This window comes from Pleurodeles waltl, chromosome 6 (genome assembly GCF_031143425.1).
Source record: "Pleurodeles waltl isolate 20211129_DDA chromosome 6, aPleWal1.hap1.20221129, whole genome shotgun sequence".
Taxonomy (NCBI): Eukaryota; Metazoa; Chordata; class Amphibia; order Caudata; family Salamandridae; genus Pleurodeles; species Pleurodeles waltl.
The window spans coordinates 378,289,874-378,578,231 of record NC_090445.1 but is presented as its reverse complement, the minus strand read 5'-3'; the positions used below and the strand labels follow the sequence as shown (position 1 = coordinate 378,578,231).

The window sequence follows — 288,358 nt, the reverse complement described above, 5'->3', positions numbered from 1 at the left end:
AGCTGCTAGACACCTCTTCTACACTAATAACGGATAACTGGACCTGGTGCAGAGTGTAAGTACCCCTTGGTACCACTACAAACCAGGCCAGCCTCCTACATTGGTTGTGCAGCGGTGGGATAAGTACTTGCAACTACTTACCACTTTGTCATTTTTTACTTTTCATAAGAGAAAAATATACAAAACAAGTTCAGTGTATGTACACCTAATCAAAAAGGTTTGCTTTTCTCCTCTTACTCTATTGCTAAGTGCTGAAAAGTACCTCTAAAACTTTCAAAAAGTTCTTTAAAAGTTTAAAAAGTATTTTTTTCTGTTCCTTAAAAAGTTCTGAAACTTTTTTTTTTCTTTTTCTGTCCCTTAAACCTTTTCTATCATGTCTGGTACAGGTCAAACTCTGGATCTGTCCAGAACTGCTTATGAACACCTTAGCTGGAAAGGAGCAAGGAGTCTCTGCATTGAAAGAGGTTTAGGGGTAGGGAAGAATCCCTCAAGAGAATTGTTAGTTAATATGCTCATTGAACAGGATAAGACCATAGTTGGCACATCTGGTGAGAGATTAGCTGATGGTTCACACTCTGATTCTGGGGCACCCCCAGTAAAAGGATTAGAAGGGAATCTTCCCAATCTGCCCCTTAGCAGGCCACCTAGCAGGGCTGGTACTGATGTGAGTTCTCAGCATAGTATAGAGGTTACTCCTTTAGGCCATGTTGTTAGAGTGCCATCTGTTAGGGACAGGTCTCCCTCTGTTCATTCACAACATTCTTCTGTGTCAAGGCATGCCCAACCCACCCTCCCTGAAGACAGAGTGTTAGAAAGGGAACTCAATAGATTGAGAGTGGAAAAATCCAGACTGAAGCTCAAGAAGCAACAGCTGGATCTAGACAGACAAGCATTTGACTTAGAAAAAGAAAGACAGAGGTTGGGGTTTGGACCCCATGGTGGCAGCAGCAGTATTACAGATAGTAATCCTGTAAAAGAGCATGATTCTAGGAATCTGCACAAGATAGTTCCCCCTTACAAGGAGGGGGATGACATTAACAAGTGGTTTGCTGCACTTGAGAGGGCCTGTGTTGTACAGGGGATCCCTCAAAGGCAGTGGGCTGCTATCCTATGGCTGTCTTTCAGTGGAAAGGGTAGGGATAGGCTCCTTACTGTTAAAGAAAGTGAAGCCAATGATTTTACAGTTCTTAAGAATGTACTCCTAGATGGTTATGGCTTAACCACTGAACAGTACAGGATCAAGTTCAGAGAAACCAAAAAGGAGTCTTCACAAGACTGGGTAGACTTTGTTGACCATTCAGTGAAGGCCTTGGAGGGGTGGTTACATGGCAGTAAAGTTTCTGACTATGAAAGCCTGTATAACTTACTCCTGAGAGAGCATATTCTTAATAATTGTGTGTCTGATTTGTTGCACCAGTACCTAGTGGACTTGGATCTGACCTCTCCCCAAGAATTGGGAAAGAAGGCAGACAAATGGGTCAGAACAAGGGTGAACAGAAAAGTTCATACAGGGGGTGACAAGGATGGCAAGAAGAAGGATGGTAAGTCTTCAGACAAGGGTGGGGACAAATCTAAAAATGAGTCTTCATCAGGCCCACAAAAACACTCTGGTGGGGGTGGTGGGCCCAAATCCTCTTCAAATCAAGTAAAGAAACCATGGTGCTATTTATGTAAAGTAAAAGGCCATTGGACAACTGATTTCAGTTGTCCAAAGAAAAGCACCAAGCCTCCCACTACTACAACCCCTACTGCTACACCTAGTGTCCCTAGTAATAGCAGTGGTGGTGGGAGCAAACCTACTAATAGCCAATCCAAGGGAGTAGCTGGGCTCACTTTTGGTAATTTAGTTGGGGTTGGTCTTGTTAGGGAGACCACAGAGGCTGTGTTAGTCTCTGAAGGTGCCATTGTTTTGGCCACCTTGGTTGCTTGTCCCCTTAATATGGATAAGTACAAGCAACTTCCCTAATAAATGGTGTTGAGGTTCAGGCCTACAGGGACACAGGTGCCAGGGTTACCATGGTAATAGAGAAACTGGTCCACCCTGAACAACACCTACTTGGTCACCAGTACCAAGTGACTGATGCTCATAACAACACTCTTAGCCACCCCATGGCTGTTGTGACTCTCAACTGGGGGGAGGGGGGTTACTGGTCCAAAGAAAGTTTTGGTTGCCTCAGATTTACCTGTAGACTGTCTACTAGGGAACGATTTAGAGACATCAGTTTGGGCAGAAGTGGAGTTGGAGGCTCATGCAGCAATGCTGGGCATTCCTGGGCATATTTTTGCTTTGACAAGGGCTCAGGCCAAAAAGCAAAAAGGACAGGGTGACTTGGATCCTGGAACAATGGACCAAGTGCTCCCTAAAGCTAGGGTTAGTAAAGGAAAAAACTACCTACTATCCCTCCCTCTACAGTGGATTCAACTTCTGAGGAAGAAGAATTTCCACCCTGTGCAGAACCTACACCAGATGAGCTGGAAGCAGACACTGCTGAGCTTTTGGGTGGAGGGGAGCCTGCCAGGGAAGAGCTGAGTGTGGCACAGCAGACCTGTCCCACACTAGAGGGTCTAAGACAGCAAGCTGTCAAACAGCAAAATGGGGATGTCAGTGACTCTCACACAGTTTACTGGGAGGACAACCTCTTGTATACTGAGGCAAGGGACCCTAAACCTAGAGCAGCCAGGAGATTGGTCATTCCCTTGCAATACAGAGAGTTCCTCCTAACTCTAGCCCACGACCTTCCCTTGGATGGACATTTGGGACAAATGAAAACTTGGGACAGGCTTGTTCCCTTGTTTCATTGGCCAAGAATGTCAGAGGACACAAAGGAATTTTGTAAGTCCTGTGTCACCTGTCAAGCCAGTGGCAAAACAGGTGGCACCCCAAAGGCACCCCTTATACCACTGCCTGTGGTTCCCTTTGAAAGAGTAGGGGTTGACATAGTTGGCCCCCTTGACCCTCCTACTGCTTCAGGCAATAGGTTTATCTTGGTGGTAGTGGACCATGCCGCCAGATATCCTGAAGCAATTCCTCTAAGGACCACTACAGCTCCTGCAGTGGCAAAGGCCCTCCTGGGAATCTTTTCCAGGGTGGGCTTCCCAAAAGAGGTGGTATCAGACAGGGGAAGCAATTTCATGTCTGCTTACTTAAAGGCCATGTGGAAGGAATGTGGTGTGACATACAAGTTCACCACACCCTATCATCCACAAACAAATGGACTGGTTGAGAGGTTTAATAAAACTCTCAAAGGAATGATAATGGGACTCCCTGAAAAACTCCGGAGGAGATGGGATGTCCTGTTACCTTGCCTCCTTTTTGCTTACAGGTAGGTACCCAAAAAGGAGTGGGCTTCAGCCCCTTTGAACTCCTATTTGGACACCCTGTAAGAGGTCCTCTAACACTTGTGAAGGAGGGTTGGGAACAACCTTTAAAAGCTCCTAAGCAAGACATAGTGGACTATGTACTTGGCCTAAGATCTAGGATGGCTGAGTACATGAAAAAGGCCAGTAAAAACCTTCATGCCAGCCAAGAGCTCCAAAAGCAATGGCATGGCCAGAAGGCTGTTCTGATTCAGTACCAACCAGGGCAGAAAGTGTGGGTCTTGGAGCCTGTGGCCCCAAGAGCACTCCAAGACAAATGGAGTGGTCCCCACATTATTGTTGAGAAAAAGGGAGAAGTCACCTACTTGGTTGACTTAGGCACTGCCAGTAGTCCCCTTAGGGTGCTCCATGTCAATCGCCTAAAACCCTAATATGACAGGGCTGATCTCACCCTGCTCATGGCAACAGATGAAGGACAGGAAGAAGAGAGTGACCCTCTCCCTGATCTCTTCTCTTCCACAGAACAAGATGCTCTAGTGGAAGGTGTAGTTCTGGCAGATTGTCTTACTGCTGAGCAGAAAGACCACTGCATAAATCTCCTGGGTCAGTTTTCTGAACTCTTTTCTACTGTGCCAGGCACCACTTCTTGGAGTGAGCACACTATAGATACTGGAGACAGCTTGCCTGTCAAAAGTAAGATCTATAGGCAGCCTGACCATGTCAGGGACTGCATAAAACAAGAGGTTCAGAAAATGCTTGAACTGGGATTGGTTGAACACTCTGAAAGTCCATGGGCCTCTCCTGTGGTACTTGTACCAAAGCCTCATTCCAAAGATGGGAAAAGGGAAATGAGATTTTGTGTTGACTACAGAGGTCTCAACCAGGTAACTAAAACTGATGCTCACCCTATACCCAGGGCAGATGAGCTAATAGATACACTGGCATCTGCCAAGTATCTAAGCACCTTTGATTTGACTGCAGGGTATTGGCAGATCAAGTTATCAGAGGATGCTAAAGCAAAAACTGCATTTTCTACCATTGAAGGACACTACCAATTCACAGTAATGCCCTTTGGTTTGAAAAATGTACCTGCCACTTTTCAGAGGTTGGTGAATCCTGCAAGGGTTGGAGGCTTTTAGTGCAGCATATCTAGATGATATAGCTGTCTTTAGCTCCACCTGGGATGATCACCTGGTCCACCTGTGGAAAGTTTTGGAGGCCCTGCAAAAGGCAGGCCTCACTATCAAGGCTTCAAAGTGCCAGATAGGGCAGGGGAAAGTGGTTTATCTGGGACTCTTGGTAGGTGGAGAACAGATTGCACCACTTCAGGGGAAAATCCAAACTATTATAGATTGGGTTCCCCCTACAACTCAGACTCAGGTGAGAGCCTTTTTAGGCCTCCCTGGGTACTACAGGAGGTTCATAAAGAACTATGGCTCCATAGCAGCCCCTCTTAATGACCTCACTTCAAAGAAAATGCCTAAAAAGATATTATGGACAGCAAACGGTCAGAAAGCTTTTGAGGAGCTAAAGCAGGCCATGTGCTCTGCACCTGTCCTGAAAAGCCCCTGTTACTCCCAAAAATTCATTGTCCAACTGCTGCATCTGAATTAGGGGTAGGGGCAGTCTTATCACAACTTAATTCTGAGGCCCAGGATCAACCTGTTGCTTTTATCAGCAGGAGGTTGACCCCTAGAGAAAAGCGCTTGTCTGCCATAGAGAAGGAGGCCTTTGCTGTGGTCTGGGCACTGAAGAAGTTGAGGCCATACCTGTTTGGTACTCACTTCATTGTTCAGACAGACCACAAACCTCTACTTTGGCTAAAACAAATGAAAGGTGAAAACCCTAAATTGTTGAGGTGGTCCATATCCCTACAGGGAATGGACTATACAGTGGAACATAGACCTGGGAGTACCCACTCCATTGCAGATGGACTCTCCAGATATTTCCACTTAGACAATGAAGACTCATCAGGTCATGGCTAGTCTTATTGTCCTTCGTTTGGGGGGGAGGGGGTTGTATAGGAAAGTACCATCTTGCCTGGCATGTTACCCCCCTATTTCACTGTATATATGTTGTTTTAGTTGTATGTGTCACTGGGACCCTACCAGCCAGGGCCCCAGTGCTCATAAGTGTGCCCTGTATGTGTTACCTGTGTGATGACTAACTGTCTCACTGAGGCTCTGCTAACCAGAACCTCAGTGGTTATGCTCTCTCAGTTCTTTCCAAATTGTCACTAACAGGCTAGTGACCAATTTCACCAATTTACATTGGCATACTGGAACACCCTTAGAATTCCCTAGTATATGGTACTGAGGTACCCAGGGCATTGGGGTTCCAGGAGATCCCTATGGGCTGCAGCATTTCTTTTGCCACCCATAGGGAGCTCTGACAATTCTTACACAGGCCTGTCACTGCAGCCTGAGTGAAATAAGGTCCACGTTATTTCACAGCCATTTACCACTGCACTTAAGTAACTTATAAGTCACCTATATGTCTAACCTTTACCTGGTAAAGGTTGGGTGCTAAGTTACGTAGGGGGTCATTCTGACCCTGGCGGTCATTGACCGCCAGGGCCAACGACCACGGAAGCACCGCCAACAGGCTGGCGGTGCTTCCTGGCCAATTCTGACCGCGGCGGTAAAGCCGTGGTCAGAAAAGGGAAACCGGCGGTTTCCAGCCGGTTTTCCCCTGGCCAAAGGAATCCTCCATGGCGGCGCTGCAAGCAGCGCCGCCATGGGGATTCCGACCCCCTTCCCGCCAGCCTGTTCCTGGCGGTTTACACCACCAGGAAGAGGCTGGCGGGAACGGGTGTCGTGGGGCCCCTGGGGGCCCCTGCACTGCCCATGCCGCTGGCATGGGCAGTGCAGGGGCCCCCTAACAGGGCCCCATTAAGATTTTCAGTGTCTGCTTGGCAGACACTGAAAATCCCGACGGGTGCAACAGCACCCGTCGCACCCCAGCAAATCCGCCGGCTCCATTTGGAGCCGGCTTCATCTTTGCTGGGGCTTTCCTGCTGGGCCGGCGGGCGATCTTTTGAAGATCGCCCGCCGGCCCAGCGGGAAAGTTAGAATGGTCCCCGCGGTCATTTGACCACGGGGCGGTGTTTGGGCGGTTTCCGCCCGGCGGCCGGCGCCCGCCGGGGTCGGAATGACCCCCTTAGTGTGTGGGCACCCTGGCACTAGCCAAGGTGCCCCCACATTGTTCAGGGCAAATTCCCCGGACTTTGTGAGTGCGGGGACACCATTACACCCAATGCCATACTGGCATTGGGGAGACAATTCCATGATCCCCCGAGTCTCTAGCACAGACCCGGGTACTGCCAAACTACCTTTCCCGGGGTTTCACTGCAGCTGCTGCTGCTGCCAACCCCTCAGACAGGTTTCTGCCCTCCTGGGGTCCAGCCAGGCTTGGCCCAGGAAGGAAGACCAAAGGACTTCCTCAGAGAGAGGGTGTTACACCCTCTCCCTTTGGAAAAAGGTGTCAGGGCTGGGGAGGAGTAGCCTCCCCAGCCTCTGGAAATGCTTTCATGGGCACAGATGGTGCCCATTTCTGCATAAGCCAGTCTACACCGGTTCAGGGACCCCCCAGCCCTGCTCTGGCGCAAAACTGGACAAAGGAAAGGGGAGTGACCACTCCCCTGACCTGCACCTCCCCTGGGAGGTGCCCAGAGCTCCTCCAGTGTGCTCCAGACCTCTTCCATCTTGGAAACAGAGGTGCTGCTGGCACACTGGCCACTCAGAGCAGTCCAGTGTGCCAGCAGGTGACGTCAGAGACTCCTTCTGATAGGCTCTTACCTGTGTTGCTAGCCTATCCTCCTTCCTAGGTAGCCAAACCTCCTTTTCTGGCTATTTAGGGTCTCTGCTTTGGGGAATTCTTTAGATAACGAATGCAAGAGCTCATCAGAGTTCCTCTGCATCTCTCTCTTCACCTTCTGCCAAGGAATTGACCGCTGACGGCTCTGGAAGCCTGCAAAACTGCAACAAAGTAGCAAAGACGACTACTGCGACCTTGTAACGCTGATCCGGCCGCCTTCTCGACTATTTTCCTGGTGGTGCATGCTGTGGGGGTAGTCTGCCTCCTCTATGCCTCCTCTATGCACTAGAAGCTCCGAATAAATCTCCCGTGGGTCGACGGAATCTTCCCCCTGCAACCGCAGGCACCAAAAGACTGCATCACCGGTCCTCTGGGTCCCCTCTCAGCACAACGAGCGTGGTCCCTGGAATGCAGCAACTCTGTCCAAGTGACTCCCACAGTCCAGTGACTCTTCAGTCCAAGTTTGGTGGAGGTAAGTCCTTGCCTCCCCACGCTAGACTGCATTGCTGGGTACCGCATGATTTGCAGCTGCTCCAGCTCCTGTGCACTCTTCCAGGATTTCCTTTGTGCACAGCCACGCCTGGGTCCCCGACACTCTAACCTGCAGTGCACGACCTCCTGAGTTGTCCTCCGGCGTCGTGGGACCTTCTTTTGTGACTTCGGGTGAGCTCCGGTTCACTCCACTTTGTAGTGCCTGTTCTGGCACTTCTGCGGGTGCTGCTTGCTTCTGAGTGAGCTCTTTGTCTTGCTGGATACCCCCTCTTTCTCCTCATGCAATTGGCGAAATCCTGGTCCCTCCTGGGCCACAGCAGCATCCAAAAACCCTAACCGCAACCCTTGCAGCTAGCAAGGCTTGTTTGCGGTCTTTCTGCACGGAAACACCTCTGCAAGCTTCTTCACGACGTGGGACACCCATCCTCCAAAGGGGAAGTTCCTAGTCCTCTTTGTTCTTGCAGAATCCACAGCTTCTACCATCCGGTGGCAGCTTCTTTGCACCCACAGCTGGCATTTCCTGGGCATCTGCCCACTCCCAACTTGATCGTGACTTTTGGACTTGGTCCCCTTGTTCCACAGGTACTCTCGTCCAGAAATCTATCGTTGTTGCATTGCTGGTGTTGGTCTTCCTTGCAGAATTCCCCTATCCCGACTTCTGTGCTCTCTGGGGAACTTAGGTGCACTTTGCACCCACTTTTCAGGGTCTTCGGGTGGGCTATTTTTCTAACCCTCACTGTTTTCTTACAGTCCCAGCAACCCTCTACAAGCTCACATAGGTTTGGGGTCCATTCGTGGTTCGCATTCCACTTCTAGAGTATATGGTTTGTGTTGCCCCTATACCTATGTACTCTCATTGCAATCTATTGTGACTGTACATTGCTTGCATTGCTTTCTATTGCTATTACTGCATATTTTTGGTATTGGGTACATATATCTTTATTTTTAGTATATCTGTGTATTGTGTTTTCTCATGATATTGTGCATATGACACCAGTGGTATAGTAGGAGCTTTACACGTCTCCTAGTTCAGCCTAAGCTGCTCTGCTAAGCTACCCTTTTCTATCAGCCTAAGCTGCTAGACACCTCTTCTACACTAATAAGGGATAACTGGACCTGGTGCAGAGTGTAAGTACCCCTTGGTACCACTACAAACTAGGCCAGCCTCCTACACACAGTAACAGGCACATTGCTGATTTAGAAATTTGTGCAAATTACATTTTGCAATACTTCAGTGTTGGCTGACTCTCTGCTCGTTGTTCTCCATAGGGCACGTCCGCTGGGGCAGGTTTTGAGATTGCGCCATCCTCCGGTGTACAGACCGCTGGTGGACCTGTCGACAATGGAAGAGAGACACGTAACAGTCACCTACATACTTAATCGTGCAACAATCCATGAACTGTGTGCCCAGTTGGAGCCAGACCTGATTTCAGCTATCCGCCACCCCACAGGAATCCCCCCTCTAGTGCAGGTCCTGTCAGTACTCCATTTCCTGGCAAGTGGGTCTTTTCAAACTACAGTGGCCATTGCATCAGGGATGTCCCAGCCAATGTTTTCTAATGTGTTGTCCAGAGTGTTGTCTGCCCTGCTGAAACACATGCGCAGCTGCATCGCTTTCCCTCAGGTGGAGGATTTGCCTATAGTGAAAGGTGACTTCTATGCCCTGGGACACATCCCCAACATCATAGGTGCCATTGATAGGACACATGTGGCCTTGGTACCCCCCCACAGAAGTGAATAGGTGTACAGAAACCGGAAAAGCTACCATTCTATGAATGTGCAGATGGTGTGTTTGGCCGACCAGTACATCTCCCATGTGAATGCCAAGTTTCCTGGCTCAGTGCATGACGCCTACATTCTGAGGAATAGCAGCATCCCTTATGTGATGGGGCAACTCCAGAGGCACCGTGTGTGGCTAATTGGTGAGGACAAGGGCCCTATACCCTGTGAATACTTGTCTGGGTCTGGGGTTGTCCCTACGGGTTAGTGTGTGTCTAACAGTTGTCCCTCGACATTTGCAGGTGACTCTGGGCACCCCAACCTGTAATGGCTACTGACCCCAGTGAGGAATCCCAGGACAAAGGCAGAGGAACTCTACAATGAGGCGCATGGGCAAACTAGGAGGATTATAGAAAGAACCTTCGGCCTCCTGAAGGCCAGGTTCCGATGCCTCCATATGACAGGTGGTTCTCTCTACTACTCACCAAAGAAGGTGTGCCAAATCCTTGTGGCCTGCTGTATGCTGCACAACCTGGCTTTGCGACGACAGGGCCCTTTTCTGCAGGAGGATGGTCCATCTGGAGGTCTTGTTGCAGCTGTGGAGCCTGTGGACAGTGAAGAAGAGGAGGCAGAAGAAGAGGATATCATCAACAGAAACAACGTTATCCAGCAATACTTCCAGTGAGACACAGATAAGAAGATATCACTGCCTCACACATCTCATACAATTGGTTGACCTATCATAAGTATGTCACTTTTACCCACTGTATGGACCCTGACTTGTCACTTTGCCTTTCCATTTAACAGATGTGGGTCCCACTGTGTGACCTCTGCTATATTACCTCATGGACTAGAGCTGTGTTACATCGGTATGTTGACAATAAAATTGACATTGCTATGTTCCATGGTTATGGTAAATACACATTTGTGAAAGCACAGACTGACTCCAGATTGTTTTGTGATTCAATGGTGTTTATTTCTGTGCAAATAAGTGGAGGGGGTTGTAAAATGGGCAGGGTTGATGGTGGAGGAATGTCCATGGCAGAGTCCAGTCTATTAATTTCACAGGTGCATTGTCCAAAGGGGCATAGGAAGTGGAGCTAGGGTAGTTGATGGATGGACAGGGTGACAAAGTGGGACAGAAGGATGGCATTCAATAGGGTCTAATTTCCTGGCGGGGGGTCTTGTCATTGTTCTCTGTCTTGTTCCTGGATCTCAGGGACCGTTTGCGGGTGGTTCTCCATCTGCAGGGGGTGGGGTGCTGGTGTTGTGGTCCAGTGGCGGTGCCTCCTGTCCACTAGCGCCGGTGGAGGTGGTGGGCTGTTCATCATCCAGGCTAGTGTCAGGGGGACCTTGTTTTCCTGTGCCTCTGTCCCCTGATCCGTGTGCCCATTGCCACTGCCCCAGGTCCCTAATTTTCTTGGGGTGGTGGGTTTGCCTCGGTTCCCTGTAGTGGTGGAGACACTGCTGCTTGACGTGTCCTGGGGACAAAGGGATGGGCCCGCTAGGTGGGTGCTGTGCTGGTGTTTCCTGAGGGGGGAGGCTCTGTGGTGGCTTGTGCCAGTGTCAGGGGGACCGACTGTCCCGAGGTCCCAGATGGGCAGGCTGGTCATCTTGATCCATTTGGACAGAGCTGCTGTCATCACTGTGGACCTTCTTTTGTGACTTCGGGTGAGCTCCGGTTCACTCCACTTTGTAGTGCCTGTTCTGGCACTTCTGCGGGTGCTGCTTGCTTCTGAGTGAGCTCTTTGTCTTGCTGGATACCCCCTCTTTCTCCTCATGCAATTGGCGAAATCCTGGTCCCTCCTGGGCCACAGCAGCATCCAAAAACCCTAACCGCAACCCTTGCAGCTAGCAAGGCTTGTTTGCGGTCTTTCTGCACGGAAACACCTCTGCAAGCTTCTTCACGACGTGGGACACCCATCCTCCAAAGGGGAAGTTCCTAGTCCTCTTTGTTCTTGCAGAATCCACAGCTTCTACCATCCGGTGGCAGCTTCTTTGCACCCACAGCTGGCATTTCCTGGGCATCTGCCCACTCCCAACTTGATCGTGACTTTTGGACTTGGTCCCCTTGTTCCACAGGTACTCTCGTCCAGAAATCTATCGTTGTTGCATTGCTGGTGTTGGTCTTCCTTGCAGAATTCCCCTATCCCGACTTCTGTGCTCTCTGGGGAACTTAGGTGCACTTTGCACCCACTTTTCAGGGTCTTCGGGTGGGCTATTTTTCTAACCCTCACTGTTTTCTTACAGTCCCAGCAACCCTCTACAAGCTCACATAGGTTTGGGGTCCATTCGTGGTTCGCATTCCACTTCTAGAGTATATGGTTTGTGTTGCCCCTATACCTATGTACTCTCATTGCAATCTATTGTGACTGTACATTGCTTGCATTGCTTTCTATTGCTATTACTGCATATTTTTGGTATTGGGTACATATATCTTGTGTATATTTGCGATCCTCATACTGAGGGTACTCACTGAGATACTTTTGGCATATTGTCATAAAAATAAAGTACCTTTATTTTTAGTATATCTGTGTATTGTGTTTTCTCATGATATTGTGCATATGACACCAGTGGTATAGTAGGAGCTTTACACGTCTCCTAGTTCAGCCTAAGCTGCTCTGCTAAGCTACCCTTTTCTATCAGCCTAAGCTGCTAGACACCTCTTCTACACTAATAAGGGATAACTGGACCTGGTGCAGAGTGTAAGTACCCCTTGGTACCACTACAAACTAGGCCAGCCTCCTACACACAGTAACAGGCACATTGCTGATTTAGAAATTTGTGCAAATTACATTTTGCAATACTTCAGTGTTGGCTGACTCTCTGCTCGTTGTTCTCCATAGGGCACGTCCGCTGGGGCAGGTTTTGAGATTGCGCCATCCTCCGGTGTACAGACCGCTGGTGGACCTGTCGACAATGGAAGAGAGACACGTAACAGTCACCTACATACTTAATCGTGCAACAATCCATGAACTGTGTGCCCAGTTGGAGCCAGACCTGATTTCAGCTATCCGCCACCCCACAGGAATCCCCCCTCTAGTGCAGGTCCTGTCAGTACTCCATTTCCTGGCAAGTGGGTCTTTTCAAACTACAGTGGCCATTGCATCAGGGATGTCCCAGCCAATGTTTTCTAATGTGTTGTCCAGAGTGTTGTCTGCCCTGCTGAAACACATGCGCAGCTGCATCGCTTTCCCTCAGGTGGAGGATTTGCCTATAGTGAAAGGTGACTTCTATGCCCTGGGACACATCCCCAACATCATAGGTGCCATTGATAGGACACATGTGGCCTTGGTACCCCCCCACAGAAGTGAATAGGTGTACAGAAACCGGAAAAGCTACCATTCTATGAATGTGCAGATGGTGTGTTTGGCCGACCAGTACATCTCCCATGTGAATGCCAAGTTTCCTGGCTCAGTGCATGACGCCTACATTCTGAGGAATAGCAGCATCCCTTATGTGATGGGGCAACTCCAGAGGCACCGTGTGTGGCTAATTGGTGAGGACAAGGGCCCTATACCCTGTGAATACTTGTCTGGGTCTGGGGTTGTCCCTACGGGTTAGTGTGTGTCTAACAGTTGTCCCTCGACATTTGCAGGTGACTCTGGGCACCCCAACCTGTAATGCTACTGACCCCAGTGAGGAATCCCAGGACAAAGGCAGAGGAACTCTACAATGAGGCGCATGGGCAAACTAGGAGGATTATAGAAAGAACCTTCGGCCTCCTGAAGGCCAGGTTCCGATGCCTCCATATGACAGGTGGTTCTCTCTACTACTCACCAAAGAAGGTGTGCCAAATCCTTGTGGCCTGCTGTATGCTGCACAACCTGGCTTTGCGACGACAGGGCCCTTTTCTGCAGGAGGATGGTCCATCTGGAGGTCTTGTTGCAGCTGTGGAGCCTGTGGACAGTGAAGAAGAGGAGGCAGAAGAAGAGGATATCATCAACAGAAACAACGTTATCCAGCAATACTTCCAGTGAGACACAGATAAGAAGATATCACTGCCTCACACATCTCATACAATTGGTTGACCTATCATAAGTATGTCACTTTTACCCACTGTATGGACCCTGACTTGTCACTTTGCCTTTCCATTTAACAGATGTGGGTCCCACTGTGTGACCTCTGCTATATTACCTCATGGACTAGAGCTGTGTTACATCGGTATGTTGACAATAAAATTGACATTGCTATGTTCCATGGTTATGGTAAATACACATTTGTGAAAGCACAGACTGACTCCAGATTGTTTTGTGATTCAATGGTGTTTATTTCTGTGCAAATAAGTGGAGGGGGTTGTAAAATGGGCAGGGTTGATGGTGGAGGAATGTCCATGGCAGAGTCCAGTCTATTAATTTCACAGGTGCATTGTCCAAAGGGGCATAGGAAGTGGAGCTAGGGTAGTTGATGGATGGACAGGGTGACAAAGTGGGACAGAAGGATGGCATTCAATAGGGTCTAATTTCCTGGCGGGGGGTCTTGTCATTGTTCTCTGTCTTGTTCCTGGATCTCAGGGACCGTTTGCGGGTGGTTCTCCATCTGCAGGGGGTGGGGTGCTGGTGTTGTGGTCCAGTGGCGGTGCCTCCTGTCCACTAGCGCCGGTGGAGGTGGTGGGCTGTTCATCATCCAGGCTAGTGTCAGGGGGACCTTGTTTTCCTGTGCCTCTGTCCCCTGATCCGTGTGCCCATTGCCACTGCCCCAGGTCCCTAATTTTCTTGGGGTGGTGGGTTTGCCTCGGTTCCCTGTAGTGGTGGAGACACTGCTGCTTGACGTGTCCTGGGGACAAAGGGATGGGCCCGCTAGGTGGGTGCTGTGCTGGTGTTTCCTGAGGGGGGAGGCTCTGTGGTGGCTTGTGCCAGTGTCAGGGGGACCGACTGTCCCGAGGTCCCAGATGGGCAGGCTGGTCATCTTGATCCATTTGGACAGAGCTGCTGTCATCACTGTGGGCCTCTTCGGTGGGGGGAGTGGACATGTCTGGAAACTCCTGTCCGATGACATTGGGTAGGGGTACTGCAGGGGTGTAAAGGCATGATTATTGCATCTGTGTGTGCCATTGTGTGCAATGGGTGAGTGACCCTGTACTCCAGTGCTTGCATTCTTGTCTAGGACCTTGTGTGATAATTGGTTTGGGGTCTGTGTTGGTATTTGTTGTGGACATGCTTTGGTGATGGGTGTCCATGCTTTGGTGTTGCATGCAGGGCTTGGTGTTGGGATGTGTGGGTTGTGATAGTGGGACATTTGTGAGGTGTTGGAGTGATGGGGGTGAGGGTGGGGGTATGTGATAGCATGCAGGTAGGGTGGGAGGGATGAGGTAGTAAAGATTTGCCTTACCAGAGTCCATTCCTCCTGCTACTCCAGGGAGGCCCTCAGGATGCAAAATAGCCAAGACTTGCTCCTCCCATGTTGTTAGTTGTGGGGGAGGAGGTGGGGGTCCGTCGCCAGTCCTCTGTACTGCAATCTGGTGTCTTGAGACCAGGGAACGTATCTTCCCACGTAGGTCGTTCCACCTCTTCCTGATGTCATCCCTAGTTCTTGGATGCTGCCCCACTGCGTTGACCCTGTCGACGATTCTGCGCCATAGCTCCATCTTCCTAGCAATGGAGGTGTGCTGCACCTGTGATCCGAATAGCTGTGGCTCTACCCAGACGATTTCCTCCACCATGACCCTGAGCTCTTCCTCAGAGAACCTGGGGTGTCGTTGAGGTGCCATGATGTGGTGTGGGTGATGTGTAAGGTGGTGTTGGTTGTGATGTGTGAGGGGATGTGTTTGTGTGTGTTGTCTGAGGTGCGTGGATGGTGTGTGAGTGATGGTGTTGTGTGCCTGTGGATGCTAGTGTTGTTGATGGTGGTATCTCTCTCTGACCTTCTTTCTCAATTTTGATAGTAAGGGTTTGTGGGTGATGTGGGTGTGTGTTTTATATTGTATTGGGCCAAAACCAATGTGTTCAACGAGAACTCAGTGATGACATACCTGACTTTGAGGCACCCTTGTTTGCTTCACCATCGAACACCACCCTACTAGGAGAATTTGTCCTAAAAAAAAGTAGACTAGGGGCCTGATTCAGAGTTTGGCAGATAGGTTAGTCCGTCACAACAGTGATGGATATCCTGTCCGCTGAAATGTAAATCCCATAGGATATAATGGGATTTAGATTTCAGCAGATGGGATATCGCTCATCTTTGTGACGGAGTCACCCGTCCACCAAACTCTAAATCAGCCCAAGTCAGAAGGTAAAAGCTTTGACTAGAGTGATCTGCTATCGGTATTTGACCTCCACTCCATCTAGATTAGCATGAAGTAATGTCAATTATTTGGATAAATGCAAACCCAGGCTTTATTTTTCATAGTCTGTTTTTCCTCAAAACTTTAAAAGTCCATGTCCCCAGTTACCCCTGTGTAAAAATAAATGCTTGTAGATTGATTCAACTTGAGCAATTTATTTCCACCCCCCACCCAATGGCTTTCTTACACCAATTTCAGCAGTTAAAGATTTGAATATCAACCTGACAAAGACATAGAACATAGGGGGTAGAACGAAAGAATTGAAAACACTGAGTATGAGACATGCATGCGGGGGAGAATGGAATGAGGACAACAACACAAAGACAGTGGAATGGGAAAACATAGTGGTAACATACAATATGTATAAAGTTATATGCAACACACATCTTCCTCTTTATATACAAAAGACAGCAAGAAGAGGAAAAGTTATACAGAGTTCTTGAGATGTTCGGATCTACTTTGTCTGGTACATCTCAACTCAAGAGAATTGTTATTACAACCAGAATCAACATATTGAGAACTAGGGTTCACAAGTATGTCAACAATATTGACATACAATCATCATGCCAACCAAAGATCCACAAACGCATTCTCTAAATGTACTTCTTTTGTGAACATTTAGCAAGTCCCCCTAGATCTCACCATTTTTCATCTTCACATTTGACCTGAGAGAACGTTATTTGTTTTAACAAGTTTCAACAAACCTTTAACCATGAGTTTTGGATTTTTAACTTTGACATATTCACCCACTTCAAACTTACTCTCCTAACACCAACGTTGTGATCATACAATTCTTTCATCTTATTTTGACTCTTAAAAACATACTTGCATGCAAGCTCATGAAAATTCTTGTAATCAAGCTTAATTTCACACAAAGGTGATGGTTCAAGGCCTTTATTGATCAAGCCAGTAACTCTCATAAACGGTGCTCCCTCCACCAGAAAGCAAGCAACGGCCAGTGAATGGAACACCACCACAGATGACAAGACACTTGGAATGCCTATGTGAAAAGGCCATTCTGATCTTAAAGCCACAGATAAATACATGTAAACAAATTATAACACATCCCCTTCTGTTACCACTGAAAACAAAATATTATGGATTAGAGGATGTGTTGATAAATAACAAATATACCTTTTGACCATTTGATAAAAATGTAACAATTAAAAAGATAACATTTCACAAAATAAAAAGGTTACACTTTGATATTAAATGAAATACATATTGACTATTTGATAAGACATATAGGCCCTCATTCTGACCCTGGCGGTCGGTGATAAAGCGGCGGCCAAGCCGCCAACAGGCCGGCGGTCCAAAATATGCAATTCTGACCCTGGCGGGAACCGCCAACACAGCCCGCCAACTTAACACTCCGACCGCCACGGCGGTACAAACAAACAGCGCGGCGGTCCCCGCCAACAGCCAGGCGGCAGACAATGTACCGCCCACCCTATCACGACCCACCAATCCGCCACCTTTTCCGGGGCGGGAGCACCGCCGATAAAAACACGGCGGAAACAGACTACGAACGGGAAAACGCTCACCTCTACGCACTCCACGCGAGATTCCGGCAGTATGGAACCAGAGTTGCAGGTCATCCCCGCACTCCTATACCTGCTCATATACCAGGAGCACGCCCGGCGGCGCGGAAGACATCGGTGAGTACTGCACCTACGACACAGGGGAGGGAAAAGATTACCGGCACACACCCACCCACCCATACCCACTACAACACACACATGAATGCATTCCCACAGATCACTGTCACAACCCACAAACCCCCCCCTCCGAAATAATGCAAAGACCAAAAGAAGAGATCATAAACGGGCAGATATATTGAAATATGGACACCAGTAATCCCAATAAATAAATAAACTATGTACAAAATATACACAGCTACTAAATGTAGTCCAACCACTGTCCGTGGACCACAGGGGTCCTGTGCAAAGGGGCAAGGCCCAGTCCCACGACAAGAACTCCACGGAGAGAACACTGCAGGGGCATCAGAAAGAAAATAGGACAGGCACCTCAGGGGGAAGGGAAGGGGGGGCACCTCAGCCACTTGAGTACACAACGCCAGATCCACGAGGGGACTCCATGACCACTGGGCCATCCTGGGGAGTGCAAAGCCACAGTCCATACAGTCCATACAGTGGGTGGCCTGCCCACTGGGCCATCCTGGGGAGTGCAAAGCCACAGTCCAAACAGTCCATACAGTGGGTGGCCTGCCCACTGGGCCATCCTGGGGAGTGCAAAGCCACAGTCCAAACAGTCCATACAGTGGGTGGCCTGCCCACTGGGCCATCCTGGGGAGTGCAAAGCCACAGTCCATACAGTCCATACAGTGGGTGGCCTGCCCACTGGGCCATCCTGGGGAGTGCAAAGCCACAGTCCAAACAGTCCATACAGTGGGTGGCCTGCCCACTGGGCCATCCTGGGGAGTGCAAAGCCACAGTCCATACAGTCCATACAGTGGGTGGCCTGCCCACTGGGCCATCCTGGGGAGTGCAAAGCCACAGTCCATACAGTCCATACAGTGGGTTGCCTGCCCACTGGGCCATCCTGGGGAGTGCAAAGCCACAGTCCATACAGTCCATAACAGACCCCACTGCCACTGGAGGAGGCATGTTGGCCAGAGGACATCCTGCAGCCCTGCCCGAGATAGATCCTGCCCTGCCACGTCTGCCAAAGGGCCAGCGGTTCTTGCCTGGAAGGGCCCAGTTCAGCGCCTCATGCCTTGAAGGGCCCAGTTCAGCGGGTCTTGCCTTGAAGGGCCCAGTTCAGCGGTTCTTGAGACGGCGGGACCCAGTTCAGCGGTTCTTGAGACGGCGGGGCCCAGTTCAGCGGTTCTTGAGACGGCGGGGCCCAGCGGAGCGGTGCTTGAGACGGCGGGGCCCAGTTCAGCGGTTCTTGAGACGGTGGGGCCCAGTTCAGCGGTTCTTGAGACGGCGGGGCCCTCGGAGCGGTGCTTGAGACGGCGGGGCCCAGTTCAGCGGTTCTTGAGACGGCGGGGCCCAGTTCAGCGGTTCTTGAGACGGCGGGGCCCAGCGGAGCGGTGCTTGAGACGGCGGGGCCCAGTTCAGCGGTTCTTGAGACGGCGGGGCCCAGCGGAGCGGTGCTTGAGACGGCGGGGCCCAGTTCAGCGGTTCTTGAGACGGCGGGGCCCAGTTCAGCGGTTCTTGAGACGGCGGGGCCCAGCGGAGCGGTGCTTGAGACGGCGGGGCCCAGTTCAGCGGTTCTTGAGACGGCGTGGCCCAGCGGAGCGGTGCTCGAGACGGCGGGGCCCAGTTCAGCGGTTCTTGAGACTGCGGGCCCAGTTCAGCGGTTCTTGAGACGGCGGGGCCCAGTTCAGCGGTTCTTGAGACGGCGGGGCCCAGCGGAGCGGTGCTTGAGACGGCGGGGCCCAGTTCAGCGGTTCTTGAGACGGCGGGGCCCAGCGGAGCGGTGCTCGAGACGGCGGGGCCCAGTTCAGCGGTTCTTGAGACGGCGGGGCCCAGTTCAGCGGTTCTTGAGACGGCGGGGCCCAGCGGAGCGGTGCTTGAGACGGCGAGGCCCAGTTCAGCGGTTCTTGAGACGGCGGGGCCCAGTTCAGCGGTTCTTGAGACGGCGGGGCCCAGCGGAGCGGTGCTTGAGACGGCGGGGCCCAGTTCAGCGGTTCTTGAGACGGCGGGGCCCAGCGGAGCGGTGCTCGAGACGGCGGGGCCCAGTTCAGCGGTTCTTGAGACGGCGGGGCCCAGTTCAGCGGTTCTTGAGACGGCGGGGCCCAGCGGAGCGGTGCTCGAGACGGCGGGGCCCAGTTCAGCGGTTCTTGAGACGGCGGGGCCCAGTTCAGCGGTTCTTGAGACGGCGGGGCCCAGCGGAGCGGTGCTTGAGACGGCGGGGCCCAGTTCAGCGGTTCTTGAGACGGCGGGGCCCAGCGGAGCGGTGCTTGAGACGGCGGCCGGTCTATGGCCAACTGCTCATTGCCTGGTGGTGCCCTCCTGGGCAGCGGGGATGGTGCTCCTTCAATGCCCACCTGGGCTGTGGGTGGTGGGGCCCTCCTGGCCAGCTGGGCTGGGTCCTCCCTGGGCAGCGGCTATGGGGGTGGTGGGCTCTCCCGGGGCAGCTGTGCCGGTTCCTCCCGGGGCAGCGGCTATGGGGGTTGTGGGCTCCTCCTGGGCAGCATGCCTGCTGCCTGACCTCTCCGACTTGCTGCCCTTGCCCTCCTTAGTCATGAGTCTGTGGCCCTTTCCTCCCTTTGGAGCTGTGGCTGGTGACTGTCTCTGGGTGGTGTCCGGGGGGGATGTAGAAGGCGGGCTCCTGCGGCGCCCCTTCCGCCTTCTGCTCCTCTTCCCAGGGGGTGGGCTGGCTGTCCCCTTGCTGCTGGGCGAAGATCCAGACATGCGGGCTGGCGGGCTCCAATACCCCTGCACCCTTGTCAAGGGGGCTGCAGGGCTGGTGGTGGCTGAGGTGCTCTTCTTACCCCGACGAGAAGGAGGGGGGGGCTCAGGGTCAGGAAAGAAGTTAGCAGTGGCGAGGAAGAGTTTCTTGGGACAATGGAGAGTGGGAGGTACAGTGGGAATGGGAGTGGAGGGAGAGGATGTGGTTGTAGGTGAGTCACGTTTGCTGTCTTTGGGTGCAGGTGCAGGAGGGATAGGCTGTCGTGAGGTGGATGGCTGTTGGGTGGCTGCGTTTGTGTGGTGTGGAAGAGGGGGTGACAGACACAGTGGGAGAGGACACATGGGACGTGTAAATGGCAGTGGGGGTGGTGACTGCACGTGTGCGGACTGGAGTGGAGGGTGTGCTGGTGATGGAAACACTGGCTGATGGTGAGGTGAATGGAGGTGTGAGTGTAGACGTCACAGGGAGGGAGGAGGGAGACGAGGAGGTGGGGGTCACAGAGGTGGTAGTGACTGTTGGCATGTCTGCATCGGAATGTTGCGTGTGTGAATGTCTGCGTGATCTGTGGTGCTTATGTTTGGATGAGCTTCTCTTGGGTGTTGAGGTGTGTGCAGGCTGGTCTGATGGTGTGGGTGGGACAGGCAGAGGAACAGGAGACTGGGAGGAGGGAGTTAGTAGAGGGAGGCAGGAGACAGGGACAATGGCTGCCGTCAGTGCTGAGGCCAGAGCCTGGAACGATCGCTGATGGGCAGCCTGACCCGAATGAATGCCCTCCAGGTACGCATTGCTGCGATGAACCTCCCTCTCCACCCCCTGGATGGCATTCAAAAGGGTAGTCTGCCCAACAATGAGCGTTCGGAGGAGGTCAATGACCTCCTCACTGAGGGCAGTGGGGGTAACAGGGGCAGGGCCTGAGGTGCCTGGGGCGAAGGAGATGCCCGGCTTCCTGGCAGAGCGGGCACGGGGCGAACGCTGAGGGGCTGCTGGGAGGGCAGAGATGTTGCGCTGGGTGGCGGCTGTACCTGTAATGGCGGGGGGCACGGATGGTGCCACCCCCGCAAGGGAGCTCCCTTCCGAGGACGTGTCCGTGTCGCTGCAGGGTCCAGTCGTCCCCGTCGTGGAGCTCCCCTCGCCCTCCCTCTCACTGGTCCAGTCTGATTCTGTGGCATGGCCCTCCTGGGCCATGTGAGATGCAGCTCCCTCCTGCCCCGATGCCACTTCTCCTCCGCCTGATGATGCTGATGCACACAAGCACAGAAAGACAAACAAAAAGGGGGGGGAGAGAGAAATAAAGGGATATTGAGTACATGGATCTCCGGTACAGTTAGCGGACATGACAGACACAGATGCCCCCTGCACTAAGTTGCGCACTTGTGGTCCGCTACGCATTCCGTGGAACATGCCCTACACGCCCAGAGTTGACAACTGCACCCATGGATGACACGACCCAGGGATGGCTGTACTGACAAACTACTGAGGGTGGTGGCTGGGGACACAGGGGCTTACGGGGGTGCCCAGCCTACAGATATCGCCCTGGCCTAGGGGGACCCACAGCCCTCCTCCCCCACCCAGACACCTCCACTGCGCGACAACAGAGTAGATAATGCTTGTACTCACCCCCTTGTGTCTGCTGTGCTGCCCTCACGCGCCCATCCAAATCAGGGTAGGCCACCGCCAGGATCCGGAACATCAGGGGGGTCAGTTGACGGCAGGCACCCCGCCTACGTTGGGAGGCCATCCCCAGCAGAGACTCGGCGGTCTTCTTGGTCCCGCGGCGGATGTCCTCCCACCTCTTGCGGCAGTGGGTGCCCCTTCGATGGTGGACCCCCAGGGTCCGGACTCCCTTGGCGATGGCACGCCAAATCCCGATCTTCTCATGGGCGCGGACCTATGTGACACGTACAGGGAGGGAGAAATACCACGTTCAAGTTTGTCTGCATTTTCCCTGCTAGTGGCCCAACGCCCCCCATCCCCGCCAGGCCCCCCGCCATGCCCCCCGCCAGGCCCAACATGCCCCCCATCCCCGCCAGGCCCCCCGCCATGCCCCCCGCCAGGCCCAACATGCCCCCCATCCCCGCCATGCCCCCCGCCATGCCCCCCGCCAGGCCCAACATGCCCCCCATCCCCGCCAGGCCCCCCGCCATGCCCCCCGCCAGGCCCAACATGCCCCCCATCCCCGCCATGCCCCCCGCCAGGCCCAACATGCCCCCCATCCCCGCCAGGCCCCCCGCCAGGCCCCCAAGCCAGCCAGTGGCCCCAAATCCAGATTGAATTAAACTCACTTGTTGGTCTGGAGGACCGTAGAGTAGCGCATACTGGGGGAGGACCCCATCCACAAGTTTCTCCAACTCCTCTCCAGTGAAGGCAGGGGCCCTTTCCCCAGGCGCAGCAGCCATTGTCCCTTCCAGACCGAGGTCACAGCAACACTTGCAGTATAGGTCCTCTCCTGTGAAAGTTCAAGTCGCAAGTGGATTAGTAGATAGAAAATGGCGGTCACGTCCGCGGCGGTGCGTACCGCGGCGGTGCGTCCCGCCACCGCCGGCGCCCTTCGCCATTGGCTCCTGAAACCCATAGGCTTCAATGTTAACCAATGCGGCTTCGCGCCGCGGTCTTCGCCCGCCGCCCGCCGCGGTGTGCCACGCCAGCGCATTGACCTCACATCCCACTGTCACACTTCACAGGTCAGGCAGCCGCCATTTCCAGGGCCCACATGGCTCTATTTCAACTGCGTCACACAGGCCTAGGCCTTGCATAGCCACTCAGACACGCCATTCACTGCATAGAGAATCGTTTACTGTGCTAGCTGTGAGTACGTACCTGTGGGTTGCTTGACTGTGTGCTCCATGTTGTCCTTCCTAGGCACCGTCCGCTGGGTTTGGCGAGGAGACGGATGAATCCTCCCGTGTACCGACCGCTGGTGGACCTGTCGACAATGGAAGAACGCCACATTATCCTGACCTACCGTCTTAACCGTGCCACTATACATGAACTGTGTGCCCAGCTGGAGCCCGACCTGATGTCCCCCATCCGCCAACCCACAGGGATTCCCCCTCTGGTGCAGGTCATGTCAGTACTCCATTTCTTGGCAAGTGGGTCATTTCAGACAACAGTGGGAATTGCTTCTGGGATGTCTCAGCCCATGTTTTCGAAGGTGTTATCCAGAGTGTTGTCTGCCCTGATGAAATCCGTGAGGAGCTACATCATTTTCCCTGAGGTGGGCGAATTGGCTACAGTGAAGGGTGATTTCTACGCCCTTGGACATATTCCCAACGTCATTGGTGCCATTGATGGGACCCATGTGGCTTTGGTTCCCCCAAGAGACAGGGAGCAGGTGTACAGGAACAGAAAAAGTTACCATTCAATGAACATCCAGGTGGTGTGTTTGGCTGACCAGTACATCTTGCATGTAAATGCCAAATTCCCAGGGTCAGTGCATGACGCCTACATCCTAAGGAATAGCAGCATCCCTTACGTGATGGAACAGCTAGAGAGACACCGTGTATGGCTAGTGGGGGACTCTGGGTACCCCAACCTGTCGTGGCTACTGACCCCAGTAAGGAATCCCCGGACAAGGGCAGAGGAACGGTACAATGAGGCCCATGGGCGTACTAGGAGGGTGATCGAACGCACCTTTGGCCTCCTGAAGGCCAGGTTTCGGTGCCTGCATATGACAGGTGGATCCCTAATGTACTCACCTAAGAAGGTGTGTCACATCATCGTGGCCTGCTGCATGCTTCACAACCTGGCTTTGCGCCGCCAGGTGCCTTTCCTGCAGGAGGATGGTCGAGACGGTGGTGTTGTGGCAGCTGTGGAACCTGAGGAGAGTGACGAGGAGGAAGACGACGGGGCTGAAACAGACAACAGGGACAGAATCATTGAACAGTACTTCCAATAGGACACAGGTAACAATTCAAAGATAATTTAGTAAATGTGAACTACTCTCCTGCATCTCTGCTGCCTGTCTATTTGCCCCAGTGTATGATGACTGAGTTGTGGCTTTTCCCTCCCTATTTCAGATCTGGGGTCCCCACTACGAGTCCTGTGCTTCGTTTCCCCATGGACTACAGCTTTGTGGCAGCTGTTTGTTGACTTCACCATGTACAAGGACATATTTGCACTGTCATGTCAATTACAATATATTGAAATCACAGCCAGACTCCAGATAGTTTTGTGCAAAATAGGTGTTTATTGAAGTGCTCAAAATGGGATGGGTGGTTTCAAGTGGGTGGGGGCTATGGTGAAGGAATGTCCATGGCAGAGTCCAGAGTAACAGTCACACAGGTGCATTGTCCATAGGCCTGTGGAGAGATGGAGCATGGGCAGTTCAAGGATGGACAGGGTGACAATGTGGGACAGTGGGATGACATCAGGTGGTATCCATTGCTGGCGGGGGTCTTGACATCCTACTCTGTCTTCTTGCGAGATCTCAGGGCCCTCTTGCGGGGTGGTTCTTCTCCTGCAGGAGGTGGGGGTCTGGTGGGCTGCTGCTGTGCGGGGGCCTCCTGTCCACTAGCGCCGGCGGAGGTGGTTGGCTGTTCTTGGTCCAGGCTAGTGGCAGGGGCCCTTGGGTGTTGTTGAGTGTCCGCCCTGGTGTTGACGAGGTCCTGCAGCAGCCCTACCATTGTAACCTGGGTGGAGGTGAGGGCTCTGATGTCCTCCCTGTACCCCCGATAGTGTTCCTCCTGCAGTACCTGGATCTCCTGGAACCGGGCCAGTACCGTCGCCATCGTCTCCTGGGAGCGGTTGTATGCTCCCATGATGGTGGTGAGGACCTCGTGGAGAGTGGGTTCCCTGGGCCCGTCCCCCCCCTGTCACACAGCTGCCCTCCGAGTTGCCCTGTTTCCCTGGGCCTCTGCCCCCTGGCCGGTGTGCCCACTACCACTGCCCCCAGGTCCCTGTTGTTGTTGGGGTGGTGGGTTATCCTGGGTGCCCTGTAGTGGTAGACACACCGCAGATTGACGCGCCCTGGAGACAGAGGCATGGGCCCGCTGGGTGGGAGCTGTGCTGGTGTTCCCAGAGGGGTTTGGGTCTGTAGTGGCCTGGGCCTGTGTGAGGGGAACCGACTGTCCAGAGGTCCCCGATGGTCCGGGCTGGTCATCGGTGTCCAGGTCGACAGAGCTGCTGTCATCGCTGACGGCCTCTTGGGTGGGGGGTGTGGAGAATTCTGGGCCCTCCACGGCGGTGTGTTGACGGTCGGGTCCTGCAGGGGTATAGAGGTATGGTTATAGTTTCAATGTGTGGCATATGGGTGTATCTGTGGGTTCCCGTGTCCCCAAGTGCTGGCATTCGTGTGTGGGGGCTTTGGTGAGGGTGGCTTGTGGGGGGGATGTGTATATGCATTGGGCATGCTTTGGTGATGGGTGTCCATGCTTAGTGGACGCATGCAGGCCTAGGTTTTGGGATGTGTGGGTTGTGATGGTGAGACATTGGCGGGGAATAGGTGTGCTGGGGGTGGGGGTGAGGATGGTGGTGGGGGTGAGGATGGTGGTGGGGGTGAGGGTGGGGGTGAGGATGGTGGTGGGGGTGAGGATGGTGGTGGGGGTGGGGGTGAGGGTGGGGTTCGAGGATGGGGGTGAGGGTTGGGGTATGATTTGGCATGCAGGTGGGGGGGAAGCAGTAGTGAAGCTTCAACTTACCAGTATCCATTCCTCCGCCGACTCCTGCGAGGCCGTCAGGATGCAGGATGTTCAAGACTTCCTCCTCCCATGATGTAAATTGTGGGGGTTGAGGTGGGGGTCCTCCGCCAGTCTTCTGCACGGCGATGTTGTGCCTGGATACCATGGAACGCACCTTCCCCCGTAGGTCGTTCCATCGCTTCCTGATGTCTTCCCGATTTCTGGGGTGCTGTCCCACAGCATTGACCCTGTCGACAATCCTCTGCCATAGCTCCGTCCTCCGGGCAATGCTGGTGTATTGGACCTGTGTGCCGAACAGCTGGGGCTCTACCCGAACGATTTCCTCCACCATGACCCTGAGTTCTTCGTCTGTGAAGCGGGGTTGTCTTTGGGGTGCCATGGGGTGGTGTGTATGATGTGTGGGGTGGAGTATGTGTATTTAAGTGTGTTGAGTGTGGTGGTGTGTGTTGTTTTGTGTGTGGATAGTGTGTGGGTGATGGTGTGGAGTGGCTGTGGCTGCTAGTTTGTGGATGGTGGTGTCTCGCTCTGGCCTTCTTTCAGAATTTGTTTGCGTAGGGGTTTGTGGGTGATGTGGGTGTGTGTTTTATATTGTATTGTGTGTGTGGGAGTGGTGTGTGTATGTGTATCAGGTGTGTGGGATTCAAATCGTCCAAAGTTGCTGAGTTTTGTTCGTTTGTGTGTATTCTGACCGCGGCGGTGTGTCCCGCCAATGGAATACCGCGTTTGAATGACCGCCGCGTGGATTCGTGGGTCGTAATGGCATGGGCGTATTTCTGTTGGCGTGGCGGTGGAGGTTTTGTCACCTCCACTTTTCCGCCCACCGCTGGTCTGGCGGTCGGTTGTGGCTGTCGGATTTTCGGAGGTTTGCCTTCTGCGGGTCAGAATGACCGTGGCGGGTTTCCGCGACCGCGGCGGGATTATGGAGGATTTATGACCGGCGGTAGGCGCCTTTTACCGCCGAAGTCAGAATGACCACCATAGGAAGTAAACAATAAACATTTCATAAGTACTCTATATAAGCACAACACTACAGCAAGCCACTGCACTGACTGAAGTCGCATGTTCATCGCCATTGTGACCAAACACAGTGGTCATGCTTGCATCATGGAGGAAACCAGTTCAGCCAGGAAACCGCTGCCATGGAGACATCGGATTTTTGTATCAGTATGCAACGATGTAGAGGCAGGTACACAGTGAGGTGGGTATATGCACAGAATTTGAAGAATGCTCGTGCAGAGATTTGGGAACTTTAAAGTTAAACTCAGCACGTAGCTGCTGACACAGCAATGTCTGAAGGCCACAATACGAAACATGAAGAGTGTGCCAAGCTAGTCACAAGCTAGAAAATCTGGGCCTTTACCGTTAAACTCAGCACTCCGCTGCTGGTGCGTGTAGGAAAGTACCATCTTGCCTGGCATGTTACCCCCATATTTCACTGTATATATGTTGTTTTAGTGTATGTGTCACTGGGATCCTGCCAGCCAGGGCCCCAGTGCTCTTAAGTGTGCCCTGTATGTGTTCCCTGTGTGATGACTGTCTCACTGAGTCTCTGCTAACCAGAACCTCAGTGGTTATGCTCTCTCTGCTTTCCAAATTGTCACTAACAGGCTAGTGACCAATTTCACCAATTCACATTGGCATACTGGAACACCCTTATAATTCCCTAGTATATGCTACTGAGGTACCCAGGGTATTGGGGTTCCAGGAGATCCCTATGGGCTGCAGCATTTCTTTTGCCACCTATAGGGTGCTTTGACAATTCTTACACAGGCCTGCCACTGCAGCCTGAGTGAAATAACATCCACGTTATTTCACAGCCATTTACCACTGCACTTAAGTAACTTATAAGTCACCTATATGTCAAACCTTCACCTGGTGAAGGTTGGGTGCTAAGTTACTTAGTGTGTGGGCACCCTGGCAATAGCCAAGGTGCCCCCACATCGTTCAGGGCAAATTCCCCGGACTTTGTGAGTGCGGGGACACCATTTCACACGTGCACTATACATAGGTCACTACCTATATATAGCGTCACAATGGTAACTCCGAACATGGCCATGTAACATGTCTAAGATCATGGAATTGTCACCCCAATGCCATTCTGGCATTGGGGAGACAATTCCATGATCCCCCGAGTCTCTAGCACAGACCCGGGTACTGCCAAACTGCCTTTCCCGGGGTTTCACTGCAGCTGCTGCTGCTGCCAACCCCTCAGACAGGTTTCTGCCCTCCTGGGGTCCAGCCAGGCTTGGCCCAGGAAGGCAGAACAAAGGACTTCCTCAGAGAGAGGGTGTTACACCCTCTCCCTTTGGAAAAAGGTGTCAGGGCTGGGGAGGAGTAGCCTCCCCCAGCCTCTGGAAATGCTTTCATGGGCACAGATGGTGCCCATCTCTGCATAAGCCAGTCTACACCGGTTCAGGGATCCCCCAGCCCTGCTCTGGCGCGAAACTGGACAAAGGACCTGCACCTTCCAGGGGAGGTGCCCAGAGCTCCTCCAGTGTGCTCCAGACCTCTGCCATCTTGGAAACAGAGGTGTTGCTGGCACACTGGACTGCTCTGAGTGGCCAGTGCCATCAGGTGACGTCAGAGACTCCTTCTGATAGGCTCTTACCTTTGTTACTAGCCTATCCTCCTTCCTAGGTAGCCAAACCTCCTTTTCTGGCTATTTAGGGTCTATGCTCTGGGGAATTCGTCAGATAACGAATGCAAGAGCTCACCAGAGTTCCTCTGTACTGCTCTCTTCACCTTCTGGCAAAGGATTGACCGCTGACTGCTCACGACGCCTGCAAAACCGCAACAAAGTAGCAAAGACGACTACTGCAACCTTGTATCGCTTCATCCTGCCGGCTTTCTCTACTGTTTCCTGGTGGTGCATGCTCTGGGGGTAGCCGGCCTCCTTCTTGCACCAGGAGCTCTGAAGAAATCTCCCGTGGGACGACGGAATCTTCCCCCTGCAACCGCAGGCAACAAAAGACTGCATCACCGGTCCTCTGGGTCCCCTCTCAGCACGACGAGCGTGGTCCCTGGAACTCAGCAACTCTGTCCAAGTGACTCCCACAGTCCAGTGACTCTTCAGTCCAAGTTTGGTGGAGGTAAGTCCTTGCCTCCCCACACTAGACTGCATTGCTGGGTACCGCGTGATTTGCAGCTGCTCCGGCTCCTGTGCACTCTTCCAGGATTTCCTTTGTGCACAGCCAAGCCTGGGTCCCCGACACTCTAACCTGCAGTGCACAACCTTCTGAGTTGTCCTCCGGCGTCGTGGGACTCCCTTTTGTGTCTTCGGGTGGACTCCGGTTCACTCCTCTTCCAAGTGCCTGTTCTGGTACTTCTGCGGGTGCTGCCTGCTTCTGTGAGGGCTCCCTGACTTGCTGGGCGCCCCCTCTGTCTCCTCATCCAAGTGGCGATATACTGGTCCCTCCTGGGCCACAGCAGCATCCAAAAATCCTAACCACGACCCTTGCAGCTAGCAAGGCTTGTTTGGGGTCTTTCTGCGTGGGAGCACCTCTGCAAGCTTCTTCACCATGTGGGACATCCATCCTCCAAAGGGGAAGTTCCTAGTCCTCTTCGTTCTTGCAGAAACCAAAGCTTCTTCATCCGGTGGCAGCTTCTTTGCACTCTCAGCTGGCATTTTCTGGGCATCTGCCCACTCTCGAAATTGTCGCGACTCTTGGACCTAGTCCCCTTGTTTCACAGGGGAATCAGGTCCGGAAATCCACTGTTGTTGCTTTGCTGGTGTTGGTCTTCCTTGCAGAAACCCCCTATCACGACTTCTGTGCTCTCTGGGGGTTATAGGTGCACTTTACACCTACTTTTCAGGGTCTTGGGGTGGGCTGTTTTTCTGACCCTCACTGCTTTCTTACAGTCCCAGCGACCCTCTACAAGCTCACATAGGTTTGGGGTCCATTCGTGTTTCGCATTCCACTTTTGGAGTATATGGTTTGTGTTGTCCCTATACCTATGTGCTCCTACTGCAATCTACTGTAACTTTACATTGCTTGCATTACTTCCTTTTGCTATTACTGCATATTTTTGGTATTGTGTACATATATCTTGTGTATATTTGGCATCCTCATACTGAGGGTATTCACTGAGATACTTTTGGCATATTGTCATAAAAATAGTACCTTTATTTTTAGTATATCTGTGTATTGTGTTTTCTTATGATATTGTTCATATGACACCAGTAGTATAGTAGGAGCTTTGCATGTCTCCTAGTTCAGCCGAAGCTGCTCTGCTATAGCTACCTTCTATCAGCCTAAGCTGCTAGAAACACCTCTTCTACACTGATAAGGGATAACTGGACCTGGTACAGAGTATAAGTACCCCTTGGTACCCACTACAAGCCAGGCCAGCCTCCTACAGTGCGGCAACGTCTCAATGCAGTCCATTGGAGTACGCGCTTGGAAGGTAACACGCCAGAATCAAATGCTTATATCTAAGCGTTTACGTCAACACATATTAAAGAGCTTCAAAGTGTTGAACATGCTGCTGCTGCTCCACCTAGGCCCTTACTTGGTAAAGAACTTGGGTTCTCTACTGTATTGGCAATTCATCGCTAAAATCATGTAATCAAGCTGCATGCAAAGGTGATGGTTTAAGGCCTTTATTGGTTAAGCCAGTAACTTACATATGTGGTGCTCCCTCCACCAGTAAGCAAACAACAGCCAGTGAATGGAACTCCACCAAAGATGACACTTGGAATGGATGCCTATGTTTAAAGGGCATTCTTATCTTAAAGACAACCTATAAATACATGTAAACAAATTGCAAAACAAACCCCCCCTAACTTTACTCTCCTTAACTTTGGACAACCAAGCAGGATTCAACTCTGAACAACAGTTCGAAATGTGAAAATCCAGTAGTGGAGTGTGATTTTCAGAAATGTGACCAACATCTCTCTTGAATGAAAATCATATATTTCCTGTTGGCAATAGCAAACTAGTCAAAATCGCATGCATTTTCCCTACTATACGAACTGTACATCAATGTCTGTGGTTATAGAAAATGGCAAACATCTCTAAAAGAACAACCTGCTAAAAATCTTTGAACGTCTTCAGTATTGGTGGTACTTACACACTTCCATCCAATCCACTTGGAATAATAATCAGCAATAGCAATAGCTGTTCGTCTGCATCATATGCTAAGGTTCGAGGAAGTCTAGGGACTATTGCTGTCAAGAATATTCCAACAAATGTGCAGGTACCAAAGGTGATTTGTAAATGTAACAAATGTGCTTATTATTTTAGTAAGATAGGATTCCTTTACAAGTAATAAGTCTGTAACGTTCTCTATTGGGAACTAAGTACCCTATTGTAGCACTCATCTCTATCTGGGAGCAAAATGGAGCAGCAAAGGTCTACTCAAGGGATGGTGGTGTGGGCTAGTAACCCCAGCTCGCTAGTACAGAACAACAACAGTCAATGCCTTAATCAGACAATCATGTAGATGGAAATACCTTTGGTGATGTCCTCATAACATGTTACATCCCTAGTGGATACTCTATAATCACAATCCCCCCTTCAACTGGCTACAATATCACAACATAGGAGGTTGTCAATATCAATAAGGCAGGCCTATTGTCTTTGTCAGGATATCACCATATTAGTAAAAGCAGAAATTATTATAATTCACCATTGAAACACCACTGAAGACATTGGGGACAGTAACAACATTAAAAACTATTCAAAACTATTCATAATGTAGTAAAACATTGCTTCATCAATCATCAACTTTGGTAATAAAATATTAGATTGAAAAGTATGTCCCAGAGACTAATTTCTACTTTTACCATGCTGCTATTTTAGCTTTACAACCAACGGACAGTGGTCCCAACACTCCAGAGCATATGAATAAAAGCTCTAGCTCTAAGAGTGCTCCATAACTTGAAAAGACTATCCTGAGATTAGGAATGTAAGCCCCTAGAAGCCTTAGGGACACTTTAAAATAACATTTCTGGGACAGTTTCTGCACTCCTTGCATTGCCCCCAAACACGCTCTAAAAATGTTGGTGGTGCTCCTGCCTTTCTTGAAGCACCACAGTGAGATAAAATGCAAATGCTAACCCTTTGCAATGGCTTATGGTGTGTTCCTGAAATTAGGGGATGAATAAATAATACATGCTGAAGCTTTTTCTCTTTTTTTTTAAAAACCGAATGCCTGTGCCCACTTGGGCACAATGGTACTGGTAATCACTAGGAATCATGAGGAAAATCCCAAGGTCTCCATGGCCCCCTCTGGCTCCCCCCACTTTCGCTGAGCTGGTGCGGGAGTCAGAAACTCTTTTTCTGCCCCCACCTTGGCATGCAGCCACTTTGTCCTAAGGCAGTGTGTCGCCGTGCCCTGCCACCCTGAGACACTAGCACAGGGGGTGGGTAATGTGCCTGCCACTTGTTGGTGTCCTTGGGAGATTGGGTCACCCAGGACATCTTGATTTGCATCAGGCCCCAGCGGATGGGATCCCTTTGGCCAAGGATGATCTTGGAGAAGGAGACCCATGCATCACTGTTGAGCAGTGCAGAACATTTACTCACATAACAACTTTGAAACATTTGGAACAGTTGGAGTCCCTTTCTTTACAAAAGTAGGTTTCTTAATTTTGACAATATCCCAGATACATTGATTTTCTTGACTGAAACACCGTGGGTAAAACTGGTATGCGTTTCCTTCAACATTTTTCCTGCTTAAATATATATTCATTTAAGCAAATAAAATGTCAATCTTCCTGTGAACCATAGAGGATTTAAACCTGTATGAGGTTTCATGCCTTCAAGTAATTTAAAAATCCACTCAAATTATGTAGCATGCAGTGATGAAACCATAATAGATAAGCAACATGACTCTCAACATATTGACCTGCTTTTCTGGCAAGTTCAATCACACCCTAATAATTCTCTCAACCGAACCTTTCATTTTGGAAGGTATTAGAAATGGATTTTCTGGTTGGCTAGGGTATGCACTTAAGCCAGACAGAACCCACCATTCTAGTCAGGGCAAGTAAGTTACCCGGTAGCTTGACATGAAGCAGTCAAGCTTATCCCTAGAGCTCATGTGTAAAGCGTTTGTGCAACACGCTCACAACAGTGACGCAATAAATACACCACAAAAAGAGACTCCACACTGGGTTATATAAAAATATGCTCCTTATATTGAAAATACATAAATCAGACCAGACCAGCATTGGTCATAAGTACTGTGCAAACACTAAAAGGTGACGTTGCAATCCGGAGTGGTATCATAATCCCCTGTTACATACAACAAAAATATCAGTGGATACTCAAGGTGGGCCTAGTCCTCTGCTAAAAAGAGGGCATATCTTTTACCTACAGCCCAAACCTCATACAAGCCCTATAAGTTCATGACAAGTTCACCCCAAGCAGCGTTATGAAAATCAAAGGGATGAACCTTTACAGGAAATGTCTTCAAGTTTTTTATTAGAAATGACAGCCCCAGACTATTGGAACTGGCATTAACTGTTATGATGTGTTTCGCCAAATTAAAAAAGGGACTGAGGAGAGAAGCTTTTTACAATTTCTTGTTTAAGATAATCAAAAGCTTTATTTTTTTCATGTTTCCAAGTGAACCTTATTCCTTTCTTGAGCAGTACTTTCTGCTGAGTTGCCAATGCAGAAAGATTACACAAAAATAGAGAATACATTTCACAGAGGCCTAGAAAAGACCTGGGTTGATCTTTGTTACTGGTTTTATTCACGTCTTGGTTAGCTTTTATTAAATTCTGGTTAGGGAAAATTCCCTCACCACACATTTTGTGGCCCAAATATTCAAATTCTTTGGCCAAAAACTTGCAGTTACCAAGCTGCATAGGTCTTACCTTTATTTTAAAGAATAGTCAAAACGTTACCCAAAATACGGTTGTGTTTGTCAACAAAACACCAGATTGTTGTCCTGGAATGCCACTACCCCTTTGGTGTCCCCAAACAAAATATGCATTCATTTCTGAAACGCTGAAGTGGCAGTAGCCAAATCAAACAACATACTGGTGTACCTAAATGCTTTGTCAGGAGCAATAAAGGGGGTAATATATAACAACTCTTCTGTCAAATCAAGTTGATGAAATATCAACCTGAGATCCAACATACTGTATGCCGTGGCACCATCTATCTTTTCCAATAAGCCCTTGTTAGAAATGGGGTCTCTAGTTGACAGCGGTTTGCACCCTGTCCAAGCAGGGACCCTCACTCTAGTAAGGGTAAGGAAGCTACACAGCTAAGATAACCCCTGCCCATCCCCTTGGTAGCTTGGCATGAGCAGTCAGGCTTATCTCAGAGGCAATGTGTAAAGTGTTTGTACACACACACACAGTAACTCCACACTAGTTAAGAAATATAGCCAATATTTATCTGAATTAAACAAGACCAAAATGACAAAAATTCGACATACACAAGTAAAGATATCACTTTTTAAAAGTGGAAATGAATCTTAATTCATAGGAATCAATGATAGTATCTTTTTAGCACAAAGTACCTGGCCTGCGCCAAAAACAAAGACGGGCGCAGGTGAGGTGAGGTGTCGAAAAGCAAATCAATTTGTCAGATCCTTACTGCGCAGGGGAGGTGATGCATTGATTCTTTCCTTACAGGTAAGGATCGTAGGAAAGTAGCCTCTTTCCAGCTTGGTTACCACCACTTTTGGCCTGTTTGTCAGTGTGTTTGACTGTGTCTACTGGAATCCTGGTAAGCAGGACCCCAGTAGTTATGCTCTCTCCTTAAATTTGGTTGTTGGATACTGTTAACACAGTGTTTTATCCAATTGGCACACTGGTGCCCCCTTATTAGTCCCTAGTATAGGGTACCTAGGTAGCCAAAGCATTGGGGTTCTAGGGGATCCCTACTCATGGGGGGGCATGCAAAGGGTCATGCAAGCCTGCCACTGCAGACTGCGTGAACCGGGTGCCTGCACCAATTTTCACTATAGGTCACTATAAGCCACCCCTAGGGTAGGCCCTCTCAGCCCAGAGGGCAGGGTGCATGCACCTGTGTGTGAGGGCACCCCTGCACTAGCAGAGGTGCCCCCACAAACTCCAGACCCACCTTGCTGGACTTTGTGAGTGTTGGGACGACATTTTATGCATGTACTGGACATAGGTCACTACCTATGTCCAGCTACATAATGGTAACTCTGTACCTAGGCATGTTTGGTATCAAACATATTGGAATGATACCCCAAATACTTTTGCAAGTATTGGCTCTATGATTCCAGGTACTCTGGGGGCTCCTTAGAGGACCCCCAGTATTGCCATTACAGCCTTCTGAGGTTTTTCAGGCAGCCCCAGCTGATGCCACCACCCAGACAGGTTTCTGCCCTCCTGTTGCTCGAGCAGCTCGAGCCCAGGAAGGCAGAATAAAGGATTTCCTTTGCGAGAGGGGTGTTACACCTTCTCCCTTTGGAAATAGGTGTTACAGGCTTGGTAGGGGTAGCCTCCCCAAGCCACTCGAAATGCTTTGAAGGGCACATTTGGTGCCCTCCTTACATAAGCCAGCCTACACTGGTTCAGGGACCCCCAGTCCATGCTCTGGTGTGAAACTGGACAAAGTAAAGGGGAGTAAGCACTCCCCTGTCCATCACCACCCCAGGGGTGGTGCTCAGAGCTCCTCCAGAGGGTCCCTGGGATTTGCCATCTTAGATTCAAGGTTGGCAAGGAACTCTGGGTGCATCTGAGTGGCTAGTGTCAGCAGGTGACATCAAAGCCCTCCCCTGATAGGTGCTTACCTGGTTAGGTGACCAATCCCCCTTTCAGGGCTATTTAGGGTCTCTCGTTTGGGTGGTTCCTCAGATTCAGATTGCAATACTCCAGCAGGAATCCTCTGCATCCTCCACTTTGACTTCTCACTGAAGAAACTGCATCTAGACCCTCCAGGAACTCTACAAGCTGCAACCAAGAAGCAAGACGCCCTTTGCAACACTGTATTTCCAGCTCCTGCCAGCAACTGCAATTGTTTCCTGGTCATGCATCCTCTGAGGACAGCCAGTCTTCAGCCTGCACCAGAAGAGCGAAGGAATCTCCCTTGGGGTGAAGGAGTCACTACCCTGCTTCTGCAGGCACCATCTGCAATGAGGACTGGCTGCGTGGATCCCCTCTCCTGCCGAGCTGCATGGATCCTGCATCAGGGGTCATGGACTGAAGTGGTCCCGACGGTCCTCTCATAAAACTGTCCAGCTTTGGTGAAGGTAAGAGCTTGCCTCCCCATGCAAGACAGTACCCTCATGCAGTGCTTGTTTTGCAGCTGCCAAGGCTTGATTGCATCCTTCCACGAAGTTCTTTGAGCATCTAGCAGCTCCGGCACCCAGCACTCTATCTTGCGACGCACAGCTTTCTGAGTCGTTCTCCAGCGACGTGGGAGCCTTTGTCGTAGTGCTGTGTGGGCCTCTTTTGCACCTTCCTTGTCGCCGTGCTGTGGGACTCCTGTGCATGCTGCTTGGTCTTCTGTGGGCTCTCTGAGTTGCTGAGAGCCCCCTTTGACTCCTCCTCCTGGGTAGAGTCCACCTGGTTCTTCCTGGTCTCGGGCTGCGCCATTTTCCGCTAACCACAAGCTTTGCGTGTGCCAAGGCTTGTTGGCCGACTCCAGCAACGCAAACCAGACTGCAATCCTCCATCCGGCGTGGGACATCATTTGCACCAACCAGAAACCCTACTCCGTCTTCTTGAGTGCAATACTGACTGTTCTTCACTGATGGTTCTTCTTTTGCACCTTCATCCAGGTTAGCAGGGGCTCCTGTTCTCCCTGGACTCTTCTGTACTTCTTGGACTTGATCCCCTTTTTCCAAAGGTCCTCAGGTTCAGGAACCCACTGTTGGTGTCTTGCAGTCTCTTCTGGTTCTTTCATAATCTTTCTTTTCGTTTCTTTGTGCGCTCTGGGAAAGTAGTTTGCTTTACTCCTGCTTTCCGGATCACTGGGGTGGGTTCTAGTACTTACCTTTGGGGTTTTCTAGTACTCCCAGCTCCCCTCTGCACACTACACTTGCCTAGGTGGGAGAACGACATTCACATTACACTTTATTAGTATATGGTTTGTGCTCCCCCTAGGCCCATTTCTAACTATTGTGATTTTCAGTAATTGCACTATTTTCGAACTGTTTTTATGCCTATTTCTGCATTCTAGTGTATATAATTCATGTATTACTTACGTCCTTGGGGCGTACAGTCTCTATGGTATTTTTGGTATTTGTGTCACCTAAATAAACCACCTTTATTTTTGTAACACTGAGGCCCACATTTTGACATTGGCGATAAAAACCGGGTACCGCCACGGCCGTCGCCGCGGCTACCAGCCATCCGCCATAATATGATCACAGCCGGATTTCCACCACAAGAAGAGCAGAAATCCAGCTGTGGCCATACTGGCAGGTGGTGGTAAGGTGGTGCTGCTACCACCAGCAGTGCCACGCCAGTAGACAACTGCCAGCTGTATTATGACGGTGTTCTGCTAGCGGGCGCTGCTGGCAGTAGCAGCACCCCGTCTCGTCTCCTGCGAGAAGAGGGTGGCACTGTGTGTTGGGGGGGGGTGTGAATGTATGTGTGTGTGTGAATGCGGGTGTGTGTTGAGTGTTGATTACGTTTGTACATGTATGGAAGTGTGAGTGCGTGCATGTTTTGAAATCGTAATGCGTGTCTTCATCTATGTTTGGAAGTGTGTGTGGATGTGTGTGTGATTGGATGTAGCATGAGTATGTATGTATGTGTGAATGAGTGTGTGTATGTGTGTGTGTGAAGGGTGGGGGTGTGGATGTAGGGGGGCCAGGGGGTTTGGAGAGGTAGGGGGTAGGGTGAAGGGTATTTGGAGAGGTAGGAGGGGTGGGGAGACCCTGTCAGTGACAGGGAAGGAATTCCCTGTCACTGATAGGGCCAACCGCCATGGTTTTTGTGACTTTATGAATGCCACGGAAACCATGGCAGTATGCAGGGTCATAATCCCGCAGGCGGCACAATAGCGACCGCCAGGCAGGAGATGGTTATCTCCAGTACGGCGGCTGCTACTGCCATGGCGGTCGGAATGGTACATTGACGGGTTGGCTTCAGCCAACCTGCCAATGTCATAATGTGGCGGTAAGTACCGCCAGTCTGTTGGCGGTACTACCGCCACATTATCGCCGACTGCCGGGGTCATGATGACCCCCTGAGTGTTTTCTTTCATGTGTGTAAGTACTGTGTGACTACAGTGGTATTGCATGAGCTTTGCATGTCTCCTAGATAAGCCTTGGCTGCTCATCCGTAGCTACCTCTAGGGAGCCTGGCTTCTAGACACTGCCTACATTTCATTAATAAGGAATAACTGGACCTGGTATCAGGTGTAAGTACCATAGGTGCCCACTACAAACCAGGCCAGCCTCCTACATTGGTGGTGCATCGGTGGGATAAGTACTTGCAATTGCCTTATCACTCTGCCACCTGGTGATTTCCACAGGAAAGACCACTCTAACTTAGAGATATACATTATACCTAGTACAGGAATCTAGGGCCATATGTCCAAACACATTTTCCTATAGACACAGAATGGGTAAAACCCTTTGCTACATCTGGCCCCTAGTCTCTTACCTTCTTTTCTGAGAGACTAGACTGAAGGGACCACATATTGGATGATAAAGGGAGTAACCACTCTACTACAGAGCTACTTTCCACTTTTCACCACATAGACAATGTAAGAAGGTAGCTTCTTTCTAACCTTGTTACCCCCACTTTTGGCCTGTTTGTGAGTATATGTCAGGGTGTTTTCACTGTCTCACTGGGATCCTGCTAGCCAGGACCCCAGTGCTCATAAAGAAAACCTTATTTGTCAGTGTGTTTTATATATCTCTCTGGGACCGTGCTAGCCAGGGCACCAGTGCTCATCATTTGTGGCCTGAATGTGTTCCCTGTGTGGTGCCTAACTTTGTCACTGAGGCTCTGCTAACAAGAACCTCAGTGCTTATGCTCTGTCTGCTTTTAAAATTGTCACTGCAGGCTAGTGACATTTTTTTTACCAATTCTGATTGGCATCTGGAGCACCCTTATAATTCCCTAGTATATGGTACCTAGTTAACCAGGGTATTGGGGTTCCAGGAGATCCCTATGGGCTGCATCATTTCTTTTGCCACCCATAGGGAGCTCGGAGCAATATTACACAGGACTGCCACTGCAGCCTGAGTGAAATAACGTCCATGTTATTTCACAGCCATGTTTCACTACACTTAAGTAACTTATAATTCACCCATATGTCTAACCCTCACTTAGTGAAGGTTAGGTGCAACGTTACTAAGTGTGAGGGCACCCTGGCACTAGCCAAGGTACCCCCACATTGTTCAGGGCAATTTCCCCGGACTTTGTGAGTGCGGGGACACCATTACACGTGTGCACTACATATAGGCCAATACCTTTATGTAGCTTCACAATGTTAACTGCAAATATGGCCATGTAACATGTCTAAGATCATGGAATTGTCCCCCCATGCCAAATCTGGTATTGGGGCGCCAATCCCATGCATCCCCGGGGCTCCAGCATGGACCCCGGGTACTGCCAAACTAGCTCTCTGGGGTTTTCACTGCAGTTACCGCTGCTGCCTACCCACAGACAGGCTTCTGCCCTCCTGGGGTCTGGGCAGCCCAGTCCTAGGAAGGCAGAACAAAGGATTTCCTCTGAGAGAGGGTGTCACACCCTCTCCCTTTGGAAATAGGTGTTAAGGGCTTGAGAGGAGTAGCCTCTCCTGGCCTCTGGGAATGCTTTGAAGGGCACAGATGGTGCCCTCCTTGCATAAACCAGTCTACACCGGTTCAGGGCTCCCGAGCCCCTGCTCTGGCGCGAAACTGGACAAAGGAAAGGGGAGTGACCACTCCCCTGTCCATCACCACCACAGGGATGGTGCCCAGAGCTCCTCCAGTGTGTCCAAGACCTCTGCCATCTTGAATGCAGAGATGTGAGGGCACAATGGAGGCCTCTGAGTGGCCAGTGCCAGCAGGTGACGTCAGAGATCCCTCCTGATAGGTGCTTACCTGGTTAGGTGGCCAATCCTCCTCTGAGGGCTATTTATGGTCTCTCCTGTGGGTTTCTCGTCAGATAACAAATGCAAGAGCTCTCCAGAGATCCTCTGCATCTCTCTTCAACTTCTGCCAAGGATCGACCGCTGACTGCTCCAAAGTAGCACGACGACTACTGTAGGAAAGTACCATCTTGCCTGGCATGTTACCCCCATTTTTACTTGTGTGTCTGTTTGTTTTCGGCTGTGTCACTGGGATCCTGCTAGCCAGGACCCCAGTGCTCATAATTTGTGGCCTATATGTGTTTCCTGTGTGGTGCCTAACTGTATCACTGAGGCTCTGCTAACCAGAACCTCAGTGTTTATGCTCTCTCTGCTTTTAAAATTGTCAATGCAGGCTAGTAACTAATTTTACCAATTCTGATTGGCACACTGGAACACCCTTATAATTCCCTAGTATATGGTACCTAGGTACCCAGGGTATTGGGATTGGGGTTCCAGGAGATCCCTATGGGCTGCAGCATTTATTTTGCCACACATAGGAAGCACAGACAATTCTTACACAGGACTGCCACTGCAGCCTGAGTGAAATAATGTCCACGTTATTTCACAGCCTTAACTTATAAGTCACCTATATGTCTAACCCTCACTTAGTGAAGGTTAGGTGCAAAGTTACTAAGTGTGAGGCCACCTTGGCACTAGCCAACGTGCCACCACATTGTTCAGGGCAATTTCCCGGACTTTGTGAGTGCGGGGACACCATTACATGCGTGAACTACATATAGGTCAATACCTATGTGTAGATTCACAATGGTAACTCCGAACTGGCCATGTAACACGTCTAAGATCATGGAATTGTCCCCCCAAACCAAATCTGATATTGGGGTGCCAATCCAATGCATCCCCGGGGCTCCAGCATGGACCCCGGTTACTGCCAAACTAGCTCTCTGGGGTTTTCTCTGCAGCTACTGCTGCTGCCAATCCTCAGACAGGTTTCTGCCCTCCTGGGGTCTGGGCAGCCCAGTCCCAGGAAGGCAGAACAAAGGATTTCCTCTGAGAGAGGATTTTACACCATCTCCCTTTGGAAATAGGTGTTAAGGGCCTGAGAGGAGTAGCCTCTCCTGGCCTCTGGTAATGCTTTGAAGGGCACAGATGGTGCCCTACTTGCATAAACCAGTCTACACCGGTTCAGGGATCCACCAGCCCCTGCTCTGGTGTGAAACTGGACAAAGGAAAGGGGAGTGACCACTCCCCTGTCCATCACCACCCCAGAGGTGGTGCCCAGAGCTCCTCCAGTGTGTCCCAGACCTCTGGCATCTTGAATGCAGAGGTGTGAGGGAACAATGGAGACCTCTGAGTGGCCAGTGCCAGCAGGTGAAGTCAGAGACCCCTCCTGATAGGCTCTTACCTGGTTAGGTAGCCATTCCTTCTCTGAGAGCTATCTAGGGTCTCTCCTGTGGGTTCCTCGTCAGATAACAAATGCAAAAGCTCACCAAAGTTCCTCTGCACTTCTCTCTTCGACTTCTTCCAAGGATCGACCGCTGACTGCTCCAGGACAGCTGTAAAACCGCAACAAAGTAGCAAGAATACTACCAGCAACATTGTAGCGCCTAATCCTGCCGGCTTTCTCGACTGTTTCCTGGAGGTGCATGCTCTGAGGGCTGTCTGCCTTCACCCTGCACTGGAAGCCAAGAAGAAATTTCTCTGGGGTCGACTGAATCTTCCCCCTGCTACCGCAGGCACCATATTTCTGCATCACTGGTCCTCTGGGTCCCCTCTCATCTTGACGAGCGTGGTCCCTGGAACACAGGAGCTGGATCCAAGTGACCCTGACAGTCCAGTGGTCCTTCTGTCCAAATTTGGTGAAGGTAAGTCCTTGCCTTCCCACGCCAGACAGCAATCCTGTGTACTGTGTGATCTGCAGCTGCTAGGGCTTCTGTGTACTTTTGCAAGACTTCCTTAGTGCACCGCATAGCCCACATCTCCAGCACTCCGTCCTGCATTGCCCAACTCGCTGAGTTGACCTCCGACTACGTGGGACCCTCTTTTGTTGTGCTGAGACGACCGCTGTGCTCAGATTTCTTGAATACCTGTTCAAGTGCTTCTGCGGGTGCAGCTTGCTTCTGCTTTGGCTCTCTCTGTTGCTGAGCGCCCCTTATCCCATTATCTTCAACTGAAACTCTTGCAGCTAGCAAGGCTTGTTTGAGCTCTTTCTGCATGGAAACAACTCTGCATCCTCCAGCATGCCGTGCACATCTTCTGACCAAAGGAGAAGTTCCTGGCAATTCCGTTGTTGCAGAATCTTTGGCTTCTTCCACCCAGAGGCAGCCGTTTTGCACCTTCATCCAGGATTTAGTGGGCTCCTGCACCCCCCGGACACTTGCGTGACTCTTGGACTTGGTCCCCTTCCTTTGTTGGTCCTCAGGTCTAGGAATCCGTCTTCAGTGCTTTGCAGTCATTTGTTGATTTTGCAGAATCACCTATCTTGACTTTACTGTCTTTCTGGGTTAGTAGGGTAACTTTACTCCTACTTTTCAGGGTCTTGGGATGGGGTATCTTGGACACCCTTAGTGTTTACGTACACTCCCAGCGACCCTCTACACACTACACTAGGCCTGGGGTCCATTTGGGGTTCGCATTCCACTTTTGGAGTATATGGTTTGTGTTGCCCCTATGCCTATTGTCTCCTATTGCATTCTATTGTGTTCTACAGTGTTTGCACTACTTTCTGTGTTTTACTTACCTGATTTTGGTTTGTGTGTATATTCTGTGTATCTTACTTACCTCCTAAGGGAGTATATCCTCTGAGATACTTTTGGCATATTGTCCCTAAAATAAAGTACCTTTATGTTTAGTAACTCTGAGTATTGTGTTTCTCTTGATATGGTGCTATATGAGATAAGTGGTATAGTAGGAGCTTTGCATGTCTCCTAGTTCAGCCTAAGCTGCTATAACACTACTAATCTACTAATAAGGGATAACTGGACCTGTCACAAGATGTAAGTACCACAAGGTACCCACTATAAGCCAGGCCAGCCTCCTGCATTGGTGGCAGTTGTGGGATAGGTACTTGTAACTGCTTTACCACTTTGTCATTGGTGCTTTTCATAAGAAAAACAGATACCAAACACTTAAGAATATACACAGTAACCTAAACAGTTTAAGTTTCCTTCTCTAAAACTTTCTGAAAAGTTTCTGAAAACTTTTAAACGTTTTCAAAAGTTTGAAAAAGTTTTCTTTTTTCGTTCAAAAGGTTCCAAAACTTGTTTCTCGCTCTATCCTAAACCTTTTCTGTCATGTCTGCAGTAGAGCTTACTCCCACAGTTGTCAAGGCAACATATGGGAATTTAAACTTTAAATGTTTGAGGTGTCTCTGCATTGAAAGAGGTTTAGCAATTGTAAGAATTCTACAAAAGATCTTCCCCTTAGCCTTCTCCTAGAAAGTGGCCAGAACCAGTCTGTCTGGCCCATCCCGGGATCAGGAGGTAGAGGAGGGGGCTACCCAGCCTGACTCATTGGATTCCCCTGAGGATGCTGGGGAAGGTTCTTCCAAGGACCTGCCAGCTAACAGGCCACCTAGTGACACTGGTAGTGGGAGGGAGTCACACATTAGTAGGGTACCTTTCACTCCTAAAGGCCAGGTTACTAGAGTCCAGTCAGTAAGGGAGAGGTCCAACTCTGCCAATCCCCACATTTCTTCTGTGTCTCACAATTCTCAAGCCTCCCACCCTGAGGATAACTTAATGGAAAGGGAACTCAGAAAGCTGAGGTTGGAAGAGGCCAGGCTGAAGCTTAAACAGCAGCAGCTGGCCTTAGACAGGGAATCTCTGGATGTGGAAAGGGAAAGGCAGAGGTTGGGGTTAATTCCCCATGGTGGCAGCAGCAGTGTTTTTGATAGTAATCCTGTTAGAGGGCAAGATTCCAGAAACCTGCATAAGATAACCCCGCCCCTTACAAGGAGGGGGGTGACATTAACAAGTGGTTTGCTGCTCTTGAGAGGGCCTGTATGGTACAGTTAGTCCCTCAAAGGCAGTTGGCTGCTATCTTGTGGCTATCTTTCACTGGTAAGGGTGGGGACAGGCTCCTAACTGTCATAGAAAGAGATGCTAACAATTACAACGTTTTGAAGGATGCACTCTTGGATGGATTTGGCTTAACCACTGAACAATACAGGATTAAGTTCAGAGGCACCAGAAAAGAGTACTCTCAAGACTGGACAGACTTTGTAGACTGTTCAGTGAAGGCCTTGGAGGGTTGGTTGCATGGCAGTAAGGTGACTGACAATGAAATCCTGTATAACCTAACCCTGAGAGAGCATATTTTGAACAATTGTATGTCTGATTTGTTGCGCCAGTACTTGGTAGACTCAGATCTGACCTCTCCCCAAGAATTGGGAAAGAAGGCAGACAAATGCATCAGAAAAAGAGTGAACAGAAAAGTTCATACATGGGGGGGACAAGGATGGGAAGAAGAAGGATAGTAAGGCTTCTGACAAGGGTGGGGACAAAGATAAAAAACATTCTGAGTCTTCATCAGTCCCACAAAAATCCTCCTCTGGGGGTGGTGGGTCCAAATCCCCTTCTCACAATCAGAAAAAGCCATGGTGTTATTTATGTAAAGTAAAAGGCCATTGGGCAAGTGATGCCACTTGTCCAAAGAAAAACACCAAGGCTCCCACTACCACAACCCCAACTGCAACCTCTAGTGCCCCTAGCAATAGCAGTGGTGGTGGGAAGTCTACTACAAATAGCCAATCCAAGGGTGTAGCTGGGCTCACTATTGCCAGTGTAGTTGGGGTTGGTCTTGTTAGGGAGACCACAGAGGCTGTTTTAGTCTCTGATGGTAGCATTGACTTTGCCACCTTGGTTGCTTGTCCCCTTAACACAGGAGCCAGTTTAACTATGGTTATAGCGAAACTGGTTCATCCTGTTCAACACCTACTTGGTCATCAGTACCAAGTGACTGATGCTCAAAATAACACACTTAGCCACCCCATGGATGTTGTGAATCTCAACTGGAGAGGGGTTACTGGTCCAAAGAAAGTTATGGTAACCACTGAATTACCTGTAGATTGCTTACTAGGCAATGATTTGGAGACATAAGCTTGGGATGAAGTAGAGTTGGAGGCTCATTCTGCAATTCTGGGCATTCCTGGGCATATTTTTGCTTTGACAAGGGCTCAGGCCAGAAAGCAAAAAAGACAGGGAAGCTTGGATCCTGGAACAATGGGCCAAGTGCTCCCAAAACCTAGGGGTAGTAAGGGTAAATCCTTGCCCACTATCCCTCCCTCACCAGAAGATTCCCCTTTTGAGGAAGAGGAATCCTCTCCCTGTGCAGAAACTACACCAGAGGAGCTGGCATCAGACACGCTGAGCTTTTGGGTGCAGGGGGGCCTGCTAGGCAAGAGCTGACCTGTCCCACACTAGAGGGTCTGAGACAGCAAGCTGTCAAAAAAAAGAATGGGGATGTCAGTGATAGCCATAAGGTGTATTGGGAAGACAACTTCCTGTATGCTGAATCAAGGGACCCTAAATCTGGAGCTGCCAGGAGATTGGTCATCCCTTTGCAATACAGGGAATTTCTCCTTACCTTGGCACATGACATTCCTTTGGCTGGGCATTTGGGCCGAAGTTAAACTTGGGACAAACTTGTTCCCCTGTTTCACTGGCCTCATATGTCAGAGGACACAAAAGAGTTTTGTCACTCTTGTGTGACCTGCCAAGCCAGTGGCAAGACTGGTGGCACTCCAAAGGCCCCTTTAATTCCACTTCCTGTGGTTGGGGTGCCCTTTGAAAGGGTAGGGGTTGACATAGTTGGCCCCCTTGACCCTCCAACAGCTTCAGGCAATAGGTTTATCCTGGTGGTAGTGGACCATGCCACTAGGTACGCTGAAGCAATTCCCTTAAGGACCACTACAGCTTCTTCAGTGGCAAAGGCCCTCCTGGGAATCTTTTCCAGAGTAGGCTTCCTTAAGGAAGTGGTGTCAGACAGAGGTAGTAACTTCATGTCTGCATACCTCAAAGCAATGTTGAAGGAGTGTGGTGTAGCATACAAGTTCACTACTCCTTATCATCCACAAACAAATGGTCTGGTTGAGAGGTTTAAGAAAACTCTCAAAGGTATGATAATGGGACTCCCTGGAAAACTCAGAAGGAGATGGGATGTCCTGTTACATTGTCTCCTTTTTGCTTACAGGGAGGTACCCCAAAAGGAGTGGGCTTTAGCCCCTTTGAACTCCTCTATGGGCACACTGTGAGAGGTCCCCTTGCACGTGTTAAGGAGGGTTGGGAACAACCTTTAAAAGCTCCTAAACAGGACATTGTGGACTGTGTACTTGGCCTAAGATCAAGAATGGCTGAGTACATGAAAAAGGCCAGTAAAAACCTTCAGGCCAGCCAGGAGCTGCAAAAGCAATGGCATGACCAGAAGGCTGTCCTGACACAGTACCACCGAGGACAGAAGGTGTGGGTATTGGAGCCTGTGGCCCCAAGAGCACTTCAAGACAAATGGAGTGGACCCCATCTAATTGTTGAGAAAAAGGGTGGGGTTACCTACTTGGTAGACCTGGGCACTGCCAGGAGTCCCCTTAGGGTGCTCCATGTCAACTGCCTAAAACCCTACTATGACAGGGCTGATCTTACCCTGCTCATGGCAACTGATGAGGGACAGGAAGAAGAGATTGACCCTCTCCCTGATCTCTTCTCCACCACTGAAGCTGATGGCTTAGTGGAGGGAGTAAGACTTGCACATTGCCTTACAGCTGAGCAGAAGGACAACTCTGTAAATCTCTTAAGTCAGTTTTCTGAACTATTCTCACTGATACCAGGTACCACTACTTGGTGTGAGCATACAATCAATACTGGAGACAGTTTACCTGTCAAAAGTAAGATTAATAGGCAGCCTGACTGTTAGAAATGGGGTTTTTGGTTGGCAGTCAGGTTACCCTCTGTCCAAGCAAGAACCCTCACTCTAGTCAGGGTAAGTCACACACAATCCAAAATTAGCCTGTGCCCACCCTCTGGTAGCTTGGCACGAGCAGTCAGACTTAACTTAGAAGGCAATGTTTAAAGTATTTGTGCAATAAATCATACAATACCACCATATAGCACCACAAAAATACACCACACAGTGTTTAGAAAAATATATAATATTTATCAGGATAATTGTAGGTCAAAACGAATAAAGTTGCAATGTGAATTTGTAAAGATATCACTGAAAAGTGATATAAAGTGTCTTAAGTCTTTAAAAAGCAAACAAAGTCTCTTTCAAGCACAAAGTACTTGGTTTGGAGTGGAAAATCTCCGCAGAGGGCCGCAGAAGAGATACGTGGAAAAATGGTGTGTGCGTCGATTTCTCCCCAGCACACACGGACTTGCGTTGTCATTTTTCACGCGGGGAAGTTGTGCGTCGTTTTCCGGCGTGCAGACAGTCTCTTTCTGTGGGTCACGGGGATTACCAGATGTCCCTGGTCTGTGCGTGGATTCTCCTGCTTGTTTTCCGGCTGCGCGTCATTCTGCGGGGCTGTGCGTTGAAGTTTCGCACTCACGGCAGGCGTCACGTCGATTTCTCCTCTGGAGGTCGGGCGCCGTTGTCCTTGCGAGGCCGTGCATCGAAGTTCCGGTCGTCCCGAAGGCGTTTCGCCGATCAGCGTCGGTGTGCGGCGTTTTTCTCGCCGCAGAACAAGCTGTAGGTCAAAAATGTTGGCACACGAAGCGTCCAAGTGAAAAAGAGAAGTCGTTTTAGTCCTGAGACTTCAGGGAACAGGAGGCAAGCTCCATCCAAGCCCTTGGAGAGCACTTTCACAGCCAGACAAGAGTTCAGCAAGGCAGCAGGCCAACAGCAAGGCAGAAGTCCTTTGTAGAAAGCAGACATGTGAGTCCTTTGAGCAGCCAGACAGTTCTTTTTGGCAGGATGTAGTTTCTGGTTTCTTCTCCAGCAAGTGTCTGATGAGGTAGGGCAGAGGCCCTGTTTTATACCCAAATGTGCCTTTGAAGTGGGGGAGACTTCAAAGAGTGGCTAAGAAGTGCACCAGGTCCCCTTTAAGTTCAATCCTGTCTGCCAGGGTCCCAGTAGGGGGTGTGGCAGTCCTTTGTGTGAGAGCAGGACCTCCACCCTCCCAACCCAGGAAGACCCATTCAAAATGCAGATGTATGCAAGTTAGACTGAGTACCCTGTGTTTGGGGTGTGTCTGAGTGAATGCACAAAGAGCTATCAACCAAGCCCAGTCAGACGTGGATTGTAAGGCACAGAAAGATTTAAGAGCAAAGAAATGCTCACTTTCTAAAAGTGGCATTTCTAGAATAGTAATATTAAATCCGACTTCACCAGTCAGCAGGATTTTGTATTACCATTCTGGCCATACTAAATATGACCTTCCTGCTCCTTTCAGATCAGCAGCTGCCACTTCAACAATGTATGAGGGCAGCCCCAGTGTTAGCCTATGAAGGGAGCAGGCCTCACAGTAGTGTAAAAAGGAATTTAGGAGTTTTACACTACCAGGACATATAACTACACAGGTACATGTCCTGCCTTTTATCCACACAGCACCCTGCTCTAGGGGTTACCTAGGGCACACATTAGGGGTGACTTATATGTAGAAAAAGGGGAGTTCTAGGTTTGGCAAGTACTTGTAAATGCCAAGTCGAAGTGGCAGTGAAACTGCACACACAGGCCTTGCAATGGCAGGCCTCAGACAAGGTTAAGGGGGCTACTTAAGTGGGTGGCACAACCAGTACTGCAGGCCCACTAGTAGCATTTAATCTACAGGCCCTAGGCACATATAGTGCACATTACTAGGGACTTATAATTAAATAATCCAATCAGGTATGATCCAAAGTAACCACGTTTAAAAAGGGAGAGAGCATATGCACTTTAGGACTGGTTAGCAGTGGAAAAGTGCGCAGTCTAAAAGCCAGCAAAATAGAGTCCAAAAAGTGGAGGGAGGCAGGCAAAAAGTTAGGGGTGACAACCCTAAGGCATATCAGGTCTAACATATGTGTCCCCCAGCTGAAAGTGGGGAGAGCTATCCGACCTCCTGGGAGCTCTCATCGCTAAGGCGGAAGTATCTGGAGAGACCATCTGCATTGACATGGTCAACCCATGGGCGATGCTCCACCGTAAAGTCCATCCCCTGTAGGGAAATGGACCATCACAAGAGTTTGGGATTCTCACCCCTCATCTGCATGAGCCATCTGAGGGGTCTGTGGTCTGTCTGAACCCGGAAGTGAGTCCCAAACAGGTAGGGTCTTAGCTTCTTCAGTGCTCAGACCACAGCAAATGCTTCTCTCTCAATAGCACTCCACCTTTGTTCCTGTGGTAATAGTCTTCTGCTAATAAAGACTACTGGTTGATCTGAGCCCTACTCATTCAGCTGTGCTAGAACAGCCTCTGTGCCATGCTCTGAAGCGTCTGTCTGCACAATAAATTCCTCTGAGTAGTCAGGGGCCTTGAGCATGGGGTCCGTGCACATGGCTTCCTTCAGAGAATCAAAGGCTTTCTGACAGGCCTCTGTCCAATTCACCAACCTAGGTTGTTTCTTAGAAGTGAGTTCTGTCAAGGGGGACACAATGGTACCATAGCCCTTGAAGAACCTGCAGTAGTATCCAGGGAGGCCCAAAAAGGCTCTCACCTCAGTCTGTGTTCTAGGTGGTTGCCAGGCCTTGATAGTTTCAATCTTGGCCTGGAGTGGCTGCACCTTGCCACCACCTACTAGGTGTCCCAAGTACACCACGGAACCCTGCCCAATCTGGCACTTACTAGCCTTGATAGTCAGGCCTGCCTGTTGCAGAGCCTGAAGCACCTCCTTGAGGTGGAGACGGGGTTTCTCCCAGCTGGAACTGTAGACAGCTATGTCGTCCAGGTAAGCTGCACAGAAGGCATCTTTACCAGCTAGGACCCCGTTAACCAACTGTTGGAAGGTAGCGGGGGCATTTTTCTGCCCAAATGGCATCACCCGGAATTGGTAATGGCCATCAGGGGTGGAAAAAGCAGATCTTTCTTTAGCCCCCTCAGTCAGGCCAATCTGCCAGTACCCGGAAGTAAGATCGAACGTACTCAGGAACTTGGCAGCGCCTAGCCTGTCAACGAGCTCATCAGCTTGGGGATGGGGTGAGCATCAGTCCGGGTGACTGAATTGAGACCCCGGTAGTCCACACAGAACCGGAGTTCTGGTTTCGCACCTGGGGCAGTAGCCTTGGGAACCAATACCACAGGGCTGGCCCAGGGACTACTGGATTTCTCAATAACCCCCAAAGTCAACATCTTGGAGACCTCCTCCTTGATGCTGGCCTTCACCTTATCTGACAACCTGTAAATTTTGGGGGTCATTCTGACTCCCGCCGGCGGCGGTAACCGCACGCCTGGAGGGAGCCGCTGAATGACCGCACTGCGGTCAAATGACCGCGGCGGTCATTCTGAGTTTCCCGCTGGGCTTGCGGGCGACCGCCAGAAGGCCGCCCGCCCAGCGGGAAACCCCCTTCCACAAGGATGCCGGCTCCGAATGGAGCCGGAGGAGTGGAAAGGGTGCGACGGGTGCAGTTGCACCCGTCGCGATTTTCAGTGTCTGCTATGCAGACACTGAAAATCTTTGTGGGGCCCTGTTAGGGGGCCCCTGCAGTGCCCATGCCATTGGAATGGGCACTGCAGGGGCCCCCAGGGGCCCCACGACACCCGTTCCCGCCAGCAAGGTTCTGGCGGTCAAAACCGCCAGAACCAGGCTGGCGGGAAGGGGGTCGGAATCCCCATGGCGGCGCTGCCTGCAGCGCCGCCATGGAGGATTCCTCAGGCCAAGGGAAAACCGGCGGTAAACCGCCGGTTTCCCTTTTCTGACCGCGGCTTTACCGCTGCGGTCAGAATTGGCCTGGATGCACCGCCAGCCTGTTGGCGGTGCATCCGCGGTCCCCGGCCCTGGCGGTCTATGACCGCCAGGGTCGGAATGACCCCCTTTGTTCTTTACAGGGGGACTGTCACCTGTGTCAATGTCATGCACACAGAGGTGGGTTAGTCCAGGAGTAAGGGACAACAGGGGGGAGAACTGCTCTAATAGCTCATAGCAGTCCCCTATCTGGGTTGGAGTCAGGGAGTCAGAGAGAATGACACCCCCTACTGACCCATCCCCTTCTTTGACAGCGAGGAGGTCGGGGAGAGGTTCACTCTCCTCTTCCATGCCCTCATCTGTGACTAGGAGCATACTGACCTCAGACCTCTCAAAGTGAGGTTTGAGCCAGTTGTGATGAGGACCCTTAGGGGTTGCCTAGGGGTCTTGAGGTCCACTAGGTAAGTGGCCTCCCCTTTACACTCCTTGATCTCAAAGGGGCCAGTCCAGCGGTCCTGGAGAGCCCTGGGCTCTACTGGCTCCATCACCCAAACTTTGTCTCCAGGTGAGAACTCAACTAGAGTGGCCTTCTGGTCATACCACTCCTTCATCACCTCTTGACTGGCCTCGAGGTTACTCTGGGCCTGCTTCCAGAAGCGTTGGGTTTGTTTGCGGAGGGCCAGCATGTAGCTGACCACATCCTGGGGAGGGGCCCTGGGGAGGGGCCTGGGGAGCTTTCTCCCAGCCCTCCTTAACAATGCTTAGGGGTCCCCTGACAGGGTGACCATAGAGAAGCTCAAAGGGGCTGAACCCCACCCCTTTCTGGGGCACCTCTCTATAAGCAAACAACAGGCAGGGTAAGAGGACGTCCCACTTACGCCTCATGGCCTCAGTCAGGCTACCAATCATGCCTTTCAGGGTCTGGTTGAATCTCTCAACAAGCCCATTGGTTTGAGGATGATAAGGGGTGGTAAACCGATAGGTCACCCCACACTCATCCCACAGGGTCTTCATGTATGCAGACATGAAGTTTGTGCCCCTGTCAGACACGACCTCCTTAGGGAATTCCACATGGGTAAATATTCCCAACAGGGCTCTGGTCACCACCTGTGCAGTCACTGTTCTCAGAGGGATTGCCTCTGGATAGCAGGTGGCATGGTCCACCAAAACCAGGATAAACCTGTTGCCCAAGGCAGTTTTGGGTCCAAGGGACCAACAATGTCGATGCCCACCCTTTCAAAGGGGGTGCCAACGACTGGGAGTGGGAGCAGGGGAGCTTTAAGCCATTTCCCTGCTTTCCCACTAGCCTGCAGGTGGGGCAAGCTCTGCAGAAGTTATCTGAGGCTTTCCTCATTCTGGGCCAATGAAAGTGGGTATCAAGCCTGTCAAAGGTCTTGTTTTGGCCCAGGTGTCCTGCCAGTGGAATGTCGTGAGCCAGGCATAGTAGGAATTTCCGGTAACACTGGGGGACCACCAGCACACGGTGTGCCCCAGGACCTGGAATCCTACGCTCACTGTAAAGGAGATCATTCTCCCAGTAAATAGGGTGAGCGCCAGAGGTGTCACCTGTTGCGTGGTCTGTGGCCTGCTTCCTCAGACCCTCAAGGGTGGGGCATTCTTTCTGCGCCTCGCAGAATGCTTCCCTGGTTGGCCTCCCCTCTACTTGCCAGCCAGCAAGTTCAGGTAGGTTACCCAGGGCAGCAATGTCCTCTCGGTTGGCTCAGGGGCCTCCTCCTCCTCAGGGGCCTCGTCTACCACTGTGGGAACATTGGAGGCGGGTTTCCCGCACCCCTGGCCCTCCCTTTTGGCAGCTGTCTGGGCCATCTTTCCAGGCTCCAGACGCCCTTGACTCCCTTCCTGGGCAGCCATGGACCGTGTGGTCATGCAGACCCACTCAGGTAACCCTAACATCTCCAGGTGAGATCTGAGCTCTACTTCTTTCCAAGCAGTATGCTCAAGATCATTGCCTAACAGACAATCTACAGGCATGGCAGGACTCACAGCTACTTTCAGAGTACCAGAGACCCTCCCCCCACTCAAAGGGAACCAGAGCCACCAGTAGTAGATTGTCAGCGACTATGACCTGGTGGAATGTATTAGGGACTATCTGCTCTGTTGACACCAGCTGACTCTGGATAGTAGTCATACTGGCTCCTGTGTCACGCAGAGCCTCCAGCTTCTGCCCATTAATGGTGACCCACTGCCTGTACTTGGATGTATTTCGGGGCATGTGGGCTTTGGGCACCATTTCTCTTTCTCCCAGGGACACTAGGGAAATCTCTACCTGCTCCCCAAAGCTATCTGGGTCCATCTCCCCCCCAAGTGCTACACTAGCCAACCCAGGTGTCTGTCCGGTAGTGGACAGTGCCCTCTTGGAGCACTGGGGGTCGCCTTTATAGTGACCATACTGGTAACACTCCATGCATTTGGGATTGGATTTCCCTGACCTATCATATGTCCCTGGCTTTTTCCCAAATCTGGAAAAGGAATGGTTGCCACCCCCTCCCTGGGAATTCTTTTGGGGGCCTTTTGAGAGTTCCTTATCTGTAAGTTTATCTCCCCCTCTTTCTTTTGTTGGGAACCCTGACCACCTTTGTGGGTGTCCCTCCCAGGTACCTTTTTGGGCACTCTGGTGCTAACCCAGAGGTCCACCTCCTCAGCAAGCTTCCTGGGATCAGTCAGCTTACTATCTACCAAGTGCTGGCGCAACTCTGTAAAGGTAACATTGAGTATATGCTCTCTCAGAATCAAGTCATATAGCCCTTTACAATTATCTACTTTGTTGCCCCGCACCCATCCATTCAGTGCCTTACTGGAAAAGTCAAAGAAATCTACCCATGTTTGTGTGGTTTCTTTATTGCTGTCCCTGAACCTCTGACGGTATCCCTCAGGGGTCACCCCAAACTTGGCAAGTAAAGTGGCTTTCTGAAGTGGGTATGTGTTTTAATCAGTTTGATCCAATGTGAGAAGTGTGTCCCTCCCCAATGGCGGCACATAACCCCACATAGCTACCCCCCATTGCCCTTCAGTTACCTCATGAGCCCTTAGTGCAACTTCATAAGCAGCTAACCATTTATCTATGTAATCTCCCACCACAAAACTGGGCACCACATTTTTGGGTATACAAACCTTCTTTTCTCCAGCAGGTCCTGTCTGTATGCTGCCACCATTATTGCTGGATTCAGACTGTCTCGCCTTGATCTCCAGCTCCTTGAGACTCAGTTCATGAGGCAACAATAGTTTCTTTTCAGCGAAAACCCTTTCAGCTTCCACCTGTTTGGCTGCTCTTTCAGCTTCAGCTTGTTTGGCTGCCATTTCAGCTTCTCTTTCAGCTTCAATCTGTTTGGCTGCTCTTTCAGCCTCAGCTTGCTTGGCTTCTCTCTCTGCCTTTCTTTCCTCCTGTTGAGCCTCAATTTTCAGTTTTGCCATTTGCAATTGGAACTCCCTTTCCTCTCTCCTTTCCTCTGCGGTCAGGCTTTGCACAGAGACACTGCTCCCTGGTCTGGAAGGGGGCACAATTGCAGTTGTAACATCATCCACAGATAGCAACAAATACTCTGAGGGGCCATTTTCTGGCTCCTCTTCCTCATCATCCTCTTCTAAATGGGCTTCTGCCCAGGCCCTCAGCGCCACTTGAAAGTCCTCCTTTTTGGAGGCCCCTTGGGTGGGTACCCTCATTGCCCTGCAGAACCCTCTTAGCTGTTTGACCGTATATGTACTCAACAGGACTAGGTCAAAGTCTCCTATTTGAGACCCAGTCAGAGACATGTTGAGTGAGGATTTAGTTTTTGAAAATTGTCAGGAAAAAACAAATTTGCAAAAAAGAGATAAAAATCAAGTTGACCTTCAACTGTGGCTAGGTAGTGAAATACCTAGCTACTGTATGTCACTGTACAAATACAAGTCCTATCCTCACCGCTGATCACCAGTGTTAGAAATGGGGTTTTGGTTGGCAGTCAGGTTACCCTCTGTCCAAGCAAGAACCCTCACTCTAGTCAGGGTAAGTCACACACAATCCAAAATTAGCCTGTGCCCACCCTCTGGTAGCTTGGCACGAGCAGTCAGGCTTAACTTCGAAGGCAATGTGTAAAGTATTTGTGCAATAACTCATACAATACCACCATATAGGACCACAAAAATACACCACACAGTGTTTAGAAAAATATATAATATTTATCAGGATAATTGTAGGTCAAAAAGAATAAAGTTGCAATGTGAATTTGTAAAGATATCACTGAAAAGTGATATAAAGGCGGTCATTCTGACCCTGGCGGTCAAAGACCGCCAGGGCGGAGGACCGCGGGAGCACCGCCGACAGGCCGGCGGTGCTCCAATGGGGATTCCGACCGCGGCGGTAAAGCCGCGGTCGGACCGGCAACACTGGCGGTCTCCCGCCAGTGTACCGCCGCCCCATTGAATCCTCCAAGGCGGCGCAGCTTGCTGCGCCGCCGAGGGGATTCCGACCCCCCCTACCGCCATCCAGATCCCGGTCCGGTCCGATGGCGGTAGGGGGGGTCGCGGGGCCCCTGGGGGCCCCTGCAGTGCCCATGTCACTGGCATGGGCATTGCAGGGGCCCCCGTAAGAGGGCCCCTACAAGTATTTCACTGTCTGCTTGGCAGACAGTGAAATACGCGACGGGTGCCACTGCACCCGTCGCACAGCTTCCACTCCGCCGGCTCGATTCCGAGCCGGCTTCATCGTGGAAGCATCTTTCCCGCTGGGCTGGCGGGCGGCCTGAAGGCGGCCGCCCGCCAGCCCAGCGGGAAAGTCAGAACTACCGCGGCGGTCTTTTGACCGCGCAGCGGTATTCTGGCGGCCCCCGACAGGCCGGCGGCGACCGCCGCCGGTCAAAGTCGGAATGAGGGCCAAAGTGTCTTAAGTCTTTAAAAAGCAAACAAAGTCTCTTTCAAGCACAAAGTACCTGGTTGGAGTGGAAAATCTCCGCAGAGGGCCGCAGAAGAAGAGATACGTAGAAAAATGGTGTGTGCGTCGATTTCTCCCCAGCACACACGGACTTGCGTCGTTATTTTTCACGCGGGGAAATCGTGCGTCATTTTCCGGCGTGCGGACAGTCTCTTTCTGTGGGTTGCGGGGATTACCAGATGTCCCGGGTCTGTGCGTGGATTCTCCTGCTTGTTTTCTGGCTGCGCGTCGTTCTGCGGGGCTGTGCGTTGAAGTTTCGCTCTCACAGCAGGCGTTGCGTTGATTTCTCCTTTGGAGGTCGGGCGGCGTTGTCCTTGCGAGGCCGTGCGTCGAAGTTCCAGTGGTCCCGAAGGCGTCGCATCGATCAGCGTCGGTGTGCGGCGTTTTTCTCGCCACGGAACAAGCTGTGCATCAAAAAGTTCGGCGCACGAAGCGTCCAAGTGAAAAAGAGAAGTCTTTTTGGTCCTGAGACTTCAGGGAACAGGAGGCAAGCTCTATCCAAGCCCTTGGAGAGCACTTTCACAGCCAGACAAGAGTTCAGCAAGGCAGCAGGCCAACAGCAAGGCAGCAGTCCTTTGTAGAAAGCAGACAGGTGAGTCCTTTGAGCAGCCAGGCAGTTCTTCTTGGCAGGATGTAGTTTCTGGTTCAAGTTTCTTCTCCAGCAAGTGTCTGATGCGGTAGGGCAGAGGCCCTGTTTTATACCCAAATGTGCCTTTGAAGTGGGGGAGACTTCAAAGAGTGGCTAAGAAGTGCACAAGGTCCCCTTTGAGTTCAATCCTGTCTGCCAGGGTCCCAGTAGGGGGTGTGGAAGTCCTTTGTGTGAGAGCAGGCCTTCCACCCTCCCAGCCCAGGAAGACCCATTCAAAATGCAGATGTAATCAAGTGAGGCTGAGTACCCTGTGTTTGGGGTGTGTTTGAGTGAATGCACAAGGAGCTGTCAACCAAGCCCAGCCAGATGTGGATTGTAAGGCACAGAAAGATTTAAGTGCAAAGAAATGCCCACTTTCTATAAGTGGCATTTCTAGAATAGTAATATTAAATCCGACTTCACCAGTCAGCAGGATTTTGTATTACCATTCTGGCCATACTAAATATGACCTTCCTGCTCCAATCAGCAGCTGCCACTTCAACAATGTATGAGGGCAGACCCAATGTTAGTCTATGAAGAGAGCAGGCCTCACAGTAATGTAAAAACGAATTTATGAGTTTTACACTACCAGGACATATAACTACACAGGTACATGTCCTGCCTTTTATCCACACAGAACCCTGCTCTAGGGGTTACCTAGGGAACTCATTAGGGGTGACTTATATGTAGAAAAAGGGGAGTTCTAGGCTTGGCAAATACTTTTAAATGCCAAGTCGAAGTGGCAGTGAAACTGCACACACAGGCCTTGCAATGGCAGGCCTCAGACAAGGTTAAGGGGCTACTTAAGTGGGTGGCACAACCAGTGCTGCAGGCCCACTAGTAGCATTTAATCTACAGGCCCAGGCACATATAGTGCACGTTACTTGGGACTTATAAGTAAATTAAATAGTCCAATCAGGTATGATCCAAAGTTACCATGTTTAAAAAGGGAGAGAGCATTTGCACTTTAGCACTGGTTAGCAGTGGTAAAGTGCGCAGAGTCTAAAAGCCAGCAAAACAGGGTCCAAAAAGTGGACGGAGGCAGGCAAAAAGTTAGGGGTGACCACCCTAACGCATGTCAGGTCTAACACTGACCATGTCAGGGACTGCATAAAACAAGAGGTTCAGAAAATGTTAGACTTGGGAGTGATTGAGCCTTCAGAAAGCCCATGGGCTAGCCCAGTGGTGCTGGTTCCAAAACCTCACAGTAAGGATGGAAAAAGAGAGATGGGGTTTTTTGTTGACTATAGAGAGCTCAACCAAGTAACCAAGACAGATGCCCTCCCTATACCCAGGGCAGATGAGCTGATAGATACACTGGCTTCTGCCAAGTATCTAAGCACGTTTGATTTAACTGCAGGGTATTGGCAGATTAAACTATCAGAAGATGCTAAACCCAAAACTGCATTTTCAAACATTGGAGGGCACTATCAATTCACTGTGATGCCCTTTGGTCTGAAGAATGCACCTGCCACTTTTCAAAGGTTGGTGAACATGGTCCTGCAAGAGTTGGAAGCTTTTAGTGCGGCATATCTGGATGATACAGCTGTCTTTAGCTCCACCTGGGATGATCACCTGGTCCACCTGTGGAAAGTTTTGGAAGCCCTGCAAAAGGCAGGCCTCACGATCAAGGCCTTAAAAAGCCAGATAGGGCAGGGAAAAGTTGTATATCTGGGCCACCTTGTAGGTGGGGAACAGATTGCACCACTGCAGGGGAAGATCCAGACCATTATAGAATGGGCTCCCCCTACAACTCAAACCCAGGTGAGAGCCTTTCTAGGCCTCACAGGGTACTATAGGAGGTTCATTAAGAATTATGGCTCAATTGCAGCTCCTCTTAATGACCTCACTAGTAAGAAAATGCCTAAAAAGGTATTGTGGACAGCTAGCTGTCAAAAAGATTTTGATGAGCTCAAACAGGCCATGTGCTCTGCACCTGTCCTAAAAAGCCCTTGTTACTCCAAGAAATTAATTGTACAAACTGATGTTTCTGAATTAGGGGTTGGGGCAGTGCTATCACAGTTTAATACCGAGGGCCAGGATCAACCTTTTGCTTTTATCAGCAGGAGGTTGACCCCTAGAGAAAAGCGTTGGTCTGCCATAGAGAGGGAGGCCTTTGCTGTGGTCCGGGCACTGAAAAAGTTGGGACCATACCTGTTTGGTACTCACTTTATTGTTCAGACAAACCACAAACCTCTACTTTGGCTAAAACAAATGAAAGGTGAAAACCCTAAATTGTTCAGGTGGTCCATCTCCCTACAGGGAATGGACTATAGAGTGGAACATAGACCTGGGAGTACCAACTTCAATGCAGATGGACTCTCCAGATAGTTCCACTTAGACAATGAAGACTCATCTGGGCAAGGTTAGCCTTATTGTCCTTCATTTGGGGGGGGGGGGAGGGCGGTTTGTGTAGAAAAGTACCATCTTGCCTGGCATGTTACCCCCATTTTCACTGTATGTATGTTTGTTTTGCCCATGTGTCACTGGGATCCTGCTAGGCAGGACCCCAGTGTTCATAATGTATGAACTTCCCTGTGTTCCCTGTGTGGTGCCTAACTGTATGACTGAGGCTCTGCTAACCAGAACCTCAGTGTTTATGCTCTCTCTGCTTTTTAAAATTGTCACTACAGGTTAGTGACTAATTTTACCAATTCTCATTGGCACACTGGAACACCCTTATAATTCCCTTGTATGTGGTACCTAGGTACCAAGGGTATTGGGGTTCCAGGAGATCCCTATGGGCTGCAGCATTTCTTTTGCCACCCATAGGGAGGTCAGACAATTCTTACACAGGTCTGCCACTGCAGCCTGAGTGAAATAACGTCCATGTCATTTCACAGCCATTTTACAACGCACTTAAGTAGTTTATAAGTCACATATATGTCTAACCTTCACCTGGTGAAGGTTGGGTGCAAAGTTACTTAGTGTGTGGGCACCCTGGCACTAGCCAAGGTGACCCCACATCATTCAGGGCAAATTACCCGGACTTTGTGAGTGTGGGGCCACCATTACACCCGTGCACTGTACATAGGTCACTACGTATGTACAGCGTCACAATGGTAACTCCGAACATGGCCATGTAATATGTCTAGATCATGAAATTGTCACCCCAATTCCATTCTGGCATTGGGGGGACAATTCCATGATCCCCCGGGTCTCTAGCAGAGAGCCCGGGTACTGCTAAACTGCCTTTCCGGGGTCTCCACTGCAGCTGCTGCGGCTGCCAACCCCTCAGACAGGTTTCTGCCCCCCTGGGGCCCACGCAGCCCTGGCCCAGGAAGGCAGAACAAAGGACTTCCTCTGAGAGAGGGTGTAACACCCTCTCCCTTTGGAAATAGGTGTGAGGGCTGGGGAGGAGTAGCCTCCCCCAGCCTCTGGAAATGCTTTGATGGGCACAGATGGTGCCCATCTCTGCAAAAGCCAGTCTACACCGGTTCAGGGATCCCCCAGCCCTGCTCTGGTGCGAAACTGGACAAAGGAAAGGGGAGTGACCACTCCCCTGACCTGCACCTCCCAGGGGAGGTGCCCAGAGCTCCTCCAGTGTGTCCCAGACCTCTGCCATCTTGGAAACAGAGGTGTTTGTGGCACACTGGACTGCTCTGAGTGGCCAGTGCCAGCAGGTGATGTCAGAGGCTCATTCTGATAGGCTCTTACCTCTCTTGGTAGCCAATCCTCCTTCCTTGGTAGCCAAACCTCCTTTTCTGGCTATTTAGGCCCTCATTCTGACCCTGGCGGTCGGTGATAAAGCGGCGGCCAAGCCGCCAACAGGCCGGCGGTCTAAAATATGCAATTCTGACCCTGGCGGGAACCGCCAACACAGCCCGCCAACTTAACACTCCGCCCGCCACGGCGGTACAAACAAACAGCGCGGCGGTTCCCGCCAACAGCCAGGCGGCAGACAATGTACCGCCCACCCTATTACGACCCACCAATCTGCCACCTTTTCCGGGGCGGGAGCACCGCCGATAAGAACACGGCGGAAACAGACTCGAACGGGAAAACGCTCACCTCTAAGCACTCCACGCGAGATTCCGGCAGTATGGAACCAGAGTTGCAGGTCATCCCCGCACTCCTATACCTGCTCATATACCAGGAGCACGCCCGGCGGCGCGGAAGACATCGGTGAGTACTGCACCTACGACACAGGGGAGGGAAAAGATTACCGGCACACACCCACCCACCCACACCCACTACAACACACACATCAATGCATTCCCACAGATCACTGTCACAACCCACAAACCACCCCCCACCGAAATAATGCAAAGACCAAAAGACGAGATCATAAACGGGCAGATATATTGAAATATGGACACCAGTAATCCCAATAAATAAATAAACTATGTACAAAATATATACAGCTACTAAATGTAGTCCAACCACTGTCCGTGGATCACAGGGGTCCTGTGCAAAGGGGCAAGGCCCAGTCCCACGACAAGAACTCCACGGAGAGAACACTGCAGGGGCATCAGAAAGAAAATAGGACAGGCACCTCAGGGGGAAGGGAAGGGGGGGCACCTCAGCCACTTGAGTACACGACGCCAGATCCACGAGGGGACTCCATGACCACTGGCCCATCCTGGGGAGAGCAAAGCCACAGTCCAAACAGTCCATACAGTGGGTGGCCTGCCCACTGGGCCATCCTGGGGAGAGCAAAGCCACAGTCCAAACAGTCCATACAGTGGGTGGCCTGCCCACTGGGCCATCCTGGGGAGAGCAAAGCCACAGTCCATACAGTCCATACAGTGGGTGGCCTGCCCACTGGGCCATCCTGGGGAGAGCAAAGCCACAGTCCATACAGTCCATACAGTGGGTGGCCTGCCCACTGGGCCATCCTGGGGAGAGCAAAGCCACAGTCCATACAGTCCATACAGTGGGTGGCCTGCCCACTGGGCCATCCTGGGGAGAGCAAAGCCACAGTCCATACAGTCCATACAGTGGGTGGCCTGCCCACTGGGCCATCCTGGGGAGAGCAAAGCCACAGTCCAAACAGTCCATACAGTGGGTGGCCTGCCCACTGGGCCATCCTGGGGAGAGCAAAGCCACAGTCCAAACAGTCCATACAGTGGGTGGCCTGCCCACTGGGCCATCCTGGGGAGAGCAAAGCCACAGTCCATACAGTCCATAACAGACCCCACTGCCACTGGAGGAGGCAAGTTGGCCAGAGGACATCCTGCAGCCCTGCCCGAGATAGATCCTGCCCTGCCACGTCTGCCAAAGGGCCAGCGGTTCTTGCCTTGAAGGGCCCAGTTCAGCGGTTCTTGAGACGGCGGGGCCCAGCGGAGCGGTTCTTGAGACGGCGGGGCCCAGCGGAGCGGTTCTTGAGACGGCGGGGCCCAGTTCAGCGCTCCTTGCCTTGAAGGGCCCAGTTCAGCGGTTCTTGAGACGGCGGGGCCCAGCGGAGCGGTTCTTGAGACGGCGGGGCCCAGTTCAGCGCTCCTTGCCTTGAAGGGCCCAGTTCAGCGGTTCTTGAGACGGCGGGGCCCAGCGGAGCGGTGCTTGAGACGGCGGGGCCCAGTTCAGCGGTTCTTGAGACGGCGGGGCCCAGTTCAGCGCTCCTTGCCTTGAAGGGCCCAGTTCAGCGGTTCTTGAGACGGCGGGGCCCAGCGGAGCGGTGCTTGAGACGGCGGGCCCAGTTCAGCGCTCCTTGCCTTGAAGGGCCCAGTTCAGCGGTTCTTGAGACGGCGGGGCCCAGCGGAGCGGTGCTTGAGACGGCGGGGCCCAGCGGAGCGGTGCTTGAGACGGCGGGGCCCAGTTCAGCGCTCCTTGCCTTGAAGGGCCCAGTTCAGCGGTTCTTGAGACGGCGGGGCCCAGCGGAGCGGTGCTTGAGACGGCGGGGCCCAGCGGAGCGGTGCTTGAGACGGCGGGGCCCAGTTCAGCGGTACTTGAGACGGCGGGGCCCAGCGGAGCGGTGCTTGAGACGGCGGGGCCCAGTTCAGCGGTTCTGGAGACGGCGGCCGGTCTATGGCCAACTGTTCATTGCCTGGTGGTGCCCTCCTGGGCAGCGGGGATGGTGCTCCTTCAATGCCCACCTGGGCTGTGGGTGGTGGGGCCCTCCTGGCCAGCTGGGCTGGGTCCTCCCTGGGCAGCGGCTATGGGGGTGGTGGGCTCTCCCGGGGCAGCTGTGCCGGTTCCTCCCGGGGCAGCGGCTATGGGGGTTGTGGGCTCCTCCTGGGCAGCAGGCCTGCTGCCTGACCTCTCCGACTTGCTGCCCTTGCCCTCCTTAGTCGTGGGCCTGTGGCCCTTTCCTCCCTTTGGAGCTGTGGCTGGTGACTGTCTCTGGGTGGTGTCCGGGGGGGATGTAGAAGGCGGGCTCCTGCGGCGCCCCTTCCGCCTTCTGCTCCTCTTCCCAGGGGGTGGGCTGGCTGTCCCCTTGCTGCTGGGCGAAGATCCAGACATGCGGGCTGGCGGGCTCCAATACCCCTGCACCCTTGTCAAGGGGGCTGCAGGGCTGGTGGTGGCTGAGGTGCTCTTCTTACCCCGACGAGAAGGAGGGGGGGGCTCAGGGTCAGGAAAGAAGTTAGTAGTGGCGAGGAAGAGCTTCTTGGGACAATGGAGAGTGGTAGGTACAGTGGGAATGGGAGTGGAGGGAGAGGATGTGGTTGTAGGTGAGTCACGTTTGCTGTCTTTGGGTGCAGGTGCAGGAGGGATAGGCTGTCGTGAGGTGGATGGCTGTTGGGTGGGTGGGTGGCTGCGTTTGTGTGGTGTGGAAGAGGGGGTGACAGACACAGTGGGAGAGGACACAGGGGACGTGTAAATGGCAGTGGGGGTGGTGACTGCACGTGTGCGGACTGGAGTGGAGGGTGTGCTGGTGATGGAAACACTGGCTGATGGTGAGGTGAATGGAGGTGTGAGTGTAGACGTCACAGGGAGGGAAGAGGGAGACGAGGAGGTGGGGGTCACAGAGGTGGTAGTGACTGTTGGCATGTCTGCATCGGAATGTTGCGTGTGTGAATGTCTGCGTGATCTGTGGTGCTTATGTTTGGATGAGCTTCTCTTGGGTGTTGAGGTGTGTGCAGGCTGGTCTGATGGTGTGGGTGGGACAGGCAGAGGAACAGGAGACTGGGAGGAGGGAGTTAGTAGAGGCAGGCAGGAGACAGGGACAATGGCTGCCGTCAGTGCTGAGGCCAGAGCCTGGAACGATCGCTGATGGGCAGCCTGACCCGAATGAATGCCCTCCAGGTACGCATTGCTGCGATGAACCTCCCTCTCCACCCCCTGGATGGCATTCAAAAGGGTAGTCTGCCCAACAATGAGCGTTCGGAGGAGGTCAATGACCTCCTCACTGAGGGCAGCGGGGGTAACAGGGGCAGGGCCTGAGGTGCCTGGGGCGAAGGAGATGCCCGGCTTCCTGGCAGAGCGGGCACGGGGCGAACGCTGAGGGGCTGCTGGGAGGGCGGTGATGGTGCGCTGGGTGGCGGCTGCACCTGTAATGGCGGGGGGCACGGATGGTGCCACCCCCGCAAGGGAGCCCCCTTCCGAGGTCGTGTCCGTGTCGCTGCAGGGTCCAGTCGTCCCCGTCGTGGAGCTCCCCTCGCCCTCCGTCTCACTGGTCCAGTCTGACTCTGTGGCATGGCCCTCCTGGGCCATGTGAGATGCAGCTCCCTCCTGCCCCGATGCCACTTCTCCTCCGCCTGATGATGCTGATGCACACAAGCACAGAAAGACAAACAAAAAGGGGGGGGAGAGAGAAATAAAGGGATATTGATTACATGGATCTCCGGTACAGTTAGCGGACATGACAGACACAGATGCCCCCTGCACTAAGTTGCGCACTTGGGGTCCGCTACGCATTCCGTGGAACATGCCCTACACGCCTAGAGTTGACAACTGCACCCATGGATGACACGGCCCAGGGATGGCTGTACTGACAAACTACTGAGGGTGGTGGCTGGGGACACAGGGGCTTACGGGGGTGCCCAGCCTACAGATATCGCCCTGGCCTAGGGGGACCCCCAGCCCTCCTCCCCCACCCAGACACCTCCACTGCGCGACAACAGAGTAGATAATGCTTGGACTCACCCCCTTGTGTCTGCTGTGCTGCCCTCACGCGCCCATCCAAATCAGGGTAGGCCACCGCCAGGATCCGGAACATCAGGGGGCTCAGTTGACGGCAGGCACCCCGCCTACGTTGGGAGGCCATCCCCAGCAGAGACTCGGCGGTCTTCTTGGTCCCGCGGCGGATGTCCTCCCACCTCTTGCGGCAGTGGGTGCCCCGTCGATGGTGGACCCCCAGGGTCCGGACTTCCTTGGCGATGGCACGCCAAATCCCGATCTTCTCATGGGCGCGGACCTATGTGACACGTACAGGGAGGGAGAAATACCACGTTCAAGTTTGTCAGCATTTTCCTTGCCAGTGGCCCAACGCCCCCCATCCCCGCCAGGCCCCCCGCCATGCCCCCCGCCAGGCCCAACATGCCCCCCATCCCCGCCAGGGCCCCCGCCATGCCCCCCGCCAGGCCCAACATGCCCCCCATCCCCGCCAGGCCCCCCGCCATGCCCCCCGCCAGGCCCAACATGCCCCCCATCCCCGCCAGGCCCAACATGCCCCCCATCCCCGCCAGGCCCCCCGCCATGCCCCCGCCAGGCCCAACATGCCCCCCATCCCCGCCAGGCCCCCCGCCAGGCCCCCAAGCCAGCCAGTGGCCCCAAATCCAGATAGAATTAAACTCACTTGTTGGTCTGGAGGACCGTAGAGTAGCGCATACTGGGGGAGGACCCCATCCACAAGTTTCTCCAACTCCTCTCCAGTGAAGGCAGGGGCCCTTTCCCCAGGTGCAGCAGCCATTGTCCCTTCCAGACCGAGGTCACAGCAACACTTGCAGTATAGGTCCTCTCCTGTGAAAGTTCAAGTCGCAAGTGGATAAGTAGATAGAAAATGGCGGTCACGTCCGCGGCGGTGCGTACCGCGGCGGTGCGTCCCGCCACCGCCGGCGCCCTTCGCCATTGGCTCCTGAAACCCATAGGCTTCAATGTTAACCAATGCGGCTTGGCGCCGCGGTCTTGGCCCGCCGCGGTGTGCCACGCCAGCGCATTGACCTCACATCCCATTGTCACACTTCACAGGTCAGGCAGCCGCCATTTCCAGGGCCCACATGGCTCAATTTCAACTGCGTCACACAGGCCTAGGCCTTGCATAGCCACTCAGACACGCCATTCACTGCATAGAGAATCGTTTACTGTGCTAGCTGTGAGTACGTACCTGTGGGTTGCTTGACTGTGTGCTCCATGTTGTCCTTCCTAGGCACCGTCCGCTGGGTTGGGCGAGGAGACGGATGAATCCTCCCGTGTACCGACCGCTGGTGGACCTGTCGACAATGGAAGAACGCCACATTATCCTGACCTACCGTCTTAACCGTGCCACTATCCATGAACTGTGTGCCCAGCTGGAGCCCGACCTGATGTCCCCCATCCGCCAACCCACAGGGATTCCCCCTCTGGTGCAGGTCATGTCAGTACTCCATTTCTTGGCAAGTGGGTCATTTCAGACAACAGTGGGAATTGCTTCTGGGATGTCTCAGCCCATGTTTTCGAAGGTGTTATCCAGAGTGTTGTCTGCCCTGATGAAATCCGTGAGGAGCTACATCATTTTCCCTGAGGTGGGCGAATTGGCTACAGTGAAGGGTGATTTCTACGCCCTTGGACATATTCCCAACGTAATTGGTGCCATTGATGGGACCCATGTGGCTTTGGTTCCCCCAAGAGACAGGGAGCAGGTGTACAGGAACAGAAAAAATTACCATTCAATGAACATCCAGGTGGTGTGTTTGGCTGACCAGTACATCTCGCATGTAAATGCCAAATTCCCAGGGTCAGTGCATAACGCCTACATCCTCAGGAATAGCAGCATCCCTTACGTGATGGAACAGCTACAGAGACACCGTGTATGGCTAGTGGGGGACTCTGGGTACCCCAACCTGTCGTGGCTACTGACCCCAGTAAGGAATCCCCGGACCAGGGCAGAGGAACGGTACAATGAGGCCCATGGGCGTACTAGGAGGGTGATCGAACGCACCTTTGGCCTCCTAAAGGCCAGGTTTAGGTGCCTGCATATGACAGGTGGATCCCTAATGTACTCACCTAAGAAGGTGTGTCACATCATCGTGGCCTGCTGCATGCTTCACAACCTGGCTTTGCGCCGCCAGGTGCCTTTCCTGGAGGAGGATGGTTGAGACGGTGGTGTTGTGGCAGCGGTGGAACCTGAGGAGAGTGACGAGGAGGAAGACGACGGGGCTGAAACAGACAACAGGGACTGAATCATTGAACAGTACTTCCAATAGGACACAGGTAACATTTCAAAGATAATTTAGTAAATGTGAACTACTCTCCTGCATCTCTGCTGCCTGTCTATTTGCCCCAGTGTATGATGACTGAGTTTTGGCTTTTCCCTCCCTATTTCAGATCTGGGGTCCCCACTACGAGTCCTGTGCTTCGTTTCCCCATGGACTACAGCTTTGTGGCAGCTGTTTGTTGACTTCACCATGTACAAGGACATATTTGCACTGTCATGTCAATTACAATATATTGAAATCACAGCCAGACTCCAGATATTTTGGTGCAAAATAGGTGTTTATTTAAGTGCTCAAAATGGGATGGGTGGTTTCAAGTGGGTGGGGGCTATGGTGAAGGAATGTCCATGGCAGAGTCCAGAGTAACAGTCACACAGGTGCATTGTCCATAGGCCTGTGGAGAGATGGAGCATGGGCAGTTCAAGGATGGACAGGGTGACAATGTGGGACAGTGGGATGACATCAGGTGGTATCCATTGCTGGCGGGGGTCTTGACATCCTACTCTGTCTTCTTGCGAGATCTCAGGGCCCTCTTGCGGGGTGGTTCTTCTCCTGCAGGAGGTGGGGGTCTGGTGGGCTGCTGCTGTGCGGGGGCCTCCTGTCCACTAGCGCCGGCGGAGGTGGTTGGCTGTTCTTGGTCCAGGCTAGTGGCAGGGGCCCTTGGGTGTTGTTCAGTGTCCGCCCTGGTGTTGACGAGGTCCTGCAGCAGCCCTACCATGGTAACCAGGGTGGTGTTGATGGCTCTGATGTCCTCCCTGTACCCCCGATAGTGTTCCTCCTGCAGTGCCTGGATCTCCTGGAACCGGGCCAGTACCGTCGCCATCGTCTCCTGGGAGCGGTTGTATGCTCCCATGATGGTGGTGAGGACCTCGTGGAGAGTGGGTTCCCTGGGCCTCTCCTCCCCCCCCTGTCGCACAGCTGCCCTCCGAGTTCCCCTGTTTCCCTGGGCCTCTGCCCCCTGGCCGGTGTGCCCACTACCACTGCCCCCAGGTCCCTGTTGTTGTTGGGGTGGTGGGTTATCCTGGGTGCCCTGTAGTGGTAGACACACCGCAGATTGACGCGCCCTGGAGACAGAGGCATGGGCCCGCTGGGTGGGAGCTGTGCTGGTGTTCCCAGAGGGGTTAGGGTCTGTAGTGGCCTGGGCCTGTGTGAGGGGAACCGACTGTCCAGAGGTCCCCGATGGTCCGGGCTGGTCATCGGTGTCCAGGTCGACAGAGCTGCTGTCATCGCTGACGGCCTCTTGGGTGGGGGGTGTGGAGAATTCTGGCCCCTCCGCCGCGGTGTGTTGACGGTCGGGTCCTGCAGGGGTATAGAGGTATGGTTATAGTTTCAATGAGTGGCATATGGGTGTATCTATGGGTTCTCGTGTCCCCAAGTGCTGGCATTCGTGTGTGGGGGCTTTGGTGAGGGTGGCTTGTGGGGGGGATGTGTATATGCATTGGGCATGCTTTGGTGATGGGTGTCCATGCTTAGTTGACGCATGCAGGCCTAGGTTTTGGGATGTGTGGGTTGTGATGGTGAGACATTGGCGGGGAATAGGTGTGCTGGGGGTGGGGGTGAGGATGGTGGTGGGGGTGAGGATGGTGGTGGGGGTGAGGGTGGGGGTGAGGATGGGGGTTGGGGTGAGGGTGGGGTTCGAGGATGGGGGTGAGGGTTGGGGTCTGATTTGGCATGCAGGTGGGGGGGAAGCAGTATTGAAGCTTCAACTTACCAGTATCCATTCCTCCGCCGACTCCTGCGAGGCCGTCAGGATGCAGGATGTTCAAGACTTCCTCCTCCCATGATGTGAATTGTGGGGGTTGAGGTGGGGGTCCTCCGCCAGTCTTCTGCACGGCGATGTTGTGCCTGGATACCATGGAACGCACCTTCCCCCGTAGGTCGTTCCATCGCTTCCTGATGTCTTCCCGATTTCTGGGGTGCTGTCCCACTGCGTTGACCCTGTCGACAATCCTCTGCCATAGCTCCGTCCTCCGGGCAATGCTGGTGTATTGGACCTGTGTGCCGAACAGCTGGGGCTCTACCCGAACGATTTCCTCCACCATGACCCTGAGTTCTTCGTCTGTGAAGCGGGGTTGTCTTTGGGGTGCCATGGGGTGGTGTGTATGATGTGTGGGGTGGAGTATGTGTATTTAAGTGAGTTGAGTGTGGTGGTGTGTGTTGTTTTGTGTGTGGATAGTGTGTGGGTGATGGTGTTGAGTGGCTGTGGCTGTTAGTTTGTGGATGCTGGTGTCTCGCTCTGGCCTTCTTTCAGAATTTTAGCGTAGGGGTTTGTGGGTGATGTGGGTGTGTGTTTTATATTGTATTGTGTGTGTGGGAGTGGTGTGTGTATGTGTATCAGGTGTGTGGGATTCAAATCGTTCAATGTGGCTGAGTTTTGTTCGTTTGTGTGTATTCTGACCGCGGCGGTGTGCCCCGCCAATGGAATACCGCGTTTGAAAGACCGCCGCGTGGATTCGTGGGTCGTAATGGCATGGGCGTATTTCTGTTGGCGTGGCGGTGGAGGTTTTGTCACCTCCACTTTCCCGCCGACCGCTGGTCTGGCGGTCTGTTGTGGCGGTCGGATTTTCGGAGGTTTGCCTTCTGCGGGTCAGAATGACCGTGGCGGGTTTCCGCGACCGCGGCGGGATTATGGAGGATTTCTGACCGGCGGTAGGCGCCTTTTACCGCCGAGGTCAGAATGACCACCTTAGTGTCTCTGATTTGGGGAATTCGTCAGATAACGAATGCAAGAGCTTGTCAGAGTTCCTCTGCGTCTCCCTCTTCACCTTCTGCCAAAGGATCAACCACTGACTGCTCAGGGCGCCTGCAAAACCGCAACAAAGTAGCAAGACAACTACTAGCAACCTTGTATCGCTTCATCCTGCCAGCTTTCTTGACTGTTTCCAGGTGGTGCATGCTCTGGGGGTAGCCTGCCTCCTCTCTGCACCAGGAGCTCTGAAGAAATCTCCCGTGGGTCGACGGAATCTTCCCCCTGCAACCGCAGGCACCAATAGACTGCATCACTGGTCCTCTGGGTCCCCTCTCAGCACGACGAGCGTGGTCCCTGGAACTCAGCAACTCTGTCCAAGTGACTCCCACAGTCCAGTGACTCTTCAGTCCAAGTTTGGTGGAGGTAAGTCCTTCCCTCCCCACGCTAGACTGCATTGCTGGGTACCGTGTGATTTGCAGCTGCTCTGGCTCCTGTGCACTCTTCCAGGATTTTCTTCGTGCACAGCCAAGCCTGGGTCCCCGACACTCCTTCCTGCAGTGCACAACCTTCTGAGTTGTCCTCCGGCGTCGTGGGACTCCCTTTTTGTGACTTCGGGTGGACTCCGGTTCACTTTTCTTCCAAGTGCCTGTTCAGGTACTTCTGCGGGTGCTGCCTGCTTCTGTGAGGGCTCCCTGACTTGCTGGACGCCCCCTCTGTTTCCTCCTCCAAGTGGAGACATTCTGGTCCCTCCTGGGCCACAGCAACACCTGAAAACCTCTACCGTGACCCTTGCAGGTAGCAAGGCTTGTTTGCGGTCTTTCTGCATGGGAACACCTCTGCAAGCTTCATCGCGACGTGGGACATCCGTCTTCCAAAGGAGAAGTTCCTAGTCCTCTTCTTTCTTGCAGAAGTCCAAGCTTCTTCCAACAGGTGGCAGCTTCCTTGCACCCTCAGCTGGCATTTCCTGGGCTCCTGCCCACTCTCGACACTGTTGTGACTATTGGACTTGGTCCCCTTGTATTACAGGTACTCAGGTCCGGAAATCCACTGTTGTTGCATTGCTGGTGTTTGTTTTTCCTGCAGAATCCCCCTATCACGACTTCTGTGCTCTCTGGGGGTAGTAGGTGCACTTTACACCTACCTTTCAGGGTCTTGGGGTTGGCTATTTTTCTAACCCTCACTGTTTTCTTACAGTCCCAGTGACCCTCTACAAGCTCACATAGGTTTGGGGTCCATTTGTGGTTCGCATTCCACTTTTGGAGTATATGGTTTGTGTTGCCCCTATACCTATGTGCTCCTATTGCAATCTATTGTAATTCTACACTGCTTGCATTACTTTTCTTGCTATTACCTGCATAATTTTGGTTTGTGTACATATATCTTGTGTATATATACTCACTGAGACACTTTTGGCATATTGTCATAAAAATAAAGTACCTTTATTTTTAGTACTTCTGTGTATTGTGTTTTCTTATGATATTGTGCATATGACACCAGTGGTATAGTAGGAGCTTTACATGTCTCCTAGTTCAACCTAAGCTGCTTTGCCATAGCTACCTTCTATCAGCCTAAGCTGCTAGAAACACCTCTTCTACACTAATAAGGGATAACTGGACCTGGCACAAGGTGTAAGTACCTCTGGTACCCACTACAAGCCAGGCCAGCCTCCTACATAGTGTAGTTCCCTAAGCTTCTGCCCATTTTACCAGAGCATCTGACCATCTTGGTACCAGAGGACCTTTTACGTCTTTCCAGTGCGATGTGATCTCTCTTTTGGCTAACAGTAAAGCTAAATCCATGAATTTGTTGGTTGTTTTTTTTTTTGGGGAGGGGCGTGGGAAGTCTCCAAGTAGTGCAATTAAGGGGGAGGCCGTTAAGTTTCTTTCGGTTATTATCGATAACTGCTTAAATATTTCTTACCAGAATGGTTTTACTTGAGCGCAAGACCAAAGCATATGCTCCAATCCGGTTTCGGGTTCTGAGCATCTAGGGCAGATTCCCCCTTCGGTGTTGAATATTTTTTCAATGTCTTTTGGGGTGAGTTATGCTCTGTGATATATATATAAGTTGATTAGCTTAAATCGGGCATTCTGGATACGGGGTATATATGTGAAGTAATTCTAGGCCACTCTTGCTCGTCTATGGTAATGTCCAGTTCTGACTGCCATTTCAATCTCAGTTTATCCAAAAGTGCATGAAGGTTTTTAAGGAGTATTTGGTAAATTGCTGAGATGGTACCTCTTTGTTCTCCTATTGAGCAAATAAGCTTACACCCTTCATGTGTGGGAAGTTCCATCGTACCTGTTTTCCATGTCTTGTGTATAATTCTAGTTATTGCGCTTTATGTAAGGAACATTCCTGATGGGATATTAAATTGATCCTGCCATTCCGTGAAGGTGCGTAGTTTACCATTATTGTACCAACCACCCACCCCATATGTCGCTAGTTTTTTTATCCCTGTGATTGTTGGGTTTGCAGTCATGTATTTCAAACATATTAGTGGTACCTCGGGTGCATAAGGTGTTACTGTGTGTGTTTCTCAAAATCTTTGTCCAGCAAAGTCCCATCGAATTCCATTCCAATGGGAGTTGTTGGTGCTTTCCCCTAGGGTTCAAAATAATATTAAGAACATCATCTATTGAACCACTTAGGGTATTCAGTGGTTCCTGGACAATTGCAATATTACCGATTAATCTTGCTAACCATTGTACCTGACCTGCCCAGTAATATATTTCCATATCTGGTGCAGCTAAGCCCCCCTCCTCTGCAGGCCTCTGAAGGGTGCATAACGCTATTCTGTGTCTACCAGTTCCCCAGATGAAACTCGTAAATATGGAGTTAATGTCTTTAAACACTGATCTCGGAATCGTTATGGGTAGTACAGAAAACAAATACGGCAGTCTCAGTAGTACAATCATCTTAAGCAGTGCTATTCTCCCTGTAACCGTCAGGGGGAGTTTTTCCCAGAATCGTATATTTGATCTGAGTTTTCGTAGAGCTCCGTGTATATTGCCCTCTATTAGGTCTTCTAGTTTATGGTATATATTCACTCCAAGGTACTTAAATGTGGTAGGTGCCCACGGGAGTCCGTAAGTATCATCAGTCTTTGGGGATCCCTCGAGCAGCGGGAAGGCAGCAGATTTCTGCCAGTTAATCCGGAGCCCAGAGGCACCACCAAAGCTCTCCATCATATTCATTGCCCCTGCCAGATCGGTAGCAAGGTTTTGGAGGAAGAGCAGCATGTCATCTGCGTACAGAGCAATGTGATGAATTTGCTGTCTGATTAATACACCCTTGAAATATCTAGAAGATCTGGCCATCTAGGCCAGTGGTTCAACCAGTAACGCAAATAGCAGAGGATACAAGGGGCAGCCCTGCCTAGTTCCCCTGCCAATCCTAAAAGGGTCCGATATGGTTCTGCTCGTGCGGACCCTTGCAGTAGGATCCGCAAAGAGCAGTTTCGTCCAGTGGATAAAACCCTGTCCCATTCCCAGTTTCAGGAGTACTTTTTTTAGGTAGTCCCATCTTAGGCTGTCAAAGGCCTTTTCGTTGTCAACAGAGATGATTGCTGCCTGCGTTAGGGTTTGAGGGGCTGCATTAATTATCGATATCAGTCATCTAATATTCTGTGCGGTGCTACGCTGGGGAAGAAAGCCGGATTGATTGCGGTGTATCAATTATGCCATATGGGGCAGTAGCGTGGTGGCAAGTATCCTACTTAGTATTTTATAATCCATGTTGAGCATGGACAGTGGTCTATAGGACTGTACATCTTCTGAAGGTCTATATGTCTTTAATAAAGGAATCATAATAGCTTTGTTTGTGGATGGGGGCAAGTGCCCCTTTTTCCTGGCTTCAGAGTATACGGTGCAGAGACGTGGTGCTAATTGCTCTCGGAATGTGTTAAAAAACTCAACGGGGATTCCATCTGATCCCGGCACCTTGCCTTTCGCCATCTCTTGAATGGCAGTTTTAATTTCCATGATCGTGATGGGTTCAGCTAGAGCCGCACCGTCTGCTTCGTCTAGACTAGGGAGGTCAAGGGTCTCTAAATCCTCTAATTGGGAAGCTGTTAGTGTCTCAGTGGGGCTAGCATATAGATCAGAGTAATAGCTAACAAATCGATTATTTATCCCTCTCTGGCTAAATACATTGTTGCCATTGTCATCTTTAATCTCCACTATTACTGACTGTTGCTTTGATGGGTTTGCAAGCCAATCCAAGAGAGCGCCAGCTTTGCCTCCCTCCGCATGTTGTCTAGCTAAATATTATTTGTAATCAAAGATGTCTAGTTTTACAGTGGCTTTAGCAATTTTCTCTTTAGTCTCACTCAGAAGGGGAGTTAAACCAGGGCTTTCAGGCCTTTTACGCTCTATTTCTCTGAGGGAGTCCTCCAGTTTCTTAATGTCCTGTTCTAATGACCTTTTGACCCCAATGTGTTCATTAATACACACTCCTCTGTTTACGGTCTTAAATGCTTCCCATTCTAGTGCTCTAGAGGAAGCAGTATCCGAGTTGATAGCGAAAAACTCATTAGTTGTTGTGAGTATTACGTGTTTGAAAGCCTCATCGTCTAGCATTTCTGCTCTGAGACACCATGTTGGTATATTCGGTCTATCTCTGCCCCTAGCTAATGTTATAATCAGTGGGTTGTGATCAGATATAGTGCGACACAGGTATTCAGCGCTTAATATATCGCTCTGTATTTCAGGAGAGGTGAGAAACGTGTCAAGGTGGACATGCAAGTCATGTAGCGTGGAGCAAAAGGAATAGTCACGGGTGCAAGGATTGAGCTGTCTCCAGTTATCTCCGATTCGCCATTATCGTTGCCATTCTGCAAACGTTTTGGCTGTTCTTATAGTCGGGAAATGTGGCGGGGGATACGATCTAACCATGCTGGCATCTGCTATGCAGTGGAAGTCTCCTCCCATTAATATAGGTACAGTAAGGTAATGCCCTAGTTCCAATGAGAGTTTGTGGAGGAAAGCTCCTTGATCTTGGTTTGGGGCGTAAATACTCCCTATGGCAATGTCTCTACCCTCCAGTCTACCAGTTATCAGGACATATCTTCCTTCCTTATCTAACACTTTGTGTGTTTTCTGGAAGGGCACCCCAGGACAGATCCATATTAGTACTCCCCTGGCAAATGCAGAATAAGTGGTCGCAGTCACCTGACCTCTCCATCTCTTCGCCAGGGCTTTAACCTCCTGCTCGACAAGGTGGGTCTCCTGAAGCAGAGCTATGTGGGCCCCCGCTGTCTAAGCTGATTATATATCATATACCTCTTGGTCATGCTATTTAACCCTCTTACATTCCAGGTGATTATTTTATCATTTGAAGAAATATCCATTGAATCCGTGTGTTATGTAGTAGTTAAATGTGTTTTCACTAATATTTCTAGGTGTAGGCCTCAGCATATTTCTTTTGGTGTGGAGGAAAGTCAGTTGTATGGCGTCAGATGCAAACTTTAAAAACCCTTATAACAAAAATTCCAGTCCCCCAACTCCCTCTCCCCAGGACTGGTTTCTAGAACTATTCCCGTCCAAACAATTAAAATGCTAGTGAACATCCTATTGGTAGGGTGGCGCTTCAGAAGCCGAGAGCCAATGCTCCGGGCCACTCGCGGAACTCTGACAGAGTATGTGAACGGACAACAGTGTTATTTACTCATGTGCTTTCCATTTAGCAACCGTTCTGCACATCATGCAATTATATGACAGGCCCCAAAACACAATAACTACCGAGGAACAGTGTGCCCCCTGTCCTCATTATCCTCATTTGCCCTGCTTCCCGACTCTTCAAGCTTCTCCAGTGATATGGGCAGTGATGGTTGACCAGGGTCTCGATTATTTTTACCTATGGATCTCCAGGGTGTTACCCGTCAGATATGGTCATCCAATGATCTTGGAGTGATTCTGGGCATGCTGATCGCGGTGCCTTGTGACGAATCGGAAGAGTTCCCACAGCTCAAGTCAATATCTGATCTGATTTCGGATGATTGAGTCCTAGGCCTGCTCCCCCCGCTCAAAGCCTCTGCTGCATCCACCGCTCCACGCATTTCCTGGAGCGCTTGGTGTCTTGGAGGAGCCGCTTCCAGTCTACGTTTTTTGGATCTGCCCCGTGGCTTTTGTGATGAGTGAAAATTTCTGCTTAGCGATTTGGGAGCAGTTGATTCCAGCGTTTCCAGCCCGTCGCATAGTAGCTGCGGCGACGTGAAAAAATTGACTTTTCCCTTGTGCTCCACTCGCAGTTTGGCTGGGAAGAGCATTGCATACTTTATTCCACGTTCTCGAAGCAGTCAATTTGAGTCATTAAATGAGGCTCTTTGTAATTGGGTATCCTTGGTGAAGTCCGGGAAGAACATGATTTTTTGGTTGTCCAGCATTATGTCTCTCTTAAGTTTTGCTTGGGCTAATATAAAGTTTCTATCCTTGAAGTGAAGCAACTTCGCAATCAACGGCCAGGTCGCACTCCAGGTGAAGGCGGTCTGTTTGGTATTCTATGAGCTCTTTCGATTGCACAAAAGGGAGATAGACCTTCATGGTCCACTATGTCTCTTTTAAAGTTCTCCAGGAAAGCTTCCATACTTGTCGCAGAGGATTCCGCTTTTTCCGGTAGGCCCACTAGTTGTAGGTGATTTCTGCAAGCGCGATTGCCCGCATCTTCAGCCCTTGCTTCTAGTACTTTCATTCGGGTGGCTAGACCAGTGATGTCAGTGGATAAAGTTTTCTGGGTAGGGAACAGCTGCTCGAAAGTTTTCTCATTAGCTACCACTCTTTCTGTCAATCTGCGATGATCATCTCTTAACAGGGAGAGGTCAACAGTGAGAGTGTCTATTTTCTGCTCTAACGCTTCGCGAGTCTCCCTAATTGCTTGAAGTATTGTATCCAGCATGGTTTCTTGATTCTGCAGGTTCTCAGGTGGCATTGTGTTAGGAGGGTGATCCGGGGGGGGCGTAGTTATATTCTATTCTTCTTGCCCTGTGGTCTCTCTTTTTTTCGTTTTTCCCATCTTCTTGATTAGTCAGCAGTTCGCTTATCTGTGGCCTGTTAGAGGTGTGCACTCATTTTTCAGTATGTTAATTATGCAGTGAATATTCCAAAGAAGGCGTGTCATCATCTGAAGGGCCACTAAATTAACGTCCTTGGGTTCAAAGGAGCAGGGCAAGTTGTGAGTCTGCGTCTATCAACTGTATCGTGGGGCCTGCTATCTCTCAGCTCCCTCGGGGGCCCCCAGAGGGCCTGGGAAAGTACCTCCAGCAACTATAGTCTCAGTAGGATCTCCAGCAGTGGGCGTTAGCCGTCTCTTGTCGCGGGGCCCGGCACCCCACGTCCTCTAATCGCAGTTACTCTTGCTCCAGTCGGGGCTCTAGCCAGCAGGGGAGCAGCCGCTCCAAACCCCGCCGCCTCCCCCGAGCGCCAGCCGAGGAGGCCGAGTCCAAACTTGGAGCGGCCGCGCCCCCAGTCCAGTGTCACGCCTGCTTCGCCTAACGTGGCACACTCCCCCTCCTCTCCTCATGCTGTGCATTGTTTCGTCAGGGGGGGAGGCCCGCCACTCACCTCCTTTGCGGTTTTCTTTTCTCCTCCGCCGGCACTCTGCTTCTCAAGAGGTCCGGAGCAGCAAAGGCGCGCCGCTCTGGAGCCTCACTGTGCTGCGGTCGCCATCTTGGATCACCGCGTTCTGGCAGTCAGGGTCCCCAAACTCTGCACCAAAGCCAGTCCGACCATCGGCAGGGGTTCCTCTTTGTGCCGGGCATCCTCTGGGGTTTGGGGTGTCGATCGGAGATTCCTCCAGGGCCGTCGCTCGATCAGGATACTTTGAGCTCCACTTATGGCGCTGGGAGCTCCGTGCTAAGCGTGTACCTGCATTGGCTGCAGGCCATACCCCCCGAAGCCAGTATATCTATGAGCTCATCTGCCCTGGGCATAGGGTGAGCATCTGTCTTGGTTACTTGGTTGAGCCTTCTATAATCAAAACAAAACCTCATCTCTCTCTTTCCATCTTTGGTGTGAGGTTTTCGGACAAGCACAACTGGGCTAGCCCAGGGGCTTTCTGAAGGTTCAACCACCCTTAAGTCCAACATTTTCTGTACCTCTTGTTTAATGCAGTCCCTGACATGGTCAGGCTGCCTATAAATTTTACTTTTGACAGGCAAGCTGTCTCCAGAATCAATTGTATGTTCACACCAAGAATTAGTACCTGGTATAAGTGAAAAGAGTTCAGAAAACTGACTTAAGAGATTGACACAGTTGTCTTTCTGTTCAGCAGTAAGACAATCTGCTAAGACCACTCCCTCCACTAAGCCATCAGCTTCAGTGGTGGAGAAGAGATCAGGGAGAGGGTCACTCTCTTCTTCCTGTCCCTCATCTGTTGCCATGAGCAGAGTGAGATCAGCCCTGTCAAAGTAGGGTTTTAGGCGGTTGACATGAATCACCCTAAGGGGACTCCTGGCAGTGCCTAGGCCTACCAAATAGGTAACCTCAGCCTTCTTTTCAACAATTAGATGGGGTCCACTTCATTTGTCCTGGAGTGCTCTTGGGGCCACAGGCTCCAATACCCACACCTTCTGTCCTGGGTGGTACTGAGTCAGGAAAGCCTTCTGGTCATGCCATTGCTTTTGCAGCTCCTGGCTGGCCCGAAGGTTTTTACTGGCCTTTTTCACATAATCAGCCACTCTTGATCTTAGGCCAAGTACATAGTTCACTATGTCCTGTTTAGGAGCTTTTAAAGGTTGTTCCCAACTCTCCTTCACAAGAGCAAGGGGACCTCTTACAGGGTGCCCAAAGAGGAGTTCAAAGGGGCTGAAGCCCACTCCTTTTTGGGGTACCTCCCTGTAAGCACAAAGGAGGCAAGGTAACAGGACATCCCATCTCCTCCTGAGTTTTTTATCATACCTTTGAGAGTTTTATTAAACCTCTCAACCAGACCATTTGTTTGTGGATGGTAAGGAGTTGTGAACTTGTAGGTAACACAACACTCCTTCCACATAGCTTTGAGGTATGCAGACATGAAGTTACTACCTCTGTCTGACACCACTTCCTTAGGGAAACCCACCCTGGAAAAGATTCCCAGGAGGGCCTTTGCCACTGCAGGAGCTGTAGTGGTCCTTAAGGGGATGGTTTCAGGATACCTAGTGGCATGGTCCACTACCACAAGGATTAATCTATTGCCTGAAGCTGTTGGAGGGTCAAGGGAGCCAACTATGTAAACCCCTACCCTTTCAAAGGGCACCCCAACCACTGGAAGTGGAATTAAGGGGGCCTTTGGAGTGCCACCAGTCTTGCCACTTGCTTGGCAGGTCACACAAGAGCAACAAAACTATTTTGTGTCCTCTGACATATGAGGCCAGTGAAACAGGGGGACAAGTCTCTCCCAGGTTTTCGTCTGGCCCAAGTGCCCAGCCAAAGGAATGTCATGTGCCAGGGTAAGAAGAAACTCTCTGTACTGAAAGGGAATGGCTAATCTCCTGGCAGCTCCAGGTTTAGGGTCACTTGACTCTGTGTACAACTAGTTGTTTTCCCAATACACCCTATGGTTATCACTGACATCCCCATTCTGTTGTTTGACAGCTTGCTGTCTTAAACCCTCTAGTGTGGGACAGGTCTGCAGTGCCACACTCAGCTCTTCCCTAGCAGCCCCCCCCCTGCACCCAAAAGCTCAGCAGTGTCTGCTGCCAGCTCCTCTGGTGTAGGTTCTGCACAAATAGAAGATTCATCTTCCTCAAAAGAGGAATCTTCTGTAGAGGGAGGGATAGTGGGCAGTGATTTACCCTTTCTACCCCTAGCTTTTGGGAGCTCTTGGTCCATTGTTCCAGGATCCAAGTTTCCCTGTCCTTTTTGCTTCTTGGCCGGAGCCCTTGTCAAAGCATAAAAATGCCCAGGAATGCCCAGCAATGCTGCATGAGCCTCCAACTCCACTTCTGCCCAAGCTGATGTTTCCAAATCATTGCCCAGTAAGTAATCTACAGGTAATTCAGTGGCTACCACAACTTTCTTTGGACCAGTAACACCCCGCCCCCAGTTGAGATTCACAACAGCCATGGGGTGGCTAAGAGTGTTGTTATGAGCATCAGTCACTTGTTACTGCTGACCAAGTAGGTGTTGATCAGGGTGGACCAGTTTTTCTATCACCATAGTTACACTGGCTCCTGTGTCCCTGTAGGCCTCAACCTCAACACCATTATTAGGGGTAGTTGCTTGTACTTACCCATATTAAGGGGACAAGCAACCAATGTGGCAAAGTCAATGCCACCATCAGAGACTAAAACAGCCTCTTTGGTCTCCCTAACAAGACCAACCCCAACTACATTGCCAACAGTGAGCCCATCTACACCCTTGGATTGGCTATTGGTAGTAGACTTCTCACCACCACTGCTATTACTAGGGGCACTAGAGGTTGCAGTTGGGGCTGTGGTGGTGGGAGGTTTGGTGTTTTTCTTTGGACAAGTGGAATCACTTGCCCAATGGCCTTTTATTTTACATAAATAACACCAAGGCTTTTTCTGATTGTTTGAAGAGGATTTGGACCCACCACCCCCAGAGGATTTTTGTGGGCCTGATGAAGACTCAGAATTCTTACTTTTGTCCCCACCCTTGTGTAGGAGGCTGGCCTGGCTTGTAGTGGGTACCAGAGGTACTTACACCTTGTGCCAGGTCCAGTTATCCCTTATTAGTGTAGAAGAGGTGTTTCTAGCAGCTTAGACTGATAGAAGGTAGCTATGGCAAAGCAGATTAGGCTGAACTAGGAGACATGTAAAGCTCCTACTATACTACTGGTGTCATCTGCACAATATCATAAGAAAACACAATACACAGATATACTAAAAATAAAGGTACTTTACTTATGACAATATGCCAAAAGTATCTCAGTGAGTACCCTCAGTATGAGGATGAGAAATATACACAAGATATATGTACACAAACCAAAATTATGCAGGTTATAGCAAGAAAAGTAATGCAAGCAGTGTAAAGTTACAATAGATTGCAATAGGAGCATATAGATATAGGGGAAACACAAACCATATACTCCAAAAGTGGAATGCGAACCACGAATGGACCCTAAACCTATGTGAGCTTGTAGAGGGTCGCTGGGTCTGTAAGAAAACAGTGAGGGTTAGAAAAATAGCCCACCCCAAGACCCTGTAAGGTAGGTGTAAAGGGCACCTACAACCCCCAGAGAACACAGAAGTCGTGATAGGGGATTCTGCAAGGAAAACCAACACCAGCAATGCATCAACAGTGGATTTCCAGACCTGAGTACCTGTAAGACAAGGGGACCAAGTCCAAGAGTCGCGACAGTGTCGAAAGTGGGCAGGATCCCAGGAAATGCCAACTGAAGGTGCAAGGAAGCTGCCACCGGATGGAAGAAGCTTGGTGTTTTGCAAGAACGAAGAGGACTAGGAACTTCCCCTTTGGAGGATGGATGTCCTACGTCGTGAAGAAGCTTGCAGAGGTGTTCCCATGCAGAAAGACCGCAAACAAGCCTTGCTAGCTGCAAGTGTTGCGGTTAGGGTTTTTGGATGCTGCTGTGGCCCAGGAGGGACCAGGATGTCGCCACTTGGACGAGGAGACAGAGGGGGCGCCCAGCAAGTCAGGGAGCCCTCACAAAAGCAGGCAGCACCCACAGAAGTACCTGAACAGGCACTTACAAGAAAAGTGAAGCAGAGTCCACCCAAAGTCAGAAAAGGGAGTCCCACGACGCCGGAGGACAACTCAGAAGGTTGTGCACAGCAGGTTAGAGTGTTGGGGACCCAGGCTTGGCTGTGCACGAAGGAAATCCTGGAAGAGTGCACAGGAGCCGGAGCAGCTGCAAATCACGCGGTACCCAGCAATGCAGTCTAGCGTGGGGAGGCAAGGACTTACCTCCACCAAACTTGGACTGAAGAGTCACTGGACTGTGGGAGTCACTTGGACAGAGTTGCTGAGTTCCAGGGACCACGCTCGTCGTGCTGAGAGGGGACCCAGATGACCGGTGATGCAGTCTTTTATTGCCTGTGGTTGCAGGGGGAAGATTCAGAGCTCCTGGTGCAAGAATGAGGCAGGCTACACCCAGAGCATGCACCACCTGAAAACAGTTGAGAAAGCCGGCAGTATGAAGCGATACAAGGTTGCTAGTAGTCATCTTGCTACTTTGTTGCGGTTTTGCAGGCGTCCTGAGCAGTCAGCGGTCGATCCTTTGGCAGAAGGTGAAGAGGGAGATGCAGAGGAACTAAATAGCCAAAAAAGGAGGTTTGGCTACCTAGGAAGGAGGATTGGCTACCAAGAGAGGTAAGAGCCTATCAGAAGCAGCCTCTGACGTCACCTGCTGGCACTGGCCACTCAGAGCAGTCCAGGGTGCCACAGACACCTCTGTTTCCAAGATGGCAGAGGTCTGGGACACACTGGAGGAGCTCTTGGCACCTCCCCTGGGAGGTGCAGGTCAGGGGAGTGGTCACTCCCCTTTCCTTTGTCCAGTTTCGCACCAGAGCAGGGCTGGGGGATCATTAAACCAGTGTAGACTGGCTTATGCAGAGATGGCACCATCTTAAGTGCAGTGGTAAATGGCTGTGAAATAACGTGGACGTTATTTCACGCAGGCTGCACTGGCAGGCCTGTGTAAGAATTGTCAGAGCTCCTATGGGTGGCAAAAGAAATGCTGCAGTCCATAGGGATCTCCTGGAACCCCAATACCCTGGGTACCTCAGTACCATATACTAGGGAATTATATGGGTGTACCAGCATGCCAATGTAAATTGGTAAATTTAGTCACTAGCCTGTTAGTGACAAATTTGGAAAGCAGAGAGAGCATAACCACTGAGGCTCAGTGAGACAGTTAGGCATCACACAGGGAACACATACATATAGGCCACAAACTTATGAGCACTGGGGTCCTGGCTAGCAGGGTCCCAGTGACACATAACAAACATACTAACAACATAGGTCTTTCACTATGAGCACTGGGCCCTGGCTAGCAGGATCCCGGTGAGAGAGTACAAACACCCTGAAATATACTCACAAACAGGCCAAAAGTGGGGGTAACAAGGCTAGAAAGAGGCTACTTTCTCACACCTTGTCAGAAGACTTACCATCCTTCTTCTTGCCATCCTTGTCACCCCCTGTATGAACTTTTCTGTTCACTCTTGTTCTGACCCATTTGTCTGCCTTCTTTCCCAATTCTTGGGGAGAGGTCAGATCTGAGTCTACCAAGTACTGGTGCAACAAATCGGACACTCAATTCTTAAGAATTTGCTCTCTCAGGATCACATTATACAGGCTATCATAGTCAGATACTTTACTGCCATGCAACCAACCCTCCAAGGCCTTCACTGAACAGTCAACAAAATCTGTCCAGTCTTGAGAGGATACTTTTCTGGTGTCTCTGAACTTAATCCTGTATTGTTCAACTTTGTAATTGTTAGCATCACTTTCTCTGACAGTAAGGAGCCTATCCATACCCTTTCCAGTGAAAGATAGCCACAAGATAGCAGCCCACTGCCTTTGAGGGACCAACTGTACCATACAGGCCCTCTCAAGGGCAGCAAACCAATTATTAATATCAATATAAGAAGCTTTATACATCATTAAATTCACAAGGGCAAACACCCAACGCGTTTCGCCCTATACACATGGGCTTCTTCAGGGCTGCAATATAACACATAATCACAGGAGAAATGACATAATATAATAACATACATAAAATAATATAGACACAACAAGTTAACATACAAGTTCTTATTATACAAACATATGATAATATATTTTGAAGTTACAAACAAAGTTGTAAAGAAAGGAAATATTTCTGAAAGAACAATATCATAAGTTTGATCAATGCCAAGTACTATGTAGTAAATAGAACCAGCAAGGGAAAAGTGAATAAAAGAAGAAAAGATCATAAGAATATCTCATAGTCAAATGTGCACTAAATATAATAAAGTGAAATGAAGAGCCAATGCAATCACGTTATAGAAACTGGAAAAAGTGAAGGTATTACCCAGCCAATAAAGCGAAAGTGCCATTACCAACCACAGAGTGACAAAAAGTAAAAAAGATGGTTTATATCAAAAAAGAGAAAGAAAAATAATAGTAATGAGTATCAAAAAAAGCACACATACCAAAGAAAATAATCCAATTGGAAGAATATCGTTATCCATAGTGCGCATATAAGCACAAATGTGGAAAGATTCTGAAAAGTTAAAAAGAAACGCTGATGCCGGTATTTACGTCGAAAACTAAATGGATGAAAAAAATATATAGATGAGCAAAAGTTTATACTTTCGGGTTGATTAAAACCCAACCCAAACGAGATTGTGAAATAATCAGTAAATGGTATAATTAGTGCAAACGGGGAGTCAGCGAAAAAAACAAGAATAATAGTAAAACGATATTACAATAATCGCGTAGCTAGAACAAACAGCTGTTCCAACCTTACCAGAGTTTTGGGTTGGGTTTTAATCAACCCGAACGTATAAACTTTTGCTCATCTATATATTTTTTAAATCCATTTATTTTTCAAACCCTAATACCCTGGGTACCTAGGTACCATATACAAGGGGATTATAAGGGTGTACCAGTGTACCAATGAGAATTGGTAACATTAGTCAATAGCCTATAGTGACAATTTTAAAAGCAGAGAGAGCATAAACACTGAGGTTCTGGTTAGCGGAGTCTCAGTGATACAGTTAGGCACCACACAGGGAACACATACAGGGCATACTTTATGAGCACTGGGGTCCTGACTAGCAGGATCCCAGTGACACAGAGGCAAAAACAAACATACATACAGTGAAAATGGGGGTAACCTACCAGGCAAGATGGTACTTTCCTACACTCCACAAAGCACAGTCACAGGCAGGGCATCTCTTCTTCCTCAGCTCTTCTCCACACAGGGGAGGGGGGAGGAAAAAGAGAGTAAAACAAACATGCAACACGCAACACCCCACCCCCCACCCCCCACCCTCATCCCCAACACCATACACCAGTGGTTCCCAAACTGTGCGCCGCGGCTCCCTGGTGCGCCGTCAAAACTAGCCAGGGGCGCCGCACACAGTCTGGAAACCACTCGGAGGTGCTTTGAATCAGTAGCTTTTCCTCGTGGTATTGGAAAAAAACACCCTGCATTAATTATTCTGACCAGCGGAGGGCGCCAAAGTACCATTAATAATATCCCTATAACAAAAATAGTTTCCAATAAATGGTTTTCAGCAACGTGAAGGAGAGAATAAAGAAGACAAACGGTAAATAGTGTAGGTACAGGTACAGGCTGGGATTACGTTCCCCCACCCGCCAAAAAAAGTAACATAACGGGGAGCCGTGGCCAACACAGCCAATAGATCAAAGGAGCCGGGGATCAAAAAAGTTTGGGAACCACTGCCATACACACTAACACATCCAGCAACATTACAGATACACCCCGTTACCCCATGGAAGAACGCAAAGACAAAAGGAATTGATTTCATTCAGTGATATTTTGGAACGTGCAGATATAGCAAATTAATAAAAAAAAAATCAGTATATACAAATATTTACATTATGTACAGAAGGTTGTGCACTGTCCACTGTAAATGTCCGTGGACCGGTGGGCCAAAACATCATGTGCCAAGCCCACACTTGACTCCTGCCTCTAAACGGAGAGAACACTGCAGGGGCATCAGGTCGAAAACACACAGGCACCTCAGGGGGAAGGGGAGGGGGCACCTCAACCAGAAGATGGTACTACGCCACTGATCCTCGAGGAGGCAAAATGCCCACTGCTTGGTCCTGGGGAGTGCAAAGCCACAGTGTCTCAAGTGGGTGGTTTGCCCACTGCTTGGTCCTAGGAAGTGCAAGGCCACAGTCTCTCAAGTGGATGGCTTCTCCACTGGTTCTGCAGGGCGCCTTGTGCCCAGTGTGCTTCATTCTGCCAAGGATTGGGTGACTGGATGCATCTCTCCACTGGTTCTGGAGGGGGCTTTGTGCCCAGTTATGCTGCACCTGGGGTGGGGCAGTTCCCGTTCCCTCACCTGGGTGTCTGAGGCACGAGATGTGCAGGGAACAGGTAGTATCATACTCCATGGAGGCAGAGACACATTCCATCCTGCGGCGACTTAGGCTGCATACTGCTGGTAGTGCCAGTGCTGGTGGTGCTGCCTCATGTGGTGTGTGCAGGGTCCAGGACATCTCCTGCAGCTCGGACGGCTGCCCACTGGGGATGCTGCTGATGTCTGATGTAGTGGCACCGGCTGGGCACGTGGCGGTGCATATGGCGGTGCTGGTGGCAGTGGTTGCGGCAGACATGCTACCGGTGCTGCCCGTGGTGCAGGTGTCTGTAGTAGTGGAGGGAGACACCAGGCCATCTCCAGCAGCCTCGGACAGCTGACCACTGGTGAGGATGCTGGTGACTGTCGTGGCAGCAGCGGTGCAGGGGGTGGTGCAGGTGGCGTGCAGATGGCGGTTGTTGTGGCGGTGCTTACCGTGGTGCAGGTCGCTGGACATTCAGGAGAAATGGTGGTCACCAGTCCCTCACCAGGAGGCTCCGTGCCCTGAGGTGACTTTCCCTTGCTTTTGTGTCCCTTCCCCACCTTGTTAGTCGCTGCTGGGACCTTGGCACTGTCCTCTTTGGTTTTGGATGAGGCCTTGATGGGTGGGTGGTGCATCTTTTCCCTGCTGCGTGCCGCGCCCTTCTTAACCTTGGCAGGTGGCGGAATCAGGTGGTCCTTAGCATCGGTAGGTGGCACACTGGCAGCCCTGACGGTGTCCCCTCTCGGACTTGCAGGGACCACAGCAGATGCAGATTTTGTGGCTGAGGTGCTGGCCTGGGATCTAGGCATCCTGGCCCTAGGGAAAGGACGGGGGAGGTGTAGGAAAGAGGTCAACGTTAGCCAGGAAAGGTTTTTGGGACACACTGGGATGGGAAGATGGAGGGGGTGTGGGAGTGGAGGAAGAGGTAGTGGTTGTAGGAGGTGTACGTCTGCTGAGTTTGGGTGAAGGTGCATGGGCTGGAGGCTGTTGTGAGGTGGATGGCTATTAAGTAGGTTTGTGCCTGCGTTTGTGTACTTTGGGCAGAGGGCTCACAGACACACTCTGAGAGGACACACAGGATGTGTGCATGGTTGTGGGGGTAGTGATTGCTCATGAGGGGTGTGTTGTGATGGGCGTGCTGGTGATGGAGGCAGTGGCTGATGACGTAGTGCATGCAGGTGTGAGTGGAGACGCTACTGACGCTACTTGGAAGGAGGTGGATGAAGAGGAGGGGAGGCACAGTGGAGGAAGTGGATGTTGGTATGTGTGCATGGGTATGGTGCTTGTGTGAGTGCCTGTGTGATGATGTGTGGTGCTTATGTTTTCCTGAGCCACTTTTGTGTGTTGATGTGTGTGCATGCTATTCTGAAGGTGTGCTTGGGATAGGCTGAGGTAGAAGGGATTGGGTCAGGGTAGCTAAAGCTGGAGGGGGGAGGCTGGACATAGGAACAATGGCTGCCATCAGTGCTGAGGCCAAAGCCTGAAATTCTCTCTGTTGGGCCGCCACGCCAGAATGAATGCCCTTCAGGTATGCATTTGTTTGTTGCAAATGCCTCTCGACACCCTAGATGGCATTCAGAATCTTTGACTGCCCAACAGTGAGGGATTTCAGGAGGTCAATAGACTCCTCACTGAGGGCAGCAGGGTTGACTGGGGCAGGGCCTGAGGTGCCTGGGGCAAAGGAGATGCCCACCCTCCTGGGTGAGCGGGCATGGGAAACACACTGGGGGGCTGCTGGGAAGGCGGTGCTGGTAGGGGCGGTTGCAGCAGTACCTGTTGTTGGGGTGGGCACAGAGGTGTCTAACCACCGCCAGGGAGCTTCCATCAGAGGAGGAGTCGCTGTCACTGGTATCCCCTCCTGTCCCCATCGGGGAGCTCCCCTCGCCCTCTGTCCCACTGCTGCCTTCACCCTCAGTGGATTCACCCTCATGGGCCATGTGGGATGCAGCTCCCTCCGTTGTCGGTGCCTCTGCTCCACCGCCAGATGATGCTAATGCACTCAAGCGCCCATCCAACTCCAGATATGCCACCGCCAGGATGCGGAACATCAGGGGGCTCATGGTGCGATGGGCACTCCTTCCACGTTGGGAGGCCAGACCCAGCTGGGCCTCCGCCGTCTTCTTGGTCCAGCAGCAGAGGTCCTCTCATCTCTTGCAGCAGTGGGTGCTCTGCTTGTGATAGACCCCCAGGGTCCGCACCTCCTTGGTGATGGCACGCCAAATACCCTTCTTCTCGTGGTCGCTGACCTAGAGGGATAAGACATCGTAAAATGTAATTACTCACCCGTCCGGACCATCATACTCATTGCCCACCAGTTCCCTCCAATACCCTGACGCACATAAACTGACCACCTCTCATGCAGCATTCAGGCCAGGACGCCTTAGCATCCCCCAACATGTAGCTTCTATCCACACCACTCCAAACAGGCGTTGCCCACGCATCATGCTCATATGGTTCTCAATTGTTTGTCTGGAGGACCGTAGCGTAATGTGTAATGGGGAAAGACCCCATCCACCAGTTTCTCCAACTCCTCCGCAGTGAAAGCAGGGGCGCTTTCCCAAGACACATGAGCCATTGTCGCTTCCAAACTCAGGTCACAGCAGCACTTGCAGTGTAAGTCCTCTCCTGCTGATGGTCAGGTAGCAAGTGAGTGAATAGGTAGAAAATGGCAGTGACGTCCGCGGCGGTTCGTACCGTCACTGCAGGCATTCATCGCCATTGGCTCCTGGAACCCAAAGGGCCCAATGATAACCAATGCGGAGTTGCGCGGCGGTCTTTGACCGCCTACTGCGACGCTGCACAACGCCAGCGCAGTTATCTCATTTCCCCTTGTCCCTCCTTACAGGTCAGGCAGATGCCATGTCAGGGGGGCACACGGCATGGCACCTAACTGCGTCACAGCACATATTGGCACATATACTGACTCTAGATTACACACACTGCTTCTGTGACATTAATGCAAACACAGTTGTGATATCTCTGTGGTAAATGGCCTTTTGCTTACCGTTCTACTCAATAGGCTACGACCGCTGAGACAACATATGAGATGGCGGCATCCTCCAGTGTACAGACCCCTGGTGGACCTGTCGACAATGGAGGACAGACACATTATAATCACATACAGACTTGATCGTGCCACAATCCAAGAACTGTGTGCCCAATTGGAGCCAGACCTGATGTCAGCTATCCACAACCACACCGGAATCCCCCCTCTAGTGCAGGTCCTGTCAGTGCTCCATGGTATCAGGGATGTCTCAGCCAATGTTCTCTAACGTGTTGACCAGAGTGTTGTCTACCCTGCTGAAACACATGTGCAGCTACATTGTGTTCCCCCAGGTGGAGGATTTGGCCACAGTGAAAGCTGACTTCTATGCCCTGGGACATATCCCCAACATCATTGGTGCCATTGATGGTACACATGTGGCATTTGTCCTACCCGCAGAAATGAACAGGTCTACAGGAATAGAAAAAGCTATCATTCAATGAATGTGCAGATGGTGTGTTTAGAGGATTAGTACATCACCCATGTGAATGCCAAATATCCTGGATCTGTGCATGTCGCCTATATCTTGCGGAATAGAAGAATCCCTTATGTGATGGGCCAACTCCAGAGGCACCGGGTGTGGCTAATAGGTGAGCCCAAGGTCCCATCACAGTATATGTAGGTGTCTGGGTATGGGGTTGTTCCTAAGGGTTAGTGTGTGTCTCACAATTGTCCCTCGATATTTACAGGTGACTCTGGTTACCCCAACCTGTCATGGCTACTGACCCCAGTGAGGAATCCCAGGACAAGGGCAGAGGAACATTACAATGAGGCACATGGGCGAACAAGGAGGATTATTGAAAGGACCTTCGGCCTCCTGAAGGCCAGGTTCCGGTGCCTCCATCTGACAGGTGGATCCCTGTACTACTCACCCAAGAAGGTGTGCCAGATCATTGTGTCATGCTGTATGTTGCACAATCTGGCATTGAGACGCCAGGTGCCTTTCCTACTGGAGGATGAGCCTGAAGATGGTCTTGTGGCAGCGGTGGAGCCTGTGGACAGTGAGGAAGAGGAGGCAGACGAAGAAGATGTGGACAACAGAACAAACATTATCCAGCAGTACTTCCAGTGACATACAGGTAAAAGACTGTAACTCCTCTTCACATTTCAGTATACTTTAGGACATTGTACATGGCAGCCTCTTACCCTCTGTGTATGGCCACTGACTGTTCCTTTTGGGTTTCCTTTTTTCAGATCTGTGTACCCCATTCTGGCTTCTTCTATGTGTACTGCTGCCCGCCAACTGTCATACATTGCTATTTTCAATGAACATGTACGTTGAAATTCTTTGAGAATGTTGTAAGAATACATCTTTCGAATCATTACACTGACTCCAGTATGGTTTATATTTCAATGGTGTTTATTTTTTGTGCTAAATGGTATGGGGGTACGTGCAAGGGGCTGGGGTGATAGTGGAGGAAGGTCCATGGTAGAGTCCAGTCTCTTGGTATCACAAGTGCATTGTCCAATGGGGCGTAGGGAGGGGAGTAATGGCAGTTCAAGGTGGACAGGGTGACATAGTGGGACAGAAGGGTAACAATCAGAAGAGTCCTATTTCCTGGCGGGGGCCTCGGCAATGTTCTCTGTCTTCTGCCTGGATCACAGGGACCGTTTGCGGGGTGGTTCTCCTTCTGCAGGGAGTGGCCTGTTGGTCCTGTGGCGGGGCCTCCTGTCCACTAGCGCCGGAGGAGGTGTAAGGCTGTTCATCGGTTTGGCTAGTGTCAGGGGCCCTTTGTTGTGCCACTGCCTCCCTCATGGTCTTGCCCATGTCTGCCAGCACCCCTGCTATGGTGACCAGGATGGTGTAGATTTTTGTGAGGTCCTCCCTGATCCCCAGCTACTGTCCCTCCTGCAGCCGCTGGGTCTCCTGCAACTTGGCCAGTATCATGCCCTTGGTCTCCTGGGAATGGTGGTATGCTCCCATGATGTTTGAAAGTGCCTTGTGGAGCGTTGGTTCCCTTAGCCTGTCCTCCCCCTGTCGCACAGCAGTCCTCCCAGCTTCCCTGTTGTCCTGTGCCTCTGTCCCCTGAATCGTGTGCCCACTGCCACTGACCCCAGGTCCCTGATCGTCCTGTGTTTGTGGGGTTGCCTGAGGTCCCTGTAGTGGTGGACACACTGCTGATTGACGTGTCCTGGGGACAGTGGCATGGGCCTGCTGGGTGGGTGCTGTGGTGGTGTTTCTTGAGGGGGGAGGCTCTGTGGTAGGTTGGGACTGTGTCAGGGTAACCGACTGTCCAGAGGTCCCTGATGGGCCAGGTTGGCCATAGTGATCCAAGCGTGTAGAGCTGCTGTCATCACTGCGGGCCTCTTCTGAGGGGGGACTGGATGTAGCTGGCACCTCCTCTCCGGTGACGTTAGGTAGGGGTCCTGTTGGGATGCAAATGAATTATTATTATATCTGTGTGTGCCATCTTGTGCAATGGATGTGTTTCCCTTATATAATACTGGTTTCCCTGTCGAATTGGCCTTGTGTGTTTGCTGATTGTGTGGGCTGGGTGAGTCTCTCTACTGGGCATGCTGTGGTGATGGGTGTCCATGCATTGTTGTTGGATGCAGGGCTTGGTATTGGGATGTGTGGGTTGTGATGGTGGGGTAGACGTGAGGTGATGGAGTGATGGGAGTGAGGCTACGGGTGGGGATATGTGATGCATGCAGGTAGGGTGGGGGATATAGTAGTAAAGATTTGACTTACCAGTCCTCCTGCTACTACTGCCAGGCCCTCAGGATGCATGATCGCCAAGACTTGCTCCTCCCATGTTGTTAGTTGTGGGGGAGGAGGTCGGGTCCACCGCCAGTCCTCTGTACAGCAATCTGGTGTCTTGAAACCATGGACCGCACCTTCCCCCGTAGGTCGTTCCACCTCTTCCTGATGTCATCCCTGGTTCTTGGATGCTGTCCCACAGCATTGACCCTGTCCACGATTCTTCACCATAACTCCATCTTCCTTGCAATAGACGTCTGCTGCACCTGTGATTCGAATAACTGTGGCTCTACCCGGATGATTTCCTCCACCATGACCCTTAGCTCCTCCTCAGAAAACCTGGGGTATCTTTGAGGTACCATGGATGTGCTGTGAGTGATATGTGTGAGGTGATGTGTGTGGTGATGTGTTGGGATGTATACTGTAATGTGTGTGGATTGTGTATGAGTGATGGTGTTCTGTGCCTCTGTTGGGTGTGTGCTCTTTGCTTGTCTCTCTGTGCTTGGTCTTTTTTTTTCGTTGAAAGGGTTGTGGGTAATGTGGGGGTGTGTTGTATAGTGTTGTGAGTGTGTGAGTGTGTGGGTGTGGTGTGTGTATGTGTGTCAGGTGTGTGTATTTGGAATTGTCTAATGTGGTGTACTGTTGTAAGTGTGTGTGTATTTTGAGCGTGGCAATGGTTTACCGTGGTTGAAAGACCGCCGTGTTGTTTCTTGGGTCGTGATACTGTGGGCGTATTGCTGTTGGCGTAACGGTGTGGGTTTTGCTATCGCCAGTTTATCACTGACCTTTGGTTTCGTGGACTTGTGTGGGTGTCTGTATAGTGGCAGTATTCTCTGTGTGGGTCATAATACCCGTGGCGAATTACCGCCACGGTGTCTTGGTGGCCGTCGGCATGGCGGTAAGCGAGATTTACCGCCAGGGTTGTAATGAGGGCCTATATGTCCTACTATAACCATACAGTGCACACTGCCCTTGGGGCTACCTAGGGCCTACCCTAGGGGTGTATGTAAGAAAAGGGAAGGTTTAGGCCTGGCAAGTGGGTACACTTGCCAAGTCAAATTTACAGTTTAAAACTGCACAAACAGACACTGCAGTGGCAGGTCTGAGGCATGATTACAGAGCAACTTATGTGGGTGGCACAACCAGTGCTGCAGGCCCACTAGTAGCATTTGATTTACAGGCCCTGGGCACCTCTAGTGCACTCTACCAGGGACTTACTAGTAAATCAAACATGCCAATCATGGATTAACCAATTACACACACATTTTGTATAGGAGCACTTGCACTTTAGCACAGGTTAGCAGTGGTAAAGTGCCCAGAGTAACAAAAACAGCAAAAACAGAGTCCAGCGCACATCAACAGAGGCAAAATGTTAAGGGAGACCACGCCAAGGATGAAAAGTCTAACATGTGTCCCCCTCAGCTGAAAGTGGGGAGCAACTATTCAACTTCATGGGAGTTCTCATCACTAAGGGGGAAGAATCTGGACAGACCATCAGCACTGGCCTGTTCTGTACCAGGGCAGTGTACCAACGTGAAGTCCATCCCCTGTAGGGAAATGGACCACCTCAACAGTTTTGGATTCTCACCCCTCATCTGCATTAACCATCTGAGGGGCCTGTGGTCGGTCTGAACCCGGAAGTGAGTCCCAAACAAGTAGGGCCTTAGCATCTTAAACGCCCAGAACATAACAAATGCTTCACGTTCTATGGCACTCCACCTACGTTCCCTGGGAAGTAACCTCCTGCTAATGACGGCTATGGGTTGATCTAGGCCATCTTCATTAGGCTGTGAGAGTACTGCTCCAATACCATGCTCTGAGGCGTCTTTTTGTTACAACAAACTCCCTGGAGTAGTCAGGTGTCTTCAGCACGGGTGCTGTGCACATGGCAGCCTTCAGGGCATCAAAAGCGGTCTGGCAAGCTTCTGTCCAGATCACCTTCCTTGGTTGTTTCTTAGAGGTCAACTCAGTCAAGGGGGTCACAATGGTACCATACCCCTTGACAAACCTCCTGTAATAGCCAGTGAGGCCTAAAAAGGCCCTCACCTCAGTCTGGGTCTTGGGGGGTTCCCACGCCAGAATGGTGTCAATATTTGGCCATAGGGGTGCCACCTGGCCACTCCCCACCTGGTGTCCCAGGCACACCACAGAACCTTGCCCTATTTGACACTTGCTTGCCTTAATAGTGAGGCCTGCCTTCTGCAGAGACTCTAACACTCTCCAGAGGTGTTGCAGGTGTTCCTCCCATGTGGAACTAAACACAGCAGTGTCATCCAGGTAGGCGGCACTGAACTCATCCAGCCCAGCCAACACCTGGTTGACTAACCTCTGAAAGGTGGCAGGAGCATTCTTCATCTCAAATGGCATCACTTTAAATTGAAAGTGTCCATCAGGGGAAGAAAATGCTGACTTCTCCTTGGCCCCCTCAGTTAAGGCAATCTGCCAGTATCCAGACGTTAAGTCAAACATACTGAGGTACTTGGCAGCTCCCAACCGGTCAATGAGCTCATCAGCTCGGGGGATAGGGTGTGCGTCAGTCTTGCTGACCGCATTGAGTCCCCGGTAGTCCACACAGAACCTGAGTTCTGGAGTGGCACCAGGTGCAGCAGCCTTTGGGACCAATACCACTGGGCTGGCCCAAGGACTGCTGGAATGCTCAATAACCCCTAGGGTTAACATCTTGGATACCTCAACCTTAATGCTAGCGCTGACTCTGTCAGTCACCCTATAAACTTTTTGTTTAATGGGTGTACTGCCCCCAGTGTCCACATCATGTGTGCACAAGTGTGTGACTCCTGGGATCAGAGAAACAGTGAGGCAAACTGTCCCAACACCTGGCGACAGTCCCTCTGCTGCTCTTCAGTCAGGGAGGGGGAGAGGATCACTCCCTCAACAGACCCATCTTTTTCTCCTGTTGACAGGAGGTCAAGAAGAGGCTCACTCTCCTCCTCCACCCCATCATCTATTGCAAGGAGCATGGACAGTTCAGTCCGCTCAAAGTGTGGCTTGAGGCACTTGACATGTAGGACCCTTAAAGGGTTCCATGGAGACTGCAAGTCCACCAGGTAGGTGACTTCACTCTTGTGCTCCACCACCTCAAATGGCCCAGTCTACTTATCCTGGAACGCCCTGGGCTCCAATGGTGCCATCACCCACACTTTCTGACCAGGTTGAAACTCGACCAGAGTGGCATTCCGGTCATACCACTATTTCATATCCTCCTGGCTTGCTTCCTGGTTCTCCTGTGCGAGACTCCTGAAGCGGGCAGCCTGGTTTCTCAAAGCCAGCATGTAACTAAATACATCCTGGGGGGGGGGGGGTTTACTAGGAGCTTTCTCCAAAGCCTCCTTCACCAGACACAAAGGCGCCCTCGCAGGGTGGCCATAGATGAGCTCAAAGGGACTAAACCCAAGTCCCTTTTGAGGCACTTCCCTGTAAGCGAACAGAAGGCATAGCAAGAGGACGTCCCACTTCCGCCTCAAGGGCCCTGAATAATGCCTTTCAAAGTGCAGTTGAATCTCTCAACCAGACCATTAATTTGGGGGTGGTAAGGTGTAGTGAACTTGTAGGTTACCCCACACACCTTCCACATAGACTTCATATACGTCGATATGAAGTTGGTACCCCTATCAGATACGACTTCCTTGGGGAACCCCATGCGAGTAAAAAAAAACATCAGTGCACGACCCACCATGGGGGAAGTGACTGACCTCAGAGGAATGGCTTCTGGGTACCGGGTGGCATGGTCCACCAAGACCAGAATGAACCTGTTGCCAATGGCTGTCTTGGGATCCAGAGGCCCCACAATGTCAATACCTACCTTCTCAAAGGGAGTACTAACAACAGGTAAAGGTTGGAGGGAAGCCTTACATTTCTCCCACTCTTGCCACTTGCCTGACAAGTTGGGCAAGTCCTACAGTGTGTAGCAGAATGCTTGTGCATCTGGGGCCAGTAGAAGTGGGTCTTGTCTTGCCCCATATTTCCTGCCAAAGGCACATCATGAGCCACCCCAGTAGGAAGGCACTGAAGCACTGGGGTACCACCAGCATATGAGCTGACCCAGGCTCAGGAACTTTAGGCTCACTATACAAGAGGCCATCCTCCCAATAGATCAGGTGAGTACCTGGCTCCTCGCCAGCCGCCTGGGCTGCAGCCTGCTGCTGCAGTCCCTCTAGAGTAGGGCATACTTTCTGTGCCTCACAGAATGCCTCCCTGGTGGGTCCCCCTTCCTGCTGCCACTGCGACAGCTCAGGGACCTCCCCCAGTTCAGCCACCTGTTCCCCTGTAGGCTCCGGGGCGTCATCCTCAGGCTCCGCCTCCTCCAGGACCGTGGGAACTTCTGGGACCGGTTTCCCGACCCTCCTGTCCTTCCTCTTCTTGGCGGTCCCCTGGACCACTGTTTCAGGCTCCTGGGGCTCTTGACCACTGTGAGAAAGTAGCCTCTTTCTAGCATGGTTACCCCCACTTTTGACCTGTTTGTGAGTGTGTTTCAGTGTGTTTTTACTGTGTCGTTGGGATCCTGCTAGCTAGCACCCCAGTGCTCATAGATAAAAACCTATATGTCAGTGTGTTTTGCTTGTCTCACTGGGATTTATTTTGCCACCCATAGGGAGCTCAGATAAACCCTTACACAGCCAGCCATTGCAGCCTGCGTGAAATAACGCACAAGTTATTTCACAGCCATTTTCACTGCACTTAAGTAACTTAGAAGTCACCTAAATGTCTAACCTTCACTTGCTGAAGGTTGGGTGAAAAGTTACTAAGTGTGAGGGCACCCTTGCACTAGCAAAGGTGCCCCCACATTGTTCAGCGGCATTTCCCCAGACTTTGTGAGTGCGGGGACACCACTACACGCATGCAGTACATATCGGTCAATACTTATATGTAGCTTCACAATGGTAACTCCGAATATGGCCATGTAACATGTCTAAGATCATGGAATTGTCCCCCCATTCCAAATCTGGTATTGTGGAGCAAATTCCATGCATCCTGGGGGCTCCACTATGGACCCCCAGTACTGCCAAACCAGCTCCCTGAGGCTTGCACTGCAGCTACAGCTGCTGCCACCTCACAGACAGGGTTCTGCCCTCCTTGTGTCTGGGCAGCCCAGACCCAGGAAGGCAGAACAAAGCATTTCCTCTGAAAGCAGGGTGTTACACCCTCTCCCTTTGGAAATAGGTGTTACAGGCCGGGGAGGGGTAACCTCCCCCAGCCTCTGGAAATGCTTTGAAGGGCACAGATGGTGCACTCCTTGCATTAACAAGTCTACACCAATTCAAGGACCCCTTCTCCCCTGCTCTGGCGGGAAATTGGACAAAGGAAAGGGGAGTGACCACTCCCCTGTGCATCACCTCCCCAGGGGTGGTGCTCAGAGCTCCTCCGGTGTGTCCCAGAATTCAGCCATCTTGCTTTGCAAGGTGTGGGGTCACTCTGGAGGCCTCTGAGTGGCCAGTGCCAGCAGGTGATGTCAGAGACCCTTCCTGATAGGTCCATACCGGATAAGGTAGCCAATCCCCCTCTAAGGACTATTTAGGGTCTCTCCTGTGGGTTCTCCTCAGATTCTGCTTGCAAGTTTCCTTCAGGAATCCTCTGCAACAACTTCAGACTCTTCTGACCTCAGATCCACCGTAGCCTGCCTCAAGAAGCGCTGTAACTGCAACAAAGTGTCTACAAGAGACACTTTTCTTCAGCAACCTCAGCTCCAAGTCAGCAACTGCAACAGTTTCCATGGTGTACACGCTCTGGGGACTCTCTGTCTTCATCCTGCACCAGAAGAACCGAAGAAATCACCAGTGAAGTGACGGAGTCACTCCCCTGCTCCAAGCAGGCACCTTCCAAGACAACGACCAGTACAATGAGACTCCTCTCACAATGATGAGCGTGCTCCTAAGGACACAGAGGATGGACATCATCAACATAGACTGTCCTGAGGTCCTGCTGATGCAATTTGGAGGAAGTAAGGCCTTGCCTTCCCCGAGAACGATGGTACACATGTGTACTGTGTCTTCTTCACCTCCTGAGGCCTCTGTGCACTCTTTGCAAAATTCCTTTGTGCACAGCCTGGCCCAGGTCCCCAGCACTCCACCCTGCGATGTTAAACTCGCGGCATGGGACTTTCCTTTGTTGTGCTGCATCAACTACTTTTTGCACCTTCTTTGAACCCGGATCCTGCGGCTTCTGGGGGTGCTGGCTGGCATCCTGGGGGCTCTCTAACGTTCGGAGAGCCTCCTTTTCCTCCTCACATAGAGTTGAGGCCCCCAGGTCTCTCCTGGGTCCATCAAGCACCATTCTGATGAAAAACGCACTTTTGTCGTAGCCAAGGCTTGTTGGTGCCTTCCAACACGAAATCTCATCTGCAACAATCTTTACGCCATGGGACAACTTTTGCATCAAGCAGAAACCCTCTGGCATCTTCCTAGGGTGCAAATATGCATTCTTCAACTAACCAGGGAGTCTTCTTTTGCACCCTCTTCTGGGTTGGCAGGGGCTCCTGTCCTTCGTGGAACTTCTTTCGACTTCTGGACTTGGTCCCCTTCCTTTGCAGGTCTTCAGGTCCAATAATCCAGCAGTTGTTCTTTGCAGACTTGGTTGGCTGCTGCAAAATCCCCAAAACGAAGTGTAGTGTGTCCCAAGGAAACTTGCAGTACTTTACTCCTGCTTTTCTGGGCTCTGGGGTGTGATAATTTACTTACCTTTACTGTATTCTTACTCTTCCAGCGATTCTATACACACTACACTTGTCTAGGTTGGAATTTATGATTCAAATTCCACTTTTTAAGCATATGGTTTGTGTTGCCCCTAGACCTATTTTCTCCCATTGCATTCTATAGGATTTCCTACTGTTTGTATTGTTCTATGACTATTTACTTGTCTAATTTTTGTGTCTAGTGTATATATTGCATATAATACTTACCTCCAGAAGGAGTTTTGTCTCTAAGATAATTTTGGTACTGTGTCACCCAAATAAATACCTTTATTTTTGGTAACACTGAGTATTGGCTTTACGTGTGTATAAGTACTGTGTAACTATAAGTGGTATTGCATGAGCTTTGCATGTCTCCTAGTTCAGCCTAAGCTGCTCTGCTATGGCTACCTCTATCAGCCTAAGCTGCTAGAACACTACTACATTTCACTAATAAGGGATAACTGGACCTGATATAAGGTGTAAGTACCCAAGGTGCCCACTACAAACCAGGCCAGCCTCCTACACTGGTGGTGCAGTGGTGGGATAAGTACTTGCAATTGCTTTACCGCTTTGTTACCTGTGCTTTTCACAAGAAACGCTTGCTCCAATACTTAGAGCAAATATAATATGTTCCTAGAAACAATTTTCTAACTTTCTTAAAAGTTCTTTAAACTTTGCAAAACATTTTTCAAAGTTCTGAAAAGTTTTCTTCTTTTCTCTAAAAAGTTAGCTCTGTTATTCTACTAACTTTTTACTCACTTTCCTAAACTTTTTTCTTTCAAGTATGTCTTCTGTAGAAGCCACCCCTAGAGCTGTCAAGACTACCTGTGACAATTTAAACTATAAAAGCTTGAAGGGGTTCTGCATTGAAAGACATTTAGGGATTGGGAAGAACCCCAATAAGGACTGCCTCTTAAATCTCCTCCTACAGGATGACCAGGGACCCAGCTCTGAGGAAGAGGTAGAGGATAACTCCAACCAGGAAAGCTCGGAGGAGCAAGATGACAATCCTTGGGAGGGTCCTTCCACCAACCTATCTGTCAATAAGCCCCCTAGTATAACTGGTATTGGTAAGGGTTCACACACAAGTAGGGCTCCCTTCTACCCTAGAGGCTAAGTCACTAGAGTGGCCCCTGTTAGAGATAGGTCTGCATCTGCACACTCTCATCTTACCTCTGTTTCAGAGGCTTCACATAATTCTAGCCCTGAGGACCAGTCCCTTGATAGGGAACATATAAAGCTGAAGTTAGAGGAGTCCAGACTGAAGCTAATGCAGCAGCAGATGACCTTAAACAAGGAATCTCTGTCTGTGGAGAAAGAGAGGCAGGGTTTGGGGTTAGTTCCCCATGGTGGCAGCAGCAGTTTTAGAAATACAAATGTTAGGGAACCTTCATTTGATTCTAGGAATCTGCACAAAGTTTCCCCTTCTTACAAGGATGGTGATTACATCAACAAGTGGTTTGCTGAACTTGAGAGGGCTTGTAAAGTTCGGAGGGTCCCTCATGTACAGTGGGCTGCTATCCTTTGGTTATCCTTTTCTGGCAAGGGGAGAGACAGACTTCTTGTTGTCAGAGAGGATGATGCAGATAATTACCAAATTCTTAAAAATGCACTCTTGGACGGTCTGGGCTTAACCACTGAATAGTTCAGACTTAAGTTCAGAGAGACCAGAAAGGAGTCATCACTGGACTGGACAGACTTTGTAGACTGTTCTGTGAAGGCCCTAGAAGGTTGGTTGATTCTGAGAGAGCATATCTTGAATAACTGTGTGTCTGACTTGTTACATCAGTATCTTGTGGACTCAGATCTGACCTCTCCCCAAGAATTTGGAAAGAAGGCAGACAAATGGGTCAGAAGAAGGGTGAGCATAAAATCTCATACAGGGGGTGACAAGGATGGCAAGAAGAAAGATGGTGAAAAATCTCAAGACAAGCATGGGGATAAAAGTAAACATAAGATTCTTCTTCAGGTCCAAAACACTCCTCTGGGGTGGGGATAAAACCTCTTCATCTTCTTCAAACTCTTCACACAATCAGAAAAAGCCTTGGTGCTATGTGTGTAGAAATAAAGGCCATTGGCCAGGGGATAAGTTCTGCTCAGGTAAAGCCCCTGAGCCTACCAACACTACGACATCAGAATCTACTGCTCTAGCAGTAGTGGTAATAGTGGTGGGTGTACTGGCAACAGTCAAACTAAGGGTGTAGTTGGGTTAACTTTTGGGACCATAATAGAAACTGGGGTAGACAGTCTCAAGACAGTTTCTGTCACACCTGGTGGCATTGGCCTTGCCACATTGGCTGCTTGTCCCCTTATCATGGATAAGTACAGGCAGTCGATTTTAATCAATGGTGTTGAGGCCCAGGTCTACAGGGACATAGGTGCCAGTATCACTTTGGTGACTGAAAACTTGGTGTCACCTGCACAACACCTCCTTGGACAGAAGTACCAAGTTACTGATGTCAATAACTCCACTCAGTCTCTCTCCTTAGCTATAGTTCAACTTAGTTGGGATGGAGTTACTGGCCCTAAGCAGGTGGTGGTATCACCTAGCTTACCTGTAGATTGTCTCTTAGGGAATGACCTAGAGGCCTCAGGTTGGGCTGAGGTAGAGCTTAGTACCCATTCATCTACGCTGGGTGTCCCTGAGGAATTGCTTCCTCTCATTTCTGGTGAAATGAAAATGCAAAGGAGAGAAAAAGGCCTGAAATCTAAGGATACCTCTCCACCAACAGGTAAGAAGGGTATCAAAGTATCACTTCCCCGCCCTGCCACTAAGGATACCATTCCTGTGGTGGGAGAAACCTCTCCTGGGGTAGAACCTGTACCAAAAGAGCCATCAGCTACCACAGCTAGACTCCCAGAGGTAAAAGTACCTCTCTGTGGAACTACTAATCCAGATGTGCAAAACGGCACACTTTTAGTAAATATGGAGCATCCCTCCAGCCCTCCCAGAGAAACTTTAGTGCAGCAGCCCTGCACTGCCTCTAAACACTTAGGACAGCAGCCGGGTCCTAGTGAGGAGCCTATAGGACAGCAGCCCTGCCCTGCTCCAACTCAAGGGAAACAGTAACCCTATTCTCTCTTATAGCCATATGGACAAAGTTTTTGCCCAGCTATGGCTTTATTGAGACAGCATCCCTGTCTAGCATTTTCTGCATTTGACATAGGCCCAGTGGACCAATCCCACTGCCCAACTTTATAACATACTAATAGGAACTCTGAGAATTTACACTCACACTGTTGGTTAGGGAAAAATCTCCAAACAGGGTGGTTTACATCCCCACAGGGAAGTAACCATATAGTGGATGATAAAGGGAGTAACCACTTTATAGCAGATGTACTCTCCACTTATCACCATTTAGACAATAAAGTCTCAACTGGCCAAGGTTAGCATTATTGTCCTTCGTTTGGGGGGAGGGTTGTGTGAGAAAGTAGCCTCTTTCTAGCATGGTAACCCCCACTTTTGACCTGTTTGTGAGTGTGTGTCAGTGTGTTTTTACTGTGTCACTGGGATCCTGCTAGCCAGGACCCCAGTGCCCATAGATAACAACCTATATGTCAGTGTATTTTGCCTGTCTCACTGGGATCCTGCTAGCCAGGACCCCAGTGCTCATAGTTTGTGGCCTAATATATATGCCTGTGTAGTGCCTAACTGTGTCACTGAGGCTCTGCTAATCAGACCCTCAGTGCTTATGCTCTCTCTGCTTTAAAATGCGCCACTGTAGGCCAGAGAAGGAGGGTCAGGTCCCCAAAAACCTAAGGAGGGAGGCAGTAAGCCCACCACAGAGACTCCCTCTGTACCCCAGAACCCTAAGAAGGAGGGGAGTAAATCCCACTGCCACTCTGACAAGCAGAGACAGGGAGACCCAGGGTTAAAAAAGCTCTTGGACAGTAAGGCTTGCTTTGACTGTCAGCAGACAGGTCACTTCAGAGAAGATGCAGCCTGTCCAAAGAAGGTGGTTAGCACTGGGCTATCCAGTGTAGCCATAGAGGAGGACTCCTCAGATGATGAAGTCCTCCTAGCATTGGGCTGGGAGACAGGACCAGGTGGTAAGCTGGTGATCCCTGAAGGTGGGAGTAGGCACTTCCAGCCCGTTAAGGTGAATGGGATCATTACCACTGGCCAGAGAGACACCTGTGCCAGTCACACTATAGTGAGTGACTGGTTAGTGATCCCAGAAATGTATGTCCCAGGAGAGACCAGGAAAGTCAGGATAGCCACAGGGGAAGTCACCACCAAACTTGTAGCCATAGTGCCCCTAGAGAGGGAGGGTATCCTTGACTGGTTTAGGGTGGTAGTCAGTGCTGACCTCGTCCTAGATTGTATCCTGGGCAATAAGCCCCCAGAGGTGAGTCTGGTCCCAGATGGGGTGGTGGCCCAGGGCGCCCCCCAACCAAAGTCCTGGGGAGTCAGTCCCTACAGATAGAAGACAGGGGTCCCCAAGAAAAGGGAAGAAGAAAAGGAAGGGTAGGCCACTCTTAAAGGGAGTTCATGGGAACCAAAGGCCTTCTGCCCCAGTAGGAGGGGAGCCCAGAGTTGGCACTGGTGAGGCCTCACCTGGCCCCAAGGAAGTCCTGAGTAGTCAGGCAGCTGTCCAGCGGCAGGGGGTTGCCCCTGCACTGACAGAAGGGAGAGTGGAAGGAGGGTGTCGGCCACCGGAGGTGGTAGCCCCCCACTCTAGACAGCAAGAGGGGTGCCAGTACCCCACAGTTGCCCCTAAAGCACCTCAGCCACCTGTTGGTGGAGAGCTTAGGGTGTGGTTCTGGGTGCTGACAGCAATCGGTACCCTCTGCTGGATGCTAGCCTTCCTGGCAGCACTGCACTTGGCCTGGGAGGCCAGGGCCAAAAGCAAAGTAGGCCCCCTGACCCTGTTGGTCATGGTGGGGTTGCTCAAGTGTTGGGTGACCTCTTTGGGTAAGCTAGGTGTTGCCCTAGCAAAGTTAGGTCTACAGGAGGTGGGTACCTCACTACCCAAGTTGGCAGAGAGAGAGGAGGAAGACCCCCTAGAGGGAAGTTTCAGTTTGAGATGGGTCCTTTCACTGTTGGGATGGGTTCACCACCCAGAGGGAGTGGCCATGGCAGGAGGATGTAAGGCAGAGTAGGCCCTGCAAAGGGACAGCCAGTTTTCTTCACTGTCTTCCTCGCCTAACAAGCCAGGAAGACTCTCCCAGGGTTGGGCTGAGTCTCCTTGGCATGTGGGCTGGGGGCGCTTGTGTGAGAAAACAGGGCTGATTGCAGAGACCACCTAACTTTTTGCCCCCAATTTTCACTTTGTGCTGGTGTTTTCCTGACTCTGATGGTGTCCTGGGTACTGCTAACCAGTCCCAGGGCCTGTGCTCTGTGTAAAATCAGTATGCAAATTAGGCTAATTATAATTGGCTAAGTAAACCTACCTATAAGTCCATAGTATATGGTAGGGCATGTAGGTTTAGAAACCCTAGCATAGGTAATGCACCCATAGGTGCACTGCTTAGGAGCCCAGTTAAATTTTTTTAAAGGCAGACCTGCCTTGCTGGCTGCTTTTAAATTAAAGTTACATGGATTAAAAGTAAGTCCAAAGCCTTAAAATACCTTGTTTTTTACATATGTCACCCCTGAGGTGTGCCCTACGTGTCCATAGGGCTGGGTGCCATGTAACTATAAGCAGGGACCTTATAAAAATGGTTTTATAAACCCTGGTGAGGTAAAACAGCCAAATTTGTTTTACCCTCGTTGTATTGAATGGCCTCCATAGGTTAGAATGGGGAGACTTTATTTTAATTTTAAAAATCCCCTTAAGTAACAGATACTACAAGTTTGGTATCAAATTAATTGTTATAATAAATCCCACAACTTCCAGTTGTGGGATTTACTATAACTTGTTCAGGTAAAGAGTTTTAAACTTTACCTGAAACGTTGCCAACTTCAGCCCTGCAGTGTTTTTGCTGCTTTGTTCTGATTGGCCAGCCTCAACCTTGATGAGGTGTGAAGTGGCCTGGCTCCACACAAATAGATGTGCCTGGGGGAGGAGATCTCCCCTCAGCAGATGGGGAAGCAGGGTGGGGGAGGGCTGCTAAACTGATCTTCAAAGGCAGGAAAGGATAGTTGGAGCAACCCAGCAACACCCTCACATCCTGCAAACACAGACAATTAGGTGCCCCCTTGATTAGATTAGGAAAGGGCAGGAGAGAGGTGTGTTTAGGATTTTTAGCCACATCAGTGGGTGGGCTCAGCCAGATGTAACCTCCAAAAATCACTTTCAGCCATGATGGATTTTTGAGGAATGTTGCTCCCTGGGATTGATTTTTGCCACACTTCCCAGGAAGTGGTCATCATAGGGGGAAGGACCCTACCCCTGATTGGAGAACCAGGACCCCCCTGTTTTTCACCCAGGAGCAAGGATAAAACTGGCAGACCTGCACCCACACCTCCGTTCCCTACCAGATCCCTACCAGGAAGAACTACAGAAGAAGAAAGGACTGCCTTGCTGGACTCCTGAACTGCACCTGAACACTGCACTCTGGAGGACTGCACCAGCTGCACACTTGGGCTACACCACAAGAAGGACTTTGCCTGACTTCAACTGGTTCAAGGAGGGACTCCCTGTTTGCTACAGTTGAAAAATTGCTAACCTGAGTCCCCTGCACCAACTCCTGAAGAAACCAACCAGCTGACCACTGTCCAGTGGCCAAAAAGGAGTTTGCGCGAGGTGTATTCTGGGAGTTGTAGTCCGCACCCTCAAGGAGCATCTCAGAGCTTCTGGAACCTTGGGGTGAGCTGTGGACCTCAAACGGACTCTAAAAGAACATCTGGAAGAAGATCCAGAAGTTTGGAGAAGTTTAGAGAACTTTTGCAAAAAAGCTCCATAGAGGGACTGACCCGCCGCGGCAACTCTAGCCGGCTTGCCTCAACTGCGACTCGGCCTGTCTCGCAGGTTCGTCCCAGTGAAGAAAATCTCCAAAAAAGGGACTAAGTCCGAACGTATGAAGTTGACCGGGACCTCCCAGACAGCGTATCCAAAGAGAGTTTCAAGGACATCGGATCAAGATTCAGGTTTGCCCTGGTTGAAGGATTTTCACCTTGAAAAAACAACTACGTCCGAAGGTAAAAATCTCCACCGAGGGCTCCCGCAATGCGTATCGAGGAAGAGTTCCAGGAGGTCAGATTGGACAGGCAGGTTCGTCCCGCTGAAGAAAATCTCCAGAAAAAAGACTGAGTCCTAAGGTAAACTTTTGACCGAGGCCTCCCGTGGGCTGTAGCCGAGCCGGGCTCCATCGCAGTTGGCCTTAAACTTTGACTTTGCCCCAGTCGAGGTGCGACCAGATGACCAGATGACCAGATTGGCGCTTTTTGTTTCTATGTGCTAGAAACCAATAATTCTTTAAAAATTAATATCTCCGGTTCCCCTTCTCCGATTTTATTCGTTTTGGTATCATTTTAAAGCTAAAAATGTTTCCTATTTTTATAAATTGATTTGGGATTTTTAAACTGTTTCCTGTGTTTTATTTAATTACTATTTTGTGATGTTTGAATGCTTTACGCTTTGTCTCCTAAGTTAAGCCTTGTCGCTCGTTGCCAAGCTACCAAGGGTTGAGCTAGGTTTAATTTACTGAGACCTAACTGGACCTAAGTGGAGGTTAGTGGCCTATTGCTAAGTGAAGGTACTTACCTGCCCTTACCAATGACCCATTTTCCAACACCTCCTAAGGGAGTATAGTCTCTATGGTATTTTTGGCAAATGTGTCACCAAAATAAGGTACCTTTATTTGTGTACCACTGAGTATTTTGTTTCATGTGTGAAGTACTGTATGACTTTAGTGATACTGCATGAGCTTTGCATGTCTCCTAGTTAGGCCATGGCTGCTTATCCACACTACCACTACAGAGCATGGCTTCTAGACACTGACTACATACACTAATAAGAGATAACTGGACCTGGTATAAGGTGTAAGTACCACAGGTACCCACCACAAACCAGGTGAGCCTCCTACATCGGTGGTGCAGCAGTAGGATAAGTATTGCAATTGCCTTATCACTCTGTCACCGGTGTTTGCCACAGGAAGGAACAGTCTGTACCTAGAGCTATACACATATATCTAGTTATAGGATTCTAGTCTCCTACTTTCCTTTCCAAGAGACTAGAAGTTAGGTAGGGTAGGTTCTCCCTTACACAACACTAACACACACTCCATCATGTCTACTGCTGGGCGTAGCTCTGAGGTCATGGGTACTCCCTATGAGGGCATGACCTTCAAGGTATTGAAGGAGCTTTGCAAAGACAGGAACTTAGATGTAGGGAAGAACCCTGACAAGAATTTTCTCCTACAGGATGATCAGGAGCATGCTGATAACCAGTAGGAGGAGAGGGAGGTAGACTCTAACCTCTAAGAATCGGAGAATCATCCTTCAGATTCAGGGGAGGGTTCTTCCAAAGATCTTCCCCCCTAGCAAACCTTCTAGTGTAGCTGGCAGTGGGAAGGGTGGGCACTCAGGGAGGGCTCCCTTCACATCTAGAGGTCAGGTAACTAGAGTTAGCAAAGTTAGGGAAAGATCTGCCTCTGCCCATTCCCATGTCACCTCAGTATCTGAGGGGTTCCATGTTTCGACTCCAGGTGATGACTCCATAGATAGGGAGCTCAGGAAACTGAGACTGGAGGAGGCCAGGCTGAGGACACAACAACAACAGCTAGCCCTAGATAGAGAGGCCTTGGCTGTGGAGAGGGAAAGGTTGGGGTTGGGATTAGCACCCCAAAGTGGCAGCAACAGCAATGTCAGGAATTATGGGGCCAGGGAGGACACCTTTGATTCCAGAAACGTACACACAATTGTTCCCCCATACAAGGTGGGGGATGACATCTATAAGTGGTTTGCTGCACTTGAAAGGGCCCCTCAAAGGCAGTGGGCTACTATTCTATGGCTGTCCTTTTCTGACAAGGGGAGGGATAGACTTCTCAATGTCAGAGAAGGGGACTCAGACAATTACAGTGTTCTTAAAACTGTACTCTTGGATGGATTTGGCTTAACCACTGAACATTACAGAATTAAGTTCAGAGAAACCAGAAGAGAGTCTTCAAAAGTTTGGATAGACTTTGTGGACAGTTCTGTGAAGGCCTTGGAAGGGTGGTTGCATGGCAGTAACGTTTCTGACTATGAAAGCCTGTACAATCTTATTCTGAAAGAGCATATTCTTAACAATTGTGTGTCTGACTTGTTGCACCAATACCTAGTGGACTCTGATCTGACCTCTGCCCAAGAATTGGGAAAGAAGGCAGACAAATGGGTCAGAACAATGGTGAACAGAAAAGTTCATACAGGGGGTGACAAGGATGGCAAGAAGAAGGATGGTAAGTATTCTGAGAAGGGTGGAAACAAAAGTAAGCATTCTGAGTCTTCGTCAGGCACACAAAAATCCTCTGGGGGTGGTGGGTCCAAATCCTCTTCTAATAATCAGAAAAAGCCTGGGTGTTATTTGTGTAAAGTCAAAGGCAATTGGGCAAGTGATTCCACTTGTCCAAAGAAAAACACCAAACCTCCCACCACCACAACCCCTGCTGCAAATTCTAGTGCTCCTAGTAATAGCAGTGGTGATGGGAAATCTACTACTAATAGCCAAACCAATTATGTAGCTGGGCTCACTATTGGCAATGTAGTTGGGGTTGGTCTTGTTAGGGAGACCGCAGAGGCTGTTTTAGTCTCTGATGGTGGCATTGATTTTGTCACCTTGGTTGCTTGTCCCCTTAATATGGGTAAGTACAAGCAACTGCCCCTAATCAATGGTGTTGAGGTTGAGGCCTTCAGGGACACAGGAGCCAGTGTAACTATTGTGATAGAACGACTGGTCCACCCTGATCAACACCTACTTGGTCAGCAGCACCAAGTGACAGATGCTCATAACAACACTCTTAGACACCCCATGGCTGTTGTGAATCTCAACTGGGGGGGGGGGGGGGAGAATGGTCCAAAGAAAGTTGTGGTAGCCACTGATTTACCTGTAGATTGTCTACTTGGAAACGATATGGAGTCATCAGCTTGGGCAGAAGTGGAGTTGAAGGCTCATGCAGCAATGCTGGGCATTCCTGGGCATATTTTTGCTTTGACAAGGGCTTAGGCCAAGAAGCAAAAAGGACAGGGTAACTTGGATCCTGGAACAATGGACCAAGTGCTCCCTAAAGCTAGGGGTAGAAAGGGTAAATCCCTACCCACTATCCCTCCCTCTACAGATGATTCCCCTTTTGAGGAAGAGGAATCCTCTCCCTGTGCAGAACCTACACCAGAGGAGCTGGCAGCAGACACTGCTGAGCCTTTGGGTGCAGGGGGGCCTACCAGGGAAGAGCTGAGTGTGACACAGCAAACCTGTCCCACGTTAGAGGGTCTACGACAGCAAGCGGTCAAACAGCAGAATGGGGATGTCAGTGACAGTCATAGGGTGTACTGGGAAGACAACCTCTTGTACACAGAGTCAAGGGACCCAAAACCTGGAGCTGCCAGGAGATTGGTCATTCCCCTGCAGTACAGAGTTTCTTCTCACCCTAGCCATGACATTCCTTTGGCTGGGCATTTGGGCCAGACGAAAACGTGGGAAAGACTTGTCCCCTTGTTTCACTGGCCTCATGTGTCAGAGGACACAAAAGACTTTTGTAAATGTTGTGTGACCTGCCAAGCCAGTGGCAAGACTGGTGGCACTCCAAAGGCCCCTCTAATTCCACTTCCAATGGCTGTTGTGCCCTTTGAAAGGGTAGGGGTTGAAATAGTTGGCCCCTTGACCCTCCAACTGCTTCAGGCAACAGATTCATCTTGGTGGTAGTGGACCATGCCACAAGATATCCTGAAGCCATACCTTTAAGGACCACTACAGCTCCTGCAGCAGCAAAGGCCCTCCTGGGAATCTTTTCCATAGTGTGTTTTCCTAAAGAGTTGGTGTCAGACAGAGGTAGCAACTTCATGTCTGCATACCTAAAAGCAATGTGGAAGGAGTTGTAGGAGGCTGGACTGGCTTGTAGTGAGTACCAAGGGGTACTTACACCTTGCACCAGGCCCAGGTATCCCTTATTAGTGTATAGGGGTGTCTAGCAGCTTAGGCTGATAGAAAATGGTAGCTTAGCAGAGCAGCTTAGGCTGAACTAGGAGACGAGTGAAGCTCCTACAGTACCACTAGTGTCACTTGCACAATATCATAAGAAAACACAATACACAGATATACTAAAAATAAAGGTACTTTATTTTTATGACAATATGCCAAAGTATCTCAGTGAGTACCCTCAGTATGAGGATAGCAAATATACACAAGATATATGTACACCAAATACCAAAATATGCAGTAATAGCAATAGAAAACAGTGCAAACAATGTATAGTCACAATAGAATGCAATGGGGACACATAGGGATAGGGGCAACACAAACCATATACTCTAGAAGTGGAATGCGAATCACAAATGGACCCCAAACCTATGTGACCTCGTAGAGGGTCGCTGGGACTGTAAGAAAACAGTGAGGGTTAGAAAAATAGCCCACCCCAAGACCCTGAAAAGTGAGTGCAAAGTGCACTAAAGTTCCCCAAAGAGCACAAAAGTCGTGATAGGGGAATTCTGCAGGAAAGACCAAAACCAGCAATGCAACAATGATGGATTTCCAGACGAGAGTACCTGTGGAACAAGGGGACCAAGTCCAAAAGTCACGATCAAGTCGAGAGTGGGCAGATGCCCAGGAAATGCCAGCTGTGGGTGCAAAGAAGCTGCCACTGGACAGTAGAAGCTGAGGATTCTGCAAGAACGACAAGGGCTAGAAACTTCCCCTTTGGACGATGGATGTCCCACGTCGTGAAGAGTCGTGCAGAAGTATTTTCTTGCAGAAAGACCGCAAACAAGCCTTGCTAGCTGCAAAGCTTGTGGTTAGGGTTTTTGGATGCTGCTGTAGCCCAGGAGGGACCAGGATGTCACCAATTGCGTGAGGGGACAGAGGGGGCGTCCAGCAAGACAAGGAGCCCTCTCAGAAGCAGGCAGCACCCGCAGAAGTGCCGGAACAGGCACTACAAAGTGGAGTGAAACGGTGCTCACCCAAAGTTGCACAAGAGAGTCCCACGCCGCCGGAGGACAACTCAGGAGGTCGTGCAATGCAGGTTAGAGTGCCGTGGACCCAGGCTTGGCTGTGCACAAAGGAAATCCTGGAAAAGTGCACAGGAGCCGGAGTAGCTGCAAAACACGCGGTTCCCAGCAATGCAGTCTGGCGTGGGGAGGCAAGGACTTACCTCCACCAAACTTGGACTGAAGAGTCACTGGACTGTGGGAGTCACTTGGACAGAGTTGCTGAGTTCAAGGGACCTCGCTCGTTGTGCTGAGAGGAGACCCAGATGACCGGTGAAGCAGTACTTTGGTGCCTGCGGTTGCAGGGGGACGATTCCCTCGACCCACGGGAGATTTCTTCGGAGCTTCTAGTGCAGAGAGGAGGCAGACTACCCCCACAGCATGCACCACCAGGAAAACAGTCGAGAAGGCGGCAGGATCAGTGCTACAGTGTCGCAGTAGTCGTCTTTGCTACTTTGTTGCAGTTTTGCAGGCTTCCAGCGCGGTCAGCAGTCGATTCCTTGTCAGAAGGTGAAGAGAGAGATGCAGAGGAACTCTGATGAGCTCTTGCATTCGTTATCTAAGGAATTCCCCAAAGCAGAGACCCTAAATAGCCAGAAAAGAGGGTTTGGCTACTTAGGAGAGAGGATAGGCTAGCAACACATGAAGGAGCCTATCAGACGGAGTCTCTGACGTCACCTGCTGGCCCTGGCCACTCAGAGCAGTCCAGTGTGCCAGCAGCACCTCTGTTTCCAAGATGGCAGAGGTCTGGAGCACACTGGAGGAACTCTGGACAACTCCCAGGGGAGGTGCAAGTCAGGGGAGTGGTCATTCCCCTTTCCTTTGTCCAGTTTCGCACCAGAGCAGGGCTGAGGGGTCCCTGAACCGGTGTAGACTGGCTTATGCAGAAATGGGCACCATCTGTGCCCATGAAAGCATTTCCAGAGGCTGGGGGAGGCTACTCCTCCCCTGCCTTAACACCTTTTTCCAAAGGGAGAGGGGGTAACACCCTCTCTCTGAGGAAGTCCTTTGTTCTGCCTTCCTGAGCCAAGCCTGGCTGGACCCCAGGAGGGCAGAAACCTGTCTGAGGGGTTGGCAGCAGCAGCTGCAGTGAAACCCCTGAAAAGGCAGTTTGGCAGTACCCGGGTCTGTGCTAGAGACCCGTGGGATCATGGGATTGTGCCAACAATGCCAGGATGGCATTGAGGGGGCAATTCCATGATCATAGACATGTTACATGGCCATATTCGGAGTTACCATTGTGAAGCTATACATAGGTAGTGACCTATGTATAGTGCACGCGTGTAATGGTGTCCCCGCACTCACAAAGTCCGGGGAATTTGCCCTGAACTATGTGGGGGCACCTTGGCTAGTGCCAGGGTGCCCACACACTAAGTAACTTAGCACCCAACCTTTACCAGGTAAAGGTTAGACATATAGGTGACTTATAAGTTACTTAAGTGCAGTGGTAAATGGCTGTGAAATAACGTGGACGTTATTTCACTCAGGCTGCAGTGGCAGGCCTGTGTAAGAATTCTCAGAGCTCCCTATGGGTGGCAAAAGAAATGCTGCAGCCCATAGGGTTCTCCTGGAACCCCAATACCCTGGGTTCCTTAGTACCATATACTAGGGTGTTCCAGTATGCTGACTCTGCTTTGGGAATCGGTTTGCAGACGAGAGACGAGAGAGACGAGAGACGAGAGGAGCTCAGGCGTACGGCGCTGGTGCCGGGTGGCTCGCGTCGCGGTTGGCTCACCGCGAGTGCAAGTGTGAGCGCGAGGTGCGCGGCGTCCAGCGTCCAGCGCACACGGTCTGGGGGCACTCCCCGTGTTAACAGGAGAAAACAGCCGCGGGAAGCCGGGAAGCTGAGAAGCCGAGTGACCACGGTCCGGGGTGCAGAAGCTGCTGGCAGGGGGAGCAGCTTCCGCGAGCAGGCAAGTGCGACCAGGGCTGCTGCCTGTTTTTCACCAGCGCCGTCACGGTGCGGACTACGGCGTGGTCACTAAGTAAGCCAGTAAGCCAGTAAGCCAGAAGGCAGAAGCCAGAAGGCAGTAAGCCAGAAGGAGCACCAGAGGAGTACCGGAGTCCCAGAGCACGAGAGGAGCACTAGAGGGGTACCAGAGGAGCTTGGAGCTTGGAGTTGCTCCCCTGCCCTGCCCTGCCCTGCCCTGCCATCACATGGACTAGGTGAAGCCAAGGAGATTATTAAACTAGTCAGAGGGAGCCAGAAGGAAGGCCGTCCCCCTGTGGACCTCCTGTGACCTCCAACAGCCCCCTCCTGGAAAAAGACGCTGAGTGGGAGAACAGACCGGGTGAGACCAGGACTGAGACCAGGACTGACCAGGAGAGACCGGGTAAGCAGACTTCGTGGGAAGGGGGGGGGTCCCTGTCCACCATCCCGGCCATTGAACCCCTCTCCCTCTCCCTGCTCCTGCCCTCGGCTCCGGCATCGGCGCCACGTCGTCTCACCCAGCCTTACCCGGCCAAGGCCACAGCCACAGCAACAGCTCTAGCCATAGCCCTAGTTGGCCTTTGGCCTTGGATTTGGATTTGGACTGGGACTTGCCGTTGTTGATTGGTGGTCTCTTCTAAGACCAAGCAAGGAAGGAAGGAACCCAGTAAGGAACCAAGGAGCCAAGGGGAGGGGTGCGGTGAGTGGTGGGTGGTGAACGGTGAGCAGTGAACGGTAACCGGAGGATGGTTGGGACAAGAGGAAAAACAAAGAAGGCTAGGGAGGCCAATAAGGCGTTCACTCACCTAGCGGATTCCCAAAGACCAGAGCAGGAGCAGGAGCTCAAAAGTCTACAAAGTCTAGGGTTAGACCAGAACCAGGATCAGGATCAGGACCAGGACCAGGACCTGGACCAGGACCCCAGAACCATCCAGCAATCCCAGGGGGGATTCGCAAACCTAGGTGAGGACACAGCAGACACAGCAGAGGGTGTCCAATTCGGGTCTCCCGCCAACAAAAGCGATTCCGAGCCAGGAGAAGAGTCAGGCGGGACATTAGAAGTGGTGACACTGCCTTGCTTGCCAGCCCATACTGACTCTGACGATACAGGGGGTGCCCTACCGAATGCAGGAGAAACTGTAGGCGGAACTGTGGGGGGCCTTCTAAGTCCTCTGTGCAGGGGACATAAGTATACACCGACACACCCGGGCCCGGGTGGATCTACGGGAGTAAGGAAAACTAGACCAAAAACAAACACTATCACTAACTATTACAACCAAGTGAACTCGAACTCAGAACAGCCGCAAACGCAAAGTCCCAGAGCCAGTGGCCTCCGATCACAGCCACCGGGGGAAGTGGGTGGCTACAACATGGGGGGGGGGTGAACTGGAGCTACCAGCGACCAGGCTCCAGGATACTCGCCCACTTCAGCAGCAACAGCAACCGGCTGGTTTATCGCAATTATTCTGCCCAATGAGTAATCCTCTTGGGGATGGTGAAGTGGAGTTAAATAACCCCCCAAAGTGGAGCAACTTTTTGGGAGAGCAAAGAAAAAGCAACGATTCACCTTATCCTGACCCCCAAACGGGACTATTGAACTCCGGGAATTTTTCACTAACATCCTCTCCACAATGTGCCCAAGCAGAATTCACAGCACTCCAAAATGTAATGGGTCCAGAAACAGACTGCTCACCATCTAAACAGACCCATAAAACCCCAGCGCCACAGCTTCACTGCGGAAGACAAATTGTTAAAACTAACTCAATGCTGGGCAGACTCAACAGTAGTTCTTTCAGTCTGGAGCTGTCCTCACTCGACAACTCCGTTATTGGCAACACAGACCCTCAACTAAACAGCATAACATCAGAAGATCTAAACTTCCTGGAAGGTAGTATAATCATAGGCCACAGAGGAAAGGAAGGTAAAAATCCAGAAGGTCAGATAACCAACGAACAAAGTGGCATTGGAGACGACCTCTCACTAGACCAACCAATTCTTAGTATCATGAAAGTTATATGTGCAACACTGGGCTCAATCGCAACAACAATCATGGCCCAGTCTCAAAAATTTGATGATCAACTTGAACTGACCAAACAACTTACATCCTCAATACAGTCTATAGATTACAGGATGGCCCTAGTAGAGGGCGTAATTAGGGAAAACCTGTTGCACCAAGCAGTGGCCGATAAAATGGACAAGTTGGATGGACAAGTTTGTGGACCACTGCTGGAAAAACTATTGGAAGTCCCAAAAGTAATCAAGGACATAATCGAAGACTGCAAACATAACCTTAAAAGCACACAGGGGTGCATTCACGAGTTAGGAAAAACAGAATCTAGTTTAATTGAAGGGCCAGCAGACAAAGAAAATATAGAAAGTCACTTCGGCCCAGGACGAGAGAACTACCCAGATGTAAAAAATCAGACACCTAAGAGGGAGAGAACAAATGGAAGTCCTGAATTTGGAAGCAAAGTCCCAAATACAGTAGAAAAAAGGCCACCGGGTAAAAGGCCTCAACTAACAGGCAGATGGAAAAACACATGGAAGAAAGCTAGAGGAAAAAAAAAAGCACCAGCAGGAAAGGCCTTAAATATGTTACAACAGATAGGCCTAATAGGAGAAATCAGGAACACAGGTGACGAGAGCGCCCAACATCAGTATAAAGATAAAAGCATTAAGTCGGAGATCTTTGAGAAACCTACTGATAAAGTGTTTAACTTTATAAATAAAAATCCCGGATTATTGTGCGACAAAAGTTGCACTCACCATTCCCATATAAACCGCATACCCACTGGCCCCAGGGGACACCAAGCATCTGGGTATGACTTAGACAAAGAAAGGTGGTCCGGAAAAGACCCTGGAACAAATCATGGGATAAACGAGGTAAATGATCCTCCAGCCAACGAACAACCCAAATGGAGCCCAGGAACATCCAAACCCAGCATTTGTATCGATAAGCACATCCCAGCTACAAAAACTGAACATTTAGTTCAGGTACACTACTCAAACATAGTAGAAGACCACTGCGGAAAATACCAGCAGCCTCCGAACCCCATTAGTGAGGGGGCAGAACAAGATAATAGCAAAGGCGAAAATAGAAGGGCAGAGACCCCAGAGTATATACGAAACGGACAAAGTATAAGAACAACCATGCGCGTGGACAACACAACAGCCCCAGTTCCCGCACCCCGGACAAAGGCAAAATATTGTTCTCAGGGCAGCCCTGGAAATTATAATCTCAGCAACCAGCCTGGGTGGATCACTGATTCGCCTGCACCATCGCGCCCAGCACTGGACCTGGAAACCAATGAAATCAAAGGAAAAAGGGACAATTGGCCTCCAAAAAGGCAACCCTACGAAGAACAAAGGAACAAAGAAGTGCAACAGGGGAGGGAAAAAGGCCAGGTAAATCGAATATCTACTAGTCGGGCAGTTACCACCCAAGACAGACAAAATGAGAACACCCAACTCCAAGGTAGACTGTCGCAGGAAGGTGGCGGGCATACTGTGATCCGGTCTGAAACAACTAAAAACCCCGAAGCCACGATCTTGTTTATGCCTGAGTACTCCTCAAGAGGAAGTCACGACATCCTGAATAGGTCTAACATCTTATGTCTTGTTAACTCCCTGCCAGCCTTACAGAATGTAACAACTAAAGATCTCCTTTCAGTAAGATTCATACCAAAAAAAGAATTAGAGAACGGGGAATTAACAGAAACAGTCTGGGCCTCACCTTGGATAGCAGAACAGATCTTAAAATGTTCAAACACGATGAAGACCTGGGGAATATCCATTGCTACTCCGCAAAAAGAACTATATCCAACAATACTTCTTGAAAAAGCTACAGACCGAAACATGATGCGTAGGCAAGAGGCAAAAGGCAATTTCGGCTCGATACTTCAGGGAGCAATCAGCTCCAAACAACAACTCCCTGAACGAATAAACTTGAGTAACATGAGGTTCTGCCTGGTAGCTAATTCCCCTAGAAACAGTAGGGGTAATTCCCCACAGTTACAGAATTGCAAAGAGCAATCATTTAAAAGCTCGTAGCAAAAAATGGATAACTCGAACATAAAAAATAAAACCAGTCCCATATTAAAAATTGTAAGCTGGAACATAGCAGGTTTAAAAAACAAAATGGAAGATAAAGACTGGGTTGAATTCATTAAAAAACAAGACATCAGCTGCTTCTAAGAAACTTGGTCTACACATGCTATTGACCTAGATGGGTTCGCCACCTTCCACTCACCTGCAATTAAGCAAAAAAAAGGAAGACCCTCGGGAGGTCTGAGTATTTGGATTAGAACTTCATTACTGAGGAACTCCGTAGTAACTCACACCGTACAAAGCAAGGGAATCCAGACGCTCGCAGTCAAATACGAGGAATGGTCACTTGAAATAGTAAATGTGTACTTCCCACCTATCAGCCGGGCTCAAGTTACGCCAGGGGTGCGGCTCCTTAAAGAACATATCCTAAACAAAAGAACTATGGATCGGAGGAACCTAGTACCAGGTCACATGAACAATCGCTCTCTCCAACCTTGTAAAACCTTTTTATTGATATGTGGTGACTTCAACACTAAACCTCATTCTATCCTCCGGGATGAACAAGTAGCAGAGGAAGATTATGCTTGGAATATCCCAACGCCTCTTATCCAACGTTGTAATGACTCCAAGAAAGGAGAATTAATCTTTGAAGCATTAATAGAAGGAGGACTTCGCACATTCAATGGGAGAACAAAGTCAGATAAAACCTTTAAATCTACCTTTCGAACTGGAAAAAGGCAAAGCATAATTGACTATATGGCAATAAACATCGAAGCCTGGCATTACGTCATCGATATGGAAATAAGGGACAGAATCGAGAGTGATCACGACCCACTGCTAATGGAGATAGTCCATCCGGACACGAGCCCAGGGAAGGCGGAGTCTCCATTCAACGGAAATAGCCTAACAATAACTATGAGACCAAACAGGAAAAACATATTAAGGTCAAATGAGGATGAACCTTATATGAGTGTTCCCAGCCAAACCTGGTTGTCATCACTTAGCACATTCTTAAACCCATCAGATAATGACGCTATACCCCTCCTGCATAACTTTAATAATTTGCTACTGCAAACAAAAAAGGAAAAGATCAAGCATCCTCAAATCAATCCTAAAATGATGGAGGGCTGGTTCGATGAAGAGTGTTTAAAGCTAAAAAAGACCTTATCACAAGCACTGAAGAACCGGCACTTGAATGATTCCAACGAGCAACATTTTCATGGATGTAGGCAACAGTACAAAAAATTATTAAGATACAAAAGGAAGATATTTCCACATAAACTTTGGAAAACTTTACTGCAAGCAATAACGGCAGGGAACTCCAAAAAGTTTTGGGAGATAGTCAGGTGTGGATGCGAAGGCCCCCCGAAAAACCTAGAACTGAATATTAACCCTCAACTTTGGGTAAAGCACTTTACTGCCTTGTATCAGGAAGCGGCCAAGACAGAACCAGGGATGACCATTAACTCAAACATCCTCACTCAAGGGCTGGGAGGCAGAAATCAAAGATCAAGCAAAGTATCTCCTCTTCAAAAGACCCACGCAGCATCTTCAAATTGTCTTTTTAGATTGGTAAACGGAACCCAGAATGTACTAGTCTCTAACGAATTTTCCAGCACAAATTCCACGCAAGTAGCCCACGTCATTCCACGTGCAATGAAGTTAATACCGGAATTTAGTGAAAAAGAGATTAAACAAGTTATCCTCCTTCAAAAGCCGCATAAGGCTGCAGGCCCAGATGGCATCCCTTCAGATGCTTACCGTAACCAGCTAACGTTATGGTTACCTGCTCTAGCCCGTCTATTCAACAGTGTTTGGCATTACGAGGTAATCCCTCCTTCTTGGAAGGAATCAATAATCGTTCCAATTCACAAAAAAGGGCCTCGGGACATGGTGAGCAATTATAGACCTATCTCACTGCTTGATAGTGTTGGAAAGATTTTTGCCAAATTGATTCAGTCGCGTCTAGACCAATGGCTAGAGGACGGAGATTTAATATCAACACACCAAGCTGGTTTTAGGAGAGGCCAAAGTACAACAGACCAACTTTTTAAGCTAAACATGATCTGTGCTAAATACGCCACCCTTAAAAACAGTCCATTATACCTGGTCTTTGTGGATCTCCAAACAGCCTTCGACAGCGTAAATCGCCAAACATTATGGCAGCTATTGTCGGACATGGGCATACAGGGAAAAATCTTAAGGCTGCTAATTCTATTGCATACAGGAAACACTGCCAGGGTCAGATATTCTACGAGAAATGATTATACGGCCAAAATTCCAATTGAGCGAGGTGTAAAACAAGGCTGCGTTTTGGCCCCAACCTTATTCAATTGTTATATAAATAAAGTAAGTCAAGTTTTGAAGGAATTAAATCTGGACGTGCCAAAACTAGCCAATGAAAGTATACCTATCTTGCTCTTTGCTGATGACGCCGTATTACTGGCAAGAACAGAGATAGCAATGCATGGTCTACTTAGGGGCTTCGAATCTTTCTGTACCTCAAGGAGCATGGTAATCAATGAGGGGAAAACAAAGTTTATGATTCTCAACCAAAAACAGACGTTGCAATCGACTTTTAGGGTAAATAATAAGCCTTTGGCCCGAGTGGCCTCCTATGATTACCTGGGCTGCAGATTAGATGAAAAACAGACATGGAAACCACAAATCTACAAAAGCAGAATTTCCTTGGCCCAACAAGCCGGAGCAGTACTCAGATTTGCAAAGGCTACAGGCAATCACTCCGTGAGCTCCGCGCTGCTTGCATACAAAACAAAAGCAAGAGCCGCAGCACTTTACAGTGCAGAGATCTGGGGATTCAGAAAGATTCCATCAATACAAGTAACCGAGAACAAATTCTTACGCCAATTACTTTGTCTAGGTAATGCTACACCAATGAACGCAATAAGAATTGATCTACAGATGAGAAAGGTTGAGGACTACATCGCTCTGGCTCCAGTAAGATACTGGATCCGTATTTGGACAAAAGAGGCTCTCAAACCATTCAGAGACGTACTTAAGGATATCATGAAACTGCAAAACCATCGGAAACTGCCCTGGTTCAAACATATTTCAACTATCCTGGCTGCTATTGGCCAGGATGACTTTTGGCTCCATCCTGAAAAAATCGGAAGGCCTAGTCTTGCTGTCATAAAAAAGGCATATTGGGAGCGAAAGACAGAGATTATGTGCGAGTCATTTAGCCCTTTATTCAAGCGGTATATTTTGTTTAACCAAGAGCTTAAACCAGCAATATTCATAGACAGTATTTATCCGGAGGAAAAAAGGGCTCTCTACTTTAAATTCCGTACGGGCACACTACCAGTGACAGCGGTGGTCAACAGATGGCAATCCGCTCCTCCGGGTAGTTTAGAATGTTGTCCATGTCTTCATGGTGGTCCGGAAACACTTTCCCATTTCCTTTTACTATGTCACTTTACGCTCAGACTCCGTAAATTGTACCTTCGTCCACTTTTCAGAACTTTCGGAGTTAGGAAGTGCAAGGAGGCGGAAGCGCTATGTATGCGTTCAGATGAGAAATACATTGTGACAAAGGTCTCAATTTATATCTTGGAAGCATGGAAATTACGTCTATCAATGCACCTACAGTTGGCACAGGCACAATAGCCTATGTTATCCCGTACCTATTTAGCTTGGGAAATCTGTGCAGGGCAATGTAAACTGGGTTAGGCCTCGGTCTTTTATTAAATGGCTGGAAGGCAATGCAAGGCCCCAAATGACTCGTCCCATAATAAGACATTTTAAATATTAGATTCATAATGTTTTTCTAGAATAAGTTAAGTTTTTATGTAAATTATGGTCAAATCAGGTTTTACGATAATGCATGGTAAATTGGATACATTTTGGCACATGTTAAATCTAAAATTCAAGCATAGTTCCTTTTATTGAGATGTTTTTATCTTAATGTGATTTTTATTGAGTTCGAGGGATTGATATCTATTGTGTGATTATTGTTAAGGCCGGATAGGCTAATAACAATTAAATAAATGGTAAATGGTATGCCAATGTAAAATGGTGAAATTGGTCACTAGCCTGTTAGTGACAATTTGGAAAGAAATGAGAGAGCATAACCACTGAGGTTCTGAATAGCAGAGTGAGACAGTTAGTCATAACACAGGTAACACATACAGGGCACACTTATGAGCACTGGGGCCCTGGCTGGCAGGGTCCCAGTGACACATACAACTAAAACAACATATATACAGTGAAATATGGGGGTAACATGCCAGGCAAGATGGTACTTTCCTACACAGCCTCCCCCCCCCAAACGAAGGACAATAAGACTAGTCATTACCTGATGGGTCTTCATTGTCTAAGTGGAAATATCTGGAGAGTCCATCTGCATTGGAGTGGGTACTCCCAGGTCTATGTTCCACTGTATAGTCCATTCCCTGTAGGGATATGGACCACCTCAACAATTTAGGGTTTTCACCTTTCATTTGTTTTAGCCAAAGTAGAGGTTTGTTGTCTGTCTGAACAATGAAGTGAGTGCCTAACAGGTATGGCCTCAACTTCTTCAGTGCCCAGACCACAGCAAAGGCCTCCCTCTCTATGGCAGACCAACGCTTTTCTCTAGGGGTCAACCTCCTGCTGATAAAAGCAACAGGTTGATCCTGGCCCTCAGAATTAAGTTGTGATAAGACTGCCCCTACCCCTAATTCAGATGCATCAGTTTGGACAATTAATTTTTTGGAGTAACAGGGGCTTTTCAGGACAGGTGCAGAGCACATGGCCTGCTTCAGCTCCTCAAAAGCTTTCTGACAGTTTGCTGTCCATAATACCTTCTTAGGCATTTTCTTGGATGTGAGGTCATTAAGAGGGGCTGAGTACCCAGTGAGGCCTAAAAAGGCTCTCACCTGAGTCTGAGTTGTAGGGGGAACCCAATCTATAATAGTTTGGATTTTCCCCTGAAGTGGTGCAATCTGTTCTCCACCTACCAGGTGTCCCAGATAAACCACTTTCCCCTGCCCTATCTGGCACTTTGAAGCCTTGATAGTGAGGCCTGCCTTTTGCAGGGCCTCTAAAACTTTCCATAGGTGGACCAGGTGATCATCCCAGCTGGAGCTAAAAACAGCTATATCATCTAGATATGCTGCACTAAAAGCTTCCAGCCCTTGCAGGACTGTATTCACCAACCTTTGAAAAGTGGCATTTTTTAATCCAAAAGGCATTACTGTGAATTGGTAATGGCCTCCAATGGTTGAAAATGCAGTTTTTGCTTTTGCATCTTCTGATAATTTGATCTGCCAATACCCTGCAGTCAAATCAAAAGTGCTTAGATACTTGGCAGATGCCAGTGTATCTATGAGCTCATCTGCCCTGTGTATAGGGTGAGCATCAGTTTTGGTTACCTGGTTGAGACCTCTGTAGTCTACACAAAACCGCATTTCCTTCTTTCCATCCCTGGAATGAGGTTTTGGTACAAGTACCACAGGAGAAGCCCATGGACTTTCAGAGTGCTCCACCACTCCCAGTTCAAGCATTTTCTGCACCTCTTGCTTTATGCAGTCTCTGACATGGTCAGGCTGCCTATAGATCTTACTTTTGACAGGCAAGCTGTCTCCAGTATCTATAGTGTGCTCACACCAAGAAGTGGTGCCTGGCACAGTAGAGAAGAGTTCAGAAAACTGACCCAGGAGATTTATGCAGTGGTCTTTCTGCTCAGCAGTAAGAAAATCTGCCAAAACTACACCTTCCACTAAAGCATCTTGTTCTGTGGAAGAGAAGAGATCAGGGAGAGGGTCACTCTCTTCTTCCTGTCCCTCATCAGTTGCCATGAGCAGGGTGAGATCAGCCCTGTCATAGTAGGGTTTCAGGCGATTGACATGGAGCACCCTAAGGGGACTCCTGGCAGTGCCTAAGTCAACTAAGTAGGTGACTTCACCCTTCTTTTCAACAATTATGTGGGGTCCACTCCATTTGTCTTGGAGTACTCTTGGGGCCACAGGCTCCAAGACCCACACTTTCTGCCCTGGTTGGTACTGAACCTAAATAGCCTTCTGGTCATGCCATTGCTTTTGGAGCTCTTGGCTGGCCTGAAGGTTTTTACTGGCCTTTTTCATGTACTCAGCCATCCTAGATCTTAGGCCAAGTACATAGTCCACTATGTCTTGCTTTGGAGCTTTTAAAGGTTGTTCCCAACCCTCCTTAACAAGTGTTAGAGGACCTCTCACAGGGTGACCAAATAGGAGTTCAAAGGGGCTGAAGCCCACTCCTTTCTGGGGTACCTCCCTGTAAGCAAAAAGGAGGCAAGGTAACAGGATATCCCATCTCCTGCGGAGTTTTTCAGGGAGTCCCATAATCATGCCTTTGAGAGTTTTGTTAAATCTCTCCACCAGTCCATTTGTTTGTGGATGATAGGGTGTAGTGAACTTGTATGTAACACCACACTCCTTCCACATGGCCTTTAAGTAAGCAGGCATGAAATTGCTTCCCCTGTCTGATACCACCTCTTTTGGGAAGCCCACTCTGGAAAGGATTCCCAGGAGGGCCTTTGCCACTGCAGGAGCTGTAGTGGTCCTTAGAGGAATTGCTTCAGGATATCTGGTGGCATGGTCCACTACCACCAAGATAAACCTATTGCCTGAAGCAGTAGGAGGGTCAAGGGGGCCAACTATGTCAACCCCTACACTTTCAAAGGGAACCCCAACCACTGGCAGTGGAATAAGGGGTGCCTTTGGAGTGCCACCTGTTTTGCCACTGGCTTGACAGGTTTCACAGGACTTACAAAATTATTTTGTGTCCTCTGACATTCTAGGCCAATGAAACAAGGGAACAAGCCTGTCCCAAGTTTTCATTTGCCCCAAATGTCCAGCTAAGGGAATGTCGTGAGCTTAAGTTAGGATGAACTTTCTGTACTCCTGAGGAATCACCAATCTCCTGGCAGCTCCAGGTTTTGGATCCCTTGCTTCAGTGTACAAGAGGTTGTCCTCCCAGTAAACTCTGTGAGAGTCACTGACATCCCCATTTGCTTGTTTGACAGCTTGCTGCCTTAGACCCTCTAGTGTGGGACAGGTCTGCTGTGCCACACTCAGCTCCTCCCTGGCAGGCCCCCCTTCACCCAAAAGCTCAGTAGTGTCTGCTTCCAGCTCTTCTGGTGTAGGTTCTGCACAGGGTGGAAATTCTTCTACCTCAGAATTAGAATCCACTGTAGAGGGAGGGATAGTAGGTAGTGTTTTACCTTTACTAACCCTAGCTTTAGGGAGCACTTGGTTCATTCTTCCAGGATCCAAGTCACCCTGTCCTTTTTGCTTTTTGGCCTGAGCCCTGGTCAAAGCAAAAATATGCCCTGGAATGCCCAGCATTGCTGCATGAGCCTCCAGCTCCACTTCTGCCCAAGCTGATGTCTCTAAATCATTCCCTAATAGACAGTCTACAGGTAAATCTGAGGCAACCACAACTTTCTTTGGGCCAGTAACCCCCCCCCCCCCCAGTTGAGATTCACAACAGCCATGGGGTGGCTAAGGGTGTTGTTATGAGCATCGGTTACTTGGTACTGGTGACCAAGTAGGTGTTGTTCAGGGTGGACCAGTTTCTCTATTACCATTGTAACACTGGCACTTGTGTCCCTGTAGGCCTGAACCTCAACACCATTTATTCGGGGTAGTTGCTTGTACTTATCCATGTTAAGGGGACAAGCAACCAAGGTGGTTAAATCAATAACCCCCTCAGAGACTAACACAGCCTCTGTGGTCTCCCTAATTAGACCAACCCCAACTAAGTTACCAAAAGTGAGCCCAGCTACTCCCTTGGATTGGCTATTAGTAGGTTTGCTCCCACCACCACTGCCAATCCTAGGGGCACTAGGTGTAGCAGCAGGGGTTGTAGTGGTAGGAGGCTTGGTGCTTTTCTTTGGACAACTGGGATCTGTTGTCCAATGGCCTTTTATTTTACATAAATAGCACCATGGTTTCTTTTCTTTGTTTTGATTTGAAGAGGATTTGGGCCCACCACCCCCACCAGAGTGTTTTTGTGGGCCTGATGAAGACTCATTTTTAGATTTGTCCCCACCCTTGTCAGAAGACTTACCATCCTTCTTCTTGCCATCTTTGTCACCCCCTGTATGAACTTTTCTGTTCACCCTTGTTCTGACCCATTTGGCTGCCTTCTTTCCCAATTCTTGGGGAGAGGTCAGATGAGAGTCCACCAGGTACTGGTGCAACAAATCAGACACACAATTATTAAGAATATGCTCTCTCAGGATTAAGTTATACAGGCTTTCATAATCAGTAACTTTACTGCCATGTAACCACCCCTCCAAGGCCTTCACTGAATGGTCAACAAAGTCTACCCAGTCTTGTGAAGACTCCTTTTTGGTTTCTCTGAACTTCATCCTGTACTGTTCAGTGGTTAAGCCATAACCATCTAGGAGTGCATTCTTAAGAACTGTAAAATTATTGGCATCACTTTCTTTCACAGTAAGGAGCCTATCCCTACCCTTTCCACTAAATGATAGCCATAGGATAGCAGCCCACTGCCTTTGAGGGACATCCTGTACAACACAGGCCCTCTCAAGTGCAGCAAACCACTTGTTAATGTCATCCCCCTCCTTGTAAGGGGGAACTATCTTGTGCAGATTCCTAGAATCATGCTCTCTTGCAGGATGACTATGGGGAATACTGCTGCTGCCACCATGGGTTTCTAACCCAATTTTCTGTCTTTCTATTTCTATTTCTAAGGACTGCCTATCTAAATCCAGCTGTTGCTTCTTGAGCTTCAGCCTGGATTCTTCCACTCTCAATCTATTCAGCTCCCTTTCTATCACTCTGTCATCAGGGTGGGTGGGTGGGGCATGCCTTGAAACAGAAGTATGGTGAGAATAAACAGAAGGAGACCTGTCCCTAACAGATGGCACTCTAACAGCCTGGCTAACAGAAACAGCACTTCTACTATGATGAGAAGGAATACTCTTGCTGTGATGTGAGGCAACACTATTACTGTGATGTGACTCTACATCAGTACCAGCTATGCTAGGTGGTCTGCTAATGGGCAGGCTAGGAAGTAGTTTCCCTTCTAAATCTTTTGCTAGGGGTGCTCCAGGGTCAGATTGGGAACCATCAGCTAATTTCTCAACAGAAGTGCCAACTCTGGTCTTATCTTGTTCAATGAGCATATTAACCAATAGTTCTCTAGAGGGATTCTTCCATACCCCTAAACCTCTTTCTATGCAGAGACTCCTTGCTCCTTTCCAGCTAAGGTGATCATAAGCAAGTTTGGACAGATCAACAGTTTGGCCTGTGCCAGACATTTTTAGAAAGTGTTTAAGGGATAGAAAAAGTGAGAAAAAAAGTTTTTCAGAACTTTTTGAAAGACAGAAAAAAAACTTTTAAAACTTTTTAAGAACTTTTTAGAAAGTTTAGAGGTACTTTTCAGCACTTAGCAAAGAAGCGAGACAAGAAAAGCAAAACTTTTTGGTTAGGTGTACATACACTGAACTTGTTTTGTATATTTTTCTCTTATGAAAAGTACAATGACAAAAGTGGTAAGTAGTTGCAAAGTACTTATCTCACCGCTGCACAACCAATGTAGGAGGCTGGACTGGCTTGTAGTGAGTACCAAGGGGTACTTACACCTTGCACCAGGCCCAGGTATCCCTTATTAGTGTATAGGGGTGTCTAGCAGCTTAGGCTGATAGAAAATGGTAGCTTAGCAGAGCAGCTTAGGCTGAACTAGGAGACGAGTGAAGCTCCTACATACCACTAGTGTCACTTGCACAATATCATAAGAAAACACAATACACAGATAAACTAAAAATAAAGGTACTTTATTTTTATGACAATATGCCAAAGTATCTCAGTGAGTACCCTCAGTATGAGGATAGCAAATATACACAAGATATATGTACACAATACCAAAATATGCAGTAATAGCAATAGAAAACTGTGCAAACAATGTATAGTCACAATAGAATGCAATGGGGACACATAGGGATGGGGGCAACACAAACCATATACTCTAGAAGTGGAATGCGAATCACAAATGGACCCCAAACCTATGTGACCTTGTAGAGGGTCGCTGGGACTGTAAGAAAACAGTGAGGGTTAGAAAAATAGCCCACCCCAAGACCCTGAAAAGTGAGTGCAAAGTGCACTAAAGTTCCCCAAAGAGCACAGAAGTCGTGATAGGGGAATTCTGCAGGAAAGACCAAAACCAGCAATGCAACAACAATGGATTTCCAGATGAGAGTACCTGTGGAACAAGGGGACCAAGTCCAAAAGTCACGATCAATTCGAGAGTGGGCAGATGCCCAGGAAATGCCAGCTGTGGGTGCAAAGAAGCTGCCACTGGACAGTAGAAGCTGAGGATTCTGCAAGAACGACAAGGGCTAGAAACTTCCCCTTTGGAGGATGGATGTCCCACATCGTGAAGAGTCGTGCAGAAGTGTTGTCCTGCAGAAAGACCACAAACAAGCCTTGCTAGCTGCAAAGCTTGCGGTTAAAGTTTTTGGATGCTGCTGTGGCCCAGGAGGGACCAGGATGTCACCAATTGTGTGAGGGGACAGAGGGGGCGTCCAGCAAGACAAGGAGCCCTCTCAGAAGCAGGCAGCACCTGCAGAAGTGCCGGAACAGGCACTACAAAGTGGAGTGAAACGGTGCTCACCCAAAGTTGCACAAGAGAGTCCCACGCCGCCGGAGGACAACTCAGGAGGTCGTGCAATGCAGGTTAGAGTGCCGTGGACCCAGGCTTGGCTGTGAACAAAGGAAATCCTGGAAAAGTGCACAGGAGCCGGAGTAGCTGCAAAACACGAGGTTCCCAGCAATGCAGTCTGGCGTGGGGAGACAAGGACTTACCTCCACCAAACTTGGACTGAAGAGTCACTGGACTGTGGGAATCACTTGGACAGAGTTGCTGAGTTCAAGGGACCTCGCTCTTCGTGCTGAGAGGAGACCCAGAGGACCGGTGATGCAGTACTTTGGTGCCTGCGGTTGCAGTGGGACGATTCCGTCAACCCACGGGAGATTTCTTCGGAGCTTCTAGTGCAGAGAGGAGGCAGACTACCCCCACAGCATGCACTACCAGGAAAACAGTCGAGAAGGCGGCAGGATCAGCGCTACAGTGTCGCAGTAGTCGTCTTTGCTACTTTGTTGCAGTTTTGCAGGCTTCCAGCGCGGTCAGCAGTCGATTCCTTGGCAGAAGGTGAAGAGAGAGATGCAGAGGAACTCTGATGAGCTCTTGCATTCGTTATCTAAGGAATTCCCCAAAGCAGAGACCCTAAATAGCCAGAAAAGAGGGTTTGGCTACTTAGGAGAGAGGATAGGCTAGCAACACCTGAAGGAGCCTATCAGACGGAGTCTCTGACGTCACCTGCTGGCCCAGGCCACTCAGAGCAGTCCAGTGTGCCAGCAGCACCTGTGTTTCCAAGATGGCAGAGGTCTGGAGCACACTGGAGGAGCTCTGGGCACCTCCCAGGGGAGGTGCAGGTCAGGGGAGTGGTCACTCCCCTTTCCTTTGTCCAGTTTCGCGCCGAGCAGGGCTGAGGGGTCCCTGAACCGGTGTAGACTGGCTTATGCAGTAATGGGCACCATCTGTGCCCATGAAAGCATTTCCAGAGGCTGGGGGAGGCTACTCCTCCCCTGCCTTAACACCTTTTTCCAAAGGGAGAGGGGGTAACACCCTCTCTCTGAGGAAGTCCTTTGTTCTGCCTTCCTGGGCCAAGCCTGGCTGGAACCCAGGAGGGCAGAAACCTGTCTGAGGGGTTGGCAGCAGCAGCAGCTGCAGTGAAACCCCTGAAAAGGCAGTTTGGCAGTACCCGGGTCTGTGCTAGAGACCCGTGGGATCATGGGATTGTGCCAACAATGCCAGGATGGCATAGAGGGGGCAATTCCATGACCATAGACATGTTACATGGCCATATTCGGAGTTACCATTGTGAAGCTATACATAGGTAGTGACCTATGTATAGTGCACGCGTGTAATGGTTTCCCCGCACTCACAAAGTCCGGGGAATTTGCCCTGAACTATGTGGGGGCACCTTGGCTAGTGCCAGGGTGCCCACACACTAAGTAACTTGGCACCCAACCTTCACCAGGTGAGGGTTAGACATATAGGTGACTTATAAGTTACTTATGTGCAGTGAAAAATGGCTGTGAAATAACGTGGACGTGGTCTATTCTCCCAGTCCCTCTCTTTTTTGAATGACAATCTTACTACAGGTGTCTTGTACAACACTATGAACTCATGAAGTTCTTCCTCACAGATCTTTTTGTTTGATTTAGTGGCCTGTTGAAAACGGAAAGGGGAAGTATGCAATAATTATGAGATGTTGATGGTTTTGATAAAGACATTTGCAGCTTCACTCCCAGCACTCAGCCAGCTGTCTGCCTTCTAGGATGAGTGAATACTCCTCGGGGAGCACTGGAGGAATTCCGGGACTGGCGCAGAGTTTAGCCATTAAGAAACTTCACACTTTCTTCTAAGAATATGCTGATCATAAAAAATGGCATTCTGTGTGTAGGAAAGTAGCCTCTTCCTAGCCTTGTTACCCCCACTTTTGGCCTGTTTGCGAGTATGTGTCAGGGTATTTTTACTGTCTCACTGGGATCCTGCTAGCCAGGACCACAGTGCTCATAGTGGAAACCGTATTTTTCAGTGTGTTTTATATGTCTCACTGGGATCCTACTAGCCAGGACCCCAGTGCTCATAGTTTGAGGCCTGAAAGTGTTTCCTGTGTGGTGCCTAACTGTGTCACTGAGGCTCTGCTAACCAGAACCTCAGTTATTATGCTCTCGATGCTTTTAAAATTGTCACTGCAGGCTAGTGACCATTTTTTCCAATTCTGATTGGCACACTGGAACACCCTTATAATTCCCTAGTATATGGTACCTAAGTACCCAGGGTATTGGGGTTCCAGGAGATCCCTACGGACTGCCACTGCAGCCTGAGTGAAATAGCGTCCACGTTATTTCACAGCCATTTTACACTGCACTTAAGTAACTTATAAGTCACCTATATGTCTAACCCTCACTTCGTGAAGGTTAGGTGCAAAGTTACTAAGTGTGAGGGCATCCTGGCACTACCTAAGGTGCCCCCACATTGTTCAGGGCAATTTCCCCAGACTTTGTGAGTGTGGCGACACCATTACACATGTGCACTACATATAGCACAATACCTATATGTAGCTTCACAATGGTAACTCCGAATATGGCCATGTAACATGTCTAAGATCATGGAATTGTCCCCCAAAGCCAAATCTGGTATTGGGGTGCCAATCTCATGCATCCCCGGAGCTCCAGCATGGACCCCAGGTACTGCCAAACTAGCTCTCTGGGGTTTTCACAGCAGCTACCGCAGCTGCCAGCCCACAGACAGGCTTCTGCCCTCTTGGAGTCTGGGCAGCCCAGTCCCAGGATGGCAGAACAAAGGATTTCCTCTAAGAGAGGGTGTTGCACCCTCTCCCTTTGGAAATAGGTGTTAAGGGCCTGAGTGGAGTAGCCTCTCCTGGCCTCTGGGAATGCTTTGAAGGGCACAGATGGTGCCCTTCTTGCATAAACCAGTCTACACTGGTTCAGGGATCCCCCAGCCCCTGCTCTGGCGCGAAACTGGACAAAGGAAAGAGGAGTGACTACTCCCCTGTGCATCACCACCCCAGGGGTGGTGCCCAGAGCTCCTCCAGTGTGTCCCAGACCTCTGCCATCTTGAATGTAGAGGTGTGAGGGCACAATGGAGGCCTCTGAGTGGCTAGTGCCAGCAGGTGACGTCAGAGACCCCTCCTTATAGGTGCTTACCTGACTAGGTGGCCAATCCTCCTCTGAGGGCTATTTAGGGTCTCTCCTGTGGGTTTCTCGTCAGATAACGAATGCAAGAGCTCACCAGAGTTCCTCTGCATCTCCCTCTTTGACTTCTGCCAAGGATCGACCGCTGACTGCTCCAGGACATCTAAAAAAAAAACGCAACAAAGTAGCAAGATGACTACCAGCAACATTGTAGCGCCTAATCCTGCCAGCTTTCTCAACTGTTTCCTGGTGGTGCATGCTCTGAGGGCTGTCTGCCTTCACCCTGCACTGGAAGCCAAGAAGAAATCTCATGTGTGTCGACGGAATCTTCCCCCTGCTAACGCAGGTACCGAACTTCTGCTTCACTGGTCCTCTGGGTCCCCTCTCATCTTGACGAGCGTGGTCTGTGGAACACAGGAGCTGGATCCAAGTGACCCCGATAGTCCAGTGATCCATCTGTCCAAATTTGGTGGAGGTAAGTCCTTGCCTTCCCACACCAGACAGTAATCCTGTGTACTGCGTGAACTGCAGCTGCTAGGGCTTCTGTGCACTTTTGCAAGGAATCCTTTGTGCACAGCATAGCCCAGGTCCCCAGCACTCTGTCCTGCATTGCTCAACTTGCTGAGTTGACCACCGGCTTCGTGGGACCCTCGTTTGTAGTGTTGAGACGACCACTGTGCTCAGATTTCTTGAACCCCTGTTCAAGTGCTTCTGCGGGTGCTGCCTGCTTTTGCGTGGGCTCTCCGTGTTGCTGAGCGTACCCTCTGCCTCCTTCTCCAACGGGTGACCTTCTGGTCCTTCCTGGGCCCGGGCAGCACTTATTTTCTTCAACCACAACCTTTGCAGCTAGCAAGGCTTGTTTGCAGTCTTTCTGCGTGGAAACAACTCTGCATCCTCCAGCATACCGTGGGACATCTTCTGTGCAAAGGAGAAGTTCCTGGCATATTCTGTTGTTGCAGAATCTTCAGCTTCTTCCACCCAGAGGCAGCCATTTTGCACCTTCATCCGGGGTTTAGTGGGCTCCTGACCCCCCTGGACACTTTTGTGAGTCTTGCACTTGGTCCCCTTCCTTTGTAGGTACTCAGGTCCAGGAATCCTTCTTCAGTGCTTTGCAGTCAGTTGTTGTCCTTGCAGAATCCCCTATCACGACTTTAGTGTGTTTCTGAGGAAGTAGGATAACTTTACTCCTACTTTTCTGGGTCTTGGGGTGGGGTATCTTGGACACCCTTAGTGTTTTCTAACACTCCCAGCGACCCTCTATACACTACACTAGGCCTGGGGTCCCTAAGTGGTTCGCATTCCACTTTCTTAGTATATGGTTTGTGTTGGCCCTAGGCCTATTGCATCCTATTGTATTCTATAGTGTTTGCATTACTTTTCTAACTGTTTACTTACCTGATTTTGGTTTGTGTGTATATTTTGTGTATTTTACTTACCTCCTAAGGGAGTATATCCTCTGAGTTATTTTTGGCACATTGTCACTAAAATAAAGTGCCTTTATTTTTAGTAACTCTGAGTATTGTGATTCTAAGGTTATAGTGCTATATGATATAAGTGGTATAGTAGGAGCTTTGCATGTCTCCGAGTTCAGCCTAAGCTGCTCTGCTATAGCTACCTCGATCACCCTAAGCTTCTAGAACACTACTAATAAGGGATAACTGGACCTGGCACAAGGTGTAAGTACCATCAGGTACCCACTATAAGCCAGGCCAGCCTCCTACACTGTATTATTCAATGTAAAATGCTTAGTGAGGGGATCCAATGAGATGTCCTTATTACAGAGTGTGTGGATTGGTGTGGGGGTATAGTAGACTTTAGTTAGATTGAGCTGGCCTGCATTCCTCCTATCTGACCGTATTCTGTTATACAATTTTGTGGACGCGTGTGTGTTTTTTCAGGAGGGTGGAGAGGCCACCTCGCGATTTCCTGTCTAAGGCGTCTCGTGCTAGCTGTGCTTTCGAGTTTTAGTTACCGGTCTTACTGGTTACAGGACAGCTCATCTGCAGCCGACCGCTGAGATGAAACGGGTCCCCTCTTCACACGACACGAGCTCCGTCTCTGTGCCCACACGGCCTTTGAGTAGCCGCAAGAGGACTGAAGCGAGGAAGCCACAAGCCGCGCGTGTACAAGAAATCTCTCGAAAGTTTCTAAGAAATCGTTGCCGCATCACTTCCGTTCCAGGGCCCGCGGGTCGGACCCGTCTTATATCAGAGGGGGTCGGGCTCCTGGCTGTGCGTCTGCTGGTGTCCAGGTCCCATATTTGAAGGGCGCGGACCCCTGCCGTCCCCGTGAAAGATGCTGGGCTTTGCTGCCGGGGAGGCCAGGATGCTGCTGCTAATGGCTCTTGTATGGATCAGCCTCCTCACCCAGGCACGTGGCGGTGAGTTGAGATCAGTAAATTAAATTAAAGGTGGGTGAGCAAATGACGTCACGGAATATCAGCCACCTGTATCTTTCTGGCAAAGTAACTGTAAGGCTGATTTCGGTCTCGGGGAGGGAATGCTCCTTCACAAACTTCACCGATATCCCGTCTGTAGTATTACGATCCCCATGGGAGATACTGGGATCGTAATACGGCTCCTAATCACACTCTAGTTCAGGATTCCTCGCTAGCTTCCTGTTGTATCATGATGGTGGAAGTTTGTTCTGTATCTTGGTTCTTGCATCCTACAGTTATTCTATCCCTACCATAAATGCGTACTGGACTTTGCTCTTTTTTGTCTCCAGTCCAGGCCATTCTGTTGCCCTTCTTATGCCTTCTGATTTTCCTGGTCTTGTCCTTTCTAAGCCCAAATTCTGCTTTCCCTTCATAGCACCTGGTTTACATTTTTCAGCTTGCTCTCTCCCTGAACCTGTGTTCCTCCCCAGAGGTTCCACCTATTTCATCCCTGTGAGCTCAGTGTGCAATGGCTTGCACCACTCCTTACTGCTGAGGCTCCTTGTGCGCTGACACAGTCTTGCTGTCAGGCTTGCTCTTTAATTCTGTTTTCCTTATTACTTGTCCCCATTTCCCTGTGCTTTCATACAAGTCTTATTTGTTTGGGTTTCTTGTCATTGCTGTCCCTCTGCCTCTGTGATTGCCATAGATTTTAGCTCAGCCTGCATATTTCCTGACCTGACTTTGTTGCATGTAGACTCCTTGCCTTGTTTTCCAAAGTTCCCTGTCCTGTGTGTATATGTCCAACCTGCCCTTAGTGTGCAAATTTAAACACTTGATCATTCTTTCCAAGGCCAATGGGATTCTGAGGCCAATGAGATTCTGAGTCTTAGCACCTCTGGCACAGAGACCCAGCCGGTCCTCTTCTTCCATAAGAGCTGCCAGGTGTCTACCAAAACTCTGTGCGATTAACTGTTCCTTGCCTTATTGTAAGATCTTCTTACCTCACAGAGAGACCACTTTCCAAGGAGCATGCAAACTATAATTTATGAAAGTTTGTCTATTATTTCCCTGCATGTACCTTCATGTTGTACGTAGTTTCTATCTGTGTTGTCTTCCTGGTTTCTCTTTTGCAGGCTTTTCCAGTTCATATTCAGATTCCTGATTATAGTCTTTTCCCACCTGCTCCAGTCCTCAACTTCTCTCATGTACAGTTTTCCTAGTTTCTAGGCACTCTCATGCATGTTAAACATATCCTCTTGAATTTCCTTTTCCGTTCATAGAGCAACAACTTCCTATTAGATAACTACACCCTGAGCTCAGAAGGTTCCCTGACATACTCCCATGGTCCATGTCCCTGACATACTCCCATGGTCCATGTTTTCACTTACTCACTACCACCTCAACCTGTGGCCCTGTCCCATGTAGTCTATCATCTTTCTGTAACTGTCCACACTTCTTGTAAAACATTTCTTCTTTCTAGCATCATTCTCTGGCAGCTCTCAACTTCTCTCTCTACTTCACCAGGTTGTAGATTTTCTCTCTTCTCTTCTACTCCCTTATAAGCTTGCATCTCTTCGAGCCTTGCCCCTTGTCCCCTGCCATCTCTGGCATCCACCACTGTCCTCTACCATCACCATCACCCTTCTTCTTAGGCCCACCTTTGCTAACTCTTTGGCCACAACTTTGATTTCCTGATTGTGTTCTCTGCCTCCTCATTTTCTCTCACAATATATATATATATATATATATATATATATATATATATATATATATATATATATACACATATACATATATATATATATATATATATACAACACCAGCACCTCCACAATGAAAAGGACGTGCTCGGACACTTATCATAAATGCATATGTTTAATGAATGATGCCTCCTCACAGCGCATTTCAGCCGTAGCCTCAATCACATATGGGACAGCTGTTTGATTTACATATTAAATACCCTCAAAGAATAAACATAGATAACGGACTAACATACATATCTAAAAGCAATACAAGGAAAGGGTGGCGGCCATCTTGGAATGTCGTATATATTGTATCCTTCAATAGAACTAGTTCCAGACCGTCTGTATCTTAGTTGAGATATAGACGGTAAGGAACTAGTTCTATTGAAGATGTATTATATATGACATTCAAAGATGGCCACCACCCTTTCTTTGTATTGCTTTTATAAATATTCAACCCTGTATTTCTCTGAGTTTTGAAAGCAAAAATGCATATTTCACTGGACCACACTGAGACCAGTTTTAGTCATTTCCTGACATTTTGTGCATCGCTCCCAGACTGATCAAGCCAGCTTTTGTCTTTCTGTGTTAGAAGGAGGGAGGAGTGGGGCTGGAGCTCCCTATCATGCAGATCCAAGAAACAGCAATAAAAGAGGGACAGAGGGATGCAACGAGAAGGGGGCTGTCCCTACACAAAGGGACATCTGTCGTCCTCCTTCCTTTCACAGAAGCATGGTCCATTTCAAAGGACATCAGGAATGTTTCCACATTCAACATCACTGCCTGGCAGGACCCCCCTCCTGCAGGTTTTGTACCATCCAGAACCCAGGCGATCCAAAATGGATTTCTGTCCCCATACACTAAAGCACATCAGTTACACTTCAAGCTCACCCTATTCCACACATGCAACGTGCACAGCACACACTCTGTTTCTACATAGCTCCTCCAACCTAACCAGAGCCTGTTTCTCTAGCTGCTCTTGGGCACCTGACCTTATAATATAAGGCAGGTGCTACAGGTTGCAGCTCAGAATCCAATATAAACAGAGCTCACAGTGTGTGAGACTCCATTAGGGAGGCTCACTACACAGCAGAAGTCAAAATACCACGAGTCAGAAAGTGACCTGGAAGTTCTCACTGAGGAGATCCCATTTTGGTCACATTTGGTGTCTCGCTCCCTATCCTTCCACAATTACTGCCACCCAACTGCACTAATTATGCTAACCCATTTCTGCCCAGTATGCTGCCTAGTGCCAAAATTGGTCTACCTGATTGAACTAGTACAAAATTGTAACCCTGCGAGCCTTGGGAAAAAGCAAAAGCGGGCGCATTCCCCTGCGCACATAAACTTTCCGCTTGTTTTCACCCCTAACATGTCTAACCAATCGTTTCCTCTCCCTGCTGGCTGCAATGTGCCACTCACCCAGAACGGGGCATCCCCTTCGGTCCAAAGCACGCAGCTTACACAAACCGGTGTGATACCCTATCCTTTCCTGGAACTATTGTGCATGCACATTTCCCAACACTTCGGCGACAGACCATTGCTTTAAACAGCCGCCCAACTGAAGGAAAGAAGCGAAGTCTGCACCTTGTATACCGGTCACATTCTGGCTTAGACTGCCTCCCACGCGTATCCCAGCTTTACTGAGTTTGACTTGAGCGCAGTTAGACTGCTTTTTCCTTCATCGTGTTGTGGAGCAGCGTCGGGATCACCAATGCTGTCAGTATCGCACTGAGAAGCGATGTTACGTTAAGGAGGAGGTTGTGAAGCTACAGTTGTGCAGGTTACTTCATCTGAAAACCTTCAATGCCTGCACAATAAATAGCTGCCCGTGTTGTCTGGTCCTCATTCTGTGCCTTCTGCGCTGGAGCGATCCGAGCCGGGAGGTTGAGTTTGAGTAACAAGGGTAGCAGAGCTTGTGAAGAGCAGAGGATGCTCCTAGAGAATCTCACGCTGTCACAGTGCACGTCAATCCAGCTCACACTTCTTTCTTTCATTATCATTTCCGTCGCTCTCTTCCCTTTCCTTCAATGCCTAGCCACACTTTTTTCCTTCCCTTCTTTGTTGCGTTTTTTGTGTGCTTTGCTTTTGTTTCGTCCTGACTCCCTTGTGCGTCTAACTAAATGTCTCACTCTCTCTCTCATTCTCACACCCTCTTTGCCTCCATCTTCTTCTACCTCCTGCCCTCTCAGCCATTGGCCCTCTATCTCCAAAGCCTGCCGTTCCCTCCTTCACTCATTATCTATAAATCATCGTTTCCCTCTCTCTCCTTCCTCTACACCCGCCTGTTTCCCCTCATAATTCCAATCTTCTCATCTCTGTTCTCCCCCTTTCTTCTCTTTTATCTCCCTACCTTCTCCTCCCTTCTTTCCCAGCCCTCTCTATGTGGTGGTCAAACACTCCATTCTTCCTTCATTTCCCCTCACTCTGCCTTACTTCTGCTCCCTGGCCATTTTTTTCTGAATGTCTCCCCTCCTTTCTCTAGCCAGATGATATTTTACTTCCTTTCTCACCCCTTTTTTCTTCTGCAGCGGGTGCTGCATGAGCTGCAGGGGCTGCTTGCGGGGCGAGCACGGGTTCAAGCAGATGGTCAGCGAAGCGCTGCGTGAGCTCTATGCGAGGCCTGCAGGGACTGTGCAAGGCTCCTGCAGATCTCTCTGGAGTGTCCCTAACCTGCACCTTGTGTCTGTAGGAGACATGTAGGTCTCATGCAGGAGCTCAGAGAGGAACATCCAGGAACTCAGAGATCAAATACCTGATTACAAAAGAGTAAAAGCAGGGTGATATGCATGTGCATTGGAATGATTTAACATACCCATTAACTTATACTCAGTGTCACAAGTAAAAGTGGTACGGTGCTCGGAACATGGGCCGGGGTAGAGGTACATCAGCATTTCACTCTCAGTACTTGTAATAACCTGATAAAGAGGTGCATTGTTCAATGTTTTCTTTCCGCAATGTTTACTTACTATGACTTCCAATAGGTGTTCTGCAAGATGCCATCATTGGAGGACATGAGGCCCACATCCATTCCAGACCCTACATGGCCTATCTATCCGGCAAATCAAAATGTGGGGGGATCCTGGTGCGAAAGGATTTTGTCATGACTGCTGCACACTGCAACAAGAAGTAAGACCTGTGCTGGGTGCTGCACCCTTGAGCATGTGTTCATTGACTTGTTGAATCTTCCTAATGCCTAAAAATACATTCTGAATGATGAACCCCAACCGTGCACGTTTGAGCTGAGGTCAAATTATGATATGTACTCATGTGGTCCGAAGGCCAACCTGGTGTAGCAGCGTTCCATGGTCATCAAGTGTCCAGAATCCTCTCTGTAGCCTCCTTCAGGGACTGTGGCCCACTGGATACATTTCCTCTTTACTTTCCACCTTGTCTCTTAGATCATTTTGGAGTTTCCCTCCTTCATGGCGAAAACTGCGGATTGTGAAGCTTTTGTGTTGATCTCTTGATCAGAGCAAACAATACAAAACAATTAAAGAAAGGCATGTCCGCAAGCTGAAAGTATGAATGCTAAGGGAGCCCGGATATTAGACAGTGTTGGAAATATCCACACAGCTTTATCCAAGTGTAGATCTATTGATGATCGGATGAAACAATGTATGTATGATGTGCAAATGTGTGATGAACAAAGTGTCGAGATAATGGAAATAAATGCATACATGCTAGTCAGATGCGCATATACACACTGTATAAAATTACAGACCTGTTGCTTAGAAGGCAAATATGTCTGGCATGTGCTCTTCAAGTGGTGTCAGAATGGTAGGTAAAGAAATGCAACCTGGTGAACACCCACACAGCCATTTGAGAGGCAAATGTCCCCAGACACTGTGCAATACGTCTTCTGCACTTACATCTAACTGTCACGTCAGTGTCGACGCACAGGTGGAACAGTAAGTGTGGGAACTTGCATACCTTTGATTCGTTGTCCCAAAAGGGGAGTTATACATGTTTTAATCGAAACAAAATCATTATGAAAAAACTGAACTCTGTATTTCCCCTATGTCCACGTACTTTAACCGTAAAAAAAATCATAAAATATAGACGTGTATGCCAGGCACAATATGTACAACACATCAATGTACTGGAATATCACAGTTACGAGTGTCAACTATGCCAATCTTTATTTACAGAAGTGTAGATTAAAAATGTTTGGGAATCACTCAAACACTCGTACACGATGGCCACTCATAAGCCTGACCTACACCATTTCAGAGTTTCCAAGTTTTAATTATTTTCTTTGTAAATTGGTCCCAACTATTTAGTTTTGAGTATGTATCATATTTGTGACTCTAGTAGTCACCAAATGCCAGTGACTCAGTGTATGGAAGTAAGTGTAGGGCTTTGGTTTAGGGCACTGAAGATTTCCCCATTGACCAATAGTGTTACCATAATGTCACAAAGTTATCATAAGACGATACAAGAGCGTTATACAATGTATTTTATAAATTATATTTTGAGCTTCGGGGAGGGTTAGTGTAGTGAAATGCCTGTTTTTGCATAATTGCCCCAATCTTTTTTTCACTGATGCTGCTCTTTTTTCACACTGTGCTCTGGAACTCTGCTAACAGGCACCAGTGCATGTGGTTTGACGTCTAAACCACATCGAAATAGACTCTACTCTTAATTGACATATTTAACTCATCTATAAGTTCCTAGTATATGGCACAAAGTGTACCCAGAGCCCGTACATTAAATATCACTAGTGGACTGCAGCACCCATTGTGCAACCCACTACAATGATAATTTAAACATGACTTCAGGTCTACCATTGTAGATTATCTGTGCAGTTTTAAAACTGCAAATTCAGCTTGTCAAAATAAACCCCCTTTGATTGGCCTAAACCCTCTTTTGAAATATTCACAAGTCACCCCTAAGTAGGACTTTGGGCCCATAAGCCAGGGTGCATGGCATTCAGAAGTAGGGCATGTAATACATTAATGTTAAACATGTCCGTATGGTGAAGGGAACCCCAAAAGCCATTTTCATTGTAGCAGACTTAGCTGTTCCATAGGAAAGCACTGGAATACAATATTAAAATTAATAATCTTGTCTCTGTAGGAGGCTGGCCTGGCTTGTAGTGGGTACCAAAGGTACTTACACCTTGTGCCAGGTCCAGTTATCCCTTATTAGTAGACTAGAGGTGTTTCTAGCAGCTTAGGCTGATAGAAGGTAGCTATGGCAAAGCAGCTTAGGCTGAACTAGGAGACATGCAAAGCTCCTACTATACCACTTATATCATATGCACAATATCATAAGAAAACACAATACACAGAGTTACAAAAAATAAAGTTACTTTATTTCTATGACAATATGCCGCAAGTATCTCAGTGAGTACCCTCAGTAAGAAGGTACGTAATATACACAAGTTATATGTACACAAACCCAAAACAGGCAAGTAAGAGTAAGAAAAGTAATGCAAACAGTGTAGAATTACAATAGGTTGCAATAGGCAAACATAGGTCTAGGGCAACACAAACCATATACTCCAAAAGTGGAATGCGAATCATGAATGGACCCCAGACCTATAGGAGCTTGTAGAGGGTCGCTGGGACTGTAAGAAAACAGTCAGGGTGTCCAAGATACCCCACCCCAAGACCCTGAAAAGTAGGAGTAAAGTACACCTACTACCCCAAAAGAGCACAATAGTCGTGATAGGGGGATTCTGCAAGAACAACAAACACCAGCAGTGCACTGAAAACAGATTCCTGGACCTGAGGACCTGCAAAGCAAGGGGACCAAGTCCAATAGTCGCGACAGTGTCCGGGGGGGCAGGAGCCCAGGAAACCCCGGATGAAGGTGCAAGGAAGGTGCCTCTGGATGGAAGAAGCTTGGAACTCTGCAAGAACGAAGAGGACTAGGAACTTCTCCTTTGGATGGAAGATGTCCCACATCGCGATGAAGGTTTCAGAAGTGTTCTCACGCAGAAATACTGCAAACAAGCCTTGATAGCTGCAAGGGTCGCAGTAGAGGTTTTTGGGTGCCGCTGAGGACCAGGATGTCGCCCCTTGGAGGAGGAGACAGAGGGGGAGCTCAGCAACTCAGAGAGCCCTCACAGAAGCAGGCAGCACCCGCAGAAGTACCTGAACAGGCACTTGGAAGATTTGTGAACCAGAGTCCATGCAGAGTTACAAAAGAGGGTCCCACGAAATCGGAGGCCAGCTCAGTGGGTTGAGCACTGCAGGACGGAGTGCTGGGGACCCAGGCTGGGCTGCGCACAAAGATAATCCTGGAAGAGTGCACAGAAGCCGGAGCAGCTGCAAATCACGCAGTACACAGGTTTGCAGTCTAGCATGGGGAGGCAAGGACTTACCTCCACCAAACTTGGACTGAAGGATCACTGGACTGTGGGAGTCACTTGGATAGAGTTCCTGTGTTCCAGGGACCAGGCTCGTCAGGATGAGAGGGGACCCAGAGGACCGGTGATGCAGTCTTTTGGTGCCTGCGTTAGCACGGGGGAAGAGTCCGTCGACCCACAGGAGATTTCTTCTTGGCTTCTGGTGCAGGATGAAGGCAGGCGACACCCAGAGCATGCACCACCAGGAAACAGTCGAGAAAGCCGGCAGGATGAGGCGCTACAATGTTGCTGGTAGTCATCTTGCTACTCTGTTGCGATTTTGCAGGCGTCCTGGAGCAGTCAGAGGTCGATCCTTGGTAGAAGTCGAAGAGGGAGATGCAGAGGAACTCTGGTGAGCTCTTGCATTCATTATCTGAAGAATTCCCCAAGGCAGAGACCCTAAATAGCCAGAAAAGGAGGTTTGACTACCAAGAAAGGAGGATTGGCTACCAAGAAAGGTAAGAGCCTATCAGAGGGGGTCTCTGACGTCACCTGCTGGCACTGGCCACTCAGAGCAGTCCAGTGTGCCCCCAACTCCTCTGTTTCCAAGATGGCAGAGGACTGGGACACACTGGAGGAGCTCTGGGCACCTCCCCTGGGAGGTACTAGTCAGGGGAGTGGTCACTCCCCTTTCCTTTGTCCAGTTTCGCGCCAGAGCAGGGCTGGGGGATCCCTGAACCAGTGTAGACTGGCTTATGCAGAGATGGGCAGCATCTGTGCCCATCAAAGCATTTCCAGAGGCTGGGGGAGGCTACTCCTCCCCAGCCCTTCACACATATTTCCAAAGGGAGAGGGTGTAACCCTCTCTCAGTGGAAATCCTTTGTTCTGCCTTCCTGCGCCAGGGCTGCCTGGACCCCAGGAGGGCAGAAACCTGTCTGAGGGGTTGGCAGCAGCAGCAGCTGCAGTGGAAACCCCAGAAAGGCAGTTTGGCAGTACCCGGGTTCTGTGCTAGAGACCCGGGGGATCATGGAATTGTCCCCCCAATACCAGAATGGTATTGGGGTGACAATTCCATGATATTAGACATGTTACATGGTCATGTTCGGAGTTACCATTGTGACGCTATACATAGGTAGTGCACACGTGTAATGGTGTCCCCGCACTCTCAAAGTCTGGGGAATTTGCCCTGTACGATGTGGGGGCACCTTGGATAGTGCCAGGGTGCCCACACACTAAGTAACTTGGCACCCAGCCTTCACTAGGTGAAGGTTAGACATATAGGTGACTTATAAGTTAGTTATGTGCAGTGAAAATGGCTGTGAAATAACATGGACATTATTTCACGCAGGCTGCAGTGGCAGTCCCGTGTAAGAATTGTCTGAGCTCTCTATGGGTGGCAAAAGAAATGCTGCAGCCCATAGGGATCTCCTGGAACCCCAATACCCTGGGTACCTCAGTACCATATACAAGGGAATTATATGGGTGTGCCAATGAGAATTGGTAAATTTAGTCACTAGCCTGCAGTGACAAATTTAGAAAGCAGTGAGAGCATAAACACTGAGGTTCTGGTTAGCAGAGCCTCAGTGAGACAGTTAGTCATCACACAGGGAACACATACAGGGCACACTTATGAGCAGGGTCCCAGTGACACATACACTAAAACAACATACATACATACAGTGAAATATGGGGGTAACATGCCAGGCAAGATGGTACTTTCCTACACAACCCCCTCTCCCCCAAACGAAGGACAATAAGACTAGCTATGACCTGATGAGTCTTCATTGTCTAAGTGGAAATATCTGGAGAGTCCATCTGCATTGGAGTGGGTACTCCCAGGTCTAGAGATATGGACCACATCAACAATTTAGGATTTTCACCTTTCATTTGTTTTAGCCAAAGTAGAGGTTTGTGGTCTGTCTGAACAATAAAGTGAGTGCCAAACAGGTATGGCCTCAACTTTTTCAGTGCCCAGACCACAGCAATGGCCTCCCTCTCTATGGCAGACCAACGCTTTTCTCTAGGGGTCAACCATGTGCTGATAAAAGCAACTGATTGATCCTGGCCCTCAGAATTGAGTTGTGATAGCACTGCCCCAACCTCTAATTCAGATGCATCAGTTTGAACAATGAATTTCTTGGAGTAAGATGGGCTTTTTAGGACAGGTGCAGAGCACATGGCCTGTTTGATCTCCTCAAAAGCTTTCTGACAGCCAGCTGTCCATAACACCTTCTTAGGCATTTTCTTGCTTGTGAGATCATTAAGAGGGGCTGCTATGGAGCCATAGTTCTTGATGAATCTCCTGTAATACCCTGTGAGGCCTAAAAAGGCTCTCACCTGCGTCTGAGTTGTAGGGGAAACCCAATCCATGATTGTCTGGATTTTCCCCTGTAGTGGTGCAATGTATTCCCCACCTACCAGGTGGCCCAGATAAACCACTTTCCCCTGCCCTATCTGGCACTTTGAGGCCTTGATAGTGAGGCCTGCCTTCTGCAGGGCCTCCAAAACTTTCCAAAGGTGGACCAGGTGCTCATCCCAGGTTGAGCTAAGGTCAGCAATATCATCAAGATATGCTGCACTAAAAGCCTCCAACCCTTGCAGGACTATGTTCACCAACCTCTGAAAAGTGGCAGGTGCATTTTTCAAACCAAAGGGCATTACTGTGAGTTGATAGTGCCCTCCTATAGTAGAAAATGCAGTCTTTGGTTTAGCATCTTCTGCCAATCTGATCTGCCAATACCCTGTAGTCAGATCAAAAGTGCTAAGATACTTGGCAGAAGTCAGTGTATCAATGAGCTCATCTGCCCTGGGTATAGGGTGAACATCAGTTTTTGTTACCTGATTGAGCCCTCTGTAATCTACACAAAACCTCATCTCTCTCTTTCCATCTTTGGTGTGAGGTTTTGGTACAATCACCACTGGGCTAGCCCATGGGCTTTCAGAAGGTTCAATCACTCCCAAATCCAACATTTTCTGCACCTCTTGTTTAATGCAGTCTCTGACATGGTCAGGCTGCCTATAAATTGTACTTTTGATAGGCAGGCTGTCTCCAGTGTCAATTGTGTGTTCACAACAGGATGTTGTACCTGGTACAAGTGAAAATATGTGTGAAAACTGGCTTAGGAGATTGATGCAGTTGTCTTTCTGTTCTGCAGTCAGACAATCTGCTAACACTACTCCCTCCACTAAGACATCTGCTTCAGTGGTAGAGAAGAGATCAGGGAGAGGGTCACTCTCTTCTTCCTGTCCCTCATCTGTTGCTATGAGCAGGGTGAGATCAGCCCTGTCATAGTAGGGTTTTAGCGGTTGACATGAATCACCCTAAGGGGACTCCTGCCAGTGCCCAGGTCTACCAAATAGGTAACCTCACCCTTTTTCTCAACAATTAGATGGGGTCCACTCCATTTGTCTTGGAGTGCCCTTGGGGCCACAGGCTCCATTACCCACACTTTCTGTCCTGGTTGGTACTGGATCAGAACAGCCTTCTGGTCATGCCATTGCTTTTGCAGCTCCTGGCTGGCCTGAAGGCTTTTATTGGCCTTTTTCATGTACTCTGGATCTTATTCCAAGTACATAATCCACTATGTCCTGTTTAGGAGCTTTTAAAGGTTGTTCCCAGCCCTCCTTTATAAGAGTGAGTGGACCTCTTACAGGGTGCCCAAAGAGGAGTTCAAAGGGGCTGAAGCCCACTCCTTTTTGGGGTACCTCCCTGTAAGCAAAAAGGCGGCAAGGTAACAGGACATCCCATCTCCTCCTGAGTTTTTCAGGGAGTCCCATTATCATTCCTTCGAGAGTTTTATTAAACCTCTCAACCAGACCATTTGTTTGTGGATGGTAAGGGGTGGTGAACTTGTAGGTAACACCACACTCCTTCCACATTGCTTTCAAGCATGCAGACATGAAGTTGCTACCCCCGTCTGATACTACCTCTTTATGAAAAAACCCACCCTGGAAAAGATTCCCAGGAGGGCCTTTGCCACTGCAGGAGCTGTAGTGGTCCTTAAAGGTATGGCTTCAGGATATCTTGTGGCATGGTCCACTACCACCAAGATAAATCTATTGCCTGAAGCAGTAGGAGGGTTAAGGGGGCCAACTATGTCTACCCCTACCCTTTGAAAGGGCACCCCAACCACTGGAAGTGGAATTAGAGGGGCCTTTGGAGTGCCACCAGTCTTGCCACTGGCTTGGCAGGTCACACAAGACTTGCAAAAATCTTTGGTGTCCTCTGACATATGAGGCCAGTGAAAAAAGGGGACAAGTCTTTCCCAAGTTTTCGTCTGGCCCAAATGCCCAGCCAAAGGAATGTCATGTGCTAGAGTTAGAAGAAACTCTCTGTACTGCAGGGGAATGACCAATCTCCTGGCTGCTCCAGGTTTTGGGTCCCTTGACTCTGTGTACAAGAGGTTATCTTCCCAGTATACTCTATGATTGTCACTGACATCCCCATTTTGCTGTTTGACAGCTTGCTGTCTGACACCCTCTAATGTGAGGCAGGTTTGCTGTGCCACACAAAGCTCTTCCCTGGCAGGCTCCCCTCCACCCAAAAGCTCAGCAGTGTCTGCTGCCAGCTCCTCTGGTGTAGGTTCTGCACAAGGAGGAAATTCCTCTTCCTCAGAAGGGGAATCATCTGTAGAGGGAGGGGTAGTGGGTAGGGATTTACCCTTGCTATCCCTAGCTTTAGGGAGCACTTGTTCCATTGTTCTAGGATCCAAGTTACCCTGTCCTTTTGCTTTTTGGCCTGAGCCCTGGTTAAAGCAAAAATGTGCCCAGGAATGCCCAGCATTGCTACATGGGGCTCCAACTCCACTTCTGCCCAAGCTGATGTCTCTAAATCATTCCCTAGTAGACAGTCGACAGGTAAATCTGAGGCAACCACAACTTTCTTTGGACCAGCACCCCCCCCCCCCCCCAGTTGACATTCACAACAGCCATGGGGTGGCTAAGAGTGTTGTTATGAGCGTCTGTCACTTGGTATTGCTGACCAAGTAGGTGTTGTTCAAGGTGGACCAGTTTTTCTATCACCATAGTTACACTGGCTCCTGTATCCCTGTAGGCATGAACCTCAACACCATTTATTAGGGGAAGTTGTTTGTACTTATTCATATTAAGGGGACAAGCAACTATGGTAGCAAAATCAATGCCACCATCAGAGACTAAAACAGCCTCTGTGGTCTCCCTAACAAGACCAACCCCAACTACATTGCCAATAGTGAGCCCAGCTACACCCTTGGACTGGCTATTAGTAGTAGATTTCCCACCACCACTGCTATTACTAGGGGCACTAGAATTTGCAGCAGGGGTTGTGGTGGTGGGAGCTTTGGTGTTTTTCTTTGGACAACTGGAATCAGTTGCCCAATGGCCTTTGACTTTACACAAATAACACCAAGGCTTTTTAGGTTGATTATTAGAAGAGGATTTGGACCCACCACCCCCAGAGGATTTGTGTGGGCCTGATGAAGGCTCAGAATGTTTACTTTTGTCCCCACCCTTCTCATAAGACTTACCATCCTTCTTCTTACCATCCTTGTCACCCCCTGTATGAACTTTTCTGTTCACCCTTGTTCTGACCCACTTGTCTGCCTTCTTTCCCAATTCTTGGGGAGAGGTCAGATCCGAGTCCACTAGGTATTGGTGCAACAAGTCAGACACACAGTTGTTCAGAATATGCTCTCTCAGAATACGATTATACAGCCTTTCATAGTCAGATACCTTACTGCCATGTAACCACCCTTTCAAGGCCTTCACTGAAGAGTCCACAAAATCTGTCCAGTCTTGAGAGGACTCTTTTCTGGTGTCTCTGAACTTAATCCTGTATTGTTCAGTGCAAATCCATCCAAGAGTGCATCTTTCAAAACTGTGTAGTTGTTGCCTTCACTTTCTCTAACAGTAAGGAGCTTATCCCTACCCTTTCCATTGAAAGATAGCCACAAAATAGCAGCCCAATGCCTTTGAGGGACCAACTGTACCATACAGGCCCTCTCAAGTGCAGCAAACCACTTGTTTATGTCATCCCCCTCCTTGTAAGGGGGGACTATCTTGTGCAGATTCCTGGAATCTTGCTCTCTAACAGGATTGCTATCTGGAATACTGCTGCTGCCACCATGGGGAACTAACCCCAACCTCTGTCTTTCCTTCTCTATGTCTAGGGATTCCCTATCTAAGGCCAGCTGTTGCTGTTTAAGCTTCAATCTGGTCTCTTCAACTTTTTGAGTTCCCTTTCTGACAAGTTATCCTCAGGGTGGGTGGGTTGGGAATGCTTAGACACAGATGACAAATTGGAAACTCCAGAGGGGGACCTGTCCCTAACTGTCTGGACCCTGGTAACCTGGCCTCTAGGGAAAAAGAATGCCCTACTGTTATGGGAACCTTTCTCACGGCCAGCATCACTAGGTGCCCTGCTACGGGGCAGACCCTTGTCAGAACCCTCCCCAGCTTCTTCAGGGGGATCCTCTGAATCAGACTGGGAAGCTTCTCCCTTTTCTAATCTCTCATTTGATGGGCCAGACTCGTTCTGGTCATCCACAACAAGCATATTAAAGAGAAACTCTTTTGTAGGGTTTTTTCCTATACATATACCTCTATCCACGCAGAGACCCCTTAAACTCTTGTAGTTCAAACTCTCATAGGTTGCATTAACAGTTTTGAGAGTAGAATCTACAACAGACATGATAGAAAAGCTTTAAGAATAGTGAGAAGAGAGAAAAAGTTTTAGAACTTTTGAAAGCACAGAGAAAAAAACTTTTTCTAACTTTTAGAAAACCTTTAGAAGTTTTAAGAGACTTTTCAGAACTTTGTAAAAAGTTTTAGGATAAAAAAGCAAACTTTTTGGGTTAAGTGTACATACACTGAACTGTTTGGTATATGATTCTCTTATGAAAAGTACAAAATAACAAAGTGGTAAAGCAGTTGCAAGTACTTATCCCACCGCTGCACCACCAACGTAGGAGGCTGGCCTGGCTTATAGTGGGTACCCTGTGGTACTTACACCATGTGCCAGGTCAGGTTATCCCTTATTAGTAGAATAGAGGTGTTTCTAGCAGCTTAGGCCGATAGAAGGTAGCTATGGCAAAGCAGCTTAGGCTGAACTAGGAGACATGCAAAGCTCCTACTATACCACTTATATCATATGCACAATATCATAAGAAAACACAATACACAGAGTTACTAAAAATAAAGGTACTTTATTTTTTATGACAATATGCCACAAGTATCTCAGTGAGTACCCTTAATAAGAAGGTCAGTAATATACACAAGTTATATGTACACAAACCCAAAACAGGTAAGTAAGAGTCAGAAAAGTAATGCAAACAGTGTAGAATTACTATAGGTTGCAATAGGGGAACATAGGTCTAGGGGCATCACAAACCATATACTCCAAAAGTGGAATGCGAATGGACCCCAGACCTATGGGAGCTTGTAGAGGGTCGCTGGACTGAAAGAAAACAGTCAGGGTGTCCAAGATACCCCACCCAAGACCCTGAAAAGTAGAAGTAAAGTACATCTACTACCCTAAAAGAGCACAATAGTCGTGATAGGGGGATTCTGCAAGAACAACAAACACCAGCAAGGCACTGAAGGTGGATTCCTGGACCTGAGGACCTGCAAGGTAAGGGGACCAAGTCCAAGAGTCGCGATAGTGTCCAGTGGGGGCAGGAGCCCAGAAAACCCCGGATGAAGGTGCAAGGAAGCTGCCTCCGGGTGGAAGAAGCTTGGAGTTCTGCAACAACGAAGAGGACTAGGAACTTCTCCTTTGGATGGAAGATGTCCCACGCAGAAATACCGCAAACAAGCCTTGCTAGCTGCAAGGTTCGCGGTAGAGGTTTTTGGAGGCTGCTGGGGACCAGGAAGGACCAGGATGTCGCCCCTTGGAGGAGGAGACAGAGGTGGCGCTCAGCAACTTAGGGAGCCCCCACAGAAGCAGGCAGTACCCGCAGAAGTACCCGAACAGGCACTTGGAAGATTGGTGAACTGAAGTCCACTCAGAGTTAGAAAGGAGGGTCCCACGACGTCGGAGGCCAACTCAGAGGGTGAAGCTCTGCAGGACGGAGTGCTGGGGACCCAGGCTAGGCTGTGCGTGAAGGAAATTCTGCAAGAGTGCACAAGAGCCGGAACAGCTGCAAATCATGCAGTACACAGGTTTGCAGTCTAGCGTGGGGAGGCAAGGACTTACCTTCACCAAACTTGGACTGAAGGATCACTGGACTGTGGGAGTCACTTGGATAGAGTTCCTGTGTTCCAGGGACCAGGCTCGTCAGTTCGAGAAGGGACCCAGAGGACCGGTGATGCAGTCTTTTGGTGCCTGCGTTAGCAGGGGGAAGATTCCGTCGACCCACGGGAGATTTCTTCTTGGCTTCCAGTGCAGGGTGAAGGCAGGTGACCCCCAGAGCATGCACCACCAGGAAACAGTCAAGAAAGCCGGCAGGATGAGGTGCTACAATGTTGCTGGTAGTCATCTGGCTACTTTGTTGCGGTTTTGCAGGTGTCCTGGAGCAGTCAGCGGTCGATCCTTGGTAGAAGTCGAAGAGGGAGATGCAGAGGAACTCTGGTGAGCTCTTGCATTCGTTATCTGAAGAATTTCCCAGAGGAGAGACCCTAAATAGCCAGAAAAGGAGGTTTGGCTACCAAAAAGGAGGATTGGCTACCAAGAAAGGTAAGAGCCTATCATAGCTGGTGTCTGATGTCACCCGCTGGCACTGGCCACTCAGAGCAGTCCAGTGTGCCCCCAACACCTCTGTTTCCAAGATGGCAGAGGTCTGGGACACACTGGAGGAGCACTGGGAACCTCCCCTGGGAGGTACTGGTCAGGGGATTGGTCACTCCCCTTTCCTTTGTCCAGTTTCGCGCCAGAGCAGGGCTGGGGGATCCCTAAACCGGTGTAGACTGGCTTACGCAGAGATGGGCACCATCTGTGCCCATCAAAGCATTTCCAGAGGCTGGGGGAGGCTACTCCTCCCCAGCCCTTCACACCTATTTCCAAAGGGAGAGGATGTAACACCCTCTCTCAGAGGAAATCCTTTGTTCTGCCTTCCTGGGCCAGGGCTGCCTGGACCCCAGGCGGGCAGAAACCTGTCTGAGGGGTTGGCAGCAGGAGCAGCTGCAGTGGAAGCCCGGGAAAGGCAGTTTGGCAGTACCCGGGTTCTGTGCTAGAGACCCGAGGGATCATGGAATTGTCACCCCAATACCAGAATGGTATTGGGGTGGCAATTCCATGATCTTAGACATGTTACACGGCCATGTTCGGAGTTACCATTGTGACGCCATACATAGGTAGTGACCTATGTATAGTGCACATGTGTAATGGTGTCCCCACACTCACAAAGTCCGGGGAAATTGCCCTGAACGATGTGGGGGCACCTCGGCTAGTGCTAGGGTGCCCACACATTAAGTAACTTGGCACCCAACCTTCACCAGGTGAAGGTAAGACATATAGTTGACTTTTAAGTTACTTATGTGCAGTGAAAAATGGCTGTGAAATAACGTGGACGTGCAGTGGCAGGCCTGTGTAAGAATTGTCAGAGCTCCCTATGGGTGGCAAAAGAAATGCTGCAGCCCTTAGGGATCTCCTGGAACCCCAATACCCTCGGTACCTAAGTACCATATGCAAGGGAATTATATGGGTGTACCAGTGTGCCAATGAGAATTGGTCAATTTAGTCACTAGCCTGCAGTGACAAATTTAGAAAGCAGAGAGAGCATAAACACTGAGGTTCTGGTTAGCAGAGCCTCAGTGATACAGTTAGACACCACACAGGGAACACATACAGGGCACATACTATGAGCACTGGCGTCCTGCCTGGCAGGATCCCAGTGACACAAGGTCTAAAACAACATACATACAGTGAAATATAGGGGTAACATGCCAGGCAAGATGGTACTTTCCTACACTCACGCAGGACAGTACCCCCAACCACTGCTTCTTTTGCAGCTGCCAAGGCTTGTTGGCATTCTTCCAAGAGATCTTCAGTCTTTGTGTAGCTCCAGCCCCCAGCACTCCGTCCTGTGATGCACAGCTCCTTGATTGACTCTCTTGCAGCATGGGACTCCTTTTCGTAGTGCCGCATGAGCTCCATTTGCACCTTCTGTGTCCCTGTCCTGTGGGACTCCTGTGCATGCTGCCTGGGCTTCTGTGGGCTCTCTGCAATACGGAGGGCTCCCTCTGACTCCCCGTCCTGGGTTGAGTCCTCCTGGGCTTTGCTGTTCCCTGGCAGCAAAACTTTCTGCCAACTGCGAGTTTTGCCTGTGCCAAGGCTTGTTGGTGGAATCTGGACACGCAGACCCAATTGCAATCTTCCTTTCAGCGTTGGACATCACCTGCATCCTCCAGGAACTCAACTCCAACTCTGGGGCTGCAGTGCTGACTCTTCTTCCTCCCTGTTGACCAACCCCTACTATCCTCACCTTGGTGGGTAGGGGCTCCTGCCCCCACTGGACTCTGCTGTGTCTTTTGGACTTGGTCCCATCTTTCCACAGGTCTTCCTCTTCAGGAATCAACAGTTGGTTTCTTGCAGTCATTGCTGGGTTTTGCAATTCCCTTTTCTTCTAAGTGGGTGTTCTGTGGAAAATTCTAGTAATTTACTCCTGCTTGTAGGAAAGTACCATCTTCCCTGGCATGTTACCCCCATTTTTCACATGTATGTAAGTTTGTTTTTGCCTGTCTCACTGGGATCCAGATAGCCAGGACCCCAGTACTCATAGTGTGTGGCCTAAATGTGTGTACTTGTGTAGTGACTAACTGTGTCACTGAGGCTCTGCTAACCAGAACTTCAGTGCTTATGCTCTCTCTGCCTTTACAATTGTCACTATAGGCTACTGACAATTTTCACCAATTCTAATTGGCACACTGGATCACCCTTATAATTCCCTAGTATATGGTACCTAGGTACCCAGGGTATTGGGGTTCCAGGAGATCCCAATGGGCTGCAGCATTTCTTTTGCCACCCATAGGGAGCTCAGACAAATCTTACACAGGACTGCCACTGCAGCCTGAGTGAAATAACGCACACGTTATTTCACAGCCATTTTACACTGCACTTAAGTAACTTATAAGTCACCAATATGTCTAACCTTCACTTAGTGAAGGTTAGGTTCAAAGTTACTAAGTGTGAGGGCACCCTGACGCTATCCAAGGTGCCCCCACATAGTTCAGGGAAATTCCCCCGGACTTTGTGAGTGCGGGGACACCATTACACGCATGCACTACTTATAGGACAATACCTATATGTAGCTTCACAATGGTAACTCAGAATATGGCCATGTAACATGTCTAAGATCATGGAATTATTCCCCATGCCAAATCTGGTATTGGGGTGCCAATCCCATGCATCCCCAGGGCTCCACTATGCACCCCAGATACTGCCAAACCAGCTCTCTGTGGTTCTCTCTGCAGCTACCGCTGCTGCAAACCCACAGACAGGATTCTGCCCTCCTGGGGCCTGGGCAGCCCAGTCCCAGCAAGGCAGAACAAATAATTTCCTCTGAGAGAGGGTGTTACACCCTCTTCCTTTGGAAATAGGTGTTAAGGGCTGGGGGGAGTAGCCTCCCCAGCCTCTGGAAATGCTTTGAAGGGCACAGATGGTGCCCTCCTTGCATAAGCCAGTCTACATCGGTTCAGGGAACCACCAGTCCCTGCTCTGGCGCGAATCTGGACAAAGAAAAGGGGAGTGACCACTCCCCTGTCCATCACCACCCCAGGGGTGGTGCCCAGAGCTCCTCCAGTGGGTCCCAGACCTCTGCCATCCTGAATCTAGAGGTGTGAGGGCACAATGGAGGCCTCTGAGTAGCCAGTGCCAGCAGGTGACGTCAGATACCCCTCCTGATAGGTGCTTACCTCACTAGGTGGCCAATCCTCCTCTAAAGGCTATTTAGGGTTTCTCCTGTGGGCTTTTCGTCAGATAACGACTTGCAAGAATTCACCAGAGTTCCTCTGCATCTCCCTCTTCGACTTCTGCCAAGGATCGAACACTGAATGCTCCAGGATGCCTGAAAACTGCAACAAAGTAGCAAGAAGACTACCAGTGACATTGTAGCACCTAATCCTGCCGGCGTTCTCGACTGTTTCCTGGTGATGCATGCTCTGGGGGCAGCCTGCCTTCATCCTGCACTAAAAGCCACGAAGAAATCTCCTGTGGGTCGACGGAATCTTCCCCTGCTCCAGCAGGCACCAAACTTCAGCATCACCGGTACTCTGGGACCCCTCTCATCCTGACGAGCGTGGCCCCTGGAACACAGGTGGTGGACCCAAGTGACCCAGACTGTCCAGTGGTCCAACTGTCCAAATTTGGAGGAGGTAAGTCCTTGCCTCCCCTCTCCAGGCAATAATCCAGTGCACCGTGTGAACTGTAGCTGCTAGGGCTTCTGTGCACTTTTGCAAGGAATCCTTTGTGCACAGCCTAGCCCAGGTCCCTAGCAGTGCATCCTGCATTGCTCAACTCCCTGAGTTGACCTCCGGCTATGTGGGACCCTCTTTTGCAGTGTTGAGACAACCGCTGTGTTCAGTCTTCTTGAACCCATGTTCAAGGACTTCTGGGGGTGCTGCCTTCTTGTGCATGGGCTCTCTGTGTTGCTGAGGGCCCCCTCTGTCTCCTCTCCCAAGTGGCAACATTCTGGTCCTTCCAGGACCCGGGCAGCACCCTTTTTCTTCAACTGTAACCTTTGCAGCTAGCAAGGCTTATTTGCGGTCTTTCTCCAAGGAAACAATGCTGCATCCTCCAGCACTGCATGGGACATCTTCTGCACAAAAGAGAAGTTCCTAGCACCTTTCGTTGTTGCAGATCTTCAGCTTCTTCCATCCGGAGGCAGCCATTTTGCACCTTCATCTGGGGTTTAGTGGGCTCCTGCCCCCCCTGGACACTTTAACTACTCTTGGACTTGGTCCCCTTCTCTTGCAGGTCCTCAGGTCCAGGAATCCATCTTCAGTGCTTTGCAGTCTGTTGTGGTCTTTGCAGAATCCTCTATCACAAGTTTAGTGTGTTTCTGGGGAAGTAGTATCACTTTACTCATACTTTTCAGGGTCTTGGGATGGGGTATCTTGGACACCCTTAGTGTTTTCTTACACTCCCAGCGACCCTCTACACATTCCACTAGCCTAAGGGTCCATTCATAGTTCGCATTCCACTTTCAGAGGATATGGTTTGTGTTGCCCGTAGGCGTATTGCATCCTATTGTATTCTACAGTGTTTGCACTATTTTTCTAACTATTTACTTACCTGATTTTGGTTTGTGTGTATATTTTGTGTATTTTACTTACCTCCTAAGGGAGTATATCCTCTGAGATATTTTTGGCACTTTGTCACTAAAATAAATTACCTTTATTTTTAGTAACTCTGAGTATTGAGTTTCTTATGATATAGTGCCTATATGATATAAGTGGTATAGTAGGAGCTTTGCATGTCTCCTAGGACAGCCTAAGCTGCTCTTCTATAGCTACCTCTATCAGCCTAAGCTGCTAGACCACTACTAATCTACTAATAAGGGATAACTGGACCTGGCACAAGGTGTAAGTACCATCAGGTACCCACTATAAGCCAGGTCAGCCTCCTATACTGCTTTCCTGGTTGCTGGGGGTGTTGTGATACGTACCTTTGTGCTTTCCTGGTACCCCCAGCGACCCTCTACACACTTCACTTACCTGGGTGGGGGTGACACTCTTGCATTCTATTTTTTTAGTATATGTTGTGTGCTCCCCTTAGGTCCACTATTCTCTATTGTGTTGTATAATTATTCTAATGCCTATTCTCACAACTAGTTTACATAACTGGTGTATTACCTACCTCCTAAGGGAGTATTACCTCTATAGTAATTTTGGTGTTGGGTTACCATAATAAAGTTTTCAAAAAACAACAACAGGAGGGGCGGAGTGTGGGGTATTTGGAGGATAGACTCGTGGTCCAGTGTGTGGAGCTCCCAATACTGTATAAACCAAAAAATTGCACACACGGTTCCAAAAGGCGGGAAATAGTATCTACCGGTTCTGCAAATCAGGGAAACCAAAAGGTTGTAAGCACGAGCTCTCACTCACCTTTCGGTGACATGCTTCATCATAGGGCTGTGCTCCTCGTCAAGCCGGCGCTGCAATGCCTGACGGGCCCCACACGGGGGCTCTTTGCCGGAGATCTTTTAGAATGAAATGCGTACCGGTCAAAAAGTAGAAAATGAGGATTGGAATAGGAAAGGTTAAAAATGTCTAGAGGTAAAAACTGTTGAAATCTTTAATTAAATGTTAGTACCTCTGGCAAGATTAAAAACAAAGAATAGGGATATAGGAAAATAATGTCTACACTCCCCATAAAATGCAAAAATGCTATTTATAGCTACCGCCTCTCATACTAGGGAGTGGTATAAATGGAATGAGGTAAACACAGGATCCCCTGTGTTACTCTACATCACTGGTCAACATGTTTCTCGCTATGCGATTCGGCCGGACCTCAAAAACGTACCTAATCCTTCAAATACTTGGGCTGCCCATACTAGGGAAAGCAGAACCTAAAAGGTAGAAAGAAACAGACATCACAAAAAGAAGAGAGAAATATGGACAGAAGTGACATAAACTCAATGTCATGACAAAAATACCATATCCACTCGTGAGAAAACCCAAAGGTGCCGTGTTATCAACATACAATGGTTACAAAGAGGAAGCACAGATTGGTGTCACTTCCTTGATGCTTACCCTCCAAAAACTAAATGCGGGCCTCATCGGGGGACAAACATCGTGTTGGAAAAATCCTCTGTGGTCTATATATGCATAGAAAAAACACACAGACTTCAAATCGCGTGTTAAATAAACAAATAGTTAGATAATCATCACATTATATGTAAGTGGACCTAGGTACACATAAAAAATTAACAAATCTAATCAGGGATCCTCTGCTGGAATCTACCAACCACGCATAGCAGGGCCAGGGAGAGTAAAGGTTATAAAAATAAATGTGTGTTGCAAAAACATTAATAAAAGTTTTGAAGACCAACAAACAACAGGTGGTGTCTATCGGAGAGTATATGCACAAGCACCAGGGTATAACATCTACTGAATTACCGTAGGGTATGATATAGAGTGGAGTATGCATAAAGAAGTATAACTGTCAATAAATAAATAACTTAGGCCCACATACTGAGAGGCTAGCGGTATGGCAAGAAGACGGTTAAGTCCAGGTAAAGAAGAAGGTGGGACTCACATAGTCCATATAAAAGAAACAAGGACGGCTAAATGATGCCGGCAGCAGTCGGTGGTAAATAAAAATTGGTGGGAAATGAAGCGCGTCGATTGACGTGTCTCTTAACCACCCCAAGAATCTCCCTGACGCTAACCGTAGCGTCCCTATCCCAGCCCACGAAGGACTGGGTGCTGGATCTAAAGTGTCTCCGGTGCGGAATCGCGTCTCGGAACACGTTAAAGAAAACAACCAAGAGCTTGCTCACTTCAGTGAAAGTGGGCAAGAAGGATTGCAAAAACGCCCGTTCCCAGTGCACTTACTATTCTCTGGTCGTGGTTCCAACTGCAGACCTACGCTCGTCGTAGTACCCCGGAACTGGGGAAAGCAATCAACCTGGAGCCTTTTAGAGACGAAGGAAAACAGTAAAAATAGAAGAAGGAATAGCGAGGACACATAAGATGTGGCAAAATTATGTCGGCCATCTTAAGAGAGAAAATAAGTAACCTATTCTCTGATAGTAGGGAGGGGTGTCAAACTCGAAAATAAACATAGGGCACAAAATAGCACCAAAAACCAGCACAAGATGAAAAATATGCAAGTTGGTACGTTAAGTCAGGTAAGGTAAGACTAAATAGGTAAAATAGATCAGGGTATTGGGAAAGCGATCTGTCACTATTGAAAAAATATATCTGTCACTATTGAAAATAATTTTTTAGAGAGTAGAGATAAGCCTGCAATAATACATAATAATCATCAGTGGATAAAGTTAATCCATTGAATGTCATCATTGAGTCCAAGTATGTGTGTCTGTAATCTGAACACCCACCGTTGTTCTTTCTCAAAGAGTCTAGTGGTGCAAACTCTATTATCTCTGATAGTCTCTAACACGATCCATTTCATGTCATCAGGAGTGTGTCATTTTTCGATATAATGATTAGTCAATTTCGTAGAAGATCTCTTGCATCTGATAGTGCTGCGGTGCTAATTAATCCGGATTTTAACCATTCTGGTTGTCATGCCTATATATCTGAGATCACAGGGGCAAGTGATCATATAGATGCAATCCTTAGTGCGACAGTTGGTATGGGATCTCAGTTGCCAGGTTTTGGGTTCGCCTAGATCGACCTCTTGCATACAATTAGTCAAGGTACAGACATTGCAACCACCACAAGGGTAGTGTCCTTTGACTCTCAACCATTGACTAGGGCCCACGTCATCTATATGTCGGGACGTCGTCGGTCTAGTGTGGACTAGCAGGTCTCTAATGTTGTGGGTTCTTTTAAATGCAAAGAGAGGGTACTCTAGTGTTTCGCCAGCACTAGTCAGAATTGGCCAGAGTCTGCGTACAACCCCTTTAATCCGGTTGCTCAGGGGAGTGAACGTGGTCACGCAAGTAAGTCTAGATTGATGTAAGCGGGTATTGTTGGTCAGTAATGTTTCTCTAGGGATGTTACTGGCTCGCTTCTTAGCTCGTCTAACATTCTTTGGTGGATAGTTGCGTTCGCAAAGTTTCTGGCACAACGTGTCCGATTGGGTATGGAAGTGACTAGTGTCAGAACAATTACGCTGTATCCTCAGTTTATACCATAATAAAGTACCTTTAGTTTTGTAACATTGAGTGTATTCTTTCATGTGTTTGAGCTCTGTGTGACTACAGTGGTATTGCATGAGCTTTGCATGTCTCCTAGATAAGCCTTGGCTGCTCATCCACATCTACCTCTAAAGAGCCTGGATTCTAGACACTGCCTACACTACACTAATAGGGGATACCTAGTATAAGGTGTAAGTACCTTAGGTACCGACCACACACCAGGCCAGCTTCCTACAATCATAACCCCATATTTTTTAATACAACAATCCAATATTGATGCTCACATCAACACACTCATGCATAATATATGTGGCCCTACCAGATGTTTCACATAGAATGTCTATGGTCCTCTTAGTAAAATAAGCAGAGGGTCGGTTCTCAATAGGGCTCAATGATTGGAAGTGAACATACCCTTTCCCAAGAAATCCACTCAATGGGTAATGACTGCAGATGACTTCAGCAATATGGTTTCACTAGTGCCTATCACACAAGTTCTAGAGGTGTGGCAATACTTATTAATGCACATTTGCCCTTTCTGATTGGGCGGGTAGAATCTGTTATGATGGGAGGCTATATGTGGATAGCAGGTTTGATCCAGGGATCCCCACTGGTACTGTGTTCAGTGTATGCACCACCTCGGCTTAGTCAGGAATTTCTTGCCCAGCTGAGCACAGCTTTACTCCACCATTCTCAGGGGCTTACAATAATTGAAGGTGACTTAGATAGAGCGGGACCCACACTGAAAGTCTTTCTTTGGTTAAGCCAGAGAGATGACAAATATAGGCATATTTTCCAAATTGAGGTCATAACAGGTGTCCTCTTGAGGACACTACAGGCCATGGCTGATACATTTGCACACTACTGTGGACCTCTGTATGCTGACTCCTGACCCACACTGACAGACAGCCTACATGATGACTAAACATTAGCCATCCACTCTCCACGATTCACACAGAACCAACGTAGTTCATTGGATGAGCCTGTAACACAGACAAAATTGCACATGCCATCTCTCAACTCGACTAGTAAATCTCCAGGCCCTAATGGCCTCCCAATAGTGATCTTTAAATGACAAGCAGACATATTGGCCCAACATTTTACAACCATTCTGAAGGCTGATAAGCCGGCACATCTTTGCGCCTCATATATAATGATTTCACTGATAGTGAGGCCAAGAAATTGGCCAAAATTCTTGCAACCTGATTTGTCACCATGATAATCGACCTGGTGCATAAAGATGAAAGTGGCTTCAGTCACCTCACTCAACCAGACACAATAACTCAACTATGATGACACCCCCACGTTCAGGTGCCCTGAGCCACACAGTAAGCAAAAGCTTCTTTTTATAAAATCACTCCCAAAAGTTTGGACTGATGCTGCCGTTTTTTCAAATCAGAGAGTGCACTGAGCCTTCCCATCCAGGCCTCAGTGCTAGTACTCTGACCTTTAAAACACACATGGTTAGTTGGCTAATACCCAATTGACATAACTTATCCATAGGATCCTAGTATATGACACCAGGGGTACCTATGACCTGTAATTTAATGTGTCCCTCAGGGCCTAAAGCTCTTATTGTGCCATCATGATTTTGAAAAAGTAAAATGCAAGAGTTGTGAATCTCCTCTTGGCAGGAAAGACAAACTGGACCTGAGGCCAGAAGGTGAGTTTCAAAGGTGAAGCCTCCTCTGAAGGGCAGAGAGTGTACTGTCACAGTGGCCGTGTCGTCAGGATCTGCATGAAGCTCTTTAAAAGCTCACCTTCAGGCAGCTCCTACTCAGTATGCATTATTAACACTGAGAATTAGAATGGCCGAGCGAGGGGAAGGATTTGGGAAGGTAACAGTGGGGAAGGCGATCTGAAAGAAAATAGTGTGCAAAATAAACATAAACTGTTATAAGGCAAAGCCTTGCATTTTCTGTGGCTCTTGTTGCTGTCTGATAGCTTGAGTAATGTCCATGTTGCATATTGTTAGACCAGAATATGATAATAGCTCATTGTCAGGTTAAAGTCTCACAAAATCATTCTATTCATTGCAGACTTATTAAGTGTTCATTCACACTATTCATTCAACCAAAACTGAGTGTCGAGAACCTTACTCGCAATCGCGCACACTTATGAAACACCAGAATCCTTCTTGTTGAAAAAACTAAATGAGCCCCGAGCCCGAGTCTCCTCTCAGGCATACTGTAAATACACTCCATAATTAAAGTAGCACCGTAATCAAGGTTTCAACGTAAAATCAAGCAAGGTTCAGAACATAAGAGTGACCTAATATTTCAATTATTATAACTGGTACATGGTTGATAGGTTACCAATAGACGCACTTCTCGTCATTAAAAGAAACAAGGAAACACAAGAGTTCATTTGGCGGTCTGCCGCTCAGAGCACAGCCACTCTATGCTTATTTGGGAGCTCCCCAGTTGGGGAGAAAATTGCTACTCGAGTCGGCCAGGACAATGGGAGCTGACAGGAAATGAGCACACTCCAGCGCAACACTTGGGACCTCACCAGGCCGCCAGGGGACTGCTGGATGCTGTGGAAAGGATCGAAAGTCCTGCACCAGCAAGAGCATCTGAATAGTGAGCGGCTTCCACAGGATGAGGCCACTCTTTATGGAACATTGCTGCACCCAAGATGACCGCCTCCAGGGCAGCTGGGAATTATAGTGCCCACCAGAATTACACTGGAAACAAAGAAAAATAAGGAACTTGAAACATAAGGGGCATCATATTGACAACCTACCTGGCCTACTTTAATGCCTATGTCTAGAGCAGCGCAACCACCACAGTGCAGATCTATGACATGCTGTTTACCTTAGGGGGCAACATCAAAATGTTGGTAGTATTTGGCATACTGGAAAGGGGTGCACAGGCACCTCTGCTTGATTCGGTCAGGCCCTAGAACACACACTGCCATGGCACTGGTGTGTACACAAACGTCAGGAGCTGCCCTTTTGATCTAGTAGACAAGTTGGCAGTGAGGACAGAGAAAGGAAAATAGTTGCCAAACTGTTTTATCTGTGGACATGTAGCCACCTGGTAGCCACACGTCTAGGATGGCCACCTGGGGGTTACACCTTGAGATTGCTAGTTGCCACACATTGCAGGAAGTTGTCTTCAGGTGGGAGGGACAAATGTAACTGATTGGCTAATGAGCAAAGGCTCTCTCAAGGGCCATAAATATGAGATCTCTGGCACCCAGACTTCAGATCACATCTGGACTGGAAAGAGGACCAAAGAAGGACTGGCTTGCTGTTCCATGGACCTGGCAAAGAGAGGCTGCACCACCAACTGGCCTGCACCTGTGGATCCTTGGGCTAGCAATTCATGAACTGTGCCAGCATAAGTAAAAGCCACACACTAAAGAAGTGACTCCAAGAGTCAGTTGGCTGACTTTCTGTTCTCAGCTGAAGAAGCCTACCTTGGCTAGTCAGTAGCCACGATTGCTTGATTGCCACTGACCACTGATGTGACACTCAAACATTGCACCTGAGTCCACTGGACCTGCGAAAGTCATCATTGTGTAGTTGGTTGCCCAAGAAGAACATTAACCTCCACCAAAGGGAGCCACAGGTTTTGTTGTGATCGGAAACCAGTAGGCCAGTGGCAACTGGACTTTTGATGGATCCCACCAGGACTTTGAGGGACATCGCCTCCATGTGGCCAAAGCTGCCCTACCAGAACTGTGGACCGAGAAGTAGCTCCAGCAAGCCACCCGTCAACTGCACAGCATCCTCAGAATCCAGTATCCCTTGCATCATGACCACTTCATTGATGTCTATGGCGATTCACCCATAGAGCCTGGAATTGTACTGTAGACTGCTTTTGGTGGCAAGGTAACTGCTTTTTAACTCCTCACCGGCCCGCTTGACTTGCTCCCTGCCGAAATGGGTCGCACAAAGTGGGTCGGAGTACCCAAACATAAGTTTAAAAAAGAGTTCAAAGTTTCAAAGTTACAGGTAACCACTGCACATTCAAGTGCTTGTTTGCATTTCTAGTGAAAAGCTGTGAATAACTGTTTATTTCAATATTTATATCTCCAGAAACCCCTGGTGGATTTAGTTCATTTTGCTGTCTAGAAAATATATTTAAAAAAGAGCTATTTTTATAAATTGGTGCCAGATTTTTTGTGTTTTGTGACTTTCTTACTTCATAGCTTTGGTACTTCTAAATGCTTTACACTTGCTTCCTTGTTTGAGCCTGATTGCTCAAAGCCACAGCTACCCAGGGTTGAGCTGAGGTTTTAACAAAATGAGCTTGACTGGACCAAAGGCAATATTGTGAATTTATTACATGGGGAGGTTGTACAACCACACCATGTAATATACCACTTTCACTTTGATTCCTTTTGGTGGGATCCAGAACTTGTGTTTTGCAGTACCTAACAATGAAAAAATCAGGAACCATTGAAAATCCACCAAGTACACACCTAAGAAACAGTTGTTAAAAGTTCTTGTTCTTTAAGGCACTGTAGTTTACACACTTTCAGAAATGTTTGCAAAGTTTTCAAAAGTTTGGTAAACATTTGTTGACGTCACAAAAAGTTTGGAAAATATGGAGATCAACTCGGCTACTCTGTCCACATCAAAAACTATGAGCTCAGGGTGCTCTGCAATAACAGCTTGGGCCTTTCTGCATTGATGGATGACCTGGAAAATGCCTTCAGGGCTTGTAAAGAAGCCTGGCAAGTCCAAACACTACTCAAGAGTGGGATAACCCCTGACAGTGGGGACAAGGATGATGACCGGGAGATCATCGAGGAAGTAGACCAAGGGGTCAATGACACCCTGGTCTCTACTGTCCATTCAAGGTACCCCTCCACATCTGGTACCAAGAGGAGCTTAACTTCAGAGAAGGGGCCCAAAAACATTGAGGCCCAGATAAGTCTCTTAGACCTTTAGGAGAGGAAACTGGCCATGGAGGGGATAAGGCTGTCCCTAGAAGAAAGAAGGGTCCAGCCAGACATCAAGGCCAGGTAATTGCAAAGGATGCCTATGATGTCAGATTGCCCCAAAGCAAAGTTCCTAAATATATAGAGAAGGATGCTATTGATGAGTGGCCAGCATCTTATAAGCGTGCTCTAAGAATAAAAAAGGTGGATGCCCAACTTGTGGGAACTAGTTCCATTGTTGATGAGGACAGGCTCTTAACACTAGAGGATGAAGTAGTAGATTTCTATCCACATATGAGGGAGGTAATTATTGAGCTTTTTTGGACTCACCCCTGAAGAATACAGAAATTCAGGAACCCATACAACGGGACAACACAAACATAGTGAACTTTTTGGATGCTTCAGTAAAGTCAGTGGAAGGGTGGGTAAAGGGTAACAGAGTGAACACCTATGAAGGGCTCTACAATTTAATGAACACAAACTCACTAACTTCTTCAGATAAGTTACACCAGCATCTGGTGTATTCTAAGCATGTGGTGGATTCTAAATCCTAGAGAGTTGGCTATGATGGCTGATAAATGGGTGTGTACAAAGTTGCCAAAGAAGTCCAATGGAAGTGATCCTAACAAAGATGGATAGGTCCCCCACAGGGGGGCATGTCCTCCCAAAAGCATGTCTAAGGAAGGGGAGTACGAGGAACATCCGAGTCCAAGGGGAGAGGGTACCAGGTAAAGCATTAAATGTCTGGGGTGTGTTATAAATGTCAATAGTCAGGAGACAAGAGTGGAGATGTTGTGTGCAGCATCCCAAGTGCATTGCCAGTTTAGGGATGAATGGTGGAAGTTGTCTCTGTGAATTCCAGAGGGTACATATAGGTCACCCGAGTTTCAGTGAGTGGTCAGGAAATTGAACCCTTGGCTTACTGGCTGTGAGGGATACAAGTGCCAGCATCACCAAGGTTATGAAGAAGCAGGTTTCCCCAGACCAATTAATTCCAAATGAGGTGCATCAAGTAGTCAACTCTGACAATACAACAAGGTCACATGCCATGGCTATGTAGTCTTTGCGTGCAGGAAGTGGGGTTACTGGTCTTAAGAAAGTGAGAAAGTATCTGTGTCGCCTGCCATGCCAATGGAGTGTGTGCTGATAATTGGCCTTGAAACGTCTGCCTGGGCAGGTGTGGAGACAAGGACTCATATAGCAATGCTGGCCTACCCTTAGTTGGTCTGATTGTCAACTAGAGCACAAGTAGCCTTGAAGGGAAGTCAGCGGACCCTGGAGACTAGTACAATGGCCCAGGGCCCTCGGAGAAAAAGGAAGTGCTAGATTGCTGGACTGTCAGAACTCTGAGGGGAAGGGCCTCTGTGCCTGCAGAGGAGGATGATCCCCTGACTGACTTGCCAGAGTTGTCAGAACTGCAAGGTGTAGGAGGTCCCTCCAAAGGGGGCTTGGGACAGAGACAAAAAAGTTGCCCCACTCTTGAAGACCTGAGACAACTAGCTCAAAGACAAACACAAGAGGGATGAGGGCGGCACCCACAGGGTGTACTGGGAAGAAGGAATCTTGTATAGTGAGGAAAGAGCACACAGACCAGGGGCAACCAGAAGAACTGTGGAACTCCAACAACACAGAGAATTCCTTCTGATCCTGACTTATGATATCCCCCTAGCAGGACATCTAGGGCAGACCAAAACCTGAGAAAGATTGGTGAGCCATTTTTATAGGATTCAGATGTCTGAGAAATTGACGGTGTTCTGTCGCTTCTGTGTCACATGTCAAGCCAGTGGCAAGACGGGGCAAACACAAGGGTCTCCTGATACCACTATCTGCGGTGGTGGGCACCCCCTATGATGGTAGGGATTTACATTGTTGGTCCCCTAGATCCACAAACAGCATCTGGAAACAGGTTCCTCCTGGTGGCATTAGAGCATGTCACTAGGTATCCAGAGGTTACTTCACTTAGGACAGTTGCTGCCCCTGGACTAGCTAGGGCCTCCCTTGGAATCTTTACCTAGATTGGGTTCCCTGAGGAGGCCATTTCAGATAGTGGAAGTAACTTAATATCAACATATCTTAAAACAATGTAGGATAAGTGTGGTGTGACCTTTAACTTCACCACCACCCTCTCATCCCCAAGGAAATGGTCTGGTTGAAATATTTCAACAGTATAATGAAAGACATGATTATGGGCTTACCTGAGAAATGTAGAAGGAGATCGGATATTCTTCTACCATGCCTGTTCTTTGCCTACAGAGGGTTCTTTAGAAGGGAGTGGGTTTCAGCTCCCTTCAAGTCCTTTTTGGACACCCTGTGAGAGCTCTACTAAGTTTAGTGAGAGAAAGGGGGGAGGGCCCTATGTCTAGCTAAACAGCACACAGTGATTTATGTGCTTGGCCTTTGTTCCAGGATAGCCGAGTACATGAAGAAGGCAAACAAAAAATTGGAGGCCAGCCTGGAGCTTGTCAAGCACTGGTATAAACAGACGTCCTCACCAGTAGATTACTAACCATTACAGTTGGTGTGGGTTTTAAAGCCTGTTGCACCTATAGCCTGCCAGGATGGATGGACAGGGCACTATCCTATTTTGGAGAAGAAATGGTTGAACTTAGATACCCCAAGAAACCCCCATAGGGTTATTCATGTCAACAGGCTGAATCTTCACCTTGACAGAGCAGACTATGTTCATGGTAATAGATGGAGTGAATGGAGAGGAAAGTGAGCCTCTTTCTGACTTGCTGTCAAGTAATGCCAAAGATGGCTCCGTGGAGGGAGTAGTTATTTCTTCCACACTAACAGACCAACAGCAAAAAGATGTGTTACAACAGTGTGATGAGCTGTTTTCATTGACCCCAGGCCGGACAACAGGGTGGGTCCATGATGTGTCTTGCCTGTTAAGAACACAATTTACATGTTGTTGAATCAGGTCAAGGCTAGCATCAAAGCTGAGATCACTAAGATCCTAGAGTTTGTGGTGATAGAGCCATATAGAAGTCCTTGGGTCAGGCCAGAGGTGTTGGTGCCCATACCAAATCCCAAAGGAGGAAACCTGAGATAAGGGGCTATGTGAACTACAAAGGCCTACATACAGCCACTCAGACTGGTGCCCACCCCATTACCAGGGCTGATGACTTCATAGACAAGTTGGGGGCTGCCAAGTACCTAAGCACATTTGACCTGAATTCAGGCTACTGGCAGATATCCCTGACACAAGGAGCCAAGGAGAGACACCTGAACCCCACTTTCAATTCAACATAATACCCTTTGGGTTGAAATTGCACCTGCCACCTTCCAAAGGTTGGTTAAAAGAATCCTTTCAAGTTTGGAAGATTTCAGGGCAGCATATCTAGATGATATTGCTGTATTCTGTTCCACCCGGGAAGAGCAGGGTTCCACCTAAAGGAAGTGCTCAGGCTATGCAACAACCAGGACTGACTATCAAGGCAAGCAAATGCCAGATAAAGAAAGGTTCAGCAGTGTACTCGGAAAATGTACAGCCACTGCAACTCACAATTCAACAATTCTGGCCAAGGAGGCTTCTAGGATACAAACCCACGTCAGAGCCTTTCTAGGCCAGACTCAGTACCATAGAAGGTCTTATAAAGATGATGGTACCATTTGTGGCACCACTGACAGAACTTAGTTCTAAGAAGCAACCCAGGAAAGTTATCTGAACTAAGAGGTGTCAAAAGGCCTTTGACACTCTAAAGGAAGTTTTTTACTAAGCACCTGTCCTAAGCACACCTGATTTCAGTAAAGAGTTTATTGTACAGATAGATGCTTCTGAATATGGAGTAGGGGCAATATTGGCCCAAGTATATGAAGAAGGCCAGGTTCAACCAGTTGCTTGTATCAGCAGGCAACTCCTCCCCAGAGAGGGCGATTGAGAGATAAGCCTTTGCTGTGGTTTCGTCCTTGAAGAAACTGAGACCCTACCTGTTCGGGACTCACTTAATAGTTCAAACTGACCACAGGCCCTTCTAGTGGCTGATGCAGATGAGGCCCCAAAGGTGGTCCGTTTTCTTACCTAGGGCTGATCATGCCAATGCAGATAGCCTTTCCAAGTTCTTCCCTTAGATGGTAAGAGCTACCAGGGTATAGGTTAGTTGCTTACCACCTTTCATTTGGAGTGGGGTTATTATACCTGTCAGCCATTAGGTGGTCTTCCCCCAAACGTTTTGCCTTCTCCCCTCCTGTTTTGCTCAATTTGTTTTTGTTGGCCTTAGGACTCTGCACGCTGCACCAGTGCTCACCAGTGCTAAAGTGCTTGTGCTCGCTCCCTAAACCATAGTAAAATTAGATTACACCAATTGGCATATTTAACTTACTTGTAAGTCCCTAGGAAAATGGTATACCATATACCCCGGGTTGGTGAACTGGTGGGCCTGCAGCACTTATTGTGCCACCCACTTAAGTAGCCTCTTAAAACGTTTCCCAGGCGCATGCCATTGCTGTCTGTGTGCGTGTGTGTGTGTAGGTGTGTAGTTTTAAACTGCCAATTCAACCTGGCAAACGAAACTTCTTGTCAAGCCTAAAACACCCTAATCCCCTTATTATTATTATTATTATATATTTTTTTTTTTTTATACATATATACATATATGTATATATGTGACACAAATACACACACATACATATGTGTGTGTCACCCCTAAGGTAGGCCATAAACAGCCTACAGGGAAGGGTAAAGTGTGTTTACAAAGTTGTACATGTACATTTATGTTTTACATGTCCTGGTAGCAAACAAATAAAAAAGTCATTTCACACTACTGTGAGGCCTACCTCATCCATAGGGTAGCATAGAGTTACATTATCACATTTTAGTAATAACTTTAGTTTGGGACAAGGTAGAAGTGTCATGTTTGGTGCCTAATGAATTATAATTCAAAAACCTCTTGAATGGTAAAGTCGGATTTTAAGTCCCAATTCTAAAAATTTCATTTTTAGAAAGTTGATATTTTCTGATCCTAACCATTCTGTGCCTGCAGCCTATTTCTTGGGTCGCATGAGTAGAAGACGGCAGTTGGCCTTTGTGTATTCCTCAGAGACAGCCACACAATGGAGGGATTAGATATTGGTGGGATGGGCCATCCTGACAGGATGAGAGGGGCACACGGTCCTGTTTCCTTGGTAGTGATGTTAAAGGTGCCCAGATAGTCCAAATCCAAAAAATGGGTCACAGACATTTTTTAGCCAAAAAGGGCCCTGAGAGTGCCCTGAGAACCGAGAGCAGACTGGGACCTATCTGCTCGACAATCTACCCAAGGTGTATCACTAGTCGGCCTGACTTTGTGGTAGCTCCCCCTACGTTCTTCTCAGCAAATCCTGTTCAGCGGCTCTTCATAGAAGCGATATCCTGCCTCCTGAAGCCCTTTGTCGGCTTCAACCTGCAGCTTTGTCACTCTGGAGACTTTTGACTTCCACTAAAGAGACTAAATCTGAATGTAGAAATCTTTACCACAACTTTGTCCAACGGATCCCCAATGACAACGCCTCCTCCTCAGACACTGCAAACTGCCTTGTTCCACTGAACTTTACGTTCTCAGACATTTGTTTTTCTAATTCTTCTTCTAAGTTCAAAAGTAAGCAGAGACCAGGTTCAGTCCATTGTGGTTCGCCATAACTTTCTACTTTGCCCTGGTTTTGCAAGACTATGGCCCTCATTATGGCCCTGGCAGTCTGTTAACTGCCAGGGCCATGGTGGCAGTCTCAACGCAGCCGGGCCAGCGGTGAAGACAGCCTCATTATGAGTGTGATGAGTTGGCCTCTGCCCCACATCCCTATTTATACTGCCCCCCTATACCGCCAGGGTATATTAGCATCGCTGACCCGGCGGTCCAATGAAGACTGCCGGTGGTATTAGGAGTTGGCTTTCCACCAGGGTTTCCGCGGTGGAAGCACTGCCACGAAATCCCTGGCGGAAAGGCTACTCATGACAGGAAATTTCTTTCCTGTCACCGACAGATGACTCCGCCACCCCCCAGCAAGTCCAATACCCCCTAACTCCCCTCCATACAAGAACCCCCACCCCTCTACCAGAACAGCACCCCCTATCCATCCCCCCTCTAGTACAGCACCCCCTACCAAAACAGCGCCCCCACCCCGCATACACGAACACAGACACCCTGACGCACACCGCATACACTCATTCACGCACCCCACATACACTCATTCACCAACACTGACATACACGCATTGACTCACATGCATCCATACATGCACTCACTTCAACATTTATACGCGCATTCACTTCAACATTCATACCCGCATACACACACGCATACACACACCCATACACACATGCATACAAACACGCATACACATTTACATACACACACTCAGACAACACCCACTCACACACGCACACACAACACCCCCCACTCTCCCACCACGTCCCCTGTCGGAAGACCGACTTACCTTGTCCGGTGAGGAGGTCATCCGGCAGGGAACGGGCGATTCCACCACCAGCAGCGCCCCGTCATCAGGAATCCGCCAGGCCGTATTACAGGTCATAATATGGCTAGTGGAGTCCTTTTGGCGGGGCGGGGTCAATGGTGGAACCACCCATGGGCCTCTAACAACCAGCATGACTACTACAGGATTTCCACCCAAAATGTAGCATAAATCCTGTAGTACTCATAATATGGTGCTGGCGGTTTTCTGGCACCCACAGCTTTGGCGGTCTTCTGAAAACACCGCCAAAGTCATAATGAGGGTCTATATATCTTTTAGGTACTATTTTACCCTACTAATTAGATTTCTCTTGTTTTGGTGTCAAATAACGTATTACTTTTATTCTATTCTTCTAAACAATTGTGGGATGTTTCTTGTGTTGTGTTTTCCCTTTATTACTGTTTAAGTGCTGCATAAATACTTTACACATTGCCTCTAGGTTAAGCCTGACACATTTTGTGCCAAGCCACCATGGTTACGCACAGGTTAATTTAGTGATTTTTTGTGAATTGCCCTGACAAAGAGTATTGCTGTTGCTTTAGTAGGGTTTCATCCCCCCCTTAATCAACAACCCGATTTCTCACATGGGTGTAGTAAGGAAATTCCCCTTGTTGCTTGATCACCCCCCAAACTTGTTGACTGATGTTTCAGTTTTTTTTGTATTGAGATTACACTGAGTCCTCCCTTCCAGGCCTACCTGTCAGTGTTCTGACCCTTAAAACACAGTTGGCTTACACCCAATTGGCATATGTTAGAAATGGGGTCTTTGGTTGGCAGTCAGGTTACCCCCTGTCCAGACAAGGGCCCTCACGCTTACCCCCTGTCCAGGGTAAGTCACACACAATCCAAATTATCCTGTGCCTATCCTCTGGTAACTTGGCACTGAGCAGTCAGGCTTAACTTAGAAGGCAATGTGTAAAGTATTTATGCAATAAATCATGCAATAACACAGCATAGCACCACAAAAATACACCACACAGTGTTTAGAAAAATATTTAGGCCTCATTACAACCTCGGCGGCTGGGGGGCCAAAATACCGCCAGTGCTGGTGGTATTTCTGGCTCCCTATTATGACTTTGCAGCTGGGCCAGGGGACGGTAACAATGTTACCGTCCGCTGGCCCAGCTGAAAAGTCACATCAACATTGCAGCCGGCTCATAATAGAGCCAGCGGCAATGCTGATGTGCAGCGGATGCAGTAGCATCCGTCGCACATTTCACTGCCCGAAATTCGGGCAGTGAAATGCGCGATGGGGCTATGCCTGGGAGCCCCTGCACTGCCCATGCCAAGTGCATGGGCAGTGCAGGGGCCCCCAGGGGCATCCCAAGTCCCCCTTACCACCAACCTTTCCATGGCGGTGTTTACCGCCGTGGCCAGGCTGGCGGTTGGGGACTCATAAGGCTGTCATGTCTAACAGCATACCTTAAATTACTTATTGGTTCCTAGTATATGGCACCAGAAGTACCTAGGCCTGTAAGTTAAGGTATTCCTGCCCTTACAGAGGTTTGCTGCAGACTATTCTCCTCCTCCTCCAGGATCAAGGTTGGTTCCTGGTTTTCCTTCAGCTCATCAGGGCATCCAGCTATAAGGAGGCAGTTCAGTTAGTCCCTCAGTACATTATGGAGACCCTGCTGGATTTCATCCCCTGAGTACTTTACGGAGATCCTGCTGGATTTCATCTCTTCTGATAGAAGTGCTGTCTGTGTCTTTGAGGAATTAATCCCCAAGACAATTGAGTACTCATGCTATACCAGTCCCCAACGTTTGACTAGTGTTTCCTTTTGTTTCCCATATTCCCTTCCCTTTCCTAAGCTCTGGGCTGACTGGCTCGCAGGGATATTTCAGAGTTAGGGGAAAATAGGAATTGACCCAGGATACATTGACATTAGAACGGTTTCCTGATACATTTCTGTTGGACCCAGTGGAGAACCTGGTTGAGTGGGATAGGGAGACCATTTGTTAGAGAGGCCAGTGGGGTCAGGGGTGTAGCTTCAGGGGGGTGCTTGTGGTTTTTCAACCCCTAATAGATATATTTTCTTATGAATAGACTGGTACAGGTGCTTCCAGTCGGGTAATGTGAGATATCAGTCGGATTTCAGCAGGTATTTTTACATACACACAGACAAAAAAGGCACACACACTTTGTGAAAGTCCGAAAAAATATTGGCTATTTTACAGAATATTGTTTCTTCTCTCTTAGCACTCCTACCAGACTGCATTCCTCTCCCTTTCCACAGCCCCTTAGGCCCCACTCATGCACCCTGCTTGTCATATATTGTATTTAAACATTATATGCCAGAGTGATTGTTGGAAAATCTGAAGCTCACCCCCCCAATCTTACTGACCAAGCTACGCCCCTGATTAGGGTTCTCTTTCTGGAGAGCGATAGGCAAAATTACCTATCCCTCTTGCTATAATAATTTGCTGTCACCAGTGATAGTCATTTGCAGCCTGTTCAGAGCACAAAAAGCACCATATCTGCTCTTCATGACCCCATAACAACACATTGCTATGGGGTATTTGTATAAGCACTTTGGAGACCACAATATAACACACATTACCAAGTGCCTGCATACCCCTTTGAGGAATTAATGCACTATACAAATCAATATAACATAACATAACACATTGTGGTCTCAAGCCATTACATGGGGCACCCTTAGTGAACATGTGTGATTGTCATGTTCACTAACACGAGAATCAAAAACCTGCTAGGACACACCACAGCTTTCTTTGCGGTCTAACACAAAGCAGGGACACCTGCTGTCCAAGGTCACACATGAGGACAATTCAATCAACACACACAAGGTTTAGAAGTAGAGCAAAATGCACAAAACTCAGTCTTCAAACACAGCATGTGCACATGCAGACTGAGTTGCAGTGAACATAATTGTGCTGTTCTAAGCGAGAGCCTGCCAAGTACAGGTCAGAGCCTGAAGCAATGTTCATGCATTTGCAACAGAGTGCCACTTGTGGTTAAGTAGCACAGTGTATATGATCACCAGAATAAGTACTTCCAAGTAATCCGGTGTACCCAACTCAAAGAGAGGCAGTGGCACACAGAGTGTCTCAAGGCAAGGTGATCAGGGGTGCAGGGCAGAGCATCTCGGACAACCCACACAAAAATCTGTGGTTTCTAATATTTGGGAACCAAAGGTTTTCTTCACTTAGATGATGCTTAGTATAGCATAAGAGCAGTGTCTGGATTGGGTGGGGAGCCTGTGCTTGTGGCCAATGCCAGGAGGAGAGGAGCACCGAGGCAGTCAGCACCAGCAGGTGAGTATTTATTTTAAATGATTAATCGCCTAAATCCCCCCCACCCACCTCCTCCACCCCTCCTTGTCATCCCACCACTTTAGATTAGTGTCAGCCGCCACTGATGTTCAGATATATATTTACGTAGATCTCTGAAAGATTCTGAAGTCAACCTGTCCACTGCGGTTTTGATTTCCTTTTCAGCATCACGGAGATCACCCTTGGAGCTCACAACATTAAAAAGAAGGAGGAGTCGCAGCAAAACGTTCAGATACTTCGCATATTTCTTCACCCAGAGTACAACCCAAAGACCTTAGAAAATGACATCATGCTTCTCAAGGTACTGCTTGCAATGATTTTATAAAGGGTTTGGCGCATACTTTGCCTGGGTAAGCAGTGCTTAAATAGTGTTGTTGGTTGCAGGTGCTGGCACCAGCACTCTGTTTTGGGGACCAGAGTTACTTCCTCAACATCAAACTGTGACACAGATCATGTAACATAATTTTTGCTTTAATTTAGGAGACTTTGAATATATAATGAGCTATACCAAAGAGATCACTAGAAAATGCAAGAAAAAAAGAGAAGACACAATCAGATCATGAAAATCAGACATAAAGGGGTGTACTGGTTATGTTTTAAATTAGTCAGAAATAATACAAATGTAGATAAACAACCAATTTACATGTGCAGTCACTGTGGCCTCTCTGAGGTATTCCTTGAGCTACTGGTAGCTCTCCAGGTACCTAAAAGTAGCTCTCCTCTGCACAGTCAAGTGAACTCAATTATAAGCTTTTGCTGATGTGAATTAAAATGTATACCAGATTTCAAAAGCATGTGTTTGAAATGTAAATGTGTGTACTTTCAGAATCCATAAATTGATATTTGATGGAAAACAGTTGAATTTCCAAAATATAAGCTGATATTTGAGAAATAAAAATCAAATACACACACAGGAGACTTTTACTAATTTATTACCTTTGTGCCATTGCCTTTCAGCTATGGCTTTTACCTGCTACCCATGTGGAGGTATGCCATATTTACTCCTGGCAACCATGCTTGAAGCACAGAGGTGATCTCTGCTTGTAATCTTGCATATGGCGACCACTTATGCAATCTTGCTTGATATGGTTACTACTACATCTCTAATAGTAATTGTTGCTCAGGAGGATTTTCATTGGACACAAGTAGCTCATAGTACACAAAAGTATGGAGACTATTGCTCTGGAAGTTCTAGCCAGTAAGTCTTCAACATAGTACTGTGGGAGGGAAGTGAAAATCAGCAAACATAGGCATCAACAGAACCTAGCTTAGAGATATATTTAACGAAACATTTATTCTTTTATGGCACATTATGTGTCAAATTGTACCTAGTTCTGGAGAAAGGGAACCCTTATGCTTTTAACTCTTTGATGCATTTCTGAATCTCTAAATGAAATTAGAGATCTGGGAAAATCAGACGTGCTGGGACTATGGTAAAATGACCTGGCTTTACACTTTTGTAGTGGAAATGTTCAAGGCACCACGAGTCCTCCTTAAAAACCACCAGCGCCCCTTCAAAGATGTTCAAATATCCTTGAAAGGTTCTCAGTCACCTTCACAGAGCCCTCAGAGGCCATCATCTCACTATTTGAGGCACTTCACTGTCTAGCAACACACCCATCCGGCTGATTAACATCAGGCCGCATCATTGACATATACTCTGGCACTTCCAGAAGGGTTTTGGAGAACTCCCAGCAATGCCCTAGCAACTGTGTCTGGCTTCAGACAAACTGAGAAACATCTCAGGCCCACCTCAGACTCTCCAAGCAAACTCTTATCACATTCCACTGAGAGACATCAGCCTTCAGTCACCCACATTTGGTCATTGGATACCTCAGCCAGTCTACAATTCATATTCAGTCATCCCAGCTATCATCGGATGGCCCTCACCAGATGTCCCTTAGAAATTCTCAGCATACCTACTAATAGCGCCTCAGAGACCCTTAGCCAGCATTCTAACAACCCTGTTGATTAGTTCATACCCTCCAAATTGCCCTCTGCCAGATAGCTAGTTGTCAGCTCAAGTCACTATTTACCTGCAGATCACAATGTTGCTGTTGGAACAATGGGGCGCCATTCATTTTCTTTCCCCATCAACAGTGCTGAACACATCCAAGTCTGCGCTTGTTGCTGACAGTGAAAGAAGGTGGATGTTAGGGATGTGAGAGATGGCTCACAAAAAACATTGTCAGTTTGACTTTCAGCCTGCCTTCAGAAATTCCTGATAGGTCTTCAGACAGCCTCAGACAGCCAATAAACACACGTATACCACTCCCAGAAACCCCCTATTACCTTTCGGAAACCTCCAGCATGCGGTCAGATAGCCCCTTAGATACCTCTGTTTAGCTCCTAGACCTACCTACCTGCCTTTCAGCTTGCCTCAGACACCAGCGTTAGGTATCTAAACATACTAGGTGTTCTCTCAGACTGCCCCAGCATACCATTAGAATATACACGCTTCCTCTCGGAGAACCAAGTCTTTGCCGACCCTGAGCTGGTCATTAAATACTCTCAATAGGCTCTTTAGCCAATGAACTAACTGGCACTGCTCACATGCTTTGGAATGCCTATATGAGTGTACCTCAACCAGCTGGTTCTAATACTTCCAGCCCTTAGTGACTCTCATAGTGCCATTGGACACAATTCCAGCAGGGCTTTAAAAAGACCCTTCTTTCATCCTTAGAGGCCATCTGCCAGCTCACCTCAAAATATCTAGCTGCCCTTCTGAGAGTATAATCCATTCTTCAAATACCCCATTTATTTAGACATCAGTTCAGTCAAAAATGCCCTGGCCTTCAGTGACTATGAGTGGCACGTTGACTGCTGCCTGTTCTCACTGTAGCAACTCCCCTAAGGAAACAGTGACAAAGAGAAAAAGCCAGTATAAAAAAGAGTGTGATAAAGAGACAGGACCTGCAGGGCGGTGGAAAAATGAGTCATGAGGTGCAGTGTAAAATTACATAGGTTTTGTGTTGAAAAATGTCAATTCTATTAAGGACGCAGAGGTGAGGGTTACTCATGTATCTCTTGTATTGGCAACTCTGAAGCCTTCACAATTCAACCAAAAACCTTCAACAGATTGTGTATCGCTACACTACATTTCCCCTAACCAGAACATGAACTGTAACCCTTTAACATGCATGAATGGCTTTATCCTGTCTTTCCATCATTTCTACCTCCTCTTTTCTTATTAATGCTAACCATACTTCAGTTAGTAATCTGGAGCATTCCATCACTCCTGCTACTAACCCACTCCTCTAGAAAAGGACCAGAGGTATTTACACCATTGCATCAGTTTATTCTAAAAGCACTAAAACTCTAACTGCAACACTAATCCATGATGATATTCTTAAGGAAAAAAAAGATGATCTCCAATTACAAAATTTCTCTTCCAAGGGATGGTAACTGAACATTCACTTTGAAGCCCAGTGGGATAATCCTGGCGCCCGTGACCTTAATACAACTGAAGCTTTACGTTATGGATGTTAGGCGATTTTGCATGCATTCTGTGTTCAGGACTGGTTGCCAACATTATGCACATTTAACTCTTGCTACCACTTGGGCTGCAAATCCCAAATGCTTAAAATAAAACTTCTTAAAGGTGGATTCCAAGGACCAATTGGCCGCTTCCAAGTTGTCTTTTGATCTGCATCCCAAAAGCTTTGTACGCCAAAAACAATATGTCTCAACTCCAGCCTCTGTCATGACCCAAGAGACCCATCTAGCTATTGTCAGAAAAGACTGTAGTCTGAAGGGTTTAATGAGTGAGATCAGTAACTGCTGGAAACCCATTGGATCTAACTCAGCTGTCATTCTCTCATAAGCTCTAATGCAGGGTACTATACTGAGTTTCAGGCCAGGTGAAAAAGCTGGAAACAAAATTGCCCATTGTTAGACCTAGTATCCTTAGGGTGGTCTTACCCTAGCCTTGTAAAAGGGCATAAGTAAACCCAAACACATAAAATAGGCAATCCGAGACACCTCAGCCACTCAATGTTTGTAGGAGTGCATTTGGAAATTGTCACTTCTATTTTACAACACTGGGTCCTGATGATGGTCTTGCGGATCTGGTGGTAAATCCACACAGCAATTTGTAAACCAAAGGATGTTTCTCAGTCAGAAATAGAAATACATGCAGGGGAACATGCCCCACTGAAATCGCAAATCTAAAGGACCCCCTTCTCTATGCAAATTCTCATTGCTTATTCATGCTGGTTGCGTAGGCTCATGAAGACCTCAGTTTTTCATGAAAGGCATGGGATTGGCCAGTGTTCTCTGAAATCTCACACAACTAGATGTAGATGTAGATGTAAGGATTCCTCCATTACCACCTGCTAAGTTTGGCCTTGGTGATTTGTCAGGATGGACGGAGACTGTGGGAGAAGGTTCGGAAAAATCCAAGAAAGTTCCAATAGAGGTGGAAACAAAACTTGAGTCCTTAATAAAGTAGTAATTAAGCCTATGTTTGCTGTCTGCCTTCTTGCTTGGACCTCCACCTTCATTATCATGGCAAAGGGCAAGAAATCATCGTTGTTCTTCTCACCCCAATTCTCAATGAATTTGTCCACTGGCAGGGCATATAGATTTATATGCCAATACTTCTGTAATTGAGTGGTCAATAGGGCAGAAAAGAAGCAAAACAATACACTTCACATGGTTTCCATCTGTCCAACAGACCTGGGACATCTAAAGGGTTCCAGCTTCCAGTTTCTGGAGTGTGAGAAAACAGGGCTGATTGCAGAGGCCCCCTAACTTTTTGTCCCCATTTTTCACTTTTTGCTGGTGTTTTCCTGACTCTGATGGTGCCCTGGGTACTGCTAACCAGTCCCAGGGCCTGTGCTCTGTGTAAAATCAATATGCAAATTAGGCTAATTATAATTGGCTAAGTTAACCTATCTATAAGTCCCTAGTATATGGTAGGGCATGTAGGTTTAGGGACCACAGCATAGGTAGTGCACCCATAGGTGCACTGCTGATGTGCCCGCTGTCATAGGTGCCTTGCTGGCTGCTTTTAAATTAAAGTTATATGCAAATTCGACTTTTGAATTAAAAGTAGCTCCAAAGTCTTAAACAACCTTATTTTTACATATAAGTCACCCTAAGGTGTGCCCTCTGTGCCCCTGGGGCTGGGTGCCATGTAACTATAAGCAGGGACCTTATAAAAATAGTTTTATAAGCCCTGGTGAGGTAAAAACAGCTAAGTTCGTTTTTCCCTCATTATAGTAAATGGCCTTCATAGGCTAGAATGGGGAGACTTTATTTTAATTTTTAAAGTCCCCTTAAATGATGGATACCAAGAGTTTGGTATCAAATTAATTGTTATAATAAATGCCACAACTTCCGGTTGTTGGATTTAATATAACTTGTTCAGGTAAAGAGTTTGAAACTTTACCTGAAAAGTTGCCAATTTCACCCCTCCATTGTTTTTGCTTCTGTGCTCTGATTGGCCAGCCTCTAGTAGCCTGGCCAGGCTGCCTTGATGAGGTGTGAAGTGGCCTGGCTTCACACAAAGGAATGTGCCTGTGGGAGGGAATCTCCCCTCAGCAGATGGTGAGGCAGGAAGGGGGATGGCTGCCAAACTGGTCTTCAAAGGCAGAGAAGGACATTTGGAGCAACCAGCAACACCCCCACATCCTGCAACCCCAGACAACTAGGTGCCCCCTTGATTAGATTAGGAGAGGGCAGGAGAGGGGTGTGTTGATGATTTTTAGCCACGCCAGTGGGTGGGCTCAGCCAGATGTAACCTCCAAAAATCAGATTCAGCCATGATGGATTTTTGGAGAATGTTGCCTCCTGGGATTGATTTTTGCCACACTTCCCAGGAAGTGGTCATCACAGGGGGAAGGACCCTGCACCTGATTGGGGAACCCGGACCCCCCTGCTTTTTACCCAGGAGCAAGGATAAAACTGGCAGACCTGCACCCACACCTCAGTTCCCTACCACATCCAACAAGGAAGAACTACAGAAGAAGAAGGACTGCCCTGCTGGACCCCTGGCCTGCACCTGGAACCTGCACTCAGAAGGACTGCACTAGCTACACACCTGGGTTTCACCACAAGAAGGACTTTGCCTGGCTTCAACTGGTTCAAGGAGGGACTCCCTGTTTGCTACAGGTAAAAAATTGCTAAACAGAGTCCCCTGCACCAACTCCTGAAGAAAGCGACCAGCTGACCACTGTCCAGTGGCCAAAAAGGAGTTTGCGCCAGGTGCATTCTGGGAGTTGTAGTCCGCACCCCCCCAAGGACCATCTCAGAACTTCTGGACACTTGGGGTGAGCTGTGGACCTCAAAAGAACCTTAAAAGGACAGCTGGGAGAAGCTACAGAAGTTTGGAGAAGTTTGGACAACTTTTGAAAAAAAGCTCCATAGGGGGACCGACCCGCCGCGGCAACTCTAGCCAGCTTGCCTCAACCGCGACCCGGCCTGATTTGCTGGTTCGTCCCGGTAAAGAAAATTTCCGAAAAAGAGACTAAGTCCAAAGGTAAAAAGTTGACCGGGACCTCCCAGCCAGCGTATCCGAGGAGGGCTCCAGGGACGTTGGATCAAGATCCAGGTTTACTCTGGTCGAAGGATTTTCACCTTGAAAAAACAACTAAGTCCGAAGGTAAAAATCTCCACCGAGGATTCCCGCGACGCGTATCCAGAGAAGAGCTCCAGGAGGTCAGATTGGACGGGCAGGTTCGTCCCGCTGAAGAAAATCTTCGAAAAAGAGACTAAGTGAGAAGGTAAACTTTTAACCGAGGCCTCCCACGGCCTGTAGCCAAGCAGGGCTCCATCACGGCCGGCCTTAAACTTTGACTTTGCCCCGGTCGAAGTGCAACCAGAGGACCCGATTGGCGCTTTTTTGTTTCTAGGCGCTAAAAAAACAATAATTCTTTAAAAATTCATATCTCCGGTTCCCCTTATCCAATTTTATTAGTTTTTGTGTCATTTTAAAGATAAAAATATAATCTATTTTTGTAAATTGGTTTTGGATTTTTAAACTGTTTCCTGTGTTTTAATTAATTACTGTTTTGTGATATTTGAATGCTTCATACTCTGTCTCCTAAGTTAAGCCTTGACGCTCGTTGCCAAGCTACCAAGGGTTGAGCTGGGTTTAATTTACTGAGACCTAACTGGACCTTGGTGGAGGTTAATGGCCTATTGCTAAGTGTAGGTACCTAAAAGTTGTGAAGAAAAGGGGGGGAAATTATAGGGATAGGCGCTAACAGAATATCACCAAAACATTTCTTAACAATAGATAGTAAATACGGTGCTCCAGAACGGAGGGTCCTCCCAACACCTCCAGTGTTTCTCCAATAGGAAAAAACAAATTGATTCAAAAAGCCAGGGCACTCGTATGATAACAAGATAAGAGTCTATGCTGTTAGGTTCTTGGTCTTCAGAGAATCAATATATAATCCAAACAGAGTTAAAGTTCAGTGTCTTTATTCTTGTGCGAGGTTTTCATACATGTTCATCACATCAGAAAGATTCCATATGTGGTCATCACAACAACATCCAACAGCCCATATGTGATCATCACAACAACATCCAACAGCCAACACGTGTTTCGTCTCAGAGAAATTAATCTCATTGACTTCCTCAGGGCTGTAAGAAACATAATAATGAGCTTGGTCATAATCTGTAGTTATACATGATTATGGAAAATTAATACCTGGCACTAAAATTGTGGCCAACTCCCTCACCAGTGCCGCGTGAGTGTCTAAAATCATCAAGTGACATTACCAAAAGGAGCCACCGAGAGAAAACTGTGATTACAGTCTACCACTAGTGATAGAATTGTTATTATTATAAATATCACCAAAAGTTTGATGTGTATGTGAAACGAAGTAGAAATTGAGAATTAGAAATAGGGCTAAAGTCTCCCACTAGACACGTGGCGATGAGAAACGGAAACTAAGGTTGAGAAATATACTCTTCATGACAGGGTGTCATTAGGAAAAAGGGAACAGAAAGGCGTCATAACACCTAGGAAATTGGTGAGTGAGTGTGCTAATTAAGCATTCGCAAGTGTGTCTGAATAAAGAAAAACGTACCAAAGTATAAGTAAGGTGTTAACATGAATAAATGGCTTATCCTAATCAAGTAAAACTCTTCAAGATAATGTACGATCTGAAATAAAATGATTGTAAGTCATTAGGAGGAAGATAATGAGTAAGCTGAATTTAGAAGGAACTAACAGAAGGACTATCACGTACCAATAGAGAAAGAGTAGTGGAAATCACGTGACTGGGGCAGAACACTATTATCCCCGAGTCTTCATGAGGGAGTACTCATAAGTCAGCAAGTATGGATCCAAAATCTTTTACGGTGTGATCTAGAAGAGAAGATCGCTGTGCTTAGGAAGTAGTGACAAGCATAAGCAATACAGCATAATTCTAAAAGTAAAAGGTCACGTACCTATAAACAAAACAGTTCTTTTGGGTAATTTCTTGTGTTGGGGGCGCTGTGTCTTGCTCCCCGATAATTAAGCTGGCGTGTATGTAGAGAAAAAGGACCTGTAAGCCCTCCGTCTCATCTAAAACCGATGTAACAAAGATTATAATCTTATGTTGCTTCTAAATTGAGCAACCCGACTCAGCCCCCTCAGAATAAAGTGCAAATACATAAGTTAACATTAATGTCACTTACCTAGAGGTATAAGGTATAGAAGAGACACAGAGTAAGGTCTCAGGAGTGTGTGTGAAACTCCTCGACATGACGGGCAGTATGTTTGTTTGGTCCTTCTTTTATTCGATGATGAGAATCATCGACTTGCCCGAAATAGAAAAAGGACAGAATGTTCAAAGAAAAAGTGGGCGCCATCTTCAAGTGTGAGAGACACAACTAAAAGACAGTGTCCAACTGGGTGGATGAAATTGCTAAGCATTACCTAATGTGTATAACCTTAGGCGCTTACACAAATTGATCGAAAGACACCCAACAAGGTGTTACACGACACAGAGTAAGGTCTCAGGAGTGTGTATAAAATTCTTCGGCATGACGGGCAGTATGTTTGTTTGGTCCTTCTTTCAATCGATGATGAGAATCATCGACTGGCCCGAAACAGAAAAAGGACAGAGTGTTAAAAGAAAAAGTGGGCGCCATCTTGAAAATGCTAAGCATTATCTAATGCGAACAGCCTTAGGCGCTTACACAAACTGATAGAAAGACACCGAATAAGGTGTCACACGACACAGAGTAAGGTCTCAGTTGTGTGTATAAAATTCTTCGGCATGATGGGCAGTATGTTTATTTGGTCCTTTATTTAATCGATGAAGAGAATCATCGACTGGCCCGAAATAGAAAAAGGATGAAAATAATGTAACTTAGAAGTAATTTGTTCGAAGGGTCCCGAGAATGAGAGATGATACAAACTAGTAAAACAAAGTGTAATCAGCCAAGTAATCCTAAGTAGTCATCGTCCTAATTATTCGTTTCACATGAACATCAAAGACTGGTGATACTTACCAATTAATACAAAAAAAAAAGTGTGAATTCATATATAATGTAAATACTGTAATAATAGTAACACTTCACATTTGAACAGAGTCCACCATCTTAACATCAGAATTAAATTGGGCTCAATCTTCCATATTAGGTAGTGTTGTATACTATGCTGATAAAGTGTGACAGTAATGATTAAATTCATACTTTGACATACAGTGTACAAATTATACGTTATTATGATAGTAAAATGAATCACCTAGGAAGTACTCCATTTCATAATTTGTGTTAAGACCTTCCTCCACTGCTCTTAATTTGAGGATCCAAGTACATTCACGTCTTCCAAGGTGTAATTCTCTATTCCCTCCTCGTGGGTCTTTGGATACATTCTCAAACCCATAAAATTCAAAGCTTTTGGTTAGGCCCTGGGCCGGGCATTGATTGATGTGTATTGCCACAGGATACCGACTGTCATTTTGTCTCACTGCTCGATAGTGTTCGCTCATGCTTATTTTGAGGGATCTGATGGTGCTGCCTACATAGTATTTGCTGCACATGCAAATTTTCATGTAAATTACGTAATTGCTGTTACATGTAATGCAAGAGGTGATGGGAAATCGATCACCAATCTGATTATGAAAGGTAGAGATCCCCGTTCTTGCCCATCTACACATTCCACATTGCCCACATTTATAAAATCCCTTATTGCGGCTAGTGAGCCAATCTTCGTGGTGTTGTTTACTAGGGTAGCTAGGATATAATGTATTCTTAAGAGTTCTGCCACGACGGAATGTAAGAAGTGGAGTATCTGAAATAAAACTTCTTAGAGTTGTATCCGCTCGTAATATCGGCCAATGCTTTGTCATACATTTGCGTAGTATTGAGGTGGCTTGTGAATAGTCAGCTACACAACGAATGTTACTATTAAATGTTCTAGATTTTTGTTTGAGAGTGTCACTTCTTGAAATGTTTAAAATCCTATTACGGGCTTGCTTAAGAATACATGGTTTGTATCCCCGTTGCTTAAATATGTGCTCCATATCATTGATGCATTGAAAGAAATCAATGTCCAAGCTACAGTTGCGTCTAGCTCGGACCATTTCACCAAACGGAATTGCGTCAATCTGATGCCTGGGATGTGAGCTTGTTGCATGTAGTATTGCATTGCATGCCGTGCTTTTTCTATAAAGACTGCTTTTGATCTTGTTGTTGTGAATGAATAATTCAACATCAAGAAAGGGAATACTCTTATTACTGTGCTCCCAAGTAAAAGCAATGTTGAGGTCATTAGAGTTAAGGTATTCTATAAAACTGTTCAGTTTGGGTATGTCCCCCGTCCAGATTATAATACAGTCATCAATGTAGCGACCCCAAAACAATATGTCCATGTTCCATGTGTTCCCTTTCAAACTCCAGATCACGTTATGCTCAAAATACCCCATGAAGAGGTTGGCGTAAGCTGGTGAAAATCTGGATCCCATAGCAACTCCACGTTTCTGACGAAACCATTCTTTTTTAAGTAAGAAGAAGTTATTGTTCAAAATAATGTCAATCATCTTTTGCAGCATCATGGTGTGGTTATATAATCTAGCTGATCTGTTATTAAGAAAATGACGTACAGCCTGTAGTCCTAAGGTATGTCTGATGCTAGTGTAGAGGGACGTCACATCCAGGGTAACAAGAGTCATCCCTGGTTCCCAATTGATATCAGTGAGGATACTTAAGATGTGTTTGGTGTCTTTAATGTATGAAGGAAGATTTATCACATAAGTTTGTAAAAAAATATCCACATATTCAGAGATTCTTTCAGTGGGACCACTCGTCCCTGACACTATCGGTCTACCTGGGGGACGATGTGGATTTTTGTGAATCTTTGGTAAAATATACAAGCGTGGGTATCTTGGTCTAAAGACACGTAGGTAAGTGTATTCATCCTCATTAATTAAGTGTTCATCAAAACACTTCCTAAGGAATTTGTTGATTTCATTGGTTAGAGCTGGTATGGGATCTGAAGCAATTTTTTCATAGCAAGTGTCATCTGCTAATTGACCATATATTTCTTGATCATAGTCTTTCGTATTCATAATTACTATATTTCCCCCTTTGTCAGCCTCCTTGATAGTTATATCCTTGTTTGTTTGTAGATGTCCCAAAGCCCTACCTTCTTCAGAATTCAAATTGCTAGAAAAGGAACAGCGCCGTTTTCTATTTTTAATTGCAGAAGCATTCAAATCCTGCCAAACTAATTTGTAAAAGGTGTCAATACAATTGTCACTGGCAAGATTAGGTGTCCACTTGGATTTCGACCTCAGCCACTACCCAATGTCTCGACAGGAATATCTAGTTCAGTAAGTATCTCTAGGACTGTAGTGGGATTCTGTTCATAGTCTGTAATTGATAAAAGTGTTGCAGTATCATGTACATCCTGAATTGAGAGAGGATGATAATCTTTATTTATGTCCTGCAGCATGTCCCCAGTTCTAGTCTCAGTCTGAGTGGAAAAATGTTTCTTGATTTTGAGGCGCCTAATAAACTTGTAAAAATCTATTTTTGTTTTTTGAAAGTCACCAACATTATCAGGGCAAAACCCTAGGCCTTTGCTAAAAAGTGAAAAATCGTGGGGTGTTAGTGGTAAATCTGATAAATTCTTGACACTGATCATATCCTTGGTCATATTTTCTGAGACTACTTGTTTCGTGATCTGGTCTGCATCTCTTTTCTTGTTTCTAAGCTTCCCTCCTCTCCTGCCCCTCCTTGTTTTACAGGTATTTCTTTCCGTCTGTTTGTCTCTCAATGTCCCTGTCTGATCCTCTGAACCTCTGCTAAAAAAGAAGGGGTTCCGTGTTGCAATGTTAAATCTTGTCTTGTTATGTTACTACTAGTAGTTGATTCATTACTACTCACTGAAGTGACACTAAGTGAAGATTGTGAGCCCATCTCCTCTGTTCGTATTTGTTCCCCTCTTTGATTAAATGGTCGTATTTTTGGGAAAAGGTGAATACTCTACCATTTTTATAGTCAATTTCATCTCATTTGAGTTTACGAGCTTTCCTTTGTGTAACCTCATTCTGGTGTTGGTTGATAATTTCATTTAGAATTGCATAGTTTTTTGTAGTTGCTGCTTCTAAATTCAGACTATGAATTTCTGCTTCTAGGGTGGCAATTTCTGCCTGTAATTTTGATACCTTTCTGTCTGCATTTTCTATCAAAATGTTTATCAGTTTAAATGAGCTGGAAATGAGTTCTTGTTCCCGGCAATCCAAAAGATCTTGCTCTAAATCGTCGAAAGTAGGAAAGATATGCGATCTCAGCACTCTTGGTATTCTTTTTAGTTTGATATATTGTTTGAGTGTGGCTCCGTCCCACCATCTGGAAACCTCCTGTTTTCTTAACTTTTCTAATTTAATGAATTTATCTCTTAGACCTAATGTGACCTTATGGGTGCTAACTACATTACTTCGAGGTAGGTTACCAGTTGATTCTAAGTTCCTAAAGAGATCAGCTGCTAATCTCCCTTGATCCATGATGTAAGTAGTAAGTAAGAAAAAACAACTTTAAGGTACTAATCGGTGTCTGGAGCAGCCTGCCTATATACAGAAACTCAAAAGTTGTGAAGAAAAGGGGGGGAAATTATAGAGATAGGCGCTAACAGAATATCACCAAAACATTTCTTAACAATAGATAGTAAATACGGTGCTCCCGAACGGAGGGTCCTCCCAACACCTCCAGTGTTTCTCCAATAGGAAAAACCAAATTGATTTAAAAAACCAGGGCACTCGTATGATAACAAGATAAGAGTCTGTGCAGTTAGGTTCTTGGTCTTCAGAGAATCAATATATAATCCAAACAGAGTTAAAGTTCAGTGTCTTTATTCTTGTGCGAGTTTTTCATACATGTTCATCACATCAGAAAGATTCCATATGTGGTCATCACAACAACATCCAACAGCCCATATGTGGTCATCACAACAACATCCAACAGCCAACACGTGTTTCGTCTCAGAGAAATTAATCTCATTGACTTCCTCAGGGCTGTAAGAAACATAATAATGAGCTTGGTCATAATCTGTAGTTATACATGATTATGGAAAATTAATACCTGGACCTAAAATCGTGGCCAACTCCCTCACCAGTACCGCGTGAGTGTCTAAAATCATCAAGTGACATTACCAAACGGAGCCACCGAGAGAAAACTGTGATTACAGTCTACCACAAGTGATACAATTGTTATTATTATAAATATCACCAAAAGTTTGATGTGTACGTGAAACAAAGTAGAAATTGAGAATTAGAAATAGGGATAAAGACTCCCACTAGACTACCTAATATGGAAGAATGAGCCCAGTTTAATTCTGGTGTTAAGATGGTGGACTCTGTTCAAATGTGAAGCGTTACTATTATTACAGTTTTTACATTATATATGAATTCACACTTTTTTTTTCTTTTTTTTTGTATCAATTGGTAAGTATCACCAATCTTTGCTGTTCACGTGAAACGAATAATTAGGACGATGACTACTTAGGATTACTTGGCTGATTACACTTTGTTTTACTAGTTTGTATCATCTCTCATTCTTATATATTGATTCTCTGAAGACCAAGAACCTAACTGCACAGACTCTTATCTTGTTATCACACGAGTGCCCTGGCTTTTTGAATCTTAGTGTAGGTACCTACCTGCCCTTACCAATAACCCATTTTCCAACATGGAGTACCTCAGTTCACTACAACAGTAGATACACGGACACAATGGAAATCTAATTGTCCAGTGAGAAGTGCCAGAACAAGTTCTACAAACACCTTGGACCTGGTTTTCCCCCAGACAGCTGATGTATTTGACAGCAGAGACATTATCCAGTCTCACCAGAAAACAGCATGTCAGTGTAGATGGGCCTCAAACTTTAGCCCAAAGCTTGCATTTGAAAGAACATCTGCACCTCTATTATATCAGAATTATATATATGCAAAAACAAAAAATCTCAAACTGGGCTCTTTTTCCCTTCAAAGTTCTTTCATCTTTCCAAAAGTGTGACTGCTTTTTGATCTTACAAAAACATAGTTTTGGTTTGTGTGAATGGAAATGTTATATTTATATATTGAATAATCAAGTTCCTGTCTGCTTTGTTCACCTGCTAATACATTTTAACACATTCTAAGTGTTTAAGTGTGACTATAAAACACAATTAAAAGGAGTACATGCCTCATGGCTGTCATTATTGTCAACATTAATTACATTGCTGTATCATGGCCGCAGTGTCAGGACTTAACAGGTTAACATCTGCTTTACAACGTCAATAATCTTGCATTCACAATATTGTAAAATATTTCAAAGATCTCGAACTACCATACCACGTGTGTTTCCGTCACCTTCTTGTAAATGAAGTTTCGCTCTTTAAAGCAAAAAGTACTTTGAGACAAAAGTCCTACCCCAACGGCACACTGCTCGCGTTTGCCATTCATGTTCTGTTGCATTTAACGCTGCTAATTCTTAGTGCAAATGCACCCTTACGTTCATTTTGGATGCCATGGTGCATTTTGCATAAAGAAAATAGAGCTAAATGCTGGTAGTAAGTTGGGGAAAAATCATACCCCAAGAGCACATTGAGTGGCTGCGCACACTCGGCATTCGTGTTCTGTTACATTTACCTATTTGTGTTCTGTTGCATTTCTTGGTGCAAAATGTATCCTCACAACCATTTTGGATGTGGGATGGGGGGACATTTTTGCACGAAACACAGAATTACTCTTCTTGCGTAATTCAAGCGTAATCTCACGGAATTATTAGGGAATTCGGCATCATTAGGCAACATAGAATTGCACTAGTTATACCCACCCCTAGTTAATGACCTGCAGATTACATCAGATGTCACCAGTGAGCATTAAGTAACAGAGTCATTGTACTAGCTGGAAAGTGCAGTGATTGGTGAGAAGACTTGATAGTGATTACTCGATATTACTGTCTTTAGTAAATACTAAATTATTATCCCCATGTGTTCACATGCAAGTTTGTTAACTCTGACAGATGCAAAGCAGAAGAGATGGAAAATATCTCACTGCCACTGAAATAGGGCAATCCTATGGAGCCAGAATCATACACATGATCTGCACCAGAGAGGAGAGCAAACGGATATTCAGAGAAATAAGTTACAGGAGGGAGATAGTAAAAAAAGAGATTTAGTTCATAAAAACAGAGTGCAAGTACATAGTAACATGAATTAAAAGAATTGTAGAGTACGGCAGGGTAGAGTGATAAGGAAAACATAAAATCAGCAGGATGTGACAGAAGAGAAGCAGGGAGGTAATGATGGGAGTGAAAGGCATAGCCACAGGAGAAAGAAAAATGACAGGAAAGACAGGAGAGTAGTACATATACAGTGACACAGAAATAGTTACACAATGAAAGGATGTGTAAAGGAGATAGTGAAATGAGTAAACTGGATAGACAGTGGAGGAGCACTCCAGCACTAACTGGCAACTCCAAAAAGCCCCCCTGTTCATTCAAAAGAAAATGTCATCCAAGGTAGCACGTGTGCATCATTTGGTCAAGGCTGTAAAGAGAGGGCCCTGCAAATATCAGTTTGAAATCGCCCCTTCATATCTCTGGCCTCCTTTGCATGTGCTTTGTATCAAGTAAGACTGGTTCTACTTAAATTCCTCTGTCAGATTTAAGGGTAGAAGTTTAAAACTTTTCATTATGTTTAACACAGGTGCAGCTGCTAAACGTACCTTCCTGTATTACATGTAGCACATTAGCATTTGAGATTCCCTTCATCTGTCATGCACCAATTGAGAGCTGTTGGTGTATTTCTCATTGTAGTTGAAACAAGTGAGAACCCACTTTAACTAATAATCACAACCCCTGACAGGGTGAATCACAAAAATCACAAAATAAACCTGTGCTTAATCCTCTGGTAGCTATAGTGCAAAGCAGGCAGCTGTCTACAAAATGTGTCTATGGCGATGCTCGGCATCAAATCTGGTGAAGCTTGCAGTTAGGCATGGAGGAGTATACTCTGTCCAGGATTTTGAGTGAGGACAGTTGAGATGGTCAGGACTCACTCCCACAGAGACCAGCAGACGGGACCAGGTCTGGTCAACTGGAAAGCAGGCCCCTGGAAGCTTGTCCCTGTAGCTTAAACTGTAGGCCAGCCAACTGAGCCTTGGAGTCACTGCTGGGGTCCTGGGTTCAAAGCAAGCAGGTCCAGTCTTCCTTCAGGATTCAGACAGCAGGGCAGTCTTTCTGATTCTTCACAGATGCAGGTGTGTTCTGAGGAGAGTTAAGGGAATGCTTTTTTTATATGGGTGGGGTGCAATCCTTTCACCACCTTCCAAACAAGTTCTAGGCAACTTCCCTCCCTCTGGCCCCCACACTGACCTTGGAGACAGCCTGACATGAAAGGCAAAAGGGAGGCAAGCCTCAGTGTGAGGTTCTTCGCCAGTGACAGGGTAGGCATCCTCAGAAGCTCAGGAAGGGGCTGGGCACACACCCCTGGCTGCCCTGTCAAGGAGGTAAACTCCCTCCCCACTCATAGGACTCTTTGTCTACTAACTGGGAGAAATACACATCTCACCAAAGGGGAGTCATCAGGTGACAGTTGAATACTGGCAGAAAGGCCTGTTGGTTTTAGGCAGGAATAAAACAACATTTTAAAAGTTGTCTTTTTCAAAATAGTAATGTGAACATGGCCTTACCACTAAATTGGATTTTAAATTACTATTAAAATAAGTACTTGACTTATTTTTCCAGCTGTTCCCAAACTGAATTTAGCACTTATTAAATATAATAGTGCAAGCCAGTGCAGGGGTGGCTCCTGCGTTTGGGCGGAGTAGCGTTGCCCTCCTCCTGCTAGCAGCGGTAGCTGCAAAACCTTTACCAGAAAATGATAATAAACTTAATTTATTATTGTTTTCTCGTAAAGGGGAGGGTCCATAGGGTGGCGAGCAGTGAGGGAGAGTGCACAGCACTCCCCCTCACTGTGCATGTATGTTTGGCCTGCCGTCTCGGGCTGGTCAAATACACATGCGCAGTAGTCCCTCTCCATCCCAGCAACACATTTGTCGGGCCTGGGAGAGCCTGTACAGGATCCCAGTCTGCCTGGGAACGCCCTGGCTGTGGGAGCCTGTGCCTACAGCCTGCGACAAAGGAGAGGAGAAGAGCGGCGAGGGAAGGTACGTGGTTGTTTTTAAAAATTAAATCAATGTTTATTCACCCTACCCCTGCGCACCGCCCCGCTTCTTCCGTGCCCTGCTAGCCGCTACTGAGCCAGTGTTAACCTGTGTAAGAGCCAGAGTTCCTACAGTGCAAAACAACTTTAGGGTTTTTTCACTGCAAGGTCATGTAAAACATTAATTTGTACATGTCCTACTTTTAATTACCACGCAACATGTTTTATTGTGCACTAAGACCTACTCCTGGGGGTGATTTTTAGATATTGGAAAGGAAGGTTTAGGCCTGTCAGAAACGTGATTTTGACAGGTCAAAATGGCAGCTTAGAACTGCACAACCAACATACATAAGCAGGCCTGGAAACAGTTTTTTTTAACAAAAAGTACTGGACACCCCAGGCAGAATTTAATTGACAGGCCCTGGGTATATGTAGTATCATATACTAGGGACTTACAAGTTGGGGTGGGCCCAAATGGCAGAGTTTTGTTCCGCAGAATTCTGTGGAATTACAATGAAAGGGGCAGAGCGAGCAATGCAGAGTGGTATGCAGTGCACCCGAGTCCCGTACAGTGCCTACCCCTCAGTGCCCTTACATAAACATGTAAGGGCACCAAAGGGTATCCACTCCAGTGCATACCCCTCTGGAGTGGGTACCCCTCAGGGGTCAAGAGAGATGCCGAAATTGCATCCAGAAGTGGCAAGAATGCATGAAGACCCTATACTTTGTGGCCAAGAAGTAGCAACCAGGTGGCAATGTCACAAACAGTAACAAAGAGCTTGATTTAGCTGGATTACAATTCATAAAATTGATAGATATCCACAAGCAAGGGAAAGAAAGATAATCAGTCAGTCAGTATGTATATGGTATTTCTATAGCGCAGACGTAGCCGGTAGGTACTGGAGCACTGTACATGATCAAAGACATGCTTAAAGATGGGGAGTAATAGGAGAAGAAGTTGAATTATAGATAGTTAATGCATTGTGATGTAGGCCTGTTTTTTCTTTTTTACACTTATTAGTCTGCAATCTGATGGTGTCCTGGTTGAGGCATGCTGAAAACAACCTAAGATGGTGAGCTTGTCAGCAAAATATGTAGGGGCTGTTGGTTGTGATGGCTTTGTAAAAAATGCAACTGGTTTTGAAAATGATGTGGGCTAGCAATGGGAGCCAATGAAGCTCCATCAGAGTGGAGTGATGTTATCATATTTCTTCATGCCGAGTCAATAAGGTAGATACTTGTGTTTCTTGCTCAGAAAGATGAGACTCCTTAAAGATCCAGAGGATGTTGTTCACCTACATATAAACCTGCCCTACAGTCTGATATAACCATGGTAAGCCATGTGGGAAACCACAGCAGAGCATTTTGGATTATGAACTGAAAGGGGGCAGGGCGACAGTCAGCGATTGATATTTCAGAAGAGTTTAACACCTTGTGGACTATGCCTGTAAGCCCCACATCCGAGCGTCTGGTTGCCAGGATGGACCAGTCAATGATGTCAAAGGCTGCTGCTAAATCAACCATCAACACACCACCGCCCCCATCAGACTCTGATGGCTGTCAATAAATAACAGATTCACCAAATTCTTCCATGAATGTCACTGTTTTATACAAAAGGCTACATATGGGGAAACATTGTTTTCCGAATTTTCCTCAGATAAGGATGTATAGATATTGGCCAGAAGTTGTTTAGGTCCTCAACTTTTAATGAGGGTTCTTTTTTTACAAAGGTTTAGGTATAGTATGTTTTCAGACCATGGGTGGCACATCAGTGGGCTATTAAAAACTAAGAGTAATTACTGAATCAGTTTGGGATTGAGCACTTGCAGCAATTTAGTTTGGCAGGGATCTTGTGGTAATCCTAAAGTACAGCTTTCTAGACGGTTGTCAGAAGATTTTTTATGTATCAGACCAGTCCAGCACTTCTGTGTTATGAGGGATCAACCAAATAAACATCAGATATACTGGCTTTAGGCATATTCCCAAGCTCAACATAGCAGTGGATTGTATGGGTCATACCTACAAAAAGGTGATGAGATCCTCACTAAAAGCAGTGATCATTGTATGAGTAGTCAATGGTAATCAAGTTCTTCTATTATTCAGTAGAGCTCTTTGGAAAGCTTAGGAGCAATATCTATGCGATCAGAATAATACGGCTTTTCAGCCATTTTAATCTCTCACTTGTGTGGCTTTGCATGAGATATGTAATATGTTTAGAGGGTAGAATCCTGAGATTGCCTATATTTTCTCTCTCCCAATACCTTACTTTTAGCTTCAGCTTGAGTTAACCCAGATCTGTTGAAAGTCATGAAACATATTTTGGCTTGAGATCACTTTACTAACGATATTGCAATGACAACGTTTTTCTTAAGTCCACCCTTCATCCTTTAACTAAGCCCTCTACCTTACTCCTAGGGTGGCATGATGAGATTAGTAACTGCTAGTAGGTGGATGCTGAGGAGACCTGAGCAGCAATTTATTCAGAGTCAAACTCATTCCAACTTTTAACTGCTTTGGTGAATCGAGGAAGATACAGATATTTCAAATGTAATAGCATGGTAATAAAGTCATATTGGGTGTAAGGGCTCCCCTACAATGCCCAAACTACTACTACAATGATAAAATCCAACAGGTAACTGTACGAGGCTGGCCTGGCTTATAGTGTGTACCTTGTGGTACTTACACCTTGTGCCAGGTCCAGTTATCCCTTATTAGTAGATTAGAGGTGTTCTAGCAGCTTAGGCTAATAGAGGTAGCTATAGCAGAACAGCTTAGGCTGAACTAGGAGACATGCAAAGCTCCTACCATTTCACTTATATCATATAGCATTATATCATAAGAAAACACAATACTCAGAGTTACTAAAAATAAAGGTACTTCAAAAGTATCTCAGAGGATATACTCCCTTAGAAGGTAAGTAATATACACAAATTATATGCACACAAACCAAAATCAGGTAAGTAACAGTTAAAAAAGTATTGCAAACAATGTAGAATCACAATAGAATGCAATAAGGAGAAATAAGCCTAGGGGCAACACAAACCATATACTCCAAAAGTGGAATGCAAACCACGAATGGACCCCAGGCCTAGTGTAGTGTGTAGAGCGTCACTGTGAGTGTAAGAAAACACTAAGGGTGTCTAAGATACCCCAACCCAAGACCCTGAAAAGTAGGAGTAAAGTTATCCTCCTACCCCAGAAAGACAGTAAAGTTGAGATAGGGGATTCTGCATGGACAACAACTGACTGCAAAACACTGAAGACGGATTCCTGGGCCTGAGGACCTGTAAAGGAAGGGGACCAAGTCCAAGAGTCACGAAAGTGTCCAGGGGGGGCAGGAGCCCACTAAACCCCGGATGAAGTTGCAAAAGGGCTGCCTCCGGGTGGAAGAAGCCGAAGATTCTGCACCAAGGGAAGGTGCCAGGAACTTCTCCTTTAGTCAGAAGATGTTCTACGGTGTGCTGGAGGATGCAGAGTTGTTATCAAGCAGAAAGACCGCAAACAAGTCTTGCTAGATGCAAGAGTTGCGGTTGAGGATTTTGGGTGCTGCTAGGGCCCAGGAAGGACCAGGAGGTCGCCCCTTGGAGGAGGGGACAGAGGGGGCGCTCAGCAACACAGAGAGCCCATGCAGCACCCACAGAAGCACCTGAACAGGCAGTTAGAAGATCTGAGGACAGCGGTTGACTCAGAGTCATAAAGGAGGGCCCCGCAACGTCGGAGTCCAACTCAGCGAGTTGGGCAATGCAGGACAGAGTGCAGGGGACTTGGGCTAGGCTGTGCACGAAGGAAGTCTTGCAAAAGTGCACAGAAGCCCGAGCAGCTGCAGTTCACACAGTACACAGGATTACTGTCTGGCATGGGGAGGCAAGGACTTACCTCCACCAACTTTGGACAGAAGGGCCACTGGACTGTGGAAGACACTTGGACCCAGCTCCTGTGTTCCAGGACCACGCTCGTCAGGAGAGGGGACCCAGAGGGCTGGTGATGCAGACGTTTGGTGCCTGCGTTGGCAGGGGGAAGATTCCGTCAACCCAGTGGAGATTTCTTCTTGACTTCCAGTGCAGGGTGAAGGCAGACAGCCCTCAGAGCATGCACCACAAGGAAACAGTTGAGAAAGCCAGCAAGATGAGGCGCTACAATGTTGCTGGTAGTCTTCTTGCTACTTTGTTGCGGTTATGCCGGTGTCCTGGAGCAGTCAGCGGTCGAGCCTTGGCAGAAGTCGAAGAGGGAAGTGCAGAGGAACTCTGGTGAGCTCTTGAATTCATTATCTGGTGAGATACCCACAGGAGAGACCCCAAATAGCCCTCAGAGGAGGATTAGCTACAGAGAAAAGTAAGCACCTATCAGGAGGGGTCTCTGACGTCACCTGCTGGCACTGGCCACTCAGAGCTGTCCATTGCACCCTCACACCTCTGCATCCAAGATGGCAGAGGTCCGGGACACACTGGAGGAGCTCTGGGCACCTCCCCTGGGAGGTGTTGGTCAGGGGAGAGGTCACTCCCCTTTCCTTTGTCCAGTTTCACGCCAGGGCAGGGCTAGGGGGATCCCTGAACCGGTGTAGACTAGCTTATGCAGAAAGGGCACCATCTGTGCCCTTCAAAGCATTTCCAGAGGGTAGGAGAGGCTACTTCTCCCAGGCCCTGCACACCTATTTCCAAAGGGAGAGGGTGTAGCACCCTCTCTCAGAGGAAATCCTTTGTTCTGCCTTCCTGGGACCAGGCTGCCCAGGCCCCAGGGGCGCAGAAACCTGTCTGAGGGGTTGGCAGCAGCAGCCACTGCAGTGGAGACCCTGTAAAGTTAGTTTGGCAGTACCTGGGCTCTGTGCTGGAGACCCGGGATGCATGGAATTGTTCCCCCAATAACAGAATGGTATTGGGGTGACAATTCCATGATCCTAGACATGTTACATCGCCATGTTCAGAGTTACCATTGTGACGCTACATATAGGTAATGACCTATATATAGTGCACGCATGTAATGGTGTCCCCACACTCACAAAGTCCGGAGAATTTTCCCTGAACAATGTGGGGGCACCTTGGCTAGTGCCAGGGTGCCCACACACTAAATAACTTTGCACCTAACCTTCACCAAGTGAGGGTTAGACATATAGGTGACTTATAAGTTACTTATGTGCAGTGTAAAATGGCTGTGAAATAATGTGGACGTTATTTCACTCAGGCTGCAGTGGCAGTCCTGTGTAAGAATTGTCTGAGCTCCCTATGGGTGGCAAAAGAATTGCTGCAGCCCATAGGGATCTCATGGAACCCCAATACCCTGGGTACCTAGGTACCATATACAAGGGACTTATAAGGGTGTTCCAGTGTGCCAATGAGAATTGGTAAAATTAGTCACTAGCCTGCAGTGACAATTTTAAAAGCAGAGAGAGCATGAACACTGAGGTTCTGGTTAGCAGAGCCTCAGTGATACAGTTAGGCACCACACAGGGAACACATACAGGGCATACTTTATGAGTACTGGGGTTCTGACTAGCAGGATCCAGTGACACATAGGCAAAAACAAACATACATACAGTGAAAATGGGGGTAACATGCCAGGCAAGAATGTTCTTTCCTACAGTAACCCACCGTGTGTGAGAGTGGGTTTAAGCAGTTTGAGACTTTTTTCTTACACAACCACTTTAACCTTCAGTGTTGCCCCTGGGAGCTTCAAATAAGGACTTTGAATCACCCAGTACAGCAGTATTTTCCTTACGTAATATGAAGTCTTCTAACAGGCATTAGGGAATAGGGAGTGATTCTGTAATAAATAGTTGTTTGTGATGTTTTTGATTTGGGATGCGAAAGTTAGGCATTTGTAATCAGTAGCAGCGTGCAGAGGGCTTTAACTGAGAGAAAAAAGGGGAGGGTCTCTAAAGGAGTGTGACCTATGTAAAATAAGAGTGTGGCATAAATATGTAAACTAAAATTCTGTGCTTCCCATAGAGTGGCAGCAAACCAATATTTTGGTGCCTTTCTGAGCTTTCTGTTATTGCATCCAGGTACATAATACGACTGGCATACACCTGGAACAAGCCAGTACTATTGGCTTTGCCATTGGTTGTTAGCTGTTTAAGATAAATGAGTAACAACAATAATAGTGAAAATATTTCAGTTCTGAAATTATGAGCCTGTGAATTAAATAATACTAACTGTGGGAGGGGTAATCGTCTTCAGAGTGTTTCTGTCACTGTTGTTCTTCCCTTCACTCCACTTTCCTCTGCAGTCCTAGTCAGAAATATGACCCCTTCTTCTCCCTACACCTTTTTAAACTCCTCCAGCTGCATATCACATCTCTTTCTGCTTCAGTACCCTCTTTTCACTCTTTCCTGCATGAAGTTCCTTGCTTCTCCTTCACTTCACCACCCCAACACACAACGTACACACTCACCTGTAAGCACTGTATTTTCTTTTAACCCCTTCCCCGCCACGGACGTAATGGTTACGTCCATGGCAGCGCCCGTGTGGCGCCATGGACGTAACCATTACGTCCTGAATGCTTCCCTCGGGAGAAGCGCTAGCGCTCCTCCCGAGGGCCGCCCCCCCACCCCCCTAGGTCAGGGCTGACCGGGGAATCCCTTCCCCTTCCACCCCCGACCCCCCCCACCCCCCCCTGTGACGTCAGCGTGCGCGCGCGCGCGCGCTGATGTGTCACAGGGGCCTCCCTCGTCGCGCTGGAAGCTCTGCTTCCAGCGCGATTGAAAAAGAAATGCAAAAGCATTTCTTTTTCAATCACTTGGGAGGCCCGGAGGGGCTTCAAAGGGAAGGAAAAGTATTTCCTTCCCTTTGAAGTCCCTCCGAGGGTTTCAAAAGCCGGATTGCTTGCAATCCGGCTTTTGAAACCCCACTAGACACCAGGGATTTTGTTTTTTTTTCTTTGAAATTGACAAAAGGGAGCGACCCCTTGGGCAAGGGTCGCTCCCAGGGGGGGCAAATTTATTTTAGGCCATTTCTGCCCCCCCGGGGGACAGATCGGCCTATTATTAGGCCGAACTGCCCCCCGGGGGGGGGGGCAGAACACTCTAGGCGCCAGGGCAATTTTTTTTTGGTGTTTTTTTTTGTTGTTGTTTCTTTTTTTAGAGATGGGGAGCGACCCATCAGGCAAGGGTCGCTCCCCTGGGGGGGCAAATTGTATTTAGACCATTTCTGCCCCCCTGGGGGCAGATTGGCCAATTTTAGGTCAATCTGCCCCCAAGGGGGCAGAAACCACTAGGCACCGGGGATTTGTTTTTTGGCACCAATGTCACGCAGGGGGAGCGACCCCGTAGGCAAGGGTCGCTCACGGGGGGGTGGGGGTTGGGGGGGCAAATTTATTTTAGGCCATTTCTGCCCCCCCGGGGGACAGATCGGCCTATTATTAGGCCGAACTGCCCCCGGGGGGGGGGGGGGCAGAACACTCTAGGCACCAGGGCAATTTTTTTTTCGTGTTTTTTTTTTTTTTTTGTTTCTTTTTTTAGAGATGGGGAGCGACCCATCAGGCAAGGGTCGCTCCCCTGGGGGGGCAAATTGTATTTAGACCATTTCTGCCCCCCTGGGGGCAGATTGGCCAATTTTAGGTCAATCTGCCCCCAAGGGGGCAGAAACCACTAGGCACCGGGGATTTGTTTTTTGGCGCCAATGTCACGCAGGGGGAGCGACCCCGTAGGCAAGGGTCGCTCACGGGGGGGTGGGGGTTGGGGGGGCAAATTTATTTTAGGCCATTTCTGCCCCCCCGGGGGACAGATCGGCCTATTATTAGGCCGAACTGCCCCCGGGGGGGGGGGGCAGAACACTCTAGGCACCAGGGCAAATTTTTTTTTTTGTTGTTTCTTTTTTTAGAGATGGGGAGCGACCCATCAGGCAAGGGTCGCTCCCCTGGGGGGGGCAAATTGTATTTAGACCATTTCTGCCCCCCTGGGGGCAGATTGGCCAATTTTAGGTCAATCTGAAACCACTAGGCACCGGGGATTTGTTTTTTGGCGCCAATGTCACGCAGGGGGAGCGACCCCGTAGGCAAGGGTCGCTCCCGGGGGGGGGTGGGTGTTGGGGGGGCAAATTTATTTTAGGCCATTTCTGCCCCCCCGGGGGGCAGATCGGCCTATTATTAGGGGGGGGGGGCAGAAACCTCTTGGCGCCAGGGGAATTTTTCTTTTTTTTCTTTGGTTTTTTTTTTTAGAGATGGGGAGCGACCCATCAGGCAAAAGTCGCTCTCCTGGGGGACAAATTGTATTTAGGCCATTTCTGCCCCCCTTGGGGGCAGATTGGCTGAGTTTAGGTCAACCTGCCCCCAAGGGGGCAGAAACCACTAGGCACCGGGGATTTGTTTTTTGGTGCCAATGTCACGCAGGGGGAGCGACCCCGTAGGCAAGGGTCGCTCCCGGCGGGGGAGGGTGGGGGTTGGGGGGGCAAATTTATTTTAGGGCATTTCTGCCCCCCCCCTTGGGGCCGGCTGAGCTACAGGCCAAACACCACAGGTAGGCACCTTGCAAAAAACACCTCTGTTTTCTGTGAAAAAATATGTTGTGTCCACGTTGTGTTTTGGGCCATTTCCTTTTGTGGGCGCTAGGCCTACCCACAGAAGTGATGTACCATTTTTATCGAGAGACTTAGGGGAACGCTGGGTGGAAGGAAATTTGTGGCTCCTCTCAGATTCCAGAACTTTCTGTCACCGAAATGAGAGGAAAAAGTGTTTTTTGGGCCAAATTTTGATGTTTGCAAAGGATTCTGGGTAACATAACCTGGTCAGAGCCCCGCAAGTCACCCCATCTTGGATTCCCCTGGGTTTCTAGTTTTCAAAAATGCACTGGTTTGCTAGGTTTCCTCAGGTGTCGGCTGAGCTACAGGCCAAAATCCACAGGTAGGCACTGCTTTTTATAAAAAAATGTGATGTGTCCACGTTGTGTTTTGGGCCCTTTCCTTTCGTGGGCGCTAGTCCTACCCACACAAGTGATGTATCATTTTTATCGGGAGACTTGGGGGAACGCTGGGTGGAAGGAAATTTGTAGCTCCTCTCAGATTCCAGAACTTTCTGCCACAGAAATGTGAGGGACATGTGTATTTTTAGCCAAATTTTGAGGTTTGCAAAGGATTCTGGGTAACAGAACCTGGTCCGAGCCCCGCAAGTCACCCCTCCTTGGATTCCCCTAGGTCTCTAGTTTTCAGAAATGCACAGGTTTGGTAGGTTTCCCTAGGTGCCGGCTGAGCTAGAGGCCAAAATCTACACGTAGGCACTTCGCAAAAAACACCTCTGTTTTTTTCCAAAATTTAGGATGTGTCCACGTTGCGCTTTGGGGTGTTTCCTGTCGCCGGCGCTAGGCCTACCCACGCAAGTGAGGTATCATTTTTATCGGGAGACTTGGGGGAACGCTGGGTGGAAGGAAATTTGTAGCTCCTCTCAGATTCCAGAACTTTCTGCCACAGAAATGTGAGGGACATGTGTTTTTTTAGCCAAATTTTGAGGTTTGCAAAGGATTCTGGGTAACAGAACCTGGTCCGAGCCCCGCAAGTCACCCCTCCTTGGATTCCGCTAGGTCTCTAGTTTTCAGAAATGCACAGGTTTGGTAGGTTTCCCTAGGTGGCGGCTGAGCTAGAGGCCAAAATCTACAGGTAGTCACTTTGCTAAAAACAGCTCTGTTTTCTGTGATATGTCCACGTTGTGTTTTGGGGCATATCCTGTCGCGGGCGCTAGGCCTACCCACACAAGTGAGGTATCATTTGTATCGGGAGACGTGGGGGAACGCTGGGTGGAAGGAAATTTGTGGCTCCTCTCAGATTCCAGAACTTTCTGCCACAGAAATGTGAGGAACATGTGTTTTTTTAGCCAAATTTTGAGGTTTGCAAAGGATTCTGGGTAACAGAACCTGGTCCGAGCCACACAAGTCACCCCTTCTTGGATTCCCCTAGGTCTCTAGTTTTCAGAAATGCATAGGTTTGGTAGGTTTCCCTAGGTGGCGGCTGAGCTAGAGGCCAAAATCTACAGGTAGTCACTTTGCTAAAAACAGCTCTGTTTTCTGTGATATGTCCACGTTGTGTTTTGGGGCATATCCTGTCGCGGGCGCTAGGCCTACCCACACAAGTGAGGTATCATTTTTATCGGGAGACGTGGGGGAACGCTGGGTGGAAGGAAATTTGTGGCTCCTCTCAGATTCCAGAACTTTCTGCCACAGAAATGTGAGGAACATGTGTTTTTTTAGCCAAATTTTGAGGTTTGCAAAGGATTCTGGGTAACAGAACCTGGTCCGAGCCACACAAGTCACCCCTCCTTGGATTCCCCTAGGTCTCTAGTTTTCAGAAATGCATAGGTTTGGTAGGATTCCCTAGGTGGCGGCTGAGCTAGAGGCCAAAATCTACAGGTAGTCACTTTGCTAAAAACAGCTCTGTTTTCTGTGATTTGTCCACGTTGTGTTTTGGGGCATATCCCGTCGCGGGCGCTAGGCCTACCCACACAAGTGAGGTATCATTTTTATCGGGAGACGTGGGGGAACGCTGGGTGGAAGGAAATTTGTGGCTCCTCTCAGATTCCAGAACTTTCTGCCACAGAAATGTGAGGAACATGTGTTTTTTTAGCCAAATTTTGAGGTTTGCAAAGGATTCTGGGTAACAGAACCTGGTCCGAGCCCCGCAAGTCACCCCTCCTTGGATCCCCCTAGGTCTCTAGTTTTCAGAAATGCACAGGTTTGGTAGGTTTCCCTAGGTGGCGGCTGAGCTAGAGGCCAAAATCTACAGGTAGTCACTTTGCTAAAAACAGCTTTGTTTTCTGTGATATGTCCACGTTGTGTTTTGGGGCATATCCTGTCGCGGGCGCTAGGCCTACCCACACAAGTGAGGTATCATTTTTATCGGGAGACGTGGGGGAACGCTAGGTGGAAGGAAATTTGTGGCTCCTCTCAGATTCCAGAACTTTCTGCCACAGAAATGTGAGGAACATGTGTTTTTTTAGCCAAATTTTGAGGTTTGCAAAGGATTCTGGGTAACCGAACCTGGTCCGAGCCACACAAGTCACCCCTCCTTGGATTCCCCTAGGTCTCTAGTTTTCAGAAATGCACAGGTTTGGTAGGTTTCCCTAGGTGGCGGCTGAGCTAGAGGCCAAAATCTACAGGTAGTCACTTTGCTAAAAACAGCTCTGTTTTCTGTGATGTGTCCAGGTTGTGTTTTGAGGCATATCCTGTCGCGGGCGCTAGGCCTACCCACACAAGTGAGGTATCATTTTTATCAGGAGACGTGGGGGAATGCTGGGTGGAAGGAAATTTGTCGCTCCTCTCAGATTCCAGAACTTTCTGCCACAGAAATGTGAGGAACATGTGTTTTTTTAGCCAAATTTTGAGGTTTGCAAAGGATTCTGGGTAACAGAACCTGGTCCGAGCCACACAAGTCACCCCGCCTTGGATTCCCCTAGGTCTCTAGTTTTCAGAAATGCACAGGTTTGGTAGGTTTCCCTAGGTGGCGGCTGAGCTAGAGGCCAAAATCTACAGGTAGTCACTTTGCTAAAAACAGCTCTGTTTTCTGTGATGTGTCCACGTTGTGTTTTGGGGCATATCCTGTCGCGGGCGCTAGGCCTACCCAAACAAGTGAGGTATCATTTTTATCGGGAGACTTGGGGGAACATAGAATAGCAAAACAAGTGTTATTGCCCCTTGTCTTTCTCTACATTTATTCCTTCCAAATATAGGGGTGTGTGTAAAAAAGACATCTATTTGAGAAATTCCATGTAATTCACGTGCTACTATGGTCACCCCGGAATTCAGAGATGTGCAAATAACCACTGCTCCTCAACACCTTATCTTGTGCCCTTTTTGGAAATGCAAAGGTTTTCTTGATAGCTATTTTTTACTCCTTATATTTCAGCAAATGAATTACTGTATACCCGGTATAGAATGAAAACGCACTGCAGGGTGCAGCTCATTTATTGGCTCTGGGTTCCTCGGGTTCTTGATGAACCTACAAACTCTATATATCCCCGCAACCAGAGGAGTCCAGCAGACGTAACGGTATATTGCTTTCGATAATCTGACATTGCAGGGAAAAGTTACAGAGTAAAAGGTAGAGAAAAATTGATGTTTTTTTCACCTCAATTTCAATATTTTTCTTTTTCAGCTGTTATTTTCTGTAGGAAACCCTTGTAGGATCTACACAAATGACCCCTTGCTGAATTCAGAATTTTGTCTACTTTTCAGAAATGTTTAGGTTTCTGGGATCCAGCATTGGTTTCATGACCATTCCTGTCACTGACTGGAAGGAGGCTGAAAGCACAAAAAATTGCACAAATGGGGTATGCCCCAGTAAAATGCCAAAATTGTGTTGAAAAATTGGGTTTCCGGATTCAAGTCTGCCTGTTCCTGAAAGCTGGGAAGCTGCTGAGTTTAGCACCGCAAACCCTTTGTTGATGCCATTTTCAGGGGAAAAACCACAAGCCTTCTTCTGCAGCCACTTTTTCCAATTTTTTTGAAAAAAACAACATTTTCCCTGTATTTTGGCCAATTTCTTGGCCTCTTTCAGGGGAACCCACAAAGTCTGGGTACCTCCAGAATTCCTAGGATGTTGGAAAAAAAGGACGCAAATTTGGCTTGGTTAGCTTATGTGGACAAAAAGTTATGCGGGCCTAAGCGCGAACTGCCCCAAATAGGCAAAAAAAGGCCTGGCACAGGAGGGGGAAAAGGCCTGGCAGCGAAGTGGTTAACTTGCTTTCTCAATATTTTGACATCTGTGTATGCCTTTACACACATTTACATAGAATCACAACTGGAACTGGCACACTGACTGTTGCTTTGTGCGCTCTGCAAAGAGGCCAAGGATTGGATTGTCATGTATTCTGAACATCTTTCTGACAGGCGCTGAGAGAAACGCGCACTGCCTCCAACCTCAACACTATAGCGCTCAATCGTGGCCGAATATAAACCGCTGGAAGCAACTTCGTTGAAAGTATTAAATATACATGAGTAATTTGCTGCGCGAAAAAAATAATGATAAAACAACATCCTCAAAAAAGCGAACAAATATGGAATACAAGATTTAGAAATCATCTGAAGGATAGAAACAGAACCCATACACATTACATTAACATTTTTCACACACAGTTCACATATCGAGAAGTGTGTTTTTTGCCGAAAGGGACCTGTTTCGATATCCATTTTTAATTGCTACCTGGTCTCAGACTCTGAGTCCTGAGTTTGAAATGATTATAAGGTAACTTCGATGCTCTCAGCAGGCTATACTGTAATTGTTACCAGCTCCCACCTTGTAAATACGATCAAAATACTGAATCTTAAATCCCACTGGCACCAGTTAATCTAAAAGTGATGCAAAGCTATTGGACAGTCAAGGTTCGTGAAACAAAACATATCAAAATCAAATTACTCTAACAGCTCTTCACTTGGGCGTCTGTGTGCAGCCACCAATCTTCCATTAGATAAGTGCTTAATTTGAGCCGTGGTTTCCGGGGCGGGGCTTTTGAACTTATTTTTGAGGGCCAGCACTTAGTTTTCTGCATCAGGCATTTACTATGAGTGAAAGATGTGGGAAACGTGGAGGAAGAAAAAAACGAAAAAGCGTTTCAAAGGGAGAAAGCAGAAAGCTGCAAGAGTGAGCTAAAGGTGCTGGGAGTGGCTATAAATTGATTAAAGATGCCCGAGATTGGGCCCACATTTAAATGCAGCAGCCACGTGTTTCAAAAGAGAGCTTTGGGCACCGACACGTTTTTTATTTACAAATTGACCACTGGCTAACATGGTTTTTAGTATGGCGATGTAGCTGCATTCTTCTCATTGGAGGTTTATGATAGCTTCTGCGAGTAGTGTGTTTACTGCTTGGCCCAAGGCAATAATCTCTTGAGGCAAGTAGATTACAGGGGCTTTAGCAGTCGCAGCCCGTCCCATAGGCCAGAGGGGCCATGTCCCCACACCTTTTGCCCCTCATGAAGAGTGGCTGTCAGGCTGAGCAAAGGTCAGCCTGACAGACACTCTTCATGTTCAGCTCAGGCAGCCAGGAGCGAGACATGCGTGCTTTGTGCAGACTCCTGGCTGCCTGAGCTAACTTTTCTGGGCTGAAGAGGTCACAGATCCTATGGACGTGACCTCCTCGGCTTATCAAACCTGCCTCGAGGCCCTCCCCCTTGGTGACGAGTGGAAGCGTCACACATTGACTCCGACCTCGGTGCTTCAGGTTTAAGCCCTAAAGCGCCCAGGGCGAGTGTCAATCAGTGATGGCTCCTCACAGAGTGGGGTGGGGTCACAAGTCTCACTGACCCCATCCCACTCTGTGAAGAAGTTGGGACTGCTGCCTTCATTCATTGTCTGACCTAAGGTCAGCCAGAGAGGGAAGGCAGCATTCCCAACCCTCCTGGGACCTCCGAGCTGAAGGTAAGGGTGTGTTTGTTTTTAAATGAATGCTTGGTGCATGCGTGTATGTTTGAATGTTGATGAGTGTTGTGAATGGATATGTGTGCATGCGTATGTGAATGAATGTGTGTGGGAGTGGTTCCCGTCCACCCCTCTTCCTCCTAAAATTACCGGCCGCCACTGGGCTTTAGCTAGATTCATCTGTGAAGCAATATTAGTTCCAATCTGGGCAGCATAGGTGGCTGCATGGTACGTGCCCCCTCAGTAGGCACAGAGGGAATACCTTTGGGGCGCCTTCGGTGTTCCCGCTTTGGGTATCTCACACTGTGAAATGAATTATATATTGATCAGCGTCCTAGCACATGACCCGTGCATGCCTAAACCTCTAGTCTCCAAAGCATCAAATTAACACACACAATGAGAGAGTGATAAAGAAAACAAGGAATGCAGTGACCAACGACTTCTATTATCAACACTTTATAGTAATTAAGCAGCAGAAAGCAAGTCAAAAAGAGTTTTAATGTCAAATTGTCTAAGCGTTTGTGAAGCCTCCGCTCCTCCAACATGGACAAGTAATACACATCACAGCCTAAATACAGCTACAGTGTGCCAGTGTGGTAAAGATTCAAAAGGTTGCATTACCACCAGGGCTGCTTTAGGTCAGTGCGACCGCACCGGGTGCTGGCCTTGAATGTGGGCACTGACCTCAAATGGGCGCTGAGTTTTGCAATAACTTACAATTTAAAAGCACCTGCTGAAAAGTTCCTTGGTGGTCCAGCTTTCAGGAAGCAATTCAAATGTCAAGATACCTCTTGTGATTAATGTTCCTGCTAGGGAAAGAGATGGGAGTTTTGTCTAATGGCAACTTTGACTAGCCCTAAAGTAGCACAGAGGATTGAAGTGCCTGCTGCAAAGAACAGAACTATATTTTATGTGGATAGCTGAGTGGATTAGTAAAGCCAGCCTTTACAATCTCTTTAAAACATATGAATGTATGTGGGAGTGGGGCTGTGGAGAGATGAGGGCACATTTGCCGGGTAGTAGTGAGTGAATCCGAGGAGGTGGTTATGGGGTGAGGTGTCAAAAACGTCTGTCATACAGGGCGCCACCAGCACTAAAGCCGGACCTGATTGCCACCTCAGCTATACGGTTAACAACAAGCAGGCACATCCAATGCACGAAAATACAGCTAAACTCCAGAGCACGTTACATTTGTCAAAATGGCATCTAAAAAGGTCGACTAATCTCAGTAAAACAAGTCATATGAAAGTAGTGAACAACGACTTATAATCTTTTTGTATTTTATTTATAGTTTAGCATCACAGGCGCACCACTGCAAATTGGCAGTGCTCCCACCCAATCCAAGGTTCATCAGTTCTAATCGAAGTCAGGGGAAGTGCTGAGTTTACATCAGCAGAGGCTCCACTGGGCCCACCAGAGTGAACACTTGACATGACAGACCATTCATCAAGGGACTCCCAGGTCACAGTGAAATTTATCACAGAATATCGAAGTTGGTGCGATCATCACAGATTTTCCCTACCTGGGTCAACCGTGCGAGACATGGCGGTCCAGGGCAGAGAAAAATCATAATGATATGTACACTCAGCTAGAAAACTTGTGCGTTGGGTCCTTTTGTTTTTTGTTTACAGAAAACAAACTCCTGCTTTGCCAAGTGGGCACTTTCAACAAGCCACGCGCTCGCAGACACACAGTCTTGTGACAGGAGGCGCAATGGCAGCAGCTCTCTTTACGGCACTGAGACTCCACCAGGCAGACAGGAATCTCTAAATATGTAGATGATCCTCCGCTAGAGTGACAGAAGGCAGAGGGTGGCAGAGGACACTCTTAATACGGTGGACAGGAACATCCAAAATGTCTTGGCAGATGTTCAGTGGCCACCCAACTCTAAATAAGGCCTTGAATGTTCTGGTAATTATGCAGAAGAAACATTGGTCAAAGAAAGTGTTTAAAATCAGTTTGTCTACATGTGTGTAAAGCCACCACTCTGCAAGATGGGTAGGTGAAATGTAGAGCACCTTGATTCAGCAACGGTGTCAGCATAGAAGAGATCAAAATGGCTGCACTTCATATGCAAAATTCGGGCAGTGGTATTCACCCTTTGTCACTCCAGGAAGCAGCTTTGCTCTGCATCTCATATGTTACATGACAGGTGGGAGTGCTTAATTTTCCCTTCCTTTGTCACATGTTATGGGCATAATATTTGATGCGCACAGGATAATTGTTAATCGCCGAACATGGCAGCAGCACATTATGAAAGCACTTTTTCAGCACCACACATATCCGTTTGCATCAGCTTCATTCCGACTCCATTGACCTTCTGAGAAGCAGCACACATCACTGGAATGAACATGCAATGTGGTCTACCCTGTTTGAAAGGAGAATGTTCTAGGGAAGTGGCGATCAGACTAGGTCTGGGTGAAATTTGAATTATGCTGGAATTATTTCAGGAATACGCATTACTCTTGTGATGCAAAATCACTGAAATTACGAGATATGACAGATTGAGTTTGGGCCACAAATTTGCACAGGAATGATGGACTAAGATAGAGCAGCACCAGGCTACTGCTGTTCATGTTTTGTACTGTTTTGTGTTTCTTTCTTAGCGCAAAATGCATCCTTGGGCTCATTTTGGACACAAAAGGTGCATTTTGTACTAAGAAAATAGCACTAAATGCTGTAAAATGCTTCTCATGTAACTACGCATAATTGTGAGCTATTTTGTGGTAATTATGAGTAATTATGTTAGAGCAAATTACACAAGTTACGCCTACACCTAGATCAGACATACCTATGCAGGTATGACTTTCGTCAGTGGGCCTGTGTGATTGAGAGTCGACTCCCTCTGTGAGGGTGGGGTAGGGCTCTAGCAGTAGCAGTCAGTGTATAGAAGGAGCCAGCAGTGGACCCAACCCACACTGGTGAAACACGAGCCAGGAATGAGACTGCGCAGCTGATACCACGCAGGTATGAGTCCCAAAGTGATGGGTCCTGCGTTGTACTAGTGAGAGGCTTCAAGTGAGCATGGCCTGGTTTGGGGTTCCCCCTCGACCGGATATTCATCGAGCCCAGCAGGCAGTGGGGCTCCCACTGCTAAGGCAGATACCTGTAGAGCAATCCTCCTGCAATGCCGCCTGACCCCCATGATACTGAGTTGGCGTGCCTGCACTGGAGGTAAGCAACAGCAAGCAGAACTGGGACGCACCTTAGCCTGGATTGGCTACCCACCTCAACATTCCCCTCAAGGCGCTGGGTTTTGAAAGAATTTCCCAGTTGACAGTCTCCTCTGGTTTTGAAGAATGGGCTGGGTCAGAGGGTATTACCATGGGGCAGACAGGCTGGAGTGACTTTAGCTGCCTGCTGGGCCCTGATTGGTGTGCACAGGCACACTAAAAGCGCTGCTTTTTGCAGACGCACAGCTGTTCATGCTGATCAGCGTGGAGGTGAGAGGTACATCAAGATTCCTTCCTGGTGACAGGCGGGCTGCCAGATTGCCACAACACAACAATCGTCTACAAAATACCATATGAGCAAAATATGTGGTGTTGTCAGAAAGGAGAAATGGAGAAGCAACACAATTCTGGAGGAACGATCAGCTCTGTGACTGAACTACACTCAAACTGCAACGTAACAGACAGTGTCTTATAGGGGCTCAAAACCACAATGAACTCTTTTTCATTGGTGTCATGCATATTAATTAACGCACTTGCTTAGTTCCTTGTTATCTCTAATAATTTCAGCACAAAGCAATAGTTTTCTGCAAAACATCTAACCACTCGTTACAAGAATGCAACTGAAGTGCACCTGCTATTGATATATTTTGCTAGTAAGCACAGTTTCTTTGAGTCTCATGCTCTAAAGCATATCAACATTCCCTCCCTACGCGTCTGCTGTTCTGCAAACTACATTCTTTTTCAGAAACGTGTATACAATGAGGTCTTTGATTCATGCTGTGTCCTTCTATTTCAGCTGTGTTACTAATAATTTTATCTATTACAACTCGTCTCTGCCTTTCAGCTAGTCCCCCACTCTGTTGCTGCTCTCTGTTCTGACATTGTAAACAATTTAGGCCTGTGTTTGTCCTTGACCACATACAATTCTGTACTTTTTCCTACTGATCTGTGCATTAGCAAAAGTGGGCCTTCTCTCTTTGCTATATTTTCTATGGCATTGCCCACTTTAGTTGAACTTTCAACTATTTCCTCACCTTTTTTGCATGCGTACATTAGTGTGTATTTGTTCTCCTCAACATCTTGCACTTCATTGACCAATCTAGTGGTAAACATGTCTTCCAACTTCTGGCAAACCCTCTTACAGCATCCTCTCACTAACTGGAAGATACGAAACATCAAGAATATCACCACAAGGATAGATAGTAAGACCTTAAACAGTCCTGATATCCAGGATGGCATCCAAGTGAACCACACTGAGAACCATTCGTCGTGGGCACCCCCCTCACCCACAATCTTCTTTTTCAGGTTATGCAGAGTTTGTATGGCCCCAGTTATTGTTCCATTGTCCATATCATTAGCTGGGATGTATGTACAACAGGCAGTTCCAATTTTGCCACAAATTCCCCCTCCACAGCCGTCATCAAGTCCAGCACATACCTGTGCTGTATGAGCATTACTTTCATAGCACACAACTCTTTTTTGACTGCATTAAAGCCATCTTCAGTGGCGTTGATGGCCTTCATGAGTTCCCAGCGAGTAATTTGTAACCAACATGGAGACACTTTTACTTGGACAAGTGGAAAGATGCTTCCAAAGCACACCTGGGCATCATTGAACAATCTGCGCTCCTGCAGGATGTTTTTCCAGGTTGTAGTGTCAAATCAATCTGCAACTCTCTTCCTCCAATGATGGTACAGCAAGGTAGCTGGACAAAAGTCCACTCCTGGAATCGCCAAGGAAGGGGTATGCACAGTTACCAAAAAACAGAGACCTCTCCATCCTGAAGAAGGTCAAATATACAGCCACTCTCCACACTGCCATTAGTAGTCCATCAGAACTGCAGAACATCCCCATTACATGTCCGTATTATACCTTGTGGTGATGCAATTGATATTGTTCCCCACCAGGACCATTCCATTCCCCCTGAAACATAGAGAAAAAATAATGGGTGTTCTACCTACTGGAAGAGTTGAAAGTGTTTCTACCCAAGTTAGCCTAGTCATATATTCTCATCTCATACTTCCTGACACTTTTGTTGCATGATATTATCACTCTGGTTTCCTTTCCGTAAGGAAAGGGCTATGCATCCAAATGTAACACCATGGTGCTAGTGACCATGAACGTATACTGATCCATTTACACTGAAATATGGTCTCTCTTGACAGTCGTGGGGCCTAGGTGTAACAGAGTAGTTTTTATAGAAAGGTGTAGATTTGGATACCCCTAAGAAATCCTGCTGCTATATTTTAGCTCTCCACCTTTCACCCTTATACCTCAATAATGCCTGTCTTGGCCATTGTGTCTAGCTTCACTACTAGTTCTTTGCGGTCTGTCAGGATGTTCATTATGTCTGCTAACTCTTCCTCATATTGCGTGGTGTTTATTAAGAATGTTCCCTGTTTTACCTGCAGGGGTTGCATATGCACTTGCATTCTATAAAGGAAAAGGTGTAATAGGCACTGCGTAATATTCAGGGGTACCTTTTTAGACAAATGTAGCTTGTGGAATTAATGAACAAACAAAACATGATTAATTAGAAGTCTGCATGCTTATCTCTGTCATATGCTGGTACCACATATTATCTAACAAGCTAGCGTAAACACTATGAGATACATTTTTGTACTTGTATACGTTTCTCTGCAAGTGCGTGATATACTGGCATTGTGCCATACATGGGCTACAATGCCATTGCAATGCAGCTGACAAGAAGACATGAACAGAAAAACAAAACAGAAACACATAACTGCCTGCTAGCACAGTCTATAAAATACTCCACACACCCTTTGAAGGGAGATGTTGTTACTCTTGTTTCTCTTTTTTCTCCTCTAAGTCTCCTCCCAAGATGGCAATGCTTGACGCCAAATAACAGCTCATTTTATCCCCCAAAACCTCAGCTGTCTTATGGGCATATGTCTTTTGCCACACTATCATTAAGGGGTAGGCCTGGGACACCCTGTCGCTGTCTGGTGCGGGTTCAAAATGTGATCACTTCCTGGTTGATTTATGAAGACGTATAAAACTAGGGGGAGGCAGTGAAGCCAATTCTTTTATAACATAGCACATAGTTATTCCACTATACCATTACTTTGGGGTTGATAAACAGATGATAACTTGTTTTCTTCCTAGGGAGGTGCAAATGTGCTGGAACATTTCATCAAAGAAATGTGTCCCGTTATCTGGGTGAATCGCTTCTTCAATTCCCCACCTGGGTATTACTTCTCTTAGTAAAAACTGGCTGCTGCTTTATCATCATTGTGTACACATTGTCCTGCCTTGATCCATCTCGAGAAGGGACATACAACCACGATAAGATACCTGTAATTGTTGCATCTCTCAATCATGTCAACAAAGTCTAAATGTAAATTTTTAAATGGGCCTGTTAGGCATGGTATTTTTGAGGTGATCACTTTCAGTAGAGGCTTAGGGCTATACCGTTGGAATACTGCACATTCTGCAATATATATATATATAGTGATCATTTCAGATAGTTGTGGAATGAACCAATCCTCCTGTAGTGTTGCAAGAAGATATTCCTTGGCAGTGTGTGTTGGGAGTTGTAGTGGCTCCAGAGCTGTGTACAACAGGGTTTGTGGCATTATGGGCTTCCCTGTGCTCTCTTGCCTGTAATTGAAGTCTGTTGGTGACTGTGTGCAGTCTAGCTGTTCCCACAGCTCCCTTTCATGAGGTGGTGCTTGTTCTTGTAATTCAAGTAAAGGTAATTATGCTGTCTCTGTATATGGGGTGGTAATTGAGTAGCATCCTGTTGCCTGCTTGCCATTATTCCTAATGTGTGCTCATCATTTTCATTATAATTTGGGGATGAGGAGCTGCTTATTTTGCTGCCCAATCTGCCACTGCATTAACTCTGGAAATAAGGACTTGCTGATCATTGTGCGCAGCACACTTTATCACTGCTGCTTTGGATGGAAGAGTTAGAGCTTTTATAAAGTTTGCCAATACATCCTCATTACAGGGGACCCATCAGATTTAAGAAATCCCCTCCTTTCCCACCTATGAATGCTAGAGTGTACAGTGGTGGTGATGTATGCTGAATCTGAGTAAATGGTAACAACTAGTCCCTCAGGTCGCTGCAATGCTTCAATGATGGCCACTAATTCTACATCCTGTGCGGAAAAATGAGAAGGTAGTGGTATCTGACTAATTATCTGCAATGTATCAGATGATCCGTGCTATTCAGCTCTTACAACTGCTGCTCCAGAATGTCTAATCCCAGTTTCCTGATCCATGAAAGAGGATCCGTCAACAAAGAGCAACATGCTACCTGGGATGGGGTCTTCTTCCACCTTACTTCTTTCATCTGGTATGTAATTAGCACAGTCATGTACTTCTTCATCGTTAGTTACTGGGTGTGCAAAGAATGTCGCTGGATTAACTGTGTGACAGCGAACCACTTGCAGTGATGGTATTGTAAGTATTACTTCATATCCAAATGCTCTGAGTTGTGTGGGTGCTACTCTGTCTTTGTAAGATAGCAAATACCGCATGCCCTACATACAGTGTTAAAGGGGATCCCATCATTATAGTGAGGCTTTTCTGAACTGCAACTGCTGCTGTAGCCAGTGCTTGCTTACATGGATAGTGACCTTTCATGACGGGATCTAGCAGCGTATTGTAGCTGGCAATTGGTTTGTGCCCCATAGATATCTTTTGAGTCAGTACTGCTGCCACTGTCATTCCGTAACAATGACAGAAGAGGTAGAATCTTTTGCTGTAGTCAGGTGTACCTAACATTTGAGCGTCTGTGTTGCTTTCTTTGGCTCCAGAAACGCTGTCTCTCTTTCATTAGTCCAGTTTATTGGTATGGGACTCTTTAAGAGCAGTTAGAAGTAGTGCGGTCAGGGCTGCATAATCAAATACCGACTGTCTCTCATAATCGCAGAGCCCTAGAAAGTGCTCCATTTGTTTTGTGGTGGTGGGTTTAGGCATGTTTCTGATGCTTTCTACTCTGTCAGATGTCACCCTCCTCCCGTCTTTGGATAATATCTGCCCCAAATAGTAGACCTCTCTCTGCACGTATTGCAATTTGTTTTTGTCCATTTTGTCTCCTTTTTCTGCAAGCATGCAAAGGAGACCAATAGTATTGTCTCTACATATGTCTTCAGTGTGGCTACATACCATAATGTCATCCACATACTGTAGAAGGGTACTTTTGAATTTTATGTTTGCAGAATCCTTTTTCACTGTCCTTTTAAAGATACTTGGGGACTCACAATAGCATTGTGGAAGCCTTTTATGGCAGTATTAAGTTTCTTTGTACGTGAACCTTGGTAAATATTGACTATCTGGGTGCCTTGGAATCCTGAAAAATGCATTTTTCAAATCAATCACCGAAAAGTAGGTGGTGTCCATAGGAATATTAGTCAGTATGACTGACAGGTCTGGTACTACTGGAAATTCTGGTATTACTATATCGTTCAGGGAGCGGAAATCTTGAATCATCCTCCAAGCTACCCACAGTCCTTCTGGTACCTTTGCCAAATCTTTCTCTCTTATTGTACTGTCTTGTGTGTGTCTTGGCACTGTCCTGTATTAAAACTGCACTCTAATGGTGATATCCATTTTTCAATTTGACCCATGGATTCGTAAATACTATTGATACGCACATTTTCTGTCTCCTGTCGAATGCTACCAGCAATGTATATGTTGGCCTTATTTCAAGGGCTGATATTGCAAATATCATATCCGGTTCTGCTATAGGATCCACAGGCCTGTCAGGTCTGAACAATAGTTCTTTTGGTATTTGCACTGTCTTCCCCAGCAGCGCTGGTGTGTGCGCTATCAAAACAGATATGTTACATAAAAAGCCTCTGTGTCAACAGGAATTGCTCTGACCTTCTGTCCAAACTCATCATGACCTATGAGTGACAGTATCCTACCTGATGTGATACCAGGTGTGTAACATACCATTGACCCATCTTCCAGAAAAGAGATGGTCATGTTCAACTTACCCATTAGATCTCTTCCAAGAAGGTTTACTAGTGTCACTGGGGAATACAACAATGGTCTTTCAATTTGTGTGTCTTCTACAACCATGCTCACTGATTCAGTAAAAGGAACCCTCCTGACAGCCCCAGAAACCCCCTGTGTGTCCATTGATTTGTGAGAAAGTGGTAGTGCTCCTTCCGTTATACACGCTTTGGTGGCCCCAGTGTCAATTAGAAAACTATAGGGGGACCTTCTATGGCTACCGTCACAGTGGGCTCCTCATCTGACCTGTGGGTTACTGATAGTATTGGACACATAGTAGTTGTCTGTTGGCTCTGTCATTGAGTATAATTGTTGGTATGTGTCCCTCCAGACATTTGGAGTTGTGTGTAAAAGGGATTACCTCAGTGCGCTGTTACTCCTCCCACCTGGATTTGTGTTAGTCCCCCTGTAGTGTTTCACCCCAGGATGCACTATGTGGCATTGGCACATGTTGTGCAGGCCACTGAACTTGAGTGACCTGTGGTTGTTCACGTATTACTTGTTGTTGAGGCACCCATTGCATCTGTTGTGGCCTCATCTGCCTCTGTACGGTGATCCGTCCTTGTGCTTGCTCATTGTTCTTTATTGCTCTACGTTCCCTTGCAAAATGACCCATCTTACCGCTATAATAACACTACTGTCCTACCCTGTATTCTCCTTGTCTTCTTCCCTGCGCTGGCCCTTGGCCTCCCAAAAAACTTCAGTGTCCCTTTCCCATGTTACTTGCTGGCTGCCCTCCTGGTGCCTGCACTGGCACTGGCGTTGCGACATCTGATGGTGGTGCTGTAACAAGTGCTCCTTCTGTACTTGATTTCTTAAGTTTCTGTTGCACCAACTTAGCTGTGGTCCTCTCTGCCTATTCTGTCCTCTATTTATCCCTCTCTTGTTTTTGCTTGAAATAATGTATTATATGGGCTGGTATTTCTGGCCATGGTTTAGCCTCTATTCCCCCTAGTCCATCTAGGCTTGCTTGTATATCTGTGGGCAGGCCCCGTTTCAATACATTATAAAATTAAATTGCATTTCCTCTCATGTTTTCCCAATTACATCCTAATTTCTGTACCCATGGTTCTTTCACTCTGGTAATGAATTCCGCAATGTCCTCAGTCGGTTTTATGCGCTATGCGAAAAGGGCTCCTATGTCTGTTCTATCTGGGTATGTTAGTCGGAGACCATACCAAACATATTGACGGACATTGTTAAACAATGGCCCATCAAACTTCGTATTTATCAATGTTATTCGTGGGAACCCTACTCAGGCAAAAATAGTATTTACTTTGTCTCCCACTAAAAAACTTTGCAAGCTTTTAACATCGCCCAAGGCGAGGTTCACTCCAGCAGTGTGTATTTCAAAACATCCTATCCATTTTACCGCTCCCTCAGACAGCGGGGGTAGAGCTCTCTTTAAAATCTTTATCCATCTGCGGCCATGGTACATATGTGGGTACTTGCCCACCCTTGAAAATGAGGGGTAACTGAATTATTGGTTGAGGTTTACTGGCCTCGGGCCTAACCTCGGATCCTGTCTATTACCTCGTATTACTTCAGTTGGTTTGTCTATAGCATACTGCTCCGAGACTACAAGGCGCTCTTGCATATAGGGGTACTTCTGGACGGGGTCACCCTGTCCCTGTTGTATACAATCTTCTACACTTGCTAAGTCAAAGGGTTGAAAAGACTCTTGTTGGGGCCAAAGCTTTCTCCCTTCCTTTTTAGTCCACCTTGCCAATTCATCTGAGAAGGGTTGGCAATAGTATCTACCCTCCTTTTGTTCTATTATCTCTATGGGTGTTAAGTCTGGCCTGCTCGTTTTTAGGATTGACTTTCTCCTTATGTCAGTGGTGTCTCTTGCTGTCATTAGTAATCTCTGCGTAGGTCACGGGTGGAAATTATATGGTCTCTGGTTAGTTTCCTGTACATCTGCACCCCTGTTAGACATTTCTTCCCACTCCCCATCGTCCTCTGCCCCTGCTACACCTTGTAACTCAGTTGGGGGTTCATTATATTGTGGCATCTCTACATCCCTTTCCCATCCTTCTTCTTCTCATATCCACTCCTAAGCTGCCTCTCTCAGAGTCTCTGCAGAAGTGGCTCCCAGTTTAAGAACAACCTGCCCCATAGTTGTAGGAGGCTGGCCTGGCTTGTAGTGGGTACCAGAGGTACTTACACCTTGTGCCAGGTCCAGTTATCCCTTATTAGTGTAGAAGAGGTGTTTCTAGCAGCTTAGGCTGATAGAAGGTAGCTATGGCAAAGCAGCTTAGGCTGAACTAGGAGACATGTAAAGCTCCTACTATACCACTGGTGTCATATGCACAATATCATAAGAAAACACAATACACAGAATTACAAAAAATAATGGTACTTTATTTTTATGACAATATGCCAAAAGTATATCAGTGAGTACCCTCAGTATGAGGATAAGTTATATACACAAGATATATGTACAGAAACCAAACGTAGGTAAGTAATAGCAAGAAAAGTAATGCAAACAGTGTAGAATTACAATAGATTGCAATAGGAGCACGTAGGTATAGGGGCAACACAAACCATATACTCCAAAAGTAGAATGCGAACCACGAATGGACCCCAAACCTATGTGAGCTTGTAGAGGGTCGCTGGGACTGTAAGAAAACAGTGAGGGTTAGAAATATAGCGCACCGCAAGATCCTGAAAGGTAGGTGTAAAGTGCACCTACTACCCCCAGAGAGCACAGAAGTTGTGATAGGGGGATTCTGCAGGAAGAACAAACGCCAGCAGTGCAATAACAGTGGAATTCCGGACCTGAGTACCTGGTAGACCAGGGGACCAAGTCCAATAGTCGCGACAGTGTCGAGAGTGGGCGGGAGCCCAGGAAATGCCAGCTGAGGGTGTAAGGAAGCTGCCACCTGTTGGAAGAAGCTTGGAGTTCTGCAAGAAAGAAGAGCACTAGGAACTTCTCCTTTGGGAGACAGATGTCCCCCGCCGCGATGAAGCTTGCAGAGGTGTTCCCACGCAGAAAGACCACAAACAAGGCTTGCTAGCTGCAAGGGTCACAGTAGAGGTTTTTGGGTGCCGCTGTGGCCCAGGAGGGACCAGGATGTCGCCACTTGGAGGAGGAGACAGAGGGGGCGCCCAGCAGCTCAGGGAGCCCTCACAGAAGCAGGCAGCACCCGCAGAATTACCTGAACAGGCACTTGGAAGAAGAGTGAACCGGAGGACGACTCAGAAGATTGTGCACTGCAGGTTAGAGTGTGGGGGACCCATGCTTGGCTGTGCATGAAGGAAATCCTGGAAGAGTGCACAGGAGCCGGAGCAGTTGCAAATCACACAGTACCCAGCAATGCAGTCTAGCGTGGGGAGGCAAGGACTTATCTCCACCAAACTTGGACTAAAGAGTCACTGGACTGTGGGAGTCACTTGGACAGAGTTGCTGAGTTCCAGGGACCACGCTCCTTGTGCTGAGAGGGGACCCAGAGGTCCAGTGATGCAGTCTTTTGGTGCCTGCGGTTGCAGGGGGACGATTCAGTCGACCCATGGGAGATTTCTTCAGAGCTCCTGGTGCAGAGAGGAGGCAGGCTACCCCCAGAGCATGCACCACCTGGAAACAGTCGAGAAAGCCGGCAGGATGAAGCGATACAAGGTTGCTAGTAGTTGTCTTGCTACTTTGTTGCGGTTTTGCAGGCGTCCTGAGCAGTCAGCGGTCGATCCTTTGGCAGAAGGTAAAGAGGGAGATGGAGAGGAACTCTGGTGAGCTCTTGCATTCGTTATCTAAAGAATTCCCCAAAGCAGAGACCCTAAATAGCCAGAAATTAAGGTTTGGCTACCAACAAAGGAGGATTGGCTACCAAGACAGGTAAGAGCCTATCAGAAGGAGTCTCTGACGTCACCTGCTGGCACTGGCCACTCAGAGCCGTCCAGTGTGCCCCCAGCACCTCTAAATCCAAGATGGCAGAGTTCTCGGACACACTGGAGGAGCTCTGGGCACCTCCCCTGGGAGGTGCAGGTCAGGGGAGTGGTAACTCCCCTTTCCTTTGTCCAGTTTTGCACCAGAGCAGGGCTGGGGGATCCCTGAACCAGTGTAGAATGGCTTATGTAGAGATGGGCACCATCTGTGCCAATCAAAGCATTTCCAGAGGCTGGGGGAGGCTACTCTTCCCCAGCCTTCAGAACTATTTCCAAAGGGAGATGGTGTAACACCCTCTCTCAGAGGAAATCCTTTGTTCTGCCTTCCTGGGCCAGGGCTGCCTGGACCCCAGGAGGACAGAAACCTGTCTGAGAGGTTGGCAGCAGCAGCAGTTGCAGTGGAGACCCCGGAAAGGCTGTTTGGCAGTACCCGGGTATTATGCTAGAGACCCGGAGGATCATGGAATTGTCCCCTCAATGCCAGAATGGCATTGGGGTGACAATTCCATGATCTTAGACATGTTACATGGCCATGTTCGGAGTTCCCATGTGACGCTATACATAGGTAGTGACCTATGTATAGTGCACGCGTGTAATGGTGTCCCCGCACTCACAAAGTCCGGGGAATTTGCCCTGAACGTTATTGGGGCACCATGGCTAGTGCCAGGGTGCCCACACACTAAGTAACTTTGCACCCAACCTTCACCAGGTGAAGGTTAAACATATAGGTGACTTATAAGTTACTTAAGTGCAGTGGTAAATGGCTGTGAAATAACGTGGACGTTATTTCACTCAGGCTGCAGTGGCAGGCCTGTGTAAGAATTGTCAGAGCTCCCTATGGGTGGCAAAAGAAATGCTGCAGCCCATAGGGATCTCCTGGAACCCCAATACCCTGGGTACCTCAGTACATATACCAGGGAATTATATGGGTGTACCAGTATGCCAATGTGAATTGGTAAATTTAGTCACTAGCCTGTTAGTGACAAATTTGGAAAGCAGAGAGAGCATAACCACTGAGGTTCTGGTTAGCAGAGCCTCAGTGAGACAGTTAGGCATCACACAGGGAACACATATAGGCCACAAACTTATGAGCACTGGGGTCCTGGCTAGCAGGGTCCCAGTGACACATAACAAACATACTGACAACATAGGGTTTTCACTATGAGCACTGGGCCCTGGCTAGCAGGATCCTAGTGAGACAGTGAAAACATCCTGACATATATTCACAAACAGGCCAAAAGTGGGGGTAAAAAGGCTAGAAAGAGGCTACTTTCTCACAATAGTCCATTGCAGTCGAAGGGGGACAAGACTCCTAGAGCTGACATTCCTGACATTCCTTTCACAAGGACATATCTCTGTGACTTACAACATGAAAGGGCGACAAAACATGGACTACACACATATGGACACATGTCACGATTCCACTAGCCCACATAGGCAAGTGACAGTAAAGCAATAATAATGCTTTCATTCTTACCTTTTCCCTATTGAACTCTGTAGTTCTAAGTTTGTTTTTTTATGATCTTGGACTAGTTACAAACCTGACTGGAAGTTACAATGGCACACCATACTCTATGTGGAAGAAGACAAAAGGAACCTAGGGGCCCTGAGGGGCTGGTGTGAGGGTGCACACACTGTACAACGAGTTGGGTCATGTCTGGACCACAGGATAAGTTTGTTATTACCGCTTGGAATGTGAGGAGCCTGGGCAGCCCACATAACGGATATAGCATACACATGCAGATACAGAGGTGAGGCACCGATATAGAGGTTCTTCAGGTGACCTATGTGACATTCACAGAAGGCGATAGGCTGCAGAAGTAATGGAGACACTAGTTCCACACTGAACACTCGGCATATGCCAGAGGCACAGCAATTTGGATTAAAGCAGGGTTGCTCTTTGGCTCGCAAGAAGTTCAATTTGATCAAGATGGGTATTACGTACTGATGTGGGGTAGAGTAGATGGATGCCCAGTAGTACTATGCATTGTCTACTCCCCAAACGTTGACTAGCGGTGCTTCATAGAATCACTATTGGGAGCACTGGTGCCATGGGTAGGCATGTCATGGGTGTCAAGTGGTGATTTCAATAGTTTACTAGGTATGCAGCTAGACCGCTTCTATTCCCCTGCCAAATATTTATATGGGCAGTAAGGCTAAGGCCCTACAGAAGTGGTTTACAGACTGAGGACTGATTGATGCCTGGAGGATGTAGGAGGCTGGCCTGGTGTGTGGTGGGTACCTATGGTACTTACAGCTTATACCAGGTCCAGGTTTCCCTTATTAGTGTAGTGTAGTCAGTGTCTAGAAGCCATCCTCTCTAGAGGTAGCTGTGGATGAGCAGCCAAGGCTTATCTAGGAGACATGCAAAGCTCATGCAATACCACTGTAGTCACACTTAGTACTTACACACATGAAAGAAAACACTCAGGGGGTTATTACAACTTTGGAGGAGGTGTTAATCCGTCCCAAAAGTGACGGTAAAGTGACGAATGTACCACCAGCCGTATTACGAGTTCCATAGGATATAATGGACTCGTAATACGGCTGGTGGTATATCCGTCACTTTACCGTCACTTTTGGGACGGATTAACACCTCCTCCAAAGTTGTAATAACCCCCTCAGTGTTACAAAAATAAAGGTACTTTATTTTGGTGACATAAATATAAAAAATACTGTAGAGGCTATACTCCCTTAGGAGGTAAGTAAAACACAAATTATATACACTAGTATTCAGAAATAGACATAAAACAGTTAGAAAACAGTGCATTTAGTGAAAATCACAATAGTTAGAAATGGGACTAGGGGAGCACAAACCAGATACTAAGTAAGGGGAAAGCGAAAGTCTGTCCCCCATCCAGGCAAGTATAGTGTGTAGAGGGGAGCTGGGAGTATTAGAAAAGCCAAAAGGTAAGTACCACAACCCACACTGCGACCAGGAAAACAGGAGTAAATCACAGTAAGTTTCCCAGATCACACACAGAAATGAGAATAAGAATTATGCAAACCCTGAAGAGACTGCAAGATACCAACAGTGGATTCCTGGACAAGAAGACCTGTGGAAGAAGGGGACCATGTCCAAGAAGCACAGAAGAGTCCACGAATAGCAGTAGCCCCTACTAACCCGGATGAACGTGCAAAAGGAGAACCATCGGTGGAGAAGAAAAGTCAGTACTGCACCCAAGAAGAAGAAGTCAGGTTCCTGGAGGGCGGAAATGATGTCCCACGCCAAATGGAGGATGGCAGTCGGGTTTGCATCACCAGAGTCCACCAACAAGACTTGGCACACGCAAAGCTCACGGTTTGCGGAAAATGGGGCTGCCCGGGACCAGGAAGGATCAGGTGGACTCTACCCAGGAGGGGTTGTCACAGGGCCCCTCAACAACTCAGAGAGCCCACAGAAGACAAGGAAGCACACACGAGTCCCACAGCACGGGGACAAGAAAGTTGCAGAAGAGCCCTCACAGCACTACGACAAAGGCTCCCATGCCACCGGAGAACCACTCAGGAAGCTGTGCATCACAGGATAGAGTGCTGGGCCCGGAGCTATAAGATGCACGAAGGACTTGGAGGAAGGATGCCAACAAGCCTTGGCAGCTGCAAAAGGCGCGGTGCATGGTGGCACTGTCTTGCACGGGGAGGCAAGGTCTGACCTTCAACATAGTGGGACAGCTGCAAGAGAGGACCGTTGGGACCACTTCAGTCCACCACCCGTGATGCAGGATCCACAAGCTCAGTGGGAGAGGGGATCCACTTAGCCAGTTGTCATCGCAGTTGGTGCCTGCAGAAGCAGGGGAGTGACTCCTTCACCCCAAGGGAGATTCCTTCTTCTTTCTGATGCAGGCTTTCGATGGGCTGTCCTCAGAGGATGCACGACCGGGCAACTGTTGCAGTTGCTTGCAGGAGCCGGAGATACAATGTTGCAGGAGGCGCCTTGCTTCTTTGTTGCAGCTTGTAGATTCCTTGAGGGTCCAGATGCAGTTTCTTCAGTGAGAAGATGAAGTGAAGGATGCAGAGAATTCCTGCTGGAGTATTGCAATCTGAATCTGAGGAACCACGCAAAGGAAAACCCTAAATAGCCCTGAAAGGGGGATTGGTCACCTAACCAAGTAAGGACCTATCAGGGGAGAGCTCTGGTGTCACCTGCTGACACTGGCCACTCAGATGCCCCCAGAGTTCCCTGCCATCCTTAATTTAAAGATGGCAAAACCGAGAGACCCTCTGGAGGAGCTCTGAGCACCAACCCGGGGGTAGTGATGGACAGGGGAGTGGCCACTCCACTTTCCTTTGTCCAGTTTCATGCCAGAGCAGTGGCTGGGGCTCCCTGAACCAGTAGTGACTGGTTTATGCAAGGAGGGCACCAAATGTGCCGTTCAAAAGCATTTCCAGTGGCTTGGGGATGCTACCCCTTCCAAGCCTGGAACACCTATTTCCAAAGGGAGAGGGTGTAACACCCTTCTCCCAAAAGAAATCCTTTGTTCTGTCTTCCTGGGCTTGAGCTGCTCAAGCAACAGGAGGGCAGACACCTGTCTGGGAGGTGGCAGGATCCTGGGCTGCCTGTAAACCTTCAGAAGGCTGTAATGGCAATACTGGAGGTCCTCTAAGGAGCCTCCAGAGTGCATGGAATCATACAACCAATGCTTGCAAAAGCCTTGGGGTATGATTCCAACATGTTTGATACCAAACATCCCTATGTTCGGTGTTACCATTATGTAGTAGGACATAGGTAGTGACCTTTGTCCACTACACACGTAAAATGGCACCCGCACTCACGATGTTTGGGAAAATGGGCCTGGAGTTTGTGGGGGCACCTCTGCTAGTGCAGGGGTGCCCTCACACACAGGTACTTTGCACCCTGCCCTCTGGGCTGGAAGGCCTGCCATAGGGGTGACTTATAATTGACCTGGTGTAGTGAAAAAACGGCAGTGTAATGGGGCTTGCACCTTTTCACGCAGACTGCAATGGCAGTCCTGCAAAAGACATTGCATGGGCTCCCTGCGTGGCAAAATATATGCTGCTGCCCATAGGGATCCCCGGGAGCCCCAGTGCCCTGGGTACCTAGGCACCATATACTAGGGACTTATAAGGGGGGACCAGTATGCCAATTGTGGGTGAAATACAGAGTTTTGGGAGAGAGAACATAATCACTGGGGTCCTGGTTAGCAGGATCCCAGTGAACACAGTCAAGCACACAGACATTAGGCAGAAAAAAGGGGTAACCATGCCAAGAAAGAGGGTACTTTCCTACAGAGGGTAACAAATGAGGGGTGCTGTTTTCTCGGTCCTACATGACCTGCAGGTGAGGCTGGACCACGTGCTGTGCACTGGGGATCTCTGGACTCTTATCCAACATACAACATTCTTGTATAAAACTCTATTTGACCATAACACACCAGAAGTGAAACTATTTTGGGGTAGAGTACCTATTCCTATATTCAGCTAGAAACTACAGTCAACATGGTTGGAGGACTCAGAGATAAAAGATAACCTCCATTTGGCTATCCAAAACTATTCCCATGACAACAAAGGCTCTGCCTCATCTCCCATTATAAAGTGGGAAACTTTTAAGGCGTCTAGATCAGAGGTGTGGTAAGCCGCTCTCCGGAGCTGAGTCTTCACCAATCAGAACATGCACTAAGACGCTTGGAGCAGGCCAAGCCAGAGGACCCATTGATTACAGTACCTTCAACACTTAACTGAGTCATGCTGAGTTTGCTCAAGCGGGGGCGACATATCAGGCCATCTGTTAGTATGGATCATTAAGCCAGAGCCATCACCCAGTCTGACCCTTTCCTTCCGCAATAACAGGCAGGAATTACTACATTTCCAGTGAGAGGTAAACACATATTTCAGTGACTAATATATTGACATCTACGCAGACAGGGGGTCACCAAAGGAAGATGAATGCATGTATGTTTTTTAGAAGGCAGGAATCTCCCCAGTTCATCAGGGAGTGATGCCGTGGTCTGGGGCCCCTACTGCAGAGCAAGAGCTGAAACAAGCAGTTAGAGCATTGTCCAGGGGAAAAATGCCACGGGGCAGACAGGCTGCCTATTGAATTATATGCCACATACCAATGTCTTCTGGTTCCCAAATTACTTGTGACATAAAACACAGCTAAACAGCAACACAGCTTGCCTCCTATGACCAAAGTAGCATTAGTGACATGTATTTTGAAACCTGGCAGAAACCCAGTTGACACGTCTTCCACAGGCAATTGTCTATCCTGAAAACAGATTATAAAATTGTAAGCACAGTACAAGAGACTTCTCCAACACATCCCTTAGGTTATCCATATAGACCAGAATGGATTTTTTCCTCATAAGAACACCTCCCTCAATCTGAGACTATTCTACAAAATTCAAGAAGAGGCAGTAGCCACCTGGCCAGACTCAGACTGTCTAGCAGGTGTTTGACACTATAGATTGGGATTATATCTATTACGTACTCCAGCGATTCGGCATGGGTTATTTTTTAATTTTGGATACAACTCTTCTTCACTGCCCCCACAGCCAGGGTGAAAACTGAGTGGCACTTATTGAACTCCTATCCAATAGCAAGGAGCACCAGAAAGGGGTGCCCATTATCGCCTATATTTTTCTCATTAGCGATGTGTAGGAGGCTGGCCTGGTTTGTAGTGGTACCAAGGGGTACTTACACTCTGCACCAGGTCCAGTTATCCCTTATTAGTGTAGAAGAGGTGTCTAGCAGCTTAGGCTGATAGAAAAGGTTAGCTTAGCAGAGCAGCTTAGGCTGAACTAGGAGACGTGTAAAGCTCCTAATATACCACTGGTGTCATATGCACAATATCATAAGAAAACACAATACACAGATATACTAAAAATAAAGGTACTTTATTTTTATGACAATTTGCCAAAAGTATCTCAGTGAGTACCCTCAGTATGAGGATAGCCAATATACACAAGATATATGTACACAATACCAAAATTATGCAGTAATAGCAATAGAAAGCAATGCAAGCAATGTACAGTCACAATAGATTGCACTGAGAGCACATAGGTATAGGGGCAACACAAACCATATACTCTAGAAGTGGAATGCGAACCACGAATGGACCCCAAACCTATGTGAGCTTGTAGAGGGTCGCTGGGACTGTAAGAAAACAGTGAGGGTTAGAAAAATAGCCCACCCCAAGACCCTGAAAAGTAGGTGTAAAGTGCACCTAAGTTCCCCAGAGAGCACAGAAGTCGTGATAGGGGAATTCTGCAAGGAAGACCAACAACAGCAATGCAACAACAATGGATTTCCAGACGAGAGTACCTGTGGAACAAGGGGACCAAGTCCAAGAGTCACGATCAAGTCGAGAGTGGGCAGATGCCCAGGAAATGCCAGCTGTGGGTGCAAAGAAGCTGCCACCGGATGGTAGAAGCTGTGGATTCTGCAAGAACGAAGAGGACTAGGAACTTCCCCTTTGGAGGATGGATGTCCCACATCGTGAAGAAGCTTGCAGAGGTGTTTCCGTGCAGAAAGACCGCAAACAAGCCTTGCTAGCTGCAAGGGTCGCGGTTAGGGTTTTTGGATGCTGCTGTGGCCCAGGAGGGACCAGGATGTCGCCAATTGCGTGAGGAGACAGAGGGGGCGTCCAGCAAGACAAAGAGCCCACTCAGAAGCAAGCAGCACCCACAGAAGTGCTGGAACAGGCACTACAAAGAAGAGTGAACTGGAGCTCACCCGAAGTCACAAAGGAAGGTCCCACAACGCCAGAGGACAACTCAGGAGGTCGTGCACTGCAGGTTAGAGTGTCTGGGACCCAGGCTTGGCTGTGCACAAAAGAAATCTTGGAAGAGTGCACAGGAGCCGGAGCAGCTGCAAATCACGCGGTACCCAGCAATGCAGTCTAGCGTGGTGAGGCAAGGACTTACCTCCACCAAACTTGGACTGAAGAGTCACTGGTTTGTGGGAGTCACTTGGACAGAGTTGCTGAGTTCCAGGGACCACGCTCGTTGTGCTGAGAGGGGACCCAGAGGACCGGTGATGCAGTCTTTTGGTGCCTGCGGTTGCAGGGGGAAGATTCCGTCGACACACTGGAGATTTCTTCGGAGCTTCTAGTGCAGAGAGGAGGCAGACTACCCCCACAGCATGCACCACCAGGAAAACAGTCGAGAAGGCGGCCGGATCAGCGTTACAAGGTCGCAGTAGTCATCTTTGCTACTTTGTTGCAGTTTTGCAGGCGTCCAGAGCAGTCAGCGGTCGATTCCTTGGCAGAAGGTGAAGAGAGAGATGTAGAGGAACTCTGATGAGCTCTTGCATTCGTTATCTAAAGAATTCCCCAAAGCAGAGACCCTAAATAGCCAGAAAAGAAGGTTTGGCTACTTAGGAAGGAGGATAGGCTAGCAACACAGGTAAGAGCCTATCAGAAGGAGTCTCTGACGTCACCTGCTGGCACTGGCCACTCAGAGCAGTCCAGTGTGCCAGCAGCACCTCTGTTTCCAAGATGGCAGAGGTCTGGAGCACACTGGAGGAGCTCTGGGCACCTCCCAGGGGAGGTGCAGGTCAGGGGAGTGGTCACTCCCCTTTCCTTTGTCCAGTTTCGCGCCAGAGCAGGGCTGGGGGATCCCTGAACCGGTGTAGACTGGCTTATGCAGAGATGGGCACCATCTGTGCCCATCAAAGCATTTCCAGAGGCTGGGGGAGGCTACTCCTCCCCAGCCCTGACACCTTTTTCCAAAGGGAGAGGGTGTAACACCCTCTCTCTGAGGAAGTCCTTTGTTCTGCCTTCCTGGGCCAAGCCTGGCTGGACCCCAGGAGGGCAGAAACCTGTCTGAGGGGTTGGCAGAAGCAGCAGCTGCAGTGAAACCCCGGGAAAGGTAGTTTGGCAGTACCCGGGTCTGTGCTAGAGACTCGGGGATCATGGAATTGTCTCCCCAATGCCATTCTGGCTTTGGGGTGACAATTCCATGATCTTACACATGTTACATGGCCATGTTCGGAGTTACCATTGAGACGCTATACATATGTGGTGACATATGTATAGTGCACGCGTGTAATGGTGTCCCCGCACTCACGAAGTCCGGGGAATTTGCCATGAACAATGTGGGGGCACCTTGGCTAGTGCCAGGGTGCCCACACACTAAGTAACTTAGCACCCAACCTTTACCAGGTAAAGGTTAGACATATAGGTGACTTATAAGTTACTTAAGTGCAGTGGTAAATGGCTGTGAAATAACGTGGACGTTATTTCACTCAGGCTGCAGGCTGTGGAATTGTCAGAGCTCCCTATGGGTGGCAAAAGAAATGCTGCAGCCCATAGGGATCTCCTGGAACCCCAATATCCTGGGTACCTCATTACAATATACTAGGGAATTATAAGGGTGTTCCAGTATGCCAATGTAAATTGGTGAAATTGGCCACTAGCCTGTTAGTGACAATTTGGAAAGAAATGAGAGAGCATAACCACTGAGGTTCTGGTTAGCAGAGCCTCAGTGAGACAGTTAGTCATAACACAGGTAACACATACAGGGCACACTTATGAGCACTGGGGCCCTGGCTGGCAGGGTCCCAGTGACACATACAACTAAAACAACATATATACAGTGAAATATGGGGGTAACATGCCAGGCAAGATGGTACTTTCCTACACGATGTAACCCTTAGCCTATAAAATGAGACAGGAGGGTGTGATGTGGGGAATCCCCCTGAGAAGGATCGCGCAGGTAATTTCACTTTATGCAGACAACATGCTGCTATACATAAAGGACATCAAAGTTGATCTAACCCATCTAGCACGCAACATGGAAGACTATGGCAGGGTTATAAGGTCTAAGGGTTAACTATAATAAGTCCTGTGTGTATCCATTAGCTCTGTTGCAGTGACAACAAACTGTCAGTTTAGCAGGAAGGACAATACGCTGTGGTCCACTCATCTTTTGCTACCTGAGCATACACTTATACCACAAGAAAGATGATCCGATTGATGTGAACATTGGTGGGGCTGTGCAGTCCATGTGGGCCTAAGTGGCATTTTGGTCTAGCCTGCTATCAGTTGCAGACTGTAGTGATGTGGCGTAACAAAGCTATAGTGGAATGCACACTGTTATCACTGGAGACGTTGATGGACAAGTGGGAAGATGAGGGTAAATTTTTGCTTTACATTAGGATACTATAAGAAATTGGGTTACTGGTGGAGGGGTAAAGTCACAATCCTTCTCAGGGTGAAGCCACAAGCAACCCCAAATTAACCTGTGCTCAATGCCCTGGTAGCTTGGGACACAGCAATCAGGCTTAACTTAGAGGCAATGTGTAAAGTATTTATGCAGCACTTCAAGCAGTAATAAAGTGAAAACACCACACAAGGAAAATCCCACTCCATTTTAGAAAAATAGAGTACATTTTTTATGAATAAATCAAGACCAAAAATCCAATCAGTGAAACTGGAGATATGTAAGTTTAAAGATTTCAGGGAAAATAGTGACAAAAAGCACCAAGTGACAACTGTGTTTATTTGGTCATGCCAGACCGAGACAAAGTCACAAGTTGAAGCTGACCGCAATGGAGCACGGGCCAGATACAGGGACCCCCATAGGCCTGCTGAACACAGTACCTTAATCCTGGTTGTGGTGAGGTCCACTCTCCCATGTTGAGGATGTTTTGTACGGTAAAAGCGATGTGAGGTCCAGGAAAGGAGGTGCATTGTACATCCGTGGTTTGGGGGAGCTGTGAAATGCAAGGCGATGTCTTTGCGTGGAGATGCATCGCACAGTGGTGGTTCCGGTGGGTTGCGCTGGCTGAGGTGAAGTTCTTACGGGGATGTGTCAGGTCCGATGGCCTGAGGGGGACGTCAACACAGCAGAGGCGATGCATCAGTTCTTAGAGTGATATGTTGAGTGTCAGAGGCAATACGTTGATTTTGCACGAGAGGTGCACCACTCTGCAGGATGATGCGTTGGTTCTGCTGGATCCACAGATGGACTGTCAGCGCAACCCCAGGCCCATTTCCTAGGATACCGACTGGGGTGGCATCCTTTGGGAGGTTAGGACACACAGATAGCAGAGTCCACGTGCAGGGGTCAAGGGTGTTGGAAGCCTGGTTTGTCCCTGAGGCTTCTGATCAGGAGACAGGACTACTAGCCCTTGGAGTCCTGGGTTCAGAGATGCATGTCCAGTCCTACTCAGACAAACAGGAGAAAGCATGGCAGCAGGTCAGCACAGCAGGGCAGCAATCCTGTAAAGCAGCAGTCCCACAGAGTGACATTCCTTTTAGCACCGCAGCAATCCTTCCTGATAGAGTCTACAGGTCAAGTAACGTACTGAAGAGTTGGGTCTAGGGATCCAACATTTATACCTGATGCCCACGTTGAAGGGCAGGAAGCTCCTAGACGTTTCCACCCCCCTGATGTGCCAGGCATCCCTTTCCTCCCCATCATGGCCCAAGCTTGTTTTTGGTCACAAAATACTACTGACAACCCACTGTGATTGTGCTCAGGCAGAGCCTTTGTGATTTGCTAGTGTGGGATGTGACAGCTCCTTCCCCTCGTTAACTCAGAATGGCCCATCCTACCAACATATATCTTCCCTTTGTCTCACTGTCTAGGAGTAATACACAGAGATCAACTGCAAGGTATACCTAGTCATGTGACCCAGGATCAGACTGCAGGCACCAAATGGGTACAACAAGTATAAGCCATCTTTCTAAAAAATCAATTTTCAGAGTTGTGATTAAAAATCCGACTTTACCATTAACAAGGGCTTTTTATCACAGTTCTTTACACATCAAACCTGACCTGCCTACCTGTTCCCAATGGGATGTTACAGCTTTTTAAATGTAAAAAGTAACTTCAATGTTATCCATAGGGCAAGGTAGGTCTTGCAGCTGTGAAAAAATGAATTTAGGAGGTTTTGGACCGGTAATACCTAAATATACATGTCCTACCTTTTTAATATAGTCCACCCTGCCCTCTGGGCTGTTTAGGCCCTACACTAGGTGTGACATATATGTATTAAAAAGGAAGGTTTGGGCCTGGGAAAGATTTTTTTTTTTTTTTTGCCAGGTCGAAATTGCAGTCTATACTGCACACATAGGCTGCAATTGCAGGCCTGAAACGTGTTTAAAAGGCTAGTTAAGCGGGTGGCACAACTATTGCTGCAGGCCCACTAGTAGCATTTAATTTACAGGCACTGGGTACATTACGCGGGACATTACAAGAGACTTGCAAGTAAAATAAATGTGCCAATTGGGTGTATGCCAATTTTACCATGTTTAAAGGAGAGAGCACTAACACTTTAGCACTGGTTAGCAGTGGTAAATTGTGCAGAGTCCTAAAGGCCAATAAAAACGGGTTCAGAAAACAGGATGGTGAATGTAAAAAGTTTGGGGATGGTCATGCAAAAAGGGCCAAGTCAAACAGATATTACATACTCTCAGACAACAGCTTCACATAAGCACTGAGGAACCCCGACACATGCCCGTATCCAGGTGCTCTATAGTGGGTGGAAGTTAGAGGACAGTGTCCTGGCTTACCAAAGCAATAGTGGAATACACACAGGTATCACTGCAGCCCTTGATGGACAAATGGGAAGATGAGGTTGGTTGTGTATTTAATGACAAAGACTGGCAGAGGGCACTCAAATATCCATAAATAGTTTCTCGAAATGCTCATTTTGGGTATATTCAGATCAATATAGAGCACAGAGCATATCTAACACCTCAGAAGTTGAGTCAGATCTACCCCAGCACCCCAGTAATGTGCCCCAGATGTGGGAATGTAAAAATCAACCAACTGCATATAATGCGGTATTACCCATTGCTGATCACGCTCCTGGCGGGCAGTTGTCATTGACATAGAAGCGTAGAAGGGAAAAGAGCATACAGGGCGATCAAGGTCAGTCTACTAGGTATGCACACCTTGTCCAAAAATAATAAAGTGTCTGCAAAGTTCATGGACCTGTCATTGCTACTACCAAAAAGGGTCAGTTTTAGGAGTTTGAAGGCACAAATATCTCCCACAACAGATGCTTGAAGGAGCGATGTGCTGTATTGGCCAGATCTAAAGGGTAGGATGTTTCCGAGAGAAGAACATAAGGGCCTCCTTACAAAGCCAATATCAGATCACTGGGATGGAGTGCTCATCAGGTTCAAAACAGACAGAGGCAATGATGCAAGACCATCTTGAATGGTAGAAAAGAACCCCCCAACACCCCCAATGATAGTCATTCGCTGCCTGAATGTGCACTTGAATGTGATTACCTATGATGCAGCTATGCTGGGATACGACCTGTTACTTGGAGTAAGACTCTTTGTAATGTAATGTAACCTGGATTTGTACAGTGCGACTAATCACATGTGAGTGTTCAGGCCCTGAGTAGGTGCGGGCTCTGCATGTAGGTTCAGATGAAGAGCGAGGTTTTCAGCTTCTTGCAGAACTCCATAAGTGACGTGGCTGCCCTGATGTGCTGGGAAGGTCAATCCAGGCGTTGACTGACAAGTAAGAGAGCACCCTGCCTCCTGTCTTGCTTCTATGGATCCGGGGGTGTGGCCGAGCGCAAGTGAAGCAGAGCGAGGTTCCTGGTTGGTTGGTCGAAGTGAAGGTGGTGGTTGAAGTAGGTGGGACCCAGGTTGTGTAATGCCTTTTAGGCGTGGGTGGGTGTGAGAAAACAGGGCTGATTGCAGAGGCCCCCTAACATTTTGTCCCTATTTTCCACTTTTTGCTGGTGTTTTCCTGACTCTGATGGTGCCCTGGGTACTGTTAACCAGTCCCATGGCCTGTGCTCTGTGCAAAATCAGTATACAAATTAGGTTAATTATAATTGGCTAAGTCAACCTACCTATAAGTCCCTAGTGTATGGTAAGGCATGCAGGTTTAGGGACCACAGCATAGGTAGAGCACCCATAGGTGCACTGCTGAGGTGCCCAGTGTCATTTTAAAGGCAGGCCTGCCTTGCTGGCTGCTTTTAAATGAAAGTTCTATGCAAATTCGACTTTGGAATTAAAAGTAGTTCCAAAGTCTTAAACCACCTTATTTTTACATATAAGTCACCCCTAAGGTCTGCCCTATGTGCCCCTAGGGCTGGGTGCCATGTAACTATAAGCAGGGACCTTATAAAAATAGTTTTATAAGCCCTGGTGAGGTAAAAACAGCCAAATTAGTTTTTCCCTCATTGCAGTGAATGGCCTTCATAGGCTAGAATGGGGAGACTTTATTTTCATTTTAAGAGTCCCCTTAAGTAATGGATACCAAGTGTTTGGTATCATATTAATTATTATAGTAAATCCCACAACTTCCAGTTGTTGGATTTAATATAACGTTTTCAGGTAAAGAGTTTTTAACTTTACCTGAAAAGTTGCCAATTTCAGCCCTGCATTGTTTTTGCTGCTGTGCTCTGATTGGCCAGCCTCTGGCAGCCTGGCCAGGCTGCCTTGATGAGGTGTGAAGTGGGCTGGCTTCACACAAAGAGATGTGTCTGTGGGAGGGAATTTCCCCTCAGCAAATGGTGAGGCAAGAAGGGGGAGGGCTGCCAAACTGGTCTTCAAAGACAGAGAAGGACATTCGGAGCAACCCAGCAACACCCCCACATCCTGAAACCCCAGACAACTAGGTGCCCCCTTGATTAGATTAGGAGAGGGCAGGAGAGGGGTGTGTTTATGATTTTTAGCCACACCAGTGGGTGGGCTCAGCCAGATGTAACCTCCAAAAATCAGATTCAGCCATGATTGATTTCTGAAGAATGTTTTCTCCTGCGATTGATTTTTGCCGCACTCCCCAGGAAGTGGTCATCAAAGGGGGAAGGACCCTGCACCTGATTGGAGAATCAGGACCCCCCTGTTTCTCGCCCAGGAACAAGGATAAAACTGGCAGACCTGCACCCACACCTCAGTTCCCTACCACATCCAACAAGGAAGAACCAAATGAGAAGAAGGACTGCCCTGCTGGACCCCTGGCCTGCACCTGGAACCTGCACTCAGAAGGACTGCACCAGCTGCACACTTGGGCTTCACCACAAGAAGGACTTTGCCTGGCTTCAACTGGTTCAAGGAGGGACTCCCTGTTTGCTACAGGTGAAAAATTGCTAACCAGCGTCCTCTGCACCAACTCCTGAAGAAACCAACCAGCTGACCACTGTCCAGTGGCCAAAAAGGAGTTTGCGGCAGGTGCATTCTGGGAGTTGTAGTCTGCACCCCAAAAGATCATCTCAGAGCTTCTGGACCCTTGGAGTGAGCTGTGGACCCCAAAAGAACCTTAAAAGAACATCTGGGACAAACCCCAGAAGTTTGGAGAAGTTTTGAGAACTTTTGAAAAAAAGCTCCATAGAGGGACCGACTCGCCGCTGCAACTTTAGCCGGCTTGCCTCAACCATGACCCAGCCTGATTTGCAGGTTCGTCCAGGTAAAGAAAATCTCCAAAAAAGAGACTAAGGGGGTCATTCTGACCCCCGCGGGCGGCGGGAGCCGCGCGCCTGGAGGGAGCCGCCATATGGAGGCCATTCTGGCTTTCCCGCTGGGCTGGCGGGCGACCGCCAGAAGGCCGCCCGCCAGCCCAGCGGGAAACCCCTCCCCACGAGGAAGATGGCTCCGAATGGAGCCGGCGGAGTGGGTATGTGCGACGGGTGCAGTGGCACCCGTCGCGTATTTCAGTGTCTGCAAAGCAGACACTGAAATACAAAGTGGGGCCCTCTTACGGGGGCCCCTGCAGTGCCCATGCCACTGGCATGGGCACTGCAGGGGCCCCCAGGGGCCCCACAACACCCCATACCGCCATCCTGTTCCTGGCGGGCGACCCGCCAGGAACAGGATGGCGGTATGGGGTGTCAGAATCCCCATGGCGGCGCAGCAAGCTGCGCCGCCATGGAGGATTCTGCAGGACAGCGGAAAACCGGCGGGAGACCGCCGGTTTTCCTGTTCTGACCGCGGCTGAACCGCCGCGGTCAGAATGTCCTGAGGAACACCGCCAGCCTGTTGGCGGTGCTCCCGCATCCCCGGCCCCGGAATGACCCCCTAAGTCCGAAGGTAAAAAGTTGACCGGGACCTCCCAGCCAGCGTATCTGAGGAGGGCTCCAGGGACGTCAGATCAAGATTCAGGTTTACCTTGGTCGAAGGAATTTCACCTCAAAAAAACGACTAAGTCCGAAGGTAAAAATCTCCACTGAGAATTCCCGCGACGCGTATCCGGAGAGGGCTCCAGGAGGTCGGATTGGACTGGCAGGTTCGTCCCGCTGAAGAAAATCTTCGGAAAAGAGACTAAGGGGGTCATTCTGACCCCCGCGGGCGGCGGGAGCCGCCATATGGCCGCTCCGCGGTCGAAAGACCGCGGAGGCCATTCTGGCTTTCCCGCTGGGCTGGCGGGCGACCGCCAGAAGGCCGCCCGCCAGCCCAGCGGGAAACCCCTCCCCACGAGGAAGCCAGCTCCGAATGGAGCCGGTGGAGTGGGTATGTGCGACGGGTGCAGTGGCACCCGTCGCGTATTTCAGTGTCTGCAAAGCAGACACTGAAATACAAAGTGGGGCCCTCTTACAGGGGCCCCTGCAGTGCCCATGCCATTGGCATGGGCACTGCAGGGGCCCCCAGGGGCCCCACAACACCCCATACCGCCATCCTGTTCCTGGCGGGCGACCCGCCAGGAACAGGATGGCGGTATGGGGTGTCAGAATCCCCATGGCGGCGATTCTGCAGGACAGCGGAAAACCGGCGGGAGACCGCCGGTTTTCCTGTTCTGACCGCGGCTGAACCGCCGCGGTCAGAATGTCCTGAGGAGCACCGCCAGCCTGTTGGCGGTGCGGGGTCGGAATGACCCCCTAAGTGCGAAGGTAAACTTTTGACCAGGGCCTCCCGCAGCCTGTAGTCGAGCAGGGCTCCATCTCGGTCAGCCTTAAACTTTCACTTTGCCCCGGCCGAAGTGCAACCAAATGACCCGATTGGCGCTTTTTGTTTCTAGGCACTAAAAAAAAAAAAAATCTTTAAAAATTCATATCTCCAGTTCCCCTTATCCGATTGTATTCGTTTTTGTGTCATTTTAAAGATAAAAATATATTCTATTTTTATAAATTGGTTTTGGATTTTTAAACTGTTTCCAGTGTTTTATTTAATTACTGTTTTGTGAAATTTGAATGCTTTACACTCTGGCCCTCATTACAACTTTGGCGGGCGGCGGAGGCCGCCCGCCAAAGTTGCGCGTCGTGAATACCGCACCGCGGTCGGAAGACCGCGGCGGGTATTCAGAGTTTTCCCCTGGGCTGGCGGGCGGCCGCCGAAAGGCCGCCCGCCAGCCCAGGGGAAAACGACCTTCCCACCATGAAGCCGGCTCGTAATCGAGCCGGCGGAGTGGGAAGGTGCGACGGGTGCTACTGCACCCGTCGCGTATTTCACTGTCTGCTATGCAGACAGTGAAATACATTTTGGGGCCCTCTTACGGGGGCCCCTGCAGTGCCCATGCCGTTGGCATGGGCACTGCAGGGGCCCCCAGGGGCCCCGCGACTCCCCCTCCCGCCATCCGGTTCCCGGCGGGAGAACCGCCAGGAACTGGATGGCGGGAGGGGGAGTCGGAATCCCCAAGCCGGCGCAGCAAGCTGCGCCGGCTTGGAGGATTCCTTGGGGGCAGCGGGAAACCGGCGGGAGACCGCCGGTTTCCCTTCTCTGACTGCGGCTAAGCCGCCGCGGTCAGAATGCCCCGCGGGGCACCGCCGGCCTGTCGGCGGTGCTCCCGCGTGCCGCGGCCCTGGCGGTTCTATACCGCCAGGGTCGTAATGAGGGCCTCTGTCTCTTAATTTAAGCCTTGTTGCTCTTTGCCAAGCTACCGAGGGTTGAGCTGGGTTTAATTTACTGAGACCTAACTGGACCTAAGTGGAGGTTAGTCGCCTATTGCTAAGTGTAGGTACTTACCTGCCCTTACCAATAACCCATTTTCCAACAGTGGGCATCTTGAACAGGCAAAGTTTCTGAATGGGGAGACAGTGTAATTCTTGGAGGTGAGGTGCGATGTGTGGTTGACGAGTGAGGTTGGGTAGTATTCTGGCGGCGATGTTTTGGATGGTTTGCAGCTTGTGTAGCAGGTGTGCGGATATGCCGTAGTAGAGATCATTGCCATAGGGCCTGTCTGACGATGTTTCTGGTGCCTGGAGTGAGCTATTCAATGATTTTTCTGAGCATGTAGAGTATATGAAAGCAGGAGGAAGTGATTGCATTGATTTGATATCTCATGGTGAGGATGGTGTTCAAGATGATGCCCAGGTTTCTGGTGTGGTCAGAGGGTCTGGAGGTAGGGCCTAGTTTTCTGGACCACTAGGTGGAGTCCCAGGGTGAGCTTTTGTTGCTGAATAGCAGCACTTCCGTCTTGTCCGCATTAAGTTTAAGATAGTTATCTTTCATCTAGTTGACAATTTTGGTCAAGCACATTTTGAAGTTACTTTTGGTGGTGTTGGTGTCATTTTGGGTGTCATCGGCATAAGAGATGATGTTGAGTCAGTAGGTCCGAATGGAGCTTGTTAGAGGAGTCATGTATATGTTAAAAAGAGTGGGGCTGAGTGTAGAGCCTTGAGAGACTCTGCAGATTAGGACCTTGGCTTATGAGGTGAACAGACAGAGCTTGACCCATGGGCTCTTCCGGTCAGGAAGGAGGGTATCTACTTGTGAGCTGGTCCTTGAATTCTGGTTTTGTGGAGTCTGGAGATGAGTGTGTGGTGGAAGACTGTATTGAAAGTGGTGGAAACATTGAGGAGGATGAGTGCAGCAGTCTGGCTTCGATCTAGTCTGGTGCTAATGTCATTCAAAGCTGCAATGAGGGCCATCTCATTGCTGTGGTTGCTGTGGAAACCAGATTGTGATCTGTCCAGGAATTTGTAGCATTCAAGGTAGTGGGACAGCTGATGATTGATTGCCATTTCTATCACTTTGAATAGGAAGGAAATAACTCAGTAGTTGTCCAGAAAAATGGCTTTACCAATAGAGGCGTTGATGATGCTTTTGAGTGCAGTGCTTATCATGGTTCTCCCTAAGTTGAAGAAGCGGTCAGGACATGGGTCCGTGGGGGGCCCCAAGCACATGGATGCCATTACAGCCACTACGTTTTCGTTGGTCTGCAGGGTCCACTCTATGGCTAGATTTAAGTAGGCAAGCTGTGACTCACTCCTTAAGTGCTCTAACAGTACAGTACCAGCGTGGCCTCAATTTGTATGAAGCCCTGTTGATGCCAGCCATGGCCAACACCTTAGACAGCTTTATTGACCAGTTGAACTACAATAAGCCCATGTCTGTGGGCCCTTGCCAATCACGCCCTCTGGAAAGGTAAGATGGGGAACGACTGGAGAGATCAGGGAGGGAGGGAATTAGTCATGATTAATACAGCATGGAGTATGAATGTTCCAACTACTATGGTGTCTGATATGAGATATTGAATATTTGACACGTTCTACTCTGTTTGTGCTGTTTGTGTTAAAATGCTATTAAACTTGTTTAAAAAACATCACATTAGAGGCCCAATTCATGAACAAATGTAAATCTACACCAGTTGGTTTAGGCGTAGGTCCTCCTATGAAGGTAGAAGAGTGACATCTTTCCTTGACTATACAGAAGTGTAAGTAGTTACTGATGCATAATTGCACATGGTGTACAATTATGCCTGTTTAAATTTTACAAAAAGTACTCTTGCACATGCTGACTTTCACTTCGAAATATTTTGTCCCCTTCACCACCTCACATTTCGGGGAAGTTTCCTGTATGTCCCCATCTTAGAAAATAACTTACTTCATCCTTCCCTGGTGTAAGTCTCCAATTGTTTAAACAGTTTGATTGCACTTAGAAAGGTTTTTGAGTAACCACAAAACACATGGTAGTGGATGTGCAAAGACTTTCCAGAGTATCCCCACCCTGGTATGCCTACTCACCTGCCGAAATGAAGAATTATGGCAGATGAAATCTCACTCCATACTTGTGTGGCATTAACTGGGAATAAAGTGATTTACTGGTGTAAATTTTCAGTTGTTGGCTAAATGTTTGAATTTGTACTATTAAATCATTGCCACTTGTGAGTTGAACTTACATGTATGGATGGCTTTGTGAATCAGGCCCTCCGTATCACAACTATAACTGTTTGTGCCATTACATGTATTGTGCCCACTATTTTCCGGGCTCCCCAAAATAATATGAGAATCTTGCAAACAAAGGCTTTTGGTTATTTAACGGTCTATTGTCTCTTTCTCCACTGCAGCTTAAGAGCGGAGTTAAATTGAACAAATTTGTGAAACCCATTCCACTGCCACCAGCCAACAAGAAGGTAAAGGCAGGTGATGTGTGCAGTGTAGCAGGCTGGGGGAAAACTGCAGAAGACGAGTGGTTTTCAGACAAGCTGCAGGAAGTGAACTTGAAAGTTGTGGAAGTGAAAGAGTGCAAGAAGGTCTCAAAGAGCTTTGAAGAGGATTCCATGATATGTGCTGGGGATCCCAATGAGGGGAAGGCCTCGTTCAGGGTATGTATGTGCTTTACAATCAGTTTGATACCTGTAGTACCCTCTCCAGTAAGGCGCTACTCATTACCTGTTAAGTGCCCTTGAGAAAGCAACATCTGGGGCAGCATCGATGAACTTCTCTATGATGTTGTCAGAAATGTCTGGACCTGGAATGTATCTCTGGGTGCGGACCTAAATACCACAGTTAGAACTGGTCAATTTGCAAGGAAACATCCTGATCTTCCCTTTCATCATAGGAATCCTTTCCCTTCACGGGCAATAGCTCAGTCATACAAGAGGAGCGTTACTGATATCAGAAGAAGTGTAGCAACACTGTATGGTTGGACACTTGTGGATTTCCACCGCTTCCATTAGCGTAATCCTTTTTCACTTTTGTTTTTCTGTGTAACATCAGTTTGCCAAGCATGCTGTGCAATACGGCAAAACAAAAAAATCAAGCTTGAGACTGGGGGGGAAGCATTTCCCTTGCATGCTGGAAAAGAAAATGTTTTATGGTGTTTTTACCAGAAACACTTTCTTTTTCCCAGTGCTGTGGATGACTTGTTGAAGTCTTCTGCACTGTGAAAGTAGTGTGGTGAATTTCAACAGGTCATTGTTTGCCAAGTCTAAAGCAGTTAAAATCCACCAAATCCATGCAGCCTATTGTCCTGCTCAACAAGAATTGACAACAAGCAGCAGAGATATGATGGCAACATTAGACTAACTGCTTTGTTCCATGATGATAGGGCACTTCTCGAGTTCCAGGAGGACACCACGATAGAAGGCTTCAGGGACTGTGAAGCATAGTGGTCAAAGAAAGGTGGCAGATGCAGCTAATGGCCATGCACAGCCAAGAGAAAGTTTCAGTTGCCATACTTGGACTATGTAGAAGAGGGATAGAAAGAGAATAAAAAATATTGAGAAGTACAAAGAAAATAGAAGAGAAGATAGAGAGAAGGGGTTCTAGAAATAAGAGAAGATTAAGAGAAAGAAAAGAGAGTAACCAGAACAAGCAAAGGGGTCAGAAGGGGCAGGAATGGGACAATAGCTGCAGCAGCAAAAATAAATAGATAGTGGGGTGAAGACTGAGAGAGGAAGCGGGGCAGAAATTGGGAGACTGGGAGTAAATAAAGAAAGTGGGAGAAGCCTAAAGGAGCAAAATTAGAGCTAGGTACATGTAGAGAAACGGTGGTTGGAGATTTTAAGTGGAATTTATAGTTTATCATGTTTTGCCGAATACAACTGGCCAAATGTAATTTCAAAGCACAATTATGCACTTTAGTTTTTAAAAGGGATGTTAGTGTAAGATCCAAAAATCTCCCTGCATATTGGTCTTTGAAATTCTAATAAGGTCTAACCAATGTTACTTGACCCACATTGCTTTTCACAAATTGACGGAACCCCCTTATTATTTGTTACTACATGCTCTTGGTAGGACGTGCTGACACATTCTCTCTTAATACTTATCAGCCATGTCTACATTTGCTGGTGTAGTTGCTGGACAGTAAATCCACTTGCTGAGAAGGTAAAGTTCTATTAAAGAAGTGATTTGGCACTCTAGTGTATATTTAAATATGACAGTCTCTTAACTGTTTTCATAACACGAAGCTTGATTTTTATCTGCAATTGTAGTAATGCTGAATAATTCCTTTGCAAGGAAGTATTTTCCATTTCTAGTACACATGGCAAGCTTACATGTTTTCTATATTCACCACTCAAATATGTTGTTGCTCATCCAAGCAATGTTAGTCACATAGAAGGTGCCACCATGAGAGTTCCATGCAAGGAGCCTACTGCACGTGAAAGAGTAGAAAATGGCCATAATTCCAGAAGTGGAGGACTCTGTGGCATCCAAATGGGAGGTACCATGCAAGTAACATCAAACAGTGATAATATAACAGAGCAGTCCTAAACGCAAATTGTGAAACAACCACTCAGAACATTAGAGGCAATGATGTTGCTAGTGTCCTCAGCCAGGCCATAGGGCTCAAATTGACCCATCCTGTACTCACACAGTCACCCATACTTTACAATGCCAACCTGGCTTGCTCGTCGATGTCCAATTAAGGTCTCCTTTTGAACAACACCCTTCGCACAATCTTCCTGTACCTTTAAGGGGTGTATGCCAATGTTGGCGCCATTGCCAGAAAGAAGGACCTTGGTTCAGCTTGATGCTGGTGTTACTGCTTTAAGTCCCTGCAGTTTTGAATGGTGCTTTTTATGAAATGTAACTGAACGATCTGTCTTTTCTTTCAACCTTTCTGAAATTCATTGTGGCACATTCGTAACTTCCAGTGTAAAATAAAAAATAAAAAAATTCATTTAGTTTCCGCCATTGTTTCATTCCTAAAATGTTTAAAACACACTGTTCGCCTCTAATTTCTCAACCCTCTGTAAGGGTTTTTTATATTAGTGGCAAATCACATCAATACTTTACTTACAAAGTTGTTCGGAGTTGGGAAACTCCACACTTCATGAAGCAGTTTAATTTTCCTAACTTTATGTGAAGTAAGGTTTATCCTTACGGGCCTTCCAGGTGTGATGATTTCCTGATGCAGAATGTCTCGGGTAGGACATCCTTTGGCAAAACATTTTGGAGTGTGGAGGCTGGACATTCACCACCAGAGTTAAGAGGTGTGGGAGGTAGGGTTCTGAGCCGAGGCCACCTTATTTGAAAAAAAGAACAAAAACAATACTTGATAAGCTCTGCATTGCACAAAGCTTGCACAGTCTGGAAAATCCACAAAGTTGTGAGTCAGCCTACTTTACAACTTTACATTCTTCTACTCTAAGTCCCATTTAATTGATAGGATTTAAAGTTTGATTGTGAAAAATTCATTAAGTGTACTACAATATGTACTTCAAAAAATCTGTATATTCTTTCACATAGAATCACCTTACTGTTGAAATCAGAATATTAATGACACAGATTATCGAGGACAAAATATCGAATCCAAACTATTGACAGGTAAGTAAGTATAGTTTTTCAATATGTACCTACGCAGTATATATACCTTCAAAGTATGTAGATGTGGAGTTAGGAGTAGTAAATCTATACTTCCCTATATGCACTTACCTTGAAATATTCTGTCCTTGATATTCGCTAGTGGTCGGTATTTAGTAATGCAACATGTATTTGCGAAAGAATGCACCTAGAGAGCACAGCTTTAATAGCTGAGGGCCAATATACATTTGGCTACAGGTCTGGATGTATTCCAAGTAAATAGCTAGGATCACACAATTTGATCAAGCGAGGAAGCTGGGAACGATCACAGTTTTCCTTGTTCCAAATTGTGCAATTCAACCAATACATGGGTATCGATATCCCATCTTACTTCAAAGGTTAGTGCTTTGTGTGTAATTCTTTGAGGAGCTAAACCAATACACTATTAAAAAATGTACTACATTATGGGGGTGAATCTAACTCTGGCGGGCGGCGGAGGCCGCCCGCCAGAGTTCCCCCCTCCAGAATACCGCACCGCGGTCGTAAGACCGCTGCGGTGATTCTGGGTTTTCCACTGGGCTGGCGGGCGACCGCCAAAAGCCCGCCCCCCAGCCCAGTGGAAAACAACCTTTCCACGAGGACGCCAGCTCTGAATGGAGCCGGCGGAGTGGGAAGGTGCGACGGGTGCAGTTGCACCTGTCGCGAATTTCACTGTCTGCCATGCAGACAGTGAAATTCAAAGTGGGGCCCTTTACGGGGGCCCCTGCAGTGCCCATGCCATTGGCATGGGCACTGCAGGGGCCCCCAGGGGCCCCACGACACCCCATACCGCCATCCTGTTCCACAGGATGGCGGTATGGGGTGTCAGAATCCCCATGGCGGCGCAGCGAATGACCCCCTATGTGTTAAATCATGTTGGTAAACGTAGCCGTCCTGGATAAAATGACAAAGTTAAGGGAAGGCCGGTTAAGATTAATGATGTCACAAGCTTCTCCTGACATAATAAGGAGCAGACGGTAGTAGCATCTCAACACTTCAGGAACGGCAATTACACATTTAGCAAAAAAACTATGTGGGAGAGCCCAACATCATGTCACTTCTTTACATCAATGAAAAGTGAAATGCAGTAGCGCTCATACTGTGAACGCTTTTTGCATCTTATTTTACCCCATGTGAGCGGGGGCTATGTGTAGATGGGCTCTAGTGCTCTTCACTGACCCCCCCATCACCCCCTTGTAATGGCCATGCTGGTCAACAATTCTGCTGCGGGAGTGGCAGGGGAGAGAAGCAAAGAATTGCACAGTAAGAGATGTGCAGCGGCGGCACGCAGAACCCACATGAAAGTTCAGCTCGCTTTGGGCTTGAGAGACCAGGAGGACCTCGAGCTGAGCCAGAGTCAGACATGAGCCTTTAGTCACTCTCCCACCTCTAGTGTAAACCCAGAGAAAAGACAACTCAAAAATCTGGAACATGTGCATGGTTATTGCGGTTAATGTGTGGTAAAATGGTGCTTCTGTACAACTCATTTTATCCACACATTATCCACTTCCGTCTAATTCAATGATTGAGGAACCTGATTCCTTCCACCTTGGAAGCATTTATTTTATGTCTGAATTGAGGTGGTGGGTTTCTTTAAAAGCAAATAGTTTATTTATTTTGTGACAGGCAGGAAAATAAACATCTACACCGTCCACTCTAGGACAGATGGAGTAAAGTCCTTCCTCTGAAGTCCCCTACTCTGGTGGACCATAGGAAGAAAAATTCCATCATAGGATCCAATGGGGGCTTTGTAGACTGAATACTGATGGTACACCAGACTCAAAATAGGGCGACAGACTGACAGTTTGGCAGTAAGATACTCCATCAGGTTTGTGATGGAATACCCTGACCGTCAAATTTAATTCAGTATCCAAGACTTCTGAAATTATTCTGACATTTGTCAGCTACAGCACCCAATTCTTTATATCACTTAATTATACATTAGAGTTGTTGCTGTTCACTGTCTTTAAAATGTCAGCTTGAAAAATACTTTTTTGTGTAGGAACCGAAAATAAGGCTTCCTTAGGGGGTCATTTTGACCTTGGCGGACGACGGAGGCCGTCCGCCAAGGTACCGCCGCTGAATGACCACGGCGGCCATTCAGACATTTCCTCTGGGCCGGCGGGCGCTCTCCAAAAGAGCGCCCGCCGGCCCAGAGGAAATGCCCCTGCAACGAGGACGCCGGCTCAGAATTGAGCCGGCGTAGTTGCAGGGGTGCGACGGGTGCAGTTGCACCCGTTGCGTATTACACTGAAATACTTTGCGGGGCCCTCTTACGGGGGCCCCTGCAGTGCCCATGCCATGGGCATGGGCACTGCAGGGGCCCCCAGGGGCCCCCAGGGGCCCCGCGGCACCCCCTACCGCCATCCTGTTCCTGGCGGGAGACCCGCCAGGAACAGGATGGCGGTAGGGGGTGTCAGAATCCCCATGGCTGCGGAGCGCGCTCCGCAGCCATGGAGGATTCACAAGGGCAGTGGTAAACCGGCGGGAGACCGCCGGTTTACCCTTTCTGGCCGCGGCTGAACCGCCGCGGTCAGAATGCCCTCGGGAGCACCGCCAGCCTGTTGGCGGTGCTCCCGTGGTCGGTGACCCTGGCGGTCACCGGCCGCCAGGGTCAGAATGACCCCCTTAGTCTGTTATTATAAGTGACTTGGTAAATGGGCAGAGTTTTCCCCACCCACAAAGTTATCAATATTGGAGGTACCAATAACTCTGGGACTGGGGAAAACCCATCCCATTGCAAGTTGGACCCTAATGCTCCACAGAGAAAAAAGGAATTACCAGGGGATCAGTAATTCTGTGGCCAACTTCCCTGTTAATTCCTCATTTTGGGCGGAAGCAAATAACTACAGGAAAACTGAGAGCAAGTTAACTACATGAATGCTGCAAGCAGAGGTAATATTGTGCGCTTTTAAAAATATTGTGAACTTATATTAACCCTCTTGCAAACTCGGTTATAACTTATGAACGTCTACCATACTTGAGAAGAATGCTAAATGAGGCTGTTTTAGAACAGCACATCATTTTTTCCTTATTGTAACACACACATCCCAAAGTTTGGGAGAATCTAAAAATCTTGAAATATGGCAATGCATTTACTAAGTGATCAGCAAACAGAATGGCAGGTTCTTTTGGATGCTAATTTCTAGGTTTACCCTTGTCAAAGTAGGGACCACAATCATAGTAAGGGTAAGCCAGTACACAACCTAAATTATCCTGCGCTTCCATTCTAGTAGCTTGGCACATAGTAGGCAGGCTTAACTTAGAAGGCAATGTGTAACGTATTTGTGCAATAAGTCATTTGGTAACACAGTAAACACACCACAAAAAGTTATCCATACCAGTTTACGAAAACAGATAATATGTATCCGAATTAAATAAGATCAAAATAGCAAAAATCCAAGAAATATCAGTAGTTATATCCTTGTAACACACAGTACCTGGAATGCATAAAAAATAACGAAGCACAGAGTCGCAGAGGAGGGGATGCATCGAAAAAAAAGATTTTGAGTCGGATTTTCTGGGGCGGCACAGATATTCCATTGTTTCTTTCCTCTCTACAAGGTGATGCATTGATTTACAGGAGCACCACCTTGGATCCGAAGAAATGTGTTGAAAAATAAGACGCTGTGTCGGATTTTCCAGTGTGGCACAGATTTTGCTTCATTTCTTTCCACGCTGCAAGGGATGCATCGATTTACCGGAGCACAGTCTTGGCGCTGGCAAGAATGAGAAGGCACTGCATCAATCCAGTAAGCGTTCCATAGTTTTTACAAACTAGAGGCAGGCGCTGCATTGATTTCTGCAGGTGTTGCATTGATTTTTCAAATGTAGGAAAGTATCATCTTGCCTGGTATGTTACCCCCATTTTTACTTGTGTGTCAGTTTGCTTTTGCCTGTCTTGCTGGGATCCTGCTAGCCAGGATCCCAGTGCTCATAGTTGTGGCCTGAATGTGTGTTCCCTGTGTGGTGCCTAACTGTGTCACCGAGGCTCTGCTAATCAGAACCTCAGTGCTTATGCTCTCTCTGCCTTTAAAATTGTCACTGCAGGCTAGTGACCATTGTTACCAATTCTAATTGGCACACTGGAACACCCTTATAATTCCCTAGTATATGGTACCTAGGTACCCAGGGTATTGGGGTTCCAGGGGATCTCTATGGGCTGCAGCATTTCTTGTGCCACCCATAGGGAGCTCAGACAATTCTTACCCAGGACTGCCACTGCAGCCTGAGTGAAATAACGTCCACGTTATTTCACAGCCATTTTACACTGCACTTAAGTAACTTATAAGTCACCTATATGTCTAACCCTCCCTTGGTGAAAGTTAGGTGCAAAGTTACTAAGTGTGAGGGCACCCTGGCACTAGCCAAGGTGCCCCCACATTGTTCAGGTCAATATCCCCAAACTTTGTGAGTGCGGGGACACCATTACATGCGTGCACTACATATAGGTCAATACCTATATGTAGCTTCACAAGGGTAACCCTGAATATAGCCATGTAACATGTCTAAAATCATGGAATTGTCCCCCATGCCAAATCTGGTATTGGGGTGCCAATCCCATGCATCCCCGGGGCTCTAGCATGGACCCCAAGTACTGCCAAACCAGCTCTCGGGGGTTTACTGCAGCTACCGCTGCTGCCAATCCACAGACAGGCTTCTTCCCTCCTGGGGTCTGGGCAGCCCAGACCCCAGGAGGGCAGAAGCCTGTACAAAGGAAAGGGGAGTGACCACTCCCCTGTCCATCACCACCCCAGGGGTGGTGCCCGGAGCTCCACCAGTGTGTCCCAGACCTCTGCCATCTTGAATGCAGAGGTGTGAGGGCACAATGGAGGCCTCTGAGTGGCCAGTGCCAGCAGGTGACGTCAGAGACTCCTCCTGATAGGTGCTTACCTCACTAGGTGTCCAATCCTCCTCTGAGGGATATTTAGGGTCTCTCCTGTTGGCTTCTCTTCAGATAATGAATGCAAGAGCTCATCAGAGTTCCTCTGCATCTCCCTCTTCGACTCCTGCCAAGGATCGACCGCTGACTGCTCCAGGACGCCTGCAAAACTACAACAAAGTAGCAAGAAGACTACCAGCAACATTGTAGCACCTAATCCTGATGGCGTTCTCGACTGTTTCCTGGTGGTGCATGCTCTGGGGGTTGTCTGCTTTCACCCTGCACTGGTAGCTAAGAAGAAATCTCCCGTGGGTCCACGGAATCTTCCCCCTGCAAACGCAGGCACCAAACTTCTGCTTCACCGGTCCTCTGGGTCCCCTCTGATCGTGACGAGCGTGGTCCCTGGAACACAGGAGCCGGATCCAAGTGACCCCGACAGTCCAGTGGTCCATCCGTCCAAATTTGGTGGAGGTAAGTCCTTGCCTCCCCATGCCAGATACTAATCCTGTGTACTGCGTGAACTGCACCTGCTAGGGCTTCTGTGCACTTTTGCAAGGAATCCTTCGTGCAGAGCACAGCCCAGGTCCCCAGCACTCCGTCCTGCTCAACTCGCTGAGTTGACCACTGGCTTCGTGGGGCCCTCCTTTGTAGTGTTGAGACAACCGCCATGCTCAGTTTTCTTGAACCTGTGTTCAAGTACTACTGCGGGTGCTGCCTGCTTCTGCATGGGCTCTCTGTGTTGCTGAGCACCCCCTCTGTCTCCTCTCCCAAGTGGCGACCTCCTGCTCCTTCCTGGGCCCGGGCAGTACCCTTTTTCTTCAACCGCGACCTTTGCAGCTAGCAAGGATTGTTTGCGGCCTTTGTACGTGGAAACAACTCTGCATCCTCCAGCACGCCGTGGGACATCGTCTGTACAAAGGAGAAGTTCCTGGCATCTTCCGTTGTTGCAGAATCTTCAGCTTCTTCCACCTGGAGGCAGCCATTTTGCACCTTCATCCGGGGTTTAGTGGGCTCCTGCCCCGCTGGACAATTTCGTGACTCTTGGACTTGGTCCCCTTCCTTTGCAGGTCCTCAGGTCCAGGAATCTGTCTTCAGTGCTTTGCAGTCTGTTGTGGTCTTTGCAGAATCTCCTATCACGACTTTAGTGTGTTTCTTGGGAAGTAGGGTAACTTTACTCCTACTTTTCAGGGTCTTGTGGTGGGGTATCTTGGACACCCTTAGTGTTTTCTTACACTCCCAGCGACCCTCTATGCACTACACTAGGCCTAGGGTCCCTAAGTGGTTTGCATTCCACTTTCTTGGCTTGTGTTGCCCCTAGGCCTATTGCATCCCATTGTATTCTACAGTGTTTGCACTACTTTTCTAACTGTTTACTTACCTGATTTTGGTTTGTGTGTATATTTTGTGTATTTTACTTACCTCCTAAGGGAGTATATCCTCTGAGATATTTTTAGCACATTGTCACTAAAATAAAGTACCTTTATTTTTGGTAACTCTGAGTATTGTGATTCTTATGATATAGTGCTATATGATATAAGTGGTATAGTAGGAGCTTTGCATGTATCCTAGTTCAGCCTAAGCTGCTTTGCTATAGATACCTCTATCAGCATAAGCTGCTAGAACAGTACTAATCTACTAATTAACTGGACCTGGCACAAGGTGTAAGTACCATCAGGTACCCACTATAAGCCAGGCCAGTTTCCTACATCAAAGCACTGGGATTTTCTTCTCTTTGAAGTCTTTGTGGCCCTGAGACTTCAGAACAGGACGCAAGATCAATCCAAGCTCTTGAAGAGCACTTTTAGGAATGACAGAGTCCTTCCAGTAGCGTCAGGGGCTAACAGGCAGCAGGGCAACAAGCAGGGCAGCAGTCTTTCTCAGCAAAGCAGTCCACATGAGTCCTTTGGGCAGCCGGGTAGTCCCTCTAACAGGGTCCAGGTGTAGGTCTAGAAGTGTGATTTGTTGGGGTCGGAGATCCAGTATATAAACCCAAAAGTGCCTTTGAAGTGGGGGAAACTTCAAAGAGTGGTTTTGAAGTGCACACGTTCCCCTTTCAGCCCAGCCCTGTCTGCCAGGATCCCTGTGGGGGTTATCAGTCCTTTGTATGAGGCCAGGCCACTGGCCTTTGAAGTGTAAGTGAGAGCCCCTCCACTCTTCCTGCCCAGAGAGACCCATTCAGTATGCAGATGAATGCAGATGTGACTGAGTGTCCTGTGTTTATGGCTGTCTGAGTGGAATGCACAAGGGGAGCTGTCAACCAGCACAGAGCAGGTGTGGATTGGAGACAGACTGTAAGGCACAGATGGCAGTAAGTGCAGAGTAATGCCCACTTTCTAAATGTGGCATTTCTAAAATATTAATATTAAATCCAACTTAACCAATAAGCAGGATTTTCTATTGCCATTCTGGCAATAGTGAACATGACAGGCCTACTTCTTCCAGATCAGGATCTACCACTTAAAAGTATATAAGGGCAGTTCTAATGCTGGCCTATGAGAGGAGCAGGCATCACAGTAGTGAGAAACAAATTTGTGACTTTTGCAATACAAAGACAAGTAAAACACATAGGTACATGCCCTGCCCTTTACTTACATGGCACCCTGCCCTATGGGTTACCTGGGGCCTACCTCAGGGATGACTTATATGTAGAAAAAGGGGAGGTTAAGGCTTAGCAAACAGTTTTAAATGCCAAGTCAAAGTGGCAGCAAAATTGCATACACAAGCCTTTCAATGGCAAGTCTGAGACATGGTTAGGGGGCTACTTAAGTTGGTGGCACAATCAGTGCTGCAAGGCCACTAGTAGTATTTAAAATACAGGCCCTGTGTACATGTAGTGCACTTAATTAGGGACTTACAAGTAAATTAAATATGCCAATTGGGTATGAGCCAATGTTACCATGTTTTTAGGGAGAGAGCACATTCACTTTAGCACTGGTTAGTAGTGATAAAGTCTCCAGACTACTAAAGCCAACAAAAATGAGTTCAGAAAAAGAGGAGGAGGAAGGTAAAACATTTGGGATGACCCTTCAGAGAGGGTCATTTTCCAACAGATAATATCTGCTGCTCTAAAACTGGTGAAGGAGCAAGAAGCGGATCGAACTGAAAAAAAGTGTTGAACAGTGCTCAAGGCATTGAGGGCACCAACTGGGTGATCCGATAGAAGGATTTCCAATATACTAGGACCTCTAGCATATCTGCGTTTAGCATCAAGGAATTAACATTCATCCAATGGGCCACCATTGTAAGGCTACACTGGTCTTGGATGAATGAGTGACCACTCTCAAGTGGCAGTATAATCTGGGTGTCATCAGAGTATGTATAGAATTGAAGCCCAAAATGGGTGATGAGGTTGGCTAGAGGCATCACATAAGAGCCCTTAGCTCATTAATGTTTATGTAGCCATTTATGTAGCCCCCCTGGCCAGACTAATTCATAAATTTGGCTTCTCATCAGTTGCCATTTTGTTGGCATCATCTGCCAACTCTTGAACAATCTGCCAGGACATCTCAAATGTTGGTCAAACCATCGTCATGTTAAACATCTCAAAACCTGGCTGTTTTCTTGTCCACTATGATAGGATATTTTACATACTCCTTTTGCTCAGCACTCTATTTAGCAGACGCCAATGCCAAGATGCCTTTCGGCACTTGCACACTATATAAAATTATTGAATTCAGTTCAATTCAGTTTTGGAGAAACTAGGGCTGGGAGTCAAGCACTGTGGGATGCTACAATGCTGATAATGAGGAGCAGATTAAAAAGGATGAAAATAAACAGGTTGGGTCTTCTTTAACAAAAGAGATTCTAACCGGCTCGAAGCCTTCCTCTGAATGCCTAGCTCACCAAGTCTTAGAAGAAGAATTTTATGTGAGACCATGTTGAGGCCGCTGATAGATCAAAGAGGGTTTGGGTCCCAGAGTTCCATTGTCAGATTAGAAGCGACCATCAAGATTTCCTCAGTACTAAAGCCAAAGGGAAAGCCAGGCTGAAATCTCTTAGCTCTATCTTTTCAATGCAGCAAGATAAAAGTGTATTAATGTGACTCCCCTTGCATTTGGTCATAGCGGGCAAGAGAGAAATCAGCTGATAGTTGGCTAAGATCTGAGGGTCAATGGTAGGTTTCTTTATTAAAGAGATAACAGCTTCAGATTTACAAAAGTCTGGTATTTTTCCAGAGGCAAAAGTGGCATTACAACTAGAAGCAATTACCGGGGCCATGGCAGTTGCCAGGATCTTGAGATGCTTTGAAGGACATGGGTCCAACAGGGAACCTGAGCTCATTTTAGAGTAGTTACTATCTTCTGTAAGCGGACAGATCTCCAACCAGGGTGCAAGTGTGGATGCAGGAGAGCTAAGGAGAGGCAAAGGGTTCAATGAGATGGTCTCATAGTTATTAGACTCAGTCCTATCATTAACAAAAATCTGCTAATTCCGAGCAGAATGTGTGAAATGCCCTAAACACTGTGAAGGTAGTTTCTGTGTTACCCAAAGTTTTATAAAGCGAAAATACTTCCTAAGCCTTTAGGCTACTTTGCTGATAGTAGTTTGTTCATCTTCAGGACAGTAGTTTTGTCATCATAGCCTCTCTAGACTGTTTCGTGGTGGTGCATGCTCTGAGGGCTGTCTCCCTTCACCCTGCACTGGAAGTCAAGAAGAAATCTCCTGTGGGTCGACGGAATCTTCCCCCTGCTAACGCACGCACCAAACTTCTGCATCACCGGCCCTCTGGGTCCCCTCTCATCCTGATTAGTGTGGTCCCTGGAACACATGAGCTGGGTCCAATTGTCTCCCACAGTCCAGTGGCCCTTCTGTCCAAATTTGGTGGAGGTAAGTCCTTGCCTCCCCACGCCAGACAGTAATCCTGTGTACTGCATGATCTGCAGCAGCTCAGGCTTCTGTGCACTTTTCCAAGACTTCCTTTGTGCACAGCTTATTCCAAGTCCCCAGCAGTCCATCCTGCATTGCCCAACTCGCTGAGTTGGACTCCGAAGTCGTGGGACCCTCCTTTGTGGCTCTGAGTCGACCGCTGTCCTCAGATCTTCTAAGTGCCTGTTCCAGTACTTCTGTAGGTTCTGCCTGCTTCTGCAGGGGCTCTCTGAGTTGCTGAGGGCCCCCTCTGTCTCCTCCTCCAAGGGGCGACATCCTGGTCCTTCCTGGTCCCCAGCAGCACCCAAAATCCTCAATCACCACTCTTGCAGCTAGCAAGGCTTGTTTGTGGTCTTTCTACGTCAAAACAACTCTGCATCCTCCAGCACACCATGGGACATCTTCTGACCAAAGGAGAAGTTCCTGGCACCTTCCATTTTTGCAGAATCTTTGGCTTCTTCCACCTGCAGGCAGCCCTTTTGCACATTCATCTGGGGTTTAGTGGGCTCCTGCCCCCCCCCTGGACACTTGTGTGACTCTTTGACTTGGTCCCCTTCCTTTACAGGTCCTCAGGTCCAGGAATCCATCTTCAGTGTTTTGCTGGCAGTCGTTGCAGAATCCCCTATCTCGACTTTACTGTCTTTCTGGGGTAGTAGGGTAACTTTACTCCTACTTTTCAGGGTCTTGGGGTTGGGTATCTTGGACACCCTTAGTGTTTTCTAACAGTCCCAGCGACCCTCTACAACCTACACTTGGCCTGGGGTCCATTCGTGGTTCGCATTCCACTTGGAGTATATGGTTTGTGTTGCCCCAGGCCTATTTCTACCTATTGCATTCTATTGTGATTCTACACTGTTTGCACTACTTTTCTAACTGTTACTTACCTGTTCTTGGTTTGTGTACATATAATTTGTGTATATTACTTACCTCGTAAGTGAGGGTATCCTCTGAGATACTTTTGGCATATTGTCACTAAAAGTGCCTTTATTTTTAGTAACTCTGAGTATTGTGTTTTCTGGTAATATATTACTATATGATATAAGTGGTATAGTAGGAGCTTTGCATGTCTCCTAGTTCAGCCTAAGCTGCTCTGCTATAGCTACCTCTATCAGCCTAAGCTGCTAGAACACTTCTATTCTACTAATAAGGGATAACTGGACCTTGCACAAGGTGTAAGTACCACAAGGTACCCACTATAAGCCAGGCCAGCCTCCTACAATTCTTTTCAAGCCCATCACTACTTACCCTACATTCTTAGCCAGATAGACTTACCAAGTGCTCAGAAAATGTCAGTTTCTCCGCTACTCCTAATGGATGCACACCATAGTGATCTATTGGCATTGATTAACACAACCCTGACACCCACAACAAATGCCCTTACTTGGCAGTCGGATAAGCTAGAGTTGCAATTGGACCTCATACATGCACTATCCAAATCCATTTATAGACTAGAAGCGAAGTTTACAGCCCTGGAACAAAGAAGGCTAGGCATTGGTACTAAAGCATGCAGCATCGTTACACCTACATGTGCCTGTACGCCAATAGTGGACAAACTATTGTCTTTGCCGGAGGTATTGACTACCATGATCACAGAATGGAAAATAGTCCTGCAAAGCTCAGGCTCCGCCAGGCCACCTGTGTCTGACCCAGTGCAAGCCAAATTTGTAAATCAGACTTCAGCAATCGCATTAAATCATACATCAATCCAAGACGCACAATTGCCTCCAACAGTCGGACAACCCGCTCAACTTTTCAAATGTTAGGGAGAATGTGCACATAGAGGCCATGACCACTCCACCCCAATCTTCTATTCTGCCCCAACGGAGATGGAGATGGAGAGAAACACAGACCCTTCTAATGACTTAGCAAACAATAGAGATTCATACTGGTCAAAGGCACTATCGAAGAGAGCCAAAAAGAGGTTAAAAAAGGCAAAGAACAAAGCGAAAAAGGATATATTACAGGCACAGCAAAGCACTGAACAAACCGTGGTACCTCCTGATGAAATAAACACATGTCCCATTTTTAAGTGCAGGAAGACTGACAAAAAAACTATCAGAAATCCCCGACAGTTGTCAGACAATCAGCCTACACAGAGTTCTTAACCTTAACAAAAACCACACTAGATCTCAAACCTGACACCTCTGCTCCGGTCAGTACTGGCGTTTTGCTTCACAAGCCCGAAGCGCAAAGGTTAGCTGCCCCATTATCTGGCGTGTTACGATCCAACGCCACAGCTGGACTTAAACTGGGAAAATCAAAAGTCACTGAAGAAAATAACCAGGAAGGAATGAATGCTCTGAGAAAAAAAACATCCTCTGCCAAGTTAGTCCTTACACCTCTATACCGTTCAGAAGGCAACCATGATATTTTGAATCATTCAAACCAGTTACGGTTATTTAAGGCACTACCAGAGGCGATCAGCATAGATTCAGATGATATCTTGAGAGTAGCATTTAAGGCTCTACCTGAATACAATAATCACCATGAATCAACTTTATTGACCTTAAGTACCCTGGCACTGGCCGAACAGATATTGATAAACAAGCGGACTCTCAAGGAATGGGGCATAATGGCAGAGATGATTGGCCAGCCTAAATATCCTATCCCCCTTAACAAATCAAGTGAAATCCTACAACAAAAATCTAGCCCTCATAGTATTTTAAAAGGGGTAGGTCACTTCAAGGCAGTGGGTCGATAATCTCTCCATATGTTGTACTTAGTCAACCCCAACGAATTGCATCAGAAAGGTGTCCTTTGACCCTGGAAACAAACTCAGTATAAACTGGAGCCCGCTACCTATTATAGCAATACTCATCAATATTCCTAGCAACAATAACCAGGCATGGATGACGGAACGCCATCTATTAGTCGTCTCTTGGAATGTGGCAAGCTTCACAAGACTTCTGAAACATGACGCAGCTCAACAGCTCCTGAGAAATGCTGATATACTATGCCTTCAAGAAGCTTGGTTGACTTCCCCTCTGGTAATACCCAGATTCCATGAAATACAACAATTTGCAACAAAAAGAAACATCTTTGGGTGGCCTTCTAGTGGCCTTTCGATATATTTAAATGTCAACCTAGCTTTTAGAGCCTCCAAGGTTTCTACCCAAGATCCAATGCTGTAAGTAATAAGGTTGGAAACCTCAACATCAAACGGCTATACACTAAAATCCCTTATAGTTAATCTCTACTTCAATTCTTTTGGCCAAAGTAGGGCACAAAGAATGTCACAATTAGTAGAAACCCTGGACGGAGTACTATGTGACCATGTTGCCTACAATACCATAATCTGTGGGGACTTCAACCACAGACTTTTAGGAACAAGGGCAGACGCTCGGCAGCGGGTATGCTTGGCACCCCAACAACTTCAATACCTGTTCAGCAAACATGGCCTTTTTTCTATTCAGCATACTCAAGAAATAAATCCCCTTGCACAGACATTTCCAAAAACCTTTCAGGTCACCCTGGACTACATATTTGCCTCAGAGGAAATCATTAACTGTATGGTATCCTTTGAAATCTTACAAATAAACACCAGTGATCACCTCACACTTATAGTTAATCTTGAGGTGAAACCAAGGCGTTTGGAAACTCAAAGATTAATAGGAGCCTTGCAGGGGGATGAAGATCTACAGACAATCAGGCAAATAAAATGGGGACCGATTGCATCCAAAATATGCAACTCTTAGAAGAACTCCAGTGGCTCCATTCTGCTGTCAATGATGGGCGAAACCCTATGAATCAATTGGCCAGAAATCACCAAGAACCTTTTACAATGAGCAGGATCCTCCAGCACCCCACAAAGGAGCCACGTAAAAGCCCTTTCTCAGCATCCTATAATGGAAAGTAAGCAGAGACTTGGCAGGCTACGAATATTATATGGCAAAACTAGGAACTCTTCAACAAAAATGGAGCTAGCCTCAAAGGTACGTGCCTATGCTAAACAGCAGAAGCAGTTGATGTGATCCTTAAAATGTAAACAAGCGGAAAGGGAGTCTGTTCAGAGCAGGAACATATGATACTCACCCGGATCCAGGACTTGTCCCTCTCTGGGTGAAGTTTCCATCATTATACACAAAATGAGGTTGTCTGGGGCCCCTGGCCCTAATGGCATTCCAGCACAATCTTCAAGGAAGATATGGAGATCTGGTCACCAATTCTCTCCTCCCTTTATTGCTCCTGCCTAGAGTCTCAGGAAGTACCACCTAATTGGAGAGACTCCATATTACACCCATTTTATAAAAAAGGAGGCAGGCAAGATCCATCTAATTACCAAATTATTGCCCTATTGGAAATCGAAGCAAAGGGCTTTGCCTCAGTTCTTCTAAACAAATTACAAAGCTGGATTGAGGTCACGGGGATAGTCCCCCACTGTCAAACTGGTTTCAGGGCAAAATCTGCGACCGCAGATAACATTGTGGCCCTGTTGTTTCTGATACATAAGGCTGCTGCTAAGAAAAGAGTGTTTAAGTTACCACAACACATAAGGAGCCACCTGATGAGTCTAGAATTTGGACTGGAAGGGAAGAATTGGGCCCACATGGGTGCCTTCCTGAATTACTACCACAGGATAATTATGGCCTCCCCTAACACTCTGAAATCAGCTCTCTGCCCTATTTTTGAAACAAAAGTGAATGCCTGGTTGCAATACCTAACTACAGTATTAACCGCCCTTCAAATTGACCAAGCAGAACTGATCAAAATGGGGCAGTCATGTATTTCCATCAAGTCTCTGCTGAAAAGACAGATAAAAACGCTTTCCTGGGCAAGTGACCTGACAAATCTGAGTAACACCCTTGCACAAGAAGCGGTGGCAGTATCTTATATTAAATATTCACAGCGCTTGGCACCTTAGCCATATTTGGCCTGCACAATCAAGAAAGCATGTGTGACACAGATTGCAAGACTGTTTGGCCTGGAGATAAGGAGCTGAACCCAAAATGGCACTCTCTCTCCAAAATAAAAAGTTGTGGGCTCTGTGGATACAAAACAGAGACAATTAACCATCTATTATGCTGCTGCCCGGCACTGATGAATGCACAACACACTTTATTAAGACCACTTTTCCTTCTCCATGGTATAAGAACCTGTATGAGGCCAGGTCACTAGTGTTTGTGCTAAAGGAGACAGCTGAACTAGCCAAATTTAGGAAATTTATCTCTCAGCTGCAAACAAAATTGAATGTAACGCTCCACATTCACCCAGTCTTCCTAATCTAAATTAGACAATTTACTGTAAATTGCACTTCACATATGATTACACAGTACTGCGATACCACTAGTTTTTTTTATTATTTTGAATTGTGCTCTTTGATCTTAAAGCTGTGAAAAAATATGCAAAGTGGTTAACTTTAAAGGTTCCACCGGCTTTGACCTTGACAGATGCTCTATATGCCATGCAATACCTCAAATACATGATAGCCCTCAAAAGTAGTGCATTCACAGCATGGATGCCCTCCACGCTATGCAATATGTAGTAGTGATGATATGCACTTTTATGTATTCTACCTGCGTTACTTTATCTTTTTGAAGTATTTCCTGTTAATGCCATAATAAGGCAACCTGTTGAAATTTCTGGAGGTGGATGATTCGCAATGATAGCATGTACTTTAAATTTTTATATATAGGTAGAAATTGATCTGTTATGGTGAAATGCAACATCTTTTCACCAATACCGCAATGTTAGCTCCTGATAGTAGTACATCTCTTAGCAGTATCTTATTTATTGTCAGTAGATGATCTGTTGTCATGATGGAATACTTTGTGGATTGCGTATTTTACATATACATTTCTTCTGATTTCTCCTGGTTTTACTTCTGTGCATTTTGTGCAACGATTTTAAGTAATCATGCAATAAAGTTAATCATCACGGGCATTTATAACTACCAAAACAGATGAATAAGAAAGAAACACAACACAAAGGAAATCCAGCAGCAATTTATCAAAATAACTCCTAGTCTTATGAATTTTTAGACAGAAAAATTAGCAAAATCAATGGGAGGTTTCAGAAGATATAAATTATTGAGCAAATAATAAATCATTGCTTTTCATTTGAACTGCAAGCAAGAATTAGCAACTACCGCAGTTACTTTTGTAAAGTTGTTAACTACTACTCCAGCCGGCTTTGGGCGACAAACTCTGCCAGTGAGAGAACCACAGGGGCTAATGAGACTTACTTGGGCTACCTCATTGACCTTGTCTACACGGGTTGATGCCCCTCGAAGTCCGGTTGAAATCCAGCCCAAAACCAGTTGCCGCTAGTCTACTGGTCTCAGGTAACACCAAAAGCTGTGGTTCCCTTTAACTGGTGATAACTCCAGACCACTTGCCAATGGGGCTACCAGCCTTCTTACTGTAGAAATAACAGGTTCGATGGCATCTGTCGCTGTAGATACGCATGTTCTGCATAGCTCGCCATCTGGTGTTGGGCCGGAGTGTTACAAGTTGTTTTTCTTCGAAGAAGTCTTTCGAGTCACGGGACCGAGTGACTCCTCCTTTTGTCTCCATTGCGCATGGGCGTCGACTCCATCTTCAATTGTTTTTTTTCCGCCATCGGGTTCGGACGTGTTCCTGTCGCTCCGAGTTTCGGAACGGAAAGATAGCTAATTTCGGAAGATTTTCGTCGGTATTGTTGCGTTCGGGATCGGCGTAGTTAGATTCAACACCGCGTCGAAGGATCGAAGAGCTCCGGTGCCCTTCGGGGTAGTTTTTTCGATCCCCCGTCGGGGCCTGGTCGGCCCGACCGCGTGCTGAAGAACGCCGATGGAACGGACCCCGTTCCGTTTCTGCCCCAAATGCCACAGTAAATACCCCTATACAGACCAACACTTGGTCTGTAACCTGTGCCTGTCACCTGAGCACAGTGAAGACACCTGCGAGGCCTGTCGTGCGTTCCGGTCCCGAAAAACACTCCGAGACCGTCGAGCCAGAAGACTTCAGATGGCGTCCGCGCCGACAGCACACCGGGAGTTCGAGGAACAAGAAGAGGAGGAAGGTACCTTCTCGATCCAAGACTCGGACTCCGAAGGATTCGACGATACACAAACCGTGAGTAAGACGTCGAAAAGCACTCAGAAGAAGATTTACAAGGCCCAGGGAACGCCACTGCCACTAGGCCATGGCTCGACCCATAAATTCGGTGACCGACCGTCGGCACCGAAAAAGGCCCAAACAGTGCCGAGATCGTCCGACTCCGGTCGAGACACCGGCACGCAGCCTTCTCGGGACCGAGAAAGTGCTGGAGACAAGCATCGACACCGAGATGCCGGTGTAGACACGGCTCGACGCCGAGACAGCGGCCCCGAAGAAGATCGGCGCCGAGAGGTTTTGGCCCCGAAAAGGAAAAAAGTCACCTCGGAGCCGAAAAAAGACGCAGACAGGGTTTCGGTGCCGAAACAAACTGCAACCGACCCAGCTTCAGGCTCTTATACAGAAGAGCACTCGCTAACCTCCCAAATGCAAAAGCATAGGTTCGAGGAAGAGCTACAATAAACTGATGTGGACCATACGCAAAAGCGTATTTTCATACAGCAGGGAACAGGAAAAATAAGCACCCTTCCCCCTATTAGAAGAAAGAGAAGGTTGGAGTTCCAAACTGAACAGACACCACAACCAAAAGTGGTTAAAAAGGTTACCCCACCACCCTCTCCTCCGCCCGTGATTAACGTCTCACCAGCACAAACTCCATCACACTCCCCAGCTCACACCACCATGAGCCAGGGTGACCAAGATCCTATACGACGCCCCAGTGTCAGATAACAGTCCGGAGGCATACCCTACGAAGCCATCTCCACCAGAGGACAGCACCGCTTATTCTCAAGTGGTGGCTAGAGCAGCACAATTTCATAATGTGAGCCTCCACTCTGAACAGGTCGAGGATGATTTTTTTTTCAATACACTCTCCTCCACCCACAGCTCATACCAAAGCCTGCCTATGCTCCCTGGTATGCTCCGGCACGCAAAAGACATCTTTAAGGAACCGGTCAAAAGTAGGGCAATCACACCAAGGGTGGAAAAGAAGTATAAGGCGCCTCCTACAGACCCGGCTTTCATCACTACACAGCTGCCACCAGACTCTGTCGTTGTAGGTGCAGCTAGGAAAAGGGCCAACTCCCACACATCTGGAGATGCACCACCCCCAGATAAAGAAAGCCGCAAGTTCGATGCAGCTGGTAAGAGAGTCGCAGCACAAGCTGCAAACCAGTGGAGCATCGCGAACTCCCAGGCACTACTTGCGCGCTATGACAGAGCCCATTGGGATGAGATGCAACATCTCATTGAACATCTGCCCAAGGACCTACAAAATAGGGCAAAACAAGTGGTGGAGGAGGGACAGACCATTTCCAACAACCAGATCCGCTCCTCCATGGATGCTGCAGATACAGCTGCACGGACAATTAATACATCTGTAACTATTAGAAGGCATGCATGGCTCAGAACGTCTGGATTTAAGCCAGAGATCCAGCAAGCAGTTCTCAATATGCCTTTTAACGAAAGAGAACTGTTCGGTCCAGAAGTGGACACAGCCATTGAGAAACTTAAAAAAGACACGGACACTGCCAAAGCCATGGGCGCGCTCTACTCCCCGCAGAGCAGAGGGAATTACAGCACATTCCGTAAAACACCCTTTAGAGGAGGGTTTCGGGGTCAGAGCACACAAGCCAGCACCTCACAAGCAACACCGTCCAGTTACCAGGGACAGTATAGAGGAAATTTTCGGGGACAATATAGAGGAGGGCAATTCCCTAGGAATAGAGGAAGATTTCAAAGCCCCAAAACCACTACTACTAAACAGTGACTCACATGTCACTCACCCCCTCCACACAACACCAGTGGGGGGAAGAATAAGTCACTATTACAAAGCATGGGAGGAAATCACTACAGACACTTGGGTTCTAGCAATTATCCAACATGGTTATTGCATAGAATTTCTACAATTCCCTCCAAACATACCACCAAAAGCACAAAATTTAACAAAACATCATTCCAATCTCCTGGAGATAGAAGTGCAGGCACTATTGCAAAAGAATGCAATCGAATTAGTGCCAAACACACAAATAAACACAGGAGTTTACTCACTGTACTTTCTGATACCAAAGAAGGACAAAACGCTGAGACCAATCCTAGACCTCAGAGTAGTGAACACTTTCATCAAATCAGACCACTTTCACATGGTCACACTACAAGAGGTATTACCATTGCTAAAACTACACGACTATATGGCAACTTTAGACCTCAAGGATGCTTATTTCCATATACCAATACACCCATCGCACAGGAAATACCTAAGGTTTGTATTCAAAGGAATACATTACCAATTCAAGGTACTGCCTTTCGGATTAACAACCGCACCAAGAGTCTTTACCAAATGTCTAGCGGTAGTCGCTGCACACATAAGAAGGCAGCAAATACATGTGTTCCCATATCTAGACGACTGGCTAATCAAGGCCCATTCATTGATAGAGTGCTCAAATCACACAAATCAGATCATACAAACCCTCTTCAAACTAGGGTTCACCGTCAACTTCATAAAATCCAACATTCTGCCGCGCAAGGTACAACAATACCTAGGAGCCATAATAGACACATCAAAGGGAGTAGCCACTCCAAGTCCCCAAAGAATTCAAAATTTCAACACCATCATACAACGCATGTATCCAACACAAAGGATACAAGCAAAGATGGTGTTACAACTCCTAGGCATGATGTCTTCATGCATAGCCATTGTCCCAAACGCAAGACTGCACATGAGGCCCTTACAACAGTGCCTAGCATCACAGTGGTCTCAAGCACAGGGTCATCTTCTAGATCTGGTGTTAATAGACCGCCAAACTTACCTCTCGCTTCTGTGGTGGAACAACATAAATTTAAACAAAGGGCGGCCTTTCCAAGACCCAGTGCCACAATACGTAATAACAACAGATGCTTCCATGACAGGGTGGGGAGCACACCTCGATCAACACAGCATACAAGGACAATGGAACGTACATGAAACAAAACTGCATATCAATCACCTAGAACTTCTAGCAGTTTTTCAAGCACTAAAAGCTTTCCAACCAATAATAGTTCACAAATACATTCTCGTCAAAACAGACAACATGACAACAATGTATTATTTAAACAAGCAAGGGGGGACGCACTCCACGCAGTTAAGCCTGCTAGCACAAAAAATTTGGCGTTGGGCAATTCACAACCAAATTCGCCTAATAGCACAATTTATACCAGGGATCCAAAATCAACTCACAGACAATCTCTCTCGAGATCACCAACAGGTCCACGAATGGGAAATTCACCCCCAAATTCTGAACACTTATTTCAAACTCTGGGGAACACCTCAGATAGACTTGTTTGCGACGAAGGAGAACGCAAAATGCCAAAACTTCGCATCCAGATACCCACACAAACAGTCCCAAGGCAATGCCCTATGGATGAACTGGTCAGGGATATTTGCTTACGCTTTTCCTCCTCTCCCTCTCCTTCCTTACCTGGTAAACAAACTCAGTCAAAACAAACTCAAACTCATATTAATAGCACCAACTTGGGCAAGGCAACCCTGGTACACAACGCTGCTAGACCTATCAGTAGTACCCTGCATCAAATTGCCCAACAGGCCAGATCTGTTGACACAACACAACCAAAAGATCAGACACCCAGATCCAGCATCGCTGAATCTAGCAATCTGGCTCCTGAAATCTTAGAATTCGGGCACTTACAACTTACCCAAGAATGTATGGAAGTCATAAAACAAGCCAGAAGGCCATCCACCAGGCACTGCTATGCAAGTAAATGGAAAAGGTTTGTTTGCCACTGCCATAGTAATCAAATACAACCATTACACACAACTCCAGAACATGTAGTGGGTTACTTGCTTCACTTACAGAAATCTAACCTGGCTTTCTCTTCCATTAAAATACACCTTGCAGCAATATCTGCATACCTGCAGACTACCTATTCAACTTCCCTATATAGGATACCAGTCATTAAAGTATTCATGGAGGGACTTAGGAGAATTATACCACCAAGAACACCACCTGTTCCTTCATGGAACCTGAATGTGGTCCTAACTAGACTTATGGGTCCACCTTTTGAACCCATGCACTCCTGCGAAATACAGTTCCTAACCTGGAAGGTGGCATTTCTCATCGCCATTACTTCCCTAAGAAGAGTAAGCGAGATTCAGGCGTTTACAATACAAGAACCTTTTATACAACTTCACAAAAATAAGGTCGTCCTAAGGACCAATCCTAAATTTTTGCCAAAGGTTATTTCACCGTTCCATCTAAATCAAACAGTGGAACTTCCAGTGTTCTTCCCACAGCCAGATACCGTAGCTGAAAGGGCACTACATACGTTAGATGTCAAAAGAGCATTGATGTAGTATATTGACAGAACAAGGAACATCAGAAAGACTAAACAACTATTTATTGCATTTCAAAAACCTCATGCAGGAAACCCAATATCAAAACAAGGTATAGCCAGATGGATAGTTAAATGCATCCAAATCTGCTACCTTAAAGCTAAACGACAGCTGCCCATTAGACCAAGGGCACACTCAACCAGGAAAAAAGGTGCTACCATGGCCTTCCTAGGAAACATCCCAATGCAAGAAATATGTAAGGCAGCCACATGGTCTACGCCTCACACATTCACCAAGCACTACTGTGTAGACGTGTTATCCGCACAACAAGCCACAGTAGGTCAAGCCGTATTAAGAACATTATTTCAAACTACCTCCACTCCTACAGGCTGATCCACCGCTTTTGGGGAGATAACTGCTTACTAGTCTATGCAGAACATGCGTATCTACAGCGACAGATGCCATCGAACTGAAAATGTCACTTACCCAGTGTACATCTGTTCGTGGCATCAGTCGCAGTAGATTCGCATGTGCCCACCCGCCTCCCCGGGAGCCTGTAGCAGTTTGGAAGTTACCTTCAAATATTTGTATATGTATCATCTCAACCTTAAATAGGTACATACTTAGTCACTCCATTGCATGGGCACTATTACTACAATTCAACTCCTACCTCACCCTCTGCGGGGAAAAACAATCGAAGATGGAGTCGACGCCCATGCGCAATGGAGACAAAAGGAGGAGTCACTCGGTCCCGTGACTCGAAAGACTTCTTCGAAGAAAAACAACTTGTAACACTCCGGCCCAACACCAGATGGCGAGCTATGCAGAACATGCGAATCTACTGCGACTGATGCCACGAACAGATGTACACTGGGTAAGTGACATTTTCATTTTTGTGTTTTTTTAAAAACACATGTTCCACTTTTTAATATATAACACACTGCCTTAGGGCTTGATAGGCCTACTCTGGGGTGACATATGTATTAAAAAGGAAGGTTGGTCATTATTTTAATTGGGAAAGTTGAGTTAGCAGTTTGAAAAGGGCCAGCAAGGGCAAATTAGGAGTCACACTATGCTTTGTCACACATGTTGTGGCACAATAAGTGCTGAGTGTCCACAAAGGACACTTTAACTTAGAGGCCCTGGGTACCCCGGTTATCATACACTAGGGACTTATAAATAAGTTAACTTATGCCAATTGTGGGTGAACCAGTGCTTGATTTGTAAAAGAAAGACTGTCAGTTCCCGAAGCTATGCTCAGTAGCCCACAATTAAATGTTAGCATGCTGAATTCCATGGCTGGTAGTCTTATGCTTCTTTAATCCACTACCAGACACTCTTGGACACTACCTACCCCTTTGGCTCACTCTTGCAGGTGCCTGCTTTCTCCGTTTGTGTTTTACCATCTTTCTGTTCCCATGTCTTCCTGATCTGTGTGTTTTTCCCCACACTTGCGCTCAGTACATATCTGATGCGAAAATATAATTGCTGGTTCCCCAAAATAGGTGCCGGTGCTCCCACAACCAATCACTGGCTCGAATTAAGCACGGGGATAAACTAACCACACATATACCCTTTACCTTCAGAGTAAAAAACTGGAAGCATCTGTCCACAACTATGGGGTGATCATGCAAAAAAAGCATTTCCTTACAACTGGGATCTATTTACAGAAGATATACTAACAAAACTAAAAACAGAATAAAATCAAAATCTCTAACACACTGTGTTTCGAGTTGCACGCCTGTGCAGCCCCCGAACCTAAAAAGGGTGGATCCTGGCAGCACATTCAGTAACAGCTATAGCGTACGCTGCTAAAAATGGGGCCACTGGCTGGGTCACTCCTGATAAAGATGTCTGCTGTTCTTTCCATGAGCAGCACATAACCGAGAACAGAGCAGCGATAATTATCAACTTCCTCAACCACTGGCAAGAAGGTCACAGAGGTAAGCAGGGAGAAAAAAACAAATGTTAACAGATAAAGGACCAAAAGAAAGGAGTCCTTGTAAACTTTATAAAGGGATACGAATAGTGCACAGGTCACGGGGCAACAGTACACTAGACACTGCCACCCAATATACAGAAGGTATAAAAACAACATTTAAAAACAGAATAAAATCAAAATAAATCACTGACTGTGTTTTCACATTTAATTTGTTGATCATATTCTTACATCTCAATATATTTATGTTCGATATTCAGTCGTACAATCTTTACTGGATTTCACATATTTACTTGGGCTGCACTTGGAGAGACAATGAATCCAGTATACAAACTGAATGAATGAATATACCAATTGTAGTGCACAGACAAGTTAATAATGGCGGTTCCTAGCAGGCATCTCTAAATTTTCTGGGTGGAGTAAAGGCAGGGTGGAAGACAAAGTCCTCAGGCCACCTGACTGTCTTTACTGTATCTGCCAAACCCAAAATCTAGTGTGGCATAGTGGGTGAAAAATGATGGTTCAGAATGCCTCCCCGAGCAATTGCCAGTGGTTAGATTATCTGCAAGCATTTGCACTATCAGCTTTTGGGTATTTGATTGCCAGCAGTATGCCTGGAAACCTAAGACTAACACAGCCTTCAAAGACTACTACTGCCAATGTTTGTGAATTCCAAAAAGTAGTAAATTACCATTGTTTCAAGTAGTACTTCAATGGGGGCAGGTTTGCTGCTTTTCTGAGAAACATGTCACTATATATATTTAAGTGCCTGATCCAAAAAATAAAGAAGTTAAAGCCTCTAAGTGAAATCAGAACAGCAAGAAAAAAAAGCAACTACTAAGCCAACAAAGCATTTATTTAGGGGTTGTCACACCACAAACAGCCCCCTTGAAGCTACGCCCCTGCTTACATATGCATGTATAAGATCTGTCACTTATGAATTTGGGAAATATCAAACCTGCAATTTAAAGCTATACAGATGTTGTAAGACTATAAATCAGTGGTTCCCAACCTTTTGACTTCTGTGGACTCCCACTTTATCACTAATGGAACCCAGGGACCCCCACTGAATCATCACTGGAATTCGGGGACCCCCCACTGAGTCATTACTGTAAGTTTGGGACCTAATTTGTCAATATTTATTAATATTTTTTAATTTTCTAAGCAGTCGCGGACCCCCTGAGAAGGCTTCGCGGACCCCCAGGGGTACCCGGACCACAGGTTGGGAACCACTGCTATAAATGGTTTGTGAGCATCTGTAATATTTATGTTTGTGAGTGTAGATGTGTGTGGCAAAATACATTAGAGAGATGCGAAAATGGTTGTTATATGATTTTGGCCTTTCACCTCCTTAGCACATATTATTTAATGTAAGAAAACTTGATTTGAGGACAAGAGCCTGTGCCTAACCTATCCAGCTGACATCACACCATTTTTTCTTTGTCCCCATGGTTCTCTTCTTGGTTACATCTTGATTGAGTCATGATGGGGCACAGAGCCCCATTGGCCCGCTCACAATCTAAAAGGGATCCATACAGTCCTAAAAGGTAGCCCTCCTTAACCCCCTCAGGCGGAGTACTTATTTGCAACCTGTGAGGTGGCTAGGAGAGGTGCCAGGGGAGCCGAATTGAAGTTTGGAGGCTCCAGTGTACAATATCCATGGCAGACATAGCTCTTGTCCCTTATCCATTTGCCCCAACAAATGTTCTGTCCCTTTCAGTGAAGGAGTGGATCTAGGTTACACCAGCCCCAAAAACAGTAGCAGATCCAAGGACACCATCTCCAGCAACAGCAGCAGATACAAGGACACCAACTCCAACATAAGGAGCAGATCCAGGGACACCATTCCAGCAACAGCAGCAGATCCAGGGCGCACCATATCCAGCCACAGCAGCAGATCCAGGGACACCATCTACTGCAACAACAGCAGATCCAGGAGCCCCATATCCAGCCACAGCACCACATCCAAGGACACCATCTCCAGCAACAGCAACAGATCCAAGGACACCTTCTCCAACAACAGCAGCAGCTCCAGGGACACCATCTCCAACGACAATAGCAGATCCAGACCCCTTATCTTCCACTAGCTCCTCTGCTTCAAAATCCCTCTGCCCCCGGCTCATAAGCCACCATCTTCTGTGGGGAGGAGGGTCATCACTATTTCCACCAATTGTGAGATGCTGTCTGGAATGGATGAAAAACATCCAAAATCACTGCAAAAACACATTTCTTTGTCTATTCCCCATTCCTCATGGGAAACCTTGTAACAGTATGATAATCTCGCTCCCCAGAAATACAGTACCTCTCAGTATTGTTTATCAGGGCACACAATTACTAATGTGGTGTTCCTGCATTACTCGTAATAATGCGCTTAATTCTGTCATGGCCTGAAAGATGTTTTCACAATATTTACATACCCTGTCACATAGTGCAATAGATAAACTTGGTCCGCATCCACACCTTGAACCATTTTGTCTTCATGTACCACCTATGTGCCATTGTATTGATTTCTTTAAAATGCATGAGAACTTTTACTGATTTAGAGATTGATGGGATTGTATGTAAAAGGTATATATAATCTTGGCAACGATCCTCCAGGACTTGCCCATTGGCCCAGCTAGACCAGTTAACTGCTGATTCTCTAAAGCTTGCCCCAAATTGTCCTATTACGTAGTCATATAACTCAATTGATAAAAAATACAAAATCACTAAATGCATCGCCATGTCATAACTAAATAGCGATTCAGGAGGATTTGCATTTTCAAATTATGGAACCAGAGTCAAATATTGGGACTGTCACTCTGGCAGAGATTTATGACATTACAACCATTAAATAGACTACTACATGCTCACTACACGCCAAAATAGGACATAGGAGAGGAGCAGGGCAGCAATATAATCATAGGACTCCAAAACCATCATGTCAAGCCCAGACCCAGAGAGGGATTAAGGAGGGAGAAAAGGGAAGCAAAAGAGAAGCAAAAGTTCAGCGAAACAGAGTTGAAGATCCATGTAGAAGAGTCTGTTTCTCATAATTCTGAATTTTGTGAAGTCTTCACACACATTGGTTGATGCTCCAAAAAAATGAAAATATGGCTTAGCATGCAAGATCAGTAGGAGTTACTCGTCGTAGCATAGATGAAATAAGGAAACAATGGTAAGCCGTGCTCTCATGAACAAAGGAAAGCTTGCAAATAGAAGGCATGATGCTAGTGGGACTGGAGGACGTTCTTTAACCCAACAACCACTTACTCCTATTGAAAAATTCAGTTGACATTTCAACCTGAAGTAGTCACAGGATTATGCCCAATAGACACCTCGGCTCCACCACCAGCATCCACAGGTAAGTGGGTGTCCTCAAAAACATGTGTATCCCATTAATAGTGCTGTGCTCCCCTAAGCTGATATTTGATATGAAAGTTAATTTTTAAATTTAAATACAGCTGTAAGTCCATGCTTCAGTTCCAGAAAATCCATGCCTGCCTTACCCCGGACAGCAGAAGAATGCATTGCGGGATTAGTGGTTTCAAAAAAGTAACACGTAGCTTAAGCAACACATTAATTAAATTATTCTCAAACTCAGGGCTGTGTTTGTTCAAACAAAGGTTCAAGTGAATGAATACCATCATACATACTATCTAAAGAGTGTAATTTTAAATATTGTGTTGCGTTAGGCATGCTACTGAAGAAAATAGCAATAACATGGCACTCTGACTCTCAAGGAGGTTTTGGAAACAGATCTTACCACTTTCATTGTTTACTGATGCATGCCCAGGGTAAACACAAGAAAGGAGCAAAGCCAGGTTTTCAAACATTTCTTGAAACAATTGTGTTCTTGCATAGAGAGAATGAGCTGTGATTATTAGCAGATAAACAAAACATTGTAATCAGTGTTACTAACATGATGAAAAGAATTAACAGTGCAACCATGTAATCTTAGATCAATATCTTCCTTTCTGGCACTATCTACAATTTGAGAGCGTAGCAGGTGTACCCTCTGCCTGTACCCAATCTAGGAGGACAGCTGGAGATCCCCAAACCTGGAGAGCTGAGCCAGGGTACCAGTCTAGAGTGAAGTTGGCAATCCTTCTCTGCAAGATGGAAAACCATTGTCAGCAGAGCTGCATGTCGAACACAGGATTCATTCCAGGACAGTAGAGGCAGCAGTGCTACTCTGACCCCGATGGGGCAGTGCACAGTTTATATAATCAAAGCCACACTGTGTTAGGGGCACAGCAGAATACAATATGTCTAGATGTTAGAAGCTGTCTCCAAACTGGCAACTCAAGCACAAGGATTTCTTGTTCTAAATTACTAGCCTTCATTTAAGTGTATAAATGCATGTCGAGGAAGGCTAACTAAAAACAAGCAGTATGTAAAATATATTCTCAGAATAAAAGCATAAAGTGGGTAAAATGTTATTGCTAGAAGCGATGTCAGCCTAAAACATGTCAAATGTAAAACATAAACTAAGCTAAGGTGGAGAACCAGAGTGGGCCCAAGAAACCTCACAACATCACATTCACAGAGGCACAGAAAACACCAAATCCTTTCAAGGATGGACATTTTTTGGAAGGTCAGTGACTCAGTTGGCTAATGCCACTTTTTCCTTTCAAGACGGACCATCAATCTCTAGGTTGAGATGTGAAATTATAGTGGGTTAGTTCAATTTACCACAGCACCTGAGGAGTTGCAGACAACACATCTTGATATAGCAGAGCAAGTTCTAATTCCAGAAAGTGATGAGGCTTCAAGCCTCAGTAGTCTTTCTGTTCAGGATGTATGGAGTGTATACCGCACCCAGAACTGTGATGGTCATGGAGCAACACCTGCAGTGAGTGGAGGAAAGCATGTGTAAAGCGAGGAGGCATAAATAAATTGCATTTTCATTTGTTTACTATTTCCTTTTTTACGTGTGAAAAATAATTTTCAGTTTTATTGATAATGGAACACATGCCAGGATTGGGAGTTTTTCATTATACGACATTTTGAGTAATGTCTGAATAAATTAAAATCTGTGAATAAACAGGAAAAATGGTTAAACTCAAACCTGCATTTAATCATCATTCTTATTACCATCATAAATGTAGGGCATCATGTCTGCATACTGTCCCCATTCCTCTGTAGCAGTGTCTGTCTCCTGCCTTGTTTGGGATTGGAGGGTAGAAGTACTTACTCATCAGAGTCTTCTTCAAGTACTGAGAGCATACCTTTATATATTGCACTGTTAGCAAACATTGCACAACATGCTCTGATTTATTTCACAAGATGCCCCTGGAGCAGGGCTGGCTTTAGGGGTGTGTGACTAGTGCAGCGGCACTGGGTCCTGACCAGGAGATGGGGCGCTGACCACAGGTGGAGGCGCGGTGTTTAGCAATAACTCACAACTTTGAAAAAACACCTGAAGTAGCGTTTCATGTGTTTCCAGCTCTGAGGCAACAATAAAAATGTCAAGAAAACTCTTGTGATTAATGTTCCTGATTAAGAGAGAGATCGGAGTTTTGTTCAGTAGCAATTTAAACTTGCTATAAAGTAGCACAGAGGGTTGATATGCCTGCTGCAAACAACCGATCTGTATTTTATGTGGCTAGCTGAGTGGATTAAGAAAGCCATCCTTTACAAGTGCTTTAAAACAAATGAAATGCATGTGAGAGAGGGTCTGTGGAGAGATGAGGGGCACTTTTGCAAGGTGGTAGTGCAGGAATGCGAAGGGGACATCATGAAGGGGGGCATCAAAAAGATTGTTGCACAGGGAGCCATCATCGCTCAAGCCGGCCCTGCCCTGGAGTATATTGCACTGCTCCCCTGTGCTTGTGTAGACATCTGAATCTGCCTTCAATTAGACCAAATGTGTGCTCTAGAACTGAGTGAGTCTATATGCACTATTGTATCTCCTTTCACGTGGAGTTTGGGCATCGATGTATGATGTGAGAAGCCATGGACAAATGGTATATGCACCATCACCTACAACATTGCAAAGCCTTAGGTAGGTTTGTTCACGATGCCCAGCCAGATTTTTGTTTTTAGCAATAGTGACTTACCTAATAAACATCCACCACTAAACTCTTCTTGTGCAAGATGGCTGCTATCAGACACTTGGCATTGCAGATCACCTGTATACTTGGGCTGTGTTGATCTTGTTATTTCTTTACAGATAACCTGTTGCAGAAAGGGCAGATCTGAGTATCCATCTCACCTTCACAACCTACTACTGTAGGAAAATGTGCAATTCTGTAAACATTCACCTGGGTGTCCTGCAATTATTGAGCGGTGCTAGGAAAGATTATGTGGGTGTTCCTAATACTCAACATGGTATCCAGAAAAGTATGAAGTACCTATGACAAAGCGAGATACACCCCATCCTGCAGCTGCCGTGCTTTGATTACTTCCTAAAGCAAGGAAATGTAATGAGCACAGCAACGCTACATGTGTTGGGATTGCCCAGCTTCTGTTTGGTTGTCTCCTTAGCACAGGGTCCAGCTCCTGTTTGAGATCAAGTATGAGCACTGTACTTGCCCTAAATGTCTTCCTTAGTCTGTTTAATAAATGTCACTGTAACTCTGAATATCCTTTCGTGTTTCTGCCTCCTCGTCTGTGCTCCAATAGCCTTCATTCTTTTCCCCATTGCATACAAAGATGGCGTTTTGTAACAATTCGCTACAATCAGGGCCCCTGTTTATGGATTGCACCTGCTTGAGAACTAATTTAACTTGATGATAATTTGTGAGTGAAAAATGTGGTTTATGCAACTAGTTACAATTTGTGATTCAGTAGTACATATTATTTGTTACTTGCCATTTAGCAATCTCAATGGGAACTCTTGCACAATTAACGATTAGGTATTTAGGGCTAGATTTACAAGGCCCTAGCGCCTCTCAGTGCCATACTAGCATCATTTTTTTTATGCTAATGCGGCATTAAGGAGGCCATTCTCCATCTCCATATTTACAAAGTGGAGCAATACATGCTTTGTGCCACTTTGTAACCCCTTGCTCAAAATTATGCCTGCGCCAGGCATAATGTATGCAAGGGGAGCCTGTAAAAATGGCGTAGTGAAATTTACAACATTTCACTGCACCATTTTTAGCGCCATTTTAAGGCCTGCCTAAGACAGGCATTAAAATGACACGCCCATTACTTTCAATGGGCCTTCCTTTACTTTGCAGGATTAGCGCCCCAATTTGTGGTGCTATTCCTGCAAAATACTACAATAGCATCAAAAATCTTTGACGGTAATGTCCTAACGTGCGCCATGGTTTGCAGTTGTTTAAAGTACGGCACACACATGGTGTTGTTAGGTGGGTGCAAGAAAAGTGGTGCATCAAAGCTGATGCGCCACTTTCTTTTAAATATGGTCCACGGTGCTTTCTGCAATTTTAGCGATTTCGTCATTTTTAAAGTTTAGTACATTTCAGCATCGTGATTTTGCAATAGGAGACCAGTTTGCGACTGACATGAATTGAAAAACATTAGTATTTTGTCCCCAATATCTGTTACGTGCTATGAACAGTAATGTAAAAGAGTGTAGATTTTGAAATAGACTGTGCAAACAAAATCACGATGTGGCGGGGGCATTTCGGGCAACTCATCCAGAACAGTAACAGATTGCTAACAATGGTGGTGCAATTGTATTAATTTTTTAATTGAAACAAAATATTGTTTTCTTTCTGTCCTTTCCCTTGTAGGGTGACTCTGGAGGACCATTGATCTGTCAGAATGTACTGCAGGGCATCGTCTCATATGGGCGAGGAAATGGAAAGCCACCCAGAATCTTCACAAAGATATCCCACTTCATTCCCTGGATTAAGAAGAACTTGAGATAGACTGAAGACACATTCTTTGTATAGTCCATCTCCAAACCACCACTATCAGGATGCTAGTATATTTTGCTCATGCAACACATCTGTTGGCTATCTGTACAATTTTCAAAATGCTTTTTACAAGAACAAGAGTCTGCAAGTTTCCCACGATTCCATAAGAGATCGAAGTATTGTAAACTACTTATAAAAATCAAAGAAAACTGAAAACAAAAAAACATATAACATCTAGGGGGCAAATCAAGTCTGTCCAAGCTCAAAGTAATGCAATTGGTGTTTTTCTATTGAAAAAGTGATCATTGTCTTTTCGTTATGCTGTTTCGTAAATATTAGATTTTAATAGTGCCCATCTTGACACACTCTAAACCTGAAATGGGCAAAATGTGGCAAGTCGCTGCGTGAAGGACTTAGGCCTGCAGGTTTCTTTCAAATGAACATGTTATTTTAAAGTCTTACATTTCTGGTTTTCTAAGTAGCCCCTGCCAATAGCTTCTGGCATTTTTCCTGAAATTCCAACCAAAGGCTTTTATGAAACCCTTCAATTGAATGCTTCCATAGCCACAAAAGTCTGCCATTGAAGACTAAAGTATTCCATTGACAGCTTACTCCGAAGACATTCACAATAGCCATTTTAAATGTTCCACCCAAAGACATTTGCTGAAGATTTTCAATGCAGTCCTTAACAAAGAACTCCACCAAGCAATCCATCCCGTGATGCATGTCTGGAAAATTCACCCAGCAAAGGCATTCTACAAATAACCCTCTTCCAAAGCACCCACTAATATAGTCCATTAAAAGCTTCCCTTAAAGATGTCTGCCACTATTGACAACCACTTCCAAAAACTTCTACCAAAGCCTTACATTGAAGACACACACCTATGGATCCCACTCTAGGCCTATCTCAGAGCAATCCAACAAAGACTTTCATGGAAGACTTTCTCTGAAGACAATAATCAAATGATCCCATTGTAAGCAGCACACAAGAAGCTGCAGTGCTAGCTTGCCTCACAACCTAAGCATCTACCACATACATAACATTAAAAGCACATGTAGCAGTGTTGCAAGTTTAACTTAGGGGCTTATTTATATATTAGTGGTAAGGGTCCTCCAACGCAACAATGATAGAGTTCCCTTCCTGTCAATATAGTGATCTGCCCACCAAATTTAATTGGTGGAGGACTTTAAATTTAGCCTTGAAGGAGACTACTCTGTCTCTGACGTGGTCAAACTTCTACGATCGCCCTGGGGAGTAAGGGCCATCAGAGAAATGGCTACATGTCTACCCACACATCTTAAGGGGTGGACATTACAACCTCGGGGTCTTTTAACAAGACCGCAGAGGGACTGCCGTGCGGAAGACCGCCAGTAGTGGCGGTCTGCCGCTCGCCCTATTATGACCGTTGGCAGCTCTCCGTCCTTTTAAGGACGGAGAGCCGCCAACAGCCATACTGGCGGGCGGCGGGGAAGTGGAGGTTGCTCCACCTCCACCGCCACGCCAAGAGAACCCCGCCCAGCGAATCACGTCCTGTGATTCGGCGTGGCGGTGTTCTGTTGGCGGTGTGGTGTCGGCGGAGCAGCCCCCATGGCTCCCGTCCCCTCCCAGAGGATCGTCGGACCAGGTAAGTCGATCGTCGGTGAGAGGAGGGGGGTGGGGGGGGTGTTGTGTGCGTGCATGGGGGTGTGCGTGTGTGTATGTAGAGGGGGTGTGTGAGTGCGTGTATGCTTGCGGGGGTGTTGTGTGTTTGGGAATGAGTACATGTATGTCTGTAGGTATGTCTGTATGGATGTATGCGTGTATGTTTGAATGTGGATGTGCGTGTCTGACTGTGTGTGTGAATGTTTGCATGTATGTCGGTGTGTGTGCGTGTATGTGTGTTGGTGGTGCCTGCGTCCGTGTCGTGTGTATGTGTGTGATGGTATGTTGGGGGGGCGTGGTGGGGAGGGGGGTCCTGCCACCTTTGGGGGGTGGCAGGGGTGGTGGGGGGTAGGGGAGGGAGTCAGGTGGGGGGGGGGTGGGAGACCCCTATCAGTGCCAGGGAAGGAATTCCCTGGCACTGATAGTCCTTACCGCCATGGATTTCATGGCGGTTTCAAACCCCATGAAATCCATGGCGGCCAGCCGGGTCCAAATACCGCCGGCGGTATAGTGACGGCCGCCGGGCTGGAGACCCTGGTCTCCAGCCCGGCGGTCGTCTCCGCCCTGGCAGGCATATCAGAGAACCAGCGGATGACCATGTCGGTAACCGCCATGGTCATAATACAAAAAAAAAGACCGCCAGTCTGTTGGCGGTCTTACCGCCGCTTCTCCGCCTTCCGCCAGGGTCATAATGACCCCCATAGTCACTTTTTACTGTTTATTACTGCCAGGTAAAATCTGGTGCTAAGGAACAGTAAAAACATTATAATTTCCATCCCCAAGACACCCATGGTAAGGGGAGCATTACTTTTTTTCTTTTCAAAAAGAAAATCCCGTTTTGGGATTTTCTTTTTGAAAAGAAGAAAACAATACTGTTTACTACATGGCTGCGTCCTTCTGAAGCAATCCTATACCAAACAGTGGAATGTATTGGCAGGAACTGGTGCGGCAGCGGTTCCTGCAAATGCCTTTATAAATGACCACCTTCATGGCAGGTATTTATAAATTAGGGGGCAGCCTCTCCACCATGGGGCAAAGTAAATTACTCCGTCCCCATTGCGGACCCACAGGCTGTCCGCCTAAACTTAGCACAGGTCCTTAGGCACAAATCAGGTAGAGTGTGGGCAATAGCAGTATAAGCTTCCACAACAAAGCAGAACACATGCAGCACATGCACCAGTAGTGCAAGCTTCACTTATGCATAGAAAATGAGAGGGACAAGTGCATTAGTGCAAGCTTCCCTTGAACAAAGAATAGGTACCTGTTGAGCAGCAGCAGCGAAAGCTTCCCTCATGAACAGAAAAAGTACACAAAAGCCAGCAAATTTGCATGTTTCACTCACACACAGCCAAAGGCGGTACAGAAGAGGCAGCAGGAATGTGAGCTTTATTCACTCAAATGAGTAACTGTGACAGGTACATGATGCATTTCTCTTCCTATAGCTCTGCCCTAGGACCCAGTTTTACCCACAGCGCACAAGAGTTTATTTTTACATTTCCACAGGGCTGTAGCTAATATTGGGTCATCAGCTTTGAGACTGAAGTGTACCACTGCAACATTAGCTTTCTGAGGGCACAGCTCTTACTGGACTCAACACACACAAAGCCCACATGAAGTACCTCCACGCAGTCCCCTGTACAGTTCCAGATCACTCACAGTTCCACCGTTCATATAATGGGTAGACGGGATCACAGACCAAAGGGTCAGAGAGCAAGAGGAGGTATAGATCCGTAGGGTTCTAGATAATACCAACATCATTTTCCAACACAGAACAAGATTGGCTTTGTCAGCAGCACACCTGCAGCACTTCCCAAGACAGCTTTTATATATATTTTGTTGACAGTTGATGATCTTGGAAGGCTTTATCAATTATGTGCAATAGTTACTAACAGGTTTAAGAAATATATATTTACACATTTAACATAAAAGAACACATGCAAACACTTATGAGAGCAGGTTTTTGAGGAGAATACTTTAGTCTAAAAAAATAAATAAAAAAAAAGTAACAGGCCAAAGCCTATCAGGAAAGGGGAGGCCTGTTGGTTTTGCCAGTACTTATTTGTCGTGTTTGGAAAGATGTTGCGAGCGCATTTTGTTCCTTCGCAGGATTCGAACGCATCACCAAGGTCGACGGACCTTTTGACCCAGTAAGGACTGTGGTGAATCACAAACCAAACTCTACTCCAATACTGCAATCAGCAATTAAGACACCATGACCAATGTGGCCATGGAAGGAAAACTCCTACTGAATAAAGTTTCAAAGCTTTATTTTACAACCACAATGTTAATGTCATGAAGATAGAATGCAAAACTAAATTGTAAGGATACATGATCACCATAGGTTGCCCAAAGCAATGAAATAAAGTCAATCTAATTAGCATTAACACAATTAAATATTCAAGAATAATCATACATATCATTAAGGATATTTTCTGTGAGACAGATACAAATCTTAGGTCAGATTTTATCAACATTGATCAAATTCAGTGAAGCAGAGTAAACAATTTTAGTCTGGGCACAGGTTGTCCCTACAACTAAGAAATGCATGCGTGAGGATGGGCAAACATTTGCAAGCAAAATGCAAGAGAAGACAAAAATAATTTAGAAAACAATAACTTGGGCTACAGAATGCTAGCTAGCAAATTAAAAAGAGTGAGTATCAGCATATTAAATCTATTCTAGAAAAAGGGGACATGTCAAGGGACAATGGCATTCAGTTGAAAGAGTATACCTCTCCAAAGGAAACAGAATTCATTGAATCTTCATAGCAGAGCATCAAGATAACCAAGCATCATCAGGAAAGGTGCAGCATCAGGACATAAAATTAGAAGACAGACTAAAGTTACAGAGTTCGTTAGTATTTCAAATCTCATAAATTGATTCAATTGGTCCAATAACAATACTTCCGGTCACACTAGAGGGGCATCATCCAATTAAATTAGTTTACCATCTTCACTTTGCAACAGTTCATTTAGTTCCCAGGTTCTGCCATGGGATTAGCTCATGTGAGTGTGAATCCAAAGAGTTCAAACATTGTGTACCCTTTTGCAACACTCTGTTTAATTCTCAGGGTGTTACAATGCAGTCATTTAAATTCCAAGTGAATCCTAACAGTCAACGAAATAAAATTCAGGCCATGTTACTGTACAGTTTAACATTCAAGGATGTATTTCTCTCCCACAGTAAAACAATGGAGTCTTTGCTTCTCATGGGAAAGAATTCTGAAATAAAGCTTCATCTTTATATGACTGCAAAATACGAGCTCTGCAGGCCTTGTTAAGCTAACCTAAGAAATTCAAATGCATTATAATGTATTCATTGCAATATGATAAAGTATGTAAAATATAAACTTATAAACATATTCATGTTAATATCTCATTAATGTAAGCAATACATTTCACTTACAACAAAGGCTTTATTAATACTTTTTAATAGCTGTAACAGAGAAGTGCATTTCTTTGATTTCCTCTCACCTCTTTAAACTAATAAATTAATATTAACTGTTAAATAGGAAAATTTGTTTCAGTATCTATGTTTAAACTAAGGTCTCAATTATACTTTAACATAACTTTCATTTTTCTAACATGTCAATTAGGTAGGCACAATGTAACTACCACCAAAATAAAAAACATTAGCACATTTTAAATGCGCGTGAGTGAATCTTTCTATATTAGGACTTTTGAACATAAGACATGAAATGTGTACTTCTGCTGACATCTGGGTCACTAAAACTTTTAAGAAAATGTATGCTCCAACAGTGTCTCCTCTGATGGCAATCTGTGCCGCCATAAAAACGATCACTTTCTCATATCAATGAGACAGCTCAAAAGTGTGATGTATTTTTCCAGTAAAGTCTGTTGTAATTCTTGAATGTCTTGAAGTTGCAATAATAAATGCTTCTCCTTGTATCTATTTCTATCTCTTCCCTACCTTGTTTGTTCTTAGCTCTCTCCACATTTTGGTATAATCCAAGTGCAACTAGGGTACACAAAACCACAATCAATACAGGTCTCAAGATGATTCCCATTATGTCTTTGACCAAGTCTCCAAACCATTTTCCAATGGTTGAAAAAACATTTCCTATTGCTTCCCATGCACAGGTGGCTGTTAAATCTTTCAGGTAATTTTTCAGGTTTGTGATGTTAGATATAAACTTCCTTAGCTCTTTACTATTATCTGGGACGTAAGTGCAACATTGTTGTGCAAATGCAACTTTACAGACTCATCTCGCATTCACAAGCAAAATGCCTAATACAAGACGATTTTGCAAAACCATTGATCTCATAGCAAGCATCTTTGTCTCCAATAACATAGCACCTGCTGTGTCAGTAGCTAATTTATCTACTAAGCTTGACAGCTTCCTAAACTTGATATCATTCAAGATCACTCCAACTGATGGAATAGTGGCACCAGAAATATCTCATGTAATCTCTGCAACACTAGCTCCTCTCTTAACTCTGGAAATTGGTTTCTCTTTCCAGATAGGGCCATCAAAATTGTTCACATTATACATTTTCGAAAAACGTCTCCCAGGTAACATGTACTGTTAAAAATTGGGTCTTTGGTTGGCAGTCAGGTTACCCTCTGTCCAAGCAAGGACCCTCAATCTAGGCAGGGCAAAGGAGAAACACACCTGGGTAACCCACACATACCCCTTTGGTAACGTGGCATGAGCAGAAAGGCTTAACCCAGAAGCAATGTGTAAAGTATTTGTACTAACACACAGTAATACAGTGAAACCACTACAAAATGGACACCACACCAGTTTAGAAAAATAGGCAATATTTATTTAAATCAAACAAAAATGACAAAAATCCAACATACACAAGTCAAGATATGAATTTTCAAAAGAATAAGAGTCATAGGGGGACATTACAACAGTGGCGGTAAAAGCCGCTTACCGCCGTGCAGAAGACCGGCAAAACACCGCTGTGGCCGCGGAAATCCACCACAGCTATTATGACCCACATCCCGAAATCCGACAAAACTCAGACACCCACACAAGTCCGCCACACCAAAGGTCAGTGATAAACTGGCGAAAACAAAACCTCCACCGTCACGCCAACAGAAATACGCCCATGCTATCACGACCCACGAATCCACGCGGCGGTCTTTCAACCGTGGTATTCCATTGGCGGTACACACCGCCGCGCTCAAAATACACAGACATCTCCAAAACACAGCCACATTGGACATTTCGAAAGACACACACCTGAGACACATACACACACCACTCCCACACAGTCAATACTATATAAAACACACACCCACATCACCCACAAACCCCTACGACAACAATTGAGAATGAAGCACAGAGAGAGACGCCACCATCCACAAACTAGCAGCCACAGACACTCAACACCATCACCCACACTACTTCCACGCACAAAACACCACACACCACTACATATCACCACACTTATCACCACATACACCACCCCACACATCACCTACACCACCCCATGGCACGGCAAAGACACCCCAGGTTCTCTGAGGAGGAGCTCAGGGTCATGGTGGAGGAAATCGTACGGGTAGAGCCACAGCTATTTGGCTCACAGGTGCAGCACACCTCCATAGCTAGGAAGATGGAGCTTTGGCGAAGAATAGTCGACAGGGTCAACGCAGTGGGACAGCACCCAAGAAATTGGGACGACATCAGGAAGAGGTGGAACGACCTACGGGGGAAGGTGCGTTCCGTGGTCTCCAGACACAACATCGCGGTACAGCGGACTGGCGGCAGACCCCCACCTCCTCCCCCACAACTAACAAAATGGGAGGAGCAGGTCTTGACTATTCTTCATCCTGAGGGCCTCGCAGGAGTCGGTGGAGGAATGGACTTTGGTAAGTCAAATCTTAACTATCATATCCCCCACCCTACCTGCATGCTATCACATACCCCCACCCTCGCCCCCACCCCTATCACTCCAACTCCTCACAAATGTACCAATATCACAAACCACCCATCCCAACACCAAGCCCTGCATGCAAAAACAAAGCATGGACACCCATCACTAAAGCATGCCCACTGCACATACCCATAACAACCCCCTCAACCATCATCGCACAAGCCCACACACAGGAATGCTAGCACTGGGGTACACGGTCACCTACCCATTGCACACCATGAAACACACAGATGCAATAATCATGCCTTTCCACCCCTGCAGGACCACTACCCAACGTCACCAGACAGGAGGGTCCAGACATCTCCACCCCACCCACAGAAGAGGCCCACAGTGATGACAGCAGCTCTGTCCACCTGGATCTAGATGACCAGCCCGTACCATCGTGGGCCTCGGGACAGTCGTTTCCCCTCACACAGGCACAGGCCACCACAGACCTTCCACCCTCTGGTAACACCAGCACAGCACCCACCCAGCAGGCCCATACCTCCGTCCCCAGGACACGTCAATCAGCTGTGTGTCCACCACTACAGGGAACCCAGGATAACCCACCACCCCAACAACAACAGGGACCTGGGGGCAGTGGTAGTGGGCACACGGTCCAGGGGACGGAGGCACAGGGTAACTGGGAGGGCTGCTCTGCGACAGGGGGCGGACAGGCCTAGGGAACCCACTCTCCACGAGGCCCTCTCCTCCATCATGGGAGCATACCACCACTCCCAGGAGACGATGGCAACGGTACTGGCCAAGTTTCAGGAGACCTAGCGCCTGCAGGAGGAACAGTATTTGGGCTTCAGGGAGGAACTCAGAACCATCAGCACCGCCCTGGGCACCATCGTAGGGGTGCTGAAGGTGATAGTGAACACCAGGAGGGACACTGTGGCACTCCAAGGGGCCCCTGGCACTAGCCTGGAAGATGAACTGCCCACCACCTCTGCCGGCGCTAGTGGACAGGAGGCACCAGCACCCCACCCCCTGCAGACGGAGAACCACCCCGCAAGCGGTCCCTGAGAACCAGGAACAAGACAGAGCATGATGCCAAGACCCCCGCCAAGAAATAAGACCACCCTGATTGTCATCCTGCTGTCCCACTTTGTAACCCTGTCCATATTGGAACTGCCCCAGCTCCACTTCCTATGCCCATATGGGCAATGCACCTGTGAGACTAATAGACTGGACTCTGCCATGGACATTCCTCCACCATCACCCCTCACCATTTTACAACCCCCCTCCAATATGTAGCACTGCAATAAACACCCTTGAAGCACAAAACAACCTGGAGTCAGTCTGTGATTTTGAAAATGTGTATTAGCAATGACAGTGACAAAGTGCGTTCTCAAATGTAATTCCAACATACCTATGTCACACATCTCAAGTCCATGAGGAATCTAAGCAGATGACACACGTTGGAAACCACACCTGTGAAACCGTAATGGAATTATACAACTCAGTTACCATATACTGGTTGAAATCGACAGACAGGATAGAGGTAGAAGTGTGAAAGTACTTGTAGTAGGCAGGAATGTATTCTCACCTGTGTGTCACTGAAAATATTGCTGGATAACTGAGTCCCTGTTGTCAATGTCTTCTTCCTCTGCTTCCTCTTCATCACTGTCCACAGGCTCCACAGCTGCCACAACACCGTCATCTGGACCATCCTCCTGCAGAAAAGGCACCTGTCGTCGCAAAGCCAAATTGTGAAGCATACAGCAGGCCATGACGATCTGGCACACCTTCCTTGGTGAGTAGAATAGGGAACCACCTGTCATATGGAGGCACCTGAACCTGGCCTTCAGGAGGCCGAAGGTGCGTTCGATCACCCTCCTAGCCCGCCTATGGGCCTCATTATAGCGTTCCTCTGTCCTGGGATTCCTCACTGGGGTCAGTAGCCATGACAGGTTGGGGTAACCAGAGTCCCCTAATAGCCACACCCGGTGCCTCTGGAGTTGACCCATCACATAAGGGATGCTGCTATTCCGCAGGACGTAGGCGTCATGCACAGAGCCAGGGAACATAGCATTTACCTGAGAGATGTACTGGTCTGCCAAACATACCATCTGTACATTCATGGAATGATAACTCTTCTGGTTCCTGTACACCTGTTCACTCCTGTGGGGGGGGACCAGAGCTACATGGGTCCCATCAATGGCACCTATGATGTTGGGGATATGCCCAAGGGCATAGAAGTCACCTTTCACTGTAGGCAAATCCTCCACCTGAGGGAAAACGATGTAGCTCCGCATGTGTTTCAGCAGGGCAGACAACACTCTGGACAACAGGTTGGAAAACATAGGCAGGGACATCCCTAATGCCATGGCCACTGTTGTTTGAAATGACCCATTTGCAAGGAAATGGAGCACTGATAGCACCTGCACTTGAGGGGAGATTCCTGTGGGATGGCGGATTGCTGACATCAGGTCAGGCTCCAACTGGGCACACAGTTCCTGGATTGTGGCACGGTCAAACCTGTAGGTGATGATTAAATGTCGCTCCTCCATTGTCAACAGGTCCACCAGCGGTCGGTACACTGGAGGATTCCGCCATCTCCTCACATGTCCCAGCGGACGGTGCCTAGGAAGGACAACAGCGACCACAGAGTCAAACAACTCAGAGGTATGTACCCACAGTCTACACAGAACACGAATCATAATCCAAAAAGTTGCCTGTATGTGTGTTGAGTCTAGGCCTAGGTATGTGTGATGCACTTAAAAATGAACCCATGTGGGCCCCTGAAATGGCATCTGCCTGACCTCTAAACTGGGACAATGGGATGTGAGGTAACTGCGCTGGCGTTGTACACCGTCGCGGTAGGCGGTCAAAGACCGCGGCGCAATGCTGCATTGGTTAACATTGGACCCTATGGGTCCCAGGAGCCAATGACGAAGTGCGCCGGTGGTGATGGTACGCACCGCCGCGGACGTCACCGCCATTTTCTATCTGTTCAATCACTCGATACCTGACCTTTGACAGGAGAGGACCTACACTGCGAGTGCTGCTGTGACCTCGGTCTGGAAGAGACAATGGCTCGTGCGTCTGGGGAAAGGGCCCCTGCCTTCACTGCAGAGGAGTTGGAGAAGCTCGTGGACGGGGTCCTCCCCCAGTACACGCTACTCTACGGTCCTCCAGACCAACAGGTAAGTACACAGGGAGCATGTTGTATGGGCTATGCCTGAGTGGAGAGGGCTGGTTGTAAGAATGAAGGGGGCACAGTTCTAAGTGCATGAAGGACTGTGAATGCATGTGCCACATGGCAAGGGTAGGGATGTGGGCCACTCACTTCGACGGTGCAGTTGCTAATGACTTCTCTTCTTCCCCTGTACATTTCATTTAGGTCAGTGCCCACCAGAAGAAGGATATTTGGCGTGCCATCTCCAAGGACGTCCGGACCCTGGGGGTCCACCACAGACTGAGCACCCACTGCCGTAAAAGATGGGAGGACATTCGCCGATGGAGCAAGAAGACGGCAGAGGCTCAGCTGGGGATGGCCTGCCAACGTGGGAGGGGTGCCCGTCGCACCATGACCCCCCCTAATGTTCTGGATCCTGGTGGTGGCCTACCCTGAGTTGGATGGGCGCTTGAGGGCATCACAGCAGACACAAGGGGGTGAGTACAACATAATTCTGCGGACTTTGCGCGCAGTGAAGGTGTCTGGGTGAAGGAGGAGGGCTGTGAGTTCCCCTAGGCCAGGGCGGGTTCCGTAGGCTAGGCCCCTCCGTAATGCAGGCCATGTGGCACTCCACCCCACCTCTGTAGAGTGCCAAGTACAGGTATACATGCCCCTGTGTCATCTATGTGTGCAGATGTCGACCATAGCCATGTAGGCCATATCCCAGGTACTGCATCTGTAGAACCCAACAGCGCGGCGTAGTGAAGGGGGCTGCTGTGTCTGTATTGTCCGCCAACGGTAGCGGTAAGTCATGTACTCAACCTGTCTTTCTTCTGTCGTCCCCCCCCCTTTTTGTGGTTTCCCTGTTCTTGTGCGCATCAGCATCATCAGGCGGAGGTACAGTGGCACTGGAGCATGAGGGGGCTGCATTCCACATGGCCATGGAGGGCCACACCACGGACTCTGAATACACCAGTGGGACGGAGGGTGAGGGGAGCTTCACGGCGGTCACAGGATCTGCAACCAGCGACACAGACTCGTCCTCCGATGGGAGCTCCCTTGTGGTGGCAGCAAAATCTGTGCCCCCCACTTCTACAGGAACAGCCGCCACCCCCGTACTAGCACCGCCCTCCCAGCAGCCCCTCAGCCTTCGCCCCGTGCCCGCTCACCCAGGAGGGTGGGCATCACCTTTGCCCCAGGCACCTGAGCCCCTGCCCCTGTCACCTCTGCTGCCCTCAGTGAGGAGGCCATTGACCTCCTCAGGTCCCTCACTGTTGGGAAGTCTACCATTTTGAATGCCATCCAGGGTGTAGAAAGGGAATTGCAACACACAAATGCATTCCTGGAGGGCATTCATTCTGGTCAGGCTGCCCTTAATCGAACCCTGCAAACTCTGGCCTCAGCACTGATACCAGCCATTGTCCCTGTGTCTAGCCTCCCCCCTCCAACTTCTTCCACCCAGACCCAATCCCCTGTACCCCAGCCTATCCCAAGCACACCATCAGACCAGCATGCACACACCTCACCACACAAGGGAAACTCAGGCAAACATAAGCACCACACATCCCACAGGCACTCACGCAAGCATCACGCACATACAGACACACCAACATCCACTGCCTCCGCTGTGTCCCCTTCCACGTCGTCTCCCTCCTCCCTCCCAGTCTCGTCTACACTCTCACCTGCATGCACTACCACTACAGCCACTACATCCCGCACCAGCACACCCACCAGCACACCCCGCTCACGTACACTCACCACCCCCACTACCATTTACACGTGGCCTGTGTCCTCTCCCAGTGCGTCTGTGACACCCCCTCCCAAAGTACACAAACGCAGACACACACCCACCCAACATACATCCACCTCACGACAGCCTCCAGCCCATGCACCTGCACCCAAAGCCACAAAAGTTACACCTCCTAAAACCACCTTCTCTTCCTCCACTCCCAGACTCCCTCCAGCTACCCGTCCCAGTGTTCCTAAGAAACTTTTCCTGACCAAGCTTGACCTCTTTCCCACCCCCCCTCCAATTCATAGGTCCCGTACTAGCACCTCAGCCAAAAAATCTCCGGGACCAGTGGTGCCTGTTGTTACAGGTATGTGGAGTGCACCGGGGACCAGGGCAGCCAGTGTGACACGAAGCCACAGCACAGCCAGTCCCCCCCCTGTGAAGCACCAGAAGTTGGACAGTGCCCGGCGGGAGAGGTGGAAGACTCCAGCCAGCAAAGCCGCTCACAAGGGTCCTGGGGGGAGTGTTGACTCAGCTGTGACTCCTCCCAAAGTGGGGAAGGGGCAGAAGAAATCGCCAAAGTCTGGGATGGGCAGCACGGCGGAGAAGACAGCCATCATCTCCGCTGCCCAGGAGGCCACCACCAGCCCAATCATCAGTGGTCAGGAGGCCACCGCCAGAGTCAGTGCCCAGGAGGGCAGCCCGATCGTCACTGGCCAGGAGGCCACCGGAAGAGTCAGTGCCCAGGAGGGCAGCCCGATCGTCAGTGTCCAGGAGGCCACTGCCAGAGTCAGTGCCCAGGAGGGCAGCCCGATCGTCAGTGGCCAGGAGGCCACCGCCAGAGTCAGTGCCCAGGAGGGCAGCCCGATCGTCAGTGGCCAGGAGGCCACCGCCAGCCACAGCCCAGCTGCCCAGGAGGGCCCCGGCTGCCACAGCCCAGCTACCCAATGAAGGACCGCCAGCCCCAGCCCAGCTGGGCAATGAAGGACCGCCATGGCAAGCACCACTGAACAGGGCAAGCACCGCTGAACAGGTCAGAAACTGCAAACTCAAGCACCGCTGAACAGGGCAAGGACCGCCATGGCAAGCACCGCTGAACAGGTCAGAAACTGCAAACTCAAGCACCGCTGAACAGGGCAAAGACCGCCATGGCAAGCTCCACTGAACAGGGCAAGCACCGCTGAACAGCTCAGAAACTGCAAACTCAAGCACGGCTGAACAGGGCAAAGACAGCCATGGCAAGCTCCGCTGAACAGGGCAAGCACCGCTGAACAGGGCAAGCACCACCAAGTCAAGCACCGCTAAACAGGGCAAGCACCGCTGAACAGGGCAAGCACCGCCGAACAGGGCAAGGAACGCTAACTCAAGCACCGCTAGCCCATGAGCGGCAGGGGCAGTGACGCAACTGGGACCGTCACAGGGTAAGTGATGCACTCTGGGCACCAGTCCCCCTCCAGAACCAGTGGAGACATGCATCCACTCCGTCTGTCCTGCACAGAATGAAGCACTCTGGGCACCAGTCCCCCTCCAGAACCAGTGGAGACTGTTATCCACTTGAGAGACTGTGGCTTTGCACTCCCCAGGATGGTACAGTGGGCAACCCACCCACTGTAGAGACTTGAGAGACTGTGGCTTTGCACTCCCCAGGATGGTACAGTGGGCAAACCACCGACTGTATAGACTTGAGAGACTGTGGCTTTGCACTCCCCAGGATGGTACAGTGGGCAAACCACCCACTGTAGAGACTTGAGAGACTGTGGCTTTGCACTCCCCAGGATACATCAATGGGCATGGAGCCCCCTCGTGGATCTGGCGTGGTGCACTCATCCGGCTGAGGTGCCCCCCTTCCCTTCCCCCTGAGGTGCCTGTTGTATTTGTATCTGATGCCCCAGCAGTGTTCTCTCCTTTTTGATCAGGTATCTAGTGTGGGCCTCGCCCATGCATTTTGGGCCCTGTGGTCCACGGACAATGACTTGTGCATTACCTGCACTACTAATCGTGGTGTATATTTTGTTTAATGTGTATATATATATATATATATATACATATATATATATATATATATAGATATTTGGTTACTGTATTTTGATATATTACAATGGTTTCACTCATTTCCTTTGGTCTTTGCATTCTTCCGGGGAGGTTGGGGGTTGTTACTGTAATGTTTGAATATGCATTGGTGTGTGTGTTGTAGTGGGTGAGGGTCGGGGTGGGGGTGTTGCGTGTGTGTCTCCCTGTCTTTTGACTCCCCCTCCCCTATGTCGTAGGTGCAGTACTCACCGTTGTCTTCGCCGCTGGCATTGATGATCGTCGTATAGGAGCAGGAAGACTAGTGCAGGAAGAATATGGAGTTCAGGCTCCATGGTGCCCTCCTTCCTCGTGGGATGTGTAGAGGTGAGCGTTTTCCCTTTGAAATGGCTGTTTCCGCCTTGTTTTTATCCGCAGTGAATCCGGCACCGGAAATGGTGGCGGATTGGTAGGTTGTGATACTGTGGGCGGTACTTTGTCTCCCGCCTGTCTGTTGGCGGTGACCGCCATGCTGTTTGTCTGTACCGCCGTGGCAGTCGGAGTGTTAAAGTGGCTGTCTTTGTTGGCGGTTTCGCCACGGTCATAATTCCCATTTTTTTACCGCCGGCCTGTTGGCGGTCTTACCGCCGCTTTAACACCATCCGCCAGGGTTGTAATGACCACCTTAGTCTATAAAAAACAATCGAAACATTGATTTTACACAAAGTACCTGGTTTGCATCAAAAATAAAGCTGCACAGGCGAGCGTGCTTCAGAAAAGTCAGTGATGCGTCGACTTTATGCTTGCAAGGGAGGCATTGTTATCAGCGTCCGCAAGCGGGTGTTGCGGCGTTTCTCCAGCCGCGATGGTTCGATCCCCTAGTCATGATGCATGGGGAGTGTCGATTTTAGCCGTAAAGCGCGTGGTGCGTTGTTTATCAGCTGCGTTGCAGATGGTTTGTTGAAAATTTCCCTGCACAGTGTTCTGTGCGTGGACCTCAGCTCTTGTTCTGCCAACTTCACCTCTCAAGGGCCCAGGGACTGGATAGGGCACCACTTGGCAAGGTAGGAGTCTCAGCAGAGAGTGCAGGTGCTGGCACAGGAAGTCTTTGATGGCCCTCAGCCTTCAAAACAGGAAGCAATCTCAGTTCAAGCCCTTGGAGATTCTTCTTCAAGCAGGAATGCACAACAAAGTCCAGTCTTTGTCTCCTTTCACAGGCAGAAGCAGCAACTGCAGGATAGCCCAACAAAGCATAGTCACAGGCAGGGGCAGCACTACTCCTCAGCTCTTCAGCTCTTCTCCTTGTTTCCTTGTTAGAGGTGTCTCTTGGTTCTAGAAGTAATTTGAAGTCTGGGGTTTTGGGTCCACTACTTATACCTCTTTCTGCCTTTAAAGTAGGTAGAATTCAAAGGAAAGTCCCTGTTGTTCACAAGATCCTGCCTTGCCCAGGCGAGGCCCCAGACACACACCAGGGGTTTGGAAACTGCTTTGTATGAGGGCAAGCACAGCCCATTCAGGTGTAAGTGACCACTCCTCCCTCCACTCTAGCTCAGAAGGTTCATCAGGATATGCAGACTACACCCCAGCTCCCTTTGTGTCACTGTCTAGAGAAGATTCACAAACACCCCAACTGTCAGTCTGACCCAGACAGGGAATCTACAAACAGGCAGAGACACAGAATGGTTTAGGCAAGAAAATGCATTCTTTCTAAAAGTAGCAATTTCAAACTAACAATCTAAAAAACAACTTCAGAGACCCCAAACTCTAGATTTCTATCTGCTCTCAAACGGAACCAGCACTTTAAAAATATTTAACCTTGTTAAAGCATGTTAACCTGTGAGAGAGATAGGCCTTGCAACAGTGAAAGCCGAATTTGCAGTATTTCACCGTGAGGACATTTAAAACACATCAGTCCATGTCCCATCTTTAACATACACTACACCCTGCCCATGAGGCTACCTAGGGCCTACTTTAGGGGTGCCTTACATGTATAAAAAGGGAAGGTTTAGGCCTGGCAAGTGGGTACACTTGCCAAGTAGAATTGGCTGGTTAAAACTGTACACACAGATACTGCAGTCTCAGGTCTGAGACATGCTTACAGGGCTACTATGTTGGGTGGCACAACCAGTGCTGCAAGCCCACTAGTAGCATTTGACTTACAGGCCCTGGGCACTTCTAGTGTACTGTACTAGAGGCTTACTAGTAAATCAAATATGCCAATCATGGAAAAGCCAGTTATACATGCACTCTACACAGGAGCACTTGTACTTTAGCACTGGTCAGAAGTGCCCAGAGTACCAAAAACAACAAGAACAGAGTCCACCACACAATCATGGAAAGCAGAGGCAAAAAAAGACAGGGGAGACCACCCCAAGGATGCCAGGTATAACATGTACTATACAAGCCTTTCGGCAGCTTGTAACAGGCATTTTTCCCACAGATAAAATAAACACCGGGTATGGCAGGATCTTGTCCATTCAGCATAAAAGTCAAAACACTCTTAAATAAAAAAAAATACATGTGTACATTCACTACTGCCTACAAAATGTGTATCTGTCTTTGACTTAGGCCTGTATACACATATGTTCCCTATGTGTTGCCAGTCTGAAGCTAAATATCCTTGATTACTACTGCCTGAATCATGTGCAGTGTCTTTCTGCCAGTTTTGTAAAACTACTCCCTTTTCTAATTTGGTTTTCATTGTTTTCCTTCTGTCATCTACTTGTCCAATGAACTCTTTTTCTACAGGTGTAAGAATGCACATAAATTGTTTTTGTATGCATATGTGGTTCCTAAAGTCCAGATCGGTTCAAATAAACCTCCCACAATGTCAATGTTTTTAGCTTTAGCTACAATACTCAAGTGCTGATTAATAGGCACTAAAAAAACACTAAGTCAAAATTGGAATAGAAATATTGGAAATACTCCTGCTGCTATAACAATGTTGATAACAGACTGCATGAAATTCCATAAGTTAGTGGCAAACTGTGATAAGTAATTCCTTCTTAAACTGATGAAGGGGTCTGTGTGCAAACATGACATTCACGCACATCCATCGCCTCAATGTATTCATATAGCAATTTATATTACACATTCAATGTCAAATCTCATTTTGAACTGTCAGTGTGTAAAGGTCTCTCACCCTTATTCAGGGGATCTCGTTCTGCAATTTAATCACCTAGCATCGGTGTTATAGTGCTTTCAATCTCATCTTTCAAAGGCAGACTCAATCCAACTATCAATAAAATACAATCATGCATACTGTTGCTAATCTTACACATTTACTCCCTTTACCTTGATCAGGTTTCATGACTTGTCTAGACTCAGATGCATAGTGACTCAAATCTACAACAATTAAAAAATTTAAAATGCAAAAGCAGCTCTCAATTATTTTAGAGCATCTTCTTTCTTTCTTATCTTTATGTGAGCAAAGCAAAAACCAAAAATCAAAATCAATCTTCTCAGTTGTTGCACCTATTTACATAGTTCTTGACCATCTTGAAAGATCATCAAGATTTCACCTCTACTTGCAAACGTTCCAAAATCACTACTAAAAGTTCAAATGTCTCTAACAATAAACCATCTGAAAATCACTTATGAGTTCTACCAGCAAATAACGTCTCCGTTCATCAAGCGGCAATGACATTTCAAAGTTCAATTTCAAAGCAATTTCAAGGTCCAAAATGTTCACCTGATAACAAATTGTTAGCAAAAAAGGCAGCAAACTCCTCCCAATCATCAGATGTGAAATAAGTCAATTCAGGAGCAGAGTACCTACGAGTTGGCACTCTTTTTCTTTTTGACCTCCTTGTCACACGACCTTCAGTTTCACTGTCACTTTGCACTGATCCTTCAG

The 288,358-nt window shown here is 47.9% G+C and overlaps 1 protein-coding gene across 1 annotated transcript; it reads left to right on the top strand.

Moving 5' to 3' along the window:
- The first annotated feature begins 131,267 nt into the window (after positions 1–131,267).
- On the top strand, positions 131,268–271,751 carry LOC138299766 (granzyme B-like). Its single transcript, XM_069238306.1, has 5 exons — positions 131,268–131,505; positions 136,232–136,376; positions 171,082–171,217; positions 236,034–236,291; positions 269,987–271,751. The coding sequence occupies exons 1-5, from the start codon at positions 131,421–131,423 to the stop codon at positions 270,122–270,124; spliced, it is 762 nt and encodes a 253-aa protein (XP_069094407.1). The 5' UTR covers positions 131,268–131,420; the 3' UTR covers positions 270,125–271,751.
- The last annotated feature ends 16,607 nt before the right edge of the window (positions 271,752–288,358 follow it).

What these genes read in the sequence shown, in the direction of transcription:
- LOC138299766 (XM_069238306.1), top strand. Translation starts at nt 131,421, where the DNA reads ATGCTGGGCTTTGCTGCCGGGGAGGCCAGGATGCTGCTGCTAATGGCT. An exon ending in CCTCACCCAGGCACGTGGCG is followed by an intron (nt 131,506 to 136,231) that starts GTGAGTTGAGAT and finishes GACTTCCAATAG; the next exon opens with GTGTTCTGCAAGATGCCATC. An exon ending in ATGACATCATGCTTCTCAAG is followed by an intron (nt 171,218 to 236,033) that starts GTACTGCTTGCA and finishes TCTCCACTGCAG; the next exon opens with CTTAAGAGCGGAGTTAAATT.